We start from the raw sequence: 285,664 nt of genomic DNA, 5'->3' as shown, positions 1-285,664 counted from the left end.
ACCTCACACATGAAATAGCAAACTATGAATCGTTATTCTAGGATTTTTACACTCAGAAAAGGAGCTTCAGGTAACTTGGAACGTCTCTGATGTCTGTCCTAATTATCCCAGCTGAGAATGCAAATGGCTTTAAGTGAAGAGAATGGAATAAACAATAAGGCAGTCCTAGGTTGTTGTTTTTTTTTTTTTTAGTTCTATACACAATGGATATTCCTAAATGTGACTAAAGTCATTGTTAACAATTTTCTTCCCTGTTTCACTGTTTCCTTTCATTTACTGATAACTGGTTTTCCCTGAATTTTAAATATTCTCCAAGTAAGAAATATCCATCAGCTTAACATCTTTCCTGGGTGATTACCAGAGGCACTAACGGGAAATTTAACAGAGCTACTGTTGCACAATTTCCATTAAATCTTGTACTAGTTCAGAAAATCTCTCCACAAAGAAATAAAAGGAAATGTTTTTATGTGTTTGAGGGGGATAAGCATTGGACAAACCTGTAATTTAGAACACAGGCAATCTCCTGAACAGATTACTAATACAAAACTCTCACCCTTTTAAATAACCAAGAAGATATAGTAAAAACAGCACACATTGTCTCAAAATGAACAATATCTAGTCCGAAATTGACATTTGCCACAATTCGTCCTAAGTTATATGAAACTGTACCACATAATTCAAAATTCAAAAATTTAAAACTTAAAAAAATAAAAGGAGAAAAAAAAAGAGGAGAGGGGCATCTCTTGTTCCTTTTTCCCCTTTTGATGGAAATATATTTGCAATGTAGAACAGGTGTCCCTGAAGTTAGGTTTCTTTCCTCCCAGTGTAAAGGGAACAAAAATGCTTTCTTATATAATGATTAAACCTCAAAGACATGGCTTCTATCTTCTAGAGGAAGCACTGTCGGGTTGTGTAGTTTGCCTTTAAAAAGCCTTGCAAGTGGAGAGTCAAGATAGCGGAATAGGATTAGGGTATGTTTAAACATACAAAGAATTATTAGCCATAGTAAAGCAGAGAGGGCACATTCCAGAAAATGGGAGAGGACAGGCCGATGGCAGAGGAGCTCCTGGAGACTAACAGACGTGGGAACGCAGCAGAGACAACTGTGTGGTTTTGCAGTAACCGGATACCCCAGCGACATTCAGAGAATGGCAATCGGAGATTCACAAATGGCTGGAACTCCGACAGCAGACAGGTGGGAAGAGGAGTTCACTGGGAGCTCAGCAGCCAAACAGTGAGCCCAGCCAAAGAACTGCCCATCTTGCTGATTTGTTTGATTTAATCAGGAGCAGAGAAAGAGCAGCAGATCCCAAACAGGTGGTGCGGGAACAGGGTGGAATTCACAGCCCAGACCCCCACCAAAGCTTCATCGGGTGCCATTTGTGTAGTGGGATAGGACTGTGAATACATTAAGTGAACTCATCTGGCTCAGTGCATTGCATTGACATGGCATCCTACAGGTTCCACCCAAAACAGGTCCAGGTAGCTCCCAGCAATAATAGCCAGCAGATTTGGAACTCTGTGAGTGGCACATCAGGTACCATTTTGTACAGTGTGGCAAAGGCTATGAGACATCAGGGACAACAGTGAGCTGCACATGCATTTGTGCTAGGAGCAAACTCACTTGCAGTTCAGTGCATTGCACTGGTCCCACAGGGAAAATAATACTGACTTTGGCACCCTATCAGTCAAAATAGGTCAGGGTGACCCTCAGACCTAACAGCCAGCAGGTTACAGCAAGATCAGCACCACCAAAAACCTAGTTATTTAGGATACTGGGAATTGCTCAAACAGAAAGTAGAAAAATGTTTGTACAGACAATGGTGCAGCCTCAGGACAAGATCATGGGAGGTAGAGAGTGGTGATCAAAATGTAGACCTGTGACACAGTTAAGAATCCTGCCCCAAGGAGAAGAATCCAGTAACCAGAAGTACAATGACCAAGAGCAAGAGAAGAGACAGAGGCACAATGACTATTACTAAAAACTCCCTTGCAAAGGAGGAAGTTTTTTCCAGTGTCACAGTTAACTGAGGAACACATAGAGAAAATGGGGGAAAAAGAACTCAGAAAACTCATTATAAAGCTTCTTATCAACAATGAGAAGCCTGTAAAGCAGGAGTTCAAAGAATTTAAGCAATATGTCACAAAGGAAACAGCGACACGAAGACAAAATCAAGCCAACATGACATATTGGAAATAAAGAATGCAAATTAAAAATTCAGTGGAAAATCTCAATAAGAAAATAAAAGAGGCAGAAGAAAGAATCTCAGAATTGGAAGATACTTCTAGTCATAATTGGGAAACAATCAAAAAGCTGGAAACAGAGTTGGGTCAAGCAAAAAAAGTATTAAAAACTAAGAGGCACTATTAAAAGGCCAAATATAAGAGTTACTGGAGTTCCAGAAGGAGCAGAAAGAGAAGATGTATTTTAAAAATGTATTTAACAAAATCATAAAACTTCCCTAATCTGGAGGAAAAAATTGGGAAACAGAATACAGGAGAGACACAGAACTCCTAACAGGGTTTACCAAAAGCAATCTTCACCACAACACATGATAATTAAGCTCCCTTCAGTAGAACATAAGGAAAGATCCTTAAATGTGCACATGAAAAAAATCAACTGACATGTAGAGGAACGGCAATCAGATTCACAGCTGACCTCTCATAGGAAATTATACAGGCCAGAAGAGAATGGTGTGACATATTCCAGATTCTAAAAGCAAAAATGTCAGCTCAGGATAACGTACCCAGCAAGGCTTTTCTTTGTCTTTTGAAATGAGATAAAATTCTTCCACAGTGAAGAAAAGCCCAAAGAACACCTCTTTCTTACCTGCCTTACAAATGATACTCAAAGATGTTCTCTTGACAGATCTGCCCTACAAATGATACTCAAACTAAAGGCAAATGTGAAGAATATCCCGGTAAAATAACAGCAGAAGACTAAACCAAATAATGAACAACCCATTGCTAAAATGACAGGACCAAATTAACACCTATTCATATTAGCCCTGAATGTAAATGACTTAAACTCATCAATGCAAGTCATAGATTAGTGGACTGGATCAGAAAACAAAACCCATCTATTTGTTGTCTAGAGGAGGCACATCTCACCATCAAAAATCTGCAGAAATTATAGTTCATGGATTTTGATGTTTTGTTCTTAGTTTCATTTTTTCAAAACACTTTTTTTCTCATTAAATTCTCCACTGACTCATAGATCATACAGTAGTATCATTTTCTTCAGGAAGGTTCTTGATTTTTGTTTCTTCAGTAGCACATTGGTCATTCAGTAGAACATAATTAACTTCATGGCATTGCAAATTTCTATTTTTCTTCCTGTTGTTGATTTTGTATTGTGTTTTTTTATTTAAGGGGATGTGTAGCAACTGTGTAATGGAGACTATCATATCTGGATGTGAGAATACAATGCAGCATGCATTTCTACTTTCAGATCAAAGATGGACTCCCAATGAAATTGTTAATTATATCTTGACAATAGGATGCTGGACTCTTTGCCATTGTCCATGTCTGCAGTAATGGACTTATGCCTGTTTGTGAGGAACTATACTATTGTGATAATACGGGGGGAAATCAGTGGCAGAAGGGAGGGGTTTGGAGAGGGAGGAGGAAAAAGTCAGAGCCTATGAAACCGTATCATAAAATAATAATAATAATAATAAATTTTTAAAAAGCTTTCAAGTGTTTCAAAGAGGAGGAAGAAAAGGTTTTCTAATTTAAAAATGTATAAACAACAGTTTTATGAAGTTTATTAAGAAAAAAGAAAGCAAAAGGTCTTGTTCCTTATTTTCAACAAGGAGAATTGAGTTAACTTTAACTTATATTTGCACTCAGTGAACCAAAGGATGATCTTTTTTTTAAATGATTTATTTATTTTATTACAAAGTCAGATATACAGAGAGGAGGAGACAGAGAGGAAGATCTTCCGTCCGATGATTCACTCTCCAAGAGAGTGCAATGGCCGGTGCTGTGCCGATCCGAAGCCAGGAACCAGGAACCTCTTCCGGGTCTCCCACACGGGTGCAGGGTCCCAATGCATTGGGCCATCCTCGACTGCTTTCCCAGGCCACAAGCAGGGAGCTGGATGGGAAGTGGAGCTGCCGGGATTAGAACCGGCGCCCATATGGGATCCCAGGGCGTTCAAGGAGAGGACTTTAGCCGCTAGGCCACGCCACCAGGCCCGATGATCATTTTTTTTAAAGATTTACTTATTTTTATTGGAAAGTCAGATCTACAGAGAAGAGAAGAAACAAAGAAAGATCTTCTGTCCACTGACAGCCAGGAGGTTTTTCCCAGGTCTTCCACATGGGTGCAGGTTACGCAAGGCATTGGGCAATGCTCCACTGCCTTCCCAGACCATTAGCAGGGAATTAGATTGGAAATAGAGCAGCCAGGGCTTGGATAGGTGCCCATATGGGATGTTAGCGCCACAGGTGGAGGACCAGCAAGCTTCGACACCTAGATGGCCTGTGAACAATAATTCAATCTTCCATCTCTTGATAAAGCCCTTGGGGACTAGTGGCATCTTCTGTGTCCCAGAGGCCCTCACTCCAAAATCCTGTCCCTCTGTAAGGCAGTGATAACCCCCCAACTTCCCTCCCCCATCATTGTAACAAAGTGTCACATTGCAGCCCTACCAGCTGGGTAGGTCATCCTATTGATTTCATATACTTAGCTCTTGTTTGTGTCTTCAGTGTCAGCCCATTCTGGTAAGTGTGTGAAGTTGCTGCACTGTGGTTCTGATTTGCATTTCCCTACAGGCTGGGAGGCTGAGTTTGCTTTCCTCAGAGCAGTTGTGGGTGAGCGGTCTGTTCAAACAAGTGGCCCATTCTGTTCCTGGGCATTTTTTTTAATGAGTTGCCAGAATCCTTTCTAGCTTCTATTTTCTACCAGCCTGTGGTTTGACTTTAGGTCAACCTTGATTTTTTTTTTGAAACAAGGCTTCCCCCTCTAGCTGTTCTAAGGCCACATAATGAATGTAAGCATCTCAAGCGGAAAAACTTACACAGAACTCGGCCTGTGTTGGGCCATAGGCTTCCCTTGGGACTTGAAGCCCTTTCTGACCGGCAACAGGGTCCACGCACACCCTGGCTCATGAAGACGCCCTGCGTGTGAACGCTTCCGGAGCTCCTCCCCAGCCACTCCATTCGTCACAGACACACTGATCGCTCCAGCGCTTTCTACACAGATGGTCAGAGCCACACAGTGCCTTCTCTAAGTCAAGAGCGAACTTTTCTGGCAGAGCCCAGGCCCAACGCACCAGAGGGAAGTGGTCAAAGCCATAAAAGGACAGAGTGGAAAGCACAAGGACCGAGAATGGGGAACTTTCCGAGGAGGGAAAGCAGGTGAGTCTAGACTCCCCATGAGGAGCAGCAAGTGGGGGATTGGCGTGAGGGGAAAGGAGCAGTAGGAATTGGTAAGGAATCTGACAAGAATCCAAGAACTACTGTGTGCCAGGTATGGTTTTAGATACCTTACAGGTTTTCGCCTTTTCCCTGCAGTGGCAGACAGCTGGTGGGGAAGAGCCGGAAAGTAGGAACGCGGACTTCATCAAAGAAGGTCTTTGTATCAGGGACCACCTGAGAATCAGTGAACTTTCTCCAGGCCTGGGGAAAAGATATTCTTGGGCTGTCAATGCTGCATAAGATGCTCAAAGACATCTAAGACTTTCATCTCCACTAAAGTTCAGGTTCCACAGCCAGGCTCCTACCATCTCCTGCCTCTTTGGGTGGGTGCACAAACCTCCAAGCAGAGGGGCAGAGGTTGTCTCGATCCAGGGAGTAACTGGCTTGACTGTGTCTACCATGGAGAATTCTAATGTGTTTGGTGACAACAGAGTGGGTGAAGTTGTCTATGGAGGTCTTTATCTGGCCAGGAATGTCTTTACTGGGTTATGATTTATGATTCAGTTTATGCCACTAGAAAGCGAAGCAAAGGAGACTTGGTGGTCGCAAAGGATGCCTCATTCCCTTCCTGAGAATCACTGTTGCCTGGGAATTCTTTTTCTGAGTCCCCAAAGCCCTTGGCCAGGTGATCCTCCACACCATAACTTTTCCTCAAAGCCAGTGCCATTCCCTACTGAACAAGTACAAGTCTTGGAATTGCTCCTAACATGAGAACCACAGAATCTCAGCCTCACGACCACACTGCCAGTCTCAGGGATATGCTGAGGACTCCTAGACATTTATGATTAGATGTGGAGAGTGGACAGAGGAGGACATAGGCAGGCTACTGCTAGGGCAGTGGAGTGAGCAATCAGTTCAAAGATACACGGGGATACTCTTAGAAGGGGTCATTAACAGGTGCATGAAAGTTATTCCACAGTTAGATACATATAGCAGAGATGAGGAAACATCTAAAAAATGTGAAAAGAAATGGGGATTCTGGAGTGGAAATCCTTAGCCCATCTCTGATATGTTGAGTTTCAGGTGGCAGCAGGACACTCAAGAGATGCCTTGGAATCTCAAAATCCAAAATGTCAGACACAGAGCATCCAGGTAAGAGCCAGCGTGCTTGACTTCTTATATCCTTTGTCCAAAAGAAGAAAATCAGGGAGATAACCATGGACTCCCCTGCCCCATGACAGAGAGCCCTGCTTTGGACTTAGCAAAAGTTGGAATAGTGTTAAATGAGAGAACAGGACAAAAAATAAGAACCATTGGAAACTTTGGGTGAGAAATGAGATAATTTATCAGGAGTCAAGTGTAATCCCTAGTAATAAAACAAAGGGTCTTAATTCCTGCTGTACCTTTGCTTATCTCAAGTGCCCTGGTTCCTAAGCTCCACCCTGGCCATTTTTTGTTAAGTTCTAGGTTTCTGTTTCTGAAGTGACCTTTTCCCTTGTGTGATGAAGGTTATCGAAAGGTATGTGGAAAGGCTCTTGTGATTACCCTGAAGTTATCAATCAACCCTTTCTAATCAGGCATTTTGAGTGCCCAGCCCTAAAAATTCCCGTAAGGAAGAAAATCAATAAAATGTGAAACTAACATCCCAGGGTTCAGGATTCCTACAGAGCAACAAAACCAGGTGCCCTGTGTGGCATGTGGAGTTATCTTCACTTTTCCTATGAGTTTAATAGCTTTTAATATGAATAGCATCTGGAAAACCAGCACTGACCCAAGACTCATGAAGATTCTGGGGACCTGGAGAACCCCACCAACAGAATATCATATACTTAGGGCAGGTATGATGGGGCTCATGTTAACATACAGTCCAAACAATGAAACAGATGATTAAGACCTCCGGTTTCATAACGGGGTAGATTCCCAATAGACTACAACCCTGGGAAAGCTGTGTAAAATAAACAAGATTTTGGAATTGCTGACATGTTACCTGATGTCACTGAGATTTGTTTGGCCTGCTGCAGGTTACCTGAACCAATCCCTAACCAAAGCATCCATACTGAAATGCAAGGATAGGGCTCCACAGCGTGGCCTAGTGGCTAAGGTCCTTGCCTTGATCTCATGTGGCTGCTGGTTCTAATCCCGGCAGCTCCACTTCCTCTCTGTCTCTCCTCCTCTCGGTATATCTGACTTTGTAATAAAAATAAAATAAATATTAAAAAAAAGAACTACACTATGCTTAGAAACACTCATGGAAAAAAAAAATCAACCTATTGAAATGCAAGGATATCTTGCAGAAAAATTAAGTAGGGAAAATATGCCGCTTACCAATCACCTCGGCCCATATGTAACTTTATTTGATCATTACAACCCCAGTTGTAAGGTGAACAATATGTATCTTCTCTTTATAGATTGAGAAATTGGCTCAGAGAGTTTGATCAAAATCAACCATTTCCTTTCGTTTCACTGTCATATCTCTTTGGTGGACTTGGTTTCTCAGCATTAGTTTGGCTGCTGTTTTTTTGTGATAGTTCTTAACAACAGATGCATGGGTTGTAAGAGTCAAGTACTCTTTTCCATGGCTATAGCAAAATGCATAAGTCTGGGTGAAGGAAATAGAAGTTCATTTGGTTCACAGTTCTAGAAGCTGAGAAATTCAGAAGTTTGGCATCTTGTGAGAGTCCTCTTGCTACAGTGTAACATGGCAAAGGGCATCACCCATGGCAAGATAGAGCAAGTGTGTTGGATGGAGTCTCTGTCTTCTTACCAGGTTACTGATGCTATTCTGGTATCACCAGCTACATGGCCTCCTCTAATCTTACTTGCCTCTCAAATGACCCTGCTCCAAATTTGGTGGTGAGGTTTCAAATACATGAACTTTTGAGAGACATATTCAAACCATAGAAGTCAACATGGTTAACTGAAGATGTTCTGGAAAAGAAAACCTGCAAACTGTCCCTCAGCCTTGAAGGCTGTCATGAAGCACAGACGAGTGAAAATGCTGGGCCGTCTGGGTCCCATGGCCAAGTCAAGTGACAGCCAGATGCTCTGCTACTATCCTTTCTGCGGCAGTCACATGGGAAACGCACTGGGGAGTTTGGATGGTGTTCCATAATTTTATTTGCTATAACTGGTTCAGGCAGTATTTTAGGCAAGGCTGGCCATTGAGCCATGTAGACCACAAGGCCATGATTCAGAAGGCTGCCTAGACTTTCAGCTGGGGTTCGGACTACAGAGATGCTAAGACTTTGTGACTCAAAAGGGACAAATCTCCAACTTTACCAATGGATTCTGTCAAGGTGATCCACTTGCTTGTCTGTTATGCCACTTGGAGTTGTTCTGTTCTTACCAACTCATTTGCCATTTCTTATCTCCTACAAACATACTTGCTGTGTGTCAAACATTGAGGCACATTGATACCACAATGAAGGAGATAGATATATGGCCCCCAGCTGGCAAAGCGTATGTTCTAGCATAGGGTACAGTCATGTGAGCAGACAATTACAATACAGTGTAAAAAGAAGAAATCCAGGAAGCAGTGAAGTTTGTCCCATTCTGAAAGAAATGACTTGCAAAATGTCCATACACTTGAACCTGGATTGCTGGAAAACTATTATTTGTCATCTTCTCATCCTCAGGAAACCAGGGAAGTTGGTGTCATCAGAGATGAATAAAACGTTTCCCATTTCTGGGAATACAGCAGGAAGTACTTTCAGCCTATTAAGAAACAGTGGTGTCATCTGCATCTTAGAAGGGGGGAAGCATTCTCTCAATGGATGTACTCAAGTCACTTACGGCTTATTTTAGGAAACGGGTTTTTCTGTAGAAACGGTGATGGGAAGGGAGTCCCCTTAAAAAGCTGCAAAAAACCAGTCTTATGATTCATGGTTACCTCTCTTGGGTATTTTAGATGCTGGAATCGCCGTTTCACTCAAGGGTGTTTCTGCCTTCCTTGGTGAGTGGGAAGTTGTTTTCAGAGCTATTTCCCCAAGGGTGGTTTCGACGAGGGTATTTTCTGTAAGTTACCTGTGAACTCTGTACCGTCTGTGGTCACAATGGAAGCCAGTTGCAAGCCCAGACACAGTCACCTGAGAGTCAGTCAGGGAAGCGAACCTTTGAGTGTGGTGAGAAACAGGAACAGCAGTCTCATGAGTGGGACTCTGCCCTAAAACAGTTGAGCCTCAGAGGCAAGGATGGAACTGGCAGCCTGTGTGCACATCCCTGCGGCACACAGTCCTGTCCCTTATGCAGGGAATTGATATTCAATGTGATAGTGTGATATACAAGTTATCTGCTAAACAGACACCTGTGAGTGAAAGGTATGCTAAAAATATACTCATGATTGCCATTGCTATATGATTAACCAAACTGAGCAGATCAGAATGTATTGTCATCCCTCTTATAGATCTCTCTATATATGGAGAGAGAATAGATAGATTAGATAGATAGATAGATAGATAGATAGATAGATAGATAGATAGACAGACACACAGACAGACACAGCATTTTTCCAAAGGTTCTTCTCTACATTGTGTTCTTACTAAAGGTAGGGGTGTGTGTGTGTGTGTGCTTTAGAGATTACACATCAGGATTGGGAACAAAAATAATTGAAGCTCCTTCATTCAGATGCTATAAAAGAAACTATGAATCTGACAGAAAAAAAAAAAAGCTAACCAATAAATGGTAGGATCATCATAGTTCTCTATCTAAAAATCAATTCCATGCCAAATTTAGAAAATGGATGAGAAAGAAAAGAGAAAGAAATATGTATGTTTCTACTCAGCGTCATCTCTCATTCTTTCTTTTCTATCTAACTCCTCTGTGCTGAGGGAAGTGTTGTGTTATATAACTTTAACACATTGTGAGGTTTGTTCATAGTTCCTGCATATCAAAACAAACAGCTGATTTTTTTTTTCTTTTACAGGAAAACAGTAAGCCTTTTTAAAGCAAGACGAGATTCGCACAAGGAAAGTAAGTCATTGCTTTGCCATCATTTTCCCTTTGGAGGGATGGACTCATGTATCGCTGGTGCTCCTTCTCTGTGCTCCCTAAAGGCTTATTTCTGCAAGGCCCACTCATATCTCCTCATTTTGTCCAATCACCTATGCGTATTCCCCATGGGATTGGGAGCTCACAGGAGCAGGGACCACCTTCCAGATCTTCATATTCTTTAGAGCCTGTGGGTCTGGAGGCTGAAGGGGTTGACAGAGATTAAATGCAAAGAGTGGAGGCAAAAGGTACTAATGAGGAGCAGCAAGGATACAGCACAGGGACAGGGCGTTATGGCCTAAGCTGGGAGTTTGTTTAGGAAGCCATAGGAGGCACCAAGGGACCTTGCAAGGGACAGATCCGGTCAGATTTGCATGGCAGGGATCAACCCAGATGCTCTGTGGAGAACAGATTGTAGCAGGGAGTAGACAAGTAAATGCCAGAAGACCACAAGAAGGTGCCCAGTGGCTGATCAGTGCTGAAGTCAGGGAGAGAGAATTCAAGACAGTGAGAGTGATAAGGAATATTCCTTGTAAGAGACAGAGAGATTGAGAGATGTGTAGGCCTGAGAACAGGCCAGTAAATTTCTGAAGAAATCTTAAGGCAGCTTAACGTTACTTTCCTGAGTTTTAGTGACAACAGGCTTGTTCATTCACACTGAATCTTTTTTTAATGAAGGATTTTTACTTCCTCAAAGACCTTCTTTTCTGTTTTCATTTTTTTGTAATATTTATTTATTTTGGATCTGGCGCAGTAACCTAGTAGCTAAAGTCCTTGCCTTGCACTTGCCGGGATGCCATATGGGTGCCAGTTCGTGTCCCAGCTGCTCCACTTCTCTTCCAGCTCCCTGCATGTGGCCTGGGAGGGTGGTTGAGAAAGGCCCAAAGCATTGGGACCCTGCACCCACATGGGAGGCCTGGAGAAGGCTCCTGGCTCCTCGCTTCTGAACGGCTAAGCTCTAGTCTTTACGGCCACTTAGTGAGTGAACCAGCAGATGGAAAATCTTCCTCTCTGTCTCTCCTCCTCTCTGCAAATCTGACTTTCCAATAAAAATAAATCATTTTTGAAAACTAAAAAAAGTCAGATTTATAGAGAAGAGAGTCAGATTTATAGAGAGGAGAGACAGAATGATCTTCCATCCACTGGTTCACTCTCTAAGTGGCTGCAACAGCCAGACATGAGCCGATCCGAAGCCAGGAGCCAGGAGCTTCCTGTGGGTCTTTCACACAGGTGCAGGGTCCCAAGGCTTTGGACCGTCTTCAACTGCTGTCCCAGGCCATAAGCAAGGAGCTGGAAGAGAAGTGGAGCAGCCGGGATATGAACCGGTGCTCTTATGGGATCCCAGCTCATTCAAGGCTAGCCCTTTAGCTACTAGGCTGCCATGTCAGGCCTCACACTGAATCTTAAAAGCCAGCCTTGTGAGGTGTGCATATGAGTACTGCAGCCCTCCCACCCCTTGCCATTTCATTCCAGGGAATGATGGGCACCAGGAAACTCAAATCTCCAGTATAGCAAAATGGGATAGAAATAAAGACTCCTCCCCTCACTCCATGCTAAAACTCAGACCCTCATCTTAGAATGATAGGCCCCATGTCCTGGAAGGCCATAGGAGCATAGGGAAGAGTAAGCATCAGAGATGTCAGGACTAAGCGTGTAGTAATCCACATAGTACAGGTGGCCTACACAGATGTGCCTGCCTGCTGTGCAGGCATCCGGTGAGGATGCCGCCTTGCTGACTGAACGGTAGGGCTGGAAAAAAATAGCAAGTGTATCTGGCCTCTTTGGTGAACAACCACAGCCAGCTAGTTTTAAGGAAGTTGGCTTTTAAAAACTTGGCGGGCTTGTGTTTATATCTCCCAGTAGGGCTCAAGAGTTTCCTTGTCTGTGAAACTATTCTGGAGCCTCCTGCAAGCGTCTCCTGCTGCTCACAGGGGAAGCACCGGGCTCTGCCTGCACAGCACGTCCCTGGGAGCCCCTGCCTGCCTTGCACACCAGCCTGTGTACCCCTTGAGGACAGGGATGGAGGATTGAGGATTCCTCTCTGGAGGCCCATGTGGTGCCTCCCTCCCTTCAGCTGTCCCTGGTTTTTGAGATCCTGTTTCTGCCCAGAAAAAGAGGTGGAAATCAGCAGAGCCTGGTGGGACCTTCTCCAGCTGCTGCTGAGCTTTCTGGCTGCTTGCATCCCAGCCACTCTGGCCCCAACCAAACCTCCCCATGGCCTGAAAGTCATTGAATGTGTTTTGTTTTTCTTTCCTGCAGATGAAGGAATGTCATCAGCTCCCAGCCAGGTAACAACACCCTTTTCCTGGGATAACAGCCACCCCACACATATAGTGGAAGTTGGGCTCAGAGGCCACCTCCGACCCTAAGTTAGACTTATATACCAGTGCTTGTGAACACAGGGGCCTTATGCAGAAGCAGTAAGGACACCTGTTGCAGCTACTGAATGGAACAACCATGCCCTGAGCACTTCATTTATGACAGGCCATGAGCTGGAGGCTTCCATGTACCATCTCACACAGCTGTTACTACAACCCTGTAATATCAGTTCTGTTGCTTTAACCTTATCTTACAGATGAGAAAACTGAGAGGAAGTGATAATTCCCCCAAAGCCAGACAGCTGGCAAGGGACAGAGCCAGGATTCAAAAACCAAATCTATACTGCTTCCCTTATACTGTGCTAAAGTACAGAAAGTTCCAAATATTCCATTGTGAATGAGACGTTAAGCTGTTTGTTTCCTTCCCTCCCTACCCTCTTCCTCCCTCTTTTTCGTCCTTCCTTCCTTCCTTCCTTGTCTTTTTGTCCTTAGCAAATATCTCCAGAATGGGCAGCTAAACATCTTAACTCAATCATGTTAAATGTCATCATCAAATTGTTGGTTTTTTTCGGGAGAATGGTGGTGAGACTTTGGGAGTTACTTGGGGTGGGCAGGATCACCCGGAACATGAATCAGAGAAGACACAGCTGTATGCCCTTACAGTATGGGCACAATTGCTGCCTAGTCTGGGGGGTGGGGTAGAGGAGCAGCAGCCTGTTAGAAAAAAAAATGGCCACAAGATGGAGAGGAAGTGGTCATGGATGACCACCTGCTACCTAGGGCCAGATCTAGGTTGACTGCAGTGTGATGGGAATGGCAGGAGGCCAAACCTTGATGGCAACTGCCCTCTCTGCCCAGCAGGAGAATGCTGAGCAGCACTACTCGGAGGAGCTGTGCTACATCCTCATCAATCACAGGGTCTTTGGGGAAACGCCGGCGAGCAGCTCCACGGAGGAGTACTACGAGAATGTTTCCCAGAAGCCTGCGAAGCCTTGCGAGTTCTCGGAAGGAACTGAGACTGAGTACTCGCTTCTTCGTGTGGCCCTCACCCCAAGGCACCCACCTTCCCCAGAGGATGAATATGAACTTCTGGTGCCCAGCAGAAACTTCTCTCACTTCCCACAACAACCGCACTCTCTTGGGGTCCCTTCGGAAATGTCCTTTTCCTGTTCAGGATGAAAAGTGATCAGGTTGGCATTCCAACCAGCACTAGCAGAACTGCAGGGGGGATCTGCTTGAAGCAAGCATGGGGCTCAAGGCTTGCCTCTCACAGAGCATGATTTGCAAGCCTTTGTATGCCACCCAGTATCCCACACCCACAGTTCAGCCAGACATCCTAACTCTGCTGTTTTGAGAAAGCGATCACCTATCTTTGGTTCCAAGTGGGACTGAAAGTGCTTGGTGCCGAGATAGGCTCCCTGACCGAGTCCTTCTCTTCTGATAGAGTTCTTTCAGAAGACCCCACAGCTACTCTCTAAAGTTGTCAAGAAAACTCATCATGCAAAATGTACCCAAGTGGGGACTCACTCATTTTGCAGACCTTCCAGCCCAGCCCCTGCAGTGCACCCCAGGCTTTCAATGGCGTATTTTAATTCATTAGCCCTCAATTACACAAACTGATTTAGAAGGTGCTTTTCAGCTTTTTATGTAGTTGTAACACACATATTTTTTTCTATTTCATACTTCTCCTTATGAATCTAAGATAATCATAACACCCAAGAACAGAGCATATAGATCTTTTGAGATTCTTTCATCTTACTGTCCTGACTCAAAAAGTATTATTTTCCCAGAGATCTAGAAAAATTATTTGTGTAACATTATCCAGAGCCTGATTTTCTGGCTTTCAATTTGGTGTTCCTATGATATACTACATAGAAGACCCTCTAGTAAATGCCTGTGCTGAATGATGCTGTACATAAACTGTCCTCATGGGAAGAGCAGTGCACACATACATACATTCACACTAATGAGTGCCTTTCTATGTGCCTAGATTAGATTAGATTTTCTTTAGTGTTCCTAGGATTCTGTCTATCCCTTACACCAGAGGTCAGAGGTCAGCAGAGAATGGCCCCTAGTCCAGCCTGAAGCACCACTCAATTTTATAAAGTTGTAATGAAGCACTGCCTTTGATTTGATAACATATTACCTATGTTTGCTGAGCTATGAAAGCTGAGCAATTGTGATATAGACCACAGGCTTTGTGACATAGACCACAGGTTTTGCAAAGCCAAAGTTTTGGCCCTTTCCGAAAGAAAAAAAATCCAGAAAATATCTGCCCCAGATTTCATAATTTGAGAACGACTTATAACAAAAGTGTGTTTGACTAACTGTGAAACTCCTAAAAGTGGATGTCAATCAAATGGTATGAAAATATTAAACCACAAATTAGATGCATGATGCCAAGAACAAGGAGCAAATTAGACTGTTTCCATGTTCACTTTCATTTTCAACCTGTTGTTTTTGTTAACTCATTTGCCACTGTACTAATTTTAGGAATAACAACATGGTAAGAAGTGGAGCAAGCAGAAAGCGTGTTATGTGTGTTTCATTACTATTTGACTGTGAAAGCTAATCAAAGATGGATAACTTCAATATTGCAGTGTACTCAGAGACCAGTGAGGATTACTGCAAACTTGATTTGGATGTTCTAGTACTGGGTGCTACACCTCAGCCTGTTGATGTCTTCAGCTAAAGAGCCAATCATCTTTCTGTCTTGCCCTCTGCTAACTTCTTGCTTTTAGTAGTCTTCTTTCGCATAGAACTCTGTGATCCTTGTGCAGAGGGAGGTGTGCATGGTAGCAAGTTGAGAAGACGTGCAAGACGGGGCATGGCATAGGAGAAGAATGCAGGCCTGGACAGAGAGAATCCATCATTCAAATCCTCAGCTATCTCTTCCTTCTGTGACCTTTAACTTGATAATTGGGCACTGGACCTTCTCACTCGTAGACAGTAGCATTGTAATGTTTGCAAATCATGTATCACAGACTGCAAATAAATGATGGAAGAGTAAGGAGAAACCCAAATTTTTCATTCCGTGTAGAGACAAACATACTGATGGGTCTTTTGACTCAAGGTTCCCAGCAGTCCTCCAGAAACATCCAACTGATTGTGTGCATGCGGGAATTTTTCACATGGATACTGGACAATGGAAGAAACTTGTTGGTTGAAACATTCTTATTGTGTGATCAGTGAAGTGGCACAGTGGGTTAAGCAGCCACCTGTAATGCTGCCATCACAAGTGGTTCAAGCCCCAATGCTCCACATCTAACAGAGCTCCCTGCCAATGCACCTGGAAAAACAACAGATGATGCTCCAAGGGTTGGACTTCTACTACTCATGCAGGAAGCCTGGAAGGAGGCTTGCATGAAGTTATAAGCTCCTAGCTTCAGACTGGTCATGCCCCAGCGGTTATGACCTTTGCAGAATGAACCAGCAAATGGAAAATTCCTTTTCCTCCTTTTATCTCTCATTCTAACTCTGCCTTTCAAATAAAAAACTGAATCTTTAAAAAAAAAACATTTTTAATACAACATGATATGATTAGTTTGAGCCTTACCCTGTGAAAGTAGTTTCTGTCCCAAACAGATTATGCCTTTTGTCAAAATTATGTTTGTTCTTATGTATATAGTTTTATGTATATGTATTATAACTATATTGACTATAAATGTTTAATCAAGGAAAGTTGTTTATACAGTTATGTTAGATGAGCTATAAAAGGGAATCTTGTTTGAAGAGAGCCCTTTGAGAGTGCTTCAAAATAACCCCCATGATGCAAATGATCATAATCTTTCCATCAAAACCACTATTAGTAACTTCACAAGAAAAAAGCCATGAGGAAAACATGTTTAATGTATCTAATGTGCAAAATATTTCAATTTTTTAAGGATTTATTTCTTTTTATTGCAAAGGCTGATCAGATTCAGAGAGAGGAGAGGCAGAGAGAAAGAACTTTCATCTGCTAGTTCACTCCCCAAATAGATAAAATGCCCGGAGCTGAGCCAATCCAAAGCCAGGAGCCAGGATGCCAGGATACTCCTCGGGGTCTCCTACACGGGTGCAGGGTCCAAGGCCTTGGGCCATCCTCTATTGATTTCCCAGGCCACAAGCAGGGAGCGGGATGGGAAGTGAAGCAGGCAGGACATGAACTGATGCCCACTTGGGATCCTGGCACATGCAAGGCAAGGAATTAGCCACTAGGCTATGGCACCAGGCCCAAAATATTTCAAATTTTCTAGGAAATAAATTTTAATGTCAAAAAATATACTCTATATCTATATTTATGTTGATTCTATTTCCCATAGATTTTTGGATTTCTCATGCAAAAATTTTCTCTGACAAAAATGCACATACACATTTGAAAATGACTTCAAGCCATTATGGATGAAGCCCCTTAGTTTAAGAACTCCGTGTTCCAGATCAAGTAACAGCCAGGCATTTATTCTCTCTAGTCATAAATATAACCATAAAACTCATCCTCCCCCATATTGGTCTTAAAACTGTACAAATAGCCAGAATTCCGATGCACAATTTACACAGCAACTGCAGGCTTTGTGGTTTCCGTTTCACATTCATACTAGCATCTATAAATATGTCTTTATTCTTTGAATTAATTCTTATTTAAAACAGAAGAAAGAAATAAGAAGAGGGCAAAGGTCAGATGGGGAAATTAGAATAAGTTCAAATACTGAAGATTTTAAGGCAGACCTAGGTGATAGTTAATGCAAATACTCTCAGGGATACAACAAAACAGGCAGAACAGAAAATAGAATGAGCTTCATAGAAAACTACAGAGAGATCACTTCTCTGCCTTTTGGCTAAGATCAAGTGTAGGAAACTACAGAGAAAAAGAGACTTGAATTACAATGGCAACTCCTCTTTTCCTAGCCTAGTCGCCTGCATCCTGATCTCAGCGGTCCTTGGCTCTGCCAGCTATTAAATGGAGCAGAATCAATCCCTTCCTCTCTCAAAGGTTCTTCCACAAGATGCGGTATTGACTGCTCATGTCAATCACACACTGTCTTCCACAATCTGATGGCCATACCTCTCAATCCATTGCTTGCCCCTTGACCACTCATGCTCCTTATGGATTCCCAGATATCGTCCAAGACTAAACTCAGAAAAACCCTAGGGTCCTCTGGAAGGCGACAGACACAGGCAGGCTGGGTTTTGCCCCCTAACAACTGTAGACCTAAGGAATGGCCCTTCCAACTCTCCAGGCCTTAGTTTCCCAGTGCTGTCTCATGATGTCAGGAGTCTATACTTGCCAATCATGAAGGAAAGATCAGAGGAGTCCTTGAACAAAACTGCCAGCAGCGCAGCACTGGTGTGAATTATTTTGTGCAATAAAAGAGTAATGGAGGAGAAGGTAAGATTCGACAGATTTTTGCCCAATTCTGTTAGCACTGATCAGACTCTGAATAGGGTAGAAGTTCATGACCAAAGTCCACACGTAAAATACGAGAGAACGAATGAGAAGACAAATCTACTCACTCATACCCCACGGTTGCTTCAAGGTCCAGCTGGAGTCCCACTTCCTAGACAAAGTCTTTTCCAACTAAAAAAGACACTGATGATTGACGATTGACTACCCACAGCCCTACAGCTTGACCCACAGCTGAACACATCACAGATAAAGGCTGTTTTCCCCAAACACCTCAAAACCCTATAGTCACCAAGGTTGGTTCTTAACACAACAGTTGGCTGAAAAGCTGAACCTATGGAAAATGTTCTTTCTCTGACTTGCAAATGGCCAAGACAAAGTGCATCCATCCTGCTGTTTTCCAAAGGAGGAAGGGAGAGCAAAATCAAAGTGTTTCCAGACATGATCAGGGTCCTTCTTCCAGTCCCAGACTATTTTCAGATGCCAGGTCCTGCCAGAGAAGATCTTTAGAAAAAGCAGTGGGCATAGATAGCCTTTCCCAGCTCCACTGCAACAGGGAAAAGAACCTATCCCACCCATACCCTCTGAAGGTCCATCTTACTCAGCAGAGAAAGCTGCTCTCAGGGAAATGAAAGATCACTTTCAATTTCACTCAGTGCAATAAAATGCCAGCCCCAAATGTAGCTTGGGAGATTCAAGACCCACAAGGCAAATGCAACAACACAGATTCAAAAATAATTTATTATGTTTTGATATCATTCTCCGTGAAAAAGTTTGTTTTCTAAAAAGTACAAACATACAAAGGCTCACACTTACATGTAAAAAAATAGAGGAGGAAGGGAAATTCACTGGTTTTACTAATTTAAGGAACCATCCCTATAATGAGATAAGAAGTTTGTTTGCATCTTCCAGTTGAATAAGAAAGCAAACTCTTGTTACTCAAACTCTTGGGGTCAAGTTCAGTCTAGCCTGAGACATGCACTCCAACATGCCCACAGAGCTGCCCTTCACACTGACTTCTCCCCAATGTGACTGGAGCTGCAATATTAGCAAATGGAACTCTGTCCTTTTGTGACCATAAACTCCATCCAATGCTGAGTCCCACAGGCAAGCTACTAACACTAGGCAATTTGCATCCTATGGGAGCCATCAATAGCAGCCATTAAGCAATGTGAATGATTCTGATCAAAGTTTATAAAAATTCAAATGGGGTGGCTATCCAAAAACAATGGTAGTATATTCAAAACTCAAAGGGACCCATGTTTCTATAAGAGGTGTTCAGGAGTCACAGGAACAATGAGATTCAAAATTAGGAAGCAGCTATCTTGTTTCTGGAGTCATACACATCTATGACATGCACATACACAGTGACATTAGTGGATACGCTTAAGGCTGATTTTCCAGGACTTCCAAGTACAGGTCATGAAAATAGACACAGCCACGTTGCTTAAGTCTTGTAAAATACCTTCCTTTTCCTCATTGCCTGGTTGTGAGATAGATCAGGTACAAAGCAGACAAGGAAAAGGATTTCAGAGTGACCAGCCAGTCACTTTGGCCACCTGCCACTCCCTGCACCACCAGCTCCACCAGCACAGGCTAGTAGATCTTCCATGAAAGGAGGCAGTGCATCATCCCTGCATTATAAGAAAGTATCCACATGTGGGTGGAGGCAGCCATTGCTTGGAGAATACCAGCTTCAAACTCTGGGGTCCATCTTCCTGTCCCATCAACTCTCCAGCCCCTCTCTGATTTCATGCTTTGTCAAGACTGGAGCGAGTGCCCTACCAGGGGCAGCACTTGGAGTTGGTATGCTGGATGTGGAGCCAGACCTTGTAAGCATACAGAGACAGAAAAGACAGTCCTTATCCCTCTGGTCATTTGCCGGGCTCGTCTACATTAATCCACATCAGAACGGATTCTCTTCATCTCCAAAACTCAATGGCACTTCATTCTGGAAAGAAGACATGGGTGAACCAAAGTTACTCATTTAAAAAATCCTGATTAAACATGGACACTTTCAGTTGATGGAATTTGAATATACAGTCTGAGGTAAAACTGGAATATTGTAAACTCCTAACAGAGGAAGCTTACTAATGCACACGTGTACACAGACACATGAAAACATTACTATGAACACTTTTCAGAAGACAAACAGTATTTATTGTTGGCTTTTTTGGATCTTTTTTGTGATCTAACCCATTAAAAACATCATTCTGATCCGGCTTCTTGTCATTCAGTCCTCTACGACTTCGGTTTTTTCAAATGTGTACAGTGTAAGGTAAGACCTGCAAACAGGCAAGGTGACATGCAGCTGGCTGCTGCTGACGCAGGCCTAAACAGACCCTGCAGATGGTGGGCTGTGCAGCTGCGTCCCAACCACAGCTGAGCTGACATTTGGACTACATGACTCTGATGCAGAGAGCGGCCCTGCGTGCACTGGCAGTTTAGTGGAAACCTTGGCAAGCATCCACTAGGTGCTAAGTTCCTGTGTATTTTCAAGTAAAGATGACTCCTAACATTGCCAGGATGTCCCCTATTGAGAACTGGTCAGTGCCTCACAGCAAGACTTTCCACTGACCCTGGGGAATCCATTTCCCTTGATACTGCAGGAAGCTTTCTCAAGGACAAAACACGTATGCTTGCCTTACAGGCTGTCACTCAGCAATTTATCCAGAAATGTGCCCGCAAGACCTGGCTGGAGTTCTTCATCCTCTCTCACACATGTCTTCTTTTTGCTTTTTTCCTCCCCCTGTTTACCAGGAGATCCCTCCCTGTGAAAGAAAGGGAACTAACCTGTGTCCAAATGAACGCATGGTATACTTTTTGACTTTTTTAAGAGAATTTCCCATCCATTCATAAGGTGATAAAGCAAAGATGAGAAGGGTGAGGGATGAGGGATTTTGAAATCCATTTATAACCCATATGAAAAGAACTTTTTCTTTTTTTGAGGCATCAAAATTTTCCTTTAGCCAAACCAAAATCATCACAGTATAGAGATTCCCCATTATCCATAGGGGATTGGTTCTAGAACCCCCATAAATGGCAACATCCACAGATCTCAACACAGAATTCTATCTAGAATGGTATAACATCTGCATTTTGTCCATGCACACCCTCTTATATACTTCAACTCACCTTCAGATTACTTAGAATATCCACCACAATGCATATGCTATGCAAATAGTTGTTAAGATTGCACTGCTTAAGGAATTATGACAAGCAAAATACCTCAGTGTGTGTTCATGACAAACACAATTTTCCCAAGTATTTTTCAACCATGTGTACTTGATACTGGACCTAAAGATGTGGAGAATCAACTTTATCCCTATTTTCTTGCCAGAGAATGGGCTTTGTACACATACACACCCTCATGAATCCTCGTCACAATCTGATACAATGCCCTGCCTCCAAAGTGAACAGGAATGAACCCCAGTGGAATCCTCGGAACCCCTGAAACTGCACTGGGAAGCACATGAGCTTTCCTCCTTTCTGGGGAAAAAGCACAGGGACTGTCTTCACGTTTTCCAAGGGATACAAACCAAAAAATGTTAAGGATATTTGTTCTCAGCAGCATGTAAGACCCTACTTGGGATGTCTACACCCCGTACTAGAGTGCCTGGGTTCAAGTCCCAGATGCACTCCCGATTCCAGCTTCCTGCAAATGCAGACCCCAGGAAGAGGTAGAAGATGGCTCCACAAATTATGTCCCAGCAATGCACATCAGAGACACAGGTCAACTCCCAAGCACCTCAATGGCCTGATCCAGCACTGCTGATCCAGGTGTCTAGGGAGTGAACAAGTAGATGGCACAACTCTTCCTTTCACAGGAAAAATACAAATACATTCTGTAAAATAATTTTTGTTCTCAGAAGCATTAAAATACTATCACCATATGGGAAAACAGTGGCCACCCAGTCATGAGGATACGAGTGACACCACCAAAACTCCAGTTCACATGAACATGAGAAACCAGCCTAAGAATTCCCCTGGGCCCTCTTACTGCCTCCCTGCCCTGACACAGCCTTCCCTCCCATTAGAAGTTGATTCCGAGCTCATCTCTGCTTTGCCAGCCACCTTCTCTAGATCTCCTTCCTCCTTTCTGCTTGGTCTCTATCTGCCTTCGCTTTCAAAACAGTTAGAAACTACAACCCTGAAAATGGGCCAAATGCAGCCCATTCATGCCCCAGAAAGGGAACATGAGGTTACAGAAAAACCCCAAAGAAGACAGGCCTGGGAAAAAGTCTCTAGAGGAATAGAGACGTTTGAGCCACAACCTTGTGGCCCTGGGCACTGTCTCCAAGGCTCTTAGTTGAGGCCCAATCTTCTCATCTTCTCAGATTTTCTGCAAGCTGTTCACCTGTCCGTCCTTTCAACTCCGATTTTCTTGCTTGTACTGCTTACCATAAAGCAGGAGGGATGTGGGATCAAGGCCCAGACTCTCACAACCAGGTACGTTTTGATCATGAAAATTCTGCATCAAAATGCCCAGCACCAACTCCTCACTCATCATATACTTCATGAAGTCATCATCTTCAGAGGGAACCCCAAATTGCAAGTGATAAGTCACCGTGGCATTTTCACCACTGAAAGACAAACCAACAGAAATATCAAAACACATCAACAGAAATGCCTAGAAATCCAGGAAGCCCATGTGAAACAGGCACAGGTACTCAGTTACTGCTGTCAGTACAACAGTTACTATTGTACAGTCATTGTGCTTGCAACTAGTACACAATGGCCTCCAGTATTCTGCCCAAGAAGAACATTTTTCCAGGGACACATCCCCAAATGCTGAAATGGGCAGTTACCTCCTTCCACACCTGCTGCCTAACCCATGGCAGTCCACAGAGAAAGGCCATCAGAGGGAAAGCCACCATGACCCAGCTATGCTCAGGGAATACCCAAGGGGTGATGTGCCATCAGTCCCAACACCAGCCTTCTGTCTCTTCCAACAAGCCAAGAAGTCTGCCCTTTTCTCTCCATGGAGTCCCTTCCCTAGGTTCTCAACACAGATCCAGAAGTGCACCTCAGAGCTATAAAGTTTAAACAGTTCTTTATTCAACCTATAACAGCTTTAAGGTTGAGTCTAAAGCTCCCTGCCACTCGCTGGATCCACAATTGAGCTCACACAGTGTCCATCCTGTGATCCCTGTAAATCACCCTCTCAGGTTTGTCCTCAAGTAAGGAAATTTCTTATTTCATGTTCAGTTCCAGAGGCCCTTCAGACGGAAGAATGAAGCTCGGAGACTCTCGGGAATGTGTCTTAAATAAAGGAGTTCACTTCCTTCAGAAAATGCTCTTCCCATTTCCAAAATAAAAGTAATCATAGGTTTATCTTAGGTTAATTAATACCTTAAGCTGCTTGTTAAATGCTACCTTACAATTTTGGTTTTCTACAGTCATTCTATTATGTGAGTTCAAGGTGGCCTAGATTAAGAACCTGTAATAAAATAATTAACTAGAGGTATCACATTTGAGACTTGCACCCTAGGGAAGGTTTTACAGCAGCACCAGTTCCAAGTGTCAACCAAGGTTTGCTCTTGGTATGTTTAGGCAAAGAGCTCCCTCTTGTGTTTAGAAGTTACATAGGCAAAAGTTCTTACATTGGTGTGACTGAATTCATTTCATCATAAATTGTACTATACCAAATCCTATGGATCAAATAAATAATGCAGAATTGGATCTTGAAGAAAGTTACAGTTTCAATTTACAGATGCCACCACATATGGCCTGGAAATTTCACTTTCAAATCCCAATTCACTGAGCGGTCCGCAGAAACAAAAGAACAATAAATGTCCTTCGGGACCAGGGAGGAGAGCTTTCTCTGGTCCGAGCCTGGCTCCAACTCTGGACCCCCACCCTCCCTCGCAATGACCTTCGGGATCACTTCGAAAACCCCTCATAGCAAACAAACAATCATACAAACTAAAAAAAACCTAAAATAAATAGACAAACAACAGAAAGTAGAGCTTGAAATCTGACAGGAAAGAGCTGGCGTGGATTGGCTCATGCCTCGCTGGGTGGGACACAAAGATTAGTCACTCCTCACCATGGTGTTGAGGATTTCCCTGCACACCGCCCCCCCCAAAAAATGTTCTGCACCTTAAATGTCGACAAATGTCTTGTTAGAGTTACAAGCCAGTCTAGATTATCCTAAAATCTGCCAAGATCAGCAAAATTATACTTCAGCACAACAAATGGCTAAATACTAAGATGAAACAGACACGAGACAGCTGAATGGTACCTTATAGCCATTTTAAGGTATATAGCAGCCGGTGCTGTATATAAACTAAAATTGAAATGTCAATGAGCTAATCATAGGTTGTGGTTAGGACTTGCTTTTTTTTTTTTTTTTTAACATACTGGTTACTCAAAACCATGTCAATTCCATAATATTGCAAACTGCTGTTGATGTTATATTGGGACTCTTGATTGACTGGGATGATATTCTACCAGCTCTAACTTTGGGCCAGAAATGGTCTCCCCAAGAAACTGTTCAACCCATCTGGACAATAAGTAGCTGGACTCTATGCTTGGTATATGTTTGCAAGGAAAGAATCTTGATTGAATTTGAACTGTAATACTGCATCAAGGTGGAGGAATCCACCAGGGGGGAGGGGCGTGGGGAGGGGGAGGGGTGGGGGGATTCCCAGAGCCTATGAAACTGTCACATAATGCAAAATAATTAATAAAAAAAAATAATTAAATTAAAAAAAATCCCAATTCAGCTACCCTAGTTTGCAGGTGTCATTACTTGTCCCTGGGGGTCTATCCTGCAATTACTGCTAATGATGGTTAGCATCTCCATAGGTAGTTCTCTTGCATTCTCCTGGCCACCGGTCCACCACAGTGGCCTGGTTGATCCTCAGAAGACCAGGCTGGAAACTGAATCAGAATATCAGAATATCAGGTGTGTAATGAGGTCAGTCGGGGCCACCCTAGTCTCAACTGCTCAAGTCGCTAGGTGAACTCACATGAGGTTGAATCCCAAGGGCATCAGAAGAAAGGTCAGGACAGCAATGAATCCTGTGGACTTTACCCTAGCTGTCCACCACTGGAGTGAAACCAGCCAACAATAAGCCAGAAAACACCTTCAGGCTGCTCTGGGACCGGCACAGTTCTGAGGTCCATGTCCCTTATAGACTCAGATGGGCAGTTAGAGATGTGGGGATGCAGTGGCTCCCAATTGTACATGGCATCTTCCTGTAACAATGGCTTTTGCTTGCTTCCAGTATTTTAGAAACTCAGCCTAAACTTTTCAAAATGGACTAAATTTTATAAGCTTTTCCTAAACATAGATTTTTAGACTTTTTTTCCAAACTCTGCTGCACCCATTACATGATCCCTTCTCCAATAACCTAGGCCTGAACTTGGAGAGACCCCACAGGCTCTAGGGTTTCTCTCTAATCTCTGCTATAGTCTTCAAATTGCAAATCAGGGCAAAAGCGCAGAGGAAAATGCCCTGGATCTGATCCTGCATTTCTCCCTCTCTTATGCTTTGCTAATTTTGCAATTTAAAATAAGTAACATCAAAAGGTGACCATAAAATAACTTGCAACTTGAGTCATTTAGGAGGGCAGCCTGCCATTGTATGTATGACTTCCAACATCAAGTCTATCTTGGTGCAGCAACCTAATGCCACCACCTGCTTTACATGTTTCTCCTTCCAGCTCTACTACCACTGTAGTTAGGAAGATGGACAGCTGTGGGAGTGAAAGCTCAAAATACAACACAGGCTTTGAGGGTCACCTTCCAGAGACATTTTAGGCAAAGTAGAGGATAAGGCTTTGCGAGGTAAAACTTCTTTCGTTGACCTCTAATCATCCTAATTGTATAAAATGATAATGAAATGATCCCTGTATCTATTGGTATCCATCCCAGGAGCATTAAAGAATAGGGAAGAAATTAAGCCACAAAAGAAAGCATGAATATATATGCATCTAATACATACAATAACTATAGTACAGAAGAATTCACACCAAATTGTTGATGGTTGTAAACATTTTGGAAGGAAGTGCAATTGGTTATTATTGACAATCACAGTACCAAGAGAGGTAGAGGATAAACTTTTCATGTGATATACACCTTCATATATATGATGCCAGGCAAAGAGTGGTGCTTCTGCATTATTTGCATTTCTCAAATGCAACAACAGCACATTGAGAAAAAGTCAGCACACAGATTACATCACAGACATCACAAAACCACCTGAGACCATTTTCTACCTTTTCCTTAGCCTATTGAGCACTTCCTGATAAACAGGAATTGTTTACTGGGACTGGCTTTTCCTCCCTTTGCTGACCCTGGTTGAATCATATAATTAACCTGGGCTTCTTTATTCTTGTTTGTGAAATAAGAATATTTGAGTTAGCTGGTCTCCCAAAAGCCACATAGCACTAACACTGTGATTCTAGCATTGGCTTCCAGAATGCAGAAAGGTTTTAGGGGGCCCGGCGGCGTGGCCTAGCGGCTAAAGTCCTCGTCTTGAACGCCCTGGGATCCCATATGGGCGCCGGTTCTAATCCCGGCAGCTCCACTTCCCATCCAGCTCCCTGCTTGTGGCCTGGGAAAGCAGTTGAGGATGGCCCAATGCATTGGGACACTGCACCCGTGTGGGAGACCCAGAGGAGGTTCCTGGTTCCCAGCTTCGGATCGGCGTGCATCGGCCCGTTGCGGCTCACTTGGGGAGTGAATCATCGGACGGAAGATCTTCCTCTCTCTGTCTCTCCTCCTCTGTGTATATCTGGCCGTAATAAAATGAATAAATCTTTAAAAAAAAAAAAAGGTTTTAGGAAGTCCTGCCAAGTCCACGGAGGCCATGGCACTGGGGTTTGGGAGGGTGCTATTTTCTGAGACACAGTCCAAAATGTATCATTCCACTCTCTTACCTGAAATCTGTCATTTTAACCGAAGTAAAATAACGATGCAGAGATGGTGAAGTACTATACAAATCAGTGAGCTGAAATAAACAGAAACAAAACCACACACATCAGTAACAGATCATACTGCATAGCATTTGGCAAAGCAGAGCTGTTTTTAGGTTTCTAGGGTGTCTTTTTACCTTCTCCAGGACATGCCTGTAATAAGAAAGAGCCATGTTTGAGACTAGAACAGCCCCAGACGAAAGGCCCACATAAGCAATCACAAAGATGCAGAAGCTCTATTTTATCCATGAAAAATTAAACAGATGATGAAAAACAATGATTTCTATGTTCCACCACTTAGGTTCATGGCTTCTTTTAGGTCATAGGTGTGGTCTCAACTGACTCATTGCAAATTGCAGACATGCATGCATTCTGTACACCTGATCTGACACCAAGCATTATGTCACAACCTAGCTTAAACATGCTCCACACACTTACACTAGTCCACTATTGGGCTGAGTTACCTAACATAGAGCCTGTTTTATAATCAAGTATTGTTTACCTCATCAAATGCTGTCTTGGCACTAAAAAGCAAAACAGTTGCACCAGTGTGCTTTCATGCCACCACAAAGTTGAAAATTCCAAGTTCAGCCATCATAAATCAGGGGCTACTGGTATGCAGTTCAGCCCTTCATTTTAGGAAACAAAACAAAGCTAAAGTTCCTTCTATACCTAGCTGACTTTTCCTCCCTTCCTCTCCTAGTGCTAACCAGCATCCTGAAACTGACTAGCATCTTCTCCTTGCAGTTTTATGAATTACCACTTCCTTACATAATCATAACAATGTATCATTTAATCTGGTTTTTATTCAACTAAAAAGCATTCCATTCTAAGACTTGCTTTTTTCTCACATTTCACATTGACCCATACAAATGTGTCCATGAAGGTCATTCAGCCAAACCACTGCACAAACCCCATAAATGATTACATCAGTTCATCCAATTATCTCCACTACACGCTATGATGAAGGGATTAGTCTTTGCACACCTCTTTGCATCTCTTCTTGTCCACATAAGTTTCCCTTGGCTATACATCAAGAACTGGAGTTTCTGGGCCCATGGGCAGGTGTGCCTTCATGTAATTAAATCTTGCAAATTACTCTCCATTTTCCTCTCTTCCAGGAAAGGGAAGAAGCCGGAAGAAAAGGGGAGAAAGAGGGAGGAAAGGGAGGGAAAGGGTGAGAGGAGGAAGGGAAGGGAGAAGGAAGGAAATGGAGGGGTAGAAAGAGGAACGGAGGGGAAGGAATGGGAGGACAGCAGAGGGAACAGAAGAGCAAAGGGGAGCCAAATGGAACCAGAGGGGAGAGGAGGAGGAGGGGATGGATGGGAAGAGATGACTTGTCCACACTAAGATTCTACTCCTGAGTGTGAGTAGGACCTATTCCCATGTTAGTCAGAGTGTCCACAGTGGGCCCACAGCCATGACGCACAGGCCTCATCTCCCCTCACCCACTGTCTCCCATCCTGTGCTGGGAGGCTTGGTGTAGAGACAGAAGCCCAGTGAGGCAGCTGACAGAGGCAGTCTGACACTGTGATTCGTTAGAATACAGCTTCCAGAGTGGCAGAGGTCTGAGTAGGTGATCTGGGAGGCCATCAGCAATTGCCCACCAAGCACAGGGCAAGGGGCTCCAGAAAAACAAAGTGAGGTGTTCAAATATTGAAATGTAGTAAAAATACACAATTGTTCTCTCCCAAATTCTCAACACCAAACTTCTAAAATCCCAATAATTTCCTAAGTAATTGGGGTACCAGCTATATCTTTTTTTCTAAGATTTGGTCTTTATCTCCAGTTCCAACACAGAGCTACTCCTAAATCCTTGGAATTTACAAGTTTACAGGAGTATCTTTGCTTCTGAGACTGGTCACCAGGAAGACAAAGGCATGACACTAAGTCTTGATCCTTCAACACTGCTCCCACTCTCCAAGGAACGGTGAGAGCTGAAGGGTGAGTGACCATTCATCCCACCTCCCTGAGGAAGGCTCCATAAGAATCCCTGCAAGGTTTGGGAACTTTGATGGCTACCTGAAGTGATATGGATGACTCTCCTTTACAGCTGTACAACACATTGTGTGCACCTCAAAGACAGAACACACCACCCTGTTCTTTGGTTGTTATTCCTTTAGTTGCTTCTTACACTTGCACTCTGACTCTATTCAGGGTACCAATTTTTTGAGGCTGGCACTTGGCAGGTTGTTTAGCATATGGTAGACCCTCAATGTACACTACATATGGAATTAAATAGAAGACTAGAATGAATACAAAAACACTTTCCTCCAGGAGGTATATAGCAAGAGGCCAGGGTTTTCCCTCTGATTTTGAACTTCAGAAAATACATACAGAATATACAGCATCAGAGCAGGTGCTTACATCAGTAGGAAAGACACTCAGCGTTACACATTGGAATGTCTGGATTTGGTTCCCAGTTCCGAATCTTGAGTCCTGATTCCTGCCAATGAGGACCCAGGGAGGCAGAAGTGATGGTTTTCAACAATGATATTCCTGTCACCCATATGGGAGAACTGGATTGCATTTGTAATTCCTGACTTTGGCCCCAACCATGGCAGACAATCTGGGATGCAAACCAATGGATGACAGCATTCTCCCCCTCTTCCCTATCTTCCCTGTTCCTTCCATCTCTCTACCTCTTAAACAAAAAAGCAATAGAAATGTTTTATAACAGTTTAAGAAAAAGAGGTGGGAAGCTATAGCATTAATTTCCTCAAAATCCCAGACAAGGAATTCCAGCTATTTGCTATGCCAGCTGTTCCCGCAGCACCAATGTTCTCACTGTAGGAACCCAGTAAATAATGAGCAAGACGTAATTACCCTTCTAGTGAGCAGATCAGGCAATTGTTCTGTCATGCACTCCTCTGGAATCTTCAGCATGATGAAGAAAGTTTTGTTTGATGATAATACAAGATATTCACTCTCATCTTCATCGATGTATGTTACTAGAGAGGGCGGGCAAGGTAGAAATAGAAAGTAAACAACTGTATAATAATACAAACTTATTATCCCACTGGCTGCCATAATTACGTATACTGATGAGTCCTCATCAAGAATAAAGGATGAAGAGAGTAGGCAAGGACAAGGAGAAATGATTTCTCCACTCAGTAGAGCTGAATAAGACATAGATGCTGCCTCCACTATGATAACAGCTTTGTTTGTTTTATGCCAAAAGAGACTCAGCATGCAGCAAATTCAGCCTGGGGCGGGGGAGTTGAAGAGAACCCTTTGTCAAAATGAACCTGCAAACCTGCAGTTTAGTACTGTACACAGGTGCTCAAGCAGGGACTAACGAACAGTAGAGAGATCACATTGGTAATGGAGGATTGGCTTTGGGAGCAAGGGACTCCACGGGAATACCTCCCAGTTGTGTGTGCATAAATACTGCTGTGCATGAGGAATCAACAACACTGACCACAAGCAAGTGGAGAACAGGTGAGCCTGTGAGCCCATGTCTTGAAGTCTCCCCAAGAAAACAGAGGATGGGTGGGCAGACCCAGCTGGCACAGAGTCACATTGCACAGAGGCAGAATGTGGACACACTTTGCTTGTGGCAAGGAAACCAAACTGCACTCAGGGCTTGAGGTTGTGCAGGAATGACATTCCTGAGACATTGCTCTGTCCTAATGACTGCTCACTAATTGGTTTTTAAGCAGTTAGAGCCTAGGGAAAACCACTCAGAAACAGGTGCCAGGAGCCACAGACCGGCACTGATTGCCAATTATGTTTCCCTGGCACCCGAGCTGGCACACAGAGGACCACCTCTCTGACCCTGAGAAAGGTGTGGGTGGGAGAAACCAGATGCCCTATTGCTGTACGCTCTTTTCTCAAAACCCCATGCTTCAAACAACATCATCAACTTCTCCGGATTTTGAGAAGGCTATGGTAGAATAAACTCAGCATTTACAAATAAAAGGGAGGTAAAAAGAAGAGCAGGCTACTGATTCCTTGAGGAAATCTGGGAATGTGAGGCTGTAGACTTTTAGAGTCAGGGTAAGTTGGCAGGCCTTGGATTTCTGCTCAAGCCTGGCTCCTGGCTAGTAGTCTGGGAATCTGGATTTGGGGGAAGGGTTCCTATCATGCCCTGAAAAGATGACTCACTATGCCTCAACTGTTTGTAAAAACAATGTGGTTGCCTATGTGACTAACCCCAGTCAAAACCCTGGGCACTGAATCTACAGTATGCTTACCAAGTAAACATTTCCCATGCGTTGTCACAACCTGTGGAGGAAGCAATTAAGAAAATCCTGTTCAACTCCCTTGGGAGAGGACTCTCTGAAACTTGTTCCCTCTGGAATTCATTGTCATCAATATTTTTACTTAATACATCCATTTGTTGTAACAAATTATAATTGTCAGTCTGTACTTGAGCACATAAGTGCTCCTAGCAAATCATTGACTCTAAGAGTGACCGTGGAGAATCCAAACTCAGGAAATGATCCCTGAATCATAACTGGTTATGAATCATTCCTTTATTCTGTCTGATTATAAAACTGATGCCCTCATAGCAGAAAATTTGCAAAGTACTGGAAAGTATAACAAGGCAAATGCCCATATAATTACTAATAATCCTTTAGTTAAGTGGCTTCCCCAATATTTTTTATTCTATGTCCCATATATTTTACATTATAAATTTGAGATCTTCTTTATATCTTGCTTTTCATTGTTGCTTACTGGTGTTGATTCTTTTTTTGTTGCTAACATATCAAAAGTGTATGTGTTTGCTATTCCTTATAAAGCTTATTTTGGTGGTTTCATACTGTTCATGTAGATTTATTTCCTTAAGTCTGGTATTATTGCTTTCAGCTTTCCACTCTTAAAAATAATGTTGCAATGGGTACGTATGAGCTCTAGACATATTACACAGATTTCCACAGTATACAAAGTTCAAAGAGTTTCCAATAATACTTTAACTCGCACCACTCAAATAACGAATCTGTGCTGGCTGAACAGTTGTTTGTAAAATAATAACAGTTTTAACAGGTGTACCCACTCAGAAATGTTTTAATGAGCATTAGGGGTAGACACTGGCCACAGCGGTTAAGCTGCCACCTGTGTTAGCCACATCTCATATCAAGAGTGCCTGGGTTCAGGCTTGCCTCTGCTCTTCCCAACTCCTGCTAATGAGCACTCCAGGGGCAGGGGGCAGGGTCGGGGGACATCAGGCGACAACTGAAGTACTGACACTTTGTGGGAGGCTTGGATTAGGCTTCCAATCCTGGGTTCATATTTAAAGAATGAACCAGCAGGTCGGGGTTCTCTCTGTCTCTCTCACTTTCTCTGTCTCCATCACTCCCCCTCTGTGTCACTCTGCCTTTAAAATGATATATAAAACAAGCAATTTTGAAAAATTAAACAAGAGATTTGACCTGAGTAATACTGTTCATATAGAGAAAATAGGTTAAAGAAATCACAAAAGCTGGTACATAGTACATTGGAGGATCATGAGTAAAGATCTTCACCTGCAATATAAAAAATGAAGCTGGATAGGAAAACTTTCAATGCCAAATGTCTTGGCAGCTGTTATCAGAGTGCATGGCTCAAGTGTAAGCAACTCAGAACCTGATCCAGCTCCCTGCTAACACCTGGATTCCGTACACAAGATGGGAGACCCAGATGGAATTCCTGCACGCTGGCTTCAGTCTGGCCCAGCCCTGGCTGTTGAACACATGTGGGTTGGGAATCAGCAGATGAAAAATTCCCTTCTCTGTGTCACTCTAGAAATAAACATAGTCAAACATAGTTCGAACCCCAGCCCAGCAATCACTATTAGCCTTATGACTTTGGGCAAGTCACATAAATCCCTGGAGCTTTTTCCTCAACTGCTCCATGGCAGGTGACTCAATATGAGAGCTTGGTGTGATGGCTCAATGGTTCAATCCCCCACCACAAGCATCAGCATCCCATACTGATGCCAGTTCATGTTTCAGCTGCTCCACTTCCCATCCAGCTCCCTGCCTGTGGCCTGGGGAAGCAGTGAAGGATGGCACAAAGCCTTGGGATCCTGCACCCATATGGGAGACCCAGAAGAAGCTCCTAGTTCCTAGTTTTGGATTAGCTCAGCTACAACTGTTGCGGCATTTCAGGGGGTAAACCATTAGATGAAAAATCTTTCTGTCTTTCCTCTCTGTAAATCTGCCATTGCAATAAAACATTAAGAAATCAAAAGAAGGAAGGAAGGAAGGGAGGGAGGGAGGGAGGGAGGGAGGGAGGGAGAGAGGGAGGGAGGGAGGGAGGAAGGAAGGAAGGAAGGAAGGAAGGAAGGAAGGAAGGAAGGAAGGAAGGGCACTCAATACAAATAAAGCAACCAGCAGGGTATCTCTCCATCTGGTTCTCATTGTTTTTTACAACACTTAGAATATCTTGTCAAACCAAAAGAGTTTCATTAACAAAAAATTACACAGGGTCTCTCCCCTCCAAAGCTTAGAAGATTTTATGAAGAAAGGAGAACACATGAGGATACTTAGTTGCATCTACAAATTATTCAAAAGGAAAATAATTTTGAAACAAACAGAAAGGCTGTTTTCGATTCTTCATGCCAGTAGGTTTATAATTCTTTGAAGGAGAGACTACATTATTATCTATTTCCTAGGTACCTGGGACAAAAGTAATGTTTCACATCCAACAGGATTCCCTGATCTCTGCCCATAAAACTGATCATTTAAAAAGGTCAGAAACACAGGCCCGGCACAATAGCCTAGTGGTTGAAGTAAGTCCTCCCCTTGAACATGCCAGGATCCCATATGGGCGCCAGTTCTACTCCCGGTGGCCCGGCTTCCCATCCAGTTCCCTGCCTGTGACCTGGAAAAGCAGTCTAGGATAGCCCAAAGATTTGGGACCCTGCACCCGTATGGGAGACCTGGAAGAAGCTCCTGGCTCCTGGCTTCGGATTGGCTCAGCTCCAGCTGTTGCAGCTGCTTGAGGAGTAAATCATCGGACTGAGGATCTTCCTCTCTGTCTCCCTTCCTCTCTCTGTATATCTGCCTTTCCAAATAAATAAATAAATAAATAAATAAATAAATAAATAATAACTACATAAATAAATAAATAAATAAAGTCAGAAACAACTGTGGAGTTCTGGCCCCTTCTCCCTACTGCAAATGCAGGTCCTACTCAATGCCTGATCCTGAGTCGTAACCTTGAACTTGCCATCACTTCAAAAGCATGACAAAGAAAGAATTGAAGCGCTCACCTCAGATACAGGCAATAAAGCATGCAACCCAATAATAAAACTAGTGTCAAACTGGTCTGCTTTACTCATCTCCCCAGGCTCTCACATTCCATGTCAGGCACCAGAGTTCCCTACAGGACATTCTGCACTACCCACAGTTCTCAGCCCATCTAGTTATCCTATCCGTTCTGGGACGCAATCATAGCCCCAGGCTGTGTCCCTTAACAGCTGCTGCATAGTTACCACCACATCTGCAACAAGACCTCTGGCTGAGGAACACAGAGCCCTGCTCCGGGAGATGAAGAGGTTTGCAGCAGGAAAAGCAGGTACAAAAGCAAATATAGTCCTGAAGGAACCTTATCCTCTCAAGGAACCCAGATGGCTTATAGGCCCAGTCCTTGACTCCAGACATGTTTCTTCTCTTGGATAGCTGCATTTCCTACCCAATACCTTAAAGTTTTTACAAATATGTGATTCATATCAGCAGGTTTGGCAATTCAGCTGGAGCCACTGCTGAGCATCAGAGATGCTCAGAGCTCCTCTTGGTGAAGCTGGGACTATCAGAGAGGAGTCCCTGTTCCACCTCTTTGTAAACTAAAGACACTGCCCTAATGATTCAGCAAAATTATCCGAACGTAATATTAAAATCAAACAACTTACAATGCTCTCATGAGCATCTGAACATGTATAATTTTTGAATTTAAAGCCTTTTAAATAATGACTAACTTTTCAGACTACCCCATAAGTCTAACCCAGTAAATGCCAAGTAAAATAAATGTATTCTCTTGGGCCAGCATTGGGGTACACCAGATTAAGCCACTGCCTGCAAATGCCAGCATCCCATGTGAGTGCCAGTTTCAGTCCTAGCTGCTCCATTTTCAATCAGCTCCCTGATAATGCACCTGAGACAGCTGCAAACTCTGGGACCTTGCCGCCTGCTTAGGAGACCTGGATGGAGTTCCAGCCTCCTGGCTTTGGCCTGGCCAACCCCTCTGCCTTGTGGCTGTGGCCATTTGGGGAATGAAACCAACCGATGGAAAATCTGTGTGTGACAGTATGTGTATATATATATGTCCCCTTCTCTCTCTAACAAATCTTTTAAAATAGATAAATAGACTACCAGGATTTTAAAAAGAAAGCATGAAAAACCTCTCTCTTGTATATTAACACATGTTTAAGCACAAATTTACAATCAAACTCAAAGCGAAGAAGTTGGTACAGTGGCACAGAGGGTTATCCATACAGAGGAGTAGGGAATGCACTTGTTTTAATCTCAGCTGCTCCAATTCTATGCCCTGCTAATAGATCTAGAAAAAACAGCCAAGAAGGACCAAGTACTTCGGCCCTGGAATCAATATGGGAGTTATAGGTTCAACCTGGCCTAGCGCTAGACACTGTGGCCACGGGGGAAGTGAATCAGTGAGTGGAAGATGTCTGTTTCTCTAACTCTGCTTTCCAAACAAATAAATAAGTCTTAAAAAAAAATTCAAGGGACCAGTACAGCGGTACAGAACACTAATCCTCCATCTGTGATTCCGGCATCCCATATGGCTGCCAGTTCAAGTCTCAGCTGCTCCACTTTTAACCCAGCTCCCTGCTAACGGTCTGGGAAAACAGTGGATGATGGCACCAGTCCTTGGTTCCCTGCACCCTCATGGGAGACCCAAAAGAAGCTCCTGAATCACAGTTTTGTTGCCGGGAATTCAATACAAAAGACATGGCAACTTCAAGTCTTGTCTCTCATGAAAGAAAAATTTTTGTTGAACAATTTCAGCATGCAAAGCAAGATTTATTAAAGATATTAAAGAGGAAATCTCCTGTGCAGCATCAGAAAGGGAATTCCAAGAAAGGAAAGACCCAGGAAAATAGTAAAAGTGATGTCTTTTAAATTTAAGTGAGCAGAACAATGGGTAACAATTAACAACAGAACAAGAACAAAGCCAGTCGGAAGGCCACAATTGTAATCCTGCCTAGCTCACTCTTGATAAAACAAAAAGTCTTTGGAACTGGTAACTTCTTTCCATTCTCGTGATAAACTAAAAATTCAGAAAGGTGGTAAGGCACTTTTACCCAGCTAAAGGGATCTTCTGGTAAGAAGCAAGCCTTTTGTGCACTTCTAAAGAGATGCCCCCTTTTCACATTTCAACAGAGAAGTGACCCTGACTACCTTTAGCCCATCTGTCAAAACTTCAGATTGCCTCAGCTTCTCCATTGTAGCCATCTGGAAAGTGACCACCCAAAGGAATACTTCTCTCTGTCTCTCCTCTTCTCCACAAATCTGCCTTCCAAATAAAAATAAATAAAACTTCAAAAACAGTCAAAGTGAAGTTTGTGCAAGTTTTTAAAACTTCTGCCCTGGTTGTTAGCCTTTAATCCTTCAGGTCCCTAACTGTTGCAGGGAAATGGAATTTCTTCTTTGTGAATTGAAGGGATTGGATGACGCAGAATGGAAAACAGATCTCTGGTCTTTGTGCTTCGGAATCCTGAATACTAAACCACCTGTTGCATCATCCTTTGTGGGAATTCCAGATCCCGACAGGCAAGTCAGTTGCGTTTTTGTGATAGAACCAACTGGTTGCAAATCACAGCTTCAGTTTCAACATTCACCTTGTCGGAGTCGATGTGAAGAGGAAATATAAGGGTTCACACTAAAACTCTTGTCACCAATATGATGGAAAATATATGATAGCTTTCAGTTTCCTGCTTACCTGTAAAACCAAAGTGTAGCCTTCACCAATCACCCATCCAACTTAAACAGTGCCCTTGGTAACTAATGAGACAGGATGTCTGCCCAAGAATCTTCCAGGCTGGAGATTAGCAATATCCTCCCAGTTTCCCTGTTCTTCTAGGGACTATGAAAAATTGAGATTGGAGCGGGGGGTTGGTGGTGTGGGTAAGGACCAAGGGAAAGGGGAACCAGAAGCAAATAGTAAATGTAGTTTCTAAAAAGAATTCCTAAAGAGTACTCAAGTGCTCCTAATTCAACCCACATCCTCCTGGAGGCCCATCACTTTTAGGACTCAATCTCAGCTCAGTGCCTCCTGTCATTAACCCACATACAAATAAAAGCAATTTTCTTCTTTCCTATTTTGAAACTGAAATTGTTACCCACTGGAGGGAGCTCTATATCAATGAGTACACCATAAAAGAATCATAATAGCAGTAAGCATTTAAAAAAATGGAAACTATCCAAAAGGATTTAAGATGACATGCCTTCATAAAAATATGACACAAAGAATTTCTAACCACCAAACAAAAAAATCTCAGTATAACACTAAAATCTTGAAGACGGGCTACATGACTACAGAAAAATCTGACATTCTGATCTCAAGTTATTTTTAAAATGTGAGAAAAGGTCAAAATAAAATACAATTAAATATCAGTTAATTGTAGGTAACTAAACATATATCGCCTTTAAACACAAGCAAATGATAAAATTATATGTAAGTATTCAAAGTACATAGTGAGTACCATGTAAACTTGTTTATATACAAATATAAAAGTTACTTTTAAATGAAGCTAGAATGACAGCCTAAAAGTACATGGTTTTATAAAGGTTTTTCTAAAACTCATTATTTTATTATAATAATAATGTTTTAGATGAAGTACAAAAATTTTTTTTTGCCAAATTACAACCTACAAACCTTCAAACAAGCAGATATCCAAGATGTAATAAAATACAGTGATTACATTAAAATTTAAGACACATCTTCAAGATCAAAGGAACAGAGTTTGAGGTACAACACTGATCTCCATACTTGTGGGACTTACAAAATTAACAAACAACAAACAAAATGCCATAAATAAAACAAGAATCATGTGTCTCTCCTACTCATAGAACATATTCCAAGCCACTTTTAAATCTGTGTTGTAGCTAATGAAACAACCATGAGTGTATCTTCCATTTCAGTGTAAGTCAGAAGTTTTAAACAAGTTCTTAAAATGTACCACCTCAGTCACATTGCCGTCGTCGTCTTACCTCCAACAAGACACAAGCTGAGGATGATCACTACAATGAGCCCCAGGAAAACGGAGGTGATGACCATCCACAGTTTACACTTTCCCACCACAGTCCTGTTGCAGGAGCTCCAGGGGTTTTCCTTCTTAGCCTGAAGAGCGAAAAAAGAAAGTGAGGCACCCCTTGGGTTCCAACACTCCCCCTAGGCGCAAATCAGTGATTACAGGAATGACAACAGCAGGATCCAGACCTCAAGGGCTAAACTCAGCAGGATAGAGGTTACACAAAGCTACACCAGGGGCAAAGTGGAGAGCCTTGCTGGCTTAGCAAGAAAATGTTTTGGGGCTCTAGCCTGGGAAGGGTAGATGGGAATTTACAGACTCGATTTTGGAAGGCATTGAAAGCCCAAGAAATAGCATCCACGGTGTTTAACCATAACAGAACTGGCCAGCACAGGAGTCTGATGGGGGTGTCACAATCAAGTAGTGAAAGATTGGGACATGCTGGAGAAAGGTTTAATATCTACCGGAGCATATATTTATAAAAATAAATTAAAACTCTTAAAAAACTTATTCTGGGGTGCATCACTATCCCTTGGAACGTTTGGGGGACACAAGAGCTAAATTTTAACTTAAGAAGAAAAGAAAGTGTAATTTGAAATGGACAAACAGAGAAATCAGCAATGAGACCAGTGGTGTGGCCCCACATTCCATGTTTTAAAAAGCAGGGGCGGGGTTTAGGAAAGAAATGCAGGGACAGGCAAAAGGGAGCAGAAAAAGAAGTTGCAATGGGTGTAGTGAGGCACTCGGGGATCACAGTGAGCAATCACAACCACAGTGGTTTGTGGAGCACTTCATACACATCAGGACTAACTCTGCTTCCCACTCTTGCAGCCCATTGGCCTCACTGCAGGAAACATCCCCAGCCTGTCAGGTCGCCTTGGAAGAACCCCTCTCAGAGCCACACCTGCTGCACCACTAGGTCATTTTTGTGCAGAGACGATGGGCTATGACAGAATATGTTGAGACACACCAGGTTGAATTCTAATCCAAAGTAAAACACATAAAAGCAGGTAACATTAAGCAAGCTACTAAAATTTGCAGGCCCCCATGTCCTGAACTTTTAAAACAAAGATGCCCCTCTAATTGTGGTCGAACTACATTCTGAAAACCCATCATTAACTGAAAATGTCATAAGTTCATAATTCATTTATTGTACCGAACCTACTGAACATTCCAGGTGAGCTACACAGCACACTATAGACTACTGGGTCTTTCCTCAGTGACAGTCTGTGGTTGAGCAGGAGATGAAGTTTGGTGTTGCTTCCGCTGCTGCCCCGCATTACAAGGGGTTATCAGGAAAAGATCAACATTCAAGTGACAGGAGAAAGAACTGTTAGAGTTCTATCGCACAGTAGGGAGACTATGGATAACCATAACATGCACACATACATGCATTTTAAAGTTATATGGATTCCAAATAAACATAAAGAATAAATGTTTAAGTATATGCTTGCCCTAGTGTGAGCTTTACACAATTTTTATACCTGTGCTAAAACATAATATGCGGCCATATAAATACGTGCACAATCCTGTATACATTAAAATTTTGAAATAAACAAAAACTCAAAGTACACATTTTGAACCTTTGTAACTTTCATACTAGCATCATAAAGTCAAAGAGGTGTAACTGAAACTATCACGTTGGAAACCACCATGTTTAGTTTATCAACACTAAGTCTGACTTACAGAGCTGCTATAAAAACTACAGATAACATTCATGAAGCATCTGCTCAATCCAGGAAACGAATTCCACCTCCCCCATGACACACAGCTGTACACCTGTCCAGAAAGCACTTGAGGAAGCTGGTTTCTGACTCCAAACATTGCTTACTTTCTATCTCATTCTTAGTTTGGTGGTGGCCAGCAGGGAAGAAAACCATGAATATATTTCAGGGCCCAGGGCGGTAGCCTAGTGGCTAAAGTCCTCGCCTTGCATGTGCTGGGATCCCATATGGGCACCAGTTCATAGCCCTGCTGCTCCACTTGCCTTCCAGTTCCCTGCTTGTGGACTGGGAAAGCAGTAGAGGATGGTCTAAAGCCTTTGAACCCTACATCCACATGGGAGACCCAGAAGAAACTCCTTGCTCCTGGCTTTGGATCAGCTCATCTCCAGCCGCTATGGCCACTTTGGCAACCAGCTGACAGAAGATATTTTTCTCTGTATCTCTTTCTTTCTGTAAATCTACTTTTCCAATAAAAATAAACAATCACTCTTTAAAAAAAAAAAAAAAAAAAAAAAAAAACTGGCTCCCAGATGGGCTCAGCTCTGGTTATTGCAGCCATCTGGGAGTAAACCAGTGGATGAAAGACCTCTCTCTGTGTTTTTCCTTTCTCTCTGTAAAATCTGCCACTCAAATAAAAATAAATGAATCTTTAAAAACAGACACAAAATAATACATTTCATACTTTCCCAGAGGTCCCAAGCCTGGCTGCACAACAGTATCACCTGCAACAGATTTTGACTGACAGTAGGCCCACCGAGTCTTCAGGGAGATGGCCACAGGCCCTGGCAGGTCATTTTAAACTTCCCAAAGTGGATCAACTGCTTTACCAGATTGAGACATCTGGTGCCAACTCTCCCACCCTCCAAGAGCCTGATCCAATCTCCCAGTTCTCTCCTTTTCCACCCAGTGCAGGAGCTGTCCCCACGCTGCTGCCACTGACTGCCCTGTCTGGTTTCTTGTTCAAATGCAAACAAAGAATGGCTTTATCTTCCTGGGTAAACTGAAACCACATAGAGAAAAGGTTCCTAAACTTCCCCATTCTTATATCCCACACTTGTTCCTCCTAACTTACAGACCCTGAGTGTACCATACATGGACTCTTGGACCCAGCCCATTGGATGGGAGCAGTGAAGGCCCAGAGATACCCAGAAAGAGAATCATCTTGAGTGTGTTTCTGGGTCCAGAAGTAAGACCACCTCTCATCCCGAGGCAAGGCTGCAGAGCTGCTCCTAAGCCACCAGAGTCAGGGGCTCCATTAAGCACATGGGAAACTACAGGCTGGCACAGGGATCTTGGGCTTCTAGGGGACAGAAACGATTGTCCCCACTTAAAAAGCTTCTCCTATCAAAATTAGCCTGTGCTTTCAGTTCAAATATAAGGGATAATCAGGTCCACAAAACGTAACACTAAAGAGAATTATCTGGAGTATCCAATCAGCCACTGGATGAACTTCTTCAGCCACTTGCACCTTCTGCTGTCCCTCGGGGATCATAAATTAGGACTCTCATGGTTTGAAAGATTACTAGTTAGTCTTAGGAATTCCTAGGAGGATTACAGCTCACAATGACATAGTCTTTATATATAGGAAATGCCTCTTCTTGGTCCAGCCCCAAACTGCCCACCTGTAGCCCAGCATGCGTCTCTGCGCTGTCCACAGGCCTAAGAAGAACACTGAGTACTATCCCTTACAGATTCATCTTTCTAACCTTTAGGTCAGTATAAAGTGGCTACCCCACTCCCAGCTGAAAAACAGCTTACAATGCTAATCAGCTGCCTGCATGTTAGAAGCAAATCAGGGGTGAACTTTTAGATGCGTCACAAGCAGAGTCCCAGGTCCCCTGAGGCCAAAGCAGCTCTGATACTGGGTGCATGCTGAGTCTCCCCTCAAAACTGAGTCACAAAGTCTCACTGCCTGCTTCATCAGCTTCCTAAGCAGTGCCATAGGCAGTTCTCCCAGAGTGCCTGCCCAGGATGTCTGCAAGCTGCCCTTCCATTCTGGGTTTGCATGACATAGCTCAAGGTATCTCCTGGCTTTCAGCCGAACACTACCCTGGACCCTCTGTCTCTTCAGGGACGGGTCTAAACACACGACACAGGCCCATCCTGTGACCATGGCAGACTATCCATGTCTCAGATTCAAAAAGCTTGGATCATTCAGAAGCAGATGTGATGTCAGTCAGGGGAATTTTTCTCAGCAAACCGGAAAATTTAGACTTCATATTCTTCTGTGCAATATTTAATCACTTGTTGTTTGATCCAAACATAAAAGAGCCAGTTTATTCTTGTCCTGAACAAATAATATGTAGCAATGGAGCTAACTCTTTAGGTAGTTCATTCCCAAAAGCCTTGTATGTCTCAAAATTATCAACTTAGTGGTTTATTATTATTCTACTGCTGCTGCCTTCACTTTAAATGTCTCTGAGATTTCTATTTGAAACCTGAGTCAAAGCCAAAGAAGAAAACAATCTCACCTTATTAGCATAATTTCTTTTCCACATCTGACCCTATGTTTAGCATGATGGCAAGCAGAGTAGGGATCAATGGCTTGTGTCTCTTTCCCTCACACCTGAAACCTAGATCAACAATGGGTAAAGCTTCTTTCCACTGCCTTCTTATACCCTCACAGCCCAGCTCTGCCAAGTCAGGGGACAGCCACTGTATCAGATGTCTTCTTATAGTAACAGTATGGAATGTCTTCTTATAATAACCCCTCAGCATCCACCCACTCACCCATTCAGATCCAATCTCTTCAATGCTACTCTTCCTGTGCTACACAACTGCTGTTTCACCTAGATTATAAATTGCATAACTCATAAAATCAGCAATATCTAATCTAAGCAACTACACTAAATGAAGATAAATCATAAATCATTGTATTTCAATGATAGATTAAATCAACACAACATCATAGAGGTGGGAAATCTAAAAAAACTTGATTTTTTGAGTTAAATTTCAGCGGCACCATTGAGGGTACTGAGCAGAGTCTCATGTTTTTACTCAATTTCATCTGGGAGATCACAATACTAACAACCGTCATAAAGTGTCTATACAACATGTAGTGAATGAAAAAAAAATGGAACTAAGCAATATTTAAAAATAGGGCATAGGTGAAGAAACCCTAAAATACAGAACAAAACACAGACACTGGACCCTACATCAACTGACTTCCTGAGTTTAAATGCACCCTAACTTCGTCTTCAAAATTAAAAATAATGATCACCTGCTGGGGTGATGGGTCGTCTCCTTTTTAAAGATGCCCTGTTCAGGTATTACTAGAATGCCTGCCCAGTGCTTCCATACCCCTCTTTCTTTACTCTACCCTGTTGCTCACCTGTGTTTTCCAACTTAGTGAGCTACAAAGCTACCTCAACAAGGAAATCCGGGCTATCTGTGCATACTGAGTCACATGGAAGTCAACAGATCGTGAAGTAGCAATTTTTACAGGGCAGGTGCTAATCAACTGGAAAATACTGACACCTTGCCTGGCTCTCCTGTTTACCCTTCCTTCAACTGTTTTACACCAGCACCCCCAGTCTTCACAGACACCCAGTTTGGGCACATTTCCACCATTTGACCCTGGTACACATCCTGTAATGGCGATGCTGCCTGAAGAACTCTTGAGTGCTAGATTCAGTCACAAATGTGGAAACTTGGAGTGTCCAAGGTTTGTCTAATGTGGGACAAGAATTTCCAGTTCTCAAATCTTAAACCTCCCTAAGGGTGCACGCAGTGAGGCTGCGGTTATAGACACCTCCCGGCCATCAGACCTTCTGCAAGCTCTGGGAAGTTTATATCCCATTCAAAGACAAGGCCTCAAAGTGCTTTTCAGGGTACCAATAAAAGCAGGCTACCCAGCCATTCACGAACATGTAAATTTCCTGTTCCTTCACTGGCCGAATGGGGGCAGGGGGAGGAGTGGGGCCTAGAACCATCAGGTTCTATATATAGATACGAGGATATGTGGATCCAGTCAACCTCAAGCCACTCTTAGGGGTTAATCACAGCAGGAACAGCCTGGAATTCAGTCTCTGATGTTTTACAAGCATTGGACGTGAGTGAATACTGCTCCCACCACTGCTAGAGTTGAATCAGGAAACAGCTCAGTCGAAACAGGAGTGACTTCCTGAGGAATTCGGAGAAAGTAGAAAAAGAACTGAGCTAGCTTAGAGTCCTGTGGGGGAAGAATTTTTAAAATACTTGCCCACAACCCTAGGCTTTGGCCTCCGGCTCTTGCTACTTTTACCGCGTGTCTTCCTAAATAATCCAAAGGCCTGCCTGAGAGAAGGCAGACAATGTTTGTTGGGGGAGGACTGGAGGGGAGTGGAGACAGGCTGCGGACGGTGGGTGAGCGCTGGAGGAAGGGGAAGTGGAGGAGTGATGTGCGAGGAGGGGGGGAGTTGCGAAGAGGCAGATTCCTAAAGAAAGAAGGGGTCTCCTTCTATCACCTTCGTTTTCCCTATCTGAAAAACTACAGGAAACCCGACGCAGCCACACCTCCCGTTGGACTGCCGAAGCGCGCTGGGCCAGGCAGGCGAGCCCCGGGTCCCGCGCTGCCCTGAGATCGCCCGGGGAGAACCCCAGCTTCCCGGCCGCGAGCACCTCACCTGCACCGGGCGAGCCTGCTCCCCCGAAGCGGGGACGACCCTGACCGCTCCATTGAGAGGCGTCTGCTCGTCTGGCTGCGCCTCGAGCGCTGAGAGCTCCAGCTCATCCGCGGGCGATGGGGACGCGGCCGCTTCCATGGGCCGGCAGAAGAGGGCTGAGCGGCTCTGCCGCAGGCAGCACCCACACACCTAAGGGTGCAAAGTCCAAGGTTGCCTCCCCGGATCGCACTCCACCCACTGGGCGAGGGCGCGTTGAAGACCTGGGGCTGTGGGAGGGAAGGGGCGGAGGGGGTGAATGCAGGGGAGCGGAGAGCGCTGGCCCCAGCAGGCGCTCCTCGCCCCTGCAGGCTCCAGCGGCTGCGACCGTACCTGGCGTGGGCTTCCGAGCAAAAGAGGGCAGTTTTTCTGGTTTGTTCAGGGCGCTCCCTGGTATGCCCTTCCTAGCTCTGCGAAGGCAACCCAGTTCATCTTGGGGCCTCTGGTGAAGACGTTCCAGCGGAAAACCGGCCTGATACCCCCTAGAGCTGTCAGTTGCTGGGACTTGCCCCAGTCCTCGTTGCCTAGCAAAATGCCTTCACTGAGTCAACAAGTAGCTCTAAAGCTTCCACTGCGTGCCTGGCATGGCACCCGGTTCTGAAAGTGCAAATTCTTTCTTTCTCTCTCTTTCTCTTTCACACACACACACACACACACACACACACACACACACACACGTCCAGAGTCAGAGGGACAGTGTTGAGTGGTGATGGGGGAAGGGAAGCATGCAGAAACAGACCCTAGAACGAGACTATTTATTGACCATTCAGAGGGCACTTAACCAAAAGACTTCAGGCACCATCCTTGCTGTGCCAAAGTGCCCTGATCCGGAAATTTGGCGTAGCTTAAGATTAGCTTAATGTGTTGCCAGGATTGAGAGCTGGGGCAAGTAAAACACTCAGAAATACACTAACACACGGCCAGCATGGATAAGACTTGGCTATTATTGTTTGCCTTTGAGGGGAAGGATCAGAGACACCTCCTCACCTAAGCAAAAAATGCACTTCGCGCGCACACATTGCATTTCTGGTTTAGTGAGCCTGAAATTGTGTTGCGCCAGTCTCAGCTCTCAAGCGTTTGTCCAGGACAGTCTTGATCTCTCTCTCTCTCTCTCTCTCTCTCTCTCTCTCTCTCTCTCTCTCACACACACACACACGTTTGAGAAGGCAGGAAGTGTACAAATAAGCTCCATTCCAAAGACTTGTGTGGACAAGTAGGGACCTTACTGCAGGCTGCTCAGACGCTGACTTCCGCTCCTTTATAGACAAAACTCGCAGGAACCAGGCATCGTTTGCAGCTGGGATTTCCAAGAGGCTTTTAAATAAAGACACAACCATTAATCAATCATCCATAAGAAACTGATTCTTGTAATCACCTGAGATTGGTAATGTCCCTTTTATCACTGTTACTGCTACTGCTCATAAGTAATGAGGATCTAGTCCTCACTGTAACTTTATTAGGGCTAGGGACACATGCTGACATTTATTCCAACCTGAAGATGTTGGACACTCTTCTCACCACCCTAGCATCACAATGATACCTTTGTTACATGTTCATTAGCTTCATGTGGATGAAGGCTCATTTTTTTTTAACTTTCTTCCCATGGTGGACTGTACATTATAGAAACGTAGCAGAATAATGTGTTCTTAGGTGGAATCGGAGAGAAGTTCTCATGCATGCAGTACAAGCATGGACTCACAACGAAATGACTGATGATCTCCTTCATTGTTAGGAGACACCTCAGTGGCAGGATGATGGATTTGTGAAATTTCTTGAAAGACACCCATTGTAAGACTGGAGGGGAGAACGTGGAGGAGAGAAAGGGACTTGGGGAGGTGGCAAGGAGACCCCAGTGTCTATTAAACTGTATCATAAAACAAACAAACAAAAACCTAGGTACTTCACTGCAGGAGGTTGGAATCCTAACCAGAGAGATAACCCTAACCAGGAAACTTTTGGTAGCAAAAGAGAGCAACATGAATGATCTTACTGGCATAACATGTATAAATAAGACAATTCCAGGAAAACCAGAAGATAAGATCAATCAGGCCATTATTGTTGTGTCTCTCAGAGTATTATTTGCTATTGCAATCCAATGAAAATTTATTATGTTTTGAATACTGAATAAAAATATTACTATTGCTGCTTAAAAATACAAACACATGAGTTTAGGGAATCAGGAAGGAATGATGAGACCCCAGGCCTGGTGGCCCCTGGCCTTTTTTTAGGCTCCTAACAGAACCGGTAGTCACAGGAGTTGGCAAACTTGCAGAAAATCAGTATGGTCTGTGGAACCCAACAACTTCCTTTACCCAATGTCCAATTTTTCTCGTAGTTTTATCGTGTGGTCGTAGGAGCTCAATCTCAATGGCAGATTCCCTTTCACATCAGATGGTCTGTGGCTGTCTTCCAAGTTTCTCCAGCAGAAGCAGCTAAGGCTTGCTTTTCTTGCAGAGAATCAAAAACGCAACTACTCTGTCCCAAATACTCTAAACCACATCTAATAAATTTTGAGTATAGTACAGCCACAAATGTAATCTCTAATCAATACTTGGATATACTTCCAGAATTCCATTTGCCTAATCTTTGTCCCTATGGTACAGTGGAAGGAGTTTGATTTTTGATAGCCAGAGAAGTTAGACTCTTTCTTTATGTTCTTGGGCAAGTTGTTTGACATTTATTTGCTACTTTTTTCACTGTGAAATGATTCCTACCCAGTAGGATGATTAAATGAAGTAATTAAAGCATGTCACCTTGTGCATGAACAAGAGCAGAGTTTTAGTAATGTTACTTTACCTTCCACAAATCTAAGTATCTGAGTAACTACCACCCACCTTCACACATCCCTTAGCATCCAGTACCAGCACTTGCCTACCATGTGTTTGAGTCTATGTGCTTTCCTTCAATATTCATTTTTCTTCCTGACCTCTCATATCTTTTCATCACAGACACCTCCCATTGGTGCCTGAACTACTTAATTTCTGATTTGCAACCTGTTCCTGACAATTGCAGATTTCGTAAGCTCCAGACTGCTGGCCTAGAATGCCTAGGAGTGCCCTCATGCCTGCCTAAGGACTTTTTACATCCCATCAGTTTGATTCCAAACCTAGGATTCAGAATGAGTTAGAAACAGGCATTTCTCCCTGGAAGTACAACTGGCTTTAGAGCAAATAATTCTTGATAAAAGCTAAGAATCTGTGTGGAACCAAACTTTCCCAAGATATATACATTTGCAGTTTCTCCAGAATTTACTTCTGTAGGAGAATGCTTTAGAATACGGTAATATTTCACAAAGAATTAATATAATTTGTAATTAGCTTTGACTCAGTTGTTCAGGTTGCCCAAAAAGTCAAATGCAAATAACATTTGAAAATTAAAACATATCTGCTGCTACAAAATTTGTTGACTGATTCTGCTTTTCTTATCATAGTCCTCACTCTTCTTCCTTTATGTCTTTTATAAACCAATAACTGTCCACATGCTTACCACGTAAATTAAAAAATAGAGTAACATCATCAAAGTACCATCACCAGTGCCCTAAATCATCACATTACCTTCAAATAGGTCTATGTTTCTAGAAAACGCAACAGTTTGTAGCCGTGTGGTGTCATCTGGCGAGTACTGCTCTGAATCTCAACCATTAGGTCAGTCATTCACATGAGTGAAGCAGAAGATGAGAAGTGGTTGGTTCATGATGTTTCTAACATATTCTCACTGTCTTGATTTATAGAGGCCATTATTCTGCTCTGCTAACCCAACCAGTCTTAGAATTTGCCCCAGTTCACACCTGAACAACAGGGAAGTACATGTTCCCACATCATTAGGGTTCTAAAAGCATCTTGTCATGAAATATCCATGTAAGTTAGGTTGGTTTTTCTCAAATATTTCCCCGCCCCAGCACTGAGGTGCATGGTATACTCACATCGCCGCCAGCAAGGACTTACAGCAGTAATACACTTGTGTGATAGGAAAACTTCCCTCCAAAGAATCTGACAAGTCATGATAGCCTTGTGCTACCCCTACATTAGAACACACACACACACACAAATATATAAAGGTTTTGTGTATTTTATGAATAGCTAAGCTTCGAAATGACCATCTTGTAAAAAGTAAAATTCACCATTACAGACAAAATAACTTTAGGTTGCAGGAACCATTGGTTTGCTCTTCTCCATGGTGGACTGGTAGCTAAGCCCTCCCTTGTGAATTCACTGACCCACCAAGGCTCTATGAAAGGCACTATCATGTAAGGAGTTAATTGCAACCTTTGTGACCTTTCAGAGAGTTATCATTTAAGTATCTCAGTCTCAATCTTAGGAAATTTTGTTTAATGTTTATGTATTTACATCTACTTGAGAGAGGTTAGAGAGAAAGAGAGAGCTCTTCCATCTACTGACTCACCCCCCAAATGCTCACAATAGATGGGCCAAACCAATGCTGGGAGTCAGGAGCCAGAAACTCCATCTGTATCTCACATGTAGGTGACAGAGGCCCAAGCATTGAAGTCGTCATCTCTGCTGCCTCCCAGGATGTATTAACAGGAAGCTAGCTCAGAATCAGGTGTAGTTGGCACGTAAATGAGAGGTGGGTTCACAAACAGTGGTTTGGCCTGATGTGCCACTACCCTAGCCCCAGCAAGTGTTTTCCCAAATCAAAACACCTTCTGCAAATTGAAAAATACTCATTATTAAAGAGGAAATCATGCCCACATCTCAGCTTTTTTTATTTGATGAGGGAAATTATGTGTTTTCTCTTTCTCCTTTTGCTATTGCCTGAAGATTTTCTTAAGTTGCATGAATGATTCTAGTCCCTATTTATATTGCTATTACTCCTTTGACTTTGTCTCAAGAAAGCAAATATATACTTCCTGCTCTTTTCTTTGTTAATTCTGGCCTCTGTTAATAAGAAGATAAAGAAGATATTCTAAGATCAAGTACAGGGCCTGGTGTGATAACCTAGTGGCTAAACTCCTTGCCTTGCATGCACATGGATCCCATACAGGCACAGGTTCATGTCCTGGCTGCTCCATTTCTCAACCAGCTCCATGCTTATGGCCTAGGAAAGTAGTTGAGGATGGCCCTAAGCCTCAGCACCCTGCACCCAGGTGGTAGACCCAGAAAAAGCCCCTGGCTCCTGGCTTCGGATGGGCTCAGCTCCAGCCATTGTGGTCGCTTGGGGAGTGAACCAACAGAAAGATGATCTCTTCTCTCTGTAAATCTGCTTTTACAATAAAAAAATTTTTAAAAACAAGATCAAGTAAAAACCATCTAAATCAAGAAAAATAAATCAAGAACTATGACATTTCGGCTATTCTCTATAGGCTTACAATCATATAAGGTATGATAAGGGCCTAAAAGCAAAATATAAGGACAAGTGTTGTGCCACAGTGGAGTAAACCACTGATTGTGACACCCACATCCTATATTGGATGCCTGTGATAGGTCCCACCTCCACCTTCTGATCCAGCTTCTTACTAACACACACCCTGGCGATGCCCAAGTTCTTGGACTCCTGCCACTCAGTTGAGAGAGCTGGGTGGAGTTTCTGGCTCCCGCCTTCAGCCAGTCCCAAATTCGGCTGTGGCAGACATTTGAGGATTGAACACCTAGGGAGTAAGCCAACAGTTAAAAGATCTCTAATTCTCTGTCTCTGTCTCTCCTTTTCTGTCACTTTGCCTTTCAAAAAAAAAAAAAAAAAAAAAAAAACCTTCATGTGTAAGTAAAAGAAAGTCTTGACCATTATGGTTTTATAAAAGAATCAAAGATATGTAATAACAATTCTGAAAATTTTCACTTTCATGACAATCATCCACAAGTTCCTTTGCATTTCATATAGGTCACCGTTACCAACATTTCTTTGATTATTCTTGTATATGCTTTCAGCCCAACTACCACATGCTTCATTCTATTACTTTAATAAATATTACTATCACAATGTTGATTTTTTTTTTTCACTTCCATGTAAGCAACATTACCCGTGTCCTATAAAGAAGGTCCCTTACGACATGGTTAGAACAAATCAGATTAGAAAAAAAATATATGGGTCCAGCACAACAGCTCAACTGGCTAATCCTTCCTCTGCAACCCCAGGATCCCACATGGGCACTAGCTTGTGTCCTGACTTCTCCTTTTCCCATCGAGCTCTCTGCTTCTAGTCTGGGAAAGCAGTCGAGGATGACCCAAAGTCTTGGGAACCTGCAACTGTGTACGCAACCTGGGAGAGACTCCTGGATCCTGGCTTCAAATTGCCCTATCTCTGGTCATTGTGATAATTTGGAGAGTGAACCAGCAAGTGCAAGATGTTTCTTTCTGTGTCTCCTTCTGTCTATAAATCTGCCTTTCCAATAAACATAATTACATCTTAAAAAGGGAAACAAACAAAACAGGCACTTCCCCTGTCAACAACTGAATTTATTTGTATCTGTGAATGAGATGGGTTTTTGCATTTGATGTTACAGAAATGCTAAGGGATAGTTATTAATTTTTTGGAATTTCTCATATAAATAAATTGAATTTGCCTACATCTTAATAAACATGTACACCTTAAACAGAAACATATAATAAAGAAACATCTCCCTCATTTCTTATTTTATTTTCGGGTCTTGGCTCATGACATTAAATTTCTTCCACCCCTGAATCCAATCACTTTTTGATGGTTGGAAATGAACATAGCTATATCCATGAAGAAGTTTTTATAGACTACAAACTCATTGGCCTTAAATAAAACATCAAGTGTGTATACTCTGACACTTCCAGTTAACTCATTCTATTGTTAATTAATGCATTATTTTAAAGAATCTAATACATAACTCAAAGTTAATACTCCAACTGATGAAATTACAAAAGAGAAGGGACATATTTATGAATCCAGGGAACAAAGTTTGAAACCCTTGTGTAAACACCAGGAAAGCTTGGTCTTCCACATCCATATCCCCAGCTAACAATGCCAGTCAAAATCCATCTTCCATCACTTTTTCTTCGGCAAGATAAGGGTCCACCAGAATCTCCCTACACAAAAACATAATGCGATTACCAAGCACATTTGCCCATGATCTTCAAGTTCATCATTAATGCATCTAATGGACTGTGGTCGAAAATCCCAACTGACCTGTCTTTGCTTGGCTAATTACTAAACTTTGTGGAAGTACCAAGAAATAATGTGAAATTGCTAATATCATGTTAGAATTATTCCTCCTACAACAACAACAAAACACATTCATTCTCAGAAACGTGATTATTTAAGCTAACAAAAACAGTAAAAGCTTCACCCAGAGTAAAATGAGAACCACATACCTCCACACAAATAAGTATCAGTCGTAGAGTTAACAGAACTAACAAGGGCTAACATTCACTCAGTACTAGTTATGTGTTACGCATTCCTTGGGGGTGTCTATCATGACAACACTGAGATGTGATTGTTGTTTGAAGGTTAGCTTCTGTCTCTGATCATGCTGCCTCAACCATTGGCATGTGCTCCAGCCAAGAAGAGCTTCGGTTTATTACCAAAAGAAAGTGAAGCAATTCTAAGGACCACTGGTCGAGGATGGAGAAACATTACAGACAAATCACTCTCGCCTGAAGAGTCCCTTGTGCTAGCTCTGTTCTACAAAACAAAGACTCAGATAATCCGAAGTATGTGTTAACCATTTAAATTATAATGTCTAGGCTTTATTTTTCTATTCAGTGGGAAGGTAGAGTTGTAACTTGCCCAGTAAAAAGAAAGCAATCTATATTGGCCCTGGTAGCCCACCTCCATGCTTTTATATTAGGTAAATTCTGACCATTAGGAAATTGGTTTCTTTCCTTTTTTTAATCATCAATACACTGACTCTACTAATCTAAACTCTAATCTATAGATATACAAAACACAGGAGTCATCGCCTTAAAGAGACCCAGGTTCTAGTCCTGGCTCAGGCATTTCCACCTTGTATTACACACTTACCTCTACAGGCCTAGTTTAGCCCTCTGTAAAATGTGGGAAAAGGTCTAATGCTAATGAATTTGTGTGAAGGGTCTAGCACAGTGCTTGCCCCAAAATCAGAGTTCAAAGAAGTCCTTACAATACTAAGATGAGTTTTAGTGGCATTATGGTTAAGATCTTACAAGTATGTGAGAATAGCCCCTGCTGTCCTCCTCCTTATCTGCTACATCATGATACTTGCAGAGATCAGGATCTCAGGCTCAAAAAGATGCTGTTCTAGCACGGCCTCCAACTGGACCACAGTCAGAGTGGCTACTAAGTGGCCTGCAAAAAGGTCATCGTTCCATTCACCTCCTTTTCCCCCCCAGACAATTTTCCATTGAAGGAGTAAATATTTCCAGAAGTTCAGTGGTTGCTGCTGGGGAAATAGGTGGTGATTTTGAAACACCATGTGCAAATGCATGTATCTGGATTTTTTTTTTTTACTTTTTGCTTAAAAGAAAATCATGGCAGAATGATGACTGCTAACTTTATTCTCAGTTGGAGGAAAATACATGAAAACTAGAAAACTGGGTCCTTTCCCCATCTCACCCTGAACTTAAGCAGAAGGATTATAATTGCTATCTCAGCAATGCAGAGAAGTTAAGCATAATTCCTGCACTGGCTGTTTCCAAATCTGTGTAGATTAAACAGGAAGACACTTAGGTGGAAAGTAAAACTTGTTGGACAAGGGGAAAGAGAGACAACTTACTTTGCAAGCATCTCTCTTGCCTGACATGACACCTGCACAGAGCATCCGTGAAGTGATGATCCCGTAGGTGGAAACACAGAATGTTTGATCAATGATTTCCACCTCTGCTTGCTGTAAAATAGGGGAGCCTTTATTATCTGGAAAACACATTGAAGTGTGGTAGTGGCAGTGACTATACTCATTCAGGACTTCACTTGAACAAGTAACTCACAATAGACTGTCTTTTTTCCTCACAACAATTCTTTGACAGAAATTCTGTTATGAGCCCCAGTTTGTTGATGAAGAAATGGAAGTTTTGCAGGTTAAAGAATTTGCACAATGGCACCCAGGAGCATTCAGACCCAAGGTCTGTCTCAGCCACCTAAACAATTACTCTAACCTCCTTCACCATGTTCCTATTGCTTCCAGTAGGACTGGGAGTCAGTGACAACAACAATATTTACTGTTTGAGAAAGATCCTTAAATGGAGCGGTATAATTGACCTATAAAAGTCTCTAGGGAACCATAAAAATGTAACGGTTTGGCCTTTTACTGACTTTTAACCAGTTGGGCTAACATATTCAGAAAAACAAACAGATGTACACATATACTCAAGCTTATCAAGAAAGGATCTCATGATAAGTTGGTTGGGTAGAGTTTTTTCTCTTGTGATATAGGATCATGTAATTAACGCATTGAGCACAATAAGTTAGGAAGGATACAAGTGTGCACACAGTTAGCTGTCCTCCCTTATTGGACCCCAAGACCTTAGGAGGCCCAAATTGGAGGTAACAGAATTACTTTAAAAACTAAAGAACAGTGAACACTTAAGAACCTGCCCACAGTAAATCTCTGGAGAGTGTCAACATAAACCTTTAGGATAAAAATCAAACATTATAGACACTACTTCTGTCCTAAACTCTTAGAACTGCAAGAAAATTTGAGACAATCGATTGAGACACCACTGTGTACAGATGGAAAAGGATGGTCCTTGTGATTGGAGGAACTTCAAAACAGCATCCCTTACAGGTAGACCAGGTAAACAGGTCTGTTTGCCACTGGCCTGACGTTAGTCACAGGCTAATGCATCAACTAAGCTTGAATTTGCAGTCTAGGGAGCCCTGAGCAGGGTGGATTTAAGCCCTGTTCTCATAGTCTTGATACAGAATGTATCTTCCACACAGTTGTCAGAGCTGGCACAATATATTGGGCTTGTGTGCCCCTTTTTCATTTATAAAAATGAATCACTCTTTTGGATAATATGGGAACCTAACCATAAGGAGGAATTGATTTTCTGTAGTAGAAAATAATAATAAGCCCTTCAGAATGTAGAGCATCCCTGGTAATGAGAGAATATGTTTTGTATATTCCTGGTTCTGCCAGTAATGTTTTCTAGGTAAAAATTATTTTTTAAACAGTAGGCTTCTGTGACCATGATACTGTTATTAAAATCTCTTGTTGGCAAAAGAAAGAAAGAAAGAAAGAAAGAAAGAAAGAAAGAAAGAAAGAAAGAAAGAAAGAAAGAAAGAAAGAAAGAAAGGAAGGAAGGAAGGAAGGAAGGAAGGAAGGAAGGAAGGAAGGAAGGAAGGAAGGAAGAAAGAAAGAAAGAAAGAAAGAAAGAAAGAAAGAAAGAAAGAAAGAAAGAAAAGGAAAGGAAAGGTGATACTGTCTAGTCAATTCTAACTTGCTCACACAATCCCTCTCCCCCTTTTTGAGGTGAGTCCTGTTTCTTTCACATCAGGAGGAGAGCATCATAGAACATGGATAATAACACTCTCCCCAATTTAACCTTGCAGGAAGGTCAGGAACTCAAAGAAGATGATATTCACCAATCCTCTCTATAAACCCCGAATACAACATCACATCAGGTGTTAGCAACACTGGGAGAAGCATATGACTGCTCATGCATACACTCACCTGCTTCATGCCTTCTCCCCCAACCAGTCACCCAGCACTTCTCCCCACTGTGCACTTTCTGGCCCGCGGGAGGAATGCATATTGGCTGAATGAGCTGTTTCAGAGACTCTGGCCAGGCGATACTGAGCTGCAGCAAAGCAATGTCATAGTCAAAGGTCTGGCTGTTGTAGTACTCATGGACCACAATTCTTCTCACCGGGGAGACAAACTTGGCATTCCCCTGCACATACATCCCAAGATGAGCCGTCCATGGTGTGGGGTCTGACAGCCTGTTAGAAAAGGTAGCACAAAGTTAGTATCATGAAAAACAATATGTGGTTTGGCAACAGGCACTTTTGTGTGTGTGTGTGTGTGTGTGTGTGTGTGTGTGCGCCCCCAGGAGCAGCAGACCAGCACCAACCTGGCCAAGTACCGTAAGGCCCAGCACGAGTTGGATGACACGGTGGAGCGGGCAGACATGGCAGAGACTCAGGCCAATAAACTTCGGGCACAGCCACGGGACGCGCTGGGGCCCACGGTGAGGGGGTCCCAGTGTGAAGGCATGTGGAGGGAACTCTGTGGTGTGTGCCCTAAGCCCTACTTCTCCCCTTAGCACAAGGAGTGACCATCACTGCAACCTTGTCTCACCCTGGGGAGAGGGGAACACATCACCGCACATACAAAAGGCAGGTCCACAGCAGTCACTTAAAATAAACTTCTTTAATAGTCTCCATGTGATTGGTTTATTTGCTATTAATAAATTGGCAACACAAGGAGGGGCTGAGGGTGGGTTCCCAGCCCAGCTCCTTCGTCTGGGCAGGGGTGGGACAGGCACAGCCACCCTAGGCCCCCACTTCTGGGGGACCCCATAGGATAAAAAAGATGAGGGCTGAGAAGCGGAAGGTTTGTTTACCACTAGCCTAATGTTAGTTACAGGTTCTGTCAAGGAACATAGCCAGACGTGCAAGTTCTCTGAATCCCTCTTGATCCCTTAGTAAAACCAAAGATGAAGTAAGCTGTAGCACAAGTGGCAAGTTACAGCTATATTACAGAAATCTCCTTGATAATGTCCGTAGGAGTTGCTTGGATATTTTCCTGCCACTGATATTTTATGAACCAGACACACATCAAGAATGTTGATAACCAGAACTAGTTTGTTACATTCTTCCTGTGCTTACAATGACATTAGATGCAAACAAGAGAGCCAGTAAGGTGGTATTGTGGGAACACTTCTATCAAACTGGAAAGATAAGAATACTAGAAATCAAATTATTTCAAGCAAGAATTTAATGAGATTTCTTTCTGTAAATTCCCAGAGCCTTATAGATCACTAGTCTAATTGCTCAAGATCACCACTCATGGGATCACCAAACTCATTCCATTTCATGACAGTCTTCCCAGAACTCTAATCCTGACACCCCTACCCTGCCTGGCAACAGTCTTGAACAAGTCACACAGGGACATATCACCAACCTGTGAGACTTTCCCCTCCACTAGAGTAGTGGTAGAGGTAAAATATGGGCATAAAGAAAGTGAAAGCTTGCAAAGAAAAATAAGGGCATAACCTACAGAGGGAAGTCCCATCTCACACAATGCACTGGAGACCCATGAGAACATCAAGGTTAACATATTATTGTGGGCAGTATCACAATACTTAACACAAACGATCAAAGGTGACATTATTTCAGTAATGAACATGAATTATATAATTTCTAGAAATGAATACTCTAATGGTAAAACTTGTTTGAAATGTTTTTAAAAATGTTTAAATGTTTTAAAAATAGTTTTTAAAATGATTGAAGTGGGTGGTGCTGTGGCATAGCAAGTTGAGCTGCCACATGCAGTGGTAGCTTCTCATATAGTGACTGACCCACGTTTCAGCTGATCCACTTCTCATCCAGCTCACTGCTGACAGACCTGGGAAAGCAGTGGAAGGTAGTCCAACTGTTGGAGCTCCTGCACTCATGTGGGTAACCTACAAGGTGCTGGCTCCTGGCTTTGGCCTGGTCCCAGCCTGGGACCACTGTGATCATTTTGAAAGTGAACCAGCAGATAGAAGGCCTCACTCTCTCCTCTTGTCTTTCTCTCCCTGTGTGTGTATATGTGTATAACTCTACCTTTCAAATAAAAACATTCTTTTAAAAATCCAGAATGAGAAGTGAATGAAGGTAGCTCTATATCTAAGATCTAGTCGATTTCAAATACAGATAAATTTTATGGGAGATTTTGAGCTTTTCTGTGGTCTTTAACTAAAAGAGCATCTGTCCCACTAGAATTCCATTGGCAAAAGCAGACATAGCCCTTCCAGTGCCGCTACTTCAAGATGCCAATCCTTGTAGCAATTCCCATGTTCAAGTCACTTTCTAATGCCTACTCATTTCCATGTTCTCCACACATTCCCTTAGAATCAGTACCTCTGTGTTTTAAGCATTATTTTCTCAGCCTAGTAAAACCTATTCATTCCTGATGTTTTCTTCAAGTTCTTCTTCTTCTTCTTCTTCTTCTTTTTTTTAATAAAAAATACCTAACCACTCCATCATCAAAGGAAAAAAAGGGGGGTTGTATGAACTGGTGTCAAAAACACCAACACAAAATAATTAAATTGTTCACGGTCTCCAACAGCATGAGGGCAGATAGAAGGTCTATGGTCACAGAGTTCACCTGAAAGTAAGGATTGGGATGCCTTACCTGTTTCCATGGAAACAGTGGGCCGCAGACAGAAGCCACTCCCTGGAGATGACTGAGGCACCACAGTAGGCAGCTCCGATAAAGTGGAGGCTGACTTGCCATGGCCAGCCTCCCTCCAGGGTGTCAGTGCCCCCAACAATGCGGTGGAGGGTAGAGGAGCCCCTGCTGCAGCCTTTAGTAAAGGAAATGTCACATGATTTAAAGGCAGATTGGAAAGATCTAAGGATTAAATCAAGTTGTGTGCTGGGTTGGGAACTGACTCATCCGGTAAGCAATTTGAAATGTCCTGCGTATCTAGAGGACAGCAGGTATGTGGATCTGTCTGAATCCAGAACCTACAAATCTCTCTTTCCTTCCTTTCTGAAACCTGCTCTGATGTAGGCTGTCTCCATGCAATAATGCATGGGAGAGGGCGCAGGTCACATGGGAACAGGTGGACTGCTTGACAGAAATAACAGTCCACAAATTTAGGTTGCTAGAGAGACAGGAAAAGAGACGCACTATCTGTTACAGAATTGAGAAAATCTTCAAGGTTGTGCTGATCTGAGAGGGAGCATTTGGGGAACAAATCAAATCTACTAAGAAAGATTATTCAGAACAGTTGGTTTTCAGTATAAACGATACTGATAAGATATCAGTATTAACATATTGCTACATGGTCAATTAGAAGCCATGTGACCTGTAACAATCTAAGGTGGATTACAATTACAGGGTCTCAGTTGAAGAAAGAACCAGTATTCTATATTGTGTATAACATGAGGCAGAACTAACTGTCATCCATTGCTTTATGGTATCTATTTCCTCTCTCTCGGACTTTTAAGAACTTCTATTTGTGAATGTAAAGGGCGAAGGAAAGAAGAGAAAGATCCCAACTGCTGGTTCATTCCTAAAACATCTGCAACAGCAGGCATTCTCCGAGTAGTATTATTAGAAGTTAGGAGGGCATTACTGCTTTTTGTTAGGAAACAAGGAAATAAAACTCCTAAGTTTTTATTTCTGAGAAACAATTTAATATTCAGTTTAGCAACACTTACTATTCCTCCCTGGATTTTGTTGTAAACTCTGCATCAAAGAGGAGCAAAGCTAGGAGGGAGTGAGCATGGCCATGCAGAGCGTGGAGCCATGGCTTGGAAACCCCATATCCCATATCAGAGCTCCAGTTCAGGTCCCAACTACACTACTTCCAATCTTATGCCTGTTAATGCGCCCGGGAGGTAGGAGATGATGTCTCAGGTTCTTAAATCCCTTCTATCCACATAGAAAACTCAGATGGACTCCATGCTCCTGCCTTCAGCCTGGCCCAGCCTTGGCCATTGCCAGTGTCTGGAAAGTGAACCAGCAGATGAAAAATCTTTCTGACACTTCCCTTCCTCTTCTGTATGTCATTCTGCCTTTCAAATAAACATTAAACACAGAAGATGGGTAGACTAAAGATGGGAGTACAGGAAACGGAGCGAATTGTTACTCACTGCAGCCTTCTTCATCACTTCCATCTGGACAGTCCACTGTCCCATCACATTTTGCATTTTGTTTCCTAAAGCAAACATCATTGCCACACTTGAAAGTTCTATTAGTGCATGGGATGCCTAAAAAATTAACAGAGAAAAAAGAAACCATTTTTCCTAGCCATAAACAAATATTCACAAATGACACTGAATTTGCCAAGGACAGTTCATCCATGAGAATGCTATTTAGTGCTCTGACAGAAACATCAGAGAGAAATGAGCAGCCATACGTTAAGCTGCCCATTCACCTGGGCAGAACCATTGAAAGGCAAGCGCATGGACACACCTGCCTAGCACAAAGCAATTGTCTCTCCTTCCATTTACTGTATATGAAAGTCAAAGGAAGTTAGCCATTGCCTCTTTGTTATTACTTTGTCTTGTTATCCAAGACAATGTTTCAGCAAATACCACTATCACTCTCAATCATTTTATAGCTTTAGGGGAAAGACAGCTGCATAGACCTTGTGGACTAGAGCATATGTATTCACAACCTTAAGGTTTGTGTTTCTGCAGGGGCTAACAAACAGCAATGTTCATCATGGAATCTGGCACATTCCTTTTTATCAGGTCTTCAGTACTTACAACCTTGAGTAGTGTTAAAAGAATGTACACAATGAAATGACTGGTATTCCCATAGGAATGCACACACAAGCACACAACCCAATGAAACCCCATTAGAGCAACCAACTGTTTTGTCTGGGACTGGGGTGGGGAGAGTTCCTGAGATAAGCAATTTCCAATGGTCAAACTGGAAATGTCTGGGAAAACTGGACAAGTTGATGGCCCTAATCCAGCAAAGGTCTTTAGATTCTGTTTTCAAAGAGCTCTATCCCTCCTCACTCTGAGTGCAGTTTTGCTCGTCCTGGCCATTCTCGCAGTCCCTGAAGCCATCGCAGATTAAGGGACCATGCTGCCTGGAGGAGCTGGCATTGCACGTAGAACCAAGGGTCACTAGAGTGAGAAAAAAAAAAAGCAAAAGCAGAAATACCATGAGTCTGAGACATGCATCATCTGGATTCTCTGAGGAACAGCAGTGTCAACACAAAATGTGCAGATCAGTAATAAACTGACTTAAATTTTCTAAGTGATTTTGTTCACTGAAACTGACACTATCCTAAAGAAAAGCAGAGGCTTAAACTTTAATGTAATTCATAGAATTCGAGTTAGTTATACCTGGTCTTGCTTGTGCATAAATGTGGTCAATTCTAGTGAAGTGTTTCCTTAATTATAACTAAATGCCAAAGTAATTCCTTTCAAAAAGACAGGGACCAGCATTGTGCAGAATGAGTGCAGCCTGTCTAACCAGCATCCCATAAAGGCACCCCTTTGAGTCCTGCGTGCTCCACTTCCAATCCAGCTCACTGCTAATGTGCCTAGACAAGCAGTGGATGGAAGATGACCTATGTCCCTTGACCCCAGCACCCAGATGGAACTCCAGGCCCCTGACACAGATGGAAACACTCTCTGTCACTGATATTCATATAAAATAAATAAAACTTTGTATTTAAAAAAAACATTTCTTTTTATGTGAAATACAGATTTTGGCAATTTTTGTTTGTTTGTTGTCTGTTTTTACAGAAAGAGAAGAAAGACAATGAGAAGCTGTTTCACCTGCTGATTCACTCCCTAAGTGACCACAAAACCAAAGTTGAGCTGATCCAAAGCCAGGAGCCAGGTGCTTCCTCCAGGTCTCCCATGTGGGTGCAGGGTCCCAAGGATTTGGGCCATCCTCTACAGCTTTCCCAGGCCACAAGCAGGGAGTTGGGGTGGGAAAGGGAGCTGCCAGGACACAAATTGGCACACGAAGGGGTTGGAAAATGCCCAAAGGGGAGATGATTACTCTTCTACTGCATTGGCCCTGAATAAATTTTTTTAAGATTTATTTATTTTCATTGGAAAGGCAGATATACAGAGAGGAAGAAAGACAGAGAAGAAGATCTTCTGTGTGATGATTCACTCCCCCAGCAACCACAATGGCCAGAGCTGAGCTGAGTTGAAGCCAGGAGGCCAGGAGCCAGGAACTTCTTCCAAGTCTCCCACACAGGTGCAGGGTCCCAAGGCTTTGGGCCATCCCTGACTGCTTTCCCAGGCCACAAGCAGGGAGCTGGATGGGAAGTGAGGCAGCTGGGATTAGAACTGGTGCCCATATGGGATCCTGGCACGTGCAAGGCGAGGACTTTAGCCACTAGGCTATCACGCTGGGCCCAAATTTTTTTTTTAAAGATAAATCAATATCGTGAAATGTTTTCTAAATTCAACTAGTCTGTCTTCCTCAACCAAGTGGGAGTGCCCTGAGACTGGGGATTCTGTGTTATTCATTTCTGTGTCTCAAGCTCTGAACAAATAGTAGGTACTCACTAAAGGTATTTGGATTAATTAACAAGAGTGAGATCTTAAAGGACAATATCTTTGTGGTCTAAATGTACAAAAACTCTTTTTAAAGTTATTTTTATCATGACAGAGTCACTTTCAGAGTTAAGAATTGCTAATGGAAATTAGTCATATTTCTCTTCCATGAAATACTTGTGAAATGCTTTTAGGCCAAGGGCAAGCACAGAATATTGTCAAGCACTTCCAGAAGGTAAAATTCCTCAGGCATTGCTAGTTTGTGAGAAGTTATTGGTTGGTAATCTGGTCCTGTGTCCCCAGGGGTCTCTGTTATCTTATTCTGTGCACATGAGGCGCCAGGGAAGGATGTCGTTTCCCTGGTATGGTTCATTAGGTCTCCAAGAGCTCCTAGCTGATGCCTAGAGAAAAAGTGACACAATGAGAAATCAGATGGACCCAAAACAGTCCTTATGATAAAGTAATAGTGATCACTTACACTTGGAGCATCAGAGAAGAGCAAAGCAATGTTTGAAAAAAGCTCCATGACTTGTGGCTGTTGCTGAAGGACTACACTATTGTGATAATACAGGGAGGTGGGGTGGGAAGGATGTTTGGGGAGGGTGGAAGGAGAAATTATTGAACCTATGGAACTGTATCATGAAAAATTAAAATTTTAAAAATAATAAATAAATAAAAAGTTCCAAGGGGCTAACATAATGGCTGATGTGGTTAATCCTCCAAGTATAAGTGCCAGCACCCCACATAGGCACCGGTTCATGTCCCGGCTGTTCTACTTCCCATTCAGCTCCTTGCTTCTGGTCTGGTAAGGCAGCAGAGGATGGCTCAAAGCCTTTGCATACTGCACCCTTGTGGGAAACCCGGAAGAAGGTCTTGGCTCCTGGCTTTAGATCAGCTCAGCTCCAGCCATTGCAGCCACCTGGGGAATAAACCAGCATATGGATTCTCTTTGTCTCTCCTCTCTCTGTAAAGAGAAAGAAAGAAAGAAAGAAAGAAAGAAAGAAAGAAAGAAAGAAAGAAAGAAAGAAAGAAAGAAAGAAAGAAAGAAAGAAAGAAAGAAAGAAAACGAGAGAGAGAGAGAGAGAGAAAGAAAGAAAGAAAGAAAGAAAACGAGAGAGAGAGAGAGAGAGAAAGAAAGAAAGAAAGAAAGAAAGAAAGAAAGAAAGAAAGAAAGAAAAAGGGCCCAGCGCAGTAGCCTAGCAACAAAAGTCCTTGTTTTGCATGTTCCAGGAACCCATATGGTTGCCAGTTCTAATCCAGGCTGCCCCACTTCCCATCCAGCTCCCTGCTTGTGGCCTGGGAAAGCAGTCAGGGATGGCCAAAATCCTTGGGACCCTGCACCCACATGGGAGACCTGAAGGAAGCACCTGGCTCCTGGCTCCTGGCTTCAACTCAGCTTAGCTTCAGTTGTTGTGGTCGCTTGGGGAGTGAATCATTGGATGGAAGATCTTCCTCTCTGTCTTTCCTCCTCTCTGTATATTTGCCTTTCAAATAAAAAAATAAATAAATCTTTTTTTAAAAAGTAAAAGCTTTCTGTAACCAAGGAATGATCAGTACTTTTTTTTTTTTAAATATGAGACTTTGGATTTAATCGAACAATAGACTCTAAAGTAAGATAGGTTTGTTTTGGTTTGTCAAAAAGATGCTAGAGAGAAAAGGATTAAATAATAGCATAATTACAATTACATTTGAATTAAATCTGCTGGATCTGTAGGAGAAAGTGTTGTCCATGCTTCCATTTTATGTAATGAACAATTCTTCCCACGTTCTTCACTACAACAGCAGACAGACTCATGAATGAGGGGAAAATGGTAATGAAAACCCAAGACAGAGAATCTTCAATAAAACAGAGATATCTATGCAAAATATGCAGGTTAAAAACACAAACCCACAGAAGAAAACATTTAATTCACAAAGACCTGGATGCCATAAACAGGTAGGCCAAAGGGGTTTGCTGCTCTGCTCGCTCTAAGCTTGTTTCTGGTCTGAGAACCTGTACTTCCAAACAGATGTTTTTACGATGGTGGCTCATTAAGTTATTAGTCACAGATCCTCACTCCCAAGGGTACTATTATGTGTCCAACTCTGGTAATGGTTCCAAAGTATGCAGAGGAGATTTCCCTGCTTTTTGTCCTCAGCTGTGCTGCCTGCAAGGATGGTGTGCCAAGTCTAAGTCGAGGTCTTAAGAAGGGTCAACGGCTTCTGCCTACCCCTCCTTTTCTCCCATCACTATCATGACTAGTCTCTGGTTAAATCAAAACAAGTGGCACGAAGAGTAGACATGTTCCCAACCTAGGGAAAATTATGAGGACACAATGCTGGATGCAGAGCCACCCAGCTGAATCCAACCCAGATCAGTTACCCCCAGGTAACCCAGGGAGGCATGATAAAAAATAAAGGATGGTTTTCCAGTCATTGAGTTTTAGGATCATTTGTTATACAGCAATGGATAGCAACTACCCCGACAGGATATACAACTCCAACAACCATGGCCCTGAGAAGTTGTTCGTAAGAAATTCAATCTAAAAGCTTGAATACGTACCACAGAAAAGTTCATCACTTTCATCCAGGCAGTCATTAACTCCATCACAGCGCTGGGCCTGAGGGACACACAAACCGGAGGAGCATCGAAAAGATCCGACAGGACAAGCTACAGACAACAAAAAAGAGAACGTCTTGGGGAGGTCCCTAAAAATCAGCAGATCACATTAGCAAAGAAATAAGAAATGCTAAGTGCTTGGAAAATTGGCAAGGTGGCAGTAGTAATCATATCACTTCTCCATTCAATCAATGCTACAGGTACTTCAAAGGAAAAAAAATTAGAATTTAAAAGCTGAAGAGCAAAAGCAAATTGAGTTCGCCAAAACTCTAAGTGAGCATTGCATCCAATTCATATGCACAAGTGGACTGCTACCTCCACAGCCTTGGCTCGGTTCTATGCCTTTAGCATCGGCTGGCAAAATGTAAAAACAGCGAGACCCTCAGGTGTGTCCAGACATCCTTAAGGTGGTGGAGGAAGGTGCATCTTTAGGCTCCCTTATGGAATTATAAAGGGATTCCAGGTACTTCTGAATTTTTGTGGTCAGATGTAAAATTGTACATGCCTTTAATCACATTTCAAGTGATCCCTGTTCCAAAATACATTATAAATTCTGATTTTATCAAGTGGAAAATAGTGAGATTACTGACTGGTTTCAAAGCTCAGGACTCCTAACTCTTATCACATTGACCATCATTCTTTCCACTTCAACCAAGGAAACGGCTCCCTGACTGGATTTGGGTCATTAATCTTGAGCTTACAGATCAATGTTACAGAAAGAATACGTTTTCATCCACTGTGCAAAACAATGGGGGAGTGCTTTATCAGTTCAGCCACAGACTCAGCGTCACATGACAGAGTGGGCATGCCACGGGAAGGTGGACGGTGATAGAAGAAAAAGGGAGACAGGTGTCTGCCTGACAGTGGAGACACCCTCTGAGACACAAGCATTCTACCATTCAAGGACCTGGGTCCCCACCTACCTCCAGTTCCTGACTGTAGCTTCCTACCAGTTCAGACCCTGGGAGGCAGTCGTGATTCTCCCGTAATTGTTTTCCTGCCACTTACATGGGGGACTTGGGCTACATTTTAGCTCTTAACTCACTCTCTTAGCTCACTCTCCCTCTCCCATTTTTTTTTTTTAAGTTAAAAGCCAACATAGAATTTCCTCAGCAAGTCATTATCTGCTCTCCACAGTGCTAATGACTTCCCTTTTGCTGACCACTTCCTGGCTACTAATTTAGCAATTTTCAGTGTGAACTTGAAGTTCAACATTCTGGGTAGTAGTATTTGGATTCTCTTGACCAATCATTTTTCTCCATGTATCACAGGATAAAATCACAATAATTAGCCTTGAAAATACTATCTGTTGCTATAAACATCATATTCACAATGTGATGGCTACCATAAAGAACAAGACCTGGAAATGATTCCTCCTGTATTTCAGGAATGATGTGAAAAATTAATTTTCAACTATAAATTGTTAATATCAAAAAGTTAGTTTATTTCTCTTATAATTTAAAATATTACAAAAATGTACAATTTTGTGTATCATTTATTTTATGTTATTTGTATTCGATCTTTATTGTATATACAAAATTTCATGGATAAATAAATGAAAAGAAATTTAATTGCATGCAAAAAATGTTTGACATCCATGAATAGATTTTCTATGATAACCTTATGAAGACCTTAATAAAAAACTAATTTATCATAAGAATAAATATATGCAACAAAATAGCATATATTAAACACTGTTCATTTCCATCCTCAAAGCCTGAGTTATAAAGTTAGTCTCCATGTAGGTATTGATCAGCTGCTTAAAAGCTTAAAAACAGTTGATCCGCAGACTTACGTTGACTGATGTTGTAACTGCCGTATTCCACCAGAAGTGGCTTGTCTGAAAGCCTTGAACTGCCCTGGAGCTGAATGTGCACCAGAGGGCTGGGCACTCGGAAGATGGTCTGGTGATCCATGTAGGAGCCACAGTACCTGTACACAGGGAACATGTGGATTGTCAACGGTGGCCCTGTTGGCAGTCAATTCACTAACTCTGGTCATTTGGGTTTCATTTGGGTACAGGTCCCTACAACAGAGCTAATGGCAGTTATCCAGTCTATATTCTGATTGCCACTAGGGGAAGGTTGCCTTAATTGGTTCTTCTGCTGATTAGAACAACAGCAGTGCCATTAACCTGTTGCTTTCCTCATGAGCACTTAGAATCTGAAGAAATGTAGATTGAGTCCTCGCAGTACCCTCAGCAGTACCCTCATCTGTGTGTGTGTGTGTGTGTGTGTGTGTGTGTGTGTGTGTGTAAAAAGGCTTTGGCCCACAAGCTTCTCTAATGAGCAGAGTGAAATTCATTAATTCATGCAGAAAATATGCCAAGAATTCCAGTAACATAAAAAGCAAAGGACAACACCATTATTCAAGCTGAGTTGAAATCCAAAGTGTATCCAAGATGTCCGTGCTCATCCTTGGCAAATTTCAAAGAAGTAATATCTGTTAACAATATTTCACTACTGTCTCTCTCTCTCTCTCTCTCTCTCTCTCTCTCTCTCTCTCTCTCTCTCTTATTTGTTTTGTTTTGTTTTTTCGCCAAAGTCCTCTACTCTGGTTTCCCAGTATTGTCCTGAGAAACTGCCCTTCTGTTCATGCTTTCAACATGAGCACTGTGGTTAGTGCAACATGGAGTATTAGCATGTTGCTGGCTGATGATAAGTGAAAATTTCATGGAACTCAAGGCATGAGGAACCCAGGGATTCCACTGGAACCTGTGAATGTCAATCACGCCAGGCCCCCCAAAGCACTCAGAATCCGTGGATCAGACACTGGCCTTCAGGCATGCAGATCAATGATGATTTCAAGGCTTCAAGGAGGAAAACATTCACTGCTATTCAGAAAGACGTTTACAACTGTTTGAAGTACAGGAACAGATGGGCTGAGAGACCAGTCCTTGAAGTACAAAAAAGAGGTAACAGATGTAAGTGGTCACTTGGCTAAGTGGGAGCCAGTGCCTACGCCAGAACCTGAGCGAGAGGCAACTGAAAGGAAACCTGACTTTAGAGGTCAGAGTCTACCCCTGTTGGATATACTGAGATCAGAACCCTGCTCTAAAAACATGATTGTGTAGTCTGTAACTCAAGATTATTATTTTTACTCAATATACTATAATTTGGAATTTCATTCCCAGGAGGACTGTCATGGGTATATTAAGGGGAATTTAGTAGGAAAGGATCTTCTGCATCTAGGTTAGGGCTAGGTTTAAAGATAGTTTGCAGTGGGCCTGATGATAAAAATTTTAACTGTGAGATTGGGGAAATCCCACCAAGAGTTAGTTTACATGGACCAACATAAGGCAAGTAAGGAAAGAGAGATGTACACCAGGGCGTGGTTGCCTGTACTTGATATGAATGCAACACCCATCCAGCACACGTGAGATCCAGGAAGGGAGGGGCAGAGCTGGCGGGGGGGTTAAGGGGCTGGTCCCCTCGCTGGACAACCACTCCCACTGGAGAGTGTTGGCTGGGATAGAGACAGACACGACTAAGCAAGGCTACAACACCTGTGCGCTGCATCAGGGCCACAGCATCAGCTGGCAGAAGCTGGCACTGGGGACTAATTCTGTCGAGTCAAATCACAGGACCACCTAAAGAGTGCATAAACCGGGACAGAGAGACCTGGGAGGGAAAAAGTGGGTTCCCCCTTCTTGGGTCACTATTCCCGTGGGAGGGCATGAAAACTAGGACGGGGGCTGGGATGGCTAGACAGAGGCACTCAACAACATCTGTGAGGGCTGGATGGTTGAGTCGATTAGATAGAACTAAGCTTTAATACCCATTGACAAGTACCAGAGCCAAATGGGATGGGGGACAGACTGGTCTTCTGCTACACAAATTGGCAAACCAGGGTAGGGGGCAGGCTTGGTGGGGGTTATTGTGGGTCGCCCCGACTAGGCTGCAGCTCCCACTGGTTGATGTAAGGGCCGAACCAGACTGGACTGCAACACCCATTGGTTCCAGTGCAACTCGGGACTGAAAACAGAACCAACACAGCAATTGCAACCACCAGCTGATCAGGGTGATGGACTGTGCCGGGCCCTGTGCTTGCTAGAACATACAAGAATCTGGTCTGGGAATACCTCAAAGTATCTTTGGAGATCTCCCCACTTGAACTGCTGGACTCAGAATTCTAACCAAGAAAAGACAGAAGACAGAATAGGACAATCATTCATCTCAGCTACATGTTGGCAGCGAAATATGGGACAAATGGAGACTTCATGATGGACCATATCAATCAGTGGACCACCTCATCGAGCGAAACTGGCAGTGACTCATAACTGGAGAACTATTAACTCCACTTGAGCACATATCTCAGAGCATGCCCCACATATGGGACTTGGGATGGGCGGGAAACCGGGTGGGGCTTCTCCCTCAATACCCCCTTTTACCTCAGATACATGATGGAAACAATATGGACATAATAGCATTGCCCACCTCCCTATCCCCCTGAACCTTTTTTTTTTTTTTTTTTTTTTCCTTCTCTTTCTTGATTTTCCTTCAACTATAGTTAACTATGTAAAGATTGTCAACAACAATACAATAAAATGGATTATATATATAAAAAAAAAAAAAAAAAAAAAAGGAAAGAGAGATGTAAAGAAGTGACTTTCCAAAGTCCAAACAGCAGCATTTGGACACAAGTTAGCCTGATGCTAACCTGCAGGACTTGCGAGCACAGCTAAGGAAGGTGAAGGCGGTCCACCCCGTAAGGTCCACACACTGCTTACACTGTATGGTAGCTTCCCACAGCACTGTTCTCTGAAAGACCTGAGGGAATTAGGCCTCCTCCACTCAGCATTCATTTACACTCCTCCTTCCCCTCCTAACTCAAGGCCCTTAGGCTAACTTCTCAGCAAGATGTGATAAGTTCAATTAGAGCCTTTCCTTTTTAGATGAAAGGAACTGATAATGGGGAGAGTTTGGCATTTTAACTCCCCGGAGTACCATCAGCCTTTAAGGAATCTAAGTGGATTCCAGCCACTTAAGTTCAAGTAGTTCCCTTCAGGGAAAGTGTTTAGAGAGCTTTCCTGGTATTGCTTGGGAGGAGGCCCTGACTCCACATTGGCACACTGCACGTTGGGTTGCTGCTTTTACTAATTAGGAGGAAAATACTATCCCATTTTCAAAGTATAGACCTATTATCATCTGACAATCTCACAGAAGATTTGTAAAGGTTTGTTTTCAGAATCTCTATTTTAATTGGATTTTTAATTTAATTTTGGCAGCACTGTGAAAGGCTTGGGTGCGTTTTATCCTCTTCATCTAGCTGATGTGATGCCCAAAGCATTCTTACTATTCATGTTAATAACAGCTAATGTTTTTAATGTGTAGTACACACAATTTCATTGAATTCTAACAAAATAAATAAAACCCCTTACTACGGAGGTTGAAAGTCATGGTGGAGTTTGGGGGTGGGGGTGCAGTGCACTTAGGATGCCCACATGCCATCTCTAAGTGCTTTACTTCAAGAACCATTTCCATTCCTAATTCAGCTTTCTGCCACTGGGAGGCAGCACATGGTGACTCAAATTCCTAAGACCTGAATTCACTTTCCAGCTCTTCTGCCTGACCCAGCCCAGGCTGTTGAGGGCATTTGAGTAGTGAATCAGCGGAAGGAGAATCTCAATCTACCTTTCTCTCAGTGTTTCTCTGCCTTTCAAATAAACAGATAAGTTTTAAATAAGTGAAAATTGAGGCCACTGCTGCTGTACAGCTATTTAAGCAACTGCTTGAAATGCCCACATCCTGTAGCAGAATGCTGGTTTCAGTTCAGGCTTTACACATGTGATCCAGTCCCTTGCTAAAGAACCTGGGAAAGAGTAAATAAAGTGTAAAGAGCTCGAATTTCTGGCAGCCCTGTGCAAAAGCCAGAAACAGTTCTTGGCTCTTCTCTCTCCTCCTCCTTTCTGTCTTTTCTTTCTCTCTTGACACTCTGCCTTACAAATAGATTAATTAAATCTTAAAAAAATTTTAAATGGATAAAGACTGAAAATCAAAGAGGCCCAATAATGTGTCCTACTTAAGAGAGCTACTAAACAACAGGGCTGGAATTTGAACTAAGGTCTCCTGACACTTATACAATAAACCTTTGATTCAATTATATTCCCCAAAAGAATACAGACAGCATTTTAACAATGGATCCAAGAGCACCTTCAAATGTGACAGGCCTGTTCCAGTGAAGCTAAAGCCACTTGTCTGTAAAAAGGATCTGGAGGCAGCCTGTTGAGAATGAGTGCTTAAGAGAGGAAGGGTTCTACAAGGAAAAGAAGCCCAGATCTTTAACCTCATGGGATTCTCTGAAGCTCACCTGGGATTGTGTTTGGCTGGCAAGACGGGACCTCCTGTGTATTTGAATTCAGCTGAATGTCAGTTACAGCTTTTAAAGCAAATAAGCAACAATAACGGAAAAGCTGAGTCAAGACTTCCTAGGTTGGGTCCAGAAACCCAAGAACCTAGATTTCTCTGGCTTTCTTTTCTGATTAGCATCGCCCACTCCAAAACCTTAGAACCCAATTGGCCAATCTGGCTCTCCTGCTGCAGAAATCCGGCCTCTAATTTTAATATCATTAGATCCTTGTATGTTATTTTCCCTGTGGCTCAAGGATCTGAAAACTATCTGCCAATTACTTTTGTAAAGTGTTGATTATTCACATCAATAGCCCAGCAGCATACAGCAGGTGGCATAGGATTCCTAAACATGGGTATGAATCCTTCCTCAGTCATACAGAGCTGAGTTTCCTTAAGCAGTTACTAACTCCTGTACCTTTCAATGTCCTCCTCTGTACATAATAAAGTGCAAATTCTCTGGGGGACAAGAAACCCAAGCCATGAAGCTTTCATCAGATGCTTCACATATGGGAATCACTTACATATGTTCGTTAATTTCCCACCATCCGTGCTCGCACCCTTTCACACTTTTCTTGGTGATTGAATAGTTATGAAATTTCAGTGCTACACCAAGAGTTGACAGGGGGGTCTGTGAAAAACAAACATCAAGTCAGAATATGCTTCAAAGGGCATGTTTAAAACTAAAAATTATTTTTCCATACTCCTTACACCTTCTGCTTATTCTTTTAGGGATATTCTAATCCCTTTACCCTGTGATCCTCAGTGAGGTAAGAGGAGACCCCATAATGCAGGAGCGGAAGCAGACAGGTTTAGATTTGTGCTAGCAGTGAAGAAACTGGTTAGGAAACCTGCATCCCACAGTAGCACGCTGTATGCTCTTGATTCATATTTCCTGTTCATGTAGACCATGGAGACAGTGGTGACGGCTCAAGGGATTGAGTTCCTGCCTTCCATGGGAAAACCTTAGATGAGTTCTTGATTCCTGACTTCTGTCCTGCCGAGGCCCTGCCACTGCAGGCATTTTGGAAGTGAAAAGACACATAGCAATGCCGTCTTTCCTCTCAAATGAATATACAATTTTAGGGGTGGGGAAGGAGGAGAGAGGGAGAAGCCTCAGGGACCAGCTGTTGTGTCCCACACAGATCTGAATGAGGGGACACACCACTATCTCTGGATTTCAGTTTCCTCTTGTTGGATGAGCTTAATTTTGAGAGCACATGTTAGTTGATGACTGCAAACACATCCCTCTGTCATTGAAAGCAATGGCATGATTTAATTGAAGCATCTGTCATATTCTTTAGTAAAGGGAGCAATGAATCATTGTTCTCTCCTAATGAGCTTAGGTATTTTTGAAAGCTGCTACTAAATCATCCTTAGTTTTCTTAGAAAAGAGAGAATCTTTTATGTGTGTGAACACACACACACACTGCACCTGACGTGCATGTCACACTGGGTAATGTGTACCACACATTATGTACCACACACCAATATGGAAAAGTTTTGTTTTGAGTTTCACATGACCCACGAATCATTTAACAGAGTTTTGTTTTTTTTACATTTCCAAGAGGTAAGTTTTTAATTCATCCATTCTCAATTTTTCAAATTCTATCCAATCAGACAAAATATGATTGTCCATTCTGCTTTTACAACTTATTATAGATTTTGCTATGATAAAATTTATAAATTCTCCACAGTCATTTGAAAAAGGTATTTCTGCTTATCCCTTCAAGCTCATTGGAAAAGCCAATCAAGGACTCTCTTGCTGCATGGAATAGCCCTGTAACTTTGGCACACGCCGATTCCTAGCCTTACTTACTCTCCCTCTCTATCTGTCTTGAATCAAAAAAAGGAAAGTAAAATCTCCTTTTTATAAATGGTGTCCTTTTGTCTCTGTATTTTCACTTTGTGCTGCTGCCATATGGGTAAGGGTGCTATGTCATTTGCTGCATAAATACTTGTCATGGTTAGATCTTGTGAATCTTTTCATTGTAGATTGTCTTATTTCTCCCACTTTCTTTTTCTTTTAACAAATTTAATGATTTTTATTGGAAAGGCAGATTACACAGAGAGAAGGAGAGAAAGAAAGAGATAGCTGATTCCCTCCAAAGGACAGCAATCGTGGGAGCAGCAGAAGTACAGCCAGTCTGAAGTCGGGAGCTTCCTCTGGGTCTCCCATGTAGGTATTGTACCCAAGGTCTTGTAGGACCTTCCACTGCTTTCCCAGGCCATAAGCAGTGAGGTGGATTAGAAGTAGAGCAGCCGGGACATGAACCAGCCTCCATATGGGATGTCAGCACTGCAAGGTGGAGGATTAGTCAGGGAACCATCACACTAGCCTCTCTTACTTTAAAACCATGAATATTGTTGCCTGATTTCAGTGTTACCTGAAATTGTTATTTTTACTTTTTTTTTTGTTTATACTTACCTGTTACGAAGATACCTATCCTTTTTTGTTTGTTTCTTTGGTTGTTTGTGAAAGCAAGACAAAGTTTAGTTCTAGGTAACAGTCTGTAATTAATTTTTCTTGTCTTTCTTTAGATGAATTTTATACAATGTCTTTTTTTATTTTTATTAATTATTTTGCATTATGTGACAGTTTCATAGGCTCTGGGAATCCCCCCACCCCTCCCTCTCCACGCCCCTCCCCCCTGGTGGATTCCTCCACCTTGATGCAGCATTACAGTTCAAATTCAATCAAGATTCTTTCCTTGCAAACATATACCAAGCATAGAGTCCAGCTACTTATTGTCCAGATGGGTTGAACAGTTTCTTGGGGAGACCATTTCTGGTCCAAAGTTAGAGCTGGTAGAATATCATCCCAGTCAATTAAGAGTCCCAATATAACATCAACAGCAATTTGCAATATTATGGAATTGACATGGTTTTGAGTGACCAGTATGTCAAAAAAAAAAAAAAAAAAAAAAGCAAGTCCTAACCACAACCCATGATTAGCTCATTGACATCTCAACCCTAGTTTATATACAGGACCGGACCGGCTGCTATATACCTTAAAATGGCTATAGGGCACCATTCAACTGTCTCGTGTCTACCTCATTTCAGTATTTAGCCATTTGTTGTGTTGAAGTACAATTTTGCTGATCTTGGCAGATTTCAGGATAATCTAGACTGGCTTGTGACTCTAACAAGATATTTGTCGACATTTAAGGTGCAGAACATTTTTTTGGGGGGGGTGTGCAGGAAAATCATCAACACCATGGTGAGGAGTGACTAATCTTTGTGTCCCACCCAACAAGGCATGAGCCAATCCACGCCAGCTCTTTCCTGTCAGATTTCAAGCTCTACTTTCTGTTGTTTGTCTACTTATTTTAGGTTTTTTTTAGTTTGTATGATTGTTTGTTTGCCGTGAGGGGTTTTCGAAGAGATCCCGATGGTCATTGCGAGGGAGGTCGGGGGTCCAGAGTTGGAGCCAGGCTCGGACCACATCCAATGTCTTTTATGGCTCTGACAGACATTTGGCTTTAATTATGTCATCATCTTTATTATGCTCCTATATGTGTTTGCATCTATGTAACAGTGTTTACTTCTTTGTCATGTGCACTGAACCGTGGTAAATCAACTTTTAACACCTATCTCTCAAAGGGAGTGAATTAGGTATTTTGTTTCTCTCCTCCCCACCCCTTTGTTTTTTAATTTAAGAGGCAGAGCTAGAGAGAATTTCCATGCTGGTTCACTCTTCACATGCCTGCAATAGCTGAGATGGAGCCAGGCTGAGGCCAGGTGATGAGAACTCAAGTCAGGCCTATCAGGTGGGTGGCATGGAGCTAAGTGTTTCAGTCACCACCTGTCTCCTCTCAGGATGTGCATTACCAGGAAGCTGGAATTTGGAGCAGAACTGGAACTCAAACTCAGGCACTCTGCCGTAGGATTCAGGCATCTCAAACAGCAGCTTAACCCCTTGGCCCAACACTTGCCTCTCTTTCTCGTTGACACATCACATCATTGTATTAGGCAAGTGTTATGATTCCCATTTTACAGAAGGAAACAAGGCTAGCCTAAGATAAGTTCCATTCCTAAGGTGAGGATTGAGTGCATACCAGATTTCAAGCTAGTCCCACATTGTATCAAAGTTCCTCATTTTTCCAGGTACTTCACCCTACATGAACACCAGTGGGCAGGGCTCAAAAGCTACAGGATTGCCTTACCTTCACCAAAAGCCCAGGACTAGTGAGAGCTCATACTGTTTCTTTTTAGCCTTTCCTTTTCACTTGGTAATCTCTTCAGATTAAAAGTAGATATATTCAGCATACTGTATAAATGCAAACTAAGACTTTTGTAACAACATAAATAAGAACATCTTCCAGTATAATACTGTACCAATACACTTAGACATTTTCACTATGTTCCACTGCTTCAAAAGGAAATGTATGTCTTGGAAATCCACCAATCGACTGAGTCTCTCCAAAATGAAAGGCAGTAAATTCTGTTGCGCATGGCTTCTAGTGACTTCACACAACTTTACCTTTGTGTGCAAATTGGCCCTGGAGCACCACTGATACAAATCTGCTTGGTAAATGGAGGAAAGGCGCACTATTTCAGTGTATGTCATGCTGTTTCAACAAATGAACCAAAAAATAAGTTCACTATCTCTTGTACTTCTGTGTTCTCAGTTTTCAGTCTCTATTACCTTACATTTGTATTGGAAAATTTACCCAAGTGAAAGGAGGAATTCTTCTAATTGGGATCTATGATACTGAGTGCTGCTCTAGTCAGCGGTGGCAACAGATGGCAGTGCTCAGGCTACCTGTCAGTAATGCCTAATTTGCCAGTGGCTGCTTGAATGTTCACACAACACCCGCACCCCCTTCAGACGAGCACTGGAGATCCCTGCGGCAAACGTGCCTGCTTATTTCCTTCAGAGGAACGGGGAAAGAGGAGCTGTCCAAGCAATGTGAAGAGAGGACTTGAACGGCACTTAGTAATCCCTGTTGGCGTTGGGTGGACCTAAACTGGATGGTTTCAGGCTGATGACATTTGTGATGGAACAAAGCACTCCTGCATTTTCTAAGATTCCATAAAGTTAGTGGAATACTCAAAGAAAGAAGGGAGAGAAGAAGCAAATGTTCAGCGGAGTGGTTGTTATAAAACCCAGGGAAGCCAAACCTCACAGCAAAGAGGGGAGGAACTGAACTTATGGACGCAGCTTGATTCTTTTATCCGCACCTACGGCTTCTATCCCTACCTGATACACAGCAGATCTCTAGCAAATGATTTGCCCCCATCTCCACTTCCTTTACTGTAAAATACGATGAGAAGAAATCTATGTCAATGGTATGAGTTGCCAATAAGAATATATGTGTTGAAAACACTATAATGTCAAGCAAACATAGACAAATACCATGAACTAAGCACTCATGTATGGTTTTAGTGTTTCTCTTCCCCCTGCCGTTTGTAAGCCCTGTGAGAACACGGGCTTTATCTTCTTTAGTGGTCTCATGTGGTGCCTGACACTGCTGACATTCAGTGAGAGATTATGGGAGAAGAAACTGATGGCCTTTCGGCTGAAGCAAAATCTAATCTTTCTCAAATGGATGAGACCTTAAAACTCAGCTGAAAGTGAATTCTCAAGCAGAGTTGATTGCACTTCAGTAAATTTTGCAAATAGGACCAGGCACTAAGCAGGACTGTAGATAAAAATCAGCTATTGGCTAAAACAAGTTCTACCATGACTTGAGTCATTATTTGTTTCTTAAGTCATCTGGTTCTTAGTTGTTTTTAATAAATTTGAAGCTATTGCACAGGTGGAAAAAAAGGTTTAACACTGATTTCCATTCGTAGAAATCCACTCTCACAATGCCAGAGTCCCAAACTCTCAGAAAAAGGAAGTGCCTCATTTAACCTCCATACCTGAGAGGATACTTGACTCTGGGGAACTGGGTCAGCCTCAGTGTTTGGCCCTGCTCCCTGCCTCTGCCTCCCACGGCCCACACTCCAGTGATTTGCTCTTTTCCTCATTCTTGGCATTAATGTTTCCAAATCCTTACTCCTAACATATTCTTACTTATAGTGTGGCTGAAAATGTCGTTGCAACATTAGCAGTTTTCATCTTAAGTGTATTGGTTATCATGGAATCAGAATTTATTGTGTATCAGGAATTTCAAACATTTCACAGGGCTCTTAGAATGGTACCTTTTTCATTCCAGCCAGCCTAAGATGATCAGCCTGGGTTTGGGGATTTGTTATTTTTCCACCTGTTTCCCCAACCTCTGATTTTGTCGCCTCCTACCTTCCCTTTCCTCCACCCTTTAACTTACTGCCTACCCGAGGCCCTATGCTTTTGTGGCCTTGAAAATCACAGTGAGCAAGCGGCCAACAGCTTTATCATCTCATTATTTTGAAAATGTTTGTGACAGTGATTAAAATAAAACCTAAGGATACAAACCATCAGTATGTTTAAACAATTTAGCTGCTAAGACTATGAACAAGTCAACATACATGCTTGAAGCCCCCTCCTGCTTCCTTCTGCTACTGCTTTCTTCTCCTGGGCAGGCTAATGGCTAGCTTCCTTATGCGTCAAGATTCTCTGCAAATGTTCCTTATCAACGAGGATTTTGACTATCCCATTTAAGATAACAAATCCCTATGTTTCTTCCCCTCACTGCCACTCCACAGTCTCCTTCCAGCTTTATTTTTCTCCATAGCACTGTTTCTCCTTGTGCTATCCACATACACTGGCCATGTTTACTATCTAGGCAAGCTCTCTGAGAGCAAGATGCTTTATTTTCAGGCTTTATGGATTCCCAATGTCTAGGCGCCTTGTAGTTACTCAAGAATATACTCAATGAACACAGACTATATGCTCCTCGCCACATAACCCAATGACTCTCTCCACATCATAAAAGCAGCATGTATACTGAATGAGCAAAGAGAATATGTGACCCTATATCCACATGAAACTATAGTAAAAAAAAAAAAAAAACCACAAATCACAATTTTACAGCCTGATATTCAAAGACAGCAGGAGGGCACGGGCACTATAGCAAAAACAGCATCCTATATGGAAGCACTGGCTCAAGTCCCAGCTGCTCCACTTCTAACCCAGCTCCTGGCTAAGGTACCTGGGACAGCAACACAAGATAGCCCCTGGAATTGGGTTCCTGCTATGTGGAAGATCACATGGTATTCTTAGCTGGCTTCTATCTAGCCCAGCTCTTAGCCATTGCAGCCATTTGGGAAATGAAACAGTGAATGAAAGATACCTCCGTGTGTGTGTGTGTGTGTGTGTGAGTGTGTAATTATCAAAAGGAGCTGAAAGAGATGTGTATATTTGATATAATGTCATGCTTTTTGCTTATAAAGTAAAAACGTGTATTTTCTAATCCAATTATTCTTAATTATGGCCATTATGATGAAGTAGTTATGAATGTAAAAATGCTCTCTATCATAACAAAAATAACTGATCCCCAATAATTCTGTATTATTTAGGACAAATAGATGAAATTAATTGGGGAAATTAGCTTCTTGTTTTCTAAGAGAAGTTGATTCTTGAACAGAGGGTTAAAATGGCAGAAAAATTGGATACTATGTTGCTAAGATTTAAATTTTTAAAAATTCAGTGATAATCATTTTACAATTTGAAAAATAAGGCAGCAGAATTCAAAAATAAAATACTACTAGAAACAGAATAGCAATGCTTTTGTAATATACTGGTAAAACTCAGCTACCTGAAATTTCCAGGTACACTTGCACTTTGGAGGATAGTAGCTTGGGTAATATGGACTTGAAATCGTCCCTTCAAAGCTGGTGATTTCTTTGACCCGCACTGTGTTTTCACACTCTGAAAAAAAATACCCAATAATACTCAATGATTCACAGCTGTGAGATTACAGAAAACTACCCAGCTGCATTTCTTTAATTACAAATACACAGTTTCTTGACCAACAAACTAATGCTTTTTCTGACTTTTGCTGTTTAAAGAAGTAACACCCTACAAATATATGGCTGAAACACTTCTTTCTTGTAAACTTATGTTACAGCTGCAGATCTGAAGATTGCCATTACTCTCTTAAAATGTGGGTCTGAACTCAGAGACACCTGAAACTTGCCCTGAAACCCCTCCCCACAGTCCGACTTGATCATTCCACATCCCCCAGCCCTGAGATATGATGTCACTTTCGACATGTATACCATCCACAATACTTTGCAGTTCTTACCCGTTTGACCTCTTGGATTACCTAATGAACACTTTATACTGAGTTAATAGCTGTTCATTAAGTTCACTTGGTTAAAATCACGAATGCAGTTCCAGGTCTGCGGCACAGTTCATGTCCGAGCTGCTCCACCTAACATCCAGATCCCTGCCCATGGCCTGGGAAAGCAGTCAAGGATGGCCCAAAGCCTTGGGACCCTGCACCGGCATGGGAGACCCAGAAGAGGCTCCAGGCTCCTAGCTTCAGATCAGCTCAGTTCCAGCCATTTCCACCATCTGGGGAGCAAACTAGCAGACGGAGGACCTCTCTTTCTCTCTCTCTGTCTTTCTTTGTCTCTGTAAAATCTACCTCTCAAATAAAAATAAATTTAAAATATTTTAAAACATCACTAATATGACATCCCTCTTCCAACAGAACCCTGACTCAGAGTCTCTCACTAGTACCACAACCATTAAAGTGAAGCCTCAGGAAAGCTGGAAGCTTCGATCTCCAGGTTCTGTTAACAGAGTACACAAATATTTTCAAAGTAACTTTTTTTAATTGGGAAAGACTTACTTTGTTCTGGAATGACCTCAAAATATGCCCGAATTCCTGATAACCTTCTTATATGAGGAGATTTAAATGTCACCAACATGAGATTATTTGTAGAAACAAATGATATTAATGTCCTTGCAGGTTCACAAATTCTGAAATTAAACAAAATAAATGCACATGAAAAATAAGTTGAGGATTGGACTTCCATCCAATCCTAATTTCACACATGTCAGAATTATCCACACAGATGCTGTGAAAAAGTCTCTGCCAACCAGCCCTTCGCCAGTCAGTAAATACAGGGAACTACCAATAGCACAGACTGGAAAAGTACAGAAGCTTCTGTCCAGTAATGATTATCATAGAATTCTCCGGGCATGGCCACACTAGACCCTCTTAAGAGCAAACAAGACTTGAAAGAGCCAGGTATTGGGCCCAGCATGGTAGCCTAGCAGCTGAAGTCCTCGCCTTGAGCACGCCAGGATCCCATATGGGCATCAGCTCTTATCCCAGCTGCCTCACTTCCCATCTAGCTCCTTGTGGCCTGGGAAAGCAGTCAAGGACAGCCCAAAGCCTAGGGACCCTGTACTCACATGGGAGACCCAGAAGAGGCTCTGGGCTCCTGGCTTCGGGTCGGCATAGCTCTGGCCGTTGAAGCTGCTTGGTGAGTGAATCACCAGAGGGAAGATCTTCCTCTCTGTCTCTCCACCTCTCTGTATATCTGACTTTCTAACAAAAAATAAAAGAGCTAGGTATTCTTCTGCTCTTAGGAAGGCTGGGCTCAAAACTCAGCATCTTGGGGGTTCGGGCTTGGCTTTGGGGGCAACAGCCGCTCCTCACAGTGTGGTGGCTGTGGGGGGTGCCCCTGCCGGGTCGGACCCAATGCTGGGGGCTCACGCCAAAGACACGGCCGCAAGGCAGTGAACAAGTCCTCGGCCTCACCCAGGACCCAAGAGAGCTCTTTCCTCAGGGTAAGTGCGCCATGAGGGAACTTGGGAACTGGCTTAAAATTCCTAGCTCCACCCAGCTGCTAATATCTGGCAGCTAGGTGAGTTTGGGAGGGGTTCGAGCTTGGGTTTGGGGGCAACTGCCGCTCCTCACAGTGTGGCGGCTGTGGGGGGTGCCCCTGCCGGGTCGGACCCAATGCTGGGGGCTCACGCCAAAGACACGGCCGCAAGGCAGTGAACGAGTCCTCGGCCTCACCCAGGGCGGCCAGTGCACCATGTGGTGCCAGGATGTGCTTGCTGGCCGCCCGGCCAGGGAGCTCTGGGGTAATGGATGTCCGAATAGCTGTTTAGATAGCTCTAGGGTGACCCCACTGTTTCTGGGTTCTGAGTCAATCCTAAAGATTCCCAATGCCAGTAACTCTTCCTTTGAAGAACTTCCAATCACTCAATAATGCTGAGCTTTGAACACCTATAATGTAAAAGATAAGCCCCGGCTTGTCTAGCAGGATATTTTTTGTCTGACATGATGTTGGTTCAGGAGACTGGTCACATTAGACAGGTCCATAATTTTAACTAGCACTCTAGAACCTTATCCTGGGGTGGACTCTGTGCAGAATGTGTGGGCCACACCCTGTAGAAAGTTTAGCCCCACTGGTAAACCTAAAGTTTAGGTGGTTATGGACTAAGCTAGGTGTGACCAAGGAGCCTGCCATCAATCACAGGTAAAGGGATCCACCATAGACTGGACTGGGCAAGGCAGCAGCACCCAAATGTGCATCCTGAATAGGCTGTGGGGTGGGCCGGGCTGCAACATTCACCAGCTCATACAAGGCCAAATGGGAGGCCAGAGTACACCGGGCACTGGCCTAAAAACCAATGGCATGTATGTAAACTGGGTTTGGGAGTGGATCAAGTGGAGGTACTTGGGAAGCTCCCCTGGCGAGTCATAGCTGTCGCTGGTGAACACGTCATCCAGATCTGGGGGACGGACAAGCAGGGCATAGTAGCTCCAAAATGTGTAAATTGGTAATGGAACGCAATGTACTGGGCAGGACTGAGCAAACCTTTGTCTACAAGCAAAACTAGAAACCAGCATGGAGCACAGGTCATACTGAGCTAGGCTCTTGCACCTACTGGTCCTCAGAGCAACCACGGGCAGGTGCATGATTTACAGCTAGGAACAAGCCCAATCGGGGAGGTAACAGGACACCCTAACTAGGTTGAGGTTCCCACCAAGGGGCGTATGTGCTAGAATTGGAGCTGCATTCTATCTAGGAAACAGTTGTAGTCACCCGAGGCACTAGTGTGGGCTGGGATTGGATGCACCAGGCCAGTTCAGACCCCAACACCATCTGGTGTCATGGAGAACCAGAGGGTAGATGTGGGACTGACTAGGCTGCGTCTCAACCCCCTTCTGAGCCATGCGTGAGCTGTATGTGGGTATGGACGAGCCATGGCCGGGCTGAAACATCCAACAACAAGAACCAGAAGGGGTGAAAGCCAGCCAGGAAAAGCCACTGTTCCTGCTAGGACAGGAGGTGAACTGAGTAGGGCTGGCTCAAGGACCCCCTGGCATGTGCAAAATCTGGCATTGGGAGGGGTTCTGATGGAGGAGCCTGGGCAACTCCTCTGGCAGGACACAGTCCCTGCAGGTAAGCGCAAGAAGCATGATAAGACACAGTCCAGAATAGGCCATGGAAAGTTTCCCACTGGCACACATTCAGCATGGGTCAGGAGCAGACCAGGCTGAATCAGTTCATGTCACCCACTGGCAAATCTGATCATCAGATCAGAGTGTGGGATGAGCCGGGTTTGGTCGCGACAAAACCAGTACACATTATGGAATGCCAGGGCGTGGTTGCCTGTACTAGATATGAATGCAGCACCCAACCAGCACACGTGAGATCCAGGAAGGAAGGGAGGGGCAGAACTGGCAAGGGGATTAAGGGGCTGGTTCCCTCGCCAGACAGCTACTCCCAATGGAGAGCGTGGGCTGGCATAGAGACAGACTAGACTATGCAAGGCTACATCACCTGTGCGCTGCATGTGGACTAGATCAGGGAAAAGCCAGGCTGGGCTGATTATTCCTGCTGGTGCAAGCATAAATTAGAGTGGGTGAGGGATGTTTGGGCATAGCCGCAGAAACTGGCACTGGGGACTAATTCTGTCAAGTCAAATCACAGAACCACCTAAAGAGTGCATAAACCGGGACTGAGAGACCTGGGAGGGAAAAAGTGGGTTCCCCCTTCTTGGGTCACTATTCCCGTGGGAGGGCATGAAAACTAGGACGGGGGCTGGGATGGCTAGATAGAGAGGCACTCAACAACATCTGTGAGGGCTGGATGGTTGAGTTGGTTAGATAGCACTAAGCTTTAATACCCATTGACAAGTGCCAGAGCCAAATGGGATGGGGGACAGACTGGTCTTCTGCTACACATACTGGCAAACCAGGGTAGGGGGCGGGCCTGGTGGGGGTTATTGTGGGTCGCCCCGACTAGGCTGCAGCTCCCACTGGTTTGTGTGAGGGCCGAGTATGTGCTGGGCCGAACCAGACTGGACTGCAACACCCATTGGTTCCAGTGCAACTCGGGACTGAAAACAGAACCAACACAGCAATTGCAACCACCAGCTGATCGGGGTGATGGACTGTGCCGGGCCCTGTGCTTGCTAGAACATATAAGAAACTAGTCTGGGAATACCTCAAAGTTTCTTTGGAGATCTCCCCAATCGAACTGCTGGACTCAGAACTCTAATCAAGAAAAGACAGAAGACAGAGCAGATCAATCATTCATCTCAGCTATATGTTAGCAGCGAAATATGGGGCAAACGGAGACTTTATGATGGACCATATCAATCAGTGGACCACCTCATCGAGCGAAACTGGCAGCGATTCATAACTGGAGAACTATTAACACAACTTGAGCACATATCTCAGAGCATGCCCCACATCCGGGACTCGGGGTGGGCGGGAAACCGGGTGGAGCTTCTCCCTCAATATCCCCCTTTACCTGAGATACATGATGGAAACAATATGGACATAATAGTATTACCCACTTCCCTATCCCCCTGAACCTTTTTTTTTTTCTTTTTCTTTCTTTAACTGTAATTAACTATGTAAAGATTGTCAACAACAACACAATAAAAAAAAAAAAAAAACCTCAGCATCTTCATTTAGCTGAGCAATCAAGTGACTGTATGTTAGAAAACAGTAGCTTCCCTTCTATGAAATATTTGTGACAACAACAGAGTGTTTCTCATTGTACTTTAGTGAGGAATAAGTGAGATAACATGATGTCTGAAATGCTGAAAAGAAACTGGCAGCAGTGGTTGAGGAATGGGAGCCAATACAAAGCTACTTTTAACTGAATGCCCTACTATGTTATTTGATTTTTGGCATGCACACTCACAACCAAACACATGAGAACACATGTGTAAACATGCATAAAGGGCTGTTACCTACATGCATAAGCAGTACAAACAGGAAGAGAAGTGCAAACATTTGGCACAGCTGCAAGATGCCGCTTGGATGATCACATCCGCTCTCGGCGCGCCTGGTTGCTGGTTCCAGATTCCTACTAACACACACCCTGGGAGGCAGCAGATGATGGCTCAAGTACTTGGGTTACCCACATGAAAGACTTAGATGATATTCTAGGATCCTGCAATGGTATGGTGAAGCCCCAGCTATTGCAGGCATTTGTGAAGTGTACCAGCAGATGAAAGGATTTATGTTAAAATGAAACAGAAATTTGTTCCAGGTAAATGAAATCTTGAAGTAGCTGATTTTTTTTTTGCTAATTAATCCAATGTTTTACAATGAAGATAGGTCATCTTTGCAGCAAGAAAAAAAATCAATTGTTTCACTAATGCTATGCATACTTATTCTTACACTCTGTTAAAGGGATTAGGCTTCATAATAATTTGCAGTAAGAGTAAAATTAGAAATCTCATGTTTCAAGTCCATTGGCTAAAGTTCTTGCTATGCTGATTTTGAGAGTCTCATACACTAACAGTGGAAAACATCAAAAGCTGAAGTCCACAGAGTACTAAAAACAGCAAGGGTCGGCCATGATTACTCACAGAAGCATCTCTTTTAAAAGATCTGAGAGGAATCCAGAGACTGCAAAGTAGAAGCACTGTGAGAAATGTTTTCCCCATCAGCTAGGAGTGTTTGCATGCTACCTGTACAAGACAGTGCTCCGGATTGGCAAGAGGGAGTCATAAATGGTCAAGGAGTCGGTGACACAGTTGTCGGCTTCGATTTGGATGGACTCAATGGAGAGGCGAATCAGGTATCCCACGATGGCCACCAGCTTGAAGTGACACATCAGCCTCCCTGAGGTCGCAGAAATCTCCAGAGGGTAGCGGAGGGACAGTTGCTCTGCGTAGACATACTGAGAACAAACGTTGTCTGTGGAAACAGAATTTTTTTTTTCCTGCTTTCTTGGTTTAGGAGATGACTTTTCTGGTAATCTTGATAGGACAGTAAAGGACAAAAGGCATGATGTGGAAAACATTGGCCATCCTCACAGTCAAGAATCCAATTCCCTCTTTTCGGGTAACAGCACCTAGATTTTACTTTGATAAGCTGTCTCTGTTGTGCGTACATAGTTTGGTTGGGGTTAAACTCACCCCTCCAATTCTAGAGATGAGGACATGACAGACTGGCCAAAATCAAGAAGTGGGTTCAGGTGCTATGGACTAAGAAGTTGATTAGTGCTCGTTGGACTGGGCAGGAACAGGAACTGGGCTTGTAGCTAAAACACCTAGACGAATTGGACTCATCTGTATCCAATTTTCTGGTTAAATTAGGACTTGGGGGGAAGAGTATATAAGGAGAGGTGAAGGAGCAATAAAGAAAGGTTTCTACCATCACTGGTCTCCTGTCGGTGCTTCATCCCCAGACTCTCTTCCCGACCAGAGTATTCAGGAACATGTACTTGGCACAGTAGTTACAATGATGCTTGGGGCACGCATGTCCCATATTGAAGTGGCTCTAATGTGAGCTCCACTGCAAATTCCAGCTTCCTGCTGGTGTAGCCCTGGGAGGCAGCAGATGATGACATAAGAGAGTAAAAGGTTGAGTCCCTGCCATTGACAGGGCTGACCTTAATTAAGTTCCCTGTTTCTGATTTGGCCTGGACCAGCCTTGGCTACTTAATGAGTCAACCAGCAAACAGAATGATCTCTCTCTCTCTCAATCTCTCTCTCTCTTCTTTTTTCTTTTAAAAATGATTTATTTATTTTTACTGGAAAGTCAGATTTACAGAGAGAAGGAGACAGAGAGAAAGATCTTCCATCCGCTGGTTTGCTCCCCAAATGGCTGCAATTGCCAGACTTGAGCTGATCCAAAGCCAGGAGTCAGGAGCTTCTTCCAGGTCTCTCATGTGGGTGCAGGGTCCCAGGGTTTGAGCCATCCTCAACTGCTTCCCCAGGCCATAAGCAGGGAGCTGGATGGGAAGTGGAGCAGCCAGGATTAGAACCAGCGCCCATATAGGAACCTAGCACATGCAAGGCAAGAATTTTAGTCACCAAGCTACTGTGCCAAGCCCTCTTTCTCTGTTTTACATATAAATAAAAATGTTAGTTCAGAAACGAACAGCCATAAATGGACAATAAAACCCAGTATCAGCGTGAATGAGAATAATCTTGCAAGAACTACCAGAAAAGATTATGTGTGTGTTAAGAAATAGGGGTGATTTCCATAATACTTGCGAAAACAAGAAATCACACACTTGGATATTCTGGTTACCATTTACAGCACCACAATGAAAGAACACATTTGATAATGAAGCCTTAACAGAGACAGCGATGGAAGAGTCCCATATTTTATTTTACAACCTAGACTCAGCCATGTCTGAAGCCAGAACACTCCATGTTTATAACAGGTGTATGAGCTAGTCAAGTCTTGTTTTTAAACCAGTTTGTATGTGTTTCTGGCTCTTGCAACTAAAAGGGGCACCATCATTAGAGAAGGAAGATTACAGGCAAAAAGCATCTAAATGGAAGCAGGTGGGAGAGATAGCAGACCATGTAAAAAATCTTACCAGATCCTATAGTGGAGGAGTAATCTGATCGAAGCCCAGCTGCATTAAGAAAGCACAGAAGAGTCGGCTAGCACTTTCACTTCATGTTGCCAGAGTGATGTTTAATAAACATTGTTTTCAATCCCTTTGTTTAAAAGCAATCAAACATATCTGGAATTTGTTTTAAAATAATATTCAGTGAGGGTTGGGGAGCTTGTTCAAATATTTAGAGGTCAAACAAGACTGCAATAAACTGATAGTTATTGAAGTTGAGTCTGAATGAGAATTTGTTATACACTTCTTTCACTTCTGCAGCCTTGAAACCATTCATAGTTACATGATTCAGACATTTTAAAGGTATAAAAAGCAACCAAACCAAATACACTAATTAATTCCATGCCTGAAATAGTAAAAATAGTGAAGGTTTTTCCACTAGAGGTTTTTCATCCATTCCTTTGTATGTAATCTAGCAGCCAACTACTGTATACCTACATATGTGTATATATTTATTATATAGATATGTAATAAAAAGCTGTATACATTTGGGAATATATCATACTTAAACCATTTCACTGACAGGACAAATTATTACGTTTGCATTTGACAAGCCTAGGGAGCAGGCAATTTCAGAACACGGATCAAGGTTCCATAATGTAGATACATTACCTTCTGCACAAAGGAAGAGACAAGAAAAACCTCAGCAAAAATTCTTCCTTCTCTGAGACTTTGTTCTTTAGAAACTTAGTTTGAAGAGGTATGAAGCAAATAAACATAAGGAGAGTTACACAATAATAAATTCAATTTCATGTATGTGTTGTCCCCGATTCTATTGTTCAGTCAGTGTACTATCTGCAAGATTTCGTGATTTCCTTAGCATAATCCCAGTGTATTCAGCTAATCCTGCGCCACTAAGACTATACATGAGAATACTTCATTGCAAGGCTGACAACCAGAGGGGCAACCGAAGGGAGGTAGAGAGGAGTTACCCAACAATCACCATTTAGTACCACAGAGTCCATATCCACTGCTAGGCCTTGCAAGCTCCCCACAGAGGTTCGGTTGATGATGCTCGTCTGGATGGAGTCCTTCAAGATGGCCGCCACACAGTCTTCGCAGAAGATGTGGCCCTTGGCGTGTGGCATGACAAACACAATCCAGAAGTGGACAAGTAGGCCACCTTTGTTGTTGCTGCTATTATAAGAGTAGAAAAATGAGAGATTTAGAGATACTGCTTGGAAAGTCAACTTTCACAGGGAGGCACAATCCCAATGAATAAACTTAAGGTAAGGCCAGAGAGTACAGGTAAAATATAACTCCCTTCTCTGGGTAGTCAGTGGCTCCTATTTTGTGAATTGGAAGGGAAAATATCATGTGACATGCATTCTGATTATTATGTTGGATTTCGATCTATAGCCATTACCGAACTGCATTTTAATGGAAACTATATGATTTTCACGTACATCAATATCCATTGCCATCAAAAATAACAGGAATTACAGTGTTTGATACCTACTGTGTGCACAATAAATCTGCTTTGTCCCATTTATTATCACTTGGAAGAAACTATTATTATGCCAGTTTCACAGGTAAGGAAATTGAAGCCAAATACTACTCAAAGTCACTCAACTAGCAAGTAGCAGATAAAGGGCTCAGGTCCAATTTGCTTTTCACTCTGACCAGAAAGCTTACGGCCCCATCTGCACAAATATTGCTGTGTTTTATGAAGTACAAAAACATGTTCAGTGGTAAATAATTTGTAAAATGAACAGTGAAGGAAAGTACGCAAGTTGCTTTATTCCAAGGGTCTCAGTGCCTTTAGTGAGTCAGCAGGGACTGAATCTCTAGAGGTCAATAGGGGTAGATAGTGGAGGTGGGATCTATTACACTGTGTACAAATGTTTCCTAAAACTTACTTGACCTTGAAATTCTTCTTTTCTTGTACAATCTCTAGTTACCACTTTTTCACTGAATGTATTTTGAGAAACCATGGCCTCAGCTTTACTTTCACCTCCAGCCTTTAGCCAATCTGGTCAGCACACTTGTGCTGATAGAGAGTTCAAGAGTCCCACTTTGGGGAAAGGACAGGATTTGGTAGATGAGGAGCAAAATCCCTGCAGAGAGTTGGGTACCTGGTTATGCTAATAAGATATTAACCCACAACGACTCTACTCAAGACGGAATCTCAACCTAGAGCAGAAAATGTTAACAGTGAACACAGAAATCTCCAGGCATGGGGCATGCCTTACCTGACATCAGCAACAACAGACTGCTTGTAAAACTTGGAGAAAGCAGAGGTTGTGTAAACCAGATTTATCTGAAAAAGAATTGAGGTGTCTGAAGTCTTTCAAATTTAGCTTACTTTCATAGAGCATTGCAGGTTGTGGGGTGAAACTCTGAAAGCTAGTAAGGAGAAAGGTCTTCTACAAACTATAGGTTCCTACCTCCAAATGCAGGCAGTATTTTATTAATTCAAATAAATTCTTACATTTGTAGCAACTCTTGATTTACTTCCTTTCATTCTGCTATCTATGAGGAAGAGTTAGCCTCATTCCTTCATTGCTCTCTTCAAGGATTCAGATCAAGCTTAACTTCCGTGTGCTTCCCACTTCAAAGCTTAATTTTCTCCATAGACAACAAATTAAAGTCATTTAAATACCTTCTCATAAGTATTTGAGCCAGCCCACTGGAACTCGCAAGATTCAGGGTGGGTGTAAAATGAACTGGGCCAGGTGTTGGCCCTTGCTAAACTACATGAGAGCTGTGCTTGAGCATGGACCAGGTGTGGCTGGGCTGCAACATTCAACAGAAAGAACCAGATTGGGTATGGGCCAGTTGGGCAAGGCCACTATTCCTGCAAGAACAAGAGGTAGACAAAGTCAGCCTGGACCAAGGCCCCACTGGTGTGCACAAATCTACCAATGGGAGAAGACCTGAAAGAGGAGCTTGGGGAACTACTTTGTCAGAATGCAGTCTCTGCAGGTGAACACAGGAACCAAGGCAAAGAGCAGCCGAGACCAGCCCAGGTTACAGTACCCACTGGAATACATGTGGGTCAGGTCTGGGGGTGGGCCAGGCTGAACCAGTTCATAATTTCTACTGGCAGATCTGAGAACAGGAGTGGTTGAGTCAGACCACAACACCAGCCAGTTCACACTGGGGCCAGGACTGAGGGCTGGCTGGGTCAGACAAGGCTATAGCATCCACCAGCAGAAGCTGGAACTAGGGGCAGGCTGGACTGAGTCAGGCTGAAGTACTGGCTGGTGGATGCTCAGGTGAGGTGAGCCATGTCAATCTGGTGCTGAGTTTATCAGCCGTAGAGGCGGAGGTTTCTTGGACCTGCCTGTGTAGTGGGCACTGGGTTAGTGGGGTACTGGGGTTAGTGAGCCCCTGGGGTGAGGAGTCTGGAGTAGCCCAGGTTGCCTGGCCCAAGTCCTTGGGCCAGCCCATGAGAACTGGTCCTCCTCAGTGGAAAAGACTGAGCAGTGGACGGCTGGCCTAGAATCACATGGAGGATTTGGCAGCCCATTGAGGCCTGCAGAGGGCATCTGATACCATGGCAGAGGAAGGATAACAGAACAAATTAGACAACTGCCCCAGTAAAATGAAGACAGCAAATATCTGGGCAAATGGAGATTCTAAGGTCAACTGTGCCAGCCAATGGACAGTGAGAGTGTTTCCTCATCTATGGATCAATAAGATAGACAGCATTTCAGAACTGTCCAAACCACCTGGGCAGACCCCTTGGGTTGTGCACCACATTGGGACTCTGGGTGGATACAGGGGGTTACATTTCCCCATCTCCTGGGACTTGGGTGGTTGGGAGGCTGGGTATGGCTTCTCCCTTTATCTCCCCTCTCCCCCCTAGAAACAGGAGCAAGAAATAGAAAATTTGGAAACAATGATCATACCCACTCTTTTCTAATCCTGGGTCCTTCACACCCTGATCAACTATGTAACCATCATCCAAAGTAAAATAAATTGTTTTTAAAAGTAATGTTTACATCATAAAAACAAAAAAGTATTTAAGCCACCTCTACTAGAACGCTACCGCTGTCTTAAGGACATATTCCCCTTTCAGCCACCAGGTGGTGAGCATGCCCAAGGCCAGCTACCCATCCATCTGCCTGCAGCAAGACATTTTAGCAAGCACTCAGTCCCTTTAAATCCCCGTAATCTCAAAGGAGAACTGTGCCAACCAATTTATCTTCTTTGGCTAAGACATTTCTAAAATCCATTCTTTTGCCCCAAATCTCCTGCCATAATCACAAAGCCAACTACCTCATTGCTTACGATACAAAAATAAATGAAAAAAAAACAGCCTTAGAAATTATACAGATATATGGAAAATATACAGATGTGGAGTTAAATATGTTGTGCAAGAAGGAATATTGTGACGCAGGCATTTGGTGCAGTGCTTATTCAACACTAATGTTGCTCCCTCTCCGTCTGTGCTAGCTTCCTGTTGATATGCAGGGGTTGGCTCCAGTTGTTGAGTCCCTGTCATCCACATGGAAGATCAGGGTTGAGTCCTGGGTTCCTGGCTCCAGTCTGGCTTAGCCCTGGCTCCTGGTGGGGAGGGGGAGGGGCACGGCATTTGGAGAGTGAACCAGAGGGTGGAAGGCTTCGCTCTCCCTCTGTCTCTCTTTCAAATACAATTCAATAAATACATGAATAAATACTTTTAAATTTTTGTTGCCTAAACTATCTGAGAGCCTTCATTGTCTTTTTTCCATTAGCAAACTGATGATCAAAATAGTACAATTAGGCTAATTTAAAGAAAAATTCCTGTACATCAGAATATTTAGTAATGTATTCAGTATAGCAGAGGCATTCAATAGGTAAAAATCTCTCTTACAACTAGTGCAAAACACTTTGTCATTCTGGTTTGCAAGGTGCCTGTCACTGTGTAAGGTCATGGCTATCCAACCCCCTCTTTCACTGTGAAAATACAAACTGACAGAAATGAAATGTTCCAAGAGCTGTTGAGCAAATTTATTTTTTTCTATTTTGCCAATTTATCACAAGTTTTAAAAATTATCCAGGAAAATAGTAAAAAAAAAATGCATTTTATGTGGCAATTGTCTTGTCACATTATCTGTAATTGAAAACAGCTTAAATATTCAACAAAAAGAGATTTGCTATTTTTGAGGTCTTTGAAACTTATGTATTTCAAAAGTATATTTGTATTTACTTGCAGAGTCACATGCAGTGTAGTGTTAAAATCAGATTAGAAAGCTAGTTTGAAACTAGTTGAAACTATTCCTAACAGCTATGTGGACCAGTTTAGAAGGGACCATGTCTTTGATGATATTAATGAGGAAGGCTTTAATATGGTCTGTTAACCTTTTCTGAAATTCATCAACTTTATGACATGTATTTGGCCTACAATAAGGAAAAGTGAAGATCATTTTATGCAAAAAACAAAAGGGAAGACAGTGAGTCCCATCCCAGTACTAATCAGGCCCAAACCTGTGCTGCTTTGCTCAGCATGCTATGGCCATAGCACAAGGAAATACATTGTCAACATAATGGGCTGAAATAGATGTATGTGGATCACATACAACTTCTGCTCTGGAAGGTATCTAAAAAATCAACTGATCAAATTCCTTTCTTTTACAAATGGGGATAAACCAGTTCAGAGAATCATTTTTTTTAATTAAGAAGAAAAAATAGCAATTCCTTCATATAGCAAAGATAAACAAAAAAGCCAACATTTCCCTCTCTCCACTTCCTAAATCCACTCCGCCTTCTGCTTTCCTACACCCTGCTCTCTGTGACCCCTCCCGGCCCCGCCCCCATGGCCTCACCACTTGCTGCACAGTCCGAGCCACTGAGAGGAATTCCCTGGACTCCTTGTGTCGGTGCTCAGGAAGAAACTCGATGTTGGTGATACGAAACATCCCAACGAAGTAAAAAGCATCTCTACTTTCTGTCTTACCTGTGAAGTAGGAGACAACAACATGAGGTTTCTCCCATCCGCATGGCAGCAGGGCATTGTCCCACCTGGTCACTGTTGGGTTTCTAAAGTGATCCTCTGATTTCGTTTTCTTGACATATTGCTCCTTTCGGGGACCATCGACAAGGCCCACAGCCACTGTGCATTCCCTCCCTTGGGAATACGCCCCACTATATTGTCACTTTCATCTGCTTGTCATGTGATTCAAGCTCCCTTGCTAGCCTCTAACACAGTATCTTATGAGCTTTGAAGGGAAGGTGAAGATGAGGTGGGAGGTAAGGAGGAAAGAGGGAGAGATTGGAGAGGAAGAAAAGGAGGGAGAGTGGGAGAGAAAACGCTTTCAGTGCATGGAAACACTAAACAAATAAATGATACAGAACTTAAAAAGTGAATGAAGTGAATTTGAGTGATGGGAAGCAGCTTCCAGGGTCACATTAGCCTCAAGCAGGTAGTGACACTGTGGAGGGTAGGGGACAACACAGGGGGCAGGAGGCTGAACTCCTGCACAACTCGCACAAGTTCTGGGGCCTTATACACTCTGCTTGGCCTCACTAGTTCCCCCATGAAACAACTTTGTTCTTATGTTTGTTTTAGATTGTTTATTAATTTATTGATTTTACTTCAGTGTGCTTGAAAGCTAGGACCTCTTTCGAGAGGCTCACATGTCCCTCTCACATCAATAACTATACTCAAAAATCAAGACCAAAATAATGTAAGAAAAATCAATTTAGCATTGATTCAGATTATGTTCATCTAACTCAAGGTCAGACCTACATACTTAACCCTCTGTTATCGTCTTGATTGCTTATCGCTCTCATTTCTTTAACTCCCCCCGACCACTCCCACAAACATAGTCCATAAATCAAAGCTAAGCTACGTTTTGTTAATTCTTATCTGTTCATAATCCACTCATAATCATTTCCCTTTGATATTTATACATCCAATAAACTACTAATGTAGAATTCAAAATGGTGTACAAAAAAAGCTACAGAAATGGAAATGCATCGTTTGAGAGGTAGCAGAGAGAGATGGAAATCTATAGGCTTGCTCTGTGTTGCAGTGACTTGTATTTAACTCAGCTGCCCATTGACTGAACTTATCCCACTGATCTTTTTCTTGAGGACAGAGACCAAGTCTTGTTTACTGCTCTGTCCTCCTAGCCTATCACAGGTGCCAGTATAGAACAAGTACTCCCAAGATATGCTGAACAAAATCTTGGGAATTGGTTCATGAAACCTTCACTGGAGTTCATTCCTAGACTGCTTGGATGCCTCTCCTCTGTGATCACAAAGTTATCACAGTAAAGGAGCCAACCTACACCCTCCAGCACTGAACTGTGAAGTTTTCAAAGTAGAAAATGAGTATGTGAGCCTTTCAGAAATGTATCTTGGTGGGCTGATGACCTATCCTGTGCCCTCCCCCCAAAAGCAGAAAACCAACTTGTATAGATGTACATGACCTGAACTGTTCATGACAATATTCATTAGTTCTTTCTCTATTAGTTTTGTTTTCCAATCATATTTTGATGTCTTTCAAAGTAGATTTAGGACCACAGCTTCGCTGCTCACAGCACTTCTGCCATCAGATGCCACCTCTACATTAATAATTTTCCAGTTCTCTACATACAGCAACTGATAATCCAGTGATGGAATTCAGTACTGACACTAGTGTCCCAGACTCAGCTTCAGGCCCCATGGTTAAGGGATCCCCCATGGTGAGACTGCCCCCACTTCAGATGCCATGGAGAAGGTGGCAGGGGTGGGGGAGGGTGCCTCAGGCTGCTCGCTTGTTCATGCCACTGTCCCCCTTGGGCTTCATGATTTTCTACAACAACTCACAGAATTCAGGGAGACACTTTACTTACTACTGCTGGTTTATAGAAAAGCATGTTATAAAAGACAAAAATGAACAGACAGATGAAGTGCACAGGGCAAGGAGGGAAGTGTCCAGGGCAAAAGTCTCTGGCTTGCAGAGCTGACCCAGGCCTTTTCCTCACCAGGAATATGCTCCCCAACTTGGAAGCTCCCTGATACTCAGTGGAGGTGCCATTCATATAAGCATGACTGATAACAGCATTGCGCGTAGATGATTTCATCCAAGCTCCAATCCCTCCCCAAAGGTGAGGGACCCCACATAGTGCAGGGTTGGTTACTCAGACTACCTATGGATTTTCTGTCACCAGTCATCTCATTTACATACAAAAAGACTCAAAAGCCCTGTGTTAGGAACCAGGGACTAAGAGGAAACCTTACAGCAAAGGGTGTTCTTCTTACCATCATCACTCAGGAGAGTATAAGAAAAAACCTTGCACCAGACATAGCGATAATGACCAAATGTGCTTTGTATTGCTACAGGATAGGGATGCTGTATCAAATATACTAGCCAGTAGAGGATGGAGACCGTAATGCAAGTCAACAAGTGCTATGGTTACTGAATTTCGTGAGTCAGTACTCTGTAATAAATAGCTTAGTTATGACACCTGTCCAAAGCAATCCATCACATCAACAAAAGCATAACAACAGGGAAGAGCAAGATGCATGTGTGAACTGGAGCTCAGGGAGCTGGAACTGTAGTGTTGCCTAGAAACAGGAGGCAGTGGGAGGAATGAAAAAAATGAAACTGTTTACCATCCCATTCACTTCGAACAGCTATAAACGCATTGCATTTCTGAACTAGTCCGAATCTCCTGAAAATCCTCTTCAGTTCTTCCCATCCTGTTCCCTCTTTCTCCTCTCGCTGCTCTCCACAAGCGAAGAGATAGTGCTAAACAAGACGTGTGAAAGAGAGTTCTGGCTTCTTTCTCCTTAAAGCCTTTACACGAGGGGTGCTTATGTCACCACCTCGGGGACTCCATCCTGGATTAGAATTGCCTCTTGATCCAGCCCCTGGCTTCCTAGCCAACCTCCTGCCAATGTTCATCCTGAGAAGCAATAACTGGTACTCAAGTACTTGGGTCACTGCCACCCACACGGGAGATGCAGATTCAGTTCCTGGCCCTTGACTTCAGCTTGACACAACCCTGGCTGTTACAGGCATTTGATAAGTAAACCAGCAAATCGAAAGTAGGTGTGTGTGTGTGTTTCTATATTCCAAATGGGTCTACGGCCATACCACCCTGAACGCGCCCGATCTCGTCTGTATTCCAAATGAGTAAAATTAAATTAAATTATAAGAAAACAGTTCTTAACATAATTTTTACAACCCCTGAACACTAATTTTGGAAATGGTCTGTTAAGGAGGAAAATCTCTTCAGAAATCCTAGGGGCAGGTTAGGCTCACAAGGATTCATCCCACTACCCCTAAGCCCAAAGAGCCAGACACTGTAACTTACTGATATAGAGCCACAGAAGGGTCCAGGCTATGACGGCTAGCACGAAGAGAAACGCTGTAAGAAGGATGATTTTGTTTTGGACATTCCAAAAGGGAGCTTTCTTCTGGCATTGCTTCTTGGGCTTGGCTGTGCTTATGGGTCTTCGTGGCGGTCGTCTCGCTGGAGTTTTCCCTTGGCCACTGACCACCTGAACTGAGATATTGGATATCTTTGAAAAGAAAAAAGAGACAGTATCAGTTGGAAGTAGTCTAGCAATAGTAGCTTAAATGGGATTATCCAGTCAGAAGAGCTTGGTGCTAAAAGGTCTAAATGTATCAAATGTTTTATATAAAGATAGTAAATTGATTTGCATCACAGCATGGAAGTGAAATTAGAAATAGGAGGCATGGTAAGTTCCCTAAGGAAACTGTTTCCATAGCTTCTCTTCAACTCTGCAGAACAGATGCTCCAGGGAAAGGCCTAAATTCCACCAAGCAGGGTAAACTAGATTAAGGATGTGAGGGTTCTAGGAGGGTAAATGAATGTATACACACAGCTGTGTGTGTATGCGTGCTTCACATGTTTGCATCACGTTTCTCTTCTCTTGGGCTGAGACAGATGGAAAATAAGCATTCTACACAGAAATGAGCCAACTTCTTAATTCTGGCTTCAGGATGGTAGGAAGGGAAAGTTCATGTGACAACATGATTTGTGTAGGGTTGTAGCATAGGAATCAAACATGCTTATTTTACCCTTGCCAGTCACTGAACTGACTAGTGACTGTGTCACTTAATCATCAAGGAGCAAACACCTTATTTTATAAAGAAGATGACGTAGAAGACTCATTATGTCGATAAGTTATTGCCTGAAGTGTAACAGTATGCACATGTAAGAGGGAAAAGTACATTATTTAACTGTTTCCTCTCCTCTTATTTTCTTCTCCTCTACCCCCTGTCATTTGATGCTGTGAATTCTTTAATAATGTATCTGAGAGTTTAGCTTCTCTGACCGAGAGATTTATACATGTCAGGGTAACTAAACTCCAGCGATGAAATAACTCTTAACCACACATTCTTTTAATGACAATGACCCAGAGTACCAATTCCAAAGGAATCCTCTCTCTTGTGCATTATCACTAAGAGGCTGCTCATTCTCTTCCTCTTCCCTTCAAAGTTCATGGCTCCCCCATCTTGAACCCTACCAACTAATGGGATAGGATGTGGCCAAGTACACTCTGAATTATTCATAACTCCCTCATTCATTTTGCCAGCACCCTTGTCAACTCCAGGAGTGAAACACCTCTGTCTTCCCTGGTAAAACTACACAAGGCCAGACTTATGTGATGGAGTGTCCTAGAAGTGTGGATGCTGTTTCTAAAGAGAAAACATCCCCTGTGGGCTGAGTTGACTGTGTTGTCAAGCTCACATCGAACATATTCCCCCTAGAACCCAAAGAAGGAAGCACACAGAAATGCCAAGCCATACTGAACCGACAAGGCCACGGTTGCATCTTAAGTGCAAGAACACATTATGGGTAGTCTCAGTTAGCATTGATTAATTTTTAAAACGGAATTTGTACGGCACGATTTCCCTGGAGTTTCAGAAAAGCAGTTGCAGATCAGTTGCCAGCTGCAGTACTTTAAACAAGCTCACATTTGTAAAACTCCATTAAGCAACATAAGAAAATAAAGTATTTTCTTGAGGTCCCTTTTATTTTACAGGCATACCATTTCTTTTTAGGAAAAGGGGTAGCCAGGACTGTCCTTCAAGTCAGAGAAGATTTCCAGTTCTCTACTTACTTTCAGGTCAGCAGGTTTGGGTGAAGCCTCACTGCTTTCTCTCTCCATTTTCAGATGGTCTGTGTGTGATCAACCAAGGGGCCAGTTTTTTCACCCCCTCACTTGCTCCCTTGAGAAGAACTGATACAACAGGCTCTGCATTCAAGCTACCTTTCAGCAGAACGGAATCAATTTACTTGCACCGGGTCCAGTTCAGAAACTGAAACTGCCCTGCCGCTATATTGTGAATGTTAAAGGGACCTCAGCACTCAGCTTTGCACCCCCAAGTAAAGGTCTCTTCATCGGCTTATGTAAGAGCAGGGCCTCTCCCATCCAACCTCCAGTGCAGTTGTCCTTGTAGGAGAGCTCTAGAATCCAAACATTTTCAAGTAATGGATCAGTTTGCCTGTGTCTGCAATAAAATGTGAAAGATATCTAATTTCTATCCCTGAGTGCCTCTAAATGCCTACACCCCTATTGCCTGTGCTTAGTGTCGTCCCCCCATCACAGGCTCCAGGTGGCTCCACCCCCACCCTCAACTCCCTAGCCATGCTCTCTAAAAACCCAGATCTAAGACAGGGGTTTTTTCCCCCCTTATTTTTGTCTTGCCATTGACACTTTGAACCTGGGGCCCTTTCTGATGTATATTTCCCTTTCCCAACTCTCACCTTCTTCCCAGTGTCACCATGAGGTATATCCAGGAGTAAGAAGAGCAACTCTGAAGGGAGAGCCAGAACTCTTCTAAACAAACGGAGAGGAAAAGGAAGAAGATTGCATTTACTTGGGCACCAACACATTGCTTCCTGTGGGCTCTGGGCACCCATGGGAAACTGATTCGTTTCCCTCTAAGGGGCAAACACTACCCTGCTGGTGTAGACACAGACCCTGGTCGCAAGGGCTACACACGTCACATGAGAAACAGTCTGCACTGTGGTGAAAGTGCAGGCAAGTTGCCCAATACTTGAAATGTGACCTAACGTGGGTGAAAAAAGACAGAATGACAGACTATATCATGTACAAATTCACTTCCTAGGTTTGATTATTTATTAGTGACACAAATGAGATGATTAAGAATGCGCTCAGCTATATAAGATTAAGGAATTTTTAAAAATCCCAAAAGGTTAGATATCACATGTTTGCCTTAATTTAAGATGATATGATGTTATGTACAACATGTTATGTTATGTATGTTATATGTTGTGTATAAACTAAAATTAAAATGTCAATGAGGTGGTCACAGAAGGTGGTTAAGAACTCACATTTATTTTTAACATATTGGTTACTCATTACTATGTCAATTAATTCCATAATGATGTAAATTTTTGCTGATGGTATGTTGGAGCTTTTAATTGATCGGGATGATACTCTGCTGGCTCTGTCTTCAAACCAGAGAGGGTCTACCTAAGAAGCTGTTGAACTTGACTGGACAATAAGATGCTGGACTCTATGTTTGGTATATGCTTGCAATGAGGGAATCTCAAATGAACTTGAACTGTGGTTATGCAACAAGGTGGAGGAATCCACCATGGGGGGAGGGTTTGGGGAGGGGTGGGGAGAATCCCAGTACCTATGAAACTGTGTCACACAATACAATGTAATTAATGAATAAATTTTAAAAAATGGCTTCTTTAATGACTCATGCTTTGTAATTTCTTGCTTATTTCTAAAACTCCCCTTTCATTCATGTTGGTAAATGAGCATTAGGCCGTCCTCGACTGCTTTCCCAGGCCACAAGCAGGGAGCTGGATGGGAAGTGGAGCTGCTGGGATTAGTACCAGTGCGCATATGGGATCCCGGCGCATTCAAGGCAAGGACATTAGCCGGTAGGCCACGCCACCGGGCCCTCACTTGCATTTTTAAAATATTTCTTGGTAAAATGTTGGTGAGGAAATAATCACTTGTGTGAGCCTAGTTCGCAAGATAAACACTGGTTTTAAAAGGCAGTGGGAACAAAAGGCTAGGGTTCAAGACAAAACTGCTCTTGCTGCTTTTATCGGTAAGGCAAATCCAGGACAGGATTCCATTAAGGCAGAGCAGGTAGTGACAACAGCGACATAGAAATCAGTGTTTCCCATCAGCAGCAGCTTGAAAGACAGTGGGAAGGTTTCTGTTCCTTCCCTAGAAGCAAAGGTCCCTGCTCGGAGCGAAGGAAAGGAAGAGTGTAACAGCTTGGCTTGTCAAGCAGACTGTGTGCAGTGACCTGGAAAAGAAGAAACCTCTCTCCCACAGCTTCAGTAGTGGGTATCAGGCATACATATTTAACCAATTTATGCATTCAGGATATTAACATTTTAGCTTTAAAGGGTTCTGTCTTCAGAGACACGTGTGTCCTAAAAACCTGATTATGGGTCAGGTTATTCCTGTAACATGAGCGCTCTTCTGCCCCATCCCCATCCCTTAGCATAGAAGCCACTTAGCAGGAGTAGTTGATGCTCCCCTCCAGGACCTGCAGGAGTGAGGCCAGCTCATTGGCCACCAAGTGCAGTTGTGCTGCTTAGGACCCACTTTTCTCTGTGAGGACGAATGTCCATTGCCAAGTTGCCATCTGATTGCAACTCACCGCTGAGCTCTTTGCTGAAGGGGAGTACATCCTGAGGAAGTGAGCAGTTGGCCAAGATGCTAGGATGTCGTCCAGTCATTTGGCACTACTGCCCTTGGTGCCCTCATTCAGAGGACACAGCAGCGACACTGGTTGCCTTTTTTTTTTTTTGCTCACTCACAGGGGGCATGATCCCAACTATTCATGTCCTAACAGATGAAACCTTTAAAAATGGAACTTATGGTAGGACATCTTAAATCTGGATATTGTACAGTTCTCTCAATTGATTTTCTTCCTGACTCTAAGCTCATCCCTCAGTGTGAGCAACTGGCTCATGTGCTAAAGAAAGCATCCTAAAATGATTTTCATGTCACCCCGCTTTGCCTCGACAAATGGCAGCTCTTTTTTTTAATTACTTATTATTTTTATTGAAAAGTCATATCTACAAAGAGAAGGAAAGACACAGAGAAAGATCTTCCATACGCTGGTTCAATCCCCAAGTGTCCACAATGGCTGTAACTGAGTCAATCTGAAGCCAGGAACAAGAAGCCTCTTCTGGGTCTCCCATGTTGGTTCAGGTTCCTAAGGCTTTGACCATCCTTCACTATTTTCCCAGACCACAAGCAGGGAACTAAAAGAGAAGTGAAGCAGGCGGGTCATGAACCAGTGCCCTTGTGGGATCCTGACACATGCAAGGCAAGGATTTTAGCCACTAGGTTATTGTGCCAGGCCCACGGAAGTCCTTTTATCCCTTTAGGCTAATATATGCACAAGGTCTTCCAGGTGTGGCATCAGGCATTTTCCAGTCACAAATACTGTTCTTGGCAAACTTCACATTTTTCAATGTTTACCCATTACTTCATTCGTCTGTCCCTCCATTGCCTCAGTATTTATTATACATCTATTAGGAGAAAAGGAGCAAATAATGAAAACAACATGTGATCATTGTCTTTATGAGCCTCTCAATGCCATGTACTGGTTGTAACACTACACAGTTAGTTCTACCACAGGGATGTGAACACGTGTCCTATTATCACAGAGGAGGCTGGTGATAACAGCCCTTTCCCCTCAAACCTTGTGTCCTCCAGCTCACATGATTAGTCAGAACCTAACCACTTTGCACATTCCATTTGTAGCTCCTTGCACATTTCTGCACTCCAGCATATTTTTTTGTTTTCTTCCTCCTGATTCAGATGTTTTTGGTACACATTAGTAGTTGAACCTGACTAGTCTGATTATTTATCACACACTATTTTTGGCATCAGTCATATTGTTCGACTGTCAACATAGGTGAGAGCACTTCAAAAACATCATGGAAAATGAAATGAAAAGGTATTACTGATTTTCTTTTTGAAGACTGCATGTATGTTCCGTCTCCAACTTACATCCATGTTCCTTGAAGTGAAAGCATTGTATTATCCCCTTCAATGTAACAACCTTGGAAGGGGGCAGTAGATGATGGCCCATTCAGGAATTAGTAGGGTGAGTCACGTGGCTCACAAGCAACATGAGTGTCGGCACAAGTGCACTGTGCACCTCCACCCGTAAGGGGTGACAGGATGTGCTCCAAATGAATGCCACGCACATGATGGGTTTGTGTCACAGCTGAAGAGTGCTGAGCAGGCAAATCCATAACTGTTACAGAAAGCAAGGAGCAAGTTTTCTTGTTTGTTTCTCAGATGGAGAAATTACTTCATTTTCGGGGTGGCTTTCTGTAGATACACCCCGAGAAATTGTTAAGAAAGAGAGTAGTCAGGACATTGTCTTCCTTGCAGCTTATACACAGCGTATCAATGTCCCAGAGCTTCCGTAATAGATTACCACAAACTTGCAGGCCTTAAAATGTCAGAAATGGACTGTCTCAAAGGGCTGGAGAACAGAGTTCAAACCAAGGTGCTGAGTGGGCTGCTGCCCCCAAAGCCTGCAGGATGAACTCATTCCCTCTCCCTTCCTGGTTTTTAGCGTCTGCTGGCAAACCTTGGTGTTCTCTGGCTTGCAGCTGCAACACCTGATTTTCTGCCTCTGTCCTCAGATGGCACTAACCCTTTTGGGCATTGATGTCTGTGTCTCTTCTCTTCCCATTAGGACACCAGCTACATCAGATTAAGGGACCACCCTGCTCTTGTTTGACCTCGTCTTGACCAATTACATCTCCAGTGATGTAATTCTGATTTCCAAATAAGCTCACATTTTAAGGTAGTGCAAGCTAAAATTTTAGATGTTTTTGAGGGTAGACACAATAAAACCCCTAATGCCTAGCAAGCTCTGTGGGAAGTGAGAGTGACTTAGAGGATTATCATTCTTGAAATAGTTAATTTACTGGAAGATTTTAGAGCCTGGTAATAGTTTGAAGCTGCAGTAGTTATCTTTTTCCTGTTTTGCTCAGATATTGTGCTATTTTGCTCACTCTTTCCCTCTGCGCTGGCAGAGGCGAGGATAATGCAATTGGACTTAGTCATGGTGCAGGAGGCGGCTGTTAGCACATCATTCATTGTCATTAATGTCTCCATGTATTTATCCTAAAGGGCTAGAGTTCAAACAGCAGTGTTCTGTTTCAGGCAGTAAAAGCAGAATAAGCAAATGAATAGATAATGGTTGTTTACTTTCTGATTTATTACTTTCTGATCTACTTTCCCTTGTAATTGTTTAGTGTGAATAGTAGTCTGTACAGTATAAAATTTTGGCTGGGGTAAAGAACAATCTGGTGCCAAAGCATTTTGACTTCACATATCTAAGCAGACAAACCCTCTGAGACCCAGAATGACCCCAACTGGGAAGCAGCATTCTCACAGAAGGCTGTCATGGCATTGACGTAGCAGAGCATCTCGCTCATGATAGTATCTGAATCAGTCCTATCTTGATAAAAAAAAAAAAACTGACTTTGAAAATTATGCAAGGGCTAGAAACTACAATAATACATGTTTAAAATCCTCTTGAAAAGCACAATTAGTCAGAATGACACAACAGGTTTGGGAAAATGACAGAATGATAGAAAAGGAAAACATTTATGATGGAAAGGATGAAAGAAAACAGATAAATCATAAGGAACTTGACACAGAGAGGTAAGGAGACAAATGGAGAGGGAAACACGAGGAGGAAACAATGAGATCATGCTAACCGTCAAGCCCTGGCTCACACTGCCCTGGGGAGCATCCCACTTGTGGGCAGTCAAGAGTCACAGAGTTAGCTTCACACGCACAACTCAGTAGTGCTGTTCAAGGAGCTGGGCTGCCTTGTTGCACTAGCTCTGCCCACAGACGCTGGGCATCACCTGGGATCTCAAATTAAAATCAGTTTGTTCATTACCCTAAGTTTTTCCCAATTAAAGGCTTTACCCAACCTTGAAGTAATAAGTAAACGACAAACAAGGGAGATCCCTGAGTAAATGTTCTGGCCATTTCAATCAAAATCTCAAATGCTTGGAAACACAGCTAAATTCTAAATTAAAAAAAAAAAGCATCAGCGATGCGATAAAAATAATCTTATCCTTTCATAAGACAGATTAGTTCAGAATTGTTTAGACTCTTCCCACTAAACATGGCTTTGTTATCTAGTCTCACCATCTATAAATGAAAAAAATACATAGTATTGGATCAGTTTTTATTTTCATTTTTTAAGATCTGCTGCCATTCGTTTGTTTTTGTGGTTCTTCCTCCACTCTCCCAGCCAACATACTCTGTGTATGGTTAGTGTAGCATTAGCCATACTTGATTAGGGTATCTGAGATGGGTGCTTGCCTGAGGGTCTCCTGTTTGCCCTGTTGTTATTGATCTCATTTGAGAATTCTAAAATGTGGCTGATTATGTTCCTGGGGCTAGCATCAGGGTGCAGGATCTGCCAGTGGAATTGCACTACTTCCGCTACAGACTGAGAGCTCTGACTTTGGAGAACTAGCTGCCACCCTCCCACTTTCTCTTCAGGCATGAAGGGCATATGATTCTCCGCTAAGCGATCTTTCAGAGCATCAGTGTGCTCCAATGGACCAGAAACAGTTTTCTCTTAAATGGTATTTTTGTACTTCTTCCATGAGTTGAATTTTACCAGCTGTCCTTGGCTGCACCTGCCCACAGCTGCCAAGTCTAAGTCAGGCTGGCTCTTCAAACTCACTGACAAAATGTCTTGGTGTCTCAACAAGTCAGTAGAAGAAATAAACTGTGTGTCTAGAGCTGGTAAGGGACCACATGAGTCATTGTTCTCCACAGGAATGCAATGTTATGAGACACAGTTGCAGTTAGGGGGCTTTCTTTGCTGATCCTTCTCATGATAAGCCCTTATCAACTAAGGGACTCTTCCTGAGGGTAACATGATGCTTAGCATATAGTAGGCACGCACAAAATCTTAACAGATATATTAATTACATATTCATTAGCAACACATATTAATTGCTAAGAACTGGTGAACGCAATATTGACAAAGATCAATGCTGCCAGTCTTATTCCATTCTACCACAGAAGGGAGTGATACAAACCGGTTTGCCCCTTAAAATTGAACTTTATACTAATTAAGTTATTCCAGTGGCAGGCCTTTGGCTGAGCAGTTAAGATGCTGGCTGGAATACCTGCATTGCTTATCAATGTACCTGGATTTGACTTTCAGTTTCACTCTTCATTAGCTTCTTGCTAATATGCACCCTGAGGGGCAATGAGGAGGGGTCAGGTGGTTGGAATCTTGCCATCTCCAAGAGCAATCTTGAGTTCTTCACACCTGGCTCCTCCTAGCCCAGGACCAACTATTGCAGGCATCTGGGGACGGAAACAGCAGATATGATTTCTCTCTCTTGAATAAATTACAAAAGAATTATTGCAGAGTATATATGCATTTAATAGAGAAATTTTGATCAAGAATCCTGGTTAAGCCTTTGAATATACAGCAAGGAATGTTAAATTTTGATTATTTACATAGGTAAGGGTGTTCTTGTCTCAGGGAAAAAAATGAAATCCATCCTCTGAGTAGGGCTCTAAGAAACATACTTACCTGTGCTTTTCTGAATTGTCAGGTAGATTCTTCACTGCATCTTCGTAACGGGGAGAAGTGCATTGCTGGTTGAGTGCAGGGACCACTTCTTCGTCTGCATGTCCCTGAGAGCCCAGTCTTCACGTAGCACCCAACATTGTAGTGTGGAACTTGCAGGCTTTGGAACCATAATGTGCAGGATTCAAACAGCAGTCCTTTGGTTAGCTGTGGTGCCACAGACCATCCTTTCACTGCTCTACCTTTAGTTCCTCTAAATGAATGCAAATGCTTCTCTTGCAGGGTTGTTATAAGCATGGAAGGAGATGGTTTAGATGAAGCACCTGACACCTCGTACGTGTCCACTGTGGTTTGGCTTTGTGCATCCTTCCAAAGTCCATGAGTTGGAACCTAAACTCCAAGATATTTGTATTAAGGGCTGAGGCCTGTAGAAGGTGATTAGGCAATGATTCACCTTGCTTTTATGAATCAGATCAGTGTTCTTATTAAAAGGGGCTCAGAGAAGAACAAAGAAGAAGGGGAGGGAGAGGTGCAGCTCAGAGAACTGTCCTGTCCAGTCCTTCATTTCTTCCCCCATGCGAGGAGGACACCGTGTTTGGGGACACAGCTACAGGGTGCCAGCCATCCAGGGAACAGATAGCCAGTCCCCACCAGATAATGAATTTTCTGACCCTTGATCTTCAGTCTGCAGAACTATTAGAGGTATGTTTGTTTATATTAATTACAAATCACTTGGTGTAAACTATTTTCCTAAAGCATGCCTGACAGATTAAAATAGCATCTCTTGTGTGAAGTTCCTGTAAGCCATTATTTTTCCCACAGTTCATGCTGAAGTGGAATGTTTTCACAGGTAGCATTTCTCACTTTGCAAACACTATGAACCAAGATCATCCCATCAGAAACTGATGAGATGTTCTCTTACAGAATTATTGATCAAAGAATGTGATACCAGAATAGATATCCTACTTAATCCTACAGAAGGCCATTCAATATCTGTTTCATTAAAATAAAGGTCAGTGGGGCAATATTCGCTCTAAACTTATCTGAACCATACTGAGATTTATCCCTGTCCTTCAAAATCACTTTACTCCTCCATTCTGGGCTATAAAAATTGTCATATTTATTTTGAGAATATATTGTAGGCTCAGAGCCACATCAGATTTCACTGAGTTAGCCGTGTTTTGCTCTGGCTTTTTGCTCTGGCTTCTTGCCTAAGACATTCAAGTTGAATTCTATAGACAGTTAAGTTTTGTCTTGTTGCCATATTCTGTGGTCACTCTGTTTCTGTTAATTCTGTCTACTTCACAGAGTCATCAACAAGCATGAGTTGCTCATAGACCTAATGTACCTGGTGGCAGAGATGAAAATTTGAGGGATGTACACAGCAATAATTAAATTCCTTTACAGCTGTTCAGGATATCAAGTTCTGCTAGCATCCAAACAGTATCTGTAGAAATAGGGCAATTTTTTAAAAGGATAGCACTGATAAGAGTACAATGGATATATTTTTATTTTGCAGGTGAAGCTGTAAACTGATTGTATAGATGGTAATCCTTTTAATAATAAATTTTATTTTTGATGATATTTACATAGTTAAGAAGGATGCATGCCCATGTGGACCACCGAATAGAATGGAGAGGGTCAAGGAATGGGTAATTTAGCAATGTTAATTGAAAAATGGACATTTGGTATTTGAGGAAGTATCTGAACATAATTATTAAAATGCATGTGCATAAGAATGTTTTATAAGAAACATTAACTTTAATGACAACATCTAGAAACATTTGAAAAGTCAAGAAGAAATTAAGTGAAAGATGGTAATTCATTTAAGAGATTCTCAATGAAAATCATTTTCGTGTAGAAGGACTTTCCAAGGAAACATGACCAGCCTGCTCTTCCAGTTTGGCAGAGGATTTTCCATGAGTCATGCCTTCCTAATTCCTCAGAAGACACCTGCTCTCTCCTTTCCTACAAAGCTATAATAGTGAACCGGGGATGTGGTGCCTTCAAGCTTGTTCATCATATGCATGGAGGGATGGTGTTAATAAGCCCATATGAAAGATAATCTGGAATTTGCACAATTCAAGAGCTGATCTTGGTGTGTGCTTAAAATATTTATTTTGGGGGAATTCCTCACCAGCTAGACCCCGGTGTTTCTTGTGGCCAAACAGCACCGTCGCCTCACCCTTGGTGACCTTGGAGCCCTGCTGGAAGGTCTAAACCCCCTAGAACTGGCGCCTGAACAGGGACCTGAAGAGTTCGAGACTTCGGTAGTTCAAGACCTCAGGACATCAGGACATCAGAACAGGGGCATTAGGATTTCAGAACATCAGGACTTCAAGACTTAAGACTTCAAAACATCAGGCTCTCAGGCCTGCAGGATTTCAAGACACCATTTAAATTTGAGTGAGGCCCCCGCCCCAGTGTGTAGGCTCCACTTCCCGTCCTGTTTATGGCTCTCACCCTCGTGTGTGGCCCCTGCCTCCCACCAGTTGGCATGGATTGGCACGAGTTGGCATGGGTTTGCACAAGGTGGCATGAGTTGGCACCAGGTGGCACAGACTGACACAGATTTGGCATGTGTTGGTACAGGCTGGCATCAGGTGCCTAGGCTGGCACAAGTAGGCACTGGGTGGCATGGAATGGCACAAGTTGGCATAGGCTCACACGTGGTGGCACGGACTGACACGAGTTCACATGGGCCGGCATGCCACTTGTGTGCCAGCCAATGCCAACTTCTGCCATTCCATGCCACCCAGTGCCTACTTGTGCCAGTCCTTGCCAACTTGTGCCAGGCTGTGCCACTTTCTACTAGTCTATTCTACCTGGTTCCAACATGTGCCAGCCTATGCCATCTGTGCCAACCAATGCCAAGTTCAGTAGAAAATTAATGAATGCAAAGAACTGGCAGATATGTTTGATTTACTAAGCTGCATTATAAATATACCAGATTAAGAGTAGTGCCATGTATTTCTTTATATGTCCCAGTGTAACAGACAATTTCTTACACAAATTAGGTACTCAATAGTACTTGTTGACTGACCGCTGAGAATGGTTTTCTAGGGTTTTTTTTTAATACCTTCAGCACATAGATCAATTTTGCTGAAGAATAGCAAAGTATTTGAATAAATAAATGAGAACATTATTCGTTAATGATGCCTTGGAAAGAATTAATGAGAGCAATAGCAGAAAGCTCATGTAATAAAAGAACAAGCACTTGTCTGGAAGTCTAAAAACCTTAATTTAAATCCTATTCCAAAATCAACTGGCTACATTATTTTGGATAAGTATTTCACTTCTTCCTTCTCTTTTTAAAAAGATATTTATTTATTTTTGTTGAAAAGGTAGGTTTACAGGGAGAGAGATAGAGAAAGATCTTCCATCTGCGGGTTCCCTTCCCAAATAGCCACAACAGCTGTAGCTGTAACTGAACCAATCCGAAACCAGGAGCCAGGAGCTTCCTCCAGGTCTCCCACGTAAGGTCAGGCTCCAAAGGCTTTGGGCCATGCTCCACTTCCCTTCCAGGCTACAGCAGGGAGCTGGATGGGAAATGGAGCAGCTGGGACATGAGCCAACACCCATATGGGATCCAGGTGCTAGCAAGCGGGAGGATTAGCTAATTGAACCATCAAGCTGGACCATTCTCTTTTTCCTTCTGAAATTCCAAGGATATGTTTGTTGACTCACATGTAACATTTCCTTTGCTTTTACCACCTATTTGCATCTATTATCTTGAATAGGAGGCATGTTTCAATATTTTGATTTATTGGAATAGTCACATCTTTTATAACATTCATTTTTCGTATTTATACCATTCATTTCCTTGTATCTCTCATTTCGCACATTTCATATCTCCAGTTGATGTTTTTCTTCACAGTGAACCATTGCTTTATGTTTCCTGTATTTTTACTTTTCATTTGTAGCTGACTGGTAAGGCTGACTGTAAACTGTTCTGCCTGCTCCGTGACAACGATGTCTACCATCCTGAGGCTCCCAAGCCTCTCCTGGGAGCTCTTACTTCCCTGAGATCATCTATGACCTTGACTGCAAATGCCCAGTGGAGAAATGGGGTGGTGGAGGGGCCTCTAATGCCCAGCGTGGATCCCATCAGTGACATTTGGGAACTGCAGATAAAAATCTTTGGGATTACATCGTGAGCTGTCTTACTGTCTAGTATCACCTATCCTAGTCCCCACCAGTAGTGGGTCACTTCTGCACCACGGCTTCAGATTTTTCCAGAGCTTCATTTCTAGGTTACAAGCATGCGGTGTGAGTGTGGGTGGATGGGACAGTGTTGGGAGGTTGAAGTGCACAATGTGGAAGAGTACCAGTGTTCTTAGTACCTGCTGGGTGTTCCAGCTGGCCCTTTGCACTGCCCAGGATCTGGCAGGCGGCTTCCTGCTGACGCCAAGCTCATTTGGCTCCATCCTGTCTTTCTGCCTCTCTGTTACAGTAGCACTGGGGCCAGGGCACCGTGGGAGATGGACAGGGCAGAGTCTGAAAGCCCCTTTCAGCTTATCTGCTCCCTGATTGTAGGTTGTTTCCCAAGTCCTTTATCCCTTAACCTCCAATTCCCAGCCCCCAACTCCCAACAGAGACTTAACCACTCAGTGTTGTTTCTCAGAATTGCATCCTAGTTTTATTTTACCCTTTGGAATCCATCACCTGCCCTCTCATGTCTGTGGCAATTCCACATTAAGGTTTGAGGAATGGATTCAGCTGCCCTGTTTGAGAAACATCCTTCCGGAGTCTCCACGGCTCCCAGAGGATGCATTCAGACATTTAGGTGAGATGGGCCATTGTGGCATAATTATTTTCCCATTAATAATCTCAAAAAATCCTTAAACTCCTATGCTGCTTAATTCAAATATATAAAAAGATTTTAAAATACAAGACTAGAACTACCGCAGGTGAGGGAGAGTAAGGGATCGGGATCCAGATTCCTTTGTACCCCTTCCCTCACAGAAACTTCTGGAAAACCTTACTTTGCAAATAACACAGTCTGAAAATCTTCTAACTAGACAATGAAAGTGTTGGTCTGATTTCATTTATCATATTTTTTTGCTAATTAATGACTCATTGCATGCATTAAAAACTTGATGCATTCTTACTAAATGCATCATTTTGTTTGTTTTTACTGGTAGGAAAGAGCAGGATAAACTTAAAGTCCCCACGTTTACTTGTTCTCTTAATTTTTCTACCTGTGGAAGAAAGTCTTAAAACCTTACCCATCTTATGGAGATCTCAATCTTGGACAACACCAAAGTTTTAGGGCTTTCAATCCTATACGTGCTTTTGCAAGAGCAAGCTACACTGTAGGTCTTGGATGGTGAAAACATATAGGGAGTTCTGATGTGGCACTGTGGATTAAGATGCTACCTGCAGCAATGGCATCCTACTGGATGCCAGTTGCAGTCCCAGTTGCTCCACCTTTTAGATCCAGTTCCCTGCTAATGTGCCTGGGAAAGAAACAGAGAATGGCTAAAATGCTTGAGCCCTTGCACCCAGATGAGAGACCAAGATGAAGCTTGTGGTTCCTGGCTTGGGCCTGGCCCAGCCCTGGGCCTTGCAGCCATTTGGGTAATGAACCAGGAGATGGGAGATTTATCTTTTTCTCTCTCTCTTTGCCTTGCCCCCTCCAACTCTCTCTTCAACTCTACCTTTCAAATAAGTAAATAAATCTCTTAAAAACTATATAAATATAAAATATCAGATCTAAAGAATGTCCTGTAACAAGAAGATTAATGCTACAGAAATGAGAACTACTCATTCATTCAACTGTGTATCCATATATCATTCAACAAAACCATCCATCTATCCAACCACCCATTAAGCACTTCTTGAGCTCCTGTTGCAGAATACTTGGTCTTACTCATTTTTATATTCCCTACATGGAATATCATAAAAAGCACAAAATAGATGCTAGGAAAAGATAGGGGCCAAAGCCCTTGTTCTTAATCGTGACCTTAGGTTCTCAGAGTAGACAGAGCTATTCTGAAACTTTCACTTTCCTCTGCAATTGCTGGCTTAGGAAAAAAAATTTTTTTTATTAAAAATAAAATCTTGCTCATAGCTAACTTTATTTCTGTAGTACAGTCAGCCCCACCTTGCTGGCACCTTGAACAGAACAGAAACCACACTAACCCGGAATTCCCTCAAAAAAGGATCTTTACCTTTTAAGACACAAGACTAATTTATTGGGTGTGTACTGTGAGTGGAGGAGAGGAAATTTGGCAAATAAATAAATAAATAAATAATCCACCAACAGGGCGAAGGAGGTGCTGAGGGATAGGATGGAAGCGGAGTCTTTGCATAGTTCTAAATGAACAAAAGGTGGCGGCAATAGGCAACGTGGAGTCTCAGCGGAAATGCAGCACTTGGAAAACCAGGGGCAGGAGGCTTTGAGAAAGAGAAGGTCAGAAGGTGGCTAGCTATTTCTTTGTCATAGAGGCTGTGGCGTGGCGGGCTGCGGCGTCTTACATGATCTGCCTGGGCATCCCGTAGCCGGTCATGCCCGCCTGGGAGGCCCCCTTGTTGCTGCCCATCTGCAGACCTATGACGTTCTGTCCCTGGCGAAGCTGCTCCTCAGAAAATCCTCGCCGATTTTGCTGGGCTTTCCTGAAGGAGGGCAGGGGGCGGGGAGAGAAAGGAAATAGAGAGGGTGAGGAGGAATCATGTTGTCAGGGCAGTTTGCAAACCCCTTCTCAAGATTCTGTGGGAGGTCACTACAGAGAGCAGCAGGCCTGGGTGATGGCCCCCACCGTGATGCTGGGACCGCCTTTCTTTCAGAAGGTTGCAACGATGCGACATGGTGGGTTCTCCAGGATTTCCAGGGCGCCTTCTCTTGGCGGTCAGGTTTCCCTCCCTTCCCGGCCCCTCCTTTCCTTCCCCACTACCGTGGCCCTTTGTGTCTGCATCCTCTGGCCCTCAGGAGCTCTGCCGCAGCTCCTTTTACTAAGTGAATTAGTCCTGAGTCAGGCTCCCTGTCCAGAGCCAAGGATCCACGTTCTGTTAGAGCCCAGGGACCCAACAGTCAACAAGGAGAAATGTCTTGGTCTAGACCAGAGGTGAGCAAACTGCTGGAAAGAACCAGACAGGAAGGAATTTTGAACTTGTCAACACAGGTAGGTCCCTAGTCATTGCTGAGACTAATGCCAGGGTTCCAATAGGCAGATCAAGTTCATTTAAAATGACTGAAGCTGGTAGCTTATCATAAACAGGAGGGGGGAAAGGAAGGGATCAGAGAAATAAACAATGAGTATTTTGCTTTAACGTGCTCTTTTTATCTGCCAGGAAAAGGAGGAGGAAGAAAAAGGAGAGATGGACTTGAAACTGCTTAGGTCATAACAACAACATGCTCAGGCCAGAAAGCCACCCCCGAGGAACCTCCTTTAGGCCCGCTGAGCATCAGTGGAAACTGGACCTGGCTAAAACTAGGAAAGATCCATGGATCGACGGAGAGGCCTGGTCATTTCTGTCCTAGGCTGAGTGCCAGCCTGGGTGGTGGCCTCACTGCTGCCTCATGGTGGGCGACTTGGCCCTGGGGTTAACAGGGCCTGCTGTGGGGGGGGCACTGACAGCACACAGCCTCTGGAGAGTTGTAACGCCTGAGACCCTGTCCATGGCTAAACCACCCTGCACCCCAGGAAATCTTTTACCTGTGAAACCAGGATGGCTCTCCCCGGTAACAGCCGTCATCCTTGGTGACTGCGACACTGCCTAGGGCCATCAGGGTCCTCTGCACAGCAGCCATGTCCTTCCCTGGAAGCCAATGGAGACGTTGAAGATAAGCGTGCAGCGGGACCCAGGGATTCTGAGTGGCTGGACTCCCAGAAGAGGATATCTGACAGAAGGTTGTGGGTGGTCACATTCAAGGGCAAAGCCCTACCCCACACTTCCCGAAGACAGCCTGAAACCCTCACACCCTCATGTCCCAGAAAGGAACAGAGGAAAGACGCAGCTGATTATTATTCCTGATCCCTCCATGAATAAAACCTCCCCACCACCTGGCAGCTCAGAGCAACACAGGTCCCTGCCCTATGTCTATGCTCTTCTGTCAGAGGGGCCCACAAGGGGAGGTGGTGCGTGCCGATTGTCAGGGAGGCATTTCCTCCCGACTGGAAGGCAAGAAGGAAACCTGAGCAAAGTGGATGACATGGAATAATTCTGCACCAAACCCCGGGTGGCTTCTCTCTTTGACTTTATCTGGGTTAAAAGGGTCTGTGATCATCCATGTGCATCAAATTGAGTGTTCACTTGGCTCTTTGTGCTGTGGACCCGGCCAATGAGCAGCAGCAAATCAGCCCAGAAAGCACTCAATGTGACACAAGTGATGGGCCCTTGATTTCCTGCTGCCTGAAGAGAGCTAAATGCAAGCGATAAATCACAGGCTTGGGCGTGAAAGGAAGCTGAGCAAGAGAGATGTGAGGTGTGGCTCTGCAGAATGGGGGCGGGGAGGGAGAACACTGCCGCAGCTGGCTTCTCCCGGGGAGAAGGAATTGGCCTGGCAAGTCGGCCTGCTCCTCCCCTCCTCCCACCCTATCTCCTTTCTAGCTGATACCCAAGGACTTAGCAAAGATACTGTTGGGAGGGCAACCTGCAATTTGGAAGCAGATACATGGTCCACGCGAGGCAGAAGTGTGGAGTATAAAAGATAAAGGCACAGGATTTTAGAAGGCAGACTTGAGTCTGTTGAGCAGCTGTAAGAATTAAGGAAAGATATTCCATGACTTTCTTTGTGTAGACCATCTGCAGTCTATGGCCTGGCGGCTGCAGCGTGACCACCAAGGAATACAGAATTACTGGGGAAAGGCAGATGAAAAGTGAGAAATGAGTACGAACTGTAATAACATGAACCATTAAGGCCCTCAGAGGAAGTCTAATTTTCCGGATGCCCATCTATTCATACAGGAGAGAGTGCATCTCCTGCCTCTCTCACTCATAGCCCACAGGGTGGCTGCCCGGATCCGAGGCCTGGCAGGATTGGCTGAGAGCTGCAGCATGAAATGCTCTCCAGGAACAGCTGGGGGTGGGGCAGGAGGCTGTGGGCAGCAGATGGAAGGGGGCAGACACAGGGATGGAGAGGAAACGCAGAGGCTTCTTAGAGTGACTCTTCCCTTCCCAAAATGAAACATATTTCCGTATTAGTCACTGCATAGCAGCATTTTTTTTTACTTTTAAAATAGAACCACAGTAGGGAAATCCTGAAGCATCATTCTGGCAAGAGAGAGGGTTTGCACTTCAGTAGTGCATGATTAAAGAGAGCCTGGATTGGGGCGGCCTTTGTGGTGTGGTGGCTTAATCACTGCCTGCAGTGTTGGCATGCAGTATAGGCATCTGTCGGAGTCCCAGTTGTTCCACCTCTGATCTAACTCCCTGCTAGTGGGCCTGGGAAAGCAGTGGAGAATGGCCCAGCTGCTTGGGCCCCTGCACCTGCATGCGAGTTCAGGAAGAAGCTTTTGATTCCTAACTTTGGCCTAGCCTAGCTCCGGCTCTTATAGCCATTTGGGGGATAAACCAATACATGGAAGACATCTCTCTCTCTCTCTCTTTCTCTCTGTCTTTGGATTATGGTCTATAATTCATCTATGTTCTCAACAAAGAGCACACAGGAAGTGTGCTTCTGGTGGTTGGGAAGGATTGGTCTGTTACCAGCAGGATCTGGGAAATGTGGCGCCTGATATCTAGCAATACAGCTACAGATACTGTCCTGGAGCAATCGGTGAGGAAGCAAGCCTTGCCAAGCCACAGAACCAGCCTACTGCACAGAAAACCACACGCACCCAGAAGAAACAGATGGAACGGAGTTTCAGACAACTGTATGATATCCCAGAAATAAGAACTATCATCAATAGTGCCTCACCCTCAAGGGGAGTGACTGCATGACTAGGGCACAAGAAAAAAAATTAGCATTATCTGATAAAGACAAATGGGATATTTTATTTTAAGAATGGTTCTAGAGTAACAGGTTTAATATAAATTATAGGACAGATGCCTTATTATGTATGATCTCCACTATGGCGTTGGGATTATCCCTCCCTATGTACTAACAGTAAAACAAATTCAGGGGGCCAGTGCTGTGGCTCAACAGGCTAATTCTCCACCTTCAAGCCCCAGGATCCCATATGGACACCCAGGATCCCATCAAGCTCCCTGCTTATTGCCTGAGAAAGCAGAGGAGGATCACTAAAGGGCTTGGTACCCTGCATCTGCATGGGAGATCTGGAAGAAGCTCCCAGCTCCTGATGTCGGAATAGCTTAGCTCTTGCCACTGAGGTCATTCGGGGAGTGGAGTAAAATAGTGGATAGAAGATGTTTCTCTCTATCTCTCTTCTCTGTAAATATGTCTTTTAATAAAGCAAAGCAAGGGCCCGGCCTGGTGGCCTAGTGGCTAAAGTCCTCACCTGGAACACACCAGAATCCCATATGGGCACTGGTTCTAATCCCAGCAGCTCCACTTCCCATCCAGCTCCCTGCCTGTGCTTGGGAAAGCAATAAAAGATGGTTCAAGACTTGCACCTGTGTGGGAGACCTAGAGGAAGTTCCTGGCTCCTGGCTTCAGATTAGATTAGCTTCGGCTGTTGTGGTCACTTGGGGAGTGAATCATTGGATGGAGCTCTTCCTCTCTTTCTCTCCTCCTCTCTGTATATCTGACTTAGCAGTAAAGACAAAATTTCCCCCCCACAAAAAAAAGAAAAAGAAAAACAAAACAAACTAATTCAGGTAGGATAATTAATATTCCCAGAGCATTCACAAGTAACCCAGAGCAGAGATGTGTTCAGTGGGTCTGAATGCCAAGCCCAGTTCACCACATCACTGCCTGCTCTCACAGAGCCACTTGTGGGTTAGCTGGGAAGCACCTTCCTCCACCAGAGCCCGGGATCAGGGATGCTCTCCATGGGCTCAGGGACTGCCTCAGTGCCAGTTGAGAGAGGATGAACAGGGAGAAGGGCTCAGGAGTGGGGGGGGGAAACTGGTGCACAAATTCTGGGTCTTATAGGACCAAGGGAACCTAAAACTCAAATGACCCACAATCTCTGAGTGTTTTTGTATGGAATAATTTCTCCATGTGCTTACTCAAATAAGGTTAACGCAAAGGCAAGCAGTTTGGGCCTGCCCATCTGTGTGGTGATCAAGTCAATTATTGTCAGGATTCTAAGCAACATTGTGACCTGAAACCTCTCTTCTGTAACCAGTTCTCATCTAGCTTAGCTGCTTCTCAGTCCTAATATGATTTTTCAAGGAGGTCCCTAAGCAAAAAATTCTAGTGTTCTATGGTCAACAGGATAAGGAAGGAGTTTTTCAAGCCTCACTCTCTTGTGAGGTCAGTAGCACAGATCAAGTCCTGCTGGTAGAAGGGAGCATGTGGGAGGAGTCAGGATTACTTGTGTAAACTTATTCTGTAACTACAAGGTCAAATATTTAAATGCATAAAGAAGCAGTAAATTTAAACAAAATCTGTAAAGTATGTTGTGCAAAAAACAACCAGAGTTAAAATGCATGTGTGAGGGACTTCAGAAACTTCATGAAAAGTGGTAATATGAAAAAAAACTACATGCATTTAATTATTTGCACCAAAATAAACATCCTTAATTCCATTTTCAATAACCCTATGTTATAATTAATTGTAATATTCATCCAGTAATAAAATCGTACAAGGTTAAACAAACAGGAAGAAAAGCAATACAAACCTTCTCTAGATTAGGATTTCACAAGTGTTAAATTCTTATGCAATAGGGACATCTATTTTAAAATATGAATTTTGGTGCCAGCGTTGTGGCACAGCAAGTTAAACTGTTATTTGTAATGTCAGCATCCCATATCAGAGTACCAATTCAAGTTCCAGCTGCTCTACTTCCAACGCAGCTTCCAGTTAATGTGTCACAAAATATTTGGCGCCTGTCACCCATGTGGGAGACCGGAATGGCATTCTTGACTCCTCACTTCAGCCTAGCCCATATCTGTTGCCACTGTCTGGGGAGTGAATCAGCGGGTGGGGACTCTCCCTCTGTACCCTTCTCTCTGTCAGCTTTTGAAATACGTTAGTCTTCCTTAAAAATATGAATTTTGGAACCATTGTCCTGAGACACTGATTTAACAAATTCTGGGAGTCTGTATTTTTAATTAGCTCCGCAGGTGGATCATATCATCAAGCAAGTTTAAGAAACATGGATTTCACCTGGTGACTTCCAAACTCAACTGAGGATCAAAATTATCTGAGAATCCCGAGACAACGATTGATTCTTCTTAAAAAGGGTTTCTTATTTTTTGGACGTCAGAGTTATAATTACAGAAACGGAGAGACACACACAGATATTTTCATCCACTGGTTCATGCCCCAGATGACTGCAATAGCTAGAGCAGGGCCTGGGCCAAGCCAACAGTTTCTTCTAAGTTTCTCATATGAAGAGTAGGAGCCTAAACACGTGAGCCATTTCCTACTTTTTCTATGCCATTGGCAGAGAGATGGATGGAAGTGGAGAAGCTGGGACATGAACTAGTGCCCTTAAAGGATGCCAGTGTGATAGCTGGCAGCTTCGACTGCTACTCTACAATGCCAGCCCCTTTGATATGGTTCTGATGCATCCAGGACTGGCCCAGTTTGGAGCCAGAAGCCAGAAATTCAACTGGGTTTCTCATTAGGGTTACAAAGATCCAGTTCCTTGAGCCATCACCCACTCCCTCCTAGGGAATGCAGTAGCAGGAAGCTGTCTCAGAAGCAGAGCAGGGATTCAAATCTAGGAACTCCAATATGAGCTACTGGAATCTTACCCAATGAACTAAATGCTTGCTCCTTTGCCCGCCCTTCCTTCCTTCCTTCATTCCTTCCTTCCTTCCTTCCTTCCTTCCTTCCTTCCTTCCTCTCTCTCTCTCTCTCTCTCTTTCTTATTAAGGTCTATCATGTCTACATTTTAACCTACCATGAATGATGTGACTACTGCCAAAATGAAAAGCACAGCATTTAAAACTTTACCTGATTCTACAACGTACAGGATCTGCTTTTGTGTTTGCATAGGCAAGCATTGTTGTGTAGTTTTGGATTTCAGCTCATCAAAATGTGACAAAATCTGGTGTATGCTATATACTAAATACCACCTGTTAAGTAATAAAACTTGTTTCGAGAAGTGCTATTACATCATCCATCAATAAAAGTTTTTATCACTAGATGTGAGCAGATTAAATGGAGACTCAGCCCTGAGCTCTGGTAACTTGGAATCACTCTGCTTCCTGAAAACTACCCTGGATACTTTGGTGGCTTCTTAGAGTTCCTCAAGTAACATTGGTAAATGTTACTCAAGACCACTCTTCAAAGAAGACAACAATGACCCTGAAAGAAATACCAAGCAGGTTTTGAGAGTTTTCTAGACGCCATGGTAACCAGAAGGAGAGTGAGTCCTGGTTATGATCTAGGAATTGATCACTGACCTTAAGAAAAGCAGCACAGGTAAATATAAAAATGAAAATAGACACAAGATAGCTGAACAGTACCCTATAACCATTTTAAGGTTTATAGCAGCTGGTTGTGCATATTACTAAAATTGAGATGTCAATGAAGTAGTTACAGGATGTCGTTAAGAACTTGCATTTTCTAACATGTTGGTCACTCAATATCATGTTAATTAACTTCATGATGTTGTTAATTTCTATGCTTCTTCCTGTTGTTGAATTTGTGTGGTGGTTTTCCATTGGAGGAGATGATATTCTGCCAGTTCTACTTTCAGACCAAGGATGGTCTCCCAATGAAACTGTTGAATTTTCCTGGACAATAAGATGCTGGATTCTCTGAATGATCCATGCTCACAATGAAGGAATCATGACTGGTTATGAATTGTACTACTGTTAACAATATTCAATATGGGGAATTCAATATGGGGGACAGGGCTTGGGAGAATACCAGAGCCTATGAAACTGTGTCATAAAATGAAATAGTAAAATTGAAAAAAAAAAGAAAAGCAGCACAGGAAGCAGGTGGAGCCATGTCTACCTTGACAGCTCAGGAATTGGACCAGGCTGTTTGTCTTCTAGCCCTTGTAGGAAGCTATGAGCAGTGAAAATACTCTCATGATCTAGTGATGGATGCGTGATACGATACATGTGCTAAAGGCACAGATTGTACAACAGTGAATATCAGCTCTAATGTAGATCAAGGATTTGGGATCAAGAAAATAATGCATAAGCTCATCAGCTGAAACAAGTGTATCACTCTGGGAACTGCCACTGATAATAGTTGAGGCTAGGAGCATGTAGGAGGCCATGTGGGACAGACGGCACACAGTAAGGATATATACCCGTCTCTTGCTTGCTGTAAACCTAATAAATAAATTCTTTAAAAATAAAAGCTGATGGCATGGTGTTTTCTCTGTATCATCTGAAATGCCTTTTCAAATTGTCAGCCAGCAACTGACACTTTTACTGAACAACAGAGTATCTCCCATGTCCCATATTATCACTAAGTAATGTTACCTCAAATGGCCTGCATCCCAAACTACTAAATGGTAATTTATGGGGGGTTGAGCAGGGGATTGTGTTTGCAGGGATCCAACCCAGGAGTTCTTCTTTGTTTAAAGTGTGTTTTTGGTTGATTTTCAACTACTTGAAAGACAGAGTGACAGAAAGAGAGAGGGAAAAGGGGAGGGAGGGAGGGAGGGAGGGAGGGAGAGAGAGAGAGAGAGAGACAGAGAGAGAGAGAGAGAGACTGTTCCACTTTTAGGTCAACTTTCCAAGTGCTTGAGATAACTGTGGTTGGGTCAGGCCAAAGCCAGGAGTCCAGAACCCCATCCAGGTCTCCTGCATGGGCCCTAGTAGTTAAACCATCACCTGTTGCCTCCCAGGATGCATTAACAGGAAGTTAGACTGGAAGTGGGGGAATCAGATGTCACAATCAGTAGCTTAACTTGCTGTGCCACAACACAACACCCCAACCCAGTGATTAGACACTCTGTACTTTCCAGTTCTACTCTATATATCTGAAATCAGTACTGCAGACAAGGTTCTATTTTAGAGCTATTTCTGTTTTACACCAGTCTTGGCTCAGTTTACAAATCTTGGAATAAGGCCTGTTTTAACTGTTCTTGGGCTTACAGAGAAAGCAAGTGCTGGGATAGGAAACATTTCTTATTTTCTTCAATAATAACTTATGTATAAGTTTCAATTGTCCATTTATAGAAAATGTAGCTATAGTCAAGGAAGTCGGAGGGTAAGTTAGGACTGGCTCCATGGGTTTTGTGAATTTTCTTGCTTCCCAGACTCTGAGCAGGGAGACATTCTGTAGAGACAGTGATTCTTAAACTGGAATTTCCAGACCAGCAAAATCAGTGTCACCCACTAATTGGTGAGCAATGCACATTCTGGGCCTTCAACCACTACTTTATGCCTTATGAAACTCTTGGGCCTAGCCATCCATGCTTTAACAACCCATCAGGTGATGTGGGTGTCGGAGCTTAAGAAAAGACCCATGGGACAGGACAGTCTGTCAGCAGCCCCTGGGAGTCAGGGCAGTGAAAGCTTCTCCCTGAGCCAGGCATGTTTTGAGCAGCAGACGTCTGCACTGTCTTAAGTCACTACAGGTACAAGATCCCAAAATATCTCTCAAACTGGGGGAAGTGTATCCTCTGCTCTTGCTGTTGAGGAATGACACACAGAATGCCAGCTCCCTAGAGAGTGTATTTGGAACTTCTGGTCTCACCACCTGCAGCAGGAACCACACCTCCCTCTCTGACTCCCGAGTCGCTAATAGAAGAGAAGAGGCATGATGAAACCGCATGTCCAGGGTCCTCCCCAGCAGCTTTACTGAGAACAGTAATCAGAGGGATTGATCTTGGAGCCCCGCCTGCCCAGTCTGACATTGTCTGACGTTGTGCGTACTTAACTCTCACCAGCGGTTATGCAAATAAACAAAAACAGGCCAGATATTGATGGGTAATCACAGCGGAAGGAAGGTAACATTTATGAGGTGTCTAGTAGCACCACACTAGACATTTTACATATTTAATCCTTGTGAGATATTCCTGTGGAGCTGGGAGAGGAGGGATTAGATCAGTTCACAGACAATGGAATTTCAGCTCTGAGAAAGGAACCCGCTCTGCCCTGCAGATTAAGAGGAGTGGGTCTTCAAGTCATCCAGCTGACTTCCAAACTCAAGCTCCTGACGTTACACCTGGGTGTTCCGAGTCTAGAGCTGGCAAAGACATCTGCTAGGAGAGAGACAACCCTGGGTTGAATGACCATGAAGTCTACAAAGTGACCTGTGCAGCTGGTCCCTGCAGATGAGGCAACAGCTGACAACAGGCAAAGGCTCCACAGATGGCAGAGCAGGCAAAGGTCACCCAGGCAGCCCATCAGCAACTACTGAGGCCATTTGTTCCAAGATGGAATGTGTGCCCTTTCAGTCTGTTCCCCTCTATCTCGCTCACTTTCTAGGAGTCTCGGAAGGACAAGTCAATCCTAAGAAACATTTTTACATCACAGACATTTATCATGTTCTGTTGCCAAGCCCTGTGCTGAGTTGTTCTTACGCATTATCTTCTTTATTCTGGCCTGTCAACCCTGTGCAATTAAGGTACTATTGTCCCCATTTGACAGCTGAGAAAATTAAGACTTAGAGAAGTGAACTGGTAAGTGGTAGAGCATGGTTTTGAAGCAGGCAGTCTGGTTTCCAACTCAGGAGCCTGCGTCCTGCTTTCAGTACTTCATAAGACAAACTTGCAGGCAAGATGTCTGCCCAGACTCTACAGACAGCGAAGATGGCTCACTCTGCACTTCGGGGACATCCGTGGCAGATACAATAGAAATTGGCTAGCTAGTGTATCTTTTATCCAAGAGAAAGACTTTTCTGGCTCACTTGCTCTCCTCCAAGCTACTGTCACCTCTTCTCTGTCACTGAAAGCACGGTGGCCTAGCTTCCCTCCAGAGGGCACTTCTGTAACATCTCTGTGACTGACTTTGTCTTGGGACAGTTCTCCCTTGGCTTCATTAAACACGCTTGCATTCTAATTGCTCTGAGTTTGTTCCAAGCAGTTTGTTTCAAGGCTAGGAGGCACATCTGGGCCTCCGCCCATTAAATACTGGAAGCCTAAACAAGAAGGTAGTTGGCAAGCCCAGGCTCCTGCAGCTTTATTGGCCTGCTACTTAAAAGCAGTGTGGAGAGCCTGTGGGCCACGGAAGGCAAGCAGAGCCCTACCCAGGGGAAAGACACTAAGCAGGGAAGATGGGGGCCTGACTGCTGAGGAGCATAAAATGCCTACAGAGAAGGAGGGAAAGTACCCAGTTAAGAACACCTGCATCCACAGCAGCCACAACCCCCACAACCATGGTGCAGGGCATCAGGAACTCTTGTGATTACATGAAATGTGAAGATAGCACAGAAATCACAGAATGTGGAATAGTAAGGAGAGTGTGGCATGAAGCTAAGCACAGGGCTAATCCAATGGTGGCATGAGCAAATACACACACCCTCACATGTGTGTAGATTCATACATGTATGCCTTGCAGCTTCCCTTTGATTCCACTCTTCCTACTCCAAAGCTCGTTAGGGACAGGCAACTCTCATTGACAGAACCTTGACTTTGCTTCCTCAGTCCATGCCTGCTGCATCACCAGTTCCACCACGTCTTCCTGCTCTGTTCCCAGCAAATCACTTTTCCACCTCCTGCCCTGCAGCTCTGGCCTGAGCTGTAGACGTGATCCTGGGGAATATCAAGTACCCTCTTCAACTCAGAGTAAATCTCGCTGAGCCTCAGTCCCCATTTATCACTGCCTGAGCAGTTCCAAGGGGTGATATAGAAACTCCTGTGGTCCTCCTTTCCTATCACCAGTTCTCAGGCACACATCCCTTCCTATTGCGTGACCTGCCTGGAGCTGGTACATGGAGTGTGATCTGCCACCTGTCAGTCACAGCATCCTGAGTTGTTTCCTCCTTCTATCTCGGAGCTGGGACTCTCTGTGCTTGATATTCCCCTCTTCTATGAACATTATCCTGCCTGTTCCATTGCCCTGTCTCAGGCCAGTGCAGCCAAACTCGCTTCCCCAACCTCCATCTTCCTTAAGAAAAATTTAACCCACAATTTTGGGTTAAATAGCTACTGTGTTCATCACAAACGTTTATTGCCCGAGCCCCCTCCCTGCTTTTTCAAGTCCTCCTAGATAGGAAGTTCAGGTCTGTGATAGTTGGAAAGAGAAGGAAATGAAGTATCCTCAATAACACAGATGCAGGAATTCATGCAATCCTTACTTCCCTCAGCCCTTCTACCGTCTTCTTTCTCCTTCACACTTTCTGCAAATGTGGGAATCTCTCACCAGAGTTTCTTCCATTCGCACTAACTCCTCTATCCTCCTGTCCCACACAGCCCTAAGTCATCATTTTCTCTCTCTCCTCTTCATCATCATGTTAGTCACTGCTGTTATTCACCAGTTGACTCATGGCACAAGCGATGGGAACTAAGCTTTCTGGCCAAAGACTGCCCTGGTAGACTAGTGGAGGCTTCACTCTGCCATCAAAGAGCCTGGATTTGAATCCTGGCTCTGCTCATGACTTGTGAGCAGTTAGACACAGGTACTCATGGGCAAGTTTAAGTTTCACCATCTGTGAAATGAGCAAACTAAAAGCACCTTATGGGGTTGCTAGGGGAATTCATTGGCATCATGTTGCAAATATCTGCTCAATAGCTACTTTATGGGAAAAGGTCAATGAGGAGTAGCTGTCTATTAATTGGTGGAAATTATAACAGTTTTGACATTACAAGGTATCATACAATCAAGTATCCATTAAGTCCAATGGCCTGGCCTCAAGTTCTAGATATTTGAGTTTTAACTAACAGTGAAATTCAGGATAAACTCACTGGAGACTTAGAATTTCAACGACTCATTCATGAGGGAAACATGAAATACCAGTACGTTGCATGATATAGAAGATTAGGGAGATGGTTTTACTTTATTAATTGTTTAGCAGGCTAATTCTCTGCTAGAAATCTGTTTCATCCATCATCTGAATACCCTTTAGAATATCATGGTTTCTGCGCCCAGCGTGTAGCCTAGCAGCTAAAGGCCTCACCTTGAACGTACCAGGATCCCATATGGGCGCCAGTTCTAATCCCAGCAGCTCCACTTCCTATCCAGCTCTCTGTTAGTGACCTGGGAAAGTTGTAGAGGATGGCCCAAAGCCTTGGGATCCTTTAGCCATGGGAGACCTGGAAGAAGTTCCTGGCTCCTGGCTTTGGATGAGCGCAGCTGTGACCACTGTGGTCACTTGGGAAGTGAATCATCAGATGGAAGATCTTCCTCTCTGTCTCTCCTCCTCTCTGTATATCTGACTTTGAAATAAATAAATAAATAAATAAATAAATAAATCTTTATAAAAAAGAATATTGTTCCTGATCAGAGGGAAACCATCACACTCTCGCTGTCAGTACAGCGATTTGAGTCACTGCCCGGGGTATCTGTTGGTTGACCCACCAATGAGAGCCTACGAGCATGTCCAAATAGCATCCATCCAGCAGCTCCTCTTGGGCTACTCTGTCTGTATCTCTGGATGTTTCAGGCAGGCCTTGTCTAGAGAAGTCACAGTCACATGGAAGGACATGCACATATTGACTCAAGGAGACACTTTGTGCCATGGCCTCAGGTGCCAGACTGTCGGGCACTATCTCCGTTCACATCGCCATCCCCAATACCAGCGCATTGTTCAGTGTGTCAGGAGGTGTGATTCGATGTATATGCCGTTCTAATATTTCCTCAAGTATTTCATAAATATGAAAGAAAAATCACTTGCACATTCTCCAAACAGAATACATATCCCGGATATGCATTCACCAAGCTCACAGATAATTGTTTCATGAAAGTCTAGAAGGCTCTTCACGTCTCAGACTGATGATAAAAAAGCACCAGATATCCTTGTCTGCAAGTCTCGCTGCTCTATTTGTGTGTCAGAGGCACCCTGGTAACTGCCTTCCTCCACTTCCAGGAGCTATCCCTGGTACTAGGGGACAGAAATAGGAGTAAGCAGCTTCCATGGAACAATTTCTGTGGATCCCGGCCATGTTCTCAAGGTGTGCTTTTCCTTAGAGAAGGACGCCTCTCCCAACAGAGGGTCACAGAGAGGAAGGTCTCCAGATAACCAGCAGCTGAGGGTACTCCCTGCACACACCAGCATGCACGCATGTACAAGGAAGAACACAGCAAGTGGTCTTCACAAAGAGAGGCAGCAAACGGGAGAGTGAGGGCAGGACAGTCCCAGGCAGAGAGGCCATTTACCTTCCCACAGATCCACCGTCTGAAAAATGTCCGTGGTTCTCACGCCGTAAATCTCCGCAGCCTTCAGGAACTGGGAGATCTGCTCCATCTGCTTAAAAGCCATCTTGGACTCTGAGATCTTGGGGATGGGCTCCTGCCCTGGTGGGTAGAGGCTGTTTATCAGCTTGCACAGGACCTAAAGGGGGTGGGGATGGGGGCGAGAAGAACCAGTATTTCCCTTTTGTAATCCATGTCAGGAATGATATGTGAAGTGTGCATCAGATTTGGGTCTGGGACACCGGGAAGGCATAAATCAAGGCTGTGCAAAGTGCCCACACCGAATCCCAAGGCCAGATGACCCCATTCTCAGTGCTGCTCCTGACCACAGAGAGTCCTGCGGCCCAGGAGCCCCAGGCCCTCCTTGTCCTTGCACCATCCTTTGTTTCTCAGGGCAAATAAAGGAAGATTTACAGAAGATAAAGAGCTGGAGTGATACAGACATGATTTTAGACTTCAATGGGAGGGATGAGCTAGTGGCTTCTGAAGGATGTGGGGGAGGGGCAGAGTCTGGTCTGCTTTCTCTCAGAGGTTGGATGAGAATCTGCCTTCCGTGACTCATCCTTTACGAGCTGTATGTGGGTGATGTATAAAGGAACTGAACTGGGCGCTTCCCTCCTGGACACTCAGGCTCCCCTTTTGGGGCAGCCCAGTGGATATGTGGATGGCAGTTATGTAAGAGGACCTCACAGCCTGCAGGAGAAGGGGGGTTTGTTCCAATCAACAGAGCTGGTGGTCCCCAACCCCAAACCCATGGTAGCATTTGGTAGAGCAGCAGTAGTTAAATAAGAAATCACTTGGGGTTCCAGGAGAACCAGCCCTTTTACAAACAGACATGGGGCACCTCCAGGGAACACAGCACTCCAAGGATGAGAAGGAGGCTCAGCCAACTTCCTTCTCCCTTTGTCTTACTGTAGCCAACTCTTCCCCCTGGGGGAAGGAGAGAGGGTAAGGAATGGCCCCAGTAAGGCTGATGCATCAAGAAGAAATCGCCAGAAATGCTTATCTCTATTCTCCCTGGCAAAATCAAAGGGCTCTGGATTTGTGGCGATTAGGAGGGATGCTGTGATGCTCCAATGGGTGGGGAATCGGCCTAGGCACTTGTGCAGGGAGCCCAAAGCTCACGCCTGGCAGAAATAAAGGCATTCCCGTCCTCTCCCGGGGACACCCGGAGCTTGGCAACCGCTGCTCCCGCAGAAAGATGGAGTCCTGGGCAAGGCTTCCCTGCCCACCACCCCAGTTCCCGCGATCGCGCGGGCCTTACCGTCCCGTCCATCAACCATTTCTGAAAGTGAGCCCTGCCCGGAGGCGGGTGTTCTATGTCCTCGGCGCACTGCAGGATGATCCAGTCCACCAGCTTGTTCTCCAGGTCCGCGTCGTACTTCTGCTCGATCTTCTCCTGCACCTCCCGGCTTAGGCCATAGCTCGGGCCGCGGTTAGCCATCTCTACAAGACAAGAAAGGACAAGCGCTGCATCCACACAATAGCAGCCGCAGCAGCCCCGGGCTCCCAAGGCAAACGGGGTTGCGATGGGGCTGGGCGGCCTAGCCCGGCAGCAGCAAAGCCGGCAGACAGCCGGGCGTGGTTTAAATCAAGGAGCCAACAGAGCCAATAGGGTTTCACCTACAAATCGGCAAGAGAAGCGCAGCCACGCGCCAGTGACTCTGGAATAAAGCCCCAGGCAGCCCAGGGGGCTGAACCCGGGCCCTACCGGTCCCGCCTCTTGATGAGATGCGGTGACGAACAAGAACTCAAAGTCAAGCGCCAACCCCCTACGCAGCCAACGGGGATGGGAGTGGGGTGGGTGGTCGTTTCCTGGCTGGGTACAGAGGCACTTGGCGAAGGCAGGAACCACGCAGTGGGGAAGAGCAGGTGATTACCAGGCAGGGAGGAAGGCTGCCTGGGCGGTCAGCTGCCGCTGCTGTAGCGCGCCTGCAAGAATGGCTCCCTCATTTGATTTTCGCACGACCGGCTGATGTAGATCAGACCCGTTGCTAAGAGCCCCTCGGAAATTCCAGCCCTTTCTGTTGTTAGTCAAGTCGGCCTGCCTGTCTCCCGCTGGTAGCTGCTTTCTCAGCGGCACAATTCCTTCCCTCTCCTCACGGAGCTAGCGGATTGTGTGTGGGGCGGCCCTGCAGCTGCCCTGGGGGTGACAGCTGGCAGGAGGGGCCCTTGTGCCCACTGTCCATCTGTCGGGAGTAGCCCAAAGGCCACTATACCCTGCCCCTAGTTAGCTCTTGTCTGCCGGGAGTGCAATCGAAGGACTTGAGAGCAGCAATCATTAAACCTGTTCTGCTCAGTCCAACTTGGTTCAGACGCTTCCATATTTGTGGGAAGCTGTTCTGCCACGGTCTGACATAATCAGGGGCTAGCAGATACACCTTTCTAATGTTATCAAAGCAGACTCAGAGTCAACTTTATAAAGAAAGCAAAACTAAAAACTCTTCGGAGGAAAACACTTTGATGGGATGCCAAGACTTTTTTTTTTTTTTTTTAAATTCATGTTTATTTCAATTGCAGACCATAAAAGTACAAATGACATCCTGTATATTTGGTGTGATTTAGACCTAAACTGGCCTGGGGCGTGGCGTGATGGGTTATGGTTAAATCATCACCATGCAAGCACCAGGATCCCATATGGGCAACAGTTCTAATCCCAGTGGCTCCACTTCCCATTCAGCTCTCTGCTTATGGCCTGGGAAAGCAACAGAGGATGACCTAAAGCCCTGGGACCCTGCACCTTTGTGGGAGACCTAAAAGACACTCTTGGCTTCAGATTGGCTCACCTTTGGCCATGGAGGCCGTTTGAGGAGTGAATCAGCAGATGGAGGCTCTTTCTCTGTCTCTCTTTCTCTCCATAAATTTGATCTGCCTTTTCAATAAAAATAAATATTTTTAAAACATGAAAATAAATAAATGAACTAGCCTGACATTTTTCTAACAGTTAAAGGGCTCAGCTGTTTGAGCTCTGGGTGTGGCAGCCAATTGGGGATAAAGCTTGTGTGGGAGATGGTCCCTGGATCTCTGCCTGTTTGGCCTACGTGGAAGGTCATAAGGATGTGGTACACCGTGTCGGCACAGGAGGCCCGGACAATGGTCTTGGTTCACTGAAGTCTCAAGCTGACCTGATCAGTGCCCATGTGGGCGAGACAGTGGGCTGTGCCCCAGAGTCTCTTCTTTGTCTTTGGATGAACTCTGCTAGGATTTCTTTGCTATGCAACTCTGATAAGTCGGTGGGGGCACCCATTACCTGTGAACTACATGTTGGGTAAGTCTCTTGGTACTTTTTATGAGAAAAACAGCTAAATGTTTGTTCTTTGGTTCACTTTGCATTCAACAAATATCTGTTGATTGCTTAAATGTGCCAAATACTGGACAGGAGTAACATAATTCTTGCTTCTGGACTGAATGGATTAAAATGGACTCCATCCAGCACAGTAGATACAGCAGTTCTACTACAGGGGATGGTGAGCTCTATTCCTCCGGGAAATTGATTAGAAACTGTGCAGGAAATGATTCCTCTAATAATACATGTGTTAACAACAACAACAAAATCCTGCCAACTGGGGCCTGGACTAACCACAATTTAATTACTTGATAGCCTTGTGAGTAGCATGCCTGAAGAAGGATTTAGTGGCCAGTCATTGAAGTTCTGAGAGAGACAAAGGTTGTCAGTGATTCAGGCAATTGCATGAGACAAGATTTAGAAAGAGACAAAAGGAACACTGCTTAATGCATATTTTGACACTACGTGGTCTTCAGTTGAAGAAGCTCTAAAGAAATACAGAGGTCTGTCTCCATCATACCTTGGTGACCACAAGACGGTCAATTCTACCCAGGGCTGAGGAACACAGATCCCAACAGAAATTCCATGACTGGAATTGACCAAAAGAATACACTGATCTTGGTACACAAAACTGGAAACAATGCAACATTTCTGAAGGCGTTGCATATGCCTTTTTTTTTTTCAGATTGTGATTTGCTGATCTTTGGACTCTAAGAATCACTTGACTTGTAACAGAAAGTTGATGTGCTCTAAATGCACATCTAAGTATAACAAGGATACAATGGCAGAGAGGACAGCTAAGGTAGAACACTGGATACAAGTATCCAGAATTTTGCAAGTTCATAGAGAAAAACATATTTGATTCTCTAGAGGATGATATTGGAAAGTGCCTTAATGCTGCAATTACTGAAAGCTTGTTACCACGGCAGCTAAAATTTTCAGCAGCAATTCTGAAGAAACTGTGTACATGTGCCCAAGACACAAAACTGAATGAGATTTGGCAAATTACCAAAATTAAACTTGCAAATACCAAAATGCCAATCGGATTTCATACTACAATTATGCACAAAATACTATGGCAAGGGGTTTAGGAATAGGGCAAGATTTATAAACAAGATGGAGTTTGGAAAGAGGAGTAAATGTTTGCTAGGGTGATGAGGTAAAACAGGAAGGGTGGGAATGGTGCTGGCAAAGGCAGCTTATTAAAAAGGCTAAAATATTCTAGTATCAACAAAGAATGGAAGCATACAGAAAGCAAAAAGGGCAAAATGTCAGACAGGCTGCAGATTGTAAAGTGCAGTGCTTGCAAATACAGTTTTCTGGAATTTAAAGAGTTAGTTATTAAAATCAGCCATTATTAGTAATCAAATCATATCAACTTACTCTTTTTTTTGGAAAGGTTTATATATTTGAACAGTAGTTAGGAAGAATCTTCCACCTGCTGGTTCATCTCCAAATGGCCACGACTGCTGGGACTGCCCAGACCAAAGTCAGAAGGCAGGAGCTTCTTCTGGGTCTCCCCAATGGTTCAGAGCCCCAAGGCTTTGGGCCGTCCTCCGCTGCTTTCCTAGGCACAATAGCAGAGGGCTGGTTCAGAAGTGGAGCAGCAGGGATTCCAACTGACACCCATATGGGATGCTAGTGTCACAGGTAGCAGCTTTACCCACTATGCCACATTGGCCCCACTGACTTACTCTTCAATAAATTATATTCAAATAAAGGTCAAGGACTCAAAATGAACTGATTCCTGGTTTGTTACATTTATCATTACCAATGTTATAAGGATGTGTTTATTGTCCTTACGTGGTACAAATACTACATTATGGTGTGCTACTTAGCATGTCTTCCCAGTATTGTGTCCATGCATGTTGGGAAATGCTGTAAACCAGAGCTCCCATAAACCATAGAAGCCAGTGAAACCTTACTAATCTTGGGCTTACATATCAGACTGAGCTTTTTTCGATGGCAGGCTGATTTGAGTGCAGGGTGACTTATAACTAACTTGTCTAAGAGAAGTTAATGGTGGCTCCATTTATTGTGGAGGCTTCAAAGGAGGGGTGGTATATGAAGAAAGATAATAAAGTTGATAATAAAGCACTTGAATAACCTACAGGCAGGTAGTGGTTAAAATCATAAACATGGATGGTGGTGCACAAGTTGAGTAAGGAGCTTGAGAAAAGAATCCAGGCTGGAAGCTGAGGGAATCTTAATGCTGTAAGATGGGTAGTGAGGAGCTAACACAGGTGGAGGTGATGGTCAGAGACACCTTTAGATGAACTATGTCAAAATAAAGCTCCTGATCTCAACAGTCCTTACAGAGGGATGCAGTCATATAAACAGAGGGTTTCAAAGTAGTTAAGTTCTCAAATAGGCCTGAGTGTTGCTCATCACAGCACAGGGGCCCCAGCAATATACTACCTGGGAAAAAAGCAATGAGGGAGTGTCTGGAAGGACTTCACAGAGAACCTGCCATTTGAGGTTATTTTATAGCACTGGAATGTCTGTTAGTAACAACTTGAAAGCCCAAGAAAAGAGAAAAACAAAAGGTGAAGGGCATTGCCTCCAAAATATACCAAAACATCATGTTTCTTTAGCAAATCAAGTTATCCATACTACACAAATGTTCCTAAATTTATTTAGGGGGTTTTACATGTACATATAGATACTGATAGAATCACTCCCAGCATTTCCTGGTTCCACAACTGTGGATTCAACCACCTGCAAATCAAAATTTACTTGAAAAATAAATCTGTAGACTTTTTCCTTATCATTGTTACTTAAGCCGTGCAACTTTTTACACAGAACTGACACTGTATTAAGTACTAAAAGTAATCAATCTAGAGGTGGCTTAAAATATGCAGAAGAGTACGTATAATTATATAGACCATAAGTCATTGTATAACAAAGGATTTGAGTGACCAGGATTTGATATGTGGGCAAGGTAGTTATCCAGGAACCAGACAATCCCTTATGAATTCTGACTACTGTATTTAAATTTCACCTACTTTCTCCCCATGTCCAGAAAATGAGTTCAGGCTTTTTTTTTTCCTAAACTGTTCCACATTTTATGAACATTTCGTGTACTCAATTAGGAAACTGTGCCGAGCACAGTTCTATGGGGAGGGGTTGTCTCTTAGTTGTCTAACTCCATGCTTTATACAACTTGGGCTCTCTCACAGTTTGTCTTCCTCTTTCACATTAGGCCCTTCTGTTGGCTTCCTGGACTACAGCCACGTCTGGATATGCCTCCAAACTGAACTGATGCACTAAAAGCAAAATGCAGTAGGCAAACCAGACTTCCATCCCATTGATACTTATGTTTTATCCCTTGGCATTGCACATTAAAAGGTTCAGGTCACTTTTAAATAATACAGGAGTTCCAGAGGGTAAGGAACAGGGGCTGTCAGTTGTACATGCAGATTACCAGTCACCTGAATATGAGGCAGCAAAAGAAGAAGTTCCAGAACAGTTTTGAGGAAAAATAGAGAAAAACTAAGATAATCAACAATGTGCTAGAATATACATTTTATAGATGCCATCTCATTTGGAGTTTGTGATGTTAAAATTCCACAAAATTAAAATTTAAGTTTTTCCTATATATTTTTTAAGCTCAACATTTGAACAAACACTACAAAATCAGAATCAGAATCCCAGTTTGAAATCTTCAGGTAAGAAGACAAAAATCCAGCTTCAGCGTAGAATACCTACCCCCTTCCTTGTCAGTATTTTTCCATCCCACCATGATTTGTGCTCATCAGTCTCTTGCTGGACTGTGTTAAGTAGAAAAAAAAAAACTTTTAAGACAGTGCTTTCCCTGACATTCTTTTTCTTATTGTATAAATTTTATTTTTGATAATTTTAACATATTTGATTAGGGTGCGAAGGTCAAGGGCTAGAAGCAAGTGGGTGTAACCATTGTATTGACATTCTCTTTTTTCCTTCCTGTACCTGGAGGGGGAGGGAAGAGATAAAGGGAGAAGCCACACCCAGCCTCCCAACCATCCCAGGGTCCCTGATGTGGGGCATGTTCCGAGGGTCCTGCTCAAGTGGTTTGATAGTTCAACAGTTCTAAATTGCTGCCAATCTTGCCACTCCAATCACAATGAATTCTCTCCAGAATCCACCAGCTGACATATTCCACCTTAGAGTCTTCATTTACCCAGGTAACCGCTGCCAACATTTGGTTGGGGTAGTTGATCGATTTGTTCTGTCCTCCATCCTGTTGTGGTACCAGGTGTCCTCTGCAGGCTCCAGTGTACTGCCAAATTGTCCATTTGCGTCTGGATATGCTGCCCACTGCTCCACAGCCACTGAGGAGGCTCAGCTCTGACACATGCATTCTACAGCCAGACTATGGAACCTGTAATTTTCTCCATGGTTGGAATTTTGAGTTCAGCACTTCAGTTGGGGAGATTCCCAAAGAAACTTCATCTGAGGTTATCCCAGACCTGATTCTTTTTTTTTTTTTTTTTTTAAAGATTTTATTATTATTGGAAAGCCAGATATACAGAGAGGAGGAGAGACAGAGAGGAAGATCTTCCATCCGATGATTCACTCCCCAAGTGAGCCGCAACGGGCCGGTGCGCGCGGATCCGATGCCGGGAACCTGGAACCTCTTCCGCGTCTCCCATGCAGGTGCAGGGTCCCAAAGCTTTGGGCCGTCCTCGACTGCTTTCCCAGGCCACAAGCAGAGAGCTGGATGGGAAGTGGAGCTGCCGGGATTAGAACCGGCGCCCATATGGGATCCCGAGGCGTTCAAGGCGAGGACTTTAGCTGCTAGGCCACGCCGCCGGGCCCCCCCAGACCTGATTCTTGCATGTGCATGCCAGTAGAGGTTCTCGCACAGTCCTTCGGCCAAATCAATTTATGCACACACTGCTAATTGCAATTGCTGGGTGAGTTCTATCTTCAGTCTTGTCTTCCATACAAACTAATGGGTGTTGTAGTCCAGCCTGATTCTCCCCACCACACACTGTGCCCCGTCAGAGTAGTTCCCCAAGCTCATCCATCAGAACCTCTCCCAATGCCAGATCTTGCACTCATTGGCGGATCCACGGGCCAGCCCTACTTAGTCCATTTCCTGTCCTAGCAGGAACAGGAGGCCTTTCCTGACCGGTCTTCACCCATTCTGGTTCTTATTGTTGGGTGCTACAGCCCAGGCTAGCCTGGTCCAAACCCAGACACAGCTCACACATGGGGACAGTGAGACCCAGTCCAGCCCATCCTACACCATCCTGGTTCTCATAAGCTCAAATGGGTGCTGGAGTCTAGCTTAGTCTTGCATGCTCCAGACCTAGTCCACATCCATGCCGAGGCAGACTGCATATATATCCAACCCAGACCGCATCCCCCACTCTGGCCCCTGCAATCACCAGTGGGACCCACAACCTAGCCAGCGCATCCTCTTAGCTCCCCAACCAGACCTGATTTCAGCCACTGATCTCATGCATGCCAGTGGTTGCTCTGACCCAGCTTGGTATAGTCCCTCCCCTGTCTTGCCTTTGGCTTCGAATGCTGCAGCCTTGGCTTAGCCCAGCCAGCCTCTAGTGCCAACTCTCACTGGTAGTTGCTGCAAGCTAGCCCTGCTCAGTCAGCTCTCATGCCTGGCTCATGCAAATCAGTAAGTGTGGCAGCCTAGCCCAGCCTGACCTGCACTTCATCCTGTTTTCTGCACTTGCCAGTGGGCTATGCTTTGCTCAGCCCTGCCCATTCCGCCCCCCTTCCAAAACCAACTCACACACTTGCTGACAGATGGAGCTATCCTGCCCAGCCTACCCAACACCTAGGTCTGCTCCATCCATCCTGGCCTTTGTATGAGCTGGTGTGGCTCATGCAGGAGCTGCAGCCTGGACCTGTCCTGCTTGTTCCCAGCCCCAGTGCCAGTGAGCATCAGTGAGTTCCATGGTCGTGCCTAGCTCAGCCCATCACCATCCCAACTCTCAAGCTGACCAGCAGGACTTGTACTACACTTCCATAGGGTTAGGCCTACATATCCCCCACAGAATCCACCCCTGGACCTGGTTCTCTTGCATGCTGGTTGGTGCCATGGCCCAGTCTAAAGTCACCCATCCCCTAATCTGACACTGTCTGATATTGGGATCTAGCCCTGTCAGACAGGCCCCAACCATAGCTTGCATGTGTGCTCCTTGTGGTGCTCAGCCATGTTCCATGTTAACAAGCTCAACCCGTGAATTCCATGTGGGCTGGTGCAAGTCTGACCCAAAAACATCTTCAGGTCTCTCCCCTCAAAATCACCAGGTCTTAGTCCCCTCACTTAACTGCACATACAGTGGCCCTATTGTTGGGTGTCCCTCAGGATTCATTCCTCGCCTACATGCACTGTGGCCTTATCCATGAATGTCCCTAGGCAGTAATTCCACACCCTCAAGACCCCCAGAGCTCACCGCCAGGTGGCCAGCAGGCAGAGCCTGGCACCAGTTGGTACACTGGCCTCCCACAAACCCAGGACTCTCCCCCCACCTAGCAGCACTGCATGGGGAGCTAGGATCCCCAGTAGGAAGTCTGGGCCAGCACGGGTACCTCCAGTCACAGCCACGTGGCTGGGGGAGCCAGACATCTGTGCTGTGCTGCTGCTCAGACTTACCTGGACTCCAATGATCTCAGCTTGAACCCTTTCCAGAAGAAGAAACTGAGACTAAAGGAGGTTAAATAAATTGCTGTCACAGAAACACCACGCTAGGACTTGAATCCAAGTTCCAGTCTCAATACTCAAGAATTATGTTATGGGAGCCTGGCACCATAGCCTAGTGACTGAAGTCCTCGCCTTGCATGCACAAGGATCCCTTATGAGTGCCGGTTTGTATCCCAGCTGCTCCACTTTTGATCCAATTTCCTACTTGTGGCCTGAGAAAGCAGCAGAGGATGGCCCAAGAAGTGGGAGACCTGGAAGAAGCTCCCTGGCTCCAGGCTTTGAATCGGCTCAGCTGTGACCATTGCGGCCACTTGGGAGGTGAACAAGCAGATGGATGATTTTTCTGCCTGTCTGTAAATCTTTCCAATAAAAATCTTAAAAATTAAAAAAAAATTGTTTTGCTGCTTCAACGTACAGGCTATGAATCTCTAATCACATTTTTCTAACCTCAGAACCCTCATATGGAAAAGGGTTCTTACATCTTTCTAAAAATCCTTGTTCCTTGCAATATTTGGGAAAAATAAGGCTCAATAGCACAGCATCATCCTCTTATCAAACCACTCCAGGACCAGACACTGTGGCACACAAGGATGACTAGTATGTTTTTAAGTGACTTTGTCCAACATGGAAGATAATCCATAGATGACAGTTAAGCCACATCTCTGTCAAGGGTCCCCAAGACTACCCCTAGATTCAGATGTGCTTGAACTCAGTATTCAGTACAGTTCTATTCTACACAGAAAGGATACCAAGCACAATCAGCAAGGGAGAAGGGCACATGGGGTGAGGTACAAGAAAATCAGGTGCAAACATTGAAGTTTTGTCCCAGAGGTAACAATATTACACATGACATGCTGCCCACCAAGGCAGCTTCTCAGAGGCTCAGTGCCCATGATCCATACCAGGAGTTCATTGCAGAGACAGCCGACCTGGTATCTAACGAAATTCCAGGTTCCCAAATATTCAGCACAAATTATCTCGTTTGCACAATGTAGGCATTGTAAGCGACTTAGATCAATTTGGGGAATGGTGGAAAACTACTGAAATTTATGCCCCCGGATGCCAGCAAGGACCAATTTTGTAAACAGGGAACCAAGCAGTAAGTTGTTATGCTAACACTTCCTACACAGCAGCTTTTATTCTAAACTTTTCTCCAATGCTTATAAATTCTGGTTCTTTTTTTTTTTTTTAAAGATTTATTCATTCCATTATAGCCAGATATACACAGAGGAGGAGAGACAGAGAGGAAGATCTTCCATCCGATGATTCATTCCCCAAGTGAGCCGCAACGGTCAGTGCGCACCGATCCGAAGCTGGGAACCTGGAACCTCTTCCGGGTCTCCCACGCGGGTGCAGGGTCCCAATGCATTGGGCCGTCCTCAACTGCTTTCCCAGGCCACAAGCAGGGAGCTGGATGGGAAGTGGAGCTGCCGGGACCAGAACCGGCGCCCATATGGGATCCCGGGGCTTTCAAGGCGAGGACTTTAGCCGCTAGGCCACGCCGCCGGGCCCAAATTCTGGTTCTTGAACTATCCTTCAAATTGTTTACTGACTGCTGGTTCCCTTATTATGAAGGAGTTAAAAGAACCTTTGATGCATAATACTCTATGTACACCTCACAATGTCAACGTAGTTCTACAGTGACAAAGGGAACTCAAGCAAGCTGAAGTCCAGCCAAAATAAACAGCTACAAAACATGATTCACACTAGGCCCAAATACTGCATAAGCTCCTTCAGTTAATAAAAAAATAAACCCTTATACTTTAAGTGTTTTATAATTTTTTTAACTGACTCAAATACTTCACAAAGCCCTTGGATTTAGATGACAATCACTTCACTATTTGTACTTTAGGCACATATTAATAACATGTTGCTGCAAGTATGCAATAACGCAAAGATCATTTTTCTTTAGTTTTATCTCAATATAAAAATGGTACATAATTAATAAAAATTTCTCCATTTATATATGACAGATGGGTTAGGCAGTGGAAACTGCCACTTGGGATACGCACATTCCCACCAAAGCACCTGGGATGTAGTCCCAGCTCCACTTCTGACCCAGCTTCCTGTAAATGTGCACCCTGGGAGGAAGCAGATGACGGCTCATGTACTTGGGAGACCCCGATGGAGTTCCTGGCTCCTGGCTTCTGCTTGGCCTAGCCATGGCTAGTATGAGAATATCAACAATCAACTAGCAGATACAAGCTCTTGTTCTATCTTTCAAACACATGAAAATTAATAAACACTTAAAAAAATATAAACTACAATATGGAAATAGTTCCCTTATGGCATCATAAAGCATTGACATATAAAAGTAAGACCTGTAGTTCAATTGTAACATTTATATCCTGATTTTTTAACTTTATTGTGCTTCAGACATTTCTGATCATTTCAATAAACATGTTCTTATTTTCTACATTGCATTTTGAATTGACTATACAAATTTGAATGCACAATAGTATCAAACAAAAAACAAAATATTTGAGCTTTATTAATAATTCTAAGAGAATGAAATTAAGAGCTGGCAGAGCTAATAGAAGCATAAAAGTAATTATCACTTGAATAAAATGAGATATTTTAATAGAAAGAAAATTAAGATCTGAAGAAGAAAATTTCCAAACAGCAGTCAGTATACTTTTTTTCTTTTTCACAATTTGTACAGTTTATGCAAATACATCATTAGATAAATACTTACCCAATATTTACAAAAGAGAGGTAGAGGGAAGAACTTAAAATATGAAGATTTATGACTAGCTGTTCCTCTGCTAATCTTTTGGATATGTGAGCTTATATACCAACCAAAAGCACGATTCTAGTTAACTACAGTTGAAAGTTTATCAATTAAGTCATCAATAGTATAAACAAGAAGCTGAATGTCTGCTTTCTCCTTCATTCGGTGGTCACTATCTTTCCGGAGGATTACATCTACATCTTTGCTGACCACCCGGTCAGCAACCTGCATGGACGTGTGCCAAGGAATGATGTCGTCCTTCATGCCATGCAGCAATCTGACAGGGCAGGTCACAGGAATAGGGCTGTGCAGCAAGCAGTGGTGCTCAGCTTCTTTAATGAAACTGTACCGAATGTGGTAAACGCCTTCTTCATGGTATTTTGATGGCATGGTCCATATACCTTTCATCTCTACTTCTTTTTTTACCTTTTGAGAAAATAACAAAAATCTAAGTACGTACGCACAGTGTATATACATTAACACATGTAATAGTCTTAAAGAGTCTAACAGAAGTAATTCATGAATGCAAGGACAGGAGTAACAAAAAGTGTAATAACCATAATCACCAACATAATGAACACTAATTAATATAACATGCAAGATCTGTGACAACTGGGGCTGGCACTGCAGTCACTGTTTGTGGCTCCGAGATCACACAGCTGTGCAAGGAGAGCCGTCAAGTCCTGACTACACTGTTTCCTAGTTAGTTTCCTGCTAACGCACATGTGATGGCACCAAAAAATGGCCCCCAAACTGAGTCCCTGACACCCACGTGAGAGACTAGGATGGACCTCTTGCCTTCTGGCCTAGGGCTAACTCAGACGTGGCTGATATAATCATTTGGGGAGTTTACCAGTGGATGGCAGATATTTCTCTTTCTGCCCCCACTACTAGCTTTCTGTTGCTCTGTTTTTGAAGGGCAGACTTCTAGAGAGAAGCAGAGACAAAGATCTTCCATCTGCTGGTTCATTCCCTAAGTAGCCACAATGGCCGCAGCTAAGCCGATCTACAGCAAGACGTCTCTTTTGGGTCTCCCATGTGGGTGCAGGGTCCCAAGGCTTTGGGCCATCAGCTGCTGCTTTCTCAGGCCGCAAGCAGAGAGCTGGATTAAAAGCGGAGCAGCTGGGACATAAACCAGAACCCATATGGGATGTTGCACTTAAAGGTGGAGGATTAGCCTGTTGAGCCATGGTGTTGGCCTCAATACCTTTTTTTTTTTAAAGGATACTTTGACACAAACCTTACATATATTATTTCATAAGATCATGATAACAGTAATTATTCCATTTTTGCTAAAAAAGATATTAAGGCTAAGAGAATTTCAATAGAGAATTCAAAGATCAAAGAAATTGTTATGACTAGGACTCAGACTTCTTTGTTTCACAGCACCTTGCATCAAGGTACTACCTCACTCTCACTAAATGGGGAGGAAAGGGGAAAGTACAATAATTTCTTAGGATCAGTTCAAGTATTATTCATACTAATAGAAAATGACATTTTAGAATAAAAACTTAAGATTCTTAATTTGTTTGATAGGCAGAGTGACAAAGAAAGGGAGTAAGATACACGGAGCTAGACATTTCAGGGGTTCACTCATTGCCCAAATATCTGCAAAGACCATGACTAGCCCAGTTCAGAACCAAATGCCAGGAACTTTTTGCATTGGATGACAAAGTCACCTTTCAAATACTTCCTGACAACTGAATAAACTCATTTCTGCATTTATTAAAAAATTCACTTACTTTCATCCACTTCAAAGAGTAGGGTCAGGGAAGGAGGTAGGGAAAGAAGCTAAGGGGAAAAGAAATCTACCTTCCACGTGCTGGTTCATCCCTGCACAGTGCAACAACCAGTACTTTTCTGGTTAGAAACGCCACCCAGGTCTCCTACTTGAGTAGCAGGGGTCCGGGTATTTGGGCCATTTTCTGCTGCCTCCTAGAATGCGTCAGCAGGAAGTGGAATCAGCGACATGCTGGGACATTAACTGGCAGTCTGATATGGGAAGCAGTCACCCTAAAAAGCAGTTTAACCTGTTGTGCCCAAATGAAATAGTATGTATCCTTGGAGTCTTTGAGGACTCCGATTTTTTAGGTTATAATTTATCTTAATGATTTTTCAAACTAAAAATGAGAATTTTAAAATACTTTATTAAAAGTCAAAATTTTCTATAATGTATAACATATAGTCACTATAGAAAACATAGGAAACAGAAGAAGGTATAAAAAGGAATGAGACATCCATAACCCTACTATATGCACATGAAAACCATGAATATTCTGGCTTCTGGGGCAGGTCATTTGATCTGGCAGTAAGATACCTGGGTCCCACATCAGAGCACTGGGGCTCAGTACTGGCTCCAGGAACCGAGTCCCTGCCATCCACCAACACACCTGCACTGACTTTCTGGCTTCTAACTCTGAGACAGGCCAGCCTTGATCACTGCAAGCATTTGAGAAGGGTAATAGCACAGAGTGTGTTCTCTATCTCGTTCTGCTCTCAAATAAGCAAGGCTTATTTCCTTCCAGTATTTTGCTTTATGAGTTTGTTTTACCTAAGCATAAACTACGTAAAATATATGTATCTCTGAAATTTTGAGACTACTGCAAAAAGTTTGCAGAAAATGCAATTAAAGTTTATTTTCCAGAAAATGTAAAAAAAAAAAAAAATCTATACATTTAAATTTGTTTATTTATTTTGACAAAGATACAGAGACAGAGCTCCGAGGACAAACATACTCCACAGTCAGATCACTTCCCAGATGGATGCAATGGTCAGGGCTGGAGGAATCTCCCAGGTGGGTGGCAGAGGCCCAAACACTTGGGCCATCTTTTGCTGCATTTCCCAGATTAGCAGAGAGCCTGATCAGAAGTAGAGCAGCCAAAATACAAACCAGTGCCCAAATGCAATGCTGGCATCACAGGCAGTGGCTTTACACCCTACATCAAACTGGTGGCCCCTATTTGTTTGAGAGACAGAGAAAGAAACAAACAGAATTTTCACACACTGCTTCACTCTCTAAATGCCTAAAACAGTGTTGAAATACAGCCCAAGTCAAGAGCTAAGAACTCAATCCAGGTTCTCCCACGTGGGTGGCAAGAACACGAGTACTAAGAAAATTATGACAGCCCACGCTGCATGTTCTTCAAAACACACGTTCCATTAATTTTTTGAGGATCTCTCATATATAGTTTCCTATGACGATTTATATAGGACATACATTTTTGAGCTTTAAAAAACTCTGTGAAAAAAATTTTAAGGCTACCTAAGCAACTTTAGCTTTTTAATGGTCATCCCCAACCTGCTGATGTTCCAATAAACATCTTTAAGTATAAATGAATACCATAAAACCAACTGTTTGGAAAGACATCACCAAGACTTGAATTAGAAATCAACATGGGAATGGTTTAAGGCCCGTGCAATCATGTGACGTGAGGGGAATTTCTGATTAGAGAAACAGGATAGACATTTTACCTACAATAAAGGAAAGTATCAGGAAAGCTAACTCAGGTACAACGTATTAGACTTTATAAGTTTAAAATTTCCTCCCAAATACTCTGAATTTTTCTCCATGTTTTAAAAGTTACTTTACTGTAAATACAGAAATGAAAATAAAAATTAAAAAATATGTGATAACCTACATTTTTAAAACTCAGTATTTGATTTGATAAAATTTATTTGATAAAATTCAGTATTTACTGAGTCAGTGAAAGAGTTATATCTGAAAGTTACACTTTCAAATGTGTGTCTTAAAAATCAATAAAGTTTAGGGGCTGGCACAGTGGTACAGCACGATAAACTCTGCCCGTGGCACCAGCATCCCATATGGGCACCACTTCATCTTCTGGCTCCTCCAGTTCTGATGCTTGGGCCTGGGAAAGCAGTGGAAGAAGCGCAAAACTTCAGGCCACTGTTCTCTCACATGGAAGACCTGAAGCTCCTGGCTCCTGACTTCAGAATGGCTCAGCTCTGGCTGCTGTGGCTATTTGGGGCAGTGAACCAGCAGGTAGAGAAGACCTCTCTCTGTCTCTCCTTCTCTGTAAAAATTTCCCTCTCAAACAAAAATGAGTAAATCTTAAACACACGCATACACACAATGAAGTTCTATAAGAACACACAGCACATGAATGTTTTAATGTCATCAGTTTCTCTATAATAAACAAATATAAATCAAGTGTTCAAAGCAAAAATGATAGCCACTTACTTACAAGATACTCAGGATTGTTTTTGAATCTGTATGCATTTCAGTAATTAAAATTTAGTTCCACTGGTCATTAGCTGAAATGGAAGAGATGCTAACTATTGAAACAGTGAGGTACTATTACTTTCATTTTAAGCATCCCTGCCCAGTTACACTGCTATCCATTTTTAAGTTGAACAAACTAGTCTATCTGAAAGAGATCGAACTTTATAAAAAATACACTTTCAAGTCATCAAAAACAAAAAATTTAGAACCAGCAAAAGCCGTTTTAACCAATGACAGCATACTAAGGTTCTTTTTTTTTTTTTACATTTTATTATTACCATTTTATGATACAGTTCCATAGGCTCCTGGCATTTCCCTTATCCCCTCCCCAATTTCCTCCCCCCCACCTAGTTCCTCTATATCATTACTAAAATATAGTTCTTCATACACAGTCATATGTCGATCATTGTGGGCATGGACAATGGCAGAGAGTTCAGCATCCTATTGTCAGGATATAGTGAACAGTTTCATTATAAGTCCATCTTTGTCTGGAAGTAGAAATGCATACTACATTGTATCCTTACATCTGGATGTTAGTCTCCATTTCACAGCTACTGTACATCCCCTTAAATGAAAAATCGTAATACAAAATCAACAATAGAAAAATAGGAATTTACAATGCCATGAAGTTAAATGACATATTACTAGATATGACAGTCTCCATTACACAGTTACTATATATCCCCTTAAATGAAAAGACAAAAAACAAAATCAACATCAGGGAGAATAAAGAAATGAACAACACCAAGAAGTTAAATAACAGGCCACTAAATGACTAACGTGTAGCTGAAGAAATGAAAATCAAGAACCTTCTTGAAGAAAATGATGCTACTGTATGATCTACGAGTTACTGAATGATTTAATCAGAAGAAAGTGTTTTGAAGAGATGAAACTAGCAGAAAACAACAAAACCCGTGTGATATAGTTTCTGCTGATTTTTGTCGGTGAAGTGTGTCTCTTCTAGACAATACATAGATGGGTTTTGTTTTTTAATCTAGTCTACTAATCTATGAGGTTTGATTAAGCATAATAAGGTTCTTTACCAAGAAGAAACTCTTATGGTTATGTGATTAGAAGCTGAAATTATGAAGGACTTTCCATTTCATCTGAGGCCCTCTAGTGTCCCAACAAGTATACAAAGATAAGCCAGTTAAGGAGGCCACTGATCCTAGGCAATGAGAAATGTTGGGCTTAATATTCCCAGGATTACAAAAGATGACAAAAAAAAAAAAAAAAATCTCTGCTCTCTTGATTCTTATCAGGTTCAGAGAGTGAGTGTGTGTGCATGCGTGCACACACAGAAGCAGACAGTCCTGGTGCCCCTGATTTCTCCTTGCGCATGTCTTTAATTAACAAGGACTCAACATGCTCATGAAATGAGATTAGCAAAGACATGTTCTGATTTGCAGGCTATAGATCTTCTTAGTTGTTTAGGGAGTATCTAAATTATCCTCACGATGAGTGATGTGGAAACACAGACACACACACACACACACACACACACACACACAAGAAACCATATAAATCCTGTCATTTAAACATAAAAAAATGCATAACCACCCATTTTAAACATGTCATTTCCTTAGAATAATTCCTTATCAAACTAGGACCATACCGAGTTATGAGATGGAACAAGGAATCTAAAGTTTAGATTAGAAAAAGACAATGGTAGGAAAAAAAACGAGGACATGGAGTAACTTTAAGAGAAAATGTGGAGGGCCCGGAGGCGTGGTCTAGCGGCTAAAGTCCTCGCCTTGAACGCCCCGGGATCCCATATGGGCGCCGGTTCTAATCCCAGCAGCTCCACTTCCCATCCAGCTCCCTGCTTGTGGCCTGGGAAAGCAGTCGAGGATGGCCCAAGGCTTTGGGACCCTGCACCCGCGTGGGAGACCCGGAAGAGGTTCCAGGTTCCCGGCATCGGATCGGCGCGCACCGGCCCGTTGCGGCTCACTTGGGGAGTGAATCATCGGACGGAAGATCTTCCTCTCTGTCTCTCCTCCTCTGTGTATATCTGGCTGTAATAAAATGAATAAATCTTTAAAAAAAAAAAAAAAAAGAGAGAGAAAATGTGGAGCAAGAGTCCTCAGAAATAGAAACTGCAAGAAAGAATGGCTTACTTTCTTTTCTTTTTAATCTTTTGCCTGACAATGAAATAAGAAATATGAGTGTAATTTCTTAAGGAGTTAAGAACAGCATGAACTAAAAGTAAAAGCAGATGAGCTGTAGTGCAGATTTCAATGCAGAACTTATGGCAGAACTCAATGATACTCTACTCCTTGGACTCACTGTTTCTTGGTGGTTCTCAACACTTCACCTGGGAGGTGGTGTCAAAGCACAGAATACCAAGCAGGGTAAAGCTCCAGAGCGCATCTCTGTCAGCTCTCAGGTGATGCTGCTGCTGCTGGACAGGGGCAATATGCCTGAGCCACTGCCCTACGCTGTTCTGACCCGTGCCTGAGCCCCAGGCCTGTGAAATTCAGACCCCTAGAGGAAAAAGGCCACTTAACTGAATGCAAAATAAAACCACACAGAGAAATGGAAATCCAACCAATAGGCACTATTTCTTTAGTTTTGCAGACAGATGAAGTGCTTAAATATAAAACCAGTAACAGAGTCTAATAAACTAATTACCTTCCCAGTTATTTCAGAAACCTTATTTTTATCACGATTTGCTGAACATGAAATAATGAAAAACACTTAAGAGGTAAGCAACAGCAATAACATCAACCAAGTAACCGGCCAGAATTGGCACATCTGTGTTACTTGGATTAACACCGGCCTAGAAAATTCTCTAAGATCATGAGCTGACTTCAGGATAACTAAAAAGTTACACACTTGACTGTTCCAGTGTAACAGGCCTTACAAATATGTAATACTGCCCATATGCGACAAAATAGTAGGTTCAAAAGAGATAACATATGATCTAAATAACCGTGATTAACAAAGAAACTAATGAAAAAAATTCCAGGGGCCACTGTTGTGATACAGCTGGTTAACCTGCTGGCACTGTGATGTCAGAATTTCATATTAAGGGCCCGGCGGCGTGGCCTAGCGGCTAAAGTCCTCGCCTTGAATGCCCTGGGATCCCATATGGGCGCCGGTTCTAATCCCGGCAGCTCCACTTCCCATCCAGCTCCCTGCTTGTGGCCTGGGAAAGCAGTTGAGGATGGCCCAAGGCTTTGGGACCCTGCACCCGCGTGGGAGACCCGGAAGAGGTTCCTGGTTCCTGGCTTCGGATCGGCGCGCACCGACCGTTGCGGCTCACTTGGGGAGTGAATCATCGAATGGAAGATCTTCCTCTCTGTCTCTCCTCCTCTCTGTATATCTGACTGTAATAAAATAAATAAATCTTAAAAAAAAAAAAATTCATATTAAAAGTACTGGTTTAGGGCTCAGTGCGGTAGCTTAGTGGCTGAACTCCTTGCTTTGCATGCGCCGGATCCCATATGGGAACCAGTTCATGCACCAGCATCCCTGCTTCCCATCCAGATCCCTGTTTGTGACCTGGGAAAGCACTTGAGGACGGCCCAAAGCCTTGGGACCCTGCACTGGCGTGGGAGACCCAGAAGAGGCTCGAGGTTCCTGGATTCTGGCTCCTGGCTTTGGATCAGCATAGCCAAAGCCATTGTGGACACTTGGGGAGTGAATCAATGGACAGAAGATCTTCCTCTCTGTCACTCCTCCTATCTGCATATCTGCCTTTCCAATAAAATAAAATAAAATAAAATAAAATAAAATAAAATAAAATAAAATAAAATAAATAGGTCCCAGCTGCTCTGTTTCTAATCTAGCTCCCTGCTGATGCCCTAAGCAAGCAGAGGCAGATTCCACTTGGGCCCCTGCCACCTACATGGGAGATCAGGTGGAGTTTCTGGTTCCAGGCTTCAGACTGACCCAGACTTGACTGCTGAAGCCATGTGGTGAGTGAAACAGCAGATGGGAGGCCAGCCTCTCTCTCACTTCTTCACAATGTAGCTCTGCCTTTCAAATTTCAAAGAAATCTTTTTATTAAAAAGAGAAGAAATTTCAAAGTGTGCTTTCATTAATGTGGCTCAAATACTCAGAAAAACAACTTGAAAGGTACTGTGAACAAAAGGACACCTTAAACAGAGAGGTCAAATAGTTGGAGGTGGCAAAGAGAGCACCTCCAAAACGACAACTAAACCCTAAGATGGAGTCAGCACAGTAAACCAAGGCACCTTAATACAGGAACCACTACTGAAAGAGAGGCAGTAGGGGCAGGCATGTGGCCAAGCAGTTAAACCTCTTGTTGGCCTTTTCACATTCTTTAACAGAAGGATCGCACTTGAGTCTTAGCTCTACTTCCAACTGCAGCTTCCCGTTCGTGTGCACCCTGGCAGGTGGCAGGAACAGCTTAAGAGGTTGAGCCCCTGTCAGCCACACGGGGATCTGCACTGTGTTGGGAGCTTCTGGCTGTGACCTGGCCCAGCCTTGGCTGCAAGGGGCATTTGGGGAGCAAACTAGAGATGGGATCTCTGTCTCTCCGCCTCTCAAACTATAAAAGAAATAGGGAACCAAGAATAACAGAAGGTATACACCAAAGGTATCAAACTGACTTGTGACTTACTTCAACAGGAAGCTGATTAAACTTTGTCACCAGGCCATCTGCAGCAGTAGCCACACCAATAAGTGCCATGACCTTTTCCGGCCGTGCAATTGCAGCATGAAGCATAAGCCAGCCACCAAGGCTAGATCCAACTAGTATCTAAAATAAAAAACATGACTAGTTTTAACCAGGAATTACTTTTTCTTGTCCATAGAGGAATGAGCAACTTAATAAAAACAGAAGTACTTCATCTCATATTCATTTAGGTAGCACGTTTTTAATATTTGGCAACAAGTAGAATTCAATTATAAGTTCTTTATTAATCAGGGTTCTACCATAGGACAACTTTGAAAATAAAATAAACTTGCTACTTAATATGAGAAAGTGAAAATAAAATAAGAATAGAAAATAATTGATTTTTTCACATTGTTCAATTTTTCAAATTGTTCAATTTTCATATCTAAAGAAAGACTATAAATATCATGAGGACTCATCATATTTAATAAAAAGTTACCTGTGGTCCTACAGCTAATTCATCAATTATAGAAAGAACATCTTTTCTCCATTTCCCCACTGTGCATTCTTCTAAGTTGCCTTCTGAACTTCCAACTCCTGAGTAATCAAATCTGGAAAACAGAAAAACACATTTGCATCAAAATACACACCCGTCTGAGGGTTCTGTTTTGTGTTTAATAAAACGCAAGTTTTATTGTAATGCTTAAAACATGGTAAAACATCACAGTCTATCTATTTCAGTAAACTGCATTGGCTTGGGCTTCAAATACTTCCTGTATGCACTTTCTCACTTCTACTCCTACCAGCCTCACCCAGTAATCCTCATCTCTGCTCTGAACTAATGTGATTGTTAGTAAGTTTCCTTGTGCACAATGAACCCTTTAAGACAAAAAAAACATGTCTTACATTAACTCTCCAAAGGCTTCCTATGAGATTTAACAATACCCACAGTTCTGGGGCAAGTGTTTAGGTCACTATTTAAGATGCTGGTATTCCACATGGGAGACCTGGTTCAGGGTCTGGCTCCTGACGGTAGCTTCCTGCTAATGCACTCTGGGAGGCACAGGTGATGGCTCCAAGAACTGGGTCCTCTCCACCCATGGGCAAGACCGGCAAAGAGAGGGCATTTGTGGAGTGAACTGGCAGAGAGGTACTTGCTTTGTCTCTCAAAACAAACACCAAAGTCCTTCACCCCATCCTGATCCCTGATTATCCCTCTGAACTTTCTCATTACTATTCCTCCATCCTATAGTATCCTCTTTCCTTTGGGAAGCGAAAGGAATACACCACACCTGCCTATCATGTAGACTGACTATCCCCAAACATCTACACGGTTTCTCACTTCACTCAGGCCTTTGCTCCATATGATATTTTTGACCAATCAATCCTTAAAACTGTATATCTTCATCATTCTCTATTTACTCCACCATACTCTCTTCACAGCACTTTTTACCACAGATGTCTGACAGACTTTTGGTCTGTCTCCCACACTAGAATGGAGGCTTTACTTTGTTCACTCTGGCTTTCCCACCCTGCAAGCACAGTGCTGACACACTGGAAGGACAGAACAGAAATAAAATCATCAGCATCAAATCACCTGTTTCTCTTTCCAAATTCTTACTCAGGTACTACTCCAATTGTTGCCTGCGCATTCTTACCTGTCCTTTAAGGTCCCAATCAACTGTATCAAACCATGCCCACAGGTTATTCCACATGTAGTTACAGCCAACTAATCTCAATCTCCAAATTTTGTGAGAACTTTGAGGCTCTGCATGCTGCTCCGCTGCCTAGCACACCTTCTTCCTCCTCCTCCCAAACTCCTAGTCTTGTCATTCTAAGGAATTCTTCTTAACACATATGGCCATTTAAAACCGCTTTCCTCAGGCTGCATTCAATTAAATTTTTTTCCTTATTTGTTTTTCCAGTCTACGGAGCACTGTTTGCTTTAAACTATCAACATTCATCTTCCTTTCTTCCCACAATCATCCCCTTCTTTGCACTTCAGTAAGGCCAGACTTCTGGTGCTCTTTCCCATTTTTTTAAAAAGAGTTACTTATTATTTGGGAGGCAGATTTACAGAGACAGGCAAGATAGAATTCTACTACCTGCTGTTTCATTCCCCAAATGGCCACAACTGCTGCAGCTGGGTCGACACAAAGCCGGAAGCCAGGAGCTTCTTCCAGGTTTCCAAAGCGGGTGCAGGGCCATCCCCTGCTGCTTCCCCAGCACATTAGCTGAGAGCACAATCAGAAGTGGAGCAGCTGGGACTCAAACCAGCACCTGTACAGAATGCTAGCACCACAAAGGGGACCAGCCATGGCGCTGGTCTCGTCTTTGTCATATGAAATACAGACTATCACAGTAGTTCCCTAAATGTGTCTCTATGACTCTGTCTCCAAGAAGACCTGCCTTACACCTGTTAGCGTTTCCAATACATTACAATGACAGGACATTACCTTCAATGGCTCCCTGTGAAGTACACCAGATAAATGTAGTACTTCAGCCTGTTTTTTTTTTTTTAAGATCATTGTATTTTACTCATCTCAGACTGCCTCTTTTTTTATTACCTCATCAGAAGTACTACTTTAGCCAAAATGAGTCTAAATAGGCCCTACATATGCTTCTGTTTAACACTTCACTCTGTTACTTCATTCACCTGCAGTACTTCTTCTCGCCACCGTCCTTACTACAATCATTTCTGAACCCAGTGTAAATGAAGTACTATGGAGGAAAGGTTTCCCAGACAGGAGAAAACAGAAATAAAAGTGTCCCCCAAAACCTGAACAGTTCTTTAGGCTGTAAGTGTTAGAAAAGAATTCAAAAACTATCTTTGGTCCAACCCCCTTTTTGATGACAAACTTGGATCAAGTGTTTAAGAACTGACTTGTCACAGCTACTGTTACAATTTATTCCAGAAACCAGGTTTCTAGAATCACAGGTAATGCTCTTTCTACTAGATGACACTCTCTTCCGGCAAACTTGACACTGAAGAAAAGACTATTACAGATGAACCTCGTAACGAAGGAAGCATGCTATTTTACTCAATTAGCTGTACGAAACATTAACAGTTGTAAAATTATGCTTTAAACAAACACTACCTATTCCTATTTATGTTTATATTTAGAGTACAAGAGTGAAGGGGAAAACTCAGTAGAAACATGAATCATAGAATACTTTTCAATATATGCATTACTTTTAAATACATATTTTTGGAAGACAATGAACAATGGTCAGTGGAAAACCACAGTGTCATTATAGGAGATTACAAAAAGCTAATGAGGATTACATATTTGTTGTGACACAGACTGCTGCGTCTGAAGAACTTATCACTAATTCCCTTACGATGTCCTTTCTACTAAGCATTGTCAGCAAGGTACAGACTGGTAAAAAAAAAAAAAAAAGTCATTTAGAGGTTGTGTTTGTGTTTTCCATGATCGCAACTTACAAGAAGAAAGCTTAAAGACCATTAAAATAAATTAATCTATAAAAATGCCAGCATTTACTTCGATTGGTAAGCCATTCTCCACTGTCATGCTAAATAGTAGCAAAATTTTCTCTGAAATGTGTTATTCCTACCTTATATAGGCGTGACCTAGGGATTTGCAAAACTCCTCAATTGCCAATGCTTTTGTACCATTCATATTAGAGAGATAGCCAGGGATGAAGATAATTCCCGGACTTTTGCCTTTTAGTTGCTTATAAGCCAGTTTGGGAAGGTCTGGTCGCTTAAGGAAAGAAACCGATGCCTTCTGTCTGCAAGCTAAACACAGTACACAAAAACAAAAGCTACAATTTACAATGACAGTTTTTGGAAAATCCTCCATATTTTTCTATCTTAATCACTGAATTATGTTAAAACCTATTCCCATTTAATAGGAAAAAAAAAGTTACCAAGACAAGTTTGTACATGACAGCACTGCTTTCAAAGCGGTCAAAATAGTGCATTCCTGAAGCAAAGTCCAATCCTGATTCTTCCGAATTACACAAAGAGACAGAAATTTCTAGGCAACAAGACACTAAAAAAAAATTGATATTTTCTGAGCAGTAACATTCAACATTAGACTTACCTACACTGTGAAGCTTTTGTTTTCATTTTACATTTTTTTTCAACGTTTGAGGAATTATCACACGCTTCACACTTTTGGGAATGGTGGGAGGAAACAAGTTGGCTTTGCATGCACAGTGAAATAAACCTAATTTTGGTGAAAAACAGGGCTAGGAGGGGTCAGCATATTTTGTCAGCAAAAAACGCATTGATTTGTCATTTCCTTAGCTGAGTTTCTGTCCTCGTCATTCCTTACCTTGCCAAATAAGAAATTTCCTAGAGCCAATTAACGTGTATTTAATGTTGGTGAGCTAGAGGGGAACACGCACTTGACATGACACTCATAAATCGTCTTTGTATTTTAAGGATTAGCTGAAAGCCTGGGGTATAAGTGCTCAACGAATACTTGCTACATAAATGAACATACTTTTTTTTTTCTAATCAACGTAAGTGTTGCAGGCGTACTGAATACATAACACGCACTTCTGGTTGTGTCGAACTAAATGTAAGCTAAACTGACCATGTAAGTTTAAATTTTCATTTGCTCTAACCAAAGCGTCTCTATTACCACATTAGTGAATATTCCAAACACCAGGAGCGTATCCAGAGGCGTGGCCAAGCATAACCACAGACCCAACAAGTGAAAGTCATTCAGGCTGTTCGAGTCCAATTAGGAGAGTCTCTAAATTTTAGATCGTATTCCGATTTGCTCTATAGTGATTCTGGCAGCCTCGAGAAGATAAAACCAGACATAAGGCTTACTAAGGTAACGGGAAGTCACCGTCAACCACATCAAATGCACATCTTCATCCCTGCCAGTGCGGGCACCGGGTGCCGAGGCAGGAGGAGCAGGCGCTGCGAGCCGCGGGGCGCCCGGCCGGCCTCCCCGGCCTCCCCGGGACCGCTCGGGGCACCGGGAGGCGCCGAGCCGCACACGGGGAACGCAGCTTTTGAAACGGGCGCCAAAAGCGCGCTGCACGACCCCGGGAGCTCGGCATCCTACTCCCGCCTTTCGCACACTAACCTGGGAGCCACCGGGGCACCCGCGGGGGCTTCCGTGCAAGTAACGTACTGAAGTCACGGTGGGGACCGAGGGACATGGCTGCCCAGCCCCAGCTCCGGCGGGGTACCCAGGCCGCCACGGCAGCAAGTCCCGTGCCCGCCATATTCCCAGCAGTCCCGGCGGGCCGCACCGTCCTCCGGGGCCGCGCATGACGCACAGGATCTGAGGCTGCGCATGCGCCACGGGCCGGTGGGCGGAAGTTTCCCCAAGCGCTCTGCACGATTCCCACGCGCAGAGGGCGCGCATGCATCGTAGGCGGCCCAGCCGTCTGCTCGGGGTCATCGCCCAGGATGCTTCGAGTGGCTGAGCCGGGCGGACCTCGGGCTGGTGGACGTTCCAGAACTAGAATTTCAGAGAGGAGCTGTGTCCCGAGTGCTTAGGGCAAGGGAACGTATTTCAGGGAGTCGACATAAAGGAAATACCGGGCTTGTGGCGTTCAAGTCCCTGTGATCCCTGACGACTAACCGGTGTGGAAAAGCTGAGACATTCTGACTGTGCTCTCACTGTGTCAATACTTGGTGTGGAATTGGACATTGGCTGTTCCCTCAGCGTTTGAGAGTTGTTTCTGTTCTAGAGCTCTGCCTCATCTATCTGCAAAAATCAGTTCCAACAGATAAATGGACTCAACAGAAGAATCAAAAATAGAGTTCTGAATAGCCTTTAGGAGATATTTTATAGCCCTGAGAAAACAAAAAACTGGTATCTGTTAATGAAACCATCAGGTTATAACGACGTTTGTGAATTTAGGTTTTTCTGATGGCAAAAGACAATTTGTCAAATAAGGCTGAAAAAATATTTTGCAGCATAGATACGTTAAGAAGTCATATTCTGTTTGCCTCAGTAATTAAGAAACATCCTGGAAAAAAATTCATAATCCCATAGATGGGACAGCAATTATGAATAGGAAAATGTTTAGGTAAATAGGATTTGCAGCCTCAATCATTGAAGAATATGAATTGCAAAAAATGCATGCCATTTAAAAAAAAAGTATTTTACTTTTTATTGCAAAGGCAGGTTCACAAAGAGGAGGAGAAACAGAAAGATATTTCATTCTCTGCTTCACTCCCCAATGGCTGCAATGGCCGAGCTGAGCTGATCTGAGCCAGGAGCCAGGAGCCGGGAGTTTCCTCTGGGTTTCCCATGCTGGTGCAGAGTCCCAAGGCTTTGGGCTGTCCTCGACTGCTTTCCCAGGCCACAAGCAGGGAGCTGGATGGGAAGTGGGGAGCATCTGTGACAGGAATAGGCCCCCACATGAGATCCTTGTGCCTGAAAGGGTACAATTAGCCAATAGAGCCATCACACCATGACCACTGCATTCCGTTTTCTTTCCACCTGTAAAACTGGTAAAAGATGCTAGGAGCTTGGTGGAGCTCTGTGCATCCGGGGCACTGGCTCATTCCTGGCTGCTCCATTTCTGTTCTGGAGAACTCTGATTCAATCAGCTGCATTTGCGGCCATTTGGGGAATGAGCCAGCAGATGGAAGCTCAATCTCTTCTCTGAGTAAAATCTGCCTTTCAAACAAATATTTTTTAAGTGCTAGGAACTGTCACATGTGGTTACACAGAATACAAATTACTGAAAATTTTTATCACTGTTGCCACATCTATTACAATTTAAAATGTGTTGTTTTCAGGGTGGATGCAATGGTTCAACACTCTGATCCTCCAACTGCAAGTGCTGGTATCCCTTAGGGGCCCAGTTCAAGTGACTGCTCTACTTGCCATCGAGGTCCCGGCTTCCAGCCTGAGAAGGCAGAGTGGGAGACCTGAAGAAGCTTCTGTCTCCAGGCTTTGGACTAGTTAAGCTCTGGCCATTACAGCCATTTTGGGAGTGAACCAGCAGATGGGAAGATCTTTGCCTCTTCTCTCTGTAAAATCTTTTCTAAAAAATATTTATCTTAAAAACATCTTCAAGTTCTATCTAGTGCTCTTCTCCCTTATTAGTGACTACTTTGTAGGGGGGGAAATGCTCTAGTTTATAAGAATTCATGCCAGTTTTGCAAGCAAGCAGATTTTTAAGAAAATGAACAATAAGCAAGACAATTGAATAAATTATACTACCAGGGCCTTGAAATTCCAGCTCTGACACCCTTTCAAGGAATTCTAGGAAGTTCAAACATTAACCAGTCCAGATCTGGTGTTCTGCTTAAGTGGTGATTGGTAAAATACTTCTATTTAAGCCACTTTACACCCTGCTTGTAAACAGGAGCAATGACTGATGGCAATGTAGAAGGGAAGTTTGAACATAATGAGTTTAGCTGTCTATGGTGTTTTGGGAATCTGTCCTGTTGGAACGTGTCAGAAAAGTTGGATAAATTAATATTAAATAGGTTTCTTTTTAAGAAGGTACATTGCCTTCCAAATAGTAAAGGCAGCCACTTGATTTCAGGACATACTCCAAAGGATACTGGGCCATTTTGCCAGTCCTCCAATAAGCTTGAAGAGTTAAAATAGCTCTAAGTCACAAAAATGGTGCCTCACCATCCCTTACATCTTAACAACAAACACTTCTCCATGAAATCTTTGCAAAGTTATAAATATTGTCTCAGTTATTTATCTCCCTATGTTTGTCTCTTGCATTTTACGTGCAGCAAAATGAAAAAATATGACATGATACAGTGGAGAGAGCTCTACACACACAAAAAAACCCTGGTGAAATCAGGGATCATTTTCTCTGTCTTGCCCAATAAAGTAAAAAAATTTGTGGCTAAAGTAAGTGAAGATATTTGGACTTCAGTTACTTACCAGTGATGGCACTGAAGTAAACAAATGTGTTTCCACTTTGGACACCTACTGTTAATGTTCGCTTCATTACATGTAGAGAGTTAAAGATACAGTCCTTTGGACGCCCACTGTTAATGTTTGCTTCATTACATGTAGAGAGTTAAAGATACGAGCCCAGTGCGATAGCCTAGTGGCTTTAAGTCCTCACTTCACATGCGCCAGGTTCCCAAATGGGCACCGGTTCTAATCCCAATGGCCCCACTTCCCATCCAGCTCCCTGCTTGTAGCCTGGGAAAGCAGTCAAGGACAGCCCAAAGCCTTGGGACCCTGCACCTCCACGGAAGACATGAAAGAGGCTTTTGGCTCCTGGCTTTGGATCAGATCAGCTCTGGCTGTGTGGCCACTTGGGGACTGAATCAATGGACGGAAGATCTTCCTCTCTGTATATCTGACTTTCCAATAAAAATATAAATAATAATAATAATAATAAAAGATACGTGGTTAAGATGCTGAAATCTGCTTTCTTTAGGGAGACAAATGAAGTTCTCATAGAATAAAGCCCAAAGTTTTACTTAGCATTTGATGCCTTTTTCAGCAGGATAAAATAAACACAGTCCTTGTATTGTAATAACTGCATGAACACAACAATGTAAGATTTTTTTTTCAAAATTCACCCCATTGTGTAGCAATAGAAATGTACCCAAAGGCAATTCTAAATACTTTAGTTTATAAACTCCAAATCAACAACCCTTCTGTGAATTCTACAGTTGACTTTGACCAATTAGACCATCCTGCATCATATTATAGACAATTTCCAAACAAAAAAGTTTATTTTCAAATGTGAAATCAAGTCACCATTTTAATCCAAAGTCAGTATACTTAACACACATACTTAAAAGGTCGACTACATCATATAAGCTAATTAGGATACACAGTACATCATAAGAGTTGTATCTACATTACCAACAATACCTTTGCAATTGCATTTTATTATTTTAGACCATTACCAAAATTGAGGTGACTGCAAGATATTTAATAAATGTGTTCAAAAATCATTATTTTCCTCCCATCATTGTTCAAGTACAATCTTGTGCCATCCAGTTGAAAAGTCTTAGTATTGGCAACATGCATGCTTTTATACCAACTACATTGCAAATTTTTAAAAATGTACCCAAATTAGGCTGGATAAAGTTTTATAAAGAGACATTTCTATAATTTCACCTTGTACTAATAAGTAATGTCATTATTTGCTATTTCTTTTGTCATTTATCTAAGAAAGAATACATTCATACTTAAAATATCCAAACATCAAAACTAAAATAAATGCATTTGAAAAACTATTTATAAAACAGACTTGCCTGAAGTCATTTTGTTCAACAAAAATTAATTTAACTCTAAAAAACAGAGGCTAATTGAGCAGAAATAGGTAATAAAATAGTATATTTCAGACAATGACAATGTTAGGCTTAATTTCATTTTTACTTTTTTCTAGAGCTACACTTCTACAAGTATTTTAATTGGTCTGTTCTTTGGTGAATATAAAACTGTGATTTCATAGTTGTGTCATGTGAGGCTGTAATTAGCTAGTGTGCTCCACAACAAAACAAAAGCAGACAACTGAAAAGAAATTAAGGAGTCCTTATTCTTAGAACCAAGAACGGAGACACTGAGCAGAGCAGGTTCCTGAGTCCTGCCTGCCCACTGTAGCACAATGGCTGTTGCCCAAGATGGCTTTTCTAAAATGCACAGCTTTTTGTTCTTTTGTCTTTCACAAAAAGTGGTTTAACATATATGTACAGTAACTTAAGCTGTGGTCACATTTGCAAAGTCAATTTCCTGGGTATTTGATGGTTTTAAATAGAATTACACTAAAAGAGGCTCATAACTTGAAACTACAAGTCTTAAACAGAATTCATGCCAAATCTTTGGTTTTGATGCAGGACTTAAAAAAAAAAAATTCCCCGAGCATATTTCCCTCCAAGCCCTTATTTGCTTATACTTATAAATGCTATTTTTAAAAAAAAGCCAGCTTATTTCCAATAATGTTAATGCCAATTATTTGTGTGCTAAAATAATTCTGCATTTCCAAGTATATATATACAGACATTCTGTAAACAATTTAGCTTATTTCACCAAAACCAACAACTGATTTCTAAAAAGTTTACAAAAAAGGCTCCTATAAGTGATGCTATTTATCGAAATAGTGTTTTTCTTTTCATACAAACTTCAGGTTTCTTTTGATATTTATGATTAAACATTGAATGAAAACTCCCTTTCCTTTTTTTTTTTTTTAAATGACGTCTCATTAATATAAAAGGAGCTCTGAATATATACAGTTAGACGTACGGGTCTTTGGGTCTCTCTGAGTGTATTCAGCTACAAGGATGGTCTGTCGGTTCTGTCCGTCTGTTGGGATTGGATATGACTTCTTTCTTGTAAGAGATTACTGCAGTTTTCCCTGAAACAGACTCTTCTCAGTTCACAACAGGAAGTGAGTGTAACCTTCTGCCCCAGTAACTATGACATCCATCCAGATCCGCATAGCTTCTGGGGATGGGGCCACCATGTAGTAGATTCTGTCATGTGTCTTGACACTGAAGGTAAGTAATGGATTTGGACTCTAACAAGCAGAAAAAGAAAAGAGAGTAAAACAAACATCTTGAAGTTAGAGTATTAAACAACATGAATATATGCAACAGTCTTATCCTCTTTAAAGGAACCAATTTATAGAAATTTGTGTAGGTAGTACTTTGGCTTCACCATGACTTTTAACTCCTTTCTTCAATGCCTTTCTCAGAATCAAAAACCTTTCTGGTTTTTCTCAACAACAACAACAACAACAAATCTCATAGTCTTCTGGTGGCTAGTCTGTGAAGCTAATGCAGGGTACCCAGGTGATAGTAGGTGCTTCACAAACAGTAACCTCTTCTTGGCTCTCCGAAGGTCCTGCTAACTCCTCCCTACGTGCATACTGACTCCATTCTAGAATCATGACAGAGTCACTTTACAAGGAATCCCAAACCAGTATCTATAGAACATCCTCTCACTTTGTTGAAAGTATTCTTCAACAAAAACATTACCCATCATATTCATCTCAATGTTTATTTTTCCAGCAGTATTTTGATCATAACTACCCATTATTCTACAACAACAAACTGAAGTGACTTTAAATCCAAAGATAATCTTCTTCCTAACTTAAATTTGCATTTAGATTTAGGAATTTGGAAAATGGATGTGGTTACCTTATTAGCATTCTTAAGGTGGTCATAATACACCTCTTCAATGGCTTGAAAGTATATTACTCCTTTTAGTTTAGCTTCATGCTTGTCTGTAAAGAGAGTTGAGCATTAAAATACTTTATCACTCTGGATGGAGAAATCACTCTGTGATTCTCATGATTAGAGGTAGGCATTTGAGAGTGGTTAAGAAGCCACTTGAGTTACTGCTGGCATCCTATGTCTGAGTGCCTGGCTTTGGGCCCTGACTCCCAATTCCAGCTTCCTAATGCATACCACAGCAGGTAGCTGATGATAGTGGCTGGGTCACTGCTGCTCACACGGGAAATTCGGGTTGAGCCTCTGGTTCCAACCTCAGCTGTTACCAGGAATTTGCAGAGTGAACCAGTAGGAAGACAAATCTGTCTGTCTGTCAATGGGGTATAAAGCACTCCTTTCGAAAGGCAATCAGTACAACAAATGCAATTAAAAGTGCAAACCCCTCTAGGCAATGCCTTCTAGGACTGCACTGCATAAAGATCTACTCCTGCTTGTGCTGATGCGCACATGTGATGGCTCAAGGCTGCCGGAGGTCTGCCTGAGCTTTAACGAAGGATCGATTTAATTACACGCCCGAAATATGGTGGAGTTTACACAGCCGCTCAAAGGGCTGAGATCACTCGGTTAAATACTCATAAGAAAAAATATCTTGGAAATACTACTCTTATGTGAAATAGTGTATGAGCAGAGGGATAATTTGGTCTCAACTGCACAATAGAACAATGTACCAAAAGCATGGACCAAATGAAGCATGGACCAAAATGAAAAGAGGCTTAATAGCGAGAAGTCAGGACTTTGTGAAAAAGACTTAACTTTCATTGTACCAACTTTTTGTATTTTGAATCTGTTACTAAGTAAACATCCCCCTTTTTCCAATAACAATAATCAAAAAATCATGTGATAAGATAATGGTCCTCTGAGAATGTGAAAACCCTCCTATCTAAAATTACATTTAAGGCAGTATTTTCCTAACTTATTTGACTGAGGCCCTAGCATTTCTTTTTTCCTGTGGGAAGCACTCCTAATTAACACCATACTGAGTGGGTTTTGACACATTTCTGTGAAAGAAAAGGTCTTGAACACTTGCCAAAATAACTGCTGCAACAATCATGGGTCTATGTAATATGTTGCTTTCTGAAAACAAGGATGTGAACATGAAAGTCAGTCTTGCCAGTTTTTCAAGCAGACAGAAGAAGAAACTTGTGTTTGCATGGCGTTTCCTGTGAGGAGGAACTCTGAGAATGATTAGCTTCACAACCAACTGGTGGGCTAAGAAGAATCAATGACAGTATTGTAAACCAATGAGATAACGCCATTCATTCCAGATCTCTAGGTACCACTAGTCCATCTAATCATAGAATTGTTTTCTATGCCTCAGATTTCTTTCGCAGCCTACTGCTCCTAGTTGGTGTGGAGGAAGCCGCAGACAGGAGCCAGTGCACAGGAACTGTGTACTTTGGCACTCAGGCATGAAGCCCTACATACATGCAGGGCCATTACCCTCACACAAGATTTGAGTGCCATGGCTGCTGCAGGCTGGCCTTCGGCTTGCACTAAAGCCTGGGGACTGTGCTTATTGATATTTGACAAAAGGCCAAGGGTAACAGTGAGGAATCCAGTCCAGGCACTGTAATGTGGGACACTAGGCTAAACACCTGCTCCTTACCCACTCATTTCCACAATACCTGATAACCACAAAAAGGGCTCCTTGCTGAAGGTTGTGTGTCTCACCCACCTCACCCTAATTCTGTGGTTTTCTAGCCCGTGGTTCTTATGTTTTGGCTTTTCACATCTATCTTCATAAATATCATCTCGCCTCACAAGAAAGACTAAATAACTGCCCTCTATTTTATATATGTTATATTGACACAGTTCATAATAATTCCTATGGATGCTCATAAGTACAAGACAGGGTGTTTTTTTTTTTTTCTTAATAGCATCTAGTAGTACTGCTCTTTAGGAGCTAAAAACAGAACAGAGCTGCTGCGCTGGGTCAGTGATGCACATGTCTCATATAGAATCCAAGAGCAAACAGAAGGCTTCTTAATAAGCCTGCTACACTCATGTTTCCCACAATCCATCATTCCATTCTCCCCGCCCCCCCCCCAATGTTTCTGTCACTTCATATAAACATGCATCAAAAAATGTATGGCAAATGGAATTTAAAAGTGTTTTGGGGGTGTGTGTTTGCTACAGGGAAATGGAGAGGAAAAATTATGATCTCATTACTATTATCATCCCTAGGGATGAGCATTAAGCATAGCCATTAAATCGCTGCTGAGATGCCTATATCCCATGAAGAAGTGCCTGGGGTTGGTTCTTGGCTATGCTCCCATGTCAAGCTTCCTACTAATGCTCACTCTGGGAGGCTATAGGTAATGGGCCAACTACTGGGACCCTCTCATTCACATGGGAGACTTGAGTTCCCGGCTCCCAGGCATAGCCAGTCCTAGTTATTGCAAGTAACTGGGGGCTCTCTGTGTGTATTATCCATGCCTTTTAAGCAAAATGAAAATAAAATCATTCTGAATGTTTACCTTGATGCAAAACATTCTGAAATCCTTGCAGAATTTTTCTATGAATTTTTAAACTGCATGAATTTCAAAAATTTTGCACTACACTAAATTTGCCTTTAAATTCCATTTTAAAGGCTTCTTTTTTTTTAAATTATTTTTTTATTTTAGAAAGGCAAATTTACAGAGAGAAGGAGAGACAGAAAAATCCTCCATCTGCTGGCTCACTCCCTAAGTGGCTGCAATGGCTGGAGCTGAGCTGATCCGAAGCCAGGAGCCAGGATCTTCTTCTGGGTCTCCCACATGGGTACAGGGTCCCAAGGCTTTGGGCCATCCTCTGCTGCTTTCCCAGGCCACAAGCAGGGAGCTGGATAGGAAGTAGAGCAGCCAGGACTTGAACCAGTGTCCATATGGGATACTGGCACAGGCAAGGACTTTAACCACTAGGCTAACGCACTGGGTCCTCCCACAGAATTTTTGAAAAACCTTTTACTTACATAAGTAGTTTATCGATAAGCTTTACTCTCTTTGTTTAAGAATCCACTGGTTTATAATCTACAATTAATTATTCTTTTCATTTAGGGGTAACTCATTGTGTGTGACTTAAATAGAATGACATTAATTCATCAAAGGTAAATTCCCTTCAAAAGATAATATTTTGTCCTAAAAATAATTTTTGTTTAATATTTACTAGAACATCAATTTATTTCAGAGCCACAGTAAACTAATTCACACTTTAACACACAACGTTTATTATTCCTGGAGCAAAAATTCATATCATAGGGACTACATTTTCTGAACATAAAAGAATGTACAACCAGGCCTGGTGCAATGGCTCAGTGACTAAATCCTTGCCTTGCATGTGCCAGGATCACAAATGGGTACTGGTTCATGTCCCAACTGTTCTACTTCCCATCCAGCTCCCTGCCTGTGGCCTGGGAAAGCAGTTGAGGACGGACCCTGCACCCACATGGAAGACCCAGGAAAAGCTCCTGGTTTTGGATTGGTTTAACTACAGTTGTTGCGGTCATTTGGGGAATGAGCCAGTGATGGAAGATCTTTTCTCCTGTCTCTCCTTCTCTCCATAAATCTGCCTTTCCAACAAAAATAAAATAAACCTATTTTAAAAAAAATTAATGTACAACCACAAAGCTAATACTGTCATTAATTTCTAATTTCATTATTTGCATATCTCAGCTGCATTTTTATTGTGTTTACTCTTTAACAGAGGATCCCTCAAATCTTTTGTCACCCACCTGCATAGTAGGAGAACGTCCGCTTGTTTCGGTCAAAAACAAACCAACGTTTTTTCCAGGTTTTAATTTTCCCACCCATTTTGATGAGGAATCCGCGGCAGGTCTTCTCCGTGATTGACACGTGGTAACAGGTGTCGATATTGTGGCCGGCAGTCTCTACATGGCTTCGCAAATCAAAGTCTTCCTTCCGGACAGGCAGATAGCGTGTCAGAGGACGAGCCTGGAAGAGTCCACGAAGCATTCCATCTCTAAGTAATTGTGTTTTAGGTCACGAGAGTTTAGAAATGAGAACTGTAGGTGAAGCCTGGGCTTTACAAAGCCCGCATAATGACAGGAGCGTGAGACACACAAAACACTTATGACCTGGAGTCTGAACAGCGAGTGCTGCAATATGGGGCAGGGGTGCACAAACCCAGAGCTGTAGGCTCCATTCCTGGAGCTGGGAAGATGAAAGAATGGGAAAATGTCACTCATTGTAGCTTCAACAAGCCCAGGGAAAGGAGGCAGGGAGCCGACTGAGCTGCACCCTGCAAATGAAGATTGTTTTACTGGAAGCTTCCAGTAGTCCTGCTACAACATAATAGTAGCTCTCCTTAGGAAATCTCAGACTTGACATGGTTGATTGGACAGTGTCTAGTAAGTAACCTTCACAGTCAACCTGCCCACTCAAGTTGTACATGCCAGGTATAAAAGAACATATTTTAATACAAATTGGAGGCAGAAGTATGAAGTGCAACCCAAGGTGGGCCTGGTGCAAGCAGCTAACTGCCCAGGTTCAGGCAACAAGATGATGTAATTATTCTACTTTTACTTTTGGCTGGGGAGAAGATTCTTCTAATGAGGAAGGGTAAATCGGTTGTACTTCTGAATGATTGTTCCGTTAAATAACTAGTCCGCTTGTCCCCTGGAGTGTGGGGTGAGGGAAAATGAGTGAGGGAGTGACCTAATCAAATAGTTGGAGGCAAAGCTTGTGATTCGGATGAAAACAGAATTACACTTCCTGCTTTGGCTTCAGATACTACACAGGCATGGGTGACCTTCACTCGCAAATAAAAATCTGGCAGGGTTGCACATGATGAAATCACATAAACAAGTTTCACTATTTTCCCTTCAGTATTTTCCGTTTGAGTTGGGATACTCAGCTGCAGACAGATGACACAGTTTAGCTGACATCTCAACGTACACAAAGCCTTAACGACAAGTGTCTCCAACCACCACATGATTGCACGGCCAGAAGGTATGACAAATAGTGAAATCACATTTTTTCTTGTGTGTCTACTAAATCTTGGTCAAACTGTTTTGAGCCTGAAACTACAGGTCCTTAACAAAACTTTATTTTATTCTCAGAAGACAGATGTTTTATAAGCAGCTATCATAATCACAACAGAGATTTCAGCTCTACGATGACCACTCATTTTGTTAACAATCTACCAAGAAGCTGGGTTGGTAAAAGTATGGTTTAATAGTACCTCTTCCTTTCCTCAACCAAAAGCTTTAGTTTGCATGCTTTCCCCCCCTCCCTTATTTTAAATATTTATTTGAAATGCAGAGTAATGAGAGGGTGAGAGAAAGACAGATCTTCCATGTGTTGCTTCATTCTCAAATGGCCAATGACCAGGACTGGGACACCCCAAAGCCAGGAGTCTAGAACTCCATTCTGATCTCTCAGGTGGGTGGCAGGGCCCAAGTATGCCTTCCATTGATTTCTCAAGTGCAGTAGCAGGCGGCTGGATCACAAGCAAGACAGACGGGGCTCGAGCCAGTGTTCTTATGAATTGCCTGTGTCACATGCTGGGCTTAACCTACTGTGCCACAATACCGGTCACTGGGTGTCTCATTTGTTTTCAGCAGAAAATTTACCTGCAGTTTTTGAAGCTGTTAAGATATTTCTCTCCCTTTAAATATATTCCGAGGAATGGGTAGCAGAAAAACGAGCCCTCTTTCAAAATGTTTTATGCATTCCTAGAGAAAACAGTTAGTAACTCCCTTAAATACTCATTTCTTCTGGGTGCACACTCATATCTGTCCCATGTTAACTGCTAACACACAGTGCCCAAGAGGCTGTCCTGACACAGAATGGCTGTCTTCTACAGAAGAACCACAAGGGGGCAACCTATTCTCATCCATTAGGCTACACAACTAACCTGTGCTCTTTGTTTCTCCCTTATTTTTACTTCCTTTTCTATTAACTTCTGCCTCTGGCTGGTTTCTTCCTGCAGTCGTTTTTCCAGGAGTTCTCTGCGTCGTTTTTCTTCTTCTAGAGCTCGTTTTTTGGCTTCCATTTCCCGTTCCTAAATATCATTAGTAAGACATAATGGTTACATATATAGAATGGTTCCAACTAATATTTCAACTTAGCTTTCAAAACGATCACATGCAGAGACACAACAGTTAAATGTAATTAACAATTAAACATTGGTATTTTAAGTGGCAAAAAAAATCCAGGTTGTGACTCCATTCAGTCACTTCGTATTATGATCACATCCTGCCATGTTTTAACAGAAGTTCTCTCAAATTGTCACTCAGCACTAGTCAGGCGATCCAGCCCTTCTGTCTTCCAACCAGGGCTACTGCTCCTTCCACTTCCTGTTATTGCTCTGCAGCTTCCTGGCCGAAGCTCAAGGAGGAAGCACACGGGGAAGTTAGAAAAGGAAAGGAGGTGCCTCAGGGCAGGATGCAAAGGCATTTTGGGGATTCCTAAGGAAGTCCAGATTCAGACTTGAAATACAGTCACAATAACATGGGATTTTTTTCATATTACAATAGCGCAGTCAGCACAAACTGGGAAGGAAGGGCGAATGTACAGACACGAAATCCCTCCCTGTGCTCTGGCTAAGCATACAGTTCAGCCTGACACAATACTTTGTATGTATTTCAAGTCACTGGAAGTTGCAACGTAGTCCAGGGCCCCAACACCTTGGCTTTTCAGTAACAAAATGAGGCTGTGAAGGACTGACCACTCCCAGATCACACCACTTATTCAAGTTCTTTAAGGGGGAGTCTTTCCTGCAATCAGGTGTAGGGCTGTGGCATAAAGACAACAAGCTCACCCTGGATTCCAGCAGCCTTGTCTTTTCTGCATGAGCCTGCTTCAGCAATCTCTCCATTTCTTCTATTCTGGCAATGTTTGAAGTGCTGGCACTGAATGACACAGAAAAGCCTTTTAAGATTATTGGTTCAGATTTTCAACATTTTCAACACACGGTCATGGAGGTGCATGACAAATTCAAGCATGTAAAGTTTAAAGTATGTTACTTACAACTTGCTGGTCTGAAGAGGCAAATCAGTTCAACTGTGAAAATTGCAGGTGAAACTGACTTACCTCAGTTTAGGAGACAAGAAATAGGCAAGTAAAACAGTGCCAGTGTAAACCACTTTACTCATAAGTAACTCCAAAGCCAGACTTAACAAGATGTGACTTCAAAATGCTTCCTTGCAAGTCTAAAAACGATGGCTGGTGGGAGTTCTTCCCTGTGGTTTACTGACTGGGAGACGTCAGACCAACACGACTATCAGCAAGGTCCTACGTGATAACATTTTGAGGTTTTGATGACCACGGAAGGAGAGTGGCTTCATTCAGTTGGGGAATATACACCACTGTTGGTCTTTTGTTGTGCCTTCACATATGAAGGTGTTTTATTTCTTGAAAGATGATGCCAATTAAAAAGTTATTCTACAGGTACAATAGATATGTGGTGACCAGTTTTGTGAAGAGTACCTATGTGACATACTAATGTGGAAAGAATACAAAGGGAATCCAGGACTTCAAAACAAATGCAACTGTGGAAAGCCATCCCCCAGAACAAATGAAGGGTATATGTCAAGCAGTGAAGCCTATAAGAACAGTTGGAATAACAGAAAGAGAAGAATTGGGAATGTCAAATGGAAAAGCTTCAGTTTTTATACTTGTTTACATTTTATATGATCATTCTGAAAAAGGGGGATGTGGTCTAGGTCAAGGCTTATCTACTCTGATGCTTCAGTCATGAAGAACCCGATGTTATTTCTTACGTGTGCTTGTCATGATTTACTCCCCAAGGGCTGGGGCCCAGCTAAAGCCAGGAATCGGGAACTCCATCTAGGTCTCAAAGTAGATGAGGATCCAAGTACCTGACCCATCCTGTGCTGCCTCCTAGGGCACCCAGTAACAGCAAGCTGGAATGAAAGTGGAGGCAAGATTTGAATCCAAGCACTCCCACACAGGATGCGGGCATCGCCAAAGGTGGTTTAACCCACATGTCATAACACCTGGCCCCACATTTGTTTAGATTTTAATATTTATTCTTTATTTAACATTTATTTATTTCATTTTATTTTTCCACCCTCAGCTTTATTGATGGTGACAAACAAAAGTTACAATCGTATTTATGGCATACAATGTTGTTTTGATAGATATATTATATATATACATATATCACACTAATAATCTTAATAATATATCACTACATAATCACACTAATTAATATCCCTGTCACCTCACATAGTTACTTTTCTGTGTATTTGTGTGTGATGAAACACATTTGTCCTTTAATTCTCATGACAGCATTATTGCAGAATAATTCCTGGCAAGCATTTGCACATGGCCATGCTCACTGTAGAGTGTTGCATCACACAGAGCTACAATTGAAAATAACCAGTGACCATGGTCAGAAATTATTCACTGTATTCAGCTCATTGTGCTAGCAAATCCTTTGAATGCCAAAAAAAAAAAAAAAAAAAAAAATCAAAGGTGAAGTAGATGATGCCTCTAAAAGGCTGAGTGTAGACGAGAGGGAGAAAACAGCTCCTTCTCTTAATACTTCAATCACACCTCCCACCTATGTCACAGTACATACCAGACCCTCATAATGACTTATGGTGAGCAATACATATATATCATGTACGGTAACTTGGAAACATATCATTCTGTTGAAATATTCACAGAATAAAAACCTTGGGATTGAAAGGCTAAAAGAAATTTGTGTGACTCCAAGATTGACTTTTAACCATAATTATGAAAGAAAATAATGCTATATAACATGGGAAAAATCAGTAAGAAGTAACTAAGTTTTTGAATGCATATTATTACAAAACATTCTTAATTGAGAACTTCTTTGAAGACGGGTATAAAAAATACTGAAGGACTAAAAAATTTGCTGTGCTTAAGATTTTTAAAAATCATGTATTAAAATGCCCTCAAATTATAAGTTTATATTAAAGAGGTAATTCCATGCTGAAATTAGAGTGACATAGACATGGTTTGTGGTTTATTGTCAACAGAAGCCACTTGTAGCATTATAGAATTACTCAGTGTTGTGGGTACATTGCCCTTTGGTTTTTGCTGAGGAATCATTTTTCTGATTACCAAAAAGTTCACGAGGCAGACAATGTTTTTGCTTTTTCAGCATCGTTATTTACATTGTAAATAAATATAAATATCAGAAATAAGCCATCAAGAATGGATTCTGTGTAACATCTTCATCCTTCTAAAATTGCTGGCTTGCTTCAGGAACAATGTTCTAAGTACCACCTACAAGGATCCCTATCATTGTTATCCTCATTACTAACTTACTAACCCAGACCATCCTTCAAAAATAGTAAGTTCAAAGACAGAGATCTGAGACTACTTCTCAATAAGAACTGTGAGGTGTGCCAGGATGGAGAATGAATGAGGAATTGGTCTAGATCTATAAGACCAAACCTAGCGTCTGACTTTATAAGGCAGGTTGTGAAGCATAAACAAAGCTTCAGAAGTGAAGGAATTCCATGATCAGAATTATGTGTTAGATTTGCTGGTGGCCCAAATCCACAAGACCACCTTGACTTGCCTCAAAGGATGAATAGAAATATAAATGACTAAATCCCTGCCAGAAGTTTAACAGACAAAATAGCTGTACCTTTCCTTTTAACAAGCCACAGAAGAAATCAGTCAAAATTCTGACTCCACGAAAGTGTTGCTTTAATCAAAACCAGTGTGAATGAAGCTGTGAGTCGACCAGCAGAGGCAAGTCAGTTTTGACGTACTGTAAGAACATGACTCAAGGGTAAAGAAAGAGGGCAGAGAGGGAAGATGAAGAATGGAATATCTAACTGGATAAGTCACATAAGGCAAAGGTCATGGCATCCAATTCTCATGAGCACTGCAGACTCAGTATGCCTCAAAAATCTGGGCTTGCACATTTACAACACTCCAAATTGATGACTTCAGTTTTTTTTTAAGCAAACAAGCACTTTTCCAAACCCAAAACCTTAGAGATAAGTAATCTTACCTTGAAATGTTGTCAGGTGAGCAGGCAGAGATGCTCGTCTCCATGCTGTCTGAGCTGTCGAGGCTCAAGGTATCAAAGGCTTGGTCCTTGTAGCTGTGATCTGGGTAATGGAAGCTATTCAAGTAGACATTTGATTCAGATGCTGTACGGTTGTAAAATTCAGAGGGTTTCTGCCTTTGCCCTTCGCTCATCTGTTGGTGATTATAACCTAAGGCAAGAGCCATAAATATGTTAGTATACTTTATTTTTTAGCCTTAGAATCTTGTAAGTCTACGAACTCAAACCAGCAACCAGAAACATGTGTGTATGAAATTTGCCCTTGCTCTAATTTGTTTTGAAGCTATGAAGATCAAAGAAACAGCATCGCGTTCCATGCTAGCGAGAGTTTCAAAGAAAGGTCTTGCGAGTGAACTTAATTGTCAGCAGGATCACTTGACACTTTTCTGTGCCATTCCTACATCTCAGCCCAATGGAGAATGATATTTCAAAACACTCAGACCAAAAATACAGTAAGACAGCACTATTGGCTTGGAGTGGTGAGATTGGCAGCAATTCAAAACTGCTGAACTATCAAAACCACTTGAACAAGACCCTCGGAGCATGCCCCACATCAGGGACCTGGGTGGGTGGGAGACTGGGTGGAGCTTCTCCCTTAATATCCCCCTTTACCTCAGCTACATGAAGGAAACAATATGGAAATAATAGTCTTACCCACTTTCTTGTAGCCCTTGAACCTTTTTACCCTAATTAACTATGTAAAGATTGTCAAAAATATAATTAAAAAATGGAAAAAGTTAAAAAAGAGAAATGTATAAATCATGGAAGTGAAAACAAAAAAGACAGCACTATTGAAGAACCCAAGTCCTCTAAAAATAGCTGTCTTTAAATGAAGGGACGACAATGCCCATTGTGATAGCAATATAGCCAGCATTACAGGTAAGCCACTTATTTAATGGTGTTCATTCTGGTCACACAACAGTAGGTGGATTCTTACGGGTAGACTTGAGAAGCTTGAATTTCAGATCACGTCCAGTAATTTCTGATCTGGTTAGAAGTCAAACTGGTGCATTTCTCTTTCTTGCTCTCTCTTTTTCAGTTTCTTTTATCTGATGATTACTCACTTAGATAATTGGGGTCAAGCAGGATCTGTGGCATGCTGAACTAAGCCACCATTTGGGACCCCACATCTCATTTTAAAAGTGTCAGTTCAATTCCAGGCTACTCTGCTGCCAATACAACTTCATGCTAATGTTTCGTGGAGGTAGGAAATGACAGCTAAAGTGTTTTGAGTATCTGCCACCCTGACTGGAGGCTCGGATGGAGTTCCTGCCTCCTTGGTTAGGCTTGGTCCAGTCTTGGCAATTACAGGAATTGGGGAGTGAACCAGACATAAAATTTCTTTCTCTCTTTCTTTGGGTCTACAATCTTCCTAATTGTTATATTCCTCTTAATTTATAACCCTCTCTTTTTCCATCTTACTAATTTTTAGCTTTCTGGTCATAATTACTTGAAAATGTAGCCATCAAAGTGATCAAAAGCACCAAAAATAAGAGGGATCCTTTTGTCTCTACCCTGGTACTTGGACAGATGGTTTGTCACGTTACTGACCTCCACTGCTATTATGGGCTGAACTCGGGCAGCCAGTCAAGCATTACACACCAAATTCTCTTCAGTTCTCTATTACACTCTTAAGAGGTGGGGGACACACTGATAACAAATCCCTCAATTCATTACAAAACTTTCCCCTATACTTTGTAATCTCTTCCTTCCTAATAAAAGACTACTTGAATAGCGTCCATTATCCTGGGAGCTGTTAACCACAGCCATTAAGACTCCACAATTGGATAGCTTGAATTTAAACTCTTGTGTTCTGTCTACCTTTCGGAGTTTAATTAGCGAAATGGCCAAGAAATAGACAAGAGGACAAAAGAAGTGAACTAACTTCAAACTGCTGCTTCAGCTGTTGATTAAACACTTCCAGTTAGCAACAGAAGCCACATCCATGATGCTCTAACAAAACATTATATGCCAAAAGTTTCTACAAAATGATTTTAGTTCCATGCAGTTTCCATGGTATATGGAAATGGTATATGGAGCAATTTTAGATAGCCAAGTGAAAAATACCTCATTTTGGATTAGTATTTTCTAAGAAAACACATTTTCTGAATATAATCTGTCATTACAAATTATAAATACGTATGTGTTTTATCGCCACATATGATTCAGCTAAGGGAGAATGCAAAACATAGAAGCATGGCAGGAGGTCAGATCCAGTCTCATCCATCATGGCGACTAAGGCATAAAGCATTCAGTGAAGCCACTGCATCTATGACTGGGGAGTGCTGCCTTCCCTTATTTTCACAAAAGGCAAAAATAATTCAAATATGGCAAACGTTAAAAGAGTGTAACATAATAAAAACCAATTTATTACTTAAATATTTACCTTTGATACTTGAACTTTTGGAATTAGTAATTGCTCCTTTTAAATTGTTTCCAATTATTCATTATGAAAGGAGAAAGACAAAAAAACATAAATTATTTGAAATGAACACACATGTATATTTCCTATGATTTCATAAAAGGCTTGTGACATCAATTACTCTCACTCTGGCTCCAATTGCTGTATGAAAAATAAATCCCAGAGCAACTGCATGTGGGGGTTTGATTTTATTTGTGATTTCCATGAGTGGCAAAGTCTGCAAAAATTGAGCATGGCTTTTGTGCTGCAGGAGTTTCCTTGCCTAGGGACCAGTGTCAGTGGACTCCCATCTTAGCAAAATACTTGTATCTGCTGATGACTGGTGACTCGGTTCCGATCATAATGAACTTCACTATTGCCTGTTTTTATCTCTTCCCTGCTAAATATAATCATAAAACTCGTTACCCTTGCAGTGGTGAATAAGAGCACTGACCTCACTCCTGTGAACATGGAATTGTATACCAGCAGTATGACTCTGACGAACAGGCTTGGCATCCAAGCTCTGGCCAGGCCATTACAAGGTGTGGGGATTTTCATTTGGGGAAAAATCATGGGAAAGCAGGGGCTTGAATGAGGGTAGCCTGGCAGGTGATGAGTCCTGGGACAGCTGTGCATTGCCTCAGGAGTCAGCTAAATCAGGGAAAGTGGCAAGGAGGTCCTTCTCACCATAGGAACTTATTTATTTAGCATGTGACTGTCACAAAGTAGTCATTAAATCAACGCGTTTTTCATCAGCAAATTCCAACTAGGTTAGTGGCTAAATAAGGCAGTGGAATGCATCTACGCTTTGGGGCTGAGTCAACGAACTGGAGAGGGAAAAATGAGGCCTTCCCCTTGGCTGGGACTACTTGGGTTTTGTTGTTGTTTTTAAATTATATAGCAAGAATAACAGCAGAGGGAAAGCCACTAAATTGTTTAAAAAAGTGCCTAGGAAGAGCTGGAAATTCTTCCTAGCCATACAAACACTGCTGTCTGAAGAGGCAGTTAGTAAGGTTTAGATAGCAAGAACCGATACCTACTGCAGAGGCTTGTCTCCAACCACAGCACAGACAAGGAATGAAAAGCAAACCAGCCAGTCTCATTGTTCAGGACAGCCAACAGATTGCAAGTGCAATGCCCACATATTACAATAAGCAATTCTTTTTTTTTAATTATTTATTATTTTTACTTCATTAATTACATTGTATTATGTGACACAGTTACATAGGTACTTGGGTTCTCCCCACCCCTCCCCAAACCCTCCCACCATGGTGGATTCCTCCACCTTGTTGCATAACCACAGCTCAAGTTCAGTTGAGATTCCCCCATTGCAAGCGTATACCAAACATAGAGTCCAGCATAAGCAATTCTAATGCCAGTCTCTATGAATTCAAGCAAGCTCACCCTCAAAAGTCCTTCATGAGTTGATCATTGCGGGATATACAGAATTTTGCTAATATATTCCAAACGTGTGCTATACTCTTTCATACAGTTATGAGGGCCTTAACATGGAAAACAAGATGATTTCAAACCCCAACTTTGGTTCTGGAGAATAAAAGTACACAGAATTTCTCACAATCCGGTCTCTCGGAGCTCACCTGAGGAATTAATTCTTCCTAATGACATCCACAGTGGAAAGGAGAAGGACAAGTCAGGAATGAAGGAAGAGAAAGATGGAGAAAGGGAAAAAGATACAAGATCAAAAGGGTGACAGGGAGACATGGAAAACAGTCAGCACTTCAGCATGCACTCGTTGGTGGTGTTAGTTACAACGCCAGCCTGACAAGTATGATGTTCACATTTTTGGATTAAACCTCAGTTTACAAAGAAAAATCCAAAAGTTAAAAAACTCCTGAGACATGCAGTTAGTCAAAAGATATGTATACATACATATATGTGTATATATGTGTGTGTATATATGTATGTATGTGTATATATGTATATGCGCATATATATATATATATATATAGATAGATAGATAGATAGATAAAGCTTCCACATTTACTTTCCAACCAGAAAGTAGGAAAAATAAAACAGGAATATATGTCTACACAATTCTTTAAGAAAGACAGTAGCACAATTTTAAAGAGCTAAGCTTTATAAAATGTAATTTAATGATTTGAAACACTTGAAACACAGTCCATTAGATATTATTAACACCCTACAACCCCTAACATCCTAAAAACTATAGAACTAAAAATTGACCAACCATCTTACTCACTCAAACCAGCCATTCAAACTGCTCATCAGCTTTTTCTTTCTTACAAAATAGGCTTAAATGGAAAGGATGCATAGGAGCTCCTAAAATCCTTCAATCCCCTCCAATGCAGCCTGCCTTACTTCTATCTAGGCTTTCTAAAAAAGAAATGCCATGTTTTACACTTAGCTTGTCTACACAACACCCACCCTTCCTTTTATCTGGATCCCAAGTCTTACAAAACAATGTTTCCACAGCACTCATGTTTCCTGCATGATCTGACCTTGTGATAATACAGCTGAAACAAAGCAGGTCAGGCAGCCGGTTATGAATGAACAGCAGTTGCACCCAGCCTTGTGTTTCTTGTAAATATGTAAGATTTTTTCCTCAAATAATTTATGGTGCAAAAAGAATTTACACAATAAATCACTAGACTAAAAATCCACCATTGTACAGTTTTACATCGGATCATTTCTTAAGGATGACCTCATAATGACCTTTCAATATTTACTGGAAACAAAAACACCACACAAGGAGGTTGTCATACCTTTCTTGGACTTTCCTGCATTTAACAAAAAACAAAAGGACAAAGATTTCATTCATCCTAGAGCTTACAAAGGAGCAGTTCACAAGCTAGACCAAAGCCAACAACTACAGCAAGTTCAGTAGTTCCTCAGCTTGAAGGTTCTTTGCATGAGTTACAAAGTGTCCTCCACGAAAACAGTACTGACTAGCGCAGGTTTATACTTACACCATCATCTTCGATGCATCCATTATGAATAGCAGCAAAAAAATGGTGTATTTAAGTTAATTCATGCGAATTTGTAAAATAATAAAGTCTACTAAATTGAGTTGTTGAAAACGCACTAGGTATAATAATAATAATAAAAAAAACCAAACCAACTAAGAAATTTTACTTGCAGTTGGTATTTTAATGAAGCCAAGGAGTACTCATGAGGCAATTCTGAATGAGGTTATGCTGCAGTCCTCGTGGTATCTGTGGGCTACCTTTATGGTCTCTTTAGGCAAGATGTGGCTCTACAAACCACAGTCCCTGGGTATTCCCTCTTTGGAGTGGCAGCCAAAGGCGGCAAGCTGGCTTCACATGAACCAACACGTGCTTTTGGTAGGCCGACATCGCAAAAAATATCCACCAGCGTCATGTGAGACTCTTAGGGGGACCATCCCAGCAGAGCTGCTGCAGAGAAGGCCTGAAGTTGCAGGCTTCTCAGGTGTACAAAAGATACACCAGGGAAAAACAGGAACATCAAATATAAATCAAACGATTTTGCAGCAGGTATGTCCATTACATGGTCTAAGGGCATTGGAACAATTTTCCTCTGTAAAATTAGCATATGGATTTCCATAAGTTTAAGGGAAAACAGAAATTAAGAATCTCCTATGTGATGTTTATAACTCTTAGGTGTTACAAACATTTTTTTTTTTTTTTTACAAAGCTTTAGGTCTATTTTAAAATCTCAAAATATCTTCAACACAGAAGATGAGATGACTTTAAAAAGTTCAAAGAGAAAACGAATTAACAGATAATAATTTTGGAGTAAAAATTTTAAATTGATATATTTTTTAACTGTATACATTTTATTTTTGGTAATTTTTACATATTTGATTAGGGTGTGAAGGGTAAAGAATGTATATCTTTTATAATATACAGTTTACATGAACTTTCTGAAGATTCTTTGTATGCATAGATTCCAAATTTGTTTTGCACCAAACTAAACTTATATTTCATTTTCTTCCTATAAACTTTTGGAAGTAGCCATGTATTATCACAAATGATCTACCCTCTTCGTGAAGTGCTCTAGTGCTGTAATACATAAAGCACATCACTATCCTGAACATTTTTTGGTGCTGTTGTGGCTCGTCAAAGTTTTGGTGTATTTAATCAGTGGGAAAAATACATTTTAGAGGAAGTCTATATTAAACAAAAACACTTTCATCGAAAATAGACTTGACCTACACGTTAACAGTGATATGTAAGAGTCAAAAAAGAAATAAAAAGTGATGTTCATTATTTGTATATATTGAGATATTTTTGCCCTATTAAGAAATTATGGTAAAGAAAACAAGAGAATGTTTAAATGTATTTGATTGAAATATTACCAGTATAAACTTCTCACATAGTCTAATAACTTCTCATCAATATTATAGACTCTGCTAACACTTAAATCACTTCTAATCAGGACTTGAAAATCTTGTTCAAGTGATATATTACTATATGCATGCACATTATAAATTACACAAACTATATGTATGTATGTGCAGGTATGTGTATTTTGTTTCTTCTAGGAGAAATCAGTTATTATTCCAGCATCATTAGCCGAGAGCTCAGAGAGTCACAGTTGAATTCTAGCTGCTTACAGGAAAGAACTTTAGTCTTAACAATGTGTGGATGTATCTTAAGGCTAAAACCTCCATCAGCATTCTCATCTAGTGCCCTTTGGCACACCCTTATTATCGCTTTTCCCACATTCTATGGAAATCTACTAATGTGACTATGAGCATTTCCATAGCAAGGATTATGTCATCCATTTGCATTCTTGTTATTTAGTCTGCTCAAAAGTTAGGGTCAATTTAATTTGACCTAAACTACTGTGATAATACTTATTAACATCGATTCCTTTCAATAAAAAAGCTCATCTCTGAAATGACATTATAATTATTTTCCTAGCTCCATGAAAGCTGAACTCCCATTATAAATGTAAAATATGATTATAAAGAAAATGTGCAGAGTCTAAGTCCACCTGAAACTCTCTAGTATTAAAAACTAAAATCTATACTAAAAGGCTTAGAGAAATTCTGTTCTGGAATACTTGTAACATTACCAGATCAGCTCAAGGACTCTTCAGCATGAAATTCACTCAAGCTTATGGCTCAGTCACATCCACCTGAGTGTTTCTGGTCAAGTACCCTGGCAATCTCCCTGAGCTAGTGGTCTTTCTTTTCTTTCTACTGATCAGCAGTAACTCTCTCAGTGCCTTTCTGGGTTTGAGAGTTCCATCAGAATTTACAAAGTTAATAATGGGCAAATATTAAATGCACTGGCTCCATTTGTAAATAAAAAAAGGCAATCCTGGTGGTATAATCAGGTGGTCTATGCACATATTTCATTCCAACGGAGATTAAGAGTACAAGAAGAGTAAAATCTAGAACTCTGGCTAATGACCTCTCTAACTATCCCCAACCCCATTTTCATTCCCTCTCCCTGAGAAGTTTTAATGCCATTGGCTTTAACAGGTACATACCTCTGAGCATCCTTCTCGATTCAGAGTCTTTGGTCATGGTAGCCAGTGAGTGGGGAAGCACGCTGCCGCAGCTATTGCTCTGTCCCAATGGCAGATGAGCCTGTGAGAACCATGAGGGAAGATTTCAGGCAAACTGCAGGCCGAAGGATCCTTCAGGAAATGGCCACAGCCCTGTTTTCACAGCGCCTATCTAAGTGTAGAGGATAGGAAAGCTAGATATTGTTGTATAATTTGTCGATGTTAAATGTCAAAAAGTCAGTCACTGTGCCTCCCAAGAAGCCCACGGCAATCTTAACATCACAGCACTTCTTTCAGAGGCAGCAATTCTAGCCACGAAGTTAGCTGGGAAAGATGCTCTCCAAAATTCCCTGTGAGAATGACTGCAGGTTCTTCATGCATGAAGAGCAGCAGGCAGATGCAGGGGCAGGAACGCATGCATACCATGGCAAAGGACAGGGAAGGTCTACACTTGCTCCAAATGTATTCTTCCCCATCCACCCCTGTCATCTGCTCGACTGCCAACTGGACACATCCGTGAATATCGCAGTGGGTTTAGCATTCATTTTAAGTAAAAAATCCTTTGTGTACATAAAATTTACTTTAAACACCACTTTATGAAACAGATTAAAACATGTTACTTTGATTAAAGGCAGGGAACGGACTCATCAGAGCCTCCTCATGGACCTCTTCCTGTTTCCTCAGTGACCCCTGGGGCACATCAGCAGAAGAGGAGAGAGGGCACAAGCATCAGACCATGTGGATTCACGCTCCATCCTCACCAAGTTCAGACTCCAGGTTCGTAGATGAGTCACGTACTTTCATTAAGCCTTGGTTTATTCACATATACAACTGGTATAATGAGCAATACCTCCATCGCACAGTAAGGCTGGGCTTTCAATTAATGACAGGATCCACACAAATGACTGAGCCCCATGTCAATCACACAGAGGTGACTCAAACGTTGTTCTAATTCCTGGAATCCAGAGTCTACATTCTCCTTTATTTGTATATCTGGGATGCAGCCTCAGAAACCTGCCACATAAATGAATGCTACCCACCACCATGTTGCGGAAGTCAGAAAAGACCATGAACCATGATGTTCTTTGGTTGCCAGAGTGAAGAATTCAAAGTTAAATCTGAATGGAGTAGGAAATGCAATTTAGTCATGACGTCTACCTAACAAGCAAATGTAATGGGTTTAGTATTTAGTGCTTTTTCTTAATGGTCTTTGCAGACTGATCAGTTTGATGACAAGAAGACGCAGGGGAAGTCAGGTCGGTGGCTCTGCCCAGGTCCTACCTTTGGGGCGGTGCTTCTCCCCATGGTAGCACTGCTGAAATGTGGGGAGATGGAAGGTGTGGTTTTCTTTCGAGGCAAAGTATCACTCAGATAGAGGACTTCTTTATGCTGTTTTTTCCTTTCTTCCAGACTTCTAAAGTGCTTTAAATGCAAATGTAAAGTAAGATAGCAAAACTTGACTAACTGCAATAGACCATTGAAGAAATGAAGAATTATGCATTTACAAAGAAGTTTTGGAAATTTTAGCACTGAATTAAAAAAAAACATATTCAACTTCTCCTTGTGTTCACTAACAGATTTGGGCTAGCTAGCTAGACTAAAATAACTTATTGAACCTAGAAAATTTTAGGGGAAAAAAATCCACCTTTCACTTCTGTACTGCTTACTGCCTTGATGCCTGAGAATGTAAAATTCTTAGGAAGGTCACCATGTGGACAGTGGACCAGGCAAGGGACAAGTGTGCAGTTTCTCTTGGTCTGTCTAGGCATTTCTGTGTATTGTATAGATCCCAGAATGAGGTGGATAAGACAATGGAGACGAAAGAAGACAAACAGAAAGTATAAGCGGGAAGCTGCTTGAAAGTAGCAATATCATTTCAATCACATCAACACAACCCAAATCCTTTTGAAGTTTCCATAAATGGCATTCTTTTAGGTTACTCATTCATTTAAAAAAGATTTTGGCCAAGGGGCCTCTGCATTCTTCTCTGAAATTTAAAAAATCCCTCAGATTATCATGTCAATTTTTGTTTCAGGTTTCTAAAGCAGGATTTTTGCCAACCTACCCAAATTTTTCTTCGCTTTCCCTTAAAATGTCTTCAATAGTAAGCATTCAATGACATAAAACTAAAATTATAAAACGAATGAAAAATTCTTCAGGTTTTACCATATCAATACTAAGCTCAAACTTCTGAAATATACAAAAATTAATATAATTTTGAATTAATATTTATACATTGAATATATACCAATTATGTCTTGAAATGTGCAAATTATGAAAAATTCTGCATCTTAACTTTATGATTATCTATTTATACAAGCTAATGGATATTAGGAATTTCCCACATGCTGGGTATAATGCTCTATAATATGATCTTATTCAATTCTTGCATTAATCCTGCGGGGTAGGTACTATTACTATCCTTATTTTACAAATGAATTCTTGAGAGCAGAAGGAGTTAGAGAAGCATTCCAAAGGTCCTGCACCCAGAAAGGGGCAGAGCTTGAACTCTCAGCCACAGAGTTCACACCATGATGATGATGACATTTGAGGGCTGGCTGATGAAGCTTCATTTTACTTAGAAAAATGGCATTAGAACACTTTCGTTCCCACTGTGACCAAATTCACAAGTTCTGGAATCTAAAGCTTCCAAATATTCCCTAATGGCAGTATAATAAAATGGGAAAGTGAAAAAGAGCCCCAATCTAATTACATTTGGCAGAAAACAATAGGCATAAAAACTGTGATTATTTCGCTGTTAGAGGTTTGTTGTTGTTGTTGTTTTGCTTTGCCCTGGATGAAGCTGCTAAAGAACTAACTTAATATCAGACGGAAGGTATGCGGTTCTTAAGGTCTCCGTATCCCTCCTTTGTATAGAGCACCTTCACCAATTCTTTCTTATATCTGCTGAGATGGCAGAACCAGAAACTGGTGAACAGAATGTACAGATAGTGAAGCTGCCTTGGAAGGCCTGGCATAACAAACCAGGACTCACCTACTTTGAGAGCGTCTTGAACATGCTCCCTCGGGACCTTATGGGCCCATTTCCTGCAGGAATGTGAGTTACTTGTAAGAGGAATTTAAACAGACTTTGTTGAATATATAAGCATTAATATGCACTGAGTGTGCTGAAAGGAGGGCGGCATTCAGGATGATGAATTACCTATGTAAAAGTCTGATCAATAAAAAGCAGTTATCTTAGTAGCCAAATGTATTGCTTATGGTGTGACCTCGGACAAGCTATTTCACTACTGAGTCTCAGCTCCCTAAACGTCAGGAATGAGACAATTCTTATTCCATAGGATTATTAAAAGGATTAAAATAGGTATTTGAAAAATGCTTAGCAAATTTTGACACATGGCAAAGGAATGATGTCTATTATCATGGTTTATCTAAAGTGATAAAAAGATTTTGTGTCGACATGGCAACTTTTTGTGCTGTAGAATTTTTGAAAATTCTTATTAATATTTTGAGAAATGCCTGAGATACAACACAATGAGAACTGTAGCAGGAGGATGTGATTCTTACTCAAACACATGAAAATCCAGAAAATGGTAATTGAGGCCTGTCAAAACTTTATAACCATTCCACATCCTTCAAACATACTAAATGTCTTAAGGAGAGAGAGAAAAAAAAGGGGGATATGTCACATGCCTTTTTAAAAAGACACCTTTGGAAAATCTGAAGGAAATATACCACATTTAAACACCTTTATGGTCAATGTGAAATTCGAAGACTCTACACAACAGTTTCTCATTACCTGTTGCTCTTGGGGTGGCTGCCTTCGGTGTTTCTTAGCTGGTAGAGGAGGAGGTGTGTCATTTAAAGGGAAAGGACTGACAGATGTAGTCACGACTTCAGGCCAAGGGTCTGATGGAGGTTCAGGGACAGGATGAGCAGAAAGGATGGAAGGAAACACAAATCCAGAACAGACAGCAGATCTTTGCTTTGGAGGAGAAAGAAAAGGTGTGTGTGTTCAATAGAAATGAAAGGATAAGACAAAGGAATAACACTGATAAATCGGTTATGCTTTGTCATAATCTAATCAATAAATCACAAATGATGGCCTCAGTCTTTGATTTAGTACTTGTGAGGATCCCACACTGCAAGCAACATGGATCTCTGGTAGGAGGCATTTTAATTTGCTATTATTGGTCTCTCTCCTGAAAGACACAACATTTTAAGAAACCCAGTTTGTAAAACAAAATATAAAGCAAAATGAAGTTGGAAAGATGATTCAAACCAAGGACTCCAGGCCAGGTTACAGTACTAATACATCAGCTTATTTCTTTGAATTTCCTTCTCCAGTTCTCCATTCTACCATCTATGTCAGAGTTTCCAGTATTTTAATGAGTAGAGCAGGACCCCCAAACTGGGATGACTTATCAACATCATCACTTTAGTCGTCTGGATAAACAGGCACATATTTGCCCACACATTCTCGCGATGCACATTTCCAGTGAACTGTGGGTTAATGTTTGACATGAGGAGAAGCGGTGAAGTAAGGAAATGTCATGCCAACACACCTCTTTACTCCGTGGCTGGCTCACCGGCACAGCCGTGGCAGGCTCAGTGGCATCAGCACCAGCATCAGCATCAGCAGGGAACTGAGTGGAAGGGGACAGATTCGTGGAATTGCCACATGGCTCATTAATTTCATTTACACTGATATAGCCCTAAAAGGAGGAATTCAGAAGTTACACAAAGATGCAAAAGCTGAGGCATGCGAGAGTATTAATATTCCCAGTACAATGGAGTTAGCTGAGAGCAGCACAGCCAGGTATCTGGGTGATATTGAATGTTTCAATTAAATGAATAATCAGCAATTAAAATGGATTTATGGTGCTTGATCTTAAAAATGGCAAGTCATAACAACATAATTTTCCACTGAAATCAAGATGACAGGTAACTCAACACCTTCGATTTAAAGGTAGCAGCGTTCATTCTGTGGATGGAAGTGAGATGGTCACTACCTAAACATTGAAATCACACACCAGTTTGAAGCATCAAATTGACAATGCAGTCACTCACTCCCTACTTCAAGAGCATTTTCCACAAATCTTCATTCTCAGATTTTCTCCCTTTCCTGTGTTTCCCAATGAACCAAAATGTTGACTAAGAATGGGCTGAATATTATCAGGCTTTCTACTGACAAACATGTATTTAAAAGTAATTTTTTCAAGCTGGATACTAATTTGGGTGCACTTCAACCCTACCAGAATAAAAAGGACACTGCCTCCTCAGAGAAACCTTCACTGGCAAAGCAGACGAGAGCACACGTGCAATGTGCGTCTGTGTGCACACATACACACACTCAGCACACTCACCCACAGCTCTATGGGTGGTGGTATGACGGATGGGGCTCGAATTCCAGGCGGCTTTCACAATCCCCAACTCTACTCTCAGGATAGAATTTCTGGCTACTTTTGAAATCAACAATTCTTGTTTTTGCTTCAGCTTAGAGGATATATTCATACATCAAAACTGAATTATTATTTGTGGAAAAGGCACTTATAACTTTTTCATTGAAGGCATACAGAACAGTCACGATTTTCAGGACACCATGAGAGTAGCATGAACAAAAAGAACAAAAGTTACAAACATCTCTTTTTAAAATGAAATTGAATTCAATTTGAATTTTGATTATTCCATTATCCCATCAATCTTTTACAAAAAATGATTCCTGGAAAAGACAGGCTATTATTATGCAAAATGCCCTAGACTGGAAATAAAGGCTTTTATTGATAATTTACTTATAATTACAACAAAGTGGAGAAAGCTAGCGTTGAGTGTTTATAAACTGGATGCATCAACATCATGCACTTTAGATGAAGCATATCACATAGTTTTATAAGGTTAAACTGAAATGTAAAGGAAGACAAAGAGACTGAAAAATGTTATTTTACCAATGATAATGAATCTGGAAATATATGAGTCATTTTCAGTTTTCCTTCTACTCAGTTTGATAGTGAAATGTTTCAAGATGTCAGGATTTGATTTCTTATATGAGTTATAGCACACAACGTAATCAACTTTTTTCCCTTAACTTATCCATTTTTGGAGACTAGAGTATTAGGAAATGAAGAAGTGTTGCAATATGCATCTCTATTCCTGAACAAAAGACCCCTTAATGAAACTGTTAAATATTCCTTGACAATTTGATGCTAGATCTTCTCCCATTTCCAATACCTAGTATGTCATGACATAAGTAAACAACAGAATGTTGGCATTGCCACTGCAGATGAAGGATTACATTGTTGCAGTAATACAGGGGAAAATGAGGGAGGGGATGTTAAGTAAGAAAGCAATGGAAGAAGCCCTAAAACTGTACAATGAAAAATAATAACAAAAATTAAAAAAATGTATCCATCCTTATTTGAAAGGCAAATCTACAAAGAGAAAGATTTTTCATTCCCTGGTTCACTCCCCAGATGGTCACAATGGCCAAAGCTGAGCTGATCTGAAGCCAGAAGCCAGAATCTTCTTCTGGGTCTCCCATGTGGGTGCAGGGTCCCAAGGCTTTGGGCCATCCTCCATTGCTTTTCCGGGCCACAAGCAGGGAGCTGGATGGGAAGTGGAATAGCTGAGACATTAACTGGTGTTCATGTCGGACGCTGGTGCTTGCAGACAAAGGATTAACCAATGGAGTCATCACACTAGCCTCAATCAACTCTTTCAAAAGTGTATACTATTTGTGAAACATAGGAGCTTTTTAAAGAGTCAGGTAATAAATTCATCACTCCTCAAGAAAGTAAACAAAAAAAAAGAGGAAGAAGGAAAGAGCAAAAAGAGGGGAAAAAATACATAGCATTGTGTGAATTAAGTCTGTGTGAATGGAAACATACATCTAATCAGTGAGCACAAGAATTGCAGACATGGGGCCCAGTGCAATGGCTTAGCCCTCACCTTGCAAGCACTTGGATCCCATCTGGGCGCCAGTACATGTACCGGCTGCTCACTTCTCATCCAGGTCCCTGCTTGTAGCCTCTTGGATCCCATCTGGGCGCCAGTACATGTACCGGCTGCTCACTTCTCATCCAGGTCCCTGCTTGTAGCCTGGGAAAGCAGTTGAGGATGATCCAATGCCTTGTGACCCTGCCCATGTGGGAGACCTGGAAGAAGTTCCTGAATCATGGTTTCAGATCAGATCAGCTCTGGCCATTGTGGCCACTTGGGGAGTGAACCAGCACATGAATGATCTTCCTTTCTGTCTCTCCTTCTCTCTGTAAATTGGATCTGCCTTTCCAATAAAAATAAATCAAAATTGCAGACATAAAAATAGTAAGAAATGTGGTTTTATTACACCAAGAATTCTGCAGGAAAAGAAACTAATGAATATAAAAGGACAGATTATTTTTTCTGTTAGGAAATGAAGAGATCTTAGAGTCTATCCAATTTGGTCTGAAGTCACCAGCCCTTCAAACTCATCTGTCCAGAATCAAACTTCAAATCTTTCCCCTTAAATCTATTATTGCTTGGTAGAAGCTACTTGTCATCCATCTCAGCATGCACTCTGAATAATGACGTCATTCCTGACAGCTCCTTTTATTCGCTTTAATTGCACATCCAATTTATGAGCAAGAACTGTCCACTCTGCCTCCATAAGACATCCAATTCAGCTATTCCCCTCACACTTTCTCTGCCATTGTTCTATTCAAGCCAACACCTTCTTTGGCCTTTACTACTATAAATATCTCTATACTAATTTCCCTGCATCTCTTCTTCTTCTTTACAACCCAGTTTTTACCAATCTGCTTAGACTGCTCTTTAACAAACAAATGTGATGCAATGTCACATCCTGATCAAAACCCTTTCTTCAATTGACTCAATATGAATCTTCAATATGAGTCAGAAAACTTGCCACCACCCATGCTGCTGACTTTATCCTATACCACTACATTGAATTCATAATCACCTTAAACCTGTTTGCTAAACAGGTTTGCTAAACCTGCTACTGCTAGTACCACACACGAAATAATGAGAAACTATAAAACTGAATGATGCAATAAATCTGGAAATATTTCACAAATTGTTTCTAGACTAAACTTTTAGCCATACCAATTATAAAAATGAGTATTTTACTTCCTGTATTTACACACAAAAATACTTTCTATGTAAAAGTTCCTGTCTCTGGCATAATTTTATAATATAAAATAATACATATTTACACATTTAATGTACTTTATATTATGAAATATCATTTCATATAAGCAAAAGGGAATTTGGTATGCAAAGTTTTTTTTACAGAAACTAGATTTACTCTTAGCTTTAAAGAAATCTAAATGTAAGGAAACATACTTTTTTTCCTGAATCAGAGATATAAGTTTCCAGATTCACTAGTGTATGAATGAAACTCATTATATAAACAGGACATTTGAGGAAGAGTGGTGATGGGAACTGGGGAAAAACTGATGCTAAGGATAAAGACTACATGGAGTTTAACGTAAATAGGAGGTTCCACCTAAGGGGAAAATAGTTGTGCATTGGGAGAAGAAAAATAGAGAAAAGAAAAGAACTAGACTACTTTTTCCCCAACGTTTGGAGACATTTTCATATAAAACTCTAAAGAAAGTAAAGGAAAAGACAAGGAGTGGAAAAGGAGACACAGGAAGGACAGAGGAACATTTAAGACTCATTTTGAGCTGGATCATAGTTTGTTTTGAAATTCCAAGTTAATCCACAATATCACTACCAAGCAAATTTCACACACACACACACACACACACACAATGTGTATCTGCATTAGCCAGAGATGCTCCCTGCAATTTTCAAGGTATAAATGAAAGGCATGAAATGCATCAAAGTGTGGAGTGTGGACACAGTCATTTAGGGCAATTCCATTAGTCAGTGAAGGTGAAATGTGTACACATGCACAGTCAAAACTTACCTCTTTTAGAGTATTGGGGTTAACAGGGAATCCTTTCCCTCCAGAGAGGCTGGAGTATTTCTTTTCCAAATTGCACAGATTCTCCTTTTCCTGAGGGAACATAACATATATTGAGCTTGCAGTCAACTGAGAAACAGTGGCTTTGCATTAGAGACAAACATCTGAATCCCATATACTTTCCACGTAATTCCAATTGCTTGCTGAAAATCGCATCTTCTAAGAGCTGACGTGATGCCTGAGCTGTTTTCAAACACATTTCACTACATAACTTCTCATTCAAATTTTGTAGTGACATGTTTTTCAAAAGCTGTTGTAGATGGAACAATGAAAATGAAAGTGCTCAGAGACCCTATCAGCTGTTCACATTTGGAAGATCTTCTGAAGTCAATGATTTTATCTTCCTGAGTAACCTACAGTGATGTGCCTTCTGGAAACTTTATGCTGTCAGCCATTATGTTTGGGTCTATGATCCATTTTTCATAAAGAACCTTTAGGAAAAATACTTATGGGTCCCTTTTTTTACTTCAACATGGTATAGTTCACATCTAATGACATGCACAAGCTTTAAGTAGATAATTTAGTGACTCCTAACCAATGGAACATATCCCAATCACAACAAAGAGCATTAAAAGCATATTTATCCCTTTAGATACATACTGATGACCCCTGTCAGTCAATCCCCATTCCTACTGGGCAAATATAATTCTGATTTTCACGGATTTACATTTAGTTTTGCCTGTCCTTGAACTTCATACAAATGGAGTAGCACAATATATGCTCTTTTGTGCCTTCATGATGTTACCTGCACCAGTAGTTCACCTCTATTTGAATTTTTTTTTCATGTATTTTCCTGCTAATGTTACTTAGGTTGTTCCTAGTTGGGTGGGTTTTTTCGTTGTTGCTGTCATGAGAAAGGTTATCTTAAGCACTACAAGTTATCTTTTTTTTTTTTTCTGAAAACTTGCTTTCATTTCTGTTGTGTAAATATCTAAAAATGGAGTTATTGAGTTATAGGGTGGTGTATGCCTTTTTTTTTTTTTTGAAAGGTGAGGTCAAAGAGAGAGTTTTCCATCCACTGGTTTGCTTCTCAAACAGGATATACTTCTATGTCTCCCATCTGGGTGCAGAGGCCCAAACACTTGGGCTATACTCTGATGCCTTCCCATTAGTAGGAAGAGCAGCTGGGATGTCAGCACTGTAGGCAGCAGTTGAACTTGCTATGCCTCAATACCAGTTCTAGTGTAAGCTTTTATGTCAAGATTTGGTTATTTATTCAAGAGGCAAAGTGACGGAGAGAGAGGGAGAGGGAGAGGGAGAGAGGGAGAGAGAGAGAGAGAGAGAGACAGAGAGAGAGAGAGAGAGAGAGAGAGAGAGAGAGAGAGAGAGAGAGAGAGAATCTTCCAACAATAGATTTTTGTCCTTAAAAATGTCACAACAGCCAGGTCTGGGCCAGAATGAAGCAGGAGCAAGCAACTATAACTAGGTCTCCAAATGGATGACAGAGATCCAAATACTCCAGCCATTAGCAGGGAGCTGGGTCAAAAACAGAGTAGCTGGGACTCAAACATGGACTCTGATATGGGATGCTGGTGGCACAGGCACAAAGTGAGAGCCACAATGCTAGCCCTGGCTTTGTCTGATACAATAAATTAAACTTCTGAGGTATTCTCTGAATAAAGTTCTACATTTTACACCACTATAAGAAATCTTGAAAGTTCCAGCTGCATCATATCCTTGAAAACATTAAGTCTCTTCACTTTTTAATTTTCGTCATTTTAATTACTATGACAATCATACTGTCATTTTAATTAATTTTTTCCTTGATGACTAAGAGTAAGTATATTTCAATGTGACTAATTGCCCTTCATATAGCTTCTCTCGAGAAGTGTCTTGTAAGACTTTTGCATGTTATTTTTTCAGTTTATTGATGCTCCTATAGCATTTTGAGTGGCAGGAGTTATTAGCATATTTTGGCTACAAGTTCTTTGTCATTTCCTTAAAAATCATTGTTTATTTAAGGCTAATAGTCATAGTTTCTTTGGAAGCTTTCTCATCTTAATTTTTATGTTCAGGTCTATGATCTGCCTTGAATTAACTTACACATAAACATGGTGAGGGTATTGAGGCTTAATCTTTTTTTTTTTTTTTTTTTAATTTACCCAGTTGATCGAACACCATCTGTTGAAACAACTTTCTTTACTGAACCATCTTGGAGCCTTTGTCAAAATCAATAGTTAGGCCCAGCATGGTAGCCTAGTGGCTAAAGTCCTTACCTTGCACACATAGGATCCCATATGGGTACAGGTTCTATTCCCAGTGGCCCCTCTTCCTATCCAGCTCCCTGCTTGTGGCCTGGGTAAGCAAGAGAGGACAGCCCAAAGCCTTGTGACCCTGCATCCATGTGGGAGACCCAGTAGAAGCTCCTGCCTGCTTGTTTCAGATCAGCTCATCTCTGGCCGTTGCAGCCACTTGGAGAATGAATCAGCAGATGGAAGATCTTCCTCTCTGTCTCTTCTCCTTTCTGTGCATCTGACTTTCCAACAAAAATAGATAAATCTTTAAAAAAATTAATAGATAATAGCTATTTATGTCTACTCTGGACTCGCGGTTCAGCTGCCCTGATCAAAATATTTATATGCTAGGAAAACACTCTCCCAAATACATAGCTTTATAGCAAACCCAGGTATCAGAGTATAAATGCTCCAACTACGTTCTCCTTGTGTAAGTTGATTTTCACTCTGTAGGTCCAACTGCCTTTTGATATTCCACTGACCTATTATTACTTGTAGTTGTTATGTTTTATAACACTGCCACAGTCCCTGAATTAGTGAATATTCAATCAATGTTCTAATGAGAAATACAGGGTGGTGTCCCTGTGAGCCTCTGACCACAATATTTCTGCCAACTAATACACTACTTTGCTTTATGAGTGTTCCATTTACACACACCTAATTTAATATATATTATTGATTCATTAACATTGAACCAATAGTCCACAGCCTGAATGAAGTTTATTACTGCCTGACACATGGATTTTCTCCACCAATACGGCAGCTTTCTTGCCTTAGCAGCATTAGACAGCACATTAGCATTGTGCATGGGCAACATTTTAAACAGCAAAAGCATCAACAAAAGCCCTTTAAATGTGAAAGAATGGCATGTAAAGCCATAACAGGGACATCTGAGGAATAATTGTTGAACTATCAAGACAGGTTGTTGCCTTGTTCACTATAAGCAGAGAATGGTTACTTTAAATTTTCACTGCTCTGAGAATGTCTTGGAATGGCCACGAGACATCATGGCTACAAATTCAGGGGTTAAAAACAAGTTTTAGCGATTGGGCATCTTGAGAAACATGAGAATCAACTGAAATTTAGCATTAACTCTTCACTTTCTTAGAGTAAAATTTTCAGGGAGATTGAAATAGATCTATAGAACAATGTGGGAAAATAAAATTCTTAGTACTTAAATAAAAGAATTTTACAATAGATACATGGTTTTAAATGCTTTTAGTGCAGGAACTATCGCATCTACGTTCACACTTCTTTTTAAAAATCTAACAAAACAATTTCACAAAAATAGATTTTAAAAACTATTTACGTATCATATATTACATGATCCAATTTAAGATGTGCTTTTGAATATCTGTGCAAAGAATAAAATGGTAGTGGAGAGACAAATGACAACACTGTTCATATTACAGCAGAGAATAGGGATGAAAAACACGTCCCTGTACAGACAACTCTAAAAAGAGGCAATCAGAGATTTATGCAGGCTACGGAAGCATCTCAAGTGGACTCATAATTCCAAGTAAATGACTTGGAATCGTTTGAAAGCCTCTACCAAAACCCATGTTGAAATAGAACCATGAGGAACTAAGAGGTGAGACAAGGTGGAATCTTTAGGAAGTGATTAGGGCTCAGGGACAAAGCTTTTAAGGATGCATTCATCCACTCTTGGATTAACCAGTTATCTTGAAAGTGAGTCTGTTATGAACGCCAGTGTGGTTCTGTCTCTTGGATGCGTTGCTCTTGCCACATGATGCCCTGTGCCACATCAGGCTCTGGGGAGAGTCCCCAGCAGCAGAAAAGCATCCAACACCAGATGCAGCCTCTCGACCTTGGGCCTCCCAGCCTTTCAGGCAGCTTGGCTGAATAAACCTTCATTAAAAATTATCCAGCCCACGGCCTGCAGTTATAGCAACAGACTGAGAAAACAGACTAAGACAGACGTAGTTCCTCCTTCTTCTTGACATAAAAATAGCTAGAAGGGAACACTCGTTTCTTCTGGGTAGGCCACAGTACAGCCTCATTTCTCAATGTTTTATTCTGGATCCAGCCTTTCCCCTGCCGCCACTTCCATCCCCCACCCCCCGGGATCCATTGGGTATTTTCAGGATGCCCAGTATCACACTCCGAAGCAGCAGCCTATATGCAGAGCTCAGATCTGAGATAAGCTCCATCATGACTAACCTTTGGTATTTTATCCCTGAAGTTACATTAGGGGACGTGTCAGAAAGTTACAATACAGATTCTTTGTTTACTGTGCTGTTTTTGACCAAAGGAACCCTGATCTAAAGTCATGTTAAGTCTCGGACAGATGAGTAACATCAAAGCAGTAAAATCACCATTTAGTTAATGTCACTTGAAACTGATATTGTATGCTAGATAGTGGAAAAACACAATTTTTAAAAGAGACAAATAGGGTGCCGGCACAACAGCCTAGTGGCTGAAGTCCTCTCCTTGCACGTGCCAGGATTCCATATGGACACCAGTTTGCATCCCAGAAGTCCTGCTTCCCATCCAGCTCCCTGCTCCTGGCCTAGGAAAGCAAAGAGGACTGCCCAAAGTCTTGGGACCCTACACCAGCGTGGGAGACCCAGAAGAGGCTCCAGCTTCCTGGCTTCAGATTGGCTCAGCTCTGTTGTGGCCGCTTGGGCAGTGATTCAACAGACGGAAGATCATCTCTGTCTCTCCTCCTCTCTGTATATCTGCCTTTCCAATAAAAATAAAATAAATTTTTTTCAAAAAGAGACAAATAGGAAATTTTCCAGTTTTCATAGTGTTGATAAAAAAGGAAAAAACATTTCCTTATTTTCTTAGTTGTAATCTTTTACACAGAATCAGCCAGTTAATATGAAAGATTATATAAACATTTATAAAACAATGTTCATTATATGCTAAAGACATTCACTATTACCAGAGGGAGGGAGTTTTCCCCAAGCTGGAACTTGGGTTTCATTGCAACCAGTGCTGAAAAGGAAATACTTACTCTTTGCAGCATCATTATTAAATTATTCTTCTCTTTCACAAAATGATCTTGCTCCCTCTGAGCCTGCTGGACAATGTGATTGGCCTGCTTTTTCAATGCAGAAATTTTTTCCTGGTGGAAAAAAAAGTGATCAAAAAAGAATGTACATTAAACCATCAAAGATTTGCTAGTCTGTCCTGGAAAAGAGAGAGAGTTGTCACAAATGGAGCAACAGCAACCACATTATTCCTGATGATGGTGGGGATTCTTATCCAGAGACTATGAAGCAGCGTCTGCGACCTGCTGAGCTCAACCTTTACTTAAGGCCAACACAGTTCTCTTGCTGAAAATCCCACTTCACGCAGCAGCTGTTGGGTCAGGAAATTTTGTTTCACGCTATCAGTGAAGTTTTTACATCATCTTGGGAGATATGGTAAAAATAACAATGGAATTTATTACTTAACTGACAGCTCAAGAAATCCCTTTCATTTTGTCCTCTTTTTATTCATCTTTATTAGTTAAGTACAGGGCCCTTGAGTGTGATTCTAAATTGTGGCATAAGAGCTGAGCTCTGGTCTAGACATCTAGATACTACGGTTTGAATGAAGTCTGTAATATTCTTTCTGGAACTGCACTGGGCTGTTTTGTGATCATGGAAGTCTGTGAATTGTGGAACAATGAAAGTAAAGACAATTCCTAAATGGACTACTCACAGAATCATTCTGAATCTCCTTATTATGACTGCAAAAGGAATTGCTTTAAAACAAATAATCTGCGGGCCCGGCAGCTCCACTTCCCATCCAGCTCCCTGCTTGTGGCCTGGGAAAGCAGGAGAGGACGGCCCAATGCATTGGGACCCTGCACCCGCGTGGGAGACCCGGAGGAGGTTCCTGGTTCCCGGCTTCGGATTGTCGCACACCGGCTGTTGTGGCTCACTTGGGGAGTGAATCATCGGATGGAAGATCTTCCTCTCTGTCTCTCCTCCTCTCTGTATATCTGACTTTGTAATAAAATAAATAAAATCTTAAAAAAAACCAAATAATCTGCATCCCTCACTGTCCATACCTTGGCAAATCAATTTTTTTAAAAGTGAGATATTATCCATAATCACATCTACAATATTTGTAACAATGACTATAACAAGCTCAGTTTAGCCAGCTCAGCACATTATTTGCTGTACATATGGCAGCCCCAAGATGTACAAAATATGACATGCAATCAAGCAGAGAAAAATATTCTAACATAAATATATGTAGGCACACTCATGCATGGCTGTATTAGTGACAAGTATATCTTGATTTTTCAAAATATACCTTCCTAGTAACAATGTTTCGTTGATACTCAGCCACTTCACGCAGGAGCTGTTGGGTCAGGTTCTCCTTTTCCTCATCCAGTCGGCTCTCGTGCTCAAGCTGCTGGAATTCCAAATCTTCAAAGTGCTTGCTTTCAACATCCAGCAGGTCCGCATCCTTTGCAGAAAAGCAAATGAAAACAAGACACACCAAGAAGGTTGCAGCTTGCCTGAAAGCAATCTGTCCAAGATAACTTTCCAATAAAAAACTGAAAGGGTCAGAGCATGTCAATCCTTCATTTAATCCTTACAGCAGTGACTGTCAGAGTGAAATAGCGGGGTGGGCAGCATATTTCACTACCAGCTACAGAACACTGTGGGAAGAGGGATTCCTGATTTAAATTTACTAGGTAGCTTTAAACTGCTTAGTGAATTCCAACAAACAAACAAACAGTAAATAACCAAGACATCTGCAAACTAAAGATTATTTTAAGCCATTTTCCTGGAATGAATAGAACCAAATCTCTCATTAGCTACAAAGGGTGACTTAAAAGGTTAAGGATTACTACTTTAAGAATAAACCTGAGTAAATTTACAGAAAATCAGGCACCTTGAAAATCAGGTGGTCTAAAGTAAGTATTCTCCAAAAAGAAGACATTTTAAGGTAGGTGTTACTAATGCATTCGCATTCATGGAGGCATTGATGTAAATTATCCTCCATTATTAGTTTTAAAATTCCCTCAATTTTGTATCTTTAGAAATTATAAATATATGTAGTTTCTAAAAAATAAATAATTCACAAATAATCCATGACCAAAAGGAAGACACAACTAATTTAATGTGTCCCATAGTTCAACAAAGGAAAACTAGCAAGGTATGATTTCTCTTATGTTCAAACAAATCCTAAAAGACTGTTGTATAAATAATTATATGATAAAGTAATCTATATCACCATTAGCTCCCTCATTTAAATGGTAATCAAATGGGATATATCTTCTTCAATTAATTTTATTATAGGGATAATTCATAGGAGGTGTATTAGCTGTCCTGACCTGTAACTTTACTCAACACCATAGTAACAACTGTAAACAGACTGTACATTCTCAAACCTCAAGAGCAGGAAAACACAATTCAGAAATGATATTCCAAAGGACATATAACTTCCTCATATATTTTTTTTAACCACAAAGAATATGATCTTGATTTCAAGTTTTTGATTGCTATTTCAATTTATCAGACATTTATAATTCTAATTTCTAGATAAATTGAAGAAATCAAAATACCAAGACAAGTTCGGCATTATATCCTGAACAAAAATATTTGTAGTTTTAAAATAACGCATCAGCTGATACATTTACTCATGAGGCACACATAATCAAGTTTTAAAGTCTTTCAGTTAAGCTTGGTTTATGGCTGAAAGATCACTGGGATAAAAATGTAATAAACTTTTTTCACTTATAAGCAATCTTCAATATGTACAAATTAACAATCATACAAACATCATGCCACTCAGTCACGCACCCGACATCTAGCTGATACCTAACACATATGATGGTCACAGACTGTTTCATTTGTAGCGAACATTTAAACAATGACATGAACATAATGGTACACTAGGTAGGAAAATCGTAAGTTACGTCTAGATCAGCACCCAGATTCTGATGGTTTCTCAATCAGGCCAAGTTTTCCAGACCAGAAAATGTACATACATAAGCTTAAACTCAGGGGAAAAAAGCACTTGCAGTGGGAATAAAAACTTTTGAAAGACTTCAGATAAGATTAAAATCTCAGGGAGTGCTATTTAGGACCAGAAGGAGCTTAACTGAGCACAGAATACTACATACATATATAGGAAGCTCAAAGTCAAGTACATGCCTAGTTGAATGAAAATCTCAACTAAATCTCATTTACTAAGAGAAGTTTTCATTGTATACCTGCTGGCAAGCTCGAAGGCCAAGCATGAAAGGAAATAAACAGCTGCTCTAAGGGAAATTCAATACAATTTCCTTTGTCTTTCCAATAATTCTTGCTGATCATTTATGAGGAAGAAGTTTATATTCAGTACTTTGTGTTTGGTGGATTTATTTATTTAGTTACTTAGTTAGTTTTGCTTGATGGAGGAGCAGAAAGAATTTAAATACAGAAAAGAGTATTTGTAGAAATAACCTAATGACAATTTCGGGCTAACTCTAGAAGCAAATGGATCTCAGAGTGTATTATCCTTTTCATCGTATGCTCTGTAGGTAAATTGCATTTTTTAGGGGGGTGGGAATATTGACAAAGGCAAGGGAAATCGACCTGCAGAAGCGCCTCATTTTTTGTATCAAGATACAGAGGCCCACAGAGTTTGAATTACTTTTCAATAATAAAGTGTACACTGACGTCAGACCAAATCATTGTGTAATGGGGCACCGCCATTAATGGCTTGCACCTCTCTCCAGGTTACTTGACAGAGAGAGGACAGGGCACAGAAACGGAGTTTCCACACCCAGCTCTTCCTACCTCCTCTTGTATCATTCAAGTGGACTGAAGGTTCGAAAAGTGAACCCCGCACCTCTGGCATGATTCAGAACAACTGACAGAATGGAAATTATTCAAAAGGTTCCGTGCACCTGGCCCCTCCTGCCTCTCATTGTACATTAGGTGAACTACAAGAAAACTTTGGGCAGTTGCAACTCCCTTCCTGTCTCCTCCACATGCAAGCTTTGTTTGTACTGCGTGGCTCTCAATCGGATTGGAGGACAAGAATTTAAAAACCCCTGACTTTGGTGATTCAGTGCAGTGGCTCCCTGAGTGTAGCATGAGCTGCTGTCACCAAGTTTGGGGAGTTAAGACTCCTCCTAACATCCTGCACTTGGGTCCAGTGTGATCTCTCTCGCGCTCTGCAACAATAGAAAATTAATTGTAGTAGGTCTCAGTGGAAGGATCTTTTTTTTATAAATCAAAATCAACCACTTGGTTGACTACTTATCAAAAGCACCAAAAGCGGCCAGCATGATGGCTCAATTGGCTAATCTACCTGCAAGTGCCTACATCGCATATTGGCACCAGTTCTTGTCTTGATTGCTCCACTTCTCTTCCAGCTCCCTGCTTGTGACCTGGGCAAGCAGTAGGGCATCGCCCACAGCCTTGGGACCCTGCATCCATTGGGGAGACCCAGAAGAAACTCCTGGCTTCAGATCTGTTCAGCTCTGCCTGTTGTGGTCATTTGGGGAATGAATCAGTGGATGAAAGGTATTTCTCCCTTTCCTACTTTCTGTAAATCTGATTTGCCTTTCCAATAAACATAAATAAATCTTTTTTTTTTTTAAGCACAAGAAAACACTATCAGCCAGGTGTCTGTCTCCCCTGCTTAACACCGGCTCTTACCCTGGCAAATGATTCATTTAACTTCAGCTTTCTTTTCTGCATTACAAGAACCCCAGGAACGGTATGACCATATCAACTGCATACCAATAACAACCATGAGATTTACAGCAGATTAACACTATACTTTGATTCGACATAAAAACTTTAGGAATAAAAAGCCCAGCCATAAGTCCAAGATATTGTATGTACCAGCATCATTCTACAAGTTTAGCTTAAGTATTCAAAGCGGCATACAGTTGAAGAAAATAGGTTTTATATCATTGATTGATTTTTATTTTGTGAGACTTGCCAGTTAATGAAGTTGGAGCAAAATCAACTTTTCTGAATGTAGTTTAAATGCCTTAAGGCAATTTTTGTGATTTCAGCAGTTCTCTGAAATGCTTCAAGCCTGAAGGGAAGTAAGTTGTGATAACAGGGAGTTCCTGGTATGAATGGTCACAGGAAATAAGCCAATTTTGACTAACCCAATGGATTGGGTAAAGAGCTGAGCAGGTCATTATCCCTGGAAAACAGAATCAACAGACCTCCTGAAGCAACTGAACAGAAGCTACCACCAGCCAATTATCTCCTCTAAGGAGAGTGGTTCTTCAGGAAGAATTTTACTCTTGGCTTTACAAAGAGGATGGAGTTTGCCTTCAGTTAATGGAACAGACTGCATTATTTCCTTTCCTCCTTCCTAGGCAAAACCCTTAGGACACATATAAATCTACAATTCATCCTTCAGATGTAGATCTGAACACGGAAAAGATGACTACTAAAAAGAAGAAGAAAATATATAACCATGTTGCTGGTTTTCGATAAAAACTTCTAATAGCTGTAAAATCTTAACAGTAAAGGAAGTGGAGAAACAGTAAACAAATACAAAATTGAATTTTCCATCACTTTCATGAGCAGGCATGGGCTGCTCATGGTACAAACTGAACCAATTTTTCAAGTACTAGTCTTTTTCAATTTTTTAGTCACACAATTTCCAGAATGTGACACTTTTTATATTTTGTACTGCAATTTCAGATTGCCACAACAAATAGTAAAGGGAAGGATTACTGTTAACTTTCTTGAAACAATGTTGAAAAGACAGATATTAAAACTGTTAATTGTCATTTAAGAAAGCTACATTGGACACTCCTTACTAATATGTATCCAACCTCTAAACACTTAGTTAACTAGCTTTTACCAAAAGATGCTCTGAGAAATATCAACAATTTTTATATTAAATATCATCTTGAAAATTTTCAAGGGTATGTTATCTTCACTGATCAGTTCGACCTGCTAATTCTAAAGAGGTTACAGACATAACAAAGAACACTTAGAAACAGGTTTTTTTTTTCCCCTAATTGTTGTGGAATTATGATTGCTACTCACTTAGGCCAAGTTACTATTGTGTGACTGCTTTCTGAGACCTGGGCTTCAGTTCTAGAGCTGCTGTCAGACACTCCACAGCCACTTGGGAAGGGGTCATCAAATATAAATGACTCTGCCAGCATTTGTAAAACTACCCACTTAGGAAGTCTCATTTTCTGAAGATAACAAACATGGCTGTGTTAAACACGGTTGCAGTTATAGGCAGGACATGCTCTGCTAAAGTAGAGCTGGAATATAATGCTACATTAACTGTAAAATGTTGAAGCTCCTAAGAGATGCTGAGGCTTTTAGCAATGCTGTGTAATGTTGCAATCCTGCTAACAATTAGTTCAATGTCACTAAGCAGCAGAATGAAAAATAAAAACAAAACAATGAGTCACATGATCATTTTTTGGACAAGGTTATAAAATCAAACTAAGAAAAAAAATTCAGAGCAAATAAATAGTCCACACCGTGCAGAGAGTGCAAAAAAAAAGTCATCAGTTGATTTAAAAGCTACAACCTTGCTGTTGGTTACAAGTCAGAAAATACTCTCTTGTTACAAAGAACATGATTCCAGAAATTTTTTTTTGCGTTATATAGTTGATAAAAGATTCTAGCAAGGGATTTGTTAACCGATTAGCTTAGAATAACATACAATGTTGGCATGCATATTTCTATTTTAAAATGATTATGAACATTTATGTTTTGTGAACTCATAAGCAAGTGGCACTTAAAGAGATAATAAATAAAAAAGAACAAAACAACTGGTGCATTCCTGTTGCTACTGACCCTCTTCAGTTGTTGCTGTAACTGCTCCCTCATGGACTCAGGACAATTGTCCAGCTGGGTCTTCTGCTCGGAGTAAAGCTCCTGAAGCCTCTCTAGTTTTTCCCTTTCAGCATCAAGCTTTACCTTCTCCTGAAGTTCAGAAATCAGAAAAATACAAGAACAGAAGTTACCTTCACAGCCCAAGCAGGTGCTAGTGCACATTTCCCACGGACAACACAAATGAAAGCACACAAACTCTGGATCGTCTACGAATGTAGAGACATATTTAGTTAGTGGCTAGGATAAAAGGGCGTTACTGGAAGTGAAGCAAAGGGCTTCTGGTTTCTGCATTTTCAGGACACAGTCTATTTCATTGGATAGTGATAATTGCCCCCTTTCCTTTCTTTCTGCTACCATGAAAGCTTCAAAGGTTAAACAATTGAAAATATTTATGCCAGGGAAGCAATCTAATTGAAGAGCTGAGAGGTAGTAAAAATGCAAGATTGACTAAACGGCAAAGGGAAGCAACGTTAGGCTGCTCAGACATACCAATACTATGACACTGACTACAGAAATACACATCTCCCACAATGACTAACAAACTGAAACACAGACTGATAAAAAAGAATAATAGCTAGGATTCACAGGAGGCAGAGGAGAGGGAGAAGAGAGGAAAAGCAGGGGAGGAGAGGAGTAAACAGGAGAGGGAGGAGAATGAGTCACGTGATCATGTTTTGGACAGGGAAATAAAATCAAACTAAGAAGAAATCCACAGATTTCCTATTCACAGCTTCAATTAACCAGGACTGGAAAATGCATCTGGCACATCACACAGGGCAAAGTGACACGGGGTTTTCTCCAGAAAAACAGCAGCAAGTACTGTGATTCAGTGATGATGTAGCCTTAAGATGTCCCTCTTTAGCAGAGAATCATAACTGCGATGTATTTAGTGCCTGTCTTCCCCACTTGTAATACCCTGATGATGTTGGAACCCTCAAGGCAAACCTTGTAGAACATCTCAACCCTAACAGAAGCACTGTATGAAGCACAGTAACAATCTGACCCCCAGTCAGCCAAGTGGCCAGCCAGCATCCTACCTTCCTTAAATTCAGTCTATGTTAACTGATAGAAGTTCATCTATCTTCTATGTGTATCACAGGAGGATTTTTTAAGGAATGAAGCTCTCAAAGAACATCCTTACTATAATTTCTTTATTGAAATGGCCATGATTTCTTAGGTAAGCATATATTGAGAATTTTTTTTGTAAAAGATGTTATGCGTATAACTATAAGATTATAAACAGCAATACTCGTACAGTTTCTTGAGTCTCCATTTGTCATTTGAACGTTAATATTTCAAGGATATTTTAGAAACATAAACTTTTAACTTCATAAACACACTTATTTCAACCCCAAAAGTGAAAAAAAAATCATAGGATCTTAGTTCATACATCAATTGAAAGTGATTCTACATCAACCTAAAATTTAACAGACTACACAAATTTTCTTTGATTTTTAAAAAGAGAAACTTTGTTCACTGTTCACATCTGCTGTTCAGGAGTTGGAGACAGCAGTAGCAATATTAGCACAGAAAAGACATACAAGTGCTAACTCACAGTAAAACTGAAATATATTGGTACTAGTTAGATTTGAGCTTTAGTTTCTTTTTTCCTCCATAATAAATCCAGCAATGCGGAGTGCTTTTTGTCTTTTGTTTAAAAAATAAATTGTGTTAGCTATATGTAAATCAAAGATTGCCCTCTTTTTACCCAAATATTTTATATGAAAAGATTTCAATTTCGAAATGCTGTATCAACAGACTTTGTAGTAACTCTGATACAAACAAAAACATTTTTAAAAAAGAAAGACTAACTATTACAGCTAAATATCACCTGTACAAAGAATCAAACCTTAAGGTTTTCTAGAAAATATTGCTGGGATATGGTACCATATAGAAAACCACTAACTTAAAACACAGGTTACAAGTCTGAAGAAATGACTCACAGTTCTGATGCTTTCCATGTTTTTAATAGCTAGTGATGAACAGAATTGAACATCTATTAATACATACCTGATGTTTACATAGCGTCTTCCTACTGAGAGGCTCAAAACGTTTCACAATTCCACACAAGGGGATAGTTAGAAGAATTATGCAACCAGGCAGCATTTGAACCTTCCGCAGCTTCTGTGTAGTTTTAGTAATGCTGTGACCACTGCCCAGGTCTCTGAGCTCAGTGGAGCCAATCTTAGGCCAAAGGAAGTCGAGGGGAAAGATGAAAGAAGAACTGGTAGCAGGTGGGCCCAGCCATAAATCACAGAGGACCACAAAAATGATATCACAGCTGTGAGGGCCAATAGCACACCAACTTTGAGCCAAAAGGTAATTAATATTCCTCTCTTCTATTTATTGCCCAGGAAGTTTTCAAAGAAAAATTAGCACTAGGGTAGTAGTTATTATCACCTTCCACAGAGGAGGTAAAACAAACAAATCAGATGGTATTGCTTGCTTGTCACATTTAAAATATTAAAATTGGCTGGTTTTCTCTCAGATTTAAATAAAGAAGCTCACTTAAACACTACAGGCACGACAATATCTGCTGAACAACATAGCAAGCATATCTTCCCACCTTCCCAGATTCATAAATCGATTCTCAGGGAATAAAATAAGTAATATTTTCATAAATTTAACTATTTTCATTTTGTCGAAAAAAATTAAATTATAAGGAATGCTCTGGGAAAATTCGGTGGTGTCAGGGGACATCTAAGAACCAGGAACGGAAGTGAAGCTCCTCACAGATGAGCTGCTGCTGCGTGCCCTGTTCTCACACTGACTTGTTCTCTCTTGATAAACCAGCAAACTCCAGTTGAATCACAAATTCATTGACAAATTCTGGCAATTTTGTACATTTAACCTAAATTTTCACATTCATATATGGTCAAAGGTATATTATTTATAGTAAATTGTAGTAGAAATTGGCTTGTAGTATTCAGTCTAGGTAGTCATACTTTCATGTTTGTAGGATTTGGTTTCTGGTAACACACCAAAATCAGTTAGTGCTCAAGTCCCTTATATAGCACAGAATGGTACTTGCTTGTAACCTACATACACCTTCCCATACACACGAAACTTTTAACACGGGTTCCCGGAAATACCAAGTATTATTCTGTATTGGATCTAAAAGACGCTTTTTTCTGCATTCCTTTATATCCCCAAAGTCAACCCCTGTTTGCATTTGAGGACCCAAGGGGAGGGGCACAACAGTTAACTTGGGTTGTCCTCCCACAAGGTTTCAGAGACCCGCCCCAATTGTTTGGGATGGCTTTAGCTAAAGATCTGGAGGCTTGGCATTTTACTGAGGCTACCCTCCTTCAGTATGTAGACAATCTCTTGTTAGCCTGTCCAACAAAAGAAATATGTGACCAGGCCACCAAGTCCCTCCTGAATTTCTTGGCTCAGAGAGGGTATAAAGTCTCTAAAGAAAAAGCACAGCTTAGTGAACCTAAGGTGACATATTTAGGAATTATACTTGAGGGAAATACCAGAACTCTGGGAGAAGGCCGTATTCAACCAATAACAGATTTCCCTTTACCTCAGACCCTTCGCCAGCTAAGGGGATTTCTTGGGGCCACAAGCTACTGTCGTATTTGGATCCCAGGATATGCTATACTAGCCAGGCCTCTGTATCAACTTCTTAAGGACACCCAGGGAGACAACAGACTCCCTGAATGGCCTCCTGAGGGCAAGCAAGCCTTCACTAAATTAAAACAGGCCTTGAGTACAGCCCCAGCCTTAGGCCTCCCCACCCAGGATACATTTAATCTGTATACTTGTGAGAAAAAGGGAGTGGCATTGGGAGTCCTGACTCAAGACTGGGGAGGAACCCCTCAGCCAGTGCCCTATCTCAGCAGGGAATTAGATTCAGTGGCTAAGGGGTGGCCAGCCTGCCTAAGAGCATTGGCAGCAGTAGGGCTCTCGATCCCAGAGGCCCAGAAGTTCACCTTGGGAAGACCACTTAGTGTTTTGACTCCCCATGACTTAAAATCTATTTTAGAACACTGAGGATACCTCTGGCTCTCAGATAGCCATATTCTCAAATACCAGACACTTCTTATAGAAGGATCAGATGTCAGCCTCAAAAAAGTGCTCCACTCTAAACCCTGCCACCTTTCTTCCTGAAGAGACAGGAGGACCTCTCCACTCTTGTGAGGAGACCCTGACTGTGCTTTGGGCCCCTCGCCCTGACCTATCTGATAAACCCCTGCCTAATCCAGATTGGGAGCTATTCACAGATGGTAGCTTCCTGGTAAAAGAAGGGATTAGATATGACGGTTATGCTGTCACTTCAGAGTTTGAAGTAATTGAGGCAAAGCCACTACCTCCTTCCACTAGTGCCCAACTTGCCGAGCTAGTGGCACTGACAGCAGCCCTTAGGTTGTCCAAAGATAGGACAGTCAATATTTATACTGATTCCAAGTATGCTTTTCTTGTTTTACGCGCACACACAGCCCTGTGGAAAGAGAGGGGGCTCTTAAATTCAGGGGGTCCCCTATCAAGTATAAGACAGAAATTCTAAATCTGCTGGAAGCAGTACTCCTGCCTACTAGAGTTGCAGTTGTCCACTGTAAAGGGTACCAGAAGGAAAAGGACTTGATATCAAGGGGGAATGCTCTAGCTGATAGGGCAGCCCAACAGGCAGCCACCTCAAAAGGTTTAGAAGCCATGATTCTGTGGGAGGAATCTCTGCTTCCAGCGGGGAGACCTCTGTACACTACAGAGGAAAATATCAAGGCAAAAGAAAGAGAATGCACCTTGGACCACCCCTGATGGCAGACTCTGGTTGCCACAAACTGCTCAGTGGAAAGTACTTAAGGCCCTTCATCAAATGCACCACCTAGGAGAGGAAAATACTTTAAACTTGGCCAAGTGTATATTTGAAGGCAAAAATCTGCTGGGGACAGCCAAACAGGTTGTACAGGGGTGTGAAATATGTCTAAGAAATAATCCTAAAAATTGGTTATTGGCTCCTCCAGGAAAGCAGGTAGGCATGGTACCTATCCAGGTTAAGACTGGCAAATGGATTTCACCCATATGCCAGGGGGTAAAAGGCACAGAGTAATGGTGGTCATGGCAGACACTTTCTCAGGATGGGTTGAAGCATTCGTATGCAGGACTGAAAAGGCAAAAGAAGTAATAAGGATATTATTACAGGACATTATTCCATGCTTTGGGGTTCCATGCTCAATACAGAGTGACAGTGGCCCAGCCTTTAAGTAAGAGGTGACTCAGGGCATAACTCAGGCATTGGACATAGATTTCAACTTGCATTGTGCGTGGCATCCCCAGTCCTCAGGAAAGGTAGAAAGGGTCAATGGATTATTACAGAGACATATTCACAAGCTGTCCCAAGAGGTCCAGGCACCTTGGTGGCAGCTGTTACCCTTAGCCTTGATTAGGATGCGTAATATCCCCGGGAAATTAGGTCTGTCTCCATTTGAGAAGCTTTATGGGCGGCCATTCCTCACCAATGATATAGTCTTGGACCAAGAAACCCAATGGATGGCTGAATATGTTACCCAATTATCAGCCTTCCAACAAGTCCTAAGTAAGCTACATAAAGAACCTCCCTCAGACAGAGAAAAACCTTTATTTGCTCCAGGAGACTTGGTTTTAGTGAAATCCTTAGAGAAACAGACCAGTAAGCCTTTCTGGGAAGGACCCTTCCCTGTCATTATTTCTATACCCACTACCATCAAAGTACCAGGAACAGACACCTGGATACATCACAACAGAGTGAAGACATGTACTGCTGCAAATCCAACAGACTCACCAACAGCTGAGACACCTGTTGAGGACATTCCCAATCAACCAAATTCTCCAGGACCAACATATACCTGTGAACCTCTGGAGGATTTGAAACTGCTATTCAAAAAGGAACCTAACAGATAAGTGTTTCCTATGTGCTCCACCCGTCTTGCCATCCAAGGCCCTCACTGCAGCAACTTGCTTATTAACTGTCTTGTGTTTGTTTTCCCATTAGGAGTCTTCAGACTCCAAATGGCCTGGAACATGCAAACTTCCATGACGACCAACCTCAGCCACAGCAGCTTGGATGACCCAGACCATCTCTCTGTGAATCCCACACCTCTTGGGACCCCTTACCCAAACGACGTCCTAGTTCAGCAGGAAGTAGCCAGAAGATATTGTCGCCCTTTTCCCCTACAGAAGTAGGATGTGGGATTTCAAGAGGGGGGACTGAGACCATCCAGGTCTTCTGAGGTCTTGGCCACACCTTCAGGTGGGCGGTACCAGCATTGCCCACCCATTTTCTAATTAATTAAAAGACCACTAATGGGGAACATCTTACTTGTAGGTTTCCGCCCAACAAGGAGGGGTCAGGGAATGCTTAAAATCCTGAGGCACTTTCAAAGACCCCTTTGGTGTTTCTCTCTCCCTCCCCTTTCGAGAGGCACCCCACCTCCCGGCTTTTCAGAGGTGCTTTTCCCTTCCTCTCCCTTCCCTGCTCACCTGGTCCCTTTGCAAATAAATTTATCTGTTTGCAACAGATTCCTGGCTTTTTATTTCTATGCTAAGCTGAGGAAGGAACCCACTGGGCATTTCTGGTAACATTTATAGATATGGCAATTATTGAAGGCCCCAAACCATTTATCTGAAGTTTATCTTTCTAAAACTTTTATTGAAGTATAGGTGCTTTATTGAAGTTTAGTTGCTATGTAAAATAGACGTACATGCTTCATACTTTCATTCTGATGAGTTTGGACCTAATGTATATACTCATGATACTATTTAAGATCAAAAGGCTTTCACATTTCACAATATTCTCAATTTTACAAAGGTAGCACAAGTCATACAGATTACATTATGACATTTTCTGGGAGTTCTGGAATATTTCCCTTTAATGAAAAATGCTAATATTTCTTCAATGACATATATAAACTTTCAACCTTACTAAAGATTTTTCCTTCTCATAAAAGATGTCAGATTTTGAAATTTCAGAAGAAAGAGTGTGGACCTGCTTGTTAACCAATGGTGATTGCTGATAAATCCTTCTCTGCCTCTAAAAAAATGCATATGTCTATTTCTTTGGGGGATTTTTTTCCTTGGACTTTGAAATTTTAATCAACATGACATGTAAAAAATAGTTGGAAAATCAGGACAGTAAGAATTGTTTCATCAGTTACCCACTAGAAAAAATAACCCCAATCTGTAATCCTGCTGCTTTAATTCCCAAATGCCACACTGCCACTCCACTTCCTCTAGCCAGCGAGCTAACTTTGAAATGCAAGCTAGAAGCAGGGGAAGGGCTGGGTCACTTCTCACCCTGATTGTGACCTGGCAAATGATCTGTATGCAGAAGGCATTAACACCTTGCTGAAGAATTCTTAGCTGGGTTTACAGTCTTCCCAGAGCTCCAGAGGAAGGATGCAGAGGAAGTAACAGGTGTCTTAGCATGATAATAATTGGGAATAAGATTTATCCATTTCACATATGGTGATACACATTTATTATAGAAAAATCAAGAAGTTAAAGAATTTCAGATGTCACTCAGGGACATGTTGTACGATACTGAATGATTCAAGCACTGGTTCAAACCTTAAAGTGTATTTAGCTTTCAACTAGTATAGACTGAGATGGCCACACAATCTCCCCATGTATCCTTTCAGCAGGATGGTTTGAGCTTTATGATTCCCTGCTGGCTCACAGAAACAACACTTCAACAGAACCTTTCCTTAACTACTTCTTTAAATTTTCTGTAGCTGACTTCTTATCTCCAGAAGCAGAGTACAGGTAAAACACAGATAATTGAAACTAAAAGGAAGTTGAAAAGCTATTTCTAATTTTTAAAATGTGATGTAAAATCAAAACCACAAAAAACCTACAAAACCAGGGGTTTGCATCCATACCCTCTCAGTCACTGGCAGAAAGTGGGCTTTGCCATGAGAGTGGCGTGTGGAATAGAAGGAAAGGCAAGCCAATCCCACAAACAGATCTTGGTCAAAACCGGACTTCACCGTGCCGGTGACTTCCTTACTCTGCCACCAAGCTCATTAAATGACAACAGTGTACTAGTCAAAAGGTAACAAACCTCCCCTCCTTTCACTTGCTGTGAGAAAACAGGATGGTCTCTTTGGTTGCTGCTTCACCAAACATCCCCATTGGGCTTATGTTTAAATTAGAATCTTGCATCTTGGTCCAGACTGATTCATCTTCACAGTGATTCTCTCTGATGTGGCTACCATCTAGAATACAACAGGCAGGTGGCCTTGAACTCAGGGCCACACAGGAAGAGGTATACTGATGCCTTCAACAGCTGTACCCGTAAGGGCAATGAAAAACCAATCCATGGAACTACTGCAAAAATACTGAATAAATACGTAATAAAATGCATTGTCTATGTAGTTAGTCTAGAGCATAAACATAACACAGTTGTACCACAGTTGTTATGTCTGATATATAAATATATTTGCTTATTTACCTATATATCTAAACATGCAAAGTAAAATAATTACAAAATCAATCAGCTATAAGAAACAATACAAGACTTGAGAGCCAAGAAAATAGACTCAATAATTTCACAGCAATAGTTGAGCTCTGAGTTGTTTTAACCTCTTTCTTCCTGTGGCTCCAGGTCTTGCCTCTAAAACCTAGAATCTGGCTTACAGGATGTCAAATTAACATCTGAATTGGAGCATGCCCAAGAGCATATCTTGTTAGGTTTTACTTTCCTCATGCCACAGTTTATATCTGACCACAGCAACAGGTGTATGGAAGAGGAAATGTGATCCAAAAGGGCAAAGGCCACTTCCTCTTTCTGTCTTGTGCTCCAGCTTGATTGGTAGCATGATTATATTCTCACTGGCATGTGCAGAGGGCAGCCCATGCCAGCTGTCCTGAAAATTGGCCACAAGTAGCTCATTGGCAGGTGTTTGGCTCAGTGTTTTCTGTCAAGGCCCTGCCTAGACTAGCTGTTAGTTGGAGAATCTGAGGACAATACTCCTAAAGTACACCAGGCAGTATTGCAGCACTTATTTCAGGCTGGCTGGATAAATACTGAATCACTACGCCTTCCTCTATTTCCCATATGAGAGAGGAAAATAAATATCTAACAAACCCCCAAACATGCGTACATTATAGAATATGTTCAGTTAAGGGGCTAAAAGAATGGCAGGGTAAACATACTCTCAACTGAATAGATCTAGGAGGACTCTTCTGGAAAACTGACATTGAAACTGAGTTCTGAAAAACAGAACCAAGAAGACACGAACTATGGGAAAGGGTATTCCAACTAAGAAGTATCCACAAAGCCTCTAGGGTGGATGGAGGGTGGCTCTAAATAAAGGGGGAAAGAAACCCATGATGGGGGCAGAGTACAAACACGGTTATGATAGAAGTGCTGTTGACAGATCACAGGAATTTGCATCTGTTTAAAATCAGTAGGCCACAAACCAGAGTTTTATGATCTAGTATCAATTAAATATCACCCAGGAGACATTCAAAAGGACCTGTCTTGGATGGGAGAGCACCTTCCTTAGCTGTGAGACCTATGGTGATTCTAATTTCTCAGTAACCACAGGTGATGAGATCATTTATAGGTCAGTGGGAAGAAAGTGGCCCAGAAGTTTGAACAGAGGGATGGCATGAAATAATTGTGTCACAAAGTGTTAGACACAGTGGGGGCGAGAGTGCGACCAATTTACCAATAAGAAACATGACAGTGCATTTGTCCTGCATCAGAGGGTCTGAGTCCAGGCTCCAGTTTCTGACTCTGGCTGCCTGCTAATTTGGAACTTTGGAGACAGTGGTGAGGGCTCAAATAATTAGGTTCCTGCCACCCATATTGGAGACCTAGATTGAGCCCATGGTTCCTGCTCCATGGAGACTCTCTCTCTCCCTCTCTCCATCCTTCTAACACTCAAATAAATAAAACGAATGTTACTAAATGGCCAAAAGACTATACAGTTATCAAGTACTGTAGAACCTCTGAGCTTGTTTGTCAAAAATATGTAGTAATGTCATCTAGTCCAGTGCTTGCACCTCCCCATCCTCTTCTGCAGTACTCTCCCAGAGCTACTTTCTGAGATTTTTCACACTATGTGATGACAGACAATAATCCCACCTGCCAAGGCCAACTAATCCAGAAACAGCTGCAAGCGCTGGTCTGATACTTCAAACTTCTCCCATGTACAGTCTATTCATACAAAAACAACAATAGGAAGGATGGAGGAGGTTTCTTTGCTTGTTTCTGCCCATGTTCCTGGAACTCCACCTCCACCTTAGACCTGGAGAATGTAACACAACTTTCCCTGGGAAGTGAGACAGATTTAGTATTGGCTTAACTTGCTTTTTTACTTTTGTGTAGAATCTGATGCTAATGATTGATATACAAAGAAAAATTATAGGCCACACTGCACATGATAAGATAAATACAAGATATCTGGGGTAAAGGGGGAGGTAAAGGGAGAAGCCCCACCCAGTCTCCCACCCATCCCAGGTCCCTAATGTGGGGCATGCTCCAAGGGTCTTGCTTAAGTGGTTTTGATAGTTCAATAATTATGAATTGCTGCCAATCTCGCCATTCCAAGCACAATGAGGTTGCTGAGGAATCCTCTGATTGAAATAATTCACCTTAGAGTCTTGTTTGCTGTGTTTTTCACTGCCAACATATAGCTGGGGCAGTTGATTGATTTGTTCTGTCCTCCTTCTTTCATGGTTAGGGATCTGAGTCTGGCAGTTCGATTGGGGGGATCCCTAAAGAAACTTTGTCTGAGGTGAACCCAGACCAGGTTCTTTTTTCTTATTTATTTATTTATTTTAATTAGTGCACTTGTAAGTATGGGGCCCGGTATAGTCCATCGCCCTAATCAGCTGGTGGTTGCAATTGCTGGGTTGGTTCTGTTTCCAGCCCTGTTTTACACTGGAACCAATGGGTGTTGCACTCCAGCCTAATTCTGTCCCGCATACACTTGGCCCTTATATAAACCAGTGGGAGCTGCAGCCTAGTCGGAGCAACCTGCAAGAACCCCCACCAGGCCCTTCCCCTACCCTGGTTCCCGTGCTTGCCAGTATGTGCAGCATGGTCCAGTCTGTCCCACATCCCATCCACATTCTCCTACAAGCCATTGAAGCCTAGTTCAACTCAACCAGCTCCACTATCTAGCCCACACACATGCTGTTGTGTGTCCTTCTGTCTAGCGTCCCCTGCCCCTGTCAACCAAGAAATCAATGTTCAGTTTTGAATCTAACTTTCATTTCAAATAACATTTTGAGCTCATTCTTGGGCACAAAGGTCAAATTGTTCTTATTTATCTAACTCAAACTAATAAAAACCTAAAAAGGAAGTTTCTTTCAGCAGAAATTCTTTCCGCATATGACCACTAGAACTTATTACTCAAACTGAAAAATTCTTTTTCTCAGCATAGTGGGGAATATGATGGGCAGGAAAGAATGCATTAGAGCCCATTCACTTTTTGCTTTCTCAAATGGGAATTTTATTTTGAATTTTAAGCTTATTTCAGCTGCATCTTAAATAGAAGAAGAATGTACAGTATTTCCCAGAGAGGGAGGGGAAAAAATAGACACACTAACCTAAGCCCAATTACCATCCTCACTTGTAAAATATGCAACTCATTTTTTCCATTTCCCTGGTGGTGATCAGCTGACATTCAGGTTATTGCCTGAGCTGTCTGAGCAGGACCTCTTCCCATATAACTGTCACCTGTGGCTCATGGATAGGCTTCACTTGGCAGTATGTGAGGACCCTTCAATGCATCTTTCTTAAAGAGCAGTACACTTACAGTGACAACATCAAGGCAGACAAGTGAGATGAATGGTCTGCATTCATCTTTTTAATAGAAAAATATGAAGAAATGAGAAAAGTCCTATTTGCATATACTTTAGTACATCCTACAGAGCTCCAGTGATTAAAAAAAAAGTTCAATATATTAGAAAAAAATTAGAAACCCAGTGGAACCAGAAGAACAGAAAGCTGATGGTGGGGGGCTAAAAAAGGAATTCACTCATCTCAAGGGAGCTCTCTTGCCATGGATATAAGCGCCCAACTTACCCAGGCTCTGCTCTCAACAACCATTGCTCAGTATCTGACTGCTCTTAGTCTGGGACAATGATTGTTTCTAGGACTTTTATCCAGTGCCACTACCATCGGGAACATGCTACACAAATCCCAAATTGTGGTCATTCCATTTAGCATTTAATTTAGGACAATTGTTTTGCCCATAAAACAGTATTCAAACATAATTTTCCTTTACCTTGGTCTTTTCACCAACAATGTTCTTTTCTAGTTCGGCAATCTTCCGGTTTAGATGATCCAAAATCTCCTTCTCCTTCATCAGTTCCGCTGTTTCAGATTTCTGTTCTCCATCCAAAAGAGCACATTCCATATCCAACTAAGGACACAAAACAAAGCTCAGAAGAGATCCACCCTCGGGGACATTCTCAACTACCCACCACATCGGTACATCTTTAACAACTACAAATTACAAGAAATTTTACTCTTACTAGCCAGAATTTGAGGTATAGAGAACATTCCAGACAGCCCAGGAGAGATCCAGGATTCCAGTGTAAGAAGCATGAAGAACCCAGAATATATTTGCTACAAAATATATCTTGTCACTTAACATCTCTTTTACAATCCCTTTTCTGCTTACTTGTGAAAGACAGCTTGTGGTTTGCTTAAATTCAGTCTCAAGTACAGACCACACTGGAACAGCTACGTTTTGTTTGTCCCTAAAGCACTGAAGAGAAAGTGACCCCAGGCTGGCATGTGAGCTCTGCATTCCTAGCAATGTTAGCAGGAGGGGCTTCCATGGTGCCAGATGACAGGTGAAGCATCCCCTTACTGCTTCAGGGGCTGTAGGCATCACTGGGGAGCACAGGCATGCAGATCCCCCTGGAAAGACTCTGGCACTAATTCTCACTCCATGGAGGTAATGTAAAAATGGCCATGGACTACTTTGGAAAAAAAAATGTGTGTCTGTCTGTTCTTTGGCTTGCAAGCCTCCAGAAAGCTAGGTCTGTCTGAGCCACGTGTGTGAACCTTGCACCCCTCAGTAGTACCAATATGATCTTGAACTCATGCTAAACATGCTGAGAAAATGATGGTTAGACTTACACTCAATCACCTAAATACAGGCTTTCTCAGCTGACAGAAAGCATATAGTCACAGCAAAACTTTACACATACAGTCTATCAAGATGGCTTCACATGCTTAGGTATCTGATTCAAAGAAAGAAAAAAAAAGGAAACAAAGAAAGAGAAAGAAAAAATGGAATTAAAAAAAAGGCACGTTTGTACCACACATGATAGTTATCCTTGAACAAACAATAAATCATGCTGACTTCTAAGTATTTGGTTTCCAAGACCTGTGTCCTTGTAAACAGCACAATTTTAAGTTATTAAAAAGGGAGAAAAATGAACTCATGTTTTTACCTCTCTGGAAGATTCATCCATCTGGTCATTTATATCTTTGATTTTCTGCTCAAGCTCCTCCAGGTTGTTCAGAATTACTATTCGAGCATCTTCCATTGCGGCCAGCTCCTGGGCCCTCTGTTCTTCACTTATGCCCTCTGGGGTCTGCAATTCATCAATACAAAAACAGATATTCGTATTTCATTTCTAGAATATCCTTCTTTTCTTCCTTTATTTCCAGACCCTTGACTATTCTTTTTAAAAGATTTATTTATTATTTTTTTTTTATTGGAGAGACAGAAAGATCTCCCATCCACTGGTTCACTCCCCAAGTGGCCACAACATCCAGAGCTGAGCCAATCTGAAGCCAGGAGCCAGGAACTTCTTCCAGATCTCCCACACGGGTGCAGGATACCAAAGCTGTGGGGCCATCCTCAACTGCTTTCCCAGGCCACAAGCAGAGAGCTAGATGGAAAACAGAGCAGCTAGTACAGAGACTGGGATGCCAGCATATGCAAGACAAGGATTTAGCCAAGTAGGCTATCACTGGGCCTGACCCTTGCAGATTCTAAAAGCATTCTTATGACTGCTTAGTTGAATTCTGATACATTTTCCCATTGGTACTGTGCCATACTCAGTACTATTAAATAAGTTCAAACACATAACTTCAATTTGCAAGGGCATATCCCCTTAAAGCTAAATATCTTTGAGTCCACATCGAGGCACAGTGGATTAAGCTGCCATTTGCAACACCAGTAGAATGGAATTGCAGGTTCAAATCTTGGCTCCTTTATTTCTGATACAGCTCCCTGCCAATTCACCTGACAAAGCAACAGAAAAATGGCACGGGTGCTTGTGTCCATGCCATCTTCTCATGTGAAAAACCTGGATGAAGTTCCATCTTCTTCGCCTCGGCCTGATCCAGACCTGGTGGTTCTGCATATGGGAAGTGAGTCAGCAGATGGAAGATCTCTCTCTCTCTCTCTCTCTCTCTCTCTCTCTCTCTCTCTCTCGCTTGCTTGTCTCCATCTCCATCACTTAGTCTTTCAAATAAATACATCTTTTTAAAAAGCTAAGATAACTAAAAGGTTATACAAATGACGAAGCTATGATATGTGGAAATTAAAGTGATCTCTCCAAAGTTAAGACAGTTCAGCATAGCAGAGATCTAAAATCATGTTGCATAGAGGTCCCTTGCATACGCTGCTACCTTCACACAGGCTTCATGCCTTCATCCACTCCCAAGTGAGTCCTGCTCCAAAAGTCTCTCGACTCTCCTGCCATACTACAAGGGTCTTTACCTGAGCACTGGTGCTTTTTTATTCCTTCCCAACACTAATTGGAATAGCAAGGATACATTATTTGGCTGTGCCCAAATCACTTAAAACTATACCTTTGATGTTAACTGATGCTTTATTTTGTGATTTATTGCACTGTTCACTGCCTTTGTTCTATTGACCACCCTGCATCAAACACTAAACAGGTCAAATTGGCCTTTCAGATCTAACACAGTTCACTGGTTACCTTTGATAAAAGTGTTTCATGGAACTAACAAATTTCTTGGTAAGGAATGAGTAAGTCAAGGAAAAAAAGTGGAAAAGAGCATGCTTACACCACAGAATAGAGATAATGACAAATACCCAGCTAAAATGTGACTGCCTCTTAAAGAGACAATGTAGTAAGCTGACAACACTCTCTTCCTTCTAGAAGCTCATGGCTTTGTTATGGTGGATGTCACCTGGAGGGGACCAAGCTTTCTGCAAGACCACAGACGCCAATACCGGTGTATTGCTTTGTAAGTTTTTAAGTCTCTAAAAGGTGAATTTTTGCATAAGTAAGCAATTACATAATTCACAGTTAGAAATTGGAAACAATAGTCCAGTTAATTACTGAGGATTACTTACTAATTATTGCAAAGAATATCCACATTGGATAAAAAAGCAATCAAAAATCATTTGACACTAAATTCACCAACTTCATTTAATCTTTTTAACAATCCTGGTAATAACTTTAAGATATCCATCAGGTCCTGGTTTGTATTCCTTACCCGGAGTCTTAGTCTATTCTTCACCCAACTTTGCAGTTCCATAAGGAATTTAAGCAATTGAAAATGCAACTGTCATAAGTTGGTTAGAACAAAGATATGCCAGACTTCTAAGTTTTGACATTTATCTTTTCAATTTTCATTTAAAATCCAGTGTATGATCAACTAATGAAATGACTGATGACCTGTTTTTTGCACAGACAATGTAGCTCAGTAGCCTAATGCCGAGGTGCCTGTTTTAGGCCATCAGGCATTCCTGGAGCAAGCAATGGCATTCCAAAATCACAGCCCAGTAATCCCAGCAGGAAAGTCTCACCAAGGCCAGTATCCTGTTGGGTCAACAGCACATATCAAGTTTCTACTTCCAACACAGTTTAAAAATATCTCTCTCCTGGGTGGAAGTAAAGCACTAAGAAAAAAACCAAACAACTGGACAATCTGCAAAACTATAATGTTTCTAAGTAACCAGAGGGGTAAAGATACTTAATAGTGAAAGTTACAAAAGTTTGAGTAACTCAAAGTTTTAAAAAGTTTATCACAGTAAGTATATTTAAAATGGACAACTTACGATATGCTATCCAGGAAATATTTGTGGCACTTTTTTTTCTGTTACTTATAAGAAGCAAAATCTCCACGAGACATCCTAAAAGCAAATGTTTTCTGCTAGAATAAGATCAAAATGCAATAATCTTGTTTATTAACCAAAGAAAGCCTACAGTGACACAAGGCTAGCAGTTACTGATAGCTCAGTCTATGGCAGCAAGGAAGCAATTAAAATTTTAAACTGAGGCCTTTCATTTTAATTTTTCTGGGATTTTTCTTTTTTACAGCAATGGAGTCTATGCCTTAGCAGTATGATTTAATAAAAACATTATACATGTATGTGCATCCTCAAATTGTCTTTCTTTGAAGTAACGGGAGTCACACAGAGAAAGGGAAGAGGGGGAGTCTCTTTTTTACGTTCTCTTCTAAGAACCCACTTTCAGTAAAATGGGGTGCAGATGCAAAGGCTTTCCATCCCGGAAACAATTTCTCAAAAAAGGAAAACGATGAGATTCTCTCCAGCAAACTTTTATACCAGGTATCCCAACACAGGTACAGACAAGAATATCAGAATCAGGGTATTTCCAAGGGCATTGACATGTGTTAGGCATAGCAATTAAGTTTGAGACTGATAAACTGTGAGTTTCCTAGATATGATTAGAACCTTCGTTTAGTTTAATCAACTAAAGTATTTTTCACATTCCTGTTCTTGACTTACCCCCAAATCTGCTAATAATGGACTTCCTACTTTGTAAAGCAAATAATGCAGTGGAAGAAAATAAAAATAATGCAGAGGAAGAAAATAAAAAACAAACAGTCCAGAGTATTTTGCTGTTCTTTTCAAGGTAGTATGTCTTTGGAAAGTAATAAATGAAAAATTCGTTTCTCTGTCCTATCGACCTTTCCCCTTCACTGTGTCTAAGCTGCAGGGTGGTCACAAAGACGCATGCTCTTGCATATGCAAATGTAGATACCACTTTATGCATCAGAGGTCTTCCACAAGTGCATACCTGAGCAATTAAAAACATCTACCAGGATTTGCTGCTTTTTTGCACTGACAGCTTTCTTGTCTAAGCTCTCAATGGATAGTCTTTACAACAGCACACAACTCAAGACTTTTGACCCATATCTGGCAGATATCCATAAAGGGAGACGTGTGAAAAGACTGAAGATGAAAAGGAAACTAAGTATTTCTCAGGATGTTCAGTGCAGTTAGCTGCAGCTCAAATGTCCAAATGAGGAGTTTTACCTGAGCCTCCATCCATTCTAGCTTACATCCATTTCAACTTGCAGAATATCTCTCCACTGAGAACATGTTGACCACGGTCTCCAGAGGAAAGAAGGGATGGATGGCCAACATGTCCTTGGACCATCCAAGTCACTGTGTTTTATGGGAGAACTCTTAGGTTAGATAAATACTTCTCACTGAGGACATTTAGTAACTAGTCTTTGCACAGCCAAACAAACACAAAATCAAACACTACAAACACACAGATTCGCAAAGCACCAGGATGTTCTTCTCTTAGAGGATCATCGTGTGTTCCCACATAACATAAAACTAATATTATCTTATTTTTCTCATTCTGTGGCTTTGACTGCCAAGACTGAGTCAAACTTAATAATTACTTGATGTTATTCATTCTTAACTAAGTAAATGCACTTGTACTTTCCTCTTATTTACTGGAGGAGCAAGGACCGAAAGTCTTTAGCTCAGCTTCTGCCCCCAGCCGTTGGGACTGAAGGACAGATCTCTGTTCCCATGAAGATACTCTCTTCTGCTGTCTTCCTCACACCCAGCCTTCATGACTGAAGATGCAGATCTCAGTCCCTGGCCCACTGAGATAGTCTTGAACACACCCCACCCTTGGCCTGCTTTTCCCCTCACCATCTCACACATCCTTAAAGCTGGCCCCCAGCAGGGCAAACAAGTTCAGCTCTGCCCCAAACCCTTCCCATCATGGCCCTGAGCTGCCCTGTGCTACATCAGGCGAGTCTGTAACCTACTTCTTGCTGTCTGCAGCATGCATATGCCAGCAGACAGCCACCCCTGGGTTTATTTTTCTCTGGATAAACATGTTCTGACTGTGAGTTCGTGTCTCGCCTACTTTCTGTCCTGCTCTCTTCTTTCCTTACATTTACTATTTTCAGTGTTCAAACTTGAGTCTAAAAATGATACATCTTTCGTGGTAAGCTCCTTCAAATCCTTTTCACGCAAGAGGTGGGAGTTTCCTCTTTGAATCTTCACAGAAAAAATTCTTAAGCTGTGTGAAAAAAAGCAAGTAAAATTTTTTTCCTTTTGAATTTTAAAAAGCCCTCAAATTTGGAAGATAGTTGTAAAACAGTACACAACCAAAATAGTATGTAATAGTTGTGACGGTAAATAAATCTGTATGTTTAAAAAACATAGTCATTGATTGGGAAGATCGCTCATAATAAAAGACTTATTTGCTTACTACAAACAGTTCTTATTACTCATTAAACACAAGAAAAAAGAATAAGAAAGCTTCAAAAATACATAAAAATTTCTTATTAATGCAAGTGTCACTGGAAGAAATGTCTTTTGGGGGTAAATTTGGCAACACTGCTTAAAATGAACAATAGATTCTTGAACCCAGAAGTACTGCTCTTATTAAGTGACCCTACAGATACGTATACACAAATGCACAAAACCAAACAGGACAGAATGTTGGCTGCATGTGGATTTTATTAACAAAAACCTGTAAATAACTTACATGATACCTCCAAACAACACATTTTTAATCAGCCATTAAAAAGAATGAAGGCGATGTGAACGTACCAATCTACAAAGATTCCCAATGATTTACAGAGAGGAAAAAATTCAAGGCACTTTGTGTGTGCCTGTGGCTGTTGTATGTCTAATACATAGTCACATACGCTCTGAAACATTAGGAAAGCAAGGGAGGCACTACCAACTACATTTACCTCTCAGGTGTACAACTGGGAAGGGGATGAAGAAGAGAAATTGTCTACTCTTTCTTTTTTTTTTTTTTTTTTTAAATGTATCTTTTTTTTTTTTTTTTTAAGATTTATTTTATTTTTATTACAAAGTCAGATATACTGAGAGGAGGAGAGACAGAGAGGAAGTGGAGCTGCCGGGATTAGAACCAGCGGCCATATGGGATCAAGGCAAAGACCTTAGCCACTAGGCCACGCCGCCGAGCCCCCATTGTCTACTCTTTCTATGCTGTTACATTTTTAACAGTGCAAATATATTGCTTGATAGTAAAATCCTCATTTTCTGTGTCTTGTTTAGCTAACTGCCTCTTAAACGGAAACTCCACTGAAACTTTCTGAAAACTTACCATGATAAAATCTCTGATTCCCAGACCAAAGAATATGCATAGCTCTGGGCCAGAAATCCTAGTCTCTTTGCTCAGCATCCCTTAGGTCAGGGAATTGATGAGCCAGTATTACCTTTGGGAGGATGCTTAGGTAAGAGGATTCACTGGAAGCTTTCAAAAAGGCAGAGGATGGTGGAGGAGGCGTCCTGGTGAGATCACTGAGCAGTTCCTCGTTTCTGATGCTTCTGGGGGAAAGGAAATTACCACTGCTCTGACCGAGGCCTCCGAAGCCAGCCAACTCTGCATCATGGTGTGAGCCCTTCCGGTTGCACCTGTATCGTGTGTCAGCAGCTGCCAGGGCTTCTTCAAACACCGATTCCTCGTCGGAAAGTTGCAGCTTGTCAAGCTCCTTGTTGATTTTCTGCACATCCGCCACGGTGGTGCCAGTGGACAAATGACTGTCGGGCTTTGTGTACTCAGCACATAGGCTGAGGATGGTCTCCAGACGCTGTCTTTCCTGGAACACAGCAAGGAGGGAAAGGTTAGAGTGTTGTGCCAGTGGAGACTGAAAGAGCTAATTATCTCACTCCACACACAAACCCAGGTGCCGGGCTGCCACTGCTGTTGCTGATCTTCCAACACCTTCACTGCATGCATTTGATGCACTATAGGTTAAACGTGGCCCACCGTGCTGTTTATCTTAGAATATCCTAGGGCTGACCCTAACACAGATCAGTCTTTTCTTGAGTTAACCTTATCTCCAGCACTTTAAAATTTTCAAAGATTCTCATTTCTTTTCCATCTTCTGTCCAACTCTCCTTGCCTCTACCTCCACTATATCCGACTCCTTTATCAAACAGAACACTTGTTTAATGTTCATTCTCTATAGCCCTATAGAAATATTATTGTATTGTTAAGACACAAAAAGAGCGGGAAGATAATTGAAGAATCTTTTAATTTGAAAAACATGTCTATGTTTATTTTTTTTTCTTGATGCTTCAAAATTTTCCAAACATTTTCCCTGGTGATCACAGAAAAGCCATTTCCACTAATTTCTCATGTGAATAATTAAAACTAGAAAAATGTAGGACTGTTATATTAAAACAAAGAGCATTCTCTATCGAGTCCAAATAAAAAGATAGCAATATAGCTCAAATTCGGAGATCATGAAATTTTTAATCCATTTGGTTGGAAATTAAAATGGTAGTTTTTTGTCTTTTTTTTTTTAAAGACCAACATTTAAGTTGTAGATACCTATAATATAGTATCACTAATACCTCAGCAGGCTTCCTATGCATAAGAGATACATATTTATGATATTTAACTTTAAGTTAATTAGGTTTTTGTGAGTAGTAGGGTATTATTTACAAAATGCTTCTCAGAATCCTATACAACACTGCTTAGCGTGGTGAAACAGAACATCTTTATCCTTCACATTAGTTTCAATGCTGAACTTGAAAAAGAACCCAAACTAAAAACCATCTGCTGTGATTTTTTTTACCACGTTGTAAAGAGACTTCAAAAGCCAATTTCAAAAGAGATTTCAGAAAACCATTTTCCAAACTGCTGACCAGTAACAAAATAGGAAAGTATGAAGTAGCACTGGGCTACTGTTTTCATGTCAACTGCATCTAATTTCTAAAGAGAACACTCAGAAGACAATTAGCTCTTATTATTTAAAAATAGTAATAAGCAAGAAACATCAAATAGGAACAAACCAACTTAACTCTCTGATTTCAATTAAATACATTCATTGACAAGAGAGAAGTCACTTAAAGTATATCTGACTTAGATCCAATCTCTAAAGTACCTCTACCTACACCAAATAAGCAATAGGTTGATCAAAAGAGCTATTAAAACAGTTTTTATACACTCCCACCTCCCTTTCATTGCCAGAACCTCCGGACTCCAGGTACAGCTCGGTCCTCATGGCCTCTTTTCACAGCAGACATTCATAGCTACACAATCTCATCCTGGCTCATCTGCACCTACTCCATCTAGGAGCTCTGAGGTTTATTTATCTGTGCAGCTGCCACCAGCTGCCAAGCCCTACCCACCTCAGCTTTACAGGGGAGCAAGTCAGGGGCACACAACATTCACTGACTCATTGTGAACTTCTCTAACCTTCTTTGACAACCCGGAAGTCTACATGGGGATATGCTAAAGCAACCTGCAAGGATATAAGAGAGACAAAGAAAAGACATTATAGCTTATCTTTTTTTTAATATCATCTATATTAGAAACTAATCTCCAATGAGAAGCTTCCTGTATGCCATTTCAGTAATTACTGAGCCACCTACACTCAGCCTTTACTAATAATCTTTATGGATCATGACAAGCATATATTAAGCCTTGTCATTAATTACATTTGAGCTTATCTGGAAGTTGTCAATTCCCATTTACCAGGGATGTAATGATGAACAGTGAAGTCTTCAAACGCATTAAAGGTACTTCTGGAATACATACTGCAAAATTCCTCCCACATACTATTCCCAAAATAGTTGCTTTTGCTGCTAGTGCTACTGCTTAATTCCAGAGGGAATAAACGATCCAGCCTTAAGACGAATGCTATTTCAGACAGTGAAATGTGGTATTCAAGGCTTGTGCGCAGGAAGTTTGGTCTACTGGTATGTGTTTCTCTCTATTCTTATCACCCCATTCACAGCCAATCCATCTAGGCTTGACCCACACACACACACACACACACACACACACACACACACACAGAGCAAAGCTACATGGGAGTCTAAAAGAAATCCAGGCTGCAGGGAGACATACTGGGCCCATAAAAGCTTCACCAAAGAAAAATAAACTGATGTCAAGGAGTGCGTCAGAGCCATCTGGGAGACATTTCAGAAAGCCCTACAAAAATCCTTTTAAGGAAAACTCTAGAAGGAAATTACCTTGCAAGAAGAATTCTCCTTTCAACCCTCTTCACTCTGGTGCCATGACCCTTGCCATTCATCATACCCTGTGTACCACCCAAGACCTGAGTGGCCATTCCAGACAAATCAGGGTGTATTATTGATGATTATGTTGAAACAAAGTGCATCCAAGGTTGGTCTCAGCACACTGGGTTGTGACACGTACATCCCTCTGCCAAGAGGTCAATTTTCTTTGAAGTGTCACCTCGGATTCTACTATGTCAGTAAGCTGTCCTCTTGGAGATAGCAAAATCTCATTCACTTTCACACCAGCAATCTACCACTCTTGCCTAAACACCTAAATGGCCTGAAGCACGGTGCTAATGACCTAGAAAGGTAGGTCACTTGCAAATTTCAAGTGCATTTTATTTTTTTTCTTCCCTCCCATTTTCCCTTTCCTTTATCTCCATACCCCACACACACCCAAGGACGCTTTGGAGGGAGACAGTGGCATGCATGTTTGCTTTTTGTTTTTTGTTTTAGAGGTTAAAAAAAAAAAAGCTGTGGGCAGGGGATATGTGTGTGTGGACTTCAGAGCTTGCTTTGTTGGGAGGAATGTCTCTGCCAATGTTCTCTTGCAGCTTCACAGTCAGTTCAAAGTAGACAATACCATCCTGCACCTAAAGCCACCAGGTCCCCACGTGACCAGCTCCAGCCTGTCCAGGCCTTAGGATTGTCAATATACTGCACAAACACATAATTTATGCAAGAAAGCCAGCTAGCTGTTGACACGTGAAATCCTGGCTCCAAATCCTTTTGCGAGAATTAAATATGTGAAGTCATTTATTATCTAAAACAAAAGGGCCATCTGTTCATATGAGACATGGTTTAGATGAAAGGGGAGCCCCCCACCCCCTTTTAAAGGGAATTATTGCAGCAGAGGAACATGGTCCTGCTTTCACTTCTGTTAACCCTATGGGGTCAATATCTTTGCAATCTGCTGAACAAAGTCTCTTAAAAGTTACTCATTTCCTACGGATGTGCTGGGAATACAGCGATGAAAGACAGCCATCCTACCCTGCAATCCTTAACAGGAAGCACAAATTAGTTACAGAAACAGTATTAGGAGTTTATAGAAAACCTATGGATTGCCATGTGGGACAGTCTGGGAGGAGGAAGGATGCCTGCACAAAAACAAGCCAACATTGTTTCTTCTATCAGGATTTAAGGAATCCCAAGGGTTCCCCAAAAACTGAATAAATTCATGGATTGCAGCAGCAAGAGTCAGAAAACCTGATGGAAACATGGGATTAAGCGATGTTGCTGCGGCACAGTATATTAAGTCCCAGGCTGTGATACAGGCACCCAATAGGAGTGCCCCGTTCCTGGCTGCTCTACATCGGATCCAGCTCCCTGCCATGCCCCTGGGAAAGAGGCAGAAGATGGTTCAATTGTGAGGGGCTCAGCCACATATAAGAAAAATCCAGATGGAGTTTCCCCTTCCTGCCTTCAGTGTGGTCGAGACTCAGCCTTTGAGGCCATTTGGGGAATGAACCAGTGGGTAGAAGATACCTCTTTTTCCCTTTAACTCTTTATTTGAAAGTAAAAATAAAAATAAAAATAGTAAAAATAAAAATAGCAAATGGAAATAGGGGTCATGATGAGAAAAGCTTCACAGTAAGTAAACAAAATTTCCAAAATTGCTTAAAAATATCCCCAAATTACTTAAAGAAGTCCCAGTTAGGCAAGACAATCAAGAGAGAAAGAGAACAAATGGCTAGATGTCTTTCATCACAGACAAATCTCCTGGGATAACTGAAGCTACCAAACTACATAGGAGCCTCAGACTTGCCCAGTGAAAATGGAGAGAGAATGCCACTTTCGCCTGAATGGCCAGCATACGATGCATCATTGCTTTGCTTTGCAATAGTAGAGTTGCCACTTCAGATGTGGCTGGTTCCACCAGCCTGAGACCTGATGAGGAGACATAGGGCAGAGACCTTGTTCAGTCCACACTGGCCGTGGGGCTTAAAGGAGAAGAAGATGTATGTTGTTTAAATAATGTTTGTTCTTTTTATTTTTTTCCCCCAACAGAAGCCTATTATAGCTGACAAGCTATGCTTACTTTTTCGTAGGAAACTAGCCCCAAGCTTGGAGATGAATGCAAGGATCCTACTAAAGAAGCTAAGTTACTTATTGTGCAGTCAACAGTTTGGCTTTGCCCAAAGATGAGTCTAGCCTCTACCTCAGACTTCTGGAATGCAGTGTGCCTCAGCTCCATCTGAAGATTTTTATTTAGAACAGGGTTGGCTGCAATAATTCTAGGAGGGAAGCTGGTCACTTAGACCAAGAGAGACCAACCATGTAAAGTTTAGTGTGAAGGTTGCGCATCATGGGATATTAGTTAACCAGAAGAATGAGATTAAACACATGGGCAATTAATCTACCAATCATGCCTAATGATAAAGTCTTGGCGAAAACTCTGTTTTCATCAGTTTTTAACTACAGTTAAGTCTCCCAAGGCCTAAGGTTGGTAGTAACACATTCCAACCACAGAGATAATGGGAGAATACCTTTGGAGTTCCCTGGACTCTGCACTGTGGGTTTCATCCTTTGCTTGTTCCATGTTTGTACCTTTTCCCTGTTTGAAACAAACAAACAAACAAACTGTGACAGTAACTGTTCTCCATGAGTTCTGTGAGTCCCAGTGAACTGTTGAACCTGAGGGTGGTTTGGGGAACCCCTGAACTTGCAGGGGTATCATAGCACAGAAAGGGCCCTTTAATTCTTGCAATTGGCCTTCTCACTTACCCCAACATTGCCTTGGTATTGTTTATAACAACTTCAAGATAAATACTCTGATTGAGAAACTGTATATAAAAGAATGTTTAGGGGCTGGTGCAATGGCTTAACTGGCTAATCCTCTGCTAATCCTATATGGGTACTGGTTCATGTCTTGGCTGCTCCACTTTCCACTCAGCTCTTTGCTTGCGGCCTGGGAAAGAAGTGGGAGATGGCCCATGTCCTTGGGACCCTGTACCCACGTGGAAGAGCAGGAAGATGCCCTGGTTCCTGGCTTCAAATTGGCATGGCTCTGACCATTGTGGCTACTTGGAAAGTGAACTAGCAGATGGAAGATCTTTCTCTCTGCCTCTACTTCTCTGTGTAGATCTGCCTTTCCAGGAAAAATAAATGAATCTTAATGAAAAAGGGATGTTTTAAGTGTTTGCTTTTAAACATTATTTTTACAGAAGTCAGTTTCATGTCAAGCTAAGAATATTTAATTTTATAGCCTGCCTGGGAAGTATGCCTTCAGACTTGTGGTCAGGAAAGCACTTTGTTCTGCCACTCTTAGTTTAAACAGCAAGTGCATAAGTGCCTTGCTAGTCAGACTGCCCTGGACAGAGGCATGTCCAGTGGATGTATGTGCCATGCTTTGTGTGGGGAGCAACCATCCACACAACAGCCACTAAGTGATCACATCCAAAATAAGGGACTTTTGTCTTGTCTCACATCCAAAATAAGGGACAACAGTGCAGTAAGAAAGAGTAAGACGTGCAAACAACTAGGAATACATTACCACCAGTGATTTTCAATGCACACTTCTCAAATACATCCAATATATTAAATTACACATGAGGCCAGTGCTGTGGTAAAACAGGTTGCATGCAACCACTGCCACCATATCAGATTGCAGGTTCAAGTCCCAACTTCTCTGTTCTGAACCAGTTTCCAGCTGCTACATCTGGGGATGCAGCAGCTAGGGTTCCTGTCACAAGAAGACCTGAATGGAGTTCCTGGCTTTGAACTGCCTCAGCCCTGTCTGTTACTGTCATTTAAGTAGTGAACCAGCAAATGGAAGATATCTTTTTCACTCGATCTCTCTCCCCCTCTGTGTCTCTCATTTTGTCATTCAAGTAGATGAAAACAAATACATTATATAGATAGATGGATCGATTCAGTCACACAAACATGCTGCCCAAGGAGACTGAAGCTGCCCTGCTTCAACTCCCAGCACATTGCTCCTCTGCTTTGATCTGGCTGGGCCTCCTTCTTCAGTGTCCCATAGTGGCATGAACTCTAGGGTCAGACTGCTAGGGTTGCAATATAATCAGTTCTAAAGAGTGTCTGGGACACATGAAAGGCAGTGTTAAGTGTTAGCTCTGTTATCTAAAGAGAGTCCCCCTGGTCTTTGCCATGGGAGGCCCTCTGCTGTCACCACTGCACCTTACTCCCTCCCACTGTCCTTGTAGCTTTGTCTTCTTGACTACTCCTTCTCCTACCCTCCTCTGTATACCCTATAGCCTCATTCTCTCAGGCTGTGGAGGTCAAGAGGCCTTCATCTTCTTCCAAATAAATAATAAACCATCTTGATCAGAATCCCTAGATAATCTCTTTCACTTCCTCACTTTCCTTCACACCACACTCTTGTCTCAGAGAAGATGCTCAACTGCCACATTTCATTCCTCACTCCTGTCTGGCCCTCCACCATCTGGGGCAGCAGCAATCTGGGGAGGTGTGTGCCGGCCTTTATGTAGCTGGGACACCCTGAATCAGATGGGCTGCTTTCTCCTTCTCCAGGAAAATTAGGATAAAGTAACCAGAAATAAGAGAAGCAGGACTTTTTACAAAGCTTAGAACCTCTCTCTGAGGCCTTATATCTTAAGGATTTGTGAGATAAATGGACTTTCCTCTACCACAGAACCCTCGGACTTCAAGAGAAAAATCTGTAATTCCGTTTAGTTAGAACATGGCTTCAGATTTGAGGTTCTGGCACTTACCAGGCCTAAAACAGCAATTTAAAACATGAAGATCAATGAGTTGCACCTGGATTACTTGGTATGTAAAATAGAGACACTAAAATTAGCACCTACTTTAAGGAATTGGGGGAAAGTTGAATAAGGAGCTGTATGAGAATGTACTATACACTAAACTTGAAGTCTACAGTAGGTGTCTCTCATGTAATAGATGTTCAGTGTGTTAGCCACAGATAGCAATGCTTTCATCACAAATTTGATGTGGAATCAATAGTTATCACCTGGGTTCTAATTAAGCAAATCTAATCATTTTCAGGGACTGAAAATACAGGAAAAATACATTTTGTAATCCAACATTTTCCTTTAAGCCCACAAGTCCATGGATTCCTTTCGCAATCTGGGAGGAGACACAATTATCTCAGGGCCCAGCATTCTGTATGCCTTTATTCCAGCAACAGAGCCCTAACTAGTTTTTTTTTTTTTTCCAAAGATTTTATTATTATTGGAAAGCCGGATATACAGAGAGGAGGAGAGACAGAGAGGAAGATCTTCCATCCGATGATTCACTCCCCAAGTGAGCCGCAATGCGCCGGTACGCGCCAATCCGATGCCGGGGCCAGGAACTTCCTCCAGGTCTCCCACGCGGGTGCAGGGTCCCAAAGCTTTGGGCCTTCCTTGACTGCTTTCCCAGGCCACAAGCAGGGAGCTGGATCGGAAGTGGAGCTGCCGGGATTAGAACCGGCGGCCATATGGGATCCCGGGGCTTTCAAGGCGAGGACTTTAGCCGCTAGGCCACGCCGCCGGGCCCGCCCTAACTAGTTTTTACAGTAGCCAGAGCAGAAAAGATCCTTCCAAATTGTTACTATTCTTTGGTCCCTTCGTTACCAACAATACTGAGCAATACATATTCTCTGTACATTAAGCCTAATGGAATAGCTTCTAGAAAAAAAACTATCTAAACAATCCATTCTCCTATCATGTTGACATACTCTGCCTTTGACATAAAACCCAGGTTCCTCTTACATTGCCCCTGGTTCTGCTTTAACTTTCAGAGGTCCTGATGACCTGACACTACCCTATCTAATATATTCATCATCTGAATACCTGTGGATCTTGTCATAGCCTGCCTTCACTCATGCTCACACAAGGACTTTCAGTTCTATTAGCCTCATCTCATAAGTCAATTCCTCACATGGCTGATGGTTAAGGATGATTAGTACTCAACTGTGTTTTAACATCTCCCTCAAACTCACTTGCATGCACTACTATTTCTAGCAATCTCTGTTTTATACCAAGCTTGCACTTTAAAGAGATAGAAATGTAAAATAAAGTTACATAATATATTTCATTAACATTTTAAGTTAGTCTTCACCACTTTAATAACTCAATGGCATTATGTCATAATTACATACAGCATAAAGTCATGCTTAAGTAATATTTATTTTTATTCTTTCACTACAAACATGCTCTAATAAGTTGATTCAATTAATTTTATTAACAACTTTGCCCAAACTGGTTATTATTTACATTTTCGTAGGCAGACTCAGTTAATCTGTAATCACAACGGCCATTTGCTGAGGATCCTCTGAATTTTACTTCTTTTCTTGATGCGTTTTAGTATCCTGTTGCATTTAAAATCAACTGGCAGACAGGCCAGCCATGAAATGTTTGGCTTTTAGGGACTATTAAGGATGCACAGGGATTATTCATAAAATATTTAAAGACAAAATTGGAGCAACAAGGTCTGCTATGAATGATTCCATAACATTTTTTTTTTTATTCCATAACATTTTAAAAGGAAAAACATCCTTCTTCCTACTGACTGAAAAACACCAGTCAAAAAGAAAGGCATGTGATCAGTATCATCATAATTTCTTCATAGCATCTAGGAAAAACAAACCTGGTGTTTTCCCTCTGAAATGGACAGTGTTTCAGAAGCCAGTACTCACGGTGCCTGAGCATCCCCTATTAGAGAAATGTGCTGCCACTGCACATCACTGAAGGAAACACGCCAAGAGGCTGGCACAATGGCTCAACTGGCTAAGACTCGGTCTGCAAGTGCTGGCAGCTCACAGCTGTATCCTGGCTGCTCGACTTCCCATTCAGCTCCCTGCTCATGGCTTTGGAAAGCAGGGAAGGATCACCAAAGACCTGGGACCTTGAATACACCTAGGAAATCTGGAAGAAGCTCTTATGTCCACTTTGATTTTACCAAGTTGTAGATATTCTTTCTGTTTTTCTATCTTTTTCTTCTGACAACAAGACACAATCGATTAAAACGCTTCCAGAACGTTATATAGCATTTTACTGTATTCAATCAAAATCTGTGCATGAGTGGTATCAAAACCCTTAAGATTTCATAGAAAAGTCAACATACTGTAAAGAAAGTCAACATGTAAGAAGGGAAGACTATTACACATTAACTAAATACTATCATGCAATTATTTGTGAATATACCATGTGTGAAAATCTGAAAAGCATTTTGTATATAAATAGAAAATAAGCAATATCTTCTTTAGCTAAATTTGAGAATCACGTTAGTAACTTGTAAAATTGCGATTTCTGCCAAATATGACTTAGGTCCTGGTGCCTGTGACCTGATGAAAAAAATAACCTTTCGATGTTCAACCTCTGCTAATCTACCAGAATGAAAGGATGGTAAATATACGCAACAGCTGCTACTTTTCCTTCTACTCTGCATTACCTTAAATTTCAATAAAACATCAATTTATCCAAACCCCAAATTTTCAACAGAACATGATTTCCTCCTCCCATACTTAATCAGTCTTTACTAAAATGAAGCTCTTGGCTGTTTTGAACTTTAAAATTCTAATTTCAGGGAAGACACCATGGTATAGTGGGCTGGGCCTCTACCTGCAGTGCTGGTGTCCCAAATGGGCACCAATTTGTGTTCTGGCTACTCCATTTTCAACCCACATCCCTGCTTATGACCTGGGAAAAAAGCAGAGGATGGTTCAGGTCCTTGGGCCCCCGCTCCCATATGGGAGACCTGGAAGAAGTTCCTGGCTCTGGCATTTGGGGAGTGAAAGGTCACTCTGTCTCTACTTCTCCCTGTAGTTCTGCCTTTCAAATAAAAATACAATAAATCTTCATTAAAAAAAATTCATAATCTCACTGACATTGGTTCCTAGACATACTTTTCCAAATTCCTTTACTATATGTACACTAAGAACCGTGCACATCATATAGAAGATAAACAGAAACTCTGACAAGTGGAGAAAAGGAGGCACATCAGCTAGGACTGAGGGCCAAAGAAAAACAAGCAGCTGTGTTTCCTAGGATTTCCCTCTGGCCCATTTATGATTTTGGAGCTAAAGGAAGAAAAACAACATGTAACAATCTGGCTCAACCTCCATAGAATTATGCTGAGTGGAAAAAGCCAAACCTAAAAGTTACATATGATGTGATTATACGTGCACAACATACTTAACATGAAAAAATTACAATAGAGAACAGATCAGTGGTCCCACTGGTTATGGCGGAAGGAAATGAGTATGTCCGTAAAAGGTCAACACAAGGGACCCCTGTGGTGTCAGCACTGACAGTGAGAGTGCCAGTTCCTTGGATGTCAGAATGACCAGTGCAAGTTGCTGACATTGGAGGAAACCTGGTAAAACATATCCAGGAATACTCTGAATCACTTTTTCTTAAAAGATTTATTTATTTTTATTGCAAAGCCAGATATACACAGAGGAGGAGAGACAGAAAGGAAGATCTTCCGTCTGATGATTCACTACCCATGTGACCACAATGGCCAGTGCTGTGCTGATCCAGAGCCAGGAACCAGGAACTTCCTCCAGGTCTCCCACGCGGGTGCAGGGTCCCAAAGCTTTGGGCCGTCCTCAACTGCTTTCCCAGGCCACAAGCAGGGAGCTGGATGGGAAGTGGAGCTGCTGAGATTAGAACTGGCGCCCATGTGGGATCCCAGGGTGCGTTCAAGGCGAGGACTTTAGCCGCTAGGCCACTGCGCTGGGCCCTCTGAATCACCTCTTACAGTGGCAACGCCAGCTGCAATTACCTCGAAATAAATACTTTAACCTCCTGAAAGTGCTTTCTAATAGGTCATAAGCTACACACTGAGGTGGCTAAAATAAAGGTGTCAATTGAGAAGGTGATGAATGCGTGCTTCTTTTATAATACTTCTTTTTTCATTTTTTGATAAATCAGTTTTACAATTCAAAAATATTTGATGAACTATTCCCATAGACTTTTCTAAAACTGGAGAAAAAACTCCTTATTATAAGATTTAACCAGCATTATCACCAAACCCATTTTCTAATATTTTTAAAAAACAAAGGAGTAGATACACAAAATAATGACAACAAATATGAAGACCCCTTTTGCAACAAAAAATAATCAATGGTTCTCCATCATGTACCTCCACTTCCATATTGTTGTTGGTACTGATGTACTCAATTTTCACTTGATTTGTATTTCAAATTTCACCTAGTTGAATTTCATGTATCAGCTTTATTTCTTATTTAAAATCATAACTCATAGAATGATATATCATTCTGAAAGAGAGTGAATCTTCCCCCACAGCTGCATCTGTGTCATGCAGGGTCTCTAGTAGTGTAGGATGCCCTCTGCATTCCAACACTTAACTGGGAAATGTTGCATTATGTGAACATTCAGAACACATGTCCCTCAAATCCTGAGCAGAGATTTTTAAATGCTTGGCACCATCAAGAGGCAATAGCTTGTACTGCCACTGTAACAAGAACCTCAGGTTTGATCTCAATGGTAGAAAAACCTGCTCTTAACAGCAATTGCCATAGATCACTGTTATATAAAATAACCGTTAAGACCTTAGCTCAGATTTCCTAACGGGAAGACTTCCAGGTTATTACTAAAAATCTTACTTTTCCTTTTCCATTCTTTGCCTGTCTATCTCTTCAATTGAAGAAAAAGAAAAAAAGGACAACTATTTTCTTGACTCTTAGTTAACTAGGGATTACTGACAATCCTAATTTTCCAATAATTAATTCCCTGGATTTTTAATGAACATCTGCATATACATCAGCAAAATGCTATTCAAAACATACAAAGAGAAAGTCCCTGTCCCTCATGACTCAAAGTGATCTGCTGAAAGTTACAGATTGACTCTTTAGAAACAAAGAGAGGCTGGTTGCTTAGAGAATAGATAACTAACCTAGGTAGTAGGTAACAGATACTATCATCAGCCTAGTCCTGCAATATTGTGCTAATAAAGGTAATTTCACTCTTTCTTAACCTAAAGAAAATTTAAATTACATGGTTCACATTGTATTTGTTAGCCAGATTTTATAACCTCTCCAGTAAGATATGAAAGTGAAAGAAGATCAGGAATGGGAGACAATTCCCTGGCTGTTTCAAACATTAGAACTAAGAAGGCTCCATAGGAATAATTCAGTTTAAGACTTTAGGATGAATCAACTAATTGAACAACAACTATTCTAATCCAGAATATATCATTTCCAAATATCCCTTTAGGGCCCAGCACAATGGCCTAGTGGTTGAATCTTCACGTTACATCCACCAGGATCCCATGTGAACACCAGTCCATATTCCGGCTGCTCTACTTCCCATCCAGCTCCCTGCTTGTGACCTGAAAAAGCATTAGAGGATGGCCCACAGCCTTGCGACCTTGCACCTGCATGGGAGACTCAGAGGAGGCTCCTGGCTCCTGGCTTTGGATGGCTCAGCTTGGCCGTAGCAGTAACTTGGGAAGTGAACCAGAGGATGCGAAATCTTTCTGTCTGTAAATCTGCTTTTCAAATAAAACAGTAACTATTAAAACTATTAACATGCAGGTAAAGACATAGCAAATGGAAGGGCCACATAAGAAAGTTGATTCCTTTCAAGTCACATTGTAGCACAATTTTTAGCTCTTAAATTTACCTTCACACTTCAAAGACTTTGTTCTGAAAAAAAAAAAAAAAAAAAAACTATGACTAAGCACCAACAGTCTCTTTGCAGTTGCTTGTTTATTTGTTTGTTGTATTCTTTATTGCTCTGCTACACAACTAAACCCTGCTGTCAAGCTTAAAAGCTTAAATCACAACTCAGCACAGCTGCATGTCAGTATGAATGCCTCCACGTCCAAGTTGCTTTGGGCGATCAGGAGATGGGAGGCAATGGAAACGGCTAGAAGCAAATGGAGAAGCCAAACAGAACTGTTAAGTGGAAGAACTTCCAAGAAGGCTCCCTGCCTATGGGTTTTGGAACATTGTTTTCCTAATTACAAAACTAAGTGATACTAACCTGTTAAACTCTCTGGTTTTCAAAATATCATCTGCATCTGACCACCATTTAGGACTTAGAGAGCACACAGATTTATTTGTTAAAATATCAAAACCCCTTAAGTATCTCAAGTGAATGCTCCCTTAATTTTTAGAACTATCAAATCTATCACATGTAACAAAAATTCTGACATGCAGCCTTAGTTTTTCTTTGGGCCCTGGAGAACATCAATTCTTGCAAGAGTACTAAAACATTTTAAAGCCAGAAAGAGTAACTCATTTTCCATCTTTTGGTTTTTAGGAAAAACTCTTCTTTTCTGGAAGCAAAGAATCCATCTGTGCTGATGTATTTGCCTTCTTTGTAAGGCGCTTCCCTGTTACCTGGAACTAAATGCATATCATCTAGGAATCTGAGAAACAACCCAGAGCACAGAATAAGGAAAGCCAGAAAGAATGCTATAACTGCATACCAAAAAAAGTCAAATTATTCTTCTTAAGTACAGATACAATACTTCCAATATTCAAGTCTGCTACCTAGACAGACAAGGTCTTAGCTTCTTGCAGATTAACATACTTAACATATAACATGCTTTTAAAGTAGCTGTAAGAAGAAATCGTCTTCCCAACATCAGAGAAGTGCTGAGTCAGACAGTTACCTATCCACATAACTGCCATGGAAATAGTAGGATGTTACTGGAAAGGAAGCCAACTTTATCCTTAGGAGATGCACAGTGATAGAAAACTGTACTCCATGGACCTTAGCTATCATGAGGCACCATGGACTGCAGTGAATGCCAGCAATGCTATTTCTCAGGCACTGCAATGACCACCGCCTGCCAGAAAAAAACCCGCGAAGACTGTTACAATGCAACTTATGGGAATCCATTGCTTCTGCACAATACTGTCGATGCTTCTGGCAATAACCCAATGAATGCTTTCAACACTACTGTCTCTTTTAGTTTTTTATTTCTAAAAAACTAAATTGTATTTAAAATGGATTTTTATACTCTGGAATGTAAGAAGCACGCAAAGGCCATCATTACCTCAGAATTACTGGGAGGTATGCATAGATCAAATGAGATGAAGAAAAAGACTATCTTGACTACTTTGTAAAGATTTTTTAATGTGTAGAACAGCTAATTTGTCAAAGAGTCACTATCCCAGTCTTCCAAAGATAACGTATTCAGTGATGTTCCCGGCTATAAAGTGTGTTTTGTGCAAGGGAATTAAAATGACTGTTGAACTGTCCAAATGGAAGTCCTGAAGTCTATGAACTGATGTGTACACATTTAATTTGGACTTAGTAATTCTTTATTTAGAACATTATAAAGTCAAGTTTTTCATTATCTTGTTTTCTTTTTAAAGATTTATTTATTTTAATTGGAAAAACATATTAGATTTGTGGAGAGAAGGAGAAACAGAGAAAAAGATCTTCCATCTATTTGTTTACTCCCTAAATGGCCGCAATGGTCAGCTGATCAGAAATAAGGAGCCAGGAGCTTGCTCCAGGTCTCCCACATTGGGTGTAGGGTCCCAAGGCTTTGGGCCATCTGCTATTGCCTTCCCAGGCCACAGGCAGGGAGCTGGATGGGAAATGGAGCAACCAGGACATGAACTGGTGCCCATGTTGGATCTTGGTGCTAGTGAGGTGGGGATTGAGCCACTGAGTGATCATGCCAGGTCCTCATATTTTATTTTCAAAAGCATAAAAAGAAAAGACTGGCATAAAGACCAAAGCATAAACAGGCAGCTACGAGCAAGAAAAAAGGAATATATGGATGTTTACACATTATATATAAACATCTAAAATTGTACAGCAGTTGGAGATCATTTAGTACTGGTACGGAGTGGATATTACCCTTCATTAAGAGATTCCTGAGGTTCCTAATTATGGTTCACTCTTTTGTTAATAAAATTATGCTGAGTTTTCAAAAAACAGTGAAGAAGTAAAAAAAATTAGAAAAAATTAAATGTTTTATTTATAGGAAAAATGTTTCTCATAAAAACTACTGACTTAATAACATTTCATCACCATTAGAAAGCAAGTTTACACAACGTGAATCCTTACACAAAATAAAGTGACTAGATAATCTGGCTTAAGAAACAGCCATACATCTTTTCCTCGTTTTATCATTGCATAAAACACAAAATTAATTTCATTTTAAAATATGATCTGGATTTTATCAAAATTTACTTTGCATGAACTTCTCAAATGTTTTATATTAATTTGTTGAAATATAAAATTAAGAATATTTCCATGAGATAAAAAAAAAAATTTGTATAACTAAGGCCCGGTGCAGTAGCCTAGCTGCTAAAGCCCTCGCTTTGAATGTGCCAGGATCGCATACGGCTGCAGGTTCTAATCCCAGCCGCCTCACTTCCCATTCAGCTCCCTGCTTGTGGCCTAGGAAAGCAGTCAAGAAAGGCTCAAAGCCTTGGGACCCCACACCTGAGTGGTAGACCTGGAATAGGCTCCTGGCTCCTGGCTTCAGTTTGGCACAGCACTGCCCACTGTGGTCGCACGGGGAGGGAATCAACAGACAGATGATCTTCCTCTCTGTCTCTCCTCCTCTCTGTGTATTCAACTTTCCAATAAAAAAAATCTTAAAGAGTTGTATGTAAATTATTTTTGTCATATCTTTTTGCATTAATAGTAATTATGTTCCAGAATGCTTCAGCTTCAACAAAATTCCCATCTCCCAATCAGAAACCATATTTGTATCTGAAAGAGAACCAGGAAGGACAAAAGCTGACAGAAGCAGAAAGGGGTTTGAACAAAGCAAGCATGATTGTCTTGACCTGTGATACCTGAAAATGTTAAGTCATCAGGAAGTAATAAAATGGTAACATTTTGGCAAAGTTTGTGCAATTTTGATCTTTATTCCTGGAATATTTTATGGAGAATGTGATGCATGACAAGCACCCTCGTGATATAAAACTAAGACACAGTTATTTCTGTTGAAATAATAGACTGATCCGAGGAAAATTAGTCTTTGCTTACAAAAGGTAAGTCTTATGCCCCAGCAGCAGAGACTTGGTGCCACCAGGGTAAGTTTCTGGGCTTTGTGCAAACTAGACTATCCTTGTATCTCTAAAATAACATCAGTTCCTCAGTTCTGAGTCACTTCAAGGTCCTTATTTATAAACTAATGTATCATCACTTTGCATAGTAGCTAGCCTAATCACAAAATCCACTGTGCTCAGTTACCCACAATTCTGTGCTAATCAAATGACAAAAATCTCCTTTAAGACTCGATTCACTTTCCATGATTCAGCCCTCCCTAAAACCCTGGGGAAGGGGGTAAGGAAATTCAAGATATTTTATACCTGAACTCTCTTCAGGTTTTCTTGGAGGAATTCTGGACAATTACAAAGATGCGTTCTTCAATCTTACAAAAGCAAAAAAATATTAGAAATAATAGGTTTCTTTTGGTACACTCCTTAGTTTTACAAGAAATGTATAAGATTTGTCAAATCAGATGAGAAGTCTAGCTTGTTCTAAGATGATTTTCTATAGCTAAAATGTTAGTATAAATTTAAAAAATAGTGTACAGATAATTTACTTTAGAAAAAGATCCTAAATACACGCCAATGCCCTTATTCTCTGAAATATGTTCTTACCTTCCAGGGAAAAACAAAACAAAACAAAACGAATGGAGTAAGAACAGTGTTTTATATCCTTTCACAAAATTTTAACTTTAATTCACACTGATACAGTTTAAGTTCATCATTAAATTAAGCACAGTCACTAATCTTCAGAATCGCCAATCAGTCATCACTTTCCTTCCAAGCATAACTCAAGAATGGGGTTCAGATTATGGACCAGAATGTGCCTTTAACAAAGACTCAATTTCAGAGCTCACAGAAGGGACTTCGTCATGATACCTGATATCTCAAAGAAGTGACTTAGAGGGCCCGGCGGCGTGGCCTAGCAGCTTAAAGTCCTCGTCTTGAAAGCCCCGGGATCCCATATGGCCGCCGGTTCTAATCCCGGCAGCTCCACTTCCCATCCAGCTCCCTGCTTGTGGCCTGGGAAAGCAGGAGAGGACGGCCCAATGCATTGGGACACTGCACCCACGTGGGAGACCCGGAAGAGGTTCCAGGTTCCCGGCTTCGGATTGGCGCGTGCAGGCCCGTTGTGGCTCACTTGGGGAGTGAAACATCGGACGGAAGATCTTCCTCTCTGTCTCTCCTCCTCTCTGTATATCCGGCTTTCCAATAATAATAATAAAATCTTTAAAAAAAAAAAGTGACTTAGAGATACATGCTTCTGAGCTGACACTGCATAAACAATGAGACAGAACTCAGCAGCTAAACCACATTTCCGAGACTCCTTTTAGTATAGAAACATATGAAATAATAAAACCAAATTAATGGCCCAAGATGAACAGGAAAAATAATTAGATAGAATTGATGGTACTGATAATGGAAATTAAGTTTCTCAAAATAGATATGTTTTGAGATATTATTGGTATTATTTCTAAGGTTCTTAAAATGACACTTTTTGTCATATATAGATGCAAATGATTTCTCCTCACTATAATCTAAATTTTACAATTTTATTGTTCTGTAGGGTTTACTGGTTTTGTTTGTGACTAAAAAAAGATCTTATTCAAGCACATTTCCTTAGTAATAATTAAAATAACTCTAATAATCCTGTACTTTGTAAACTAGCTCCACCATCTTGATGCTTCCATCATCAAGGAAATTACTAATCATATATGAATCTAAATAATTCTTAATGTCTATTCATTCTAAAAGGAAAAAAAAGCTTACACATAGAAGAGAAAGTAAAATGCAGTTATTTATTCTCATTCACTAGGCATATTTCTCTGTTTTCTAATTTTCAGCTTGCTACAAATTCACTGCCTGATATTCCTTAAGAATTCTCCTATCTTCTTATTTCCACCATTCTCCCCTTGCAAATATAAATTCATTTTAACTGGCGGGTAAAAAGCAGTTGAATAAATTTGGCAAGCACATGTACAGTTTGGAGTGACTGTGTTAGGCGTCACGATGGAAGAGTGTGGGGTGTATATGAACAGTGTAGAGAGGAGCTCAGTGCCACCGAGGTAGCCTTTGAACTCTGCAGACAACTTGCTACCAATTCACAGCCAGACTCCCCATGAGTCATGATTTCCAGAACTACTTCTATTGTAACTGCATCCGCTGCTGCACGTATTAAACCTGCAGGTATTAATTATATCCTTCAAGTTTAATGGTGTATGTGATACAGATCGGCACTTCCTCACAGCCTTAAAGAAGAGTTTGTAAGACTCGTGAGAAAATCCGCAACACTGTCAGCTTTTTCAAGTATAATTCCTACAGGTGAGAGCTGTGCAAAGCAACTAAATGGATAGCTCCGGAAGACCTGTCAAATAGCACTGCAAGCCTAATACCAGTGAGCTGGGAAGGATAAGAGGAGGGGTCCAAGAAGGGATGGGAGCACACATGGAAACATTCCACCTAACTGAGGTCCTTGGAGTCCACTCCAAGGCCGCCCCAGACTCGCCCGCACCAAACAGTAAAGCCAACAGCAAGAAGCTCACCAGCCGCTCCATCTCCTGCTCCCTGAGTCTCTCCTCTCTCTGCCGCCGGTGATAGTCCATGAGGTCTTCGCGCCCGGAAATGGAGCTAATGCTGCTCTTCCGTTCCCGAAGGGGAGGCTGGGGCGTCCCAGAGGCCTGACGGAGGCTGTCCAAATCAGCATCGTCCAACTCCATAGAGCTACAAGAGAAGTTCCTCCTGGCTACAAACACTCTGTCTGGCTCTCCGAGAGGAATCGAGTGGCTGGGACTGGTCCCCGGGAATGAAGCCCTGTCAAAGTCATCAGAAGCGCAGGAGGAGGTCGAGGCCAGAAGCATCTTCCGAGCCACACGAGGACTGGCAGGCACGCTGAGGGTGGAACTGACATAAGGATGGCCCTCGGAGGCAGAGGACTTGTAGGGGAGGGCTCCTGAGCTTAAAGAGGAAAAGTTAAGGTAATTGTCGCTGTCTACAACGCCATGAGGTAGATCCTTTTCCCCTAGTTTCGTTCGTTTGGAATTGCCCAGAGAGCTTCTGGGAGGCAAGCTGAGAGGCGTCAGCTGATTCTCCGTGGCTTTGTACAACCTGGGAAGCGACCGGCTGTAGGCTCCCATGTGACTGAGGCCGCTGCCCGAATACTTCCGGGTCCGTAAACCAGCGCTTTCGGTCGCCAACTCCCTGTGTCTGCTTGACTTGGACTGCAGTGTCAGGTTGTCTTGAAGGTTCATTCTCCTGGCTTGCTTTGGGCTTGAAGGCATGCTTGCTGCTCCTGATCTGCTGATGGGAGAGGGGCCGCTGTCATTCAGGGAACCGCCATTCCACATGGTCAGGAGGGAGCCAGATGCCTTTCTGCCTTCCAGCCCTCCGAGAAAGTACACATTGTCATGTGACTTATTCCTGGAGCTATACTTGGAATAGGGAGGCTTCTCGGAGAGTCTCAAGGACTTCTCACTGTCCCGCCCAGTAAAGTGATCAAAGTCAGCTCTCCCCAGGGGGTATGCACCGGAAGGGGTGCTGAGTAAAGGTGTGGGAGGTTTCATGGACATACTTTTGTCAGTCCCATCACAGGAGAACGGCTTGCTTGCTTGGATTTTGGCCACGGAGGGACTACTTCTGACACTGGTGCCCAGAGGAGAAGGGCTTCTCTTGGCAGGCACAGGTTGCGAGAGGGTCAGATAGGAGCCAGAATAGTCCCCGTTGGCTTTGAACCTCAGACTGGAAGAGTATTTCTTTGGGCCCAGGCTCTCCATCCCGTTTTGGGAGTCGCTCTCAAGAGAATGCACCGCAACGCCTTCCTCTACGCTACCATTTTGTAAATCTTGCTGGCTTTGCATGGGATTACGCTCTGCCATCATTTTGCCGAACTCTGTAAAGAAAAACAACAGGAGAAAGTTTAACTAACTTAAAAAAAAAAAAAACGTCTTAAAAAGAAAAGAAAAACCAGCACAAAAACTTCCGTCAGCTTACATCTAAATAAACACCCTTGTGGTCTGGCCTAATGCAACTTCCACACACAAAATCTGTTTTCCCAATAAACCAACTGAACTGAAGAATACAGACCACAGATCTGGGATGCTTTTTGTACAAAAGGAAACTCAAGAGAACAGCATAGATGTTTTGGAAAAACAAATCTTTACCCCAGGGTCAGGCTGAAAAGGACAATTCCCCTTCAGCATTTAGACCTTGGAGAAACATCTGCTGCCCAACAACCTAGTAAACACCAAGGGGACATGCACACAACCTCCCTTTAGAAGTCCCTGCTAGAATGATTAACTGCCCAGGAACTATCCTGATAAAATGAAAACTCACATGTTGTAGACAAAGAAAACTTTGTTAGAGACTGCTCCATTAATGCTTTCAAACACACAGATATTTAAAAAAACTGAAGTTTTGGTCTGTGAACATGTCTTTGAATTGCAAACTATCATTGCAAATGAGAAAGCTTGCGTTACTGACAAAAAATGTATTACTGGCAAATGGGAAACACAGTTTAACATTCTCGTTGAATTAATCTATCACTGACTACCCTCCAACCTGAGGGAAGGCAAGACACTCATCATGCCATCTTTGATGTACAGAAAAACAGTACTGAAAATGGTTAGTAATCAATCACACAGTGGCTGTGTAACCAGGTCACAAGTCTAAGGAAGAAGATTGCATCTAATATCTCTGTCTTATCTCTAGCCCTCAGAAAGCCCTTGTCCCACAGGTGAGAAACTGAACGAACACCACAGACTTCCTCATTCCTGCCTAGAAACAGATTTAGGGACCTTTACCCACCCAAATGTACGTAGCCTCCTAAGGAACTGACCCTTATTCACAGCCTGCAGCCAGGACACAGCCTGGCTGCTTCAACTCTGGTGATGGGCTAAGGAGCCAACTGCCAAACAGCCATAGTCTCCTGTAGCAAACTCTGCCTTGGGCTTCTTTCCCTCCAACTCAAAGACCTGCCCAGATGAATATAAACAGACTTCGTCTCGTGGTATGTGCTCTTCTAAGGCTCTCCCTCAGAACTGGCTCCCAGCTGAGACCTGGTCCTACCATCTAGCTCTTGCAGGTCCTTCACTTCTCAGGCACAGTGCCCTTTCTTCTCCAAAACGAATGGCCCCCTTAGCACTTGTCAGCTTCCACCTATTCTAACCCTGAGAGTAGCACCAGCCTGGTTTGATGGACATCAAGACAATCTCTTGTCTTCAGTATTCTTTTCCAAACTAACTTTGTCTCTGGTTGATTGTTTATACTGAAATACCAGCAAGACTTGGCCAACCATCTTAGGTAAATACTTCAGAACTGAGAAAACAAAAATGAATTTGGAGGTCATTACAGTATATATATTTTAATTTGTCAAGAGGCAGAAGGACAGAGGGAGACAGACTTAGACAGTAATAACTCTTATTGATGGGTATACTTCCCGTATGTCCATACCAGCCAGACTGAAGCCTGCAAGGCAATCCTGGGCTTCCATATGAGTAGCAGTAACCCAATTACCTGAGCCATTACTTCCACAGTAAGGATTAGTAGGAAGTGAGAACAAGGAGCAGAAATAGGACTCAAAGCAGAGAACTCAGATATGTAATGTTGGTGTTGCAAGCAGTGGATAACAGCTAGATCAAATACCCACCCAGACAGTATTATTTCATATTATAGGAAAACCGCTCTAAAAGTCCAACAATAGGGGGAAAGTTGAGAAGCCTACAATATCTTCTCCCTCCTCTATGCCTATTCACATACAACAACAGTAACAATGGGCTAAATGAAGTCACACTAAAAAATTAACAGTGGCCTTATCTAGGTGGCATTACCAATGAATCTTACTTTACCTATTTCATCCAATTTTATATTTTCTACATTTTATATGATGGATTTTGGTTTATTTTGATAATCAAAAACAAATATCACTTAGCATAAAATGCAGCAACTTCATTTTTCATTGATTGGACTCTAACTCTTCCTTAATAATTGCCCAATTTTCAAGCTAGATATCAGTCCCTCAAAATGTTATTTTGAAGAATTCCTTGATCAGACTAACTTAATATATAAATGGTTGTAGACTAAAATATTTTCTCCCATTAACTTTAAAATTTTTTTTTACTTCTATTTTTTAAATTTTATGATACAACTGCATAGGCTCTGGGATTTCCCTTATCCCCTCTGCAAATTCCCTCCCCTCAACTGACCTCCCCCATATTATTACAATAGTATAGTCCTTCATAAGCAGTCATAAGTCCATCATTCTGCTATTTAAGTGTATCTTGACATTGAGGGTACAGACAATGGCAGACAGTCCAGCATTCTATTGTCAAGATATATCCAACAGTTTAATTGGGAGTCCAACCAATTTTTAAAACATATTTACTTTTTTTAATTTGAAAGGAAGATTTACAGAGAAAAGGATGGAAAGATCTTCTATCTGCTGGTTCACTCCCTAAAATGGCCAAAACAGACAAAGCTGAGCTGATCCAAAGCCAGGAATCTGGGGCCTCTTCTGGATCTCCCATGTGGATGCAGGGTCCTGGGGACTTGGACCAGCCTCTGTTGCCTTTTCCTGGCCATAAGCAGGAAACTAGATGGGAAGTGTAGCAGCCAGACAGGACATGATGCCCTTATTAGGTGTCAACACTTGAAGGTGGAGGATTAGCCTGTTAAGCCACATGCTGACTTCTATTTTCTCCCACTTAAATGACCTTAACAAAATGTTAATTAACAATTATCTGCTCTATACTTAATGCATTCGAAATAAAAAAGTACTTCTTTAATATAGATATTCCATATTTCTTTAATATTAAAGAAAACTAATAGTTACCAAAAAACCTGGATATTTTCCAAACACAGCTTAGACAATACTTTCAGTATTCTTGTCTTTAACAATGTAGCTACTACAGTATTGCCTTATTTTAACTGATTCTGTTTACTGTATAGAAAGAAGTTTTAGAGACTTTATTCATTGAACAGGTATTAAATGCCTATACATATCAGACATGTATTTACATGACAGCTTGCTCACTTAAATTCCAGCCCGCTCTTTGGGAACATAATGGACTTTTTTTTCTTCCTCATCCTGGTGACAGAAGGTGTGGGTATATGCCTTGTTTTGATCAATGAAATACGAAAGAAAATGACTTGTCAGTTTCAAACAGAAGCATCATGAGCCAGAGTATGATTCACCGTTTGCCACACCTTTCCTGCAGTAACTGACCTCCAGCCAAGTATGAGAAGGCTTGGTTAGCCTAAAACCTGCAGGACAGCATGGAACCAAGCCACTGCCACCCAAGACTTTCTTCACCCACTAATATCTGAAAGTCAATTATTAGTATGAAGATGTTAATCTTCATTAAAGTTTCTACTAAAAGCAAGGCTCTGAACTTGGCATTAGAATGTGTATGATATTAGATTCTATTTCCTGCCTTTATATATAGCCCAAAGGAAAGATGCACCCAAGGGAAAATTATTGCTAATAGATATTCTATAGAGGATTGATTGGCGGATCAGTAATGGAACATACAGTAGGGCTAACTCAGTTAAAGTCACAGTGTTAGGGGGGTACAACAGAAAGAAATGATAGTAATGCCAGCTCCAAGTAGAGAAAAGAATCTCACTGGAATTATCCAGTTGCAGAAAAAAATATTTCCACATCCAAAATGTTAATCGTTTAAGAATATAAACAAAATTCCAAGTCCCTGCAGTTATCAGACCACTGCTACATTCAGCAAACATCCTGTCTCTGATAGAATTAAAACTAAAAATGGCACAGGAAAAAGCAAAATTGTTTGTTATAGCATTTAAAAAAAAATCTAAAATTGTAACTCTCTGGGGATTAAATGCATTTGATAATCATGAATTACTCTCTCATAATCTTCGAAATTCTTACCTATGCAGGCCTGGGTATGCCTCCCTGGAGACTAGTTTAATTTGGATAACAATCCTTCAGTCAAGAAAAGCACTGGTTATTAGGACTTTAGCTTCAAGGTAATATATACAAAATAGGAAACAAAAGTAGAAAGAAAGAAAGGGTATTTCTACCATATACAAATACAACATTCTAGAAAGCAGGTCAAAGTATATGTCATTAAGCTATGTACTGAGTTGAAATTCTGCATTTTAAATATTTACACTTATAGGACAGAACTGAAAGCTTTAAATATTTCATGTCAACACACATAAGTTTAACTTTTGACCTAGTAGTGACAGATACTGATGCCATATAGGATGATGAAAATTATTAATATATTTTAATTTATTTGCATATGGAAATACTGAATGAAATACTAGCAAGCTTTGTTTGGGCTAAAAAACAATGACAGAGTATTACACTACTACAGATTCCTCGCTACCTCACAGTGTACCTACTTTCCCACTCACACACATTTTTCTTAAAAATTAAAAAGTGATCACTGAAGCAGTTTGGTTGGCCAAAAAAAATACAAGCCTAACATATTCCAAAGTTGTACTGGCTGAGAGGAGAGCAGCTTTATAGTCTCTAGGGAAGTAATCAGCAGGACATTTGCAAACATGAAATAAACCACTCTGTGGAACAGCCAAGCAATGTTTCTCCATCAGACATAGCTGAAGAAGAATGTTAAAAACGACTTGGGCATTCCAGAGAAAGATAAAGGGATATTCATATTTGCTATCTTGTTTTTTTCAGTTCAATCTTGTTGGGTCTATTAAGGATGGATAAAAGGTTGTACACTCCTGATTTATATTAAGGCACAATATGGAATCTATTCATTTTCTTAAGGTCAATTTTTGTTTTTTTGCCATAGCAGAATGACTTCATGTATGTGTTACAGTTTATCTCTTAATAGCACAAATCAGTTCACTGCAAACAGTAGAAAATCAGGGGCAGGCATCTAGTACAATGGTTAAGAGCATCTGAGACATCTGCATCCTATATCAAGGCATAATCCAGTTTCCTGCTTATATGCACCCTGGTAGAGAGCAAGTGATGGCTCAAGTGCGCATGTCCCTCCCACCCACATGGAAGACCTGGGTTCTCAGTACTGGGCTCCTGGCTTTCATCTGACCCCACCCTGGTTATATGAAGAGCAAACTGGCAAATGTACAATTTTACTTCTCTTCTGTATCATTTTTCTTTCAAATAAATAAAAATACTTCAAAGAATCACATTTAAAAGGTAGAAAATCAGCAAGATAGCAGACCTTGCTGACCCCAGGGTCCACAGACGTTGATACCTGTCTCCTTCCCTACTTCCAGGGTGATCTTTCACCTTGAGTTGTGTTCTCAAGAATGGAGGGGCCTAGAATTCGGAAAGACATCAGCAATCCAAAGGAGACATGGGTAATATGGAACTTTGAATTAATCTTAGAGTGTGGCAGAGTAAAGAGAGAGTGGAACACAATGGAAAAGTCTGAGTTTAATTCCCTAGGCAATGAAGGAGAGGTATGAGTGCATGCAGAACACACCAGACTGCAGATGAGTTTGTAAGAAAAGCAGATTGAGAGTGCTAGGAGGTGAGCAGGTTACAAAGAGGCAATGAACAGGAGGGAGAGCGGGGAGGGGGTCTTGGTCATGGCAAGAGTAAAGACTCAGAGGTTTGCAATCTGTCTTCTTGATCCACCATGATGTTTCTTTTCAATTTCTTGGAACTTTTTATGTAAACAAAAAGTGAAACTATAGGATCCAAGCAGGGTGTTACTGTGTGAGCAAAACAGTCCAGCAGGCCTTAATGGCTGCAAACATTATAACACACATAGCTAAGGAGTGGATTGGGAGAAGGGAAGAACGCGTCTGGTGCCCATCTGAGACAAAAGACAGCACAGGGAAGTCTAAACAGGAAAGAAGTTCATGTGTGTTGAGACATTTGTGTTTACTTTTTTAACCATAAATTTAAGCCCCCAATGTGCTTGTTATTTTATCACCTGAAACATACATCATCTCATTGTCAATTAAGCAATATTCAAAGTCAAGAAGCGTTTTACAGATGGGACCACAAAAAACTCACAGCACTTTTTCTCTAAGGAGAAGGAAATTACTTTAAAATACAATCTCAGGTATCATGTTGCAAATGGTACAGACTCTTTTCTGGCTTTGTTTTAAAATATCATTCATTCAACCTAAATCACCAGCAGTGAATTTACAACACTACAATTGCCAGGGAGACCTCGCTGTCAAGGTAAAGAAAGCACACCCAAGAAACATTAAAAACAAATAAATAAACAAGCAGAATCATGGTACATGAGGTTAAGCCACTGACTGAAGCGCTGACCTCCTCTATCAGAGTGCCTAGGATGGCACCTAGCCTCTACTTCCAGTCAAGCTCCCTACTAATGCACAACCTGGGAGGCAGCAGATGATCTCAAGTACTAGGTTTCTGCCAGCCAAATGGGAGACTTGGATGGAGTTCTTGATTCCTGGCTTCTGCATGCACTGTCAGCAACTACTATGGGCATTTGGCAGATGAACCAACACATTAAGGGTTTCCCTTTATTTTTTTCTCTCTCTCAATGACTATACTTTCAACCAGATAAAAATGTATAAATTCACATTGAAAAATGAACAAATTAAACCAAAGGGTTTGTTGTGCTGTGCTGTATTTTGCTAGAGAAGAGGGATTTGAAGTCTAACCTATATAAATGTAATTATCCAAGTGAGGATTCCCAAAGCACACAACACATTACCTCTCCTTTTACATTGCTACAGACATGGCTGAGATTAACCAATGTAGCAGAAAGTAGTCAAAGGAAATGCAAGGGCAAGTGATAGGAAAGGAAAAACCATTTCCCATTGTCAGGGAATGGACAGGGGAACAATGTCAATTACAGGGCCCAGCACAATGGCCCAGCGGCTAAATCCTCAACTTGCATGCTTGGATCCTTATGAACGCCAGTCCTGGCTGTTCCACTCCCCTTCCAGCTCCCTGCTTGTGGCGTGGGAGAGCAGTAAAGCATGGCCCAAAGTCTGAGGCCATGCACCTCTTCGGGAGAGCCAGAACAAGCTTCTGACTCCTGGCTTTGGATCAGCTCAGCTCTGGCTGTTGCAGCCACTTGGGGAGTGAACCAGCAGATCGAAGATCTTTCTCTCTGTCTCTCCTCTCTGTAAATCTACCTTTCTAACAAAAATAAATATTTTTTTTTAAAAAAAAGAATGTCAATTACAGAAGAATGTAGGAGAAACAATCTAGAAATATTCTGAGGGGCGCAGGTCAAAATACCCACTGAACAATAAACTTCGAGTGTCTACCACATCCTGCCAGGGCTTGCAGATGGAGCTGCTAACTCTGGGTGCACATTTTGTGGCCAACAGTGATGGATGCCTAGTGTTTGAAGCTCTCACAGCACACTGGTGGTCTGTAGACTGTTCTCTTGCGGCAGATGCCTACAATATGGCACTGCTATGAACAAAGTCTGTACTGATGAACTGTAATTGAGTTCAGACCCAGCTGAGAGCAGGCACTCGGAAGCAGTACCATTCTTTACCAGAGTTTTATGGAATGCGCCTGAGGCCACCGATGGTAGCATATGGGGGCCTACTGTAGGGAAGTTTGGAGAGAACTGAAAGGGAAAATTAGAGAAATCCACCGCCTAAATCCCAAACTCCAAGCCTTACATGGAGAAAACTGAGTGCAAAAATCTCCCTCACTCTTCCAGTATCAAAACATCAAGAAGATGTGAAGCTTCAAGAACTACCAGCTTCTTCTCTGGCAATATTCTTGGTTTAGAAGTCTGGAATTAGTCTGTTTTTCCCTACTTCTGTTCTCCAATCTCCATCTTTAATAAAACCTAACAATCTCCTCAACTCCTTTTCTGCCAACATACCTCCTCCTTCACAAATATTTCCTTTCATCCCTGAAATCTTCCCCAGCCTCCTCCATCCCTCCAACCCAAGTCTCACCACTCCACACATCCCCATACCAACTGCAAACATGCCCCTTTTAGCAAATAATTCCCATGCATCTCCTTCCAACACCAATGCCCACACACTGCTAACTGGTCCTGCATCTCCTTCTAACACTGGTCCCTTAACTGGTCCTTCTCTTGTCTCAATCTCCCTCTCTAGAACTTCCTCTTCTCCCACTCACTCATCCCTGGCTTCCTAACTGCTCTTCTTTTAAACTCTTCCTTCTACACTCAAGATTTTCCATCCTAGGGCAGGAGGAATGAAAACCTTGTTGGTTAGTAGACACAGTCCCCTGAGTTTTTCTAGCAAATAAACACAGCAGTACATGGGTTTCAACTCCTTGTCTTTATACCACATTCTTTGGCATTCAGAGTTATACCTATTTAAACAAAATATGTCCACTTAATGCTTTCACATCTCAGAAAGATCCAAGAGCAATTCTACACAATTTTTTTTAAAATAAGATGGCTGATTCTCTTACTGAACCTTTGAAATAGGTGGTTACCATCTTTTTATGTAAACACACAGCCACATACAGATGAATACGAACTCATGCTGTCATATGCACACAAGAGCTTAGATGTACAAAGGTTTTTATTGTTGTTGCGGCTGCTGCTGTTTGTAATTGACAGTGGTGACTCTTCAGAACCCAGACTGTAAGCAGCAGCCTCAGGATACTGAGTGTTGAGAGTGAAGTATGGCAAGGCTGGGAAGAGGGAAAAGGGCCATGAGGCCCAGAAGGCTGCCGTGATGCCTCTGGACAATGCCTACACAGATTCTTGCTTGATTTTCTTTGTTTAATCTTTCGAAAACATATTTTATTGCATTCTCAAGCCAGCTCAATAAAGAAGCCAGGAAGGACATTTAGGAAAGAACAAAAGATTCAGACGATGCCACCTGAGGAGGAAGGAGGCCTTCTGGGGGTTAGTGAGCACATTGAATGCAGATGGAAGTGGAGCTACAAAGTAAAAATCCCAAGCTCCTTCCCATCACAATGGAGTCTAAATCCAAGCTACCCTTGCTTTCAGTTACCTTAGCTATATTAAAATATAAGCTCTCTTTAAACACACACACTATTCTAATAGCATTTTATGGTTTCTATAGGGAACTACAATCACCAGCAGCAAGAATTCAACTGAGGATTTCCATCTTCTGTGATAAGAGGTTACTTTAAGTCTATATTAGTTCATACTAGAAATTTTGAAGACCGAGAATCAAGACGGCAGAATAGGGTAAGGACACGTTTAAGCGAACGGAGAAACATTTAATCAGGATGAAGCAGAGAGGACACATTCCAGCAAATAGGAGAGGACAGAACAACAGCAGAGGGGTACCTGGAGACTGACAGACACAGGAAAGCAGTGAAAACAATGGTATGGTGTTGCAGTGACTGATACTCCAGTGCCATTCGGCTAACAGCGATCTGAACTCCACCAGCTGCCAGAACTCCACCAGCAACCAGGTGGGAAGGGACTTTCACTGGGAGTGGGAGGTGAACCCAGACAAATAACTGTCTGTCCTGCTGGTCTGTTTGATTTGAGCAGGAGCAGAGACAGAGCAGCAGATCCCAGAAGGGCAGTGCGAGAACAGGGTGGATTTCACAGCCCAGTCAGCCCCCTAGAGCTGAACTGGGTGCCATTTTGCTTAAGGAGGCAAAGGCAAGGGAAAGGACTGAGCCTATGCTGAGCTGGGAGTGAACTCATTTCTGACTCAGTAAACTGCAATGACATGGCATTCTACAGGTTCCACCCAAGACAGGTCTGGGTAGCCCTCAGACTTGACAGTCAGCAGATCAAGAGCTCTAGTAGTGGCACATCAGGAGCCATTTTGTACACTGTGGCAAAAGCTTTAGGACTGCAGGGGACAACAGTGAACTGCGCATGTGCTGAGCTCGCGGGAACTCACGGAGTTCAGTGGATTGCACTGGACCCACAGGAAAATAATACTGACTGTGGCATCGTATGGGTCAAAATAGGTCCGTGTGGCACCCACACCTAACAGCCAACAGGTTCCTGCAAGATCACTACCAACAATAACCTAGGTATATATGACACCTGCTGTCTCCCTAATCCTGGGACCTGCTCCAACTGGAAGTGGGAGAAAGGTTGCAGAGACAATAGTGCTACTTCTGCATGATATCACAGGAGGTGGAGAGTGATGAGCCAGAATCTGGGGCTACGGAGAACATGGTGGAAATCTAGCATAAGAACCCAGACCTGGAACTTGCTGGAGGGAGTGACACAATTGGCTACAAGCAATCAACTGTGTACCAACCACAATAAGTAAAATCGAACTGTAGACCTGTGGGTGACACAGCTTAGAAACCTGACACAAGGAGAAGACTCTGATAACCAGAAGTACAATGACCAAAAGCAAAAGAAGACACAAAGGCAAAATGAATATTACTGAAAACTCCCCTGCAAAGGAGCAAAACCCTATGCCAATCTCAGAGTTAACTGAGGAAGACATGGAGAAAATGGGGGGGTACACAGAATTTAGAAAACTTATTTTAAAGCTTCTGAGCAACAATGAGAAGCACATACAAGAGTTCAAAGAATTTAAGGAATATGTTAAATAAGAAATAGCAGCAAAAAAAGCAAATCAAGGCTGATATATCAGAAATTAAGAACACAGTAGGACCTGGCGCCGTGGCCTAGCGGCTGAAGTCCTTGTCTTGAATGCGCCGGGATACCATATGGGCGCCAGTTCTAATCCCGGCAGCTCCACTTCCCATCCAGCTCCCTGCTTGTGACCTGGGAAAGCAGTCGAGGATGGCCAAAGGCTTTGCGACCCAGCACCCATGTGGGAGACCCAGAGGAAGCTCCTGGTTCCCGGCTTCAGATTGGCATAGCACCGGCTGTAGCGGCTCACTTGGGGAGTGAATCATCGGATGGAAGATCTTCCCCTCTGTCTCTCCTCCTCTCTGTATATCTGACTTTGTAATAAAAAATAAAATCTTTACAAAAAAAAAAAAAAAGAACACAGTAGCAAATTGAAAGTACAGTGGAGACTCTCCAAAATAGAATGAAGCAAGCAGAAGAAAGAATCTCAGAATTAAAAGATATTTCCTGTCACCAGGGGGAAGCAAACACAAAGCTGGAAGCAGAGCTGGATCAGGCCAAAAAAAAAGTATTCCAGAACTGAAAGACACTACTAAAAGGCCAAATATAAGAGTTATTGAACCCCCAGAAGGCACAGAAAGAGAAATTTATTTTACAAATATATTTAATAAAATAATAAGGAAAAACTTCCCTAATCTAGAGAAAGAATTGGAAAACATCATCCAGGAGGGGCACAGAACTCCCAACAGGCTTGATCGAAAGCGATCTTCACCACAACACATGATCATCAATCGGACATAAGGAAGAGATCCTTAAATGTGCACATGAAAAATATCAATTGATATACAAAGGAATGCCAATTAAACTTACAGGAGACCTCTCACAAGAAACTCTACAGGCAAGAAGAGAATGGAGTGACATATTCCACATTCTAAAAGAAAAAAAATTGTCGGTCTAGGATAACATATCCAGCAAAGCTTTCTTTTGCCTTTGAAAATGAAGTAAGATTCTTCCACAGTCAAGAAAAGTTAAAAGAATATACCTCTTCCAAACATGCCCTACAAATGATACTTCAAGATGTTCTCTTGACAAAGAGGAATAGCACCTACCAAAACCAAGGGCAAATGGGAAGAACATCCCAGTAAAATTACAACAGAATACTAAATCAATGAACAACCCACTCCTAAAATGATAGGACCAAATTACCACCCATACGTATGAACTCTGAACATAAATGGCTTAAACTCATCAATCAAATGTCATACATTAGTAGACTGGATTAAAAGACAAAACCCATCTATTTGTTGCCTACAAGAAACACATTTCACCAACAAAAATCAGCAGAAACTATATCTCATGGATTTTGATGTTGTTGTTAGTTTCATTTCTTCAAAACAGTTTCTTCTGATCAACTTCTTCAATGACTCAGATCATACAGTAACATCATTTTCTTCAAGAAGGTTCTTGATATTCTTTTTCATTTCTTCAGCGACACATTAGTCATTCAGTGGCATGTTATTTAATTTCATGGTGCTGTTAATTTCTTTTTTCTTCCTGTTGGTGATTTTGTTTTGTGGCTTTTCATTTAAGGGAATGTATAGTAGCTGTGTAATGGAGACTGTCATATCTAGTAACATGTTATTTAACTTCATGGCATTGTAAATTTCTATTTTTTCTTTTTATTGTTGATTTTGTATTGTGACTTTTCATTTAAGAGGATGTACAGTAACTGTAAAATGGAGACTAACATCCAGATGTGAGGATACAATGTAGTATGCATTTCTATTTCCAGACAAAGACTGACTTACAATGAAACTGTTTACTATATCTTGACAATAGGATGCTGGACTCTCTGTCATTGTCCATGCCTGCAATAATGGACATATGACTGTGTATGAAGAACAATACTTTAATAATAATATAGAGGAACTAATGCGGTGGGGAATTGGGGCTGGGATAAGGGAAATCCCAGGAACCTATGGAACTGTGTCATAGAATGATAATAAATAAATAAATAAATAAATAAATAAATAAATAAATAAATAAAAGATTTAAAGAAATCTGAAGACCCATAAAGAACTGTTAGTAATAATTTTAAAAAGTTTTATGCAGTCTTTTCAATAAAGTTTGTCTATGAGAACCTTCATATGTTCTTCAGATTATCCAAGGCACCTGGCTGCACATTTCTTGTGATAACTGCACAGCCAGGGGGAGAGGCATTGGAGGGAAGACACACAGCTGAGAAAACCTGCAATTTGCTGACTTTGCCTACCTAGTCAAGATACAACCTTTACCTGTTGGATGCACATTCATATTTGTACCATCATTAAAGCAGCATTAGCAGCGCATATGGAAGAAACAAAATCAGTTGAAGATGAATATATATATGTGGCCAATGTATTGGCTCAACTGCTTAATCCTCCACCTCCAAGCCCTGGCATCCCACATGGGAGCTTGTTTGTGTCCCAGCTGCTCCACTTTCTTTCCTGCGCCCTGCTTATGGCCTAGAAAGCAGCAGAGGACGGTCCATTGCCTTAGGAACCTGCATCCACACGGAAGATTTGAAAGCAGCTCCTGACTCCTGGCTCCTAGCTTCAGATCAACTAAGTTCTGGCCATTGCAACCATTTGGGGAGTGAACCAAGGATGGAAGATCTTTCTCTCTCTCCTTTCTGTAAATGTGCTTTTCCAATAAGAAATAAATATTTTTAAACGTATAAATATATATAAGGAATTATATTATATATTAAGAGTATGTTATCTTAGATTTGCAAGAAATACAAGGGAAAGAATTGTATATTCAAACAACCAGATACAATGGAGAAGCAATCACCTAATTCTAGAACAGCAAAATGTTTACAGGAGAAACAAACCAACCCAAGAGGGACAGGGACCTATTTTAAAGACTTGGAAAGACATGCCAATCATATATAAGGCATTTAGATTCTGTTTTGAACAGCATCTATTAAGAATGGTAAGAGACAGAGAATTTGAACTTTGGAAAATAGAAATAATATTATAATAACTATTGCCCCCCTCTTTTTTTTTTTTAAGATTTTATTATTATTGGAAAGCCAGATATACAGAGAGGAGGAGAGACTGAGAGGAAGATCTTCCGTCCGATGTTTCACTCCCCAAGTGAGCCGCAACAGGCCGGTGCTGCGCCGATCCGAAGCCGGGAACCAGGAACCTCTTCTGGGTCTCCCACGCGGGTGCAGGGTCCCAAAGCTTTGGGCCGTCCTCTCCTGCTTTCCCAGGCCACAAGCAGGGAGCTGGATGGGAAGTGGAGCTGCCGGGATTAGAACCGGCAGCCATATGGGATCCCGGGGCTTTCAAGACGAGGACTTCAGCCGCTAGGCCACGCCGCCGGGCCCGCCCCGCTCTTTTTTAAAGGTGTGACATCGATATAGTTGTTTCTGTTTTTTGGGTTTTTTTTTTTTTTTTTACAATGATACAGTTGTATCTTCCTTTACATCCTAATTTCTTGCGCTTACATTATGAGTTATTTAATGGAAGAGATGCTAAGACATTGGAATTCACTTTATAGCAATTTGGGGAAAATGAGGGCTTCTGATAAAATGAGATTAACATATGCAAGTAATTTGAAGCTAGGTGCTGGTACATGGATTTGCACAGTCTTACTCTGTTAAAGTACATTTCACATTCTTTGTGTTTCAAATTTTTTGCAATGAAGTTTTTTAAAGATGCACAGAATGGGACTTTATCCTGAGTTAAGACACTTACAAACCACACTGTTTGGGTTTGAGTTCAGACTCCACCTTTCCATCAATGCAGAACTTAGGAACTAGTGGTGATGCTTCAATTAATTGGGTTCCTGATACCCACATCGGAGAACCGGGCTGCATTCCAAGCTTCTATTTTCATTGGTTGCATGCATTTATGGAGTGAACCAGCAGATGGAAGCTTACTCTTTTCTTTCTGTTTCTGTCTCTCCCTAGCAGTAAATAAATTAATACTAAAGATACATGCATTGTGCAGGTCAAAAGCATAAAAATAAAACGCACTGATTTAAAAAGTGGACTGGCCACTTTACAAAGAAAAACAGGCTCTTAATCAGTATGTCCTAAATGATTGTTCAAAGGATAAAATACTCATTATGTATCATACTGAATTGAGTCCCTAAATGCTGATTTTTTTTTAGGTACCTGGGAAAGATCTGAAAGCAAACACACTATGAAAGTCAAGTATGGAATTAGGATACTGGCAAGGCAGTGTTAGGTGGGAGTCCCTAAACTTTGCCATTATGTGTTCTCACATTAAACCATTTCTTCAGAAAGCTAGAATGTATCAGTGCAGTGTACAAAGAACTGCCAAAACATCCCAAATCCTAAAGAATTCCTTCTCCCCTCCCAAAATGTTAAAAGCACACATACACAAACTGTGCACACATGCATGCATACCTCCCTTACCTATTTCTGTTAAGGCAAAATTGATATACTTTCAAAAAATTTGTTAGTGTAGAACGTGAAAGTGTAGAAAGTCCCAAGGAAGTCATAGACTCACACCATCCAAGTTCTTCATAGCCTCCTAAAGCACCTCTGGTTCAATGTAAGGCCTGCTGAAATGTTCCCAAATAAATCAGATGCTTCTTATTCTTGCCCATTGATAAAATCTTTCTCCAGGTTTAGGTGATTCAGACCAAGTGCCTTGAAAACCTAGAAGAGTTCTCCTCTATCATGATCACCCAGTGAAAACAGAGGGAAAAGGGTCATGATAATAACTAAAACACACATCTGTGAGCACTATACTTCAAATATCCTCCTCTTTGTAAATCTGTATTTTTTTCCTTTTATTTGGAAGGCAGGGAGAGACAGACACCAGCTGGTTTACTCTGAAAACTCCTGCAACAGCCAGGGCTGGGATAGATCAAAGTTAGAAGCTGAGGACTTAAGCCAGACTCCCATAAATACAGTAGGGCCCAAAGCACTTGCTGCCCAAGGTGCCTAAGAGCATGGAGCCAGAATCATGAGTGCAACCAGGTCATGAACCCAGTCACATGGACAAGGGATGGTGGCGGCCGAAACAGCATTACTTTTAAAGATTTTTACTTATTTTTATTACAAAGTCAGATATACAGAGGAGAGACAGAGAGAAGAAGCATTTTAATACTGTGCCAATTGCCCACCCCCCCAGATACCCATCTTGAAAAGGGTGGACTCTTCAAGAAAGCACAACTTTATCATTGTTTGAATTCAAAGGTAATTTCAAGCAAGAAAAATAATCAGCCCTGGACCCCATGACAATAAAGAGGATTTCTCCTGATGGTAGAATCTCCACCATACTCTTGAAGTGGAGGCAGAGAAGGGTCCACCATCACAAGCCCCCCTGATTCTTTCAGCATCCAGTTGCCATTTCACACAACATAGAAATATATTCTTTCTTTGAGTAAAATTTGATTTTCCCAAAGTAACTCTCCCTACAACCCACTGTCAACTTACACTATTTATAAACCAAGAATAATCTTTAAGACACCAGGAAGAAACTCAAAGTGAAACATGTCTTTCACAGTCGTTAACTAAAATATTGAGTAGGTGGATCTTAAAAATAGTATAAAACAATTAATAAGTATGATGAGACTACCAGAACTTCATTACCCAATAGTAAATTATGCAGAATGGAAAACTTAGGTTTTCCCTTTCCTGCTGCCAACTTTTTGACCACTTACTGTTTGGAAGAAGATTAATTCAGCCCTGCAGAAATCAGCTCATTAGTGAATAAGTTACAAATAATTTTAATCAATGCTTAAAAAAAACGCTCTGGTCAAAAGACCTAATACAGGAAATGATTACATTAGATTTTATTTTTATTGTACATGGCAATTATGTGGTACAAAGACAAAGCTACCAGGGACAGAAGTCAGGAGATCTGGTTTAGCCAGATAACTAACACAAGATTTGGAGCAAGTCACTATGCCTGCCTTCACTGTGTCAGCAGAGGTCTTCTCATATTGCAAATGATGCGGATGAACATACTCTTTCTTTTTTTTTATTCTTATTTTCCATTATATAGTTTTGTATGTAAAGGGCTTCCCTGCTTTCCCTCTCTTTCCCTCCCCCCGTTTCCCCTCCCCACAGTCCCCTGCATTCTACAATAATACAGTCCTTCAGCTGTAGTCTTGACTCCAGTATACTGCTTTCTGTATGTCTCATGACCTTGTAGGTTTAGGCAGTCGTAGAGTCTACTACCTTGCTGTCAAGTTATACTAGCAGTTTTATTGGGGGTCTTCTTTTGTTCGGAATTAGAGGTGCACATGACAATTCTTTCTTTCCTAGTACTCTGGTCTCCACTATACCACAGAACATATTGTTTCTGCACCAACCTTCCTCACTCCCACAGATACGGGTTAAATAACACAGGAGTGTCTGTTGCATAATACAGGAAATGGAAATGACCACAGAACAGAAGTATGTTTTAGTGATAAGGTAGCAGCTACCTAATTGGGAAAAGATTTCACAGGCACTAATGCCCATGAAATTCAAGTACTTGGTAAATTGCTTTAGCATACATAGTGGGGAAAAAGGCTGTTGCAAGTTATGTTAATGCAATAAAATATAAGAATTTAGTATGATGGATAAGAAGTGTTTTTTGCCTGCATTTCGATGACTCGTAGTTTCCTAAGTAACTCTTAACGCATTCTTGAAAACCTACTTCTGCAATGACATCAGCGATGTGGCAGCCAGACATCACTTTCCAGTCCCTCCTAGTTTCTACTGAACATGAAACATTCTTCATACCGGGCCTGATCTGGTCAGAAGAATGTGGTCCCTGCCTTCCGTTTGCTTTCACTTGCCTTGGTTTTAGCAGTTCAGGGGTCAAGAAACAAATCTCAGAAAACGCTGGCAGTCTTTAGCTTTTTGTTTCTCTAGTTCATGGATTAATTCCACAAGTGCTTTGGAAGCTGGGGAAATCACATGCTATGTGCAAACAAAACATTTTAAGGTGATCAACCCCATTTCTTCTGACCTCTAGGTTTAGCAGCAAGTCTTTTTTTTTTTAATGATTTTTTTTCAAGATTTATTCATTTTATTACAGCCAGATATACACAGAGGAGGAGAGACAGAGAGGAAGATCTTCCGTCCGATGATTCACTCCCCAAGTGAGCCGCAACAGCCGGTGCGTGCTGATCCGAAGCCGGGAACCTGGAACCTCTTCCGGGTCTCCCACGCGGGTGCAGTGTCTCAATGAATTGGGCCGTCCTTGACTGCTTTCCCAGGCCACAAGCAGGGAGCTGGATGGGAAGTGGAGCTGCCGGGATTAGAGCCGGCGGCCATATGGGATCCCAGGGTTTTCAAGGTGAGGACTTCAGCCGCTAGGCCACGCCGCCGGGCCCAGCAGCAAGTCTTAGAAAAGCTGACCCGGCACAAGGTGACAATACTAAATATCGGCAAGCACAGATGTTTTCTTCCTCTTAATTAGTAAAGGAAGGAAAAGTAGTTAATCAGAAATCAACCCTGCACACTAAACAAACAACTCTAACAATAACTTCCCCCAAACTTCTCTCCACAATGCAGTTGTGACTCTATGTCTCTGTTACCACTTTCTTGGAATAGCACTCGTTGGCAGCTATTACCTTTCTCATTGCACAGTACAATGATTTCCACACTTGGGTTTCTCTTACTGAACACTAGCTTCTGAAGAGATAACAATCTTGCCTTCAAAGTAAATACAGTACAAATATTCTTTCCAACAACATCTCAGAAATATTTCTAAATACACAGAAAATAAATGTGCACAAATTAAATCCTGAAACTTCAAATCAATGAGTAACTCAGTGACAGTTTCAACCTTACTAAACATTTTTTGAGGGATTTGAAAATATGCTCTTTTGATTTTGTTCCCTTTCAAAAAACAAGTATCACATCAACCAAATTCCAATAAATATTCTCAGCAAATGATTACTTTAAAAATTATTCATGTCTTCTATCATTGGTTTGGGAGGGAGTGATTAAGAAATGGTCAGAAAAAGGTGATCATGAAAATACTACTACATCCTTTTAACATTGCACCTGAGGGAGTACACCCTTATAAGTTAGCATTTTTGAGTCATTTCTAATAAATTGCTAGGTACTTGTCTTTGAAGTGTACCCATTGGTTAATTTCAAAATGACAAGAAACAACTTGAATATTATTCAGTGCTCTCATCTCTTCCAGGAAGGGCATACAGAATGCTGTCTTATATCAAAGGACCTGCCCAGATTTGAGGCATAAATGATGTAACTACTGTGGCAGGACCACTTGGCACACACAACTAGAATCCATAATCACAAGCCTTATGGCTAACCAGAATAATGCAAATGTGAAGGTACACATTTGTGACTGATCAGGCCATATGTGCACAATCTTTACAGATAATCAAAAACTCCTTCCTATAAACAGAGCCCTTCACTGTTAGCATGCAAACTCACTGAGAAAATTCATAATTTTAACTTATTATCATCTTCTTCCCAACTAAGTAAACACAATCTAGAGGAGGCTGCAGGTTTTAAAATGAAGTGTAATAGGGCCCGGCGGCGTGGCCTAGCGGCTAAAGTCCTCGCCTTCAGTGCCCCGGGATCCCATATGGGCACTGGTTTTTGGTTCTTATCCCAGCAGCTCCACTTCCCATCCAGCTCCCTGCTTGTGGCCTGGGAAAACAGTCGAGGACGGCCCAATGCATTGGGACCCTGCACCTGTGTGGGAGACCCGGAGGAGGTTCCTGGTTCCCAGCTTCGATCGGCGCGCACCGGCTGTTGCGGCTCACTTGGGGAGTGAATCATCGGACGGAGGATCTTCCTCTCTGTCTCTCCTCCTCTCTATATATCTGACTGTAATAAAATGAATAAATCTTTAAAAAAAAAAGATGAAGTGTAATAGATCATGAGTTAGAGTTGGCTTATAGCTTCCGCCACCATCTAGGCATGTGAAGTGGATTGGCAACAAAAGATTCAAATAAGAAGATATCTAAAATTCCTTTAGTAAAAAAGGTTTATTTTTATTTAGTTAGTTATTTAGTTCGTTTTTATTGCAAAGTCAGATATACAGAAAGGAAGAGAGACAGAGAGGAAGATGCTCCGTCCGTTGATTCACCCCCCAAGTGGTTGCATTGGCCGGAGCTGTGCTGCTCCAGAGCCAGGAGCCTGAAACCCTCTGGAGGTCTCCTACACAGGTGCAAGGTCCCAAGGCCTTGGGCCATCCTTGACTGCTTTCCCAGGCCACAAGCAGGGAACTGCATGGGAAGCAGGGCGGCTGGGATTAGAACTGGTGTCCATAATATGGGATCCTGGCATGTACAAAGTAAGGACTTTAGTTGCGAGGCTACCATGCCAGGCCCTAAAATTCCTTTTATGCCTAAGATTATTTTGTTCTGCTTACCCAAATTATACTCCAGCTTGAACTGCTTTCTGATTTCTTTTCTGAGCTATCCACTCATCAGCTTGTGAATCCCCCCGACACTCTAGCCCACTGCCTCAACACAGGCTCATCTTTTCACAGGACAGGTGTGTTTTCTATTACCACAGGGAGAAAGTCACTCTCGCTCTTTTCATCTATCCAAGACAACTTTATCCTTTCACAGACACCACTCTTAACTCATAAAGCATTGGAAGGACAAAAAAAATTAGAAGGTTTTATATTGTACCTGAATTCAAAAGCAACATCTGCCAAGTCTGTGCGCCCATCTGTTGCCCACTCTGCCATGCAAAGGATGGTGCAGACCTCCAAAGTAGAGCGTCACAGGTCACACAATGCGATTATCCCCTCCATGGAACGGACACAGCCAGACATATGCTCCACAGTCATGACAGCTAGTGCCATCCCTGCTCCATCACAGACTTCACATCCCCCCAGAAAAGAGTACTTCTGAACTCTCACGAAGGGGTAGATCCAATGGCTTAATGAGCATTTTTGACATTCCCATTAGCCCGAATAACAATGTTTAATTCTCTAATCGCAGTATATACCTAGAACTATGTCTGTCCCTAAGTCACTTGAGACCCTCTGAGTCATTAATCCTTAGGCATCTCAATGTTTACATCTGCAAAAGCCAAGCCTGGATCACTGAGGCCCCTGTGCTCCAGCACACACATCAAGCTCCTTCACCTCTGTGGTGCACTAACACTCCAAATGCCAAGGGCAAAGGAATCTCACCCGGACAAAAGGGCTTCTATGACAAGGTCTCTTTCAGTTGAGCGGGGACACAGCTAAACAAGTTTCTTGGAGGATCTCCATTAGATTAAGATCCCTAATCTTGTTAACACATACCCTAGAGGTAACACTCTACTGCTGGGTTTGTAGCTAGGCGGCTTTTGTTATGTGTATGCCCTGCATTGAATGTGATATAACAGCAGCCAAGGCCCTACCCACAGACTGTCCAAAGTACTCCCCCAACCCCAGTGTGATCATCAAAAATGCACTGCCAATGTCCCAGGGGGATAAAAATCCCCTCCTACCTCATTGAGAATTATTGCTCTGCATATAAGCAAATTACCAACAATTGGTAGAAGTGGAAGTTTAAAATAAACCTTATATTTTACAACACAAAAAATTTGAAATCCATACAGATCTTCAGTCTCCAAAGCCTGATAGAAAACATGTATTATCAAAAATTATGCAAGGATTGAACTCATTTGCACCAAAATAAACTCATCTTTTAATTCAATTTCTCATGAACTTTTTGAAATACTTCATAGTAATAGGGTTTTTTTTAAACTGAGAATCTTTTTTTAAAAAGATTTATTTATTTTTAACTACAAAGTCAGATATACAGAGAGGAGCAGAGACAGAGAGGAAGAACTTCGGTCCGGTGATTCACTCCCCAAGTGACCACAATGGCCGGTGCTGCGCCGATCCAAAGCCCAGAACCAGGAACCTCCTCCGGGTCTCCCACGTGGGTGCAGGGTCCCAAGGCTTTGGGCCGTCCTCAACTGCTTTCCCAGGCCACAAGCAGGGAGCTGGATGGGAAGTGGGGCTGCTGGGATTAGAACTGGCACTCATATTAGAACCCAGCACATTCAAGGTGAAGACTTTAGCAGCTTGGCCACCATGCTAGGCTCATATGCATCACTTTTAAAACCCTATTACGGACCCGGCGGCATGGCCTAGAGGCTAAAGTCCTTGCCTTGAATGCCCCGGGATCACATATGGGCACTGGTTCTTGGTTCTTATCCCAGCTGCTCCACTTCCCATCCAGCTCCCTGCTTGTGGCCTGGGAAAGCAATCGAGGACGGCCCAAAGCCTTGGGACCCTGCACCCGTGTAGGAGACCTGGAGGAAGTTACTGGCTCCTGGCTCTGGATTGGCACAGTACCGGCTGTTGCGGTCACTGTGGTCACTTGGGGAGTGAATCATCGGACGGAGGATCTTCCTCTCTTTCTCTCCTCCTCTCTGTATATCTGACTTTGCAATAAAAATAAATAAATCTTTAAAAAAGTGATGCATATCACATTGAAGCTGTTTTGTTTCAAAAGGAGACTTACAATTTATCAATTAGAATAACAGTGCAGGTAGGTAACATCCCTGGAAGCTGTACAGAGCTACGTCATTTACAGCATTGCTTCCCTATTAAGGGTTAAAATTAGCAAACCTAACCTCAACTACCCTAACCTAACCACAACCTCAAGTACTCTTTCAAAGTATTGAAAAGAAATCCTGTCTTCTAGGGTAACCATTAGAGCACCCGGTACCAACTCTGGGCATACACACCTCGAAATGGGTTTTGAAGGAGAGATAGAAAACTAAAGGTTGCTCTAATCACTTTGGTTATTTCATCCCTCTTCCTAAGGGGCGAAGGGATGGAATGTTAAAAAGCCTCTGGAAAGGCTGTTCTTGCTTATAAAGCATCAAGGCTCCTGTGGGAGGAGGTCAGCCATCCAGAGCCTAACTTCCCAAGCCTCTTTTCCCTGCCCCACTTCAAATAGGGCTCCGGGAGACACCCCCTACAGAGGATCTCAGCCCCCCAAAGGACTACAGCTGTGAACTGGTTGAAACAGATTGAAGCCTGCAAATTGACTGAAATGATGACTACCCTTGACCAAACATCTCATTTTCCCATTTAGTGACAAGCCCCTTTAGTCAACTAAGGGCAAAAACTCAAAGCCCCTCTTGCTCTTAAAGGAACCGCCAGTTACAAACATTTTGGAGATTTTTCAATTTCTTAAGCGCGTATAACTTTAAATTCCCATATTAAATGTATAAGGAGAAACCCTCTTTAAAGTAACTAAACCAAGGATGTGAAAAAAAAAGAACCATGAATAGACACAACTGTTACTTTTCAAAGACCCTAGTCCTTGATTCAAACAAATATTTACACAATTGAGGCCAAGGGCATGAGTAATAAAGCCAGTCTGTTAAAATAATGAGCACCCCCTAAAGTTTATTTATCCCAAATCCAACTACTCCGTTGCTATCCCACCAGGAAGCAAGAATTCAAGTGTTCACGGAGCAAAAGTTTAACCCCGTGAAACGGTGACCCTCATTTAAAAGACCTCTAACAACCGAATTCAGATGTTAGAATCTCGGACACATATTCTTAAACGCCTGAGTGAATCCAGACAGCTTAAAAGTTCCACGTCCAATACCTGAAAATCTACAACTATCATGTACACATTCATAAAACGAAGGGAAAGGTGGCTGGCAAATATTTACTTTAAAGAACTCCACGATTACACGCCTCTCCCAGTGCCCTGGCAGCTGCGCCTGGCCCTGGCTCGCCGCGCACCCCAGCGCGCTGAGGACCACTCCGGGGCTGCGGGAGGAGGACTTCTAGGGAAATGGGCAGGGCCATCCTCCAGGATATCCAGCCCCCGGCCAGTCCACCCACTAAAAGGCTGCGGGCGGTGCTCCCTGCTTTACATAAGAAAAGTAAATGAGGCGCTGCTGGAAGCAGGTTTGACTTCTAAAGCTCTTTCAAACAGGAAACCCTTACACTGGGAGGGACAGTGTGACAGCCTTTTAATTTCCTGGCGGTGGCGAGAGTTAGCCGGGTCCTCGGGCTTTAATAAGTTACGAATGTTAGTGCTAAGTTAACAAACATCCCGGCGCGCGCAAATACGTGTATGTATACACACACACACACACACACTATCTCAGTCTCTGGCTCCTCAGCGGGACAGCGCCTCAGGCGTCCTTGCTCTCCCCCCCCCCGCCCCCACGTTCCAGCCGCTATTTCTCGGGGTGTGCAGACGACCACAGCAAAAAGTTTTCGGGGTCTTTAGCTCCAGGCTGGAGTCGGAGGCTCACGGCGGCCCAAACTGGCTAGCTTCACCCTTCAAAGACAAAGTGGAACTAGACGCAGCGCAGCCAGTCAAGCTATATGGGTGTCGAGGTGGGGGTGTCTTCTCAAGTCCCTTGCCCCAACGCAGTCTACCACAGGACCATCTCCTCCCTAAGGATCTAGCCCTTAGTTCCCGATCTCTCTCTTTCCTGGCGCATTCCATAACTGTCGGCAAAAGTTGCCTCAGAGTCCCCCCCCCCCCATCCTTCCAGTTTCCTACACTCAACCCTGGAAAGCATCTCCCCCTATCCGGACACTCCTTTCCCTCAAGATCTCCTCAAAGTGCCACCCAGCACCCCAGAGAAATGCACAGCCGACTTCAGGGGCTCCCCAAAGCTGCACAGCCCGGGTTCCGCCGACCCCAGCCTTGGCTTTTGTCCCCACCGGCTGCAAGAGAAGAAAGGGGAGTCTGCGCCCCGGCGCCCACTCACCGTCTCATCTTCCCTTCGGGCGACCGCTCTCCGCCGGCCCCGCCGCCCTCTGGCCCGGCCCTTTCCCCGGCTTCCTCTGACCCGGGCCCCAGCCCCGGCCCCGCCGCTGCTCCAACCCCGACCGTGCGCCCGCAGGCCACCCGGGACTGGCGCTGCGCAGTCAGCGCGCCCCTCCTCGGCCGGCGCCGCCACTGCCTCCTCTCCGCCCCCAACTCTCCGCCGCGCAACAGGCGGCGACCAAGTCGGTGGCGGGGGAGGCAGCAGCGCCCCCGGGGACCCGCCCCGGCGCGGGGAAGCGGCGCGGCTCCCTGTTCCCGATTCACGGCCGCTTTTTCCTCACCTGGTGCTGCGGCGGCGCCGGGTGTCTGACTCCTCAGCTGGAAGGCGCGCCCAGTGCGCCTGTCCAAGCACGCCGCTCCCCCCGGGCAGCGGTGGTGGGCTCCGCGCGGTTCGGCCCCGCGCCCCGGCCCCCTTCCTGACCAGCCAGGCGGTCAGCTTGGGGGTTGACTCAATGAAGGGGCGACTGGTTTCGCCCCCGGGCTGGTGCAGCAGGTGGGGCCGGATTGTTCGGCTTCCCACCGGGCGGCAGCTTCTCTACACCGCACCCCGCGCAGCAATTAGAAAGATTTTTGTTTTTTGTGACAGACTTTCTTCTTATTTTTTTAATGAAATGGCAGAAGGACGGGAGAGTATCCGTCCTCTGGTGCTGATTTCTTCGCCCTACGAGGCTGTTTCTGTGGGGAAACTCCAGGTGGCCGCACCTCACCCAACTGTCCGCCCGCGGGCACGGTTACCTGATGCGTCAGGAAAGAAGCTTTACCAACTCACAGGAGAACGCCTTCAGCGTTCTGAGCCCAAGAGGGTTAAAGCTTATTTTTCTGTACTGTTACGACCAATGACTGTAGCATTGATGGGGCACGCCGTGCTTCGGGCGCTTCCCAGAAACCGCGGTGAACTGGACAAGGCGGTCCGCAAGCAGGAGTGTGAACTCCCACCACGTTCTGGGCGACTCCCTGAACAAGAGAAACTGCCAACAGGTAAAAAGAACAATGAAGGGCCAACTATTTAACTTGAGACAAGCTCCAGCGATGCTTTCTCCATGTACAGTAGTTGCAATAGTTGCAACAGTACCGATGCTGCAGGGCAGCCAATATGATGCTTGACAAGTAGCTGTCACCTTGACTAGGACTTAGTACACCTTGAGTGGCTTATTTAATGCTCTTTTTAAAGTTAAATATATTGCCTGTATTAATATAAAGAGAACAGATTTAATGTAGTTGAAGTGTACACTTCTTTTTAAAATTTATCTATTTATTATTTTATCATACAGATCCATAGGCTCTGGGATTTCCCTTCCCCTCTTCTCAAATATCCCCTTCCAATGATTTCCCCTATATTATTAACAATAGTCTAGACCTTCATAAGCAGTCTTAAGTCCATCATCCTGCTACTTAAATGTATCCTGCCATCATAGGTATGGACAATGGGAGAGAATACAGCATCCCACTGTCAAGATATATTCAACAGTTTCATTGGGAGTCCATCTTTTATTTGGAAGTAGAGATGCGTACTGCATTGTGTCTTCACATTTGGAGTGTACTTTTCATATGATATGCAAAAATCTGATTTCTAATCCTGGGGACACTCACCATGGGATATTTTCCCTCACAGAAACACAGACTGACCAATCCAATGATTAGCTGCTTTAACTGTGCTCTTTTGCGTCCACACCATCACTTCCTTCTCTTTTTTGGGTCATCCCCAACAACATAAAATAATATTCTGTATCCAGCCGTAAGAATGGATCCTGGAATTGGTGCTGGCGCATTTAGCTCAAATGGCTAAACCTCCACCTCCAAGCATGGCATCCCATATGGGTGCCAGTTGCTCTGCTTCTCAGCCAGCTCCCTGCTGATGGCCCAGGAAAGCAGCAGAAGATGACCAAATAGCTTGGGACCCTACACCCACATGGGAGACCCGAATACACCTGGATTCTGGCTTCAAATCAGTCCAGCTCAGCTCTGGCTGTTGCCATTTGGAGAGTGAACCAGAAGATAGAAGATCTTTCTGTCACTCCTTCTCTCTGTTAGTCTGCCTTTCCAATTAAAATAAATAAATAAAATTAAATAACGGAAGTTTTAAAATTTTTACTTGTTCTCCCAGACATTTGCCCTTTATCTGCTCAACTATAGCAAAACTTTAAACAGTTGTTCAGAAAACCTGCCCCCAAATTCTCTCTTCTTGTTTGCTGCTCTCCAGCTCTTCTTTCTGCCATGTGCCTAGAGTTCTTATTGAGATCAAGCTATCAGGTCCAAAGATGTTTCTCAGTCTTCATCTTTGCTTGAACTGTCAGCATCAATTAGCAGCTGGTTACTTTTTCCTGAAACACTGGTGCTTGACTTCCAAGATACAACATCATCATGGTGATAGTCCTGACCCACTGTGCCTTCTGTCTCATTTGTTAATTCCTTCTCTTCTCTCAGCCTTGGAGCCTTGGAGTGCTTGGAGTTCTTTGGACCACTGGTCTTAATCTACATTCCCTTCTTTGGTGATCTCATTCTGTTTCATGGCACTAAATACCATCTACTTGCTGATGACTCAAATCCCACCTCCAACCTGGCCCTGTGTCCCAAACTCCAGGCTCCTAGCAATTGCTCACTTGAATGTCTCACAGGCTTTTCATACATCCAGAATTCAATGCCAGGATCACCCCCCATTGTTATTACTGCCCACATTTAATCTCTCATGAAGCTGTGAATTGGATTAACCTTGTCTTGTTGGTACTTTTGCCTACATACAGGATATTCTCAACATAGCAACCAAGGTGATCCTTTCTTTTGACCTTTTTTAACATTAAGGCAGCACACATCACACTTGAAGTCTCACAGCGGCCTTCACCTCAGAAGAAAAGCCAATATATACATCCATATACTACCCCAGAAGAGCAATGCATGATCTGTTCTTCTAGACACCATCTTCTACTTTTCTTCACTTTACCCGCCTAGCTTTTGTCACGACAGCCATCTCAGTATTCCTCGGTCTGATGTCTAGACAGGTATCCCCCCACCTTAGGGCATTCATGATAATTGCCCTCTCTGCTTAGGACTCCTCCCCTCCACTGCCCAGTTGTAATTGATGGCTTGCTACCTCATTTTTTTTCCTACCTTCAAAACTTTATTCAGGGGTCATCGTTGTGATATGCTGGGTAAAGCTGATGCTCATGACACTGGCATCACACATGGGTGCCAATTTGTGTCTTGACCACTCAACTGTGCAGTCAGCTCCCTGCTAATGGTCTGGGAAAAACAATGGAAGATGGTCCAAGTATTTAAGTCCCTCTCATCCATAGGGAAGAACCAGATGAGGCTCCTAACTGGCCTGGTCCAGCCTCAGCTGTTACAGCCATCTGGAGGATGAGCCAACAGATGGAGGATCTCTCTGTCTCTTTATTTCTCTTTTTGTAACGCTGACTTTCAGATAAATTGGGAAAAAAAAAAGATCAAATGTCACCCTGTTCCTCATGTCTATATGGGAGATCCTTTTTGTACCAGTAAGCTTTATTTATTTATTTATTTATTTATTTATTTTGCTGACTTAATTACCACCTTCTAGCGGATTATAAAATGCATGTTTCGATATTGTGCTCCATCTGTCCTCACTAGAATGTGAACATTCTGCAGTCAGAGGTTCCTACCTGTTCTCTCAGTGCTATATCACTAGCGAGCCTCAGTCCATGTCTGGCAGGTGGTTGATGCTCAAGAATGAAAGACAGCTTTGATCCAAAGCATTTTGGTTACAAACTTCACCTTGTCTGGAACAAGGCCAGCAATACACCTGAGTGTATAGATGTCTTAGCCACAGTCACTTTCTGTTCAGAAGACGTAAGGTGCAAGGATAGTAATACAACACATCCAGAACAGCCATGATCAAGTGGCCAATATTCCTAAGAAGTACATTGCTAACAGTTCCTAAGAGCAACTATTACATTGTGTATTATACATGTTAGTCTATCCACTCTATGACAAATATACTTTTACTCCAACCTTCCTAGGAGTGAGAACATGAATTACAAGTCAGTGGTTGCCCAGTTAACAAGGTGATAGGGTCAAAGTTTGAGCCGATGCAACGAAGCTCTAGAGCTCACCATTTGCTGTCTGTGAGTATTGCCAAAGCAAGGCCTTATGTAATGAAAGAAGGTTCTAATTATCAGGCAAAAAGTAAAAAACAAACAAACAAAAACACTGCCTTGATTTATGTGTTGCCATTTCTGTACATTCAAATAACAAAACTCTTTGAAGTCCAAGGTCATTTTATCCAAATTCACTGTTTTCCAGGACTTAATAAGGTGGAAACAGCTCAAAAAGTACTCATTTTTCTGGCTTTCTTTCCTTGCACACTTTTCACTCTACATATGTTTTTTTTTAAGTAGCTCTTGTAATGCCCATAAATACCTGGCACTAGAAAAGATCTGAAGGTGCCATTGTCAATTGGCAAGTGTGAACACGGACATCATAAAATGTAGAGGAAACACTCAATAAGTAACTATTATTGTTACTGTTATTGTTTGCTAACAAACCTTTTTTTTAAACTGTTGTAAATTTTTTTTTTAAATATAGAGGGTTGTGGCTTTTAATTGGTAGGGATGATATTCTGCCAGCTGTGCCTTCAGACCGGAGATGGTCTCCCCAAGAAACTGTTGAATTTATCTGGACACCAAGTGCTGGACACTATGCAAAGTACATGCTGACAATGAAAAAGTTATGATTGGATTTGGACTGTAATGCTGCAACAAGGTGGAGGAATCCACCATGAGGGGAGGGTACGGGGAAGGGTTGGGGGAATCCCAGAGCCTATGAAACTGTGTCATAAAATGAAATGTAATAAAAAAAAAGATTCTGTGGTTAACAAATGGTGTGGCTGAAAAGATTCAACCAATTTTTAAATGTATTTTAGTTTTACTAATAAAAAGGTTATTATACCACAAAAAAAATTAGAGGGTAAATAAAGCAATGAACTTTTCCCATGAACTTTTCTATTACTGGGGTTCTTTAAAGTTCTCCTATTAGATCACAGACCAGAGCTGCATGCCCTGTGTCCACAGTTCTGAGTCTTGCACAAGGGAGGCTGTGCTCTAAACTACACCACAACATTTCTCAGCTGGCTGCCTCTCCAGAATCTCTAGTGGCTGTGGTATCTGATCCTACTTTTCTGCATCCTCCACCCCCTGAATTGGGAAAGAAATTATTGTTGCTACTCTTTCCTTTCATTAACAAAGGTTGGTTGGAATAGATAAGCTTTTGATGTCCCATATCTGTGTATCTCTTCCTGTTCTCTATACTGATAGTGTAACAACTTTTCATGGTTATTAACTCAGCCGGTTCTCATCCCGTCTGACTCCAGGAACAGCTGTTTCGGGAGGCAGGCAAGCATCAGTTGTTAAAGCCTGACTGCCAAGTAATTTCAGTCCTTTGTCTGCCCTCATTGAAAAACAAAGTTGTATTTTGTAAAGTGTAACTAATGACACCCAACTCATATTTTCTGAACTCTTCACAGAGGATAGATAGCACAATGAGAGAGCTCAAAAGAGTGGTTTCCAACTATAGCTGTCCCTCTCTGGAACTGTCTACAATCACGTTGACCATTGTGTTGTACAATGTTATATACGAGTTCCACATCACATACTCTTTGGAATTTAGTACTACAATAAATTTTTTTCTGTCTTAGAAAGTAAATGTATCTTCGTTAGAAACATCCACTTCACTGGATCTGCAATCCCTGTTAAGGACAGCTGTGCAAACCAATGTGTCTCATTGTCCTGGTTTCTAGGAAGCTCAGAATCAAAGTTTCTAATAAATTATTGTATGAGAGTTGCAAAGACTTTGCTTCTTTCTCGTTTTACATTTCTGCTCTTTTTTTTTTAAATTCCAGTAATCTTACTGGACAATTTATTTTGCTTAAGTCTTTTGCTAACTATAAACATAAAAATAGTACACTAGCCAAATTAATACCAGAAACTTACCTAAAATTAAAACGACAATTACTTGAACTTTCAAGAGACACAAAAAGATGAATATCTGAGTTTTGTCTCTTTGGTGAGTTTAATTATCATTTTTTTGCACTGTTTTATGTTTGAACTATTGTATAATTGATTCTCCAACTATGAGAAAAATCAATCCATTTGGAATGTCTGATTAATTTCTGTATCAAAATTTTCTCTTTCTGGCCTACAACCAGTCTCCTCTGTGAATTTATAGGCACCAGGCAGGAAAAGGATTGTAGTAAGTGTGTGTGTGTGTGTGTGTGTGTGTGTGTGTGTGTGTTGTATCTCTTTTAGATTAACCTATTCCAGCTGTGTTTTTCTGGCTTACTTTCCTAATCACTTGAAGACCCTGAATTGGTCTCCTTTCCCTGCAAGGCAGGAATTTTTAAAAAGGAATTTTCTTTGCATCTTATCTGCTTATCACAGAAAAGCCCAGCCAAGCAAAAGCAGGGAACTTAACCTCTCTTCTCTGTGTTGTTATTTTCCCTTTCGCCTGAGTTCCATAGTTTACCACTTCCTTCACACCTTGATTCTAAAGTCAGATATGTACAGCCACTGCATTAGAGAGTCTCAATACATGGCAGAAAGTAAGGAATAGTAAAGGCAAGTTTACTAAGTACTTCTGTGTTACACATGGGTGTGCCTAGATTTGGGGAAGACAGAAAAAAAAAAAATCAGACATTTTTTGATGTGTCTGTAAGGAATACCCAAAAATTCATAAAAAATGCAATATTATGAAAAAGTTAAGCATGGATTTCAAACTACTCTGCACAAAAACCATTTTAATTCCATCTTTAGTTTAAATAAACTTCATTTACTGTCTAACATGATGTAATGAGATAATGTAATGTAATACTTAATGTTTTTAAAGATGGTACAAAGGCACTCAGATAAAGGAGCATCTGTACTTTATGATGGCATATGTGGCTTTCATGGTGAAATAAAAGACCTTCTGCACTGAGGAAATGGTCAAGGCAAAGGGGATTTGGGAAGGGGTGAGTAACAGTGCAGCCTGCTGAGGGATTACGTGCAGAGGGAGGGGTGAGAGATAAGATACAGGGAGCTGGAGCCAACTCTGGGGGGGGAGAGGAGAGACAGGGCTTTGCATTTTACATTTCATGCCAACTCCCACTATAATAATACTGTTTCATGGCCCTAAACTTGCACAGGCTGCTCCTTCCATGGAAACTACAGGAAGAGGCACTGTCTGTGTAGGGAATAGAACCTGATTATATAGGGCTAGGATGAAGGAGATCTGTGATGCACTACAAAATGTAAAAGACTCCTTTACAGCCCGAATGAGCCTGTTTCCGATCTTAAACCAGTCGAGGCTGCCCCATTTAGCATTTCTTCCTCTGGGTACTCAGAAGTAGACTTTCTGCACCTACTCATTTCTGTCGTTGTTTCTACTTGCTATTACCATTCAGTGGTTCTAGATTTTAAAATGTTCACAGAAATAAACATAAAACAGGTACATTTGGGCTGTTGGTTTAAGTGTCAGTTTGGAAATTCAGGGATAATATTTCATCCAGTAAACTGTCCCCAGAGCCTTGGGACTTTTTTGCCCTTTTTAAAAAGTTCCACTTTCTGGGGATAATTTCATTGCTCCTCTGAGGGAAATTGTAAAGACAGCTACTAAATACATTGTTGTATAGTAATCAGCAATGACAGGAGATTTAGTGTAAGCTGTCAATAAAGTCTTAATGGTCAAAGTTTGTGAAAACCAGTTAGTGATGTTTACGACCATCCGGTTCTTTCAGACTGATTGGAGTCTGGCAATCCTGAAGAATAAGAAATTTCTATAAATCACTTAGCAATTAAAGATGATGGAAATTAATCTACTGTGTTGTTCAAATGGGAACCCAAAGAAAGCATTTAAAATGTCATTCTCAAATGTTGATTTCCAGATGTTAATTTCTAAATTATTAGTATTTTATCTGTAAGATTGGCTTGACAATCTCCAGAATTTAGGATGTGCATTTGGTACAATGTAGAAGGTGCTGCTTGGGTCGCTCCATCTTGTTTTTGAAGACCTGGATTCCCTCTCCACTCACAATTCCAGCTTACAGCTAATTCAGACCTGGGAGACAGGAAACAATGGCTCAAGTAGTTGAGTCCCTACCATTCCTGTTGGAGACCTGGACTGAGTTCCTGGTTATTGACTTTGTCCTGGCCAAACTCCGGCAATTGTAGGCGCTTAAGGGCCAAGCAAGCCCAAAGGAGATCTCTTTCTTTCTCTTTCAAATAAATAAAATAGAGAAAAATTTAAATTCCCAGACATTTGACATAGGAATATGCACATATCTTTAATATTGATAGGAGAGGAAGAGAGGAAGAGAGAGAAAGAGAGCAAGTGAGGGAATCTTCCATCATCTGCTGGCTCACTTGCTAGATGGCTGCAAACGTTAGAGCTGGGAAAGGCAGAAGCCTGTAGCCAAAAATTTCATCCAGGTTTCACACCAGAGTGGCAGGGACCCAAATACTTTGAAGTACAGATGCATCTTTAATATATGAATTCAATTTCCGAGCAAATAGTCAGGGAACTGGATAGAAACAGGAGCAGCCAAAACTTGAACCAGTGCTCCAATATGGGTTACTGGTGTTGAAGGCCCTAAAATTAACTTCTAAAAAGTTTACCAACCCAGCAGTGAACAAGAGTAAAATTACATGTATTAAAACGTTGATACTCAAGAAGCAAGCACATATGTGTTCAAAGGCTACCAGTGGTGTTTTCTGGGACACTCCTTCTGTTTTCTCTAAAAAAAAAAAAAAAAAAAAAAAAAAGGCCAGGGGAAATCTACGGCCTCCCAACAACAGAAGGCTGGTGGAGGAAATACACTAGTACTTCTCACACTTCTAGTCTGTTGAGCACTAATGTTCAATGTGATCAAGACAATCCAGGGTGTGCTTCATTGTTTTCTTTCTGCAAGATTTAGTCTCATCCTGCATCCATAAGCTGCAAAGTGATAATCCAGGTGAAAATTTCCTTGTTTAGACAGCATTGAAGGTCCATTTGGGGGGAGGGGATAATACTATTGATGAATAATCTATCTGTAATTAGTTCCTAAAGGAAAGTTATCTCTCATTGGCTGTTAACCCTTCATATCAGATTCTCAATGACTGTAAAATCATTTGAATACTTTGAACCTACTGGAACCATCAATTGCTTGTTTTCCATTCCACCTGTCACAATTCTCAGTGTAAAAGGGTTGAGGGGTATGCATGGAAGAAGGTGAGAATCACTCACTGTGTACACCTGCACAGCAAGTCCAACATATCAGAGTAATTGTCTCCTCCCCTAATGTGATAGCCTTAACCCTTTCCCTTTGTTATGTGCTGTTATTAAGAATATTATCTTATATCTACTCATCCAAAACCCCAATCTAGAAAACTTCTTAAGTCTCTTGTTTTTCCTTAATTGCTATTACCAATCCATTGCCAAATTTTATCTTTTTTACCCTGTAAATATTTGCTAATAGCATTGTCTCTCCTGCCTGCTTTGTCTTCATTGGTTACCTAGTACACTCATAGAGATGGCCAAGAACAAATGCAGAGGTCAAGGAGAGATGAAGCCATGTTAGGTCTGGGGCTGGAGGGACACTGGATGTGTAATAAGTAAGGGTTGCCCAAGTCAATGAAGTATGAAAGATCCTAAAAGGAAAGCTAAGATCCACATTGTATAAAGAGTTTCTCCAAATATCAAACCGAGAACCAATGTACTTAATCTTGACTGGGAATGGGGTATAGGACAGTTGATGAGAAATTACTCAAACTTTGAAGCTTAGGTTTACGATTTATAAATAATCTTTATAATCTTTATGAATAAAGATTTGTTTATTTTTATTTGAAAGGCAGGTTTACAAAGAGAAAGATCTTCCATCTGCTGTTTCACCTCCAGATGGCCACAATGGCTAGAGTTGAGGCCACCTGAAACGAGGAGCCAGGGGCTTTTTCCAGGTCTCTCACTTGGTTGCAGGTATCTAAGGACCTGGGTCATCCTCTGTTGCTTTCCCAGTCCACAAGCATGGAGGTGGATTGGAAGTCAAGCAATCAGGACATGAACCTGTGCTCATAGGGGATGCTGGCACTTGCAGGGAAGGATTAGCCTATTGAGCTACCACACTGGTGCCAACCTTTTACCTTAATTGCCATTTTATTCTCAGTGGGGTACTTCATAATGAATACTACAAAACATTTGCTAAACAATTACATGGGAGGAACTTGGGAAACTCCTCTGTCGGGACATAGTCCCTGCAGGTGAGCACAAGAACCACGATAGAGAATAACCTAGAGCAGGTCAGGGAATGGCACCCACAGGCATATATTTGGTGCAGGTTGAGGGTGAACCAGGCAGGACCAGTTCACATCACCTGCTGGCGAATCTGAGCACCAAAATTGAGTGTGGGTTGGGTTGGGTTTGGCTACAACACATACCAGTACACATGAGGGCCAGGACTGGGAGCCAACTGGTCTAAGCTGGGCTGTAGCCCCCACCCAGAGTGAGCTTGAATTAGGAGTGGGCAAATGCCCAGGTGAGTGGGCCATGCCAGACTGGGCCGCAGCACCCAACCAGCACATCTGAGACCCGGGCGAGGGGAGGGGGCAAAGCCGGTAGGGGGACTGCATGGGGCTCCCCTACTGGACCACTCCAACTGGAGGGCATGAGTTGGGATGGGGGCAGACCAGACTGGGCAGGGTTACAATACCTGTTGGCCTCATATGAGCTGGACCAGGGAAAAGCCAGGCTGGGTTGACTGTTCCTACTGGTGCATACATAAGTCAGAGTGGGTGAGGGTTGGTTGGGGTTTGCCACAGCATCAGTTGGCAGATGTTGGCACTGGACCTAATTCTGTCAAGTTAAACTGCAAAACCACCTGGAGAGTTCATGATCCGGGAGTGGGAGTGGGCCCATTAGGGAAACAGTGGGCACCTCCCTCTTGTGTTGCCACTCAGACTGGTGAACATGAGAACAAGGACGGGGCAGACATGGCTAGATAGAGAGTGGCACCAGCGTGTATGTAGGCTGGATAGTGGGACTGGTTGGGTTGAACTAGGCTTCAATGCCCATTGACATGTATGATAGCTGAATGGGATGTGGGACAAACTGGACTCGTCTGCTGTACATACTGGCAAGCACAGGAACCAGGGCAGGGGAAGGGCCAGGTGGGGGTTATTGTGGGTCGCTCTGACTAGGCTGCAGCTCCCACTGGTTTGCGTGAGAGCCGAGTGTGTGGTGAGCAGAATTAGGCTGGGCTGCAACACCAATTAGTTCGTGTAGAAAACAGGACTGGAGGCAGAAATGACACAGCAATTGCAACTACCAGCATATGCATAAGCTGATTGAGATGACAGACTGTGCCAGAACCTGTACTGGCAAGCACACACAAGAATCAGGCCTGAGATTAACTCAGATGAAGTTTCTTTGGAGATCCCCCCCCCCCCCAATTGAACTCCTAGACTCAGAATACCAACCATGAGGAGAATTGCAGGTTCCACGGTCTGACCGTGAAGTGCATGTGTCAAAGCTGAGCCTCCTCAGTGGCTCAGACAGAGCAGTGGGCAGCAATATCCAGATGCACATGGAGGATATGGCAGTACACTGGAGCCTCCTGCAGAGGACATGTGGTACCATGACAGAGGGCAAAACAAATTGATCAATTACCCCAGCCAAGTGTTGGCAGTGAAAATTTGGACAGATGGAGACCCTAAGGTGGACTGTGTCAGCCAGTGGACCCCTCAAATCCTTTAAAACAAAATAAATTTAAAATCTTTAGCATGAAAACAAATCAAGGGATAAAAACAAGTTGTCTGACCACTCCACATCATTTTCTTGTTTAATGGTTTGTTATTTCCTCCCTGCTCTTCCTGCAAAGGAGTATTTTAACAACAAACTGCCTTCAGGTATTTGCATGCCTTACTCTTGTTCACCTTTCCCCTCATAACCCCTGTTCACCCAGAAATAGTTCAGCAATCGCCCTCTCCAGAAGGTTTTGGCTGGGTGCCAAAGTATTTCACATTATCATACCGCAATTGTTCTGTCTCGTGTTTCTCTGCTCAAGATATACACTCATTTACATGCATTCTGTTGGTCCTGCTTCTCTAAAGATCCCTGATATAGAGGTGTTCTGTTTTGATTTCTTGTGCCTACAACATAACACAATGAAAAAACAAAAAATTAAATGTAGCTGGAACTCATGGTCGTTGACACAGAAAACTCCACTGAATATAGCCAGTCTGGTAATGGAAGGGAAGCGATGATGCGATTGACTGAAACCAGGTACCCAGCATATCCCGAAGGCCCCTGGTTGCTTAAACATCTGAAGCACAATAAAAAATAATTAGGCAAATATACATATTTGCCATATATACTTATTTTGTTTCAATGCCAATGAAACACTTTGCAAAGCTTTCTAGCAGCACTGTAAACCCCGGGTGTTGGGAGTAGTTGGGCTCTTCACCTCCCCCGAGAACACAGCAGGACCAACCAACAGCTAGAGTCTGGAACTGGCATCTTTCTCAGACTATCCCACTGGACCAGTTCTTGTGTTTGACTTTGTTTTCTGAATGGCTGATGACACATTGCAGAAGACCTCTCCACACCAGCTGCTCTGGCCACTCTGTCACTCAGCATCAGATCCAAACAAAGCATGTCTTCAGTGAGACAATGAAAAAATGCCTGCGAATGAGCACAAAGTTACAGCCCAGGATCGCCAGCCATTGCCAGCCTCAGGCTAACTGACCGGTGTTTACTGGGCTATTGAGTGTACACTGGAAAAAGCTATTGTATTTCCAAGAAAACAAGTATTCTCTTCTATGTACATAGTACATTGTTTTATTGTACTATGACAGTCTCTGAAGATAAAGTGCACCTGGCAGTTCTCACCAGATCCCTGCGCAGCACTGGCTCCGTCTTCCTGGAGTTCTCCTCTTTGGGCTTCACCCGCTTCCATCAGTTTGGTCGGCTCTGTCTCGGAGGAGACACTGGGATCCACGTCAGCCTGCACACAGTGAGAACAGATAGGTGCCATGACTGGGGAGCTGAAAGCTGATCTGCTGTGGAAACTGAAGATCAACAGATGCTGCACAGCTGGGAAACACTGCTGCTGGAGTTGAAAAACAGACATCCTGGATCACTGTTACTTCCGCACCTACTGTCATTTAAAATGATCAAGCCACATCCCAACCATCAGCAATAACAGGCATTCTGTGGATAGAAGAGTTACACATTTTTAAGCAGCTTTGAGCAACCAGTACATTTATCTTCCCTCATTAATGGCACTGTGTCCAGGAACTCCGGTAGATGCCAGCAACAGCAGACAGTGCAGTGCAAACTATATTGTGTACGTATTGTATTTTCCCTTTATAGACATATTCGTGATAAGGCTTAATGTATAAATAAAATACACTAGGAATTTACCATCAATGAATAAATTGTAAAGAAAAATTTGTACACATACACAATAAAATACTACTCAGCCATAACAATGGATGAAATATTTTAATTTTCAACCGGGTAGATGAAGCTGAAGGTCATTATGTTAAATGAAATAAGTCAAATACTGTTTGTTATTCTCAAGCCTCCTTTCATGGAACGAGTTGTCCTTACATGAGTATTGAGGAAAAGGATTCCAATGTGTAAATATGTTAGAGTTGTCCAGTTAGTGCAAGCAATCATCCAATATCAAAAATACCAAAGCAAAAATTAGGATCAGATTTCAATAAAACACTAAGAAAACATATTGCGGGGGCTGACATCATGGTGGCTAGTTTTGTTGGTGCTGCCATCCTAAATGGTTGCTGGTTCGTGTCTCAGCTGATCCACTTCCTGATCCAACTGCTTCTTATGCTGGGAAAGCAGTGGAGGATGGCCCAAAATCTCCACTCACACTGGAGACCTGGAAGGAACTTCTGACACCCAGATTTGGACTGGCCTAGCTACCAATGCATGGAAGACCTCTCTTTCTCTCGATCTCTCTGGGTCTCCCTTTCCTCTGTAATTCTGACTTTCCCAGTAAAATAAGTAAATCTTTTAAAAAAGAAAAGAAGGAAAGAAAGAAAACATATTGGGCCAGTGTTGCAGTTTAGCCTTTGAAGTGCCATATAGGTACTGGTTGGAGTCCCAGTTCCTCCACTTCCAATCCAGGTCCCTATTATTTTGCCTGAAAAAACACCAAAGGATGGCTCAAGCCATTAGGCCCTTGCACCCACGTGGGAGACCTCAGAGAGATCCTGGCTTGTGGCTTCTGCACTGGTTCAGCTCCTGCTGTTGGCAGCGATTTGGGGGTGTGGACCAGTGATGTAACATCTTTTTCTGTGTGTCTCTTTCTTTCTGTAAATATGTCTTTCAGATAAAATTAAAAAAATAAAAAAAGAATAGGTTGTTAACAGGTAGGATTTTTTTTTTTTCTGGAATGCAAGGATGATTCAGTATGAGAAAACGTAATGATAAAAATACCATGTTAATAGATTTAAAGAGAATAGGGGCCCGGTATAATAGCGTAGTGGCTGAAGTTCTGTCCTTGAACTTGCTGGAATCCCATGTGGGCGTCGGTTCTAATCCTGGCTGCTCTGCTTCCCATCCAGCTCCCTGCTTGTAGCCTGGAAAAGCAAAGATGGCCCAAAGCCTTGGGACACTGCACCCTGGTGGGAGTCCTGGAGGAAGCTCCTGGCTCCTGACTTTGGATTGGTTCAGCTCCAGCTTGGGGAGTGAATCATCGGACAGAGATCTTCCTCTGTCTCTCCTCCTTTCTGTGTATCTGCCTTTCCAATAAAAATAAATAAATTCTAAAAAACGATAAAGAGAATAATCAGATGATTATTGTTGAATGCAAAAGGAAAAGTAAAAGCTTTGGATGAAATTTAATGCCAGTTCCTGATACAAATAATAATATTTTTTAAAAGTGTGGACATTTGCTTCAGCAGTTAAGTTACCGTTTGGGATGATCACATCCCATGTTTGAGTGTCCGGTTTCAGTCCTGGCTATCTATCCTCTGACCTGTTAATGTGTACCCTGGAAGGCAGCAGAGGGTTGCTCCAGTTCATGCATCCATGCTGCCCATGCAGGAGCCCTAGACTGAGTTCAGGGACCCTGGCTGAACACAGTCCTGACTGCCGCTGGCATTTGTCAAGTCAGCAAATGGAAAATCTGTCTTCCTACCTTACAGATAGTAAGATAAATTTAAAATTTAAAAAGGGTATCTTTTACTTAATGGTGAAATTAGAGATGCAATCCCACTAAGACTGGGTAAGGGGCAAGGATGCTTACTATTTCTTATTCGCTTGAGTGTTATGCTAGAAATATTAGCCAGTATTATTTAAAAAAGAAAGAAAATAGGAGCCGGTGTCATGGCATTACAGCTTAGCCTCTATATGCAGGGCCAGCATCCCACTTGGGTGCTGGTTTGAGTCTCAGCTGATCCACTTCTAATGCAGCTCCCTGCTAATGTGCCTGGCAAAGCAACAAAATATGGTCCAAATCCTTGGGCCCCCGTACCTATGTCAGAAACGCAGAAGAAGCTTCAGGCTCCTGACTTAGGACCACTAAGCTCCAGTCATTGTGGCTATCTGAATTGTGAATCAGCAAATGGATGATGTCACGTCCAATAAAAACAAATTAATCGTAAAAAAAAGAATAATCAGATGATTATTTTTGAATGCAGATGATTATTGTTGAATGTAAATCTGCTTTTCAAAGAAGACTAAACAGACATTTAAAAAGAACGTTAAAATTGTTCCAGGAAATGCAAAATAGTATCTATTTCAGGCGATATGATAGTTTGTCTTACAGACAGTAAAATTTGGTTTACTGCTCAGGATAATGTTAATTAATTTTATATTTTAAAGACATCTTTCTTTTTATTTGAAAGGCAGAGTTATGGAGAGGAGAGGCAGAGGGAATGGGAGAGAGATCCTCCGTCCACTGGTTCACGCCCCAAATGGCTATGATGACTGGAGCTGAACCAATTCAAACCCAGGAGCCTGGAGTTTCTTCCAGGTTTCCCATCTGGGTACAGGGGCCCAAGGACTTGAGCCACCTTCCACTGCTTTCCAAGACCACAAGTGTGGAGCAGAATTAGAAGTACAGCAGTCAGAGGAAAGAGCTGGCGTGGATTGGCTCATGCCTCGCTGGGTGGGACACAAAGATTAGTCACTCCTCACCATGGTGTTGAGGATTTTCCTGCACACCGCCCCCCCCCCCAAAAAATGTTCTGCACCTTAATTGTCGACAAATATCTTGTTAGAGTTACAAGCCAGTCTAGATTATCCTAAAATCTGCCAAGATCAGCAAAATTATACTTCAACACAACAAACGGCTAAATACTAAAATGAAATAGACACAAGACAGCTGAATGGTACCTTATAGCCATTTTAAGGTATATAGCAGCTGGTCCTGTATACAAACTAAAATTGAAATGTCAATGAGCTAATCATAGGTTGTGGTGAAGAACTTGCTTTTTTTTTTTTTTTTAACATACTGGTTACTCAAAACCATGTCAATTCCATAATATTGCAAATTGCTGTTAATGTTATATTGGGACTCTTAATTGACTGGGATGATATTCTACCAGCTCTAACTTTGGGCCAGAAATGGTCTCCCCAAGAAACTGTTCAACCCATCTGGACAATAAGTAGCTGGACTCTATGCTTGGTATATGTTTGCAAGGAAAGAATCTTGATTGAATTTGAACTGTAATACTGCATCAAGGTGGAGGAATCCACCAGGGGGGAGGGGCGTGGGGAGGGAGAGGGGTGGGGGGATTCCCAGAGCCTATGAAACTGTCACATAATGCAAAATAATTAATAATAAAAAAAAGAAGTACAGCAGTCAGGACTCAAACCATTCCCATATGGGATGCTAGCACTGTAGGTGGAGGCTTAACCTACTATACTATGGTACTGGCCCCAGGATAATGTTAATTTTAAAGTAATTCTAAATTCTAGAAAAGCTGCCAAAATAACACAAAGAACATTTATTCTGGAAACACTTGAGAAAAATTTTGAACACAGTGCCAACCATTCCTAAAACATCAGTGAGTAACCCTTCAAATGAGGACAATTTCCAGATAACTACAACACAAGCATCAAAGTCAGGGAATTGTCACTTAAGCTTAACCAACTTTGAGTCGCAAACTCTGGCATTACTCAAGTATATGCAAAATGTCCCGTATGGGATCTAGCTAGGAGCAGGTGTTCCTTGTCGTTGTCATTCTCTTTCTTCCCTTTTCATTCTGGAGGAGCAGCCTGGGTGGCCTCTCACAGACTAATTTATCCTCACTCCCACCCACTCTGAACCTGGCTGGGAAAAAAAGCAAAGAGAGCCATGGCAACCGAGACCCATCCTGCCAGACATGGAGCATGAATAATTACTTGAGTGCTTAGAGAAAAACCTGGAAGTGATGTCATGCTTTTATCTTATTTAGCAAGGCTTTGAAGAAGAATGTAAAAATAGAATCCATGAACCTGTTCATCCTTTCCTGAATGTTCACAAGGAGGTTGTCCAGTTTCCACAGTGGTTCTAAGGCAGTCTCTTTTAGAGTTAGCTGTGTAATTCTCAGATTTTAGTGTTCTCAGGGCTGACTGGTTGCCAAGAAAATCTCAACTAAGAAGGCCGTTCTTAGACTGAAAACATTTTGTTAAAGATTCATTTATTTTTGTTGGAAAGATATTCTGTTCTCTGATTCAGTCCTCAATTTTCCACAATGACCAGAGCTGAGCCGATTTGAGGCCAGGAGCCAGGAGCTTCTTCCAGGTCTCCCACATGGGTGCAGGGTCCCAGAGCTTTGGGCCATCCTCTACTGATTTCCGAGGCCACAAGCAGGGAGCTGGATAGAAAGTGGAGCCAGGGAATAAACTGGTAATGTATGGGATCTTAGCAGATGCAAGTGGAGGATTTAGCCACTGGGTTATCGAGCTGGGCCCTTAGATTAAATTTTAAACAGGCATATGGACAGGCCAGCACCCCAATTGCGTTCTATGTAAGTTAAATGAAAGGTTCTCACTGTTCTCTGTCTCAGTGTTTTCTTGATAATTCTTAGACATCTGTCAGACTGTTTCCCAGGACAGTAATTCAACTTTATTCCCTCACTATATTTTTATGATAACCAAAGTGTTCATTTTCCTCCACATTTACCATTTCAGGGCTTTGGGAGTGCATGGAGACATCAGTAACTGTATTTCTGGGTTTCTTTTTATGCATCTTTGTCCTCTGCCTTTGTTGAATAACCCATCCAGACATCTGGTTGGTTGTCTTTATCCTGTATCAGTTTGGATGCCTTAAGCCTGTATCCCAGACAGCATTCTTGAGCCAGTGAAATGATCATATTCAGAGTTCCTTTTTATTTTTTTTGACAGTAACTTCTAGATTTGTTTAATTCTCATGACCTATGCTTTTGAAGTCTGCTCAATGAAAGTATTTACAAATGATGATGGTTTATTTTGCCCCCATCTCAACCTTATGGGCACTATTGTTTACCCTCCTTCTTTTGTGGGAGACTCTATACTGAAAACAGATTGGAGAGATAGAAAGAGAGGTCATGGGATGGGACAAATCCCACTTCTGGGTGGATGGAGAGTAGGGTAAAAGCTGGTGGGCTTTCAAAAAACACACAATTGGCCTTACGCTAGACTTTTTGGATTTTCTGAAACAGTCTATATTGACAGGTTAAAAAAAATCTACACTTCTTTTTTCACGAGATTTCCTATTTATTGAGTTCAGCACTGATCTTGAGTAGCCCTGAGCAACTCTATTCCACAGATCATGAGTTGAAGAGCTTTGAAATGATGTATTTTAATTCCATGCATAGCAAGCTCTAGCACTTACCAGTGTGTACCTTGAGCACAGACTCAATGATTCTTTCATTTTGTTTAATCCAACATTTTACAAATGTGTTTTCAGAATGGTGCAAGCTTTTTTAATTTTTTCAACACAGTACATATTACCATAGCACTCCAAAGAGTAAGACTTTAAAAGTTTGGTGTAAGAAACATCACTCTGTCAAGACTGATAGGAAGTATTTGAAGTTAGGCAACTCAATAAAGAGACCAGTTATAATCATTCATAAGGATTTATGAATACAAAGTTGCGTAAGGCCTACATACCCCTTACTTATTATTCTCTAGCTCTTTCTGTGTTTGGTCCTAAAAGAAGAGTTTTTTTGTTTTGTTTTGTTTTTTAAGCATATTATAATAAACAGTATGTACTGGTTACCTTCTGTGTGCCAGGCTCTATTCTAAGCACACTGCAGGTTTTAGATTACGTAACATAATTGTTCAGGTAGATTGTATTATTGTAACCATGTTGTAACAAGACACCTAGGTCTAGAGGGATTAGGAGACTGAACCGCAGAAATCACACTAGATGTTAAGTGTGAATCAGGTATTACAGAGGTGAAATCACACTCAGAACTGGTAGTGGGAGACGGGAGTCTTTAAAAAAATTCATGAGGATGTTTATCATGAAAACCTACACAGGTAAAAAAAAATTTTTTTTGCCTTAAAACAAGCTTTTCTCTTGATTCCTTTTCCCCTTAACTGTTTAAAGTGCTCTTGAATTTAACACTCTGTTATTCTACTGGAGTAATGCCTATTCCTGGTGAATCTCACACACAGCCTAATGTACAGGTTCTAATCCCTGTCCTAACCCAGCACTATCTGCTGAACTGCAGACTCAGCACTGCTTGCTAGCGGTGTTAGTAAGAAGCCATTATCACTGGCACCTCACACTTCGTGTGGATCCAAGAGAACTTCCTCCTCACCCTTTCAAAGTTACCATTCCTTTTGTGTTCCCACTTCCCAGTCATGCGTGAATGTCTTCATCTGATGAATCTGAGTGAGTCCTGTGTGCTTGGCCCAGTGCCTTGTCAGGATATGAAGGTGAACAGGCCTTCTCTTCCTCCTGCCTTCTGTTTTTCTCATGATTTTGGTGAACACGTGCTTCATCCTCTTTCTCTGTTATGTCCTTTCATTTTCATGTATAGCAGCTGTTGTCTTCTCCAAATTGCTCTTAAACATATTCATGTGAAAGTGAAATTTATTGTATCAGATTATCTTTCTAGAACAGGCTATTGGCACAGCTCTAGGTGTGATGGCAAATTGTGTTCTAAAGATGGCCTAAATGGCTAAATCCTCTCCTTGCATCTGCCAGGATCCCATACATTACCAGTTTATTCCCTGGCTCCACTTCCCATCCAGCTCCCTGCTTGTGACCTGGGAAATCAGTAGAGGATGGCCCAAAGCCTTGGGACCTTGCACTCATGTGGGAGACCTGGAAGAAGCTCTTGGCTCCTGGCCTCAGATCGGCTCAGCTTTGGCCATTGTGGCCACTTGGGTGAACAGAAGATCTTTCTCTCTGTCTCTCCTTCTTTCTGTAAACCCTCCTTTCCAACAAAAATAAACAAATCTTTAAAAATAAAAAAGACAATCCTATCAACCCACATCTTACATGCTTGGCTTATCACATACAAGATGGTGACCTTCCTCCATCATGAGGTGGTCTACATCTCTTTCTGGATAGGGAAGGCCTCTAAGTGTGGCTTAGTGCATTGCAAACCAAGAGCTGAAAGGCAGACAGTTCCTGCTGTGCCTTCCGGTCTCTTGTGTTTAAAACTTATTCCCTCAACCAGAAACCTTCCTGCAGTCCATATGTGAAGGTACTCCTGGTGACTACCCCTGCTGAGGGCTCCAGCTAACAACTAGTACCAAACCACAAATGATGAATGACAAAACTTTAGAAAATTTCCAGTCCTAGCTTTCGAATGACCTCAGCTTGCACTCAGTAGATCAGATATTTCTTCTGAGCCTAAGTTTCAAATAAATATTGCCATTACTTGAAGCCACTAAGGTATCTGATCCATAGAATTAGGTAGCCAGAAGAGCTGCCTACCTGTTTTCATCTGCTGCTCCCATTGCAAGGTCCCGTGGCACAAGGCACAGCAGCCCAGAAGGAGCTGCTGCCAGGAGGGCAGGCACCATTACTAAGTGTCAATCATGTGCCAGTCTTTTTAAAAATTTAATTGTCTTATGACATTTAATAAGGTATATGTAGTATGTCTGCTGCATTATCTGTTGTGTTGAAACTGATATATGGTGGGATAATAAGAAAATACAACTCACTCACACAGACTACACGTTCAACCACAGCTCTCTATATTACAGCTAGGTGGTGGAAAACAGGCTGCTTCCAGACCTGCAGATTTTCCTTCTCAGAATCCCATGTAAGAATTAAAATATCAAAGGCATGTGAGACAGCCTGCAAGTATGTGGCTCCTTGCTGATAGCTTTTTATAATAATGAAATAATTTTTAAAAGAAAGCAAAAAAAAAGGAAATGACAGCAAATGAGCTTAAGATTATATATGCAGTGATATGAACAGCAGTCTAGCTTGTTATAGCAAGGGAAATGGAAATAAGTTATTATTAAAATAATGGCTAAGTGCACATATGTTCAAATAGAATAATTTGGAAATTAGGCAAATTATTTAAACTTATCTGAATGATAAATTTTAAGTGAAAAGAGCAAGTTACATGTATATAGCAAGTTGCATGTATGTGTATAGCAAGTTGTAAAGCAATATATGTAATAACATCTGCTATTGTTAAAATAGAATAAAAGGCTAAGAGTCAGAAAGGGACACAATAAAATTTATGTCATTTTCCTTTGTGTACTGGCAATAGAGAGGTTTGAAGTTCAAATGATTACTTTGATTAACTTATATAATTACATCTTTGGTGTTTTTTGTATTTTTAAAATGAAATATAGGGGCATAGTACACAGGTAAATTTAATAGCATTGCAAGAAAATATTAGCATTTATAGAAATAGTAAAGTCTGAAGATATTGTTGTATTCAGAAAAAGATGATCGTTTGGGATAGGTTAACGCATATTTAGTATAAAGTGAACCTGGACCTTAGGATTGCATTGTGGTTAGAGTTACGGAAGCTATTAGCAGCAGTTGAGGGTTTGCCAGGACAGGTCTTCTTGGTTATGATACTTGAAGGGTTTAGTCAGGAGCTTGATTATGGATAGCACTTGTAGCTGAAGATTCTGGGGTCAAAGGCAAGACTCCCAAGTCAGCATGGTGGGAAGCAGCACTGCAGATCTTCTCCACTACTCCCAGTTGCCCAGACTGTAGGGAATCTTTCTGTCTTCCTCTTGTCTCTGTCTCTTTGACATAGCCTTGTTTGCTCCATAGGGCTATCTATCACATGCCATTTCTCTGATTCACCAATGATTGTTCTGGGCTTTCAATCTAATACAAAGGATCTTCAAAACGTTAATTGAACATGTATATCATTTTAAAAAAAACTATGTTTAAGAACATTTTGCAATAAAATTGTCTTTATTTGCATTTTTCCAAGAACTTTAAAAAAGTTCTCAGATGAGATTTGCTAGGTAGTATATAATCCTACTTATAAAACCAGTCTTTTTGAATGCATCTGTCCCTACCTTAAGCTTATTTCTACTTTTAACCTATCTATATCCATGTCTGTATTGATATCTGTTCTGATTTTATATATTTATATACATATAAAATTTGTGTACATATCTAGACTGGTAGATATTATTTTTTTAAAAGATTTATTTGAAAGGTAGAAAGACAAAGAGATATTCTATCTGCTGTTTAGCTCTCTAAATGATTGCAAGGGCAGTGGTTGTGGAATTCCATATGGATCTCCCTTGTGTGTGGCAGGCGCCCAAGCCTTTAGAGCATCTTCCACTGTTTTCCCAAGAACATTAGGATGAAGTTGGATCAGAGGCAGAGCAGATCAGAGCTCTGATATGGGACGTGGGTTTTGCAGACAACAGTTTAACTGACAGTGTCATAATACTGACCCCAGATATGGAATATTACACTGGTTTGTTATAGACCCATTGCTCTATTAGAAATTAATGACTTGATTCTTCAGAGGTATTTAAATTTATTCCTTCAAGAAAAATATTGTGAAAGGAAACTTTTCAACTGATCCATTGGTTTTTAAAATGTGCTTCTAATAATATTCTTTTTGTCTTTGTGGCTTCAAAATTCAAACTTACAAGAGAATTCAGCGAAGTTGCAAGATGCACACAAAAAATCAATAGTATTCATATATACCAGCATGCTATGGCTGAGAAAGAGCTTGTAAGATCACTCTCATTCACAATAGCCACAAAAATTAAATACCATGCCCAGAATGTGAAGAATCTCTACAATAAAAGTTACAAAATATGAATCGAAGAAATAAAAGAACAAGATATAAAAAATGGAAGAATCTTCCATGTGCATGGGATAGAAGAATCAATGTCATCAAAGTGTTTATATTATAAAAACAATTTGTAGATTCAATTTGATTTGCTACAAAATTCCATTTTGTTTGCTATCTAGAAAGAAAGAATTCCCAATAGTCAAAGCAGTCTTAATAAAAAACAAAGCTGGAGGCATCATAACACCATATCTCAGAACATACTGCAGGGCTGTTAATACAGTCTAGCCTTAGAACAAAAATAGACATGTAGACCAATGGAAGAGAATAGAAACTCCAGAAATCAGCCCATTCATTTATAACAAACTAATATTCGACAAATAAGCCAAAATTACTCCCTGGAGAAAGGAGAGTCTTTGACAAGTAGCACTGAAAAAATTGAATTTCTGCATGTGGAAGTTTGAAACAAGATTCCTGCCTTATACTCTATATAAAGATCAACTCACAATAGATGAAGAATCTAAATGTCATACTTGAAACCATCAAATTGCTAGAGGAAAACAAAGGCCTACACAAAGACAACTTGGATAAGATCTCAGAAACACAGGTAATAAGAGTGAAAAGGGCACATGGAATTATATTAAGTAAAGACGCTTCTGCACATGACAATACTCAACAAAGTTAAGCAACCAACAAGATGGAAGAAAACATCAATAAAGGACTACTATCCATAATGTAAAAGAAGCTCTAGAAACTCAAAAACAACAAACCCAGTCAAGAAATGGTAAAAGGGGTTTGGAACTGTACAACAGTAGGTTAAGCCTCTGCATGCCATACCAACATCACAAATGAGCACCTATTTGAGTCTGGGCCATTCTACTTCCAATACCACTCCCTATAAATGTGCCTGGGAAAACAGCAGAAGATTATCCAAGTTTTTGGGCCTCTGCCACCCACTTGGGAAATTCAGATGAAACTCCTGGCTCTTGGTTATGGCCTGGTCTAACCTTGGCTGTTGCAGCTGTCTGGTGAGGAAACCAGAGAATGAAATATCTTTCTTTCTCTCTTTCTTTCTTTCTCTCTCCTTCTTTCTAATTCTGATGTTCAAATAAATAAATACATCTTTAAAAAAAAGAAATGGAAGAAGGATATAAATAGGCATTTTTCAAAGGAATAAAATACGAATGGCCAGCAGGCACATGAACAAATACTCAGCATTGCTAGTCATCAGGGAATACAAATAAAAACCACAGGTGAGGTATCACCTCATTGCAGTTAGAATGCCTATCATCCAAATATTTTAAAAATCACAGATGTTGGCAAGGATGTGGAAGAAAAGATACTCAAATACACTGTTGGTAGGAATGTCAACTAGTAAATTACTCTGGATCCCCATTTGTAAATTCCTCAGAAGACTTAAAATAGATCTATCACATGACTCAGTTACCCCATTCTTGATCATATATTCAAAGGAAACGAAATCAGCATAATAACAGCTACCTGGACTCCTATATTTAGAGAAGCTCAATTCACAGTAACAGACATGGGATCAACCTTGACATCCATCAGTT

The 285,664-nt window shown here is 42.0% G+C and overlaps 6 protein-coding genes across 24 annotated transcripts; 1 reads left to right on the top strand and 5 right to left on the bottom strand.

The window, feature by feature from the left end:
• Positions 1 to 4,920: 4,920 nt before the first annotated feature.
• On the top strand, positions 4,921 to 14,524 carry GCSAM (germinal center associated signaling and motility). Of its 2 annotated transcripts, none has more exons than XM_058661285.1 (6): positions 4,921 to 5,363; positions 6,447 to 6,515; positions 9,271 to 9,315; positions 10,285 to 10,331; positions 12,609 to 12,637; positions 13,529 to 14,524. In XM_058661285.1, the coding sequence occupies exons 1-6, from the start codon at positions 5,335 to 5,337 to the stop codon at positions 13,844 to 13,846; spliced, it is 537 nt and encodes a 178-aa protein (XP_058517268.1). In that variant the 5' UTR covers positions 4,921 to 5,334; the 3' UTR covers positions 13,847 to 14,524. The 2 variants fall into 2 exon arrangements, with proteins under 2 accessions (XP_058517268.1, XP_058517267.1); XM_058661284.1 differs by having other exon boundaries at positions 13,526 to 14,524.
• Positions 14,525 to 19,593: 5,069 nt separating this feature from the next.
• C3H3orf52 (chromosome 3 C3orf52 homolog) lies at positions 19,594 to 44,687 on the bottom strand. Its single transcript, XM_058661283.1, has 6 exons — positions 44,497 to 44,687; positions 38,128 to 38,257; positions 29,798 to 29,922; positions 26,936 to 27,006; positions 22,449 to 22,630; positions 19,594 to 19,998 (listed from the first exon to the last, which is right to left on the bottom strand). The coding sequence occupies exons 1-6, from the start codon at positions 44,632 to 44,634 to the stop codon at positions 19,994 to 19,996; spliced, it is 651 nt and encodes a 216-aa protein (XP_058517266.1). The 5' UTR covers positions 44,635 to 44,687; the 3' UTR covers positions 19,594 to 19,993.
• Positions 44,688 to 51,305: 6,618 nt separating this feature from the next.
• On the bottom strand, positions 51,306 to 97,350 carry TMPRSS7 (transmembrane serine protease 7). Of its 2 annotated transcripts, XM_004593203.2 has the most exons (18): positions 97,303 to 97,350; positions 95,526 to 95,733; positions 92,046 to 92,176; positions 88,485 to 88,552; positions 87,236 to 87,429; positions 86,260 to 86,298; positions 84,395 to 84,623; positions 79,290 to 79,420; positions 78,249 to 78,361; positions 71,088 to 71,194; positions 66,012 to 66,148; positions 64,160 to 64,267; positions 60,112 to 60,222; positions 59,236 to 59,352; positions 57,767 to 57,938; positions 55,100 to 55,368; positions 53,204 to 53,340; positions 51,369 to 51,539 (listed from the first exon to the last, which is right to left on the bottom strand). In XM_004593203.2, exons 1-18 carry the CDS (start codon positions 97,348 to 97,350, stop codon positions 51,369 to 51,371), a joined length of 2,490 nt encoding a protein of 829 aa, XP_004593260.2. The 2 variants fall into 2 exon arrangements, with proteins under 2 accessions (XP_004593261.2, XP_004593260.2); XM_004593204.2 differs by lacking the exons at positions 86,260 to 86,298; positions 95,526 to 95,733; positions 97,303 to 97,350 and having other exon boundaries at positions 51,306 to 51,539; positions 87,236 to 87,426.
• A 13,621-nt stretch (positions 97,351 to 110,971) lies between these two features.
• Positions 110,972 to 126,701, bottom strand: TAGLN3 (transgelin 3). Its single transcript, XM_012929230.3, has 4 exons — positions 126,339 to 126,701; positions 125,039 to 125,213; positions 112,450 to 112,552; positions 110,972 to 111,409 (listed from the first exon to the last, which is right to left on the bottom strand). The coding sequence occupies exons 1-4, from the start codon at positions 126,516 to 126,518 to the stop codon at positions 111,268 to 111,270; spliced, it is 600 nt and encodes a 199-aa protein (XP_012784684.1). The 5' UTR covers positions 126,519 to 126,701; the 3' UTR covers positions 110,972 to 111,267.
• Positions 126,702 to 137,575: 10,874 nt separating this feature from the next.
• On the bottom strand, positions 137,576 to 151,830 carry ABHD10 (abhydrolase domain containing 10, depalmitoylase). Of its 3 annotated transcripts, none has more exons than XM_004593206.4 (5): positions 151,638 to 151,828; positions 150,145 to 150,328; positions 147,068 to 147,179; positions 146,575 to 146,712; positions 137,576 to 138,169 (listed from the first exon to the last, which is right to left on the bottom strand). In XM_004593206.4, the coding sequence occupies exons 1-5, from the start codon at positions 151,777 to 151,779 to the stop codon at positions 137,825 to 137,827; spliced, it is 921 nt and encodes a 306-aa protein (XP_004593263.2). In that variant the 5' UTR covers positions 151,780 to 151,828; the 3' UTR covers positions 137,576 to 137,824. The 3 variants fall into 3 exon arrangements, with proteins under 3 accessions (XP_004593263.2, XP_058517852.1, XP_058517853.1); XM_058661870.1 differs by having other exon boundaries at positions 137,975 to 138,159; positions 146,564 to 146,712; positions 151,638 to 151,830; XM_058661869.1 differs by lacking the exon at positions 146,575 to 146,712 and having other exon boundaries at positions 151,638 to 151,830.
• Positions 151,831 to 155,882: 4,052 nt separating this feature from the next.
• On the bottom strand, positions 155,883 to 261,403 carry PHLDB2 (pleckstrin homology like domain family B member 2). 15 transcript variants are annotated; one of them, XM_058661855.1, is made up of 20 exons: positions 260,876 to 261,403; positions 235,282 to 236,624; positions 216,003 to 216,386; positions 210,002 to 210,145; positions 208,822 to 208,959; positions 196,559 to 196,687; positions 191,079 to 191,234; positions 189,787 to 189,897; positions 184,516 to 184,605; positions 180,155 to 180,304; positions 179,389 to 179,574; positions 176,910 to 177,050; positions 175,611 to 175,710; positions 170,136 to 170,171; positions 167,693 to 167,900; positions 164,495 to 164,585; positions 163,589 to 163,735; positions 161,445 to 161,664; positions 157,643 to 157,728; positions 155,883 to 157,020 (listed from the first exon to the last, which is right to left on the bottom strand). In XM_058661855.1, the coding sequence occupies exons 2-20, from the start codon at positions 236,611 to 236,613 to the stop codon at positions 156,880 to 156,882; spliced, it is 3,990 nt and encodes a 1,329-aa protein (XP_058517838.1). In that variant the 5' UTR covers positions 236,614 to 236,624; positions 260,876 to 261,403; the 3' UTR covers positions 155,883 to 156,879. The 15 variants fall into 15 exon arrangements, with proteins under 15 accessions (XP_058517838.1, XP_058517840.1, XP_058517839.1 ...); XM_058661857.1 differs by having other exon boundaries at positions 180,155 to 180,235; XM_058661856.1 differs by lacking the exon at positions 170,136 to 170,171.
• Between the last annotated feature and the right edge of the window lie 24,261 nt (positions 261,404 to 285,664).

The sequence above is a fragment of the Ochotona princeps genome, chromosome 3 (genome assembly GCF_030435755.1).
Source record: "Ochotona princeps isolate mOchPri1 chromosome 3, mOchPri1.hap1, whole genome shotgun sequence".
In the NCBI taxonomy this organism is placed as follows: Eukaryota; Metazoa; Chordata; class Mammalia; order Lagomorpha; family Ochotonidae; genus Ochotona; species Ochotona princeps.
This window is presented reverse-complemented; position numbering and strand designations above follow the sequence as displayed.

Excerpts from the sequence above, each read along its gene's own strand:
- GCSAM (XM_058661284.1), top strand. The coding sequence starts at position 5,335 with ATGGGGAACTTTCCGAGGAGGGAAAGCAG. Across the intron at positions 9,316-10,284 it reads GGGTGTTTCTGCCTTCCTTG|GAAAACAGTAAGCCTTTTTA; the intron begins GTGAGTGGGAAG and ends TTTCTTTTACAG. Across the intron at positions 10,332-12,608 it reads ACGAGATTCGCACAAGGAAA|ATGAAGGAATGTCATCAGCT; the intron begins GTAAGTCATTGC and ends TCTTTCCTGCAG.
- C3H3orf52 (XM_058661283.1), bottom strand. The coding sequence starts at position 44,634 with ATGGAAGCGGCCGCGTCCCCATCGCCCGCGGATGAGCTGGAGCTCTCA. Across the intron at positions 29,923-38,127 it reads CAGCTTGTGTCTTGTTGGAG|TAACATACATCGATGAAGAT; the intron begins GTAAGACGACGA and ends CGCCCTCTCTAG. Across the intron at positions 27,007-29,797 it reads CTGATCTGCTCACTAGAAGG|CTCACTGATTTGTATAGTAC; the intron begins GTAATTACGTCT and ends TGTTTATTTCAG.
- TMPRSS7 (XM_004593203.2), bottom strand. The coding sequence starts at position 97,350 with ATGGAGAGAGAAAGCAGTGAGGCTTCACCCAAACCTGCTGACCTGAAA. Across the intron at positions 88,553-92,045 it reads CTCGGACTGTGCAGCAAGTG|ATAAATCTGGTTTACACAAC; the intron begins GTGAGGCCATGG and ends ATTCTTTTTCAG. Across the intron at positions 79,421-84,394 it reads CGGAGCACTGTCTTGTACAG|AATTTGTGAACCTGCAAGGA; the intron begins GTAGCATGCAAA and ends GTTTAATTTCAG.
- TAGLN3 (XM_012929230.3), bottom strand. The coding sequence starts at position 126,518 with ATGGCTAACCGCGGCCCGAGCTATGGCCTAAGCCGGGAGGTGCAGGAG. Across the intron at positions 112,553-125,038 it reads GACGGTGGATCTGTGGGAAG|GGAAGGACATGGCTGCTGTG; the intron begins GTAAATGGCCTC and ends ATTGGCTTCCAG. Across the intron at positions 111,410-112,449 it reads GAGCCATCCTGGTTTCACAG|GAAAGCCCAGCAAAATCGGC; the intron begins GTAAAAGATTTC and ends GCCCTCCTTCAG.
- ABHD10 (XM_004593206.4), bottom strand. The coding sequence starts at position 151,779 with ATGGCGGGCACGGGACTTGCTGCCGTGGCGGCCTGGGTACCCCGCCGG. Across the intron at positions 147,180-150,144 it reads CTAGGTCACGCCTATATAAG|ATTTGATTACTCAGGAGTTG; the intron begins GTAGGAATAACA and ends TCTGTTTTCCAG. Across the intron at positions 146,713-147,067 it reads AATTAGCTGTAGGACCACAG|ATACTAGTTGGATCTAGCCT; the intron begins GTAACTTTTTAT and ends TTTTTATTTTAG.
- PHLDB2 (XM_058661855.1), bottom strand. The coding sequence starts at position 236,613 with ATGATGGCAGAGCGTAATCCCATGCAAAGCCAGCAAGATTTACAAAAT. Across the intron at positions 208,960-210,001 it reads TGGATGAATCTTCCAGAGAG|TTGGATATGGAATGTGCTCT; the intron begins GTAAAAACATGA and ends TTGTGTCCTTAG. Across the intron at positions 191,235-196,558 it reads TACAGCAACAACTGAAGAGG|GATGCGGACCTGCTGGATGT; the intron begins GTCAGTAGCAAC and ends TTTTCTGCAAAG.